This window comes from Lucilia sericata, unplaced genomic scaffold (genome assembly GCF_015586225.1).
Source record: "Lucilia sericata isolate MDLA Ls3-8-SP2 unplaced genomic scaffold, ASM1558622v1 Contig000081F_arrow, whole genome shotgun sequence".
In the NCBI taxonomy this organism is placed as follows: Eukaryota; Metazoa; Arthropoda; class Insecta; order Diptera; family Calliphoridae; genus Lucilia; species Lucilia sericata.
In genome coordinates this window covers 472,367-760,724 of record NW_023994114.1, presented here as the reverse complement: position 1 = coordinate 760,724, position 288,358 = coordinate 472,367, and the positions used below count along the sequence as shown (strand labels likewise).

Here is a 288,358-nt window from a genome sequence, read left to right as displayed (position 1 = left end):
GATAAGCTCAAAATTACGAAATTTTTGAGACCCATTTCGAAAAGATTTCAGCCAATTCTTTTAATATATTGTACAGAGATCAGGATTTTCAATCGCTGGTAGGGAACTGCCATTATTTAGTACGTTAATACGCATCGTCTGAGTGGAATTTCTACAAATAAGTGGTACACGGGACACCGTTGTAAAATATAATTTTATAATAGAAAAGACAAATGTTCTATTTTGAAATAAAGTTTTGTACAAAATGTAAAATTATATTTTTAATAAAAAATAACTTTCATTTTATTATGTGTACTGTAAGAACTGTTGCAGGTTATGCGAATATGTAGAGCAACTGGAGACGATCGAGCATATAATATGCCACTGTAATAGAATACAGAATCTCAGGTTGAAATGTCTGAGAAATTGCGAGACTAAACTCTCGCAGTATACTTGGTTTAATCAGCTGAATTCAAATTTCTTAATATGATTTCAAAAGTAGAGAAATTGGAATCAAATAAAAGAACATTCCTCCTATGACAAGTCTGTGTTAAAATCATCACTTTTGCAGGTCTATTTTAGTACTTCCATAGAGTAAATTCTACTTCTTTTTCGCTTCTTTGGAAGTTCTTTCTTGCTGGGTAAGTGCATTTACATAAGGCTGCGGTTAATCATTGTTTTTCACTATTTATACCCGCCACCACAATCAGTGGTGATAGAGGGTATATATAACTTTGTCATTCCGTGTGTAACACCAAGAAATATTCATCTGAGGCCCAAAAAAGTATATACAGCGAGCGTCAAAAGAAAGTGTACAGTTATTTTATTTGCATAAAAACTTGTGTTGCAGTATAATTATTGATAAAACCGTAAATGGTCAAAAATTTGTTTGTATTGCTTTGCTTGTTAATAAAATATATCTCCAGAAGTATTGATCAGAGTTTTGACCCACTTTTGTAAAATTTTTCCAGTTTTGTTAATTTTTTAAATGAAAGTAAGGTTTCTTAAGAGGCTTTCTGGTATGTAGAGCGTTTATTTAAGTGGTCTTTGAATTGAACTCATATCCACTAGGTTCCCTGGTGTAACTGCACTGAAAATAATCCATGCCTTATATACACGAAAAATGTTGTACATTGTACGAAATGCTTCGTGGTTTCGCACCACGAAATTCTTTCGTAATATATACGAAATTGTACGAAATATTTTAGTAAAATGCAAAATAATTTTATATAATTTTAGAAAAAAAAATTTATTCATTTTACGATTTTTTTAAAGACATAAATATTTTAGTTCTTTTAAAATAATTATTGTAAATTTAGAAAAAGAATAAACCAATTTTCTGAATTTTTTTGTGAAATCAAAAATAATTCTTGTATATTACTAAATAATCTTGTTATGAAAAAAATTCGTTACTTTCGTTAAATATTACATGCCTTAACGAAATTATTTTTGTAAAAGAAAACAAAGTTTCTTAATATATACGAAAAAAGATATTACGACAGGTTTTCGTACTTTCGTAAAATTAGAAAAGGGGTTGATTAAACAATATTTCGTATTATACACGAAATTTTCGTATATATTACGAAATTTTTTTCGTAAAGTTAAGCATGGATTATTTTCAGTGTGTTATATTTTCCGATAATTTCATATCAATTTTCAGGGAATTGGGCTTCGGTCCTTACGATTTTTGCCGTTCTTTAGCGTTAGTAAGCCATTTTAGTAGTCCTGGGCCCAAATTATGGCATACGATATCGATCGAAATCTCCATTTAGATTCTATTGAGATTTCGATTGATATCGTATGCCGTAATTTGGTCCCTGGTTAACGAAAATTCCCAACCGTAGTTTTTAATTGTTCACTGACTATTTCTGAAAATTCGTCACATTTCGCGTAAATATTGATTTTTTTATTTAAATTGGAAACGATATTTCACGGTACGGGGGGAGTCAATTTATACGTGATTTAAATAAGCCTTCTAAACTGCAATAAAACATTTTAATTTTTATCAATAACTGTACTCTAAGGGCACTGGCACACGTTCAATATATATTGATCAATATGGATCAAGACCCATTTTAATATACTGATGAATAACTCGGGTATGCTACACGTTCAATATTTTTTTCTTCAGTATTTGTTATATTTTATGGTATACGAGTCGGCGGATGATTAAACAAATACCGCGAAAATACCGAAATAACAAAAATTTTGAAAAAAATAATTTTCTTTTATATTTTTTAACAATTTTTAAAACAATATTTAATTTTTATTTGTTTTATTTTATTTTTTTTCCAAATTTTAAAAATGTATCGTGATTGATATCACAAAACATGCTACACATTCAATATTTATCACGTGATTCATTATAAATATTGATACGAATTTTGGATTTCAGAAAATTGGGGTTTTCTGTGATATGGAACACGATCCATCAATATTACATGCTACACGTTCAATACATATCACAATACAGCAAATATCACGATATATATTGAACGTGTGACAATGCCCTAACAAAGACTTTTGTAGAACTGAAATTGGTGTACACTTTCTTTTGACGCTCACAGTACATATATTCTTGATCCTTATGAAATTCGGAGTCGATTTAGCTATGTCCGTCTGTCTGTCTGTCTGCCTAAAACACGCTCACGTTAAAACTAAGCAAAAGAAATAAATCTAATTCACCAAAAATATTCATTATTGTCCTAAGCAGTTTGAAATTGAAAATCACCAAAATCGGTCCAATAGGTTCAGAGATATGAGTAAAAATTTCAGACAACCTCTAAAAAAATTTTGCTTTTTCAACTGGTTTTTTGTATTTTTTACAAAAACTACTGCAGATAAACTAATGTATTTCGGAAGATATATGACTTCAAACACAAGGATCAACTACGTGGAAAATCGGACCATAATTTTACATGCCAACCATAAAATAGGTCTAAAAGGGGGTTCAAAAAGTTCTTTTATTTTACAAAAAACAAAAACTTTACAAACAGACTGGGTTTGAACCTAGACCCCCACAGTTGATGGTTCCATGTCTTGACCACTACACCATTAATTACTATTCCCTTTCTTTGTTAACAGGTGGTTTTTACATAAAAATACGATTCTAACTGCTAACGTGCGATGAAAAATGCCCACATTGAGAAAACGTAACTGTTTAATTTTTTATGCAATTCAGCAGGATCAGTGTTGACAAAAGGTATTCAGCAAGTGTTTTTTTTTACACACAGAAAAGAATTTAGATAGTGTTTTTATATGATAAACATTAGTTAGTAAAAACCAAGTAAAGCAGTGGTGTTGTGGGCAGAACAGTGGCATGAGAAGTGGAACATTAGGGATTCGAATCTTGATGAAGTCATTCTTTTTATTAAAAATATTTAAATTTTTTAAGAAGCAAAATTAATTGTCGCAAATTTGTTTAAGTACATTTGTAATTCCTCTTATTATAACTTCCACCACCATCACTGGAGCAGGTTTGTTATTCTGTGTGTAACTGAGAAATATTAATCTCAGACCCAACTAGGTATACCATATGAATATTGGGGGTCCTTATAAAATTTTGAGTCGATTTAGCTTACAATTTAGAGAACCAAATTAATTATTTAAAGTATTTTTTCCATATACATATGGGCCAAATCAAAAATTGTTCTTTTTCAATTTGGAAAATATTTACTACCCAGAAAAATAAAACGAAATTCTTCCAAAAGAATAAAATTTTTCTGTGAAAGTGATGTTAAATGACTTCCGAAGAAGCGACAATAATTATATTTTTTCAATGCTGAAGTTATATTTTTGGTCTTAATCTTTTATGAGTAAAAAAATATTATTTTTGGGCTTTTGTGTTAAATGTGTTTATTTCTTTTATTAATGTTAATATTATTTATGTAAAATTTGTAATATTCTATAATACTACAATTTCAATTCCAAATAACTTAAAAAGTACTTCTTGAGAATGATTTCAAAAGTAGCCAACGTGGATTCAAATAAAAAGAACACCCTATGCCAAGTCTTAAAATCATCACTTCTGCAGGTCTTTATAGTACTTCCATACAGTAAATTGTACTTCTTTTTCGCTTCTTTGGAAGTTCTTTTTTGCTGGGTAAGTGCATTTACATAAGGCTGCGGTTAATCGTAAAAATCGGATTACAAGTTTTTACAAACAAGATTATATAAAAAGTTTTTTAATACATCTTTACTTCCATTTTCACGCAGATACAAATAATGTTAAACATTTATCATAGTTTAACATTTCTTAAATTTAGACATTATGTTAACAGTCGGTTAAGTGTTAGTTCCGTTTTACATGGTATAGTTTAAGGCGTAATGGAAATGAATACATTTTTCTCACACATAGAAATTATTTTAAATACAGAACATAGGTTAAATTAAATTAAAAATATCGAAAACGTTAATTGTACTTACCAACTAATGACATTGAAGTAAAACAATTTATATATGTATATATTTTATTTTGCATGTTTTTAAAACATAAAAATTTGTTAATTATATTTATTTCTAAAATAAAAAAGTTTACATTCATTTTACATAAGAAACTACCTAAATTAACAAAATTATACTTGTGATTACACCGTTAATCGACTCAACTACAATTTTTAAATTCTACTATTCGTTAATGTTCGGTTTAGAATCACGGAGTAACCACCATAATTATTTCACATTTTAGAATGGATATGTGTGGATAATATCCAATATAGATACATATGACAAAAATAAATGTAAAATTAAACGAACTTATTGCATATTATACACCAATGACAAGTGTAAAGATAGAAAAAAATTATAGGTATCGACAGATGGGACAACTAAATTATAAAAATAAAATTATATTGTTCGATCTTAAAAGATTTGAGGCCAAAGCTAAAGGGAATGAGAAAATCTATGATAAACTGTGGTTCACATCGGAGGAACATGTTTCTGTTTCACAATTGAAAGATAATGATGTTCGACGTGATGGTGGTGTTTCAGATTTTGAAAGTGGTGACATATTTTCCTTACCGGCATTGAAACGATTTAGAGCTACTTTCTCCAGTAGATTTGTTCGACTCCGATTGTGGCGATTATTTTGCAAGTTCAGACGTTGTCTTGGCGGTGTATTTAAAAACACTCCTTCGAATATTGTTTCTAAGCTACTTGTTCGACTTAAAGACGATCCATCTTCATCTCCAAGGTCACTTGGTGGGCTTATTTGTGCATTTATATCGTGTAAAGCAACAAAATCTGGATTATTTCGACATGAACTTGGTGTAAGACGTTCTTGAGGTGATTGGATTGGTCTAGTTGGTGTTCCCATGTCTTCACAATCTATGGGGGATGGTGTACGTCCTATTGGCGATATAAGACGTATTTCGAAAGCCGGCAACTCATCTATGTCAATGCCATTAAAATTGGCCTCAAGTTCCTTATCAAGTGATAAGGACAACAACGACAAATCACTTTCATTTGATATTGTGGAATTATGCGAAGTATGCAGACGATAGGATGCATTATTTACATCTGTAAAACTTTCCAAAGGATTGGCGGCAACATACGTGGATGGTACACTTTTATTTTCGACATTTTCATCGGCTATTTTTTCTATAGAGCTCATGGCTACTTTCTCAATACTCCGCACTTAATACTACAACAGTTTTAGTTCAATATTTTTACAAAAATGTACACTTTATTGCAGTTGTGTCTTGTTTAAAGTATAAAAACAAAATAATTTCAAAACAACGAAATTGACATTTGAAGAAACATTCTCCGCCAAATTACATTCCACACACACGCAGTGCCAGAGCCCTGCGCCGACAAATCTTAACTGCAGCGGCGGCTGACAATGAAAATATGGGCGGCGGCTTAAAATCGACTGTAAGCCGGCTAAGTATCAAATACGCTTAATATATAAATTTCCAAAAATTTTAATAAAAACGGAATCCGAGGGATAAAAATGTGGGATTTTGTATATAATTTATTAAAATAAAATAGAGCTAGCACAAAAGTTGTGTGAAAAATTATGCAGGGATGGAAAAAAAAAAAATAAAAAAATTACAAAAAAAAAAAATTTTAAATTTTACTCTCTATAAAAATACAAAAACAGTTTAAAGCTTATCGTCGTTCATTAAAATACTAAGCGGTACCCCATGTATCTTTTAAGCCAGGGAACATTAAAAAAATATTTTTGACTCCTTGACGAAAAAATAAAAATATGAATTTAGTATTTTTAGGATATTCGCACGTTTAAGGGGTGAAAATTGTACCTATTTTTGGTACTTTTTTCATAGAACTTTGTTCTTGGTTTATTAACTTATACATATGAATACATAATAACGGGCTCCCAATACGATGTTGCAACTTTTTGGAATAGAATTTTTATTTCGTTAATGGGGAGGATAAAAGTACCAAAAGGGGTAAAAGCGGAAAATTTGATTTTATTCAAACACAATGATCCAATTTATATACAAATAATGGGGTGTTATTTGGAACACCGGTACCAAGTGATATTGTTCGGTACTTTTTCATTCTCCAACTGGTACCTTTTGAGTTTTCTATGATATTGAAATCGAAACATGAAATTAATAATAAAGGGATTTTTCGGTACTTTTTCGTTCTACACAGTTACTTTTTTGAATTTTCTTTAAAATTAAACCTAGAAACAACCCTGCCAGCAACTCAACTAACTTTAAATGCATTAAAAGCCGACTTTTTCATCAACTAGTTATGGTTGATTCTTGGATTATTTTTAATGGAGCCAACAATATGGCGATGTCCTACGCAGTAGTCAATTGTCCGACTCTGCATGACTTTTCAACTAGCTTAAAGTTAGTTACTAAAAAATTAGCTTAAAGGTAACTCTTTATTAACTAACTTAAAGTTAGTTGCAGAAAAGTCAAGTAATAGTTTTCTTTTGTATTCCCTACTGTATTAATTAAATACATTTTAATTAAATATATTTAAAATTTAACTACTAGTTATCTAAATTACATTTCGCTTTAATACAAGAACTAACTTCTGCACTTCTGCATTACATTCATAGCTGCCAGATTTGACGATTTATCGTCATTTTGACGATTCTTCGTTTCAAAAATAGCAAAGTGACGATTTGACGATTTTTTCCTTGAAACTGACGATTTTTGAAAAATTAAAAAAATTAAAGATTTTATAATTTTATTTTACAGTGAAAAAAGGAAATTAATATTAAACTTGGAATTCAGTAAAAATAGAATTTTTATTATAATGAAAACTAGAAATTAAATTCTAGTAGAGCTATTATGAAACATTCTAAGTCGATAAAGTGCGTTTTGAGTTTTAAGCTCTCAAAGTTAAACATATTTTACATCTAAATGTGTATGCTATGTACATTATTTCTTATAACTTTTGAAGAGATCGACAGATCTGAACCAAATTTTCACACTGTATAAGTTAAATCCAGTACAAAAAAGTTTTGTAAAAGAACTAAATTATACGAAGAAATCTCACCAAGTTTAATCTTTTTATATCTACCCAGCAAAAAATAGTGCTTCCTCGGAAGCAGATTTGTAAGGCAGAGAGCAGTTGTTACTGCTTGGGATTCCTCTCGTAGAGGCTCTGCCTAAGGAATCCATAATGGGCATATTTCATACTGTTGAAATTGCGCTGATTTCAGTGAATTAATATTATTTTTCAACACTGAACATTGATTTAAATTTAGAAAGATGCAAAAATTAAGTGACTTTAGAGCTGTTGAGAGCAAATTTCTACACCACAAACAATAATTGCTGAATATATGCCTTCCAAAATCTTTTTTGTAAGGCAATAATTTTAAGATTCAGTAGAGGAAGGAGTTAAAGATGCAGTAGTTATATTTATTGCTTCCAAATCAAGAATAATAATAAAATAAAAACTATATGTGTACACTATGTAAATTTTAGCAGTATTTATGTTTGATATTTTTAAAAATGCCAGAACATTGAAAACATTATGAGAACATTAGAAAAGAATTAACATTACTGTCGAATATTCTTCAAAACTCAAAGTTTATTAAATTTTGATCAATAATATTCCGTATTTTTCGAATTTTACATAAATATGTATTAATATTATAAATTTTTTATAATATTTCATCTTAAAATATTACAATATTTTTAATTTTTTATAAAAATTTTAAGCTTTTCATATTCTCCGATTTTTTTGACGATTTCTTAAAACCAAAATGACGATTATTTAAAAATTTATCGGGAAATTGACGATTTTTTCAAAAATTCATCTGGCAGCCTTGATTACATTGAAGTTATCCCTATAAGAACAGTGACAGCCATTTGACCGGTCAATTGACTGTCACTACTGAGAATATACCCATCATTGCGTAGAACAAAGCTCCCATCACTTTCTTAAGGGCAATATGTAAAAAGTGATGGAAACATTTGTGTACATGTGATGTTGCATCACCCTCGCACTTATGAATTCTATCGACTTTAAAACATATATTTGAGCTGCTCACTCTTTTGTTGTTTACTAATCATGGATGATATAAATATTAGTCATGATTGACTAATCATGCTTGATGGATATATCCATCACAGTTAACAAATAAAAAAATGATGCATTAATCGGTCATTGTTGACTAATCACACTTGATGAATATATCCGTCAAATCTGACGGCTATACCAATTTATAATAAAACACAATTTATTGATATTTTAATATATATATATCGTTAATTTTATTAATATAGTAATCATATACATAAATTACCAGTCTTTTCACCATTTTACATATCTCGCAGAATCTTAAGTCCTCTGATGCTCCTATTAATTTGTGGAAATAAGTTGTCTGTAAAGAAATACATAAGTATTCATAAATATCGAAATATAAAAATCATAAGTACATATTTATGTTACCATTGATTGATTAAACTCCGAATTGTTTATCTTCTGATCCACTTCCTGAACTTTTTTAAAATTTAGTTTATAATAATTCTCTTTATTTTTAATAATTTAAAGACTTTGTAATTTTTTTATTTTTTCGCTTCTTGATCTTTGGCTTTCGCAGAAACAATTAATTTGTAACGACGAAAAATACAACTCTGTAATACAGTGACAGTCATTTGATCGGTCATTTGGCTGTCATTGTTGATCAAAATATAAATTTTAATACATTTTAATCAAAATGTAGTTGTTTCATTCTTTCATATGCAAATTCAACCCTATACCACACATTGGGTCCAGTAACAGTCATTTTACCGGTCATTTGACTGTCATTGTTGATGGAATCATCCATTAAATTTTTTTTTCGACAATTCTATAAAAAAAATGTTGCGTTAGTAAAATCATTTTGTATGTGTTAGTTTCGGTCATTCATTTCTTGTAGGGTAGCTTAGTCGGTCTAAAAAAGTAAACTAGAAGTGAATTTTTCTCGTAGTCGACTACAAAATTGCTGGCAGGGAAAGTATAACAAGTAGTCCGACCAGCGTTGTCAATTTAGCGCTTTTGGCGCTAGATTTAGCGCCTTTTAACAACACAAAAGTCGCATTTTTTACTCTTAGCGTTTTTTTGGAAAAAGGCACTGGCGTTTTACCTATTTTGTTTTTGAAGAAATGAAAAATCTTTTTAATAACATAAAATTACCGTAGTGGAGCAATATAGATATACAGAATAATTTTGGACAGTAGTTACATAAATAATTAAAAAACTAAAATAAGAAATATTGACCAATAGAAGATAAAATTGTGTTCTCTTTAAATTTTCATTCTCTTCGAAGGGAAAATTGATTTCGTGAATTGAATTGATTATAAAATTATATAAAAAATTCAAAATGTTGATTCATAAAAGTTTTCTGTTTTTTTTTTTTTTTTTTTGATAATTTCACTGCGAAGGAAACAATTCCTTGACGACTTATTTTTTCACAAAGTTTTGCCTCTTGGTATTTTTGGAAATGAAGGGTTTAAATGCAAATTTATTATGGGAAATTTTGCAAAAATCGCTTTGACTAGTTATTGAGATCTTGAGATGATAGGAAGAGTCATTGAATAAGAAAATCGAACATACATACATATTTGTATTAACCTTAATTAATGGCATGCTTTGGATTTTTTTAAAATTTCGTTCCGAATCAAAATTCCAAATATCGAGCAATTTTTTATAAAAATTCTAGGTAAATCTATATATGTATATAAAAGAGTCGCGTTACTGACTGACTGATTCATCATCGCACAGACCAAACGGCTGAACATAGAGTCATGAAATTTTAACAGTGGATGTGTTTTTGGTTATGTAGATCCACTAAGGAGGGATTTTTGGAAATGGTTTTCTTACTTATCTTACATAATATTAGTGATACAAAAAATGCACCTGTTTCTACTATTAAAATGAGCAGATGGGTGTCTGGTACTTTTTTGAAATTCGTACTTTTAAGTGGTAAAAATGAGAAACAAGGTGATTTTGGTACCTTTTTTGGTACTTTATAACTTTTTAAATAATAAACATAATCAAAATTTTTTAAATGTTTTGGACATATCTTCCAAAATTATGAGACAGCTATTTCGTACTTTTTTAAATGCAGTCCTTTTTGGGTATAAAATAGAGAAAACTGTATTTTTGGTACTTTTTTAGCACATTAAAAGAACTTTTTCGATTTATTGACGTATACTTATTAAATTACGGACTAACTCTGTAATATTTATGAAAACAAAATAATTTATATTTCATTGGGAAGAAAAAATTACCAAAAAGGGGAATACGGGAGATATAATTTTATTCAAACTCATTGAGCCAATTTTTATAAAATTTAAAAAAATATTTAATTTACTCACACAAAATAAACTATTGGTATATTATTTTGAAATTCGGGAACTAGGGCCTATATAGGAACAAATTTTTCTGGAACAAATGAATGCAGATTTGCGTCGTTTGAGTTTTATATGTGATATACATACGCTGGAGCGGATCCACGGGGGGAAAAGGGTAAATTTAAACTTTATCGCCCTTCAAATGGTACTATAATATTGAACATGCAGAATTCTGACTGAATAAGAATCCGCACAAGAATCCAACGTTTTAAAGTTTCTACAGTGGGAATCTGAAACAAATGACACACGGTTCTTATAAAATGAGAATTTATAAAAGGGAGATTTTTGGTACTTAGTACTTAACTATAAAAGTAATAACAAGTTAGAGTGCTATATTCGGCTGAGCCGAATCTTAAATACCCTCCACCAGCTACTTTTATATTAATACTTTTCTAATTGATCAAATATTTGTAGAAATAAGTTTTCTCATGTCTTAAATAGAAAAAATCCCAAGATTTAAACAGCATAAATCTATTACAAGATTTATTGAACATTACAAACGCCATTTTCTTTATATTTTAATAGCGCTTAGTGATATTTAGTAATTTGCATTTGAATTTTGTTTAATTTTTGTTTCATTTTCTTGAACTGGAAAAACAATTTTAGTTTAATTATTGACATTTCATTTTTGTTGTTGTTGAATTTTATTTTAAAAACAGAGTTTACATTTTAGGTATTTACATTTTCGGATTTGATGTATATTCATCCTCCTTTCAAACTAACTAACTAACTAAATAAAAATCAATTGTCGTTCGTTGGTAATTGCATCAGTTGAGAACGGCTAGACCGATTTGGACAATTTTTTTACTGAAATGTTCGTCATAGTCCAACTTAGGTTTTTACGGAAAGAAAAATTTACAACGCCCACTTTTACGCACACTTTTTTCGATTTATCTAAAATCGGAAAACGGCTGCACCGATTTGGCTAAATTTTTTATTTAAATGGTCGTAGTAATCTAATTTAAGTTTTTGCTGCAAGAAAAATTTACCACGCCCACTTTTTTCGATTTATCTAAAATCGGAAAACGGCTGCACCGATTTGGCTAAATTTTTTAAAACATGTTCGTAGTAATCAAATTTAAAGTTTTACTGAAAGAATAATTGACCACGCCCACTTTTACGCTCACTTTTTTTAAAGCATTACAGCTGCACTTTATTTTGGTGTATAATTTGTGGCATAATGAATTTTTACAAAAATTGGATAGATCGGTATATTTATTGGTACAGGTTCAAAAATGCGGTAATTTAAGGCTCCGATATGGTTGGAAATAACTTTTATAGTTTTCATGTTATAACAGTCGTTTATATATCTCTTTATTGCATTATAGTTGCCATTTGCTTTGGTATATAATTTGTTCCATAATATATTTTTAGAAAATGGCCAATTGGATAGATCGATAGAATTATTTTCACAGCTTTAAAAACGCGGTAGTTTGAGGTTCCGATATGGTTGCAAATAACATTGACAGTTTTCATGCTATGACAGTAATTTATGCATCATTTTAAAGCATTATGATTGCTCTTTAATATGGTATATAATTTGTTGCATAATGTGTGTTTTTACAAATTGGTCAATTTGATAGATCGGTAGAATTATTGTTCTATGTTTAATAAACGCTGTAATCTGATGTTCCGATATGGTTGCAATTAACTTTGGCAGTTTTCGTGCTATGACAATCATTTATGCATCATTTTAATGCATTACGATTGTACTTTAACTTGGTATATCATTTGTGGCAAAATGTGTTCTTCTAAAAAATTGTAAATTTCATGGATCGGTAGAATTGTTGTTCTATGTTTAAAAACGCTGTGATTTGAGGTTCCGATATGGTTGCAAATAACTTTGACAGTTTTCATGCCAGGACAATCGTTTATGCATCATTTTTTTGTGGCAATTTGTGGCATAATGAATTTTTACAAAAATTGGATAGATCGGTATATTTATTGGTACAGGTTTAGAAATGCGGTAATTTAAGGCTCCGATATGGTTGCAAATATCTTTTATAGTTTTCATGTTATAGCAGTCGTTTATATGTCTTTTTATTGCATTATAGTTGCCATTTGTTTTGGTATATAATTTATCTATCTATTCTATCTTCTATCTATCTTCTTCTACATAAATAAAAATCAATTGTCGTTCGTTGGTAATTGCATCAGTTGAGAACGGCTAGATCGATTTGGAGAATTTTTTTACTGAAATGTTCGTCATAGTCCAACTTAGGTTTTTACGGAAAGATAAATTGACAACGCCCACTTTTACGCACACTTTTTTCGATTTATCTAAAATCGGAAAACGGCTGCACTGATTTGGCTAAATTTTTTAAAACATGTTCGTAGTAATCAAATTTAAAGTTTTACTGAAAGAATAATTGACCACGCCCACTTTTTTCGATTTATCTAAAATCACAAATCGAACATGAACATTTTTTCTAATTTGGACAGGACAACGTCTGTCGGGTCAGCTAGTTTTTTATAAAACTCTGTGTGTTTAGAATGCACCAATACACATACATTTTTGTTACTAACACATCCCTTCAAACATTTAGAAGACAAAACTATTGCGCATCAACCCAGACGCCACGTCAGAAACACTTCTGGACGATTGTCAGACGAGAACGTACATTTTACAAAAACAAAATACATTGATTTCGAATTTTCGTCTTCTAGAAATATACTTTTAAGTTACTTCCGGACGATAGTTAGAAGAGTGCATCCATTTTGCTTAAACAAAAAACCATGACTGTTGAATTTTTTTCATCTGAAAGTATACGTTTTAGAGACTTCTGAATGAGAGTTAGGTGAGAACACACATTTTACAATAACAAAATACATTGTTTCCTAATTTGTATATTTATGTCACTTTTGGAAGACAGTTTGAAGAGAGTTCACATTAATGTTGTATTTTATTCATCTGGAAGTATGTAGTCACTTCTGGACGATTGTCAGAAGAGAACACACATTTTATAAAAACAAAATACATTGATTTCTAGTTTTCGCCATCTGGAAGTATAAAACTATACTTCCGGATGATAGTAAGAAGAGTACAAAAACAAAAAAAATATAAATACTCCATTCTTTAGCGTGAACGCGAAAAAAAAAAATAAAAATAAATAATGCAGAAATTTTGCTAAGTTCAGTGATGTTTTGTGTTTTATCCAGTCATGTTCAATTTTAATTTTTCATTGTAAAACTTAAATGAGTTATTGAATTTAATATTCATAGAAAAATAGTGTAATTAATAAATTGTGAATATTAAGCAATAAAATACAATATGACAGTGTTGTGTTAAAAGTCAACTGTTTATAAACATTTAAGAAGGTTTTGTTAATTGGTGAAGTTTATTAAATATATACCCAAAAGTAATTATCTTCAAGGATAGGTTAGGTATTCAGGCTGCAAAGACGCAGACTTGGGTCCTGTTGGTCCCTTTGTGATACCTGTAAAGATAGTAAAATATAAAAGAAAGAGAGTAGAGGGTAGTAGAAGATAGTTTAGGATTAAGTCATAGAAGAGAAGTTGAAGTGGAGGAGAAGATTGAGAGGTCTGTCCTTGTGGATTGGTGAGTGCCTTAATTATGGCTTGGTGGTCCTAAAACCAGTTACTGTGCCTGATGAAGTCATTTATGTTATCCAGTCCTAGACTGGATAGTTCTGACAAATCATCAAATAGTCGTTTTCCCAGATATACGGATCGAGTATCTGCTAGCGCAGGGCATTGACAGAGAAGATGTTCAATAGATTCTTCCTCCTCTTCGTCTTGACAACTTCTACAGAAGTTGTGGGGAATTCCAAGTCTTCTTGCATGGTTTCCCAATAAGATATGCCCCGTAATGACAGCAACAAGGTTGCTGATATGAGGGCGGTTTAGTTGCAGAAGATATGACGTGCGTTTACTGTCCAAATTTGGCCATATCTTCCTGGTATTGATAAAAGTTGGTTCATTTCGCCATCTTGTCTGAGAAATTTCATAGAACTTTCCATCTATTATGGTCTTGCAAGCTTTTAGCGGTATTCCGCAAAAGATGTCTATGTCCCTGTCGGACATTGAGGCTCCTAGTTTCGCTAATTCATTGCCAGTCAAATCCCCGTGTCCCCGTACCCATTTGAGCACGATTATTGAATGTCTCGCCATCCTGTTTAAGGATGCCCGGCATTCCTGGACTAGTTTAGATGTAGTATATACACCAATCAGGGATTTGATAGCAGCTTGGCTATCGGTACAAATATGAATATCTCTGTTTGATATTCTGTAGTACCAAAGCCAATTTGCTGCTCTTTTTATGGCTGATAGTTCAGCCTGTAGGGGACTACAATTATTCTGTATCCTAAAGCTTATTTTAGTTCCAAATTCAGGGATGAAAATGCCACCTCCCACTCGTTCCCCTTTTTTAGAACCATCTGTATATACTAGGAGGGTTCTTGGGGAACTATTCTCCTCCAGTGAAGAGTTTTCGGATATTGTGTATCCGAAGTCCCTGTGGAGGAAAGGTTTCGGTGTGCAGTAATCAATATTGTCCGGGAGGAAAGATGTTTCCTCGATAATGGCCGCATGGCCGTATGGCATGTGTGTCCAAGCATTTATGGCATCGAGTCTGAGGGCAGTGATGAGTGCCAGTTTTCTGGCTATCAGATCCGTTGGGATCCAATTAAGCATTGCGAATAGAGATTTGGTGGAAGTTGTTCTCAGTGCTCCTGTTATAAGGATTGCTATCCTTCTTAGTGCCTTATCAAGAAGTATACAATTGGAGTTGTTGTCCAGTGCTTTCCACCAGACAACAGCCCCGTAAAAGAGAATAGGTTTAATAACCGCTTCATGGATCCAATTTACCAGTTTGGGATTTAGTCCCCATCTTTTGCCTATGGCCTTCTTGCAAATGTACATTGCCATTAAGGCTTTATTTACCCTGGCTGTGATGTTCTCTTTCCATGATAGTTTACTATCAAGTATCACCCCTAGGTATTTCGCACTGTTCGAAAGTGAGAGTACGACTCCGTTTAGTCGAGGTAGGGTAAAATTTTCGATCTTGTATTTCCTGGTGTAGAGTACAAGTTCGGTTTTACTAGGGTTTACGCTCAAACCACTATCAACGCTCCATTTACTTAGTAGATTGAGTGCTGATTCGAGTCTTTGAGATATCGTATTCAGATGGAAACCTGATACTGCTACCGCAACGTCATCCGCGTATGCGACAGTCTTGTATCTTTGGGTGTCCAATTTCATTAGTAGGCTGTTTATGGCCAAATTCCATAAAAGTGGTGATAGGACTCCACCTTGAGGTGTACCCCTGATTGCCATTCTTTGAATACATGCCATTCCCATGTTAGAACGGATAATCCTATATTGAAGAAGGTCTTTTATGAATTTAATCACTAATGTCTCAATACCGAGCTCTTCTAGAGCTGATATGATGATGTCGGGTTTGACGTTCTTAAAGGCTCCTTCTATGTCCAGAAAGGCCACTAACGTGTATTCACCAAATTCCAAGGACTTTTCTATATGTCCCACTGAGTATAGGGCCGTCTCAACTGATTTGCCTTTGGTGTATGCATGTTGTGAGGGAGATAGGAGCATAGGATCTATTGACGATCTTATGTGGACGTCAATGATTCTCTCTAGAGTTTTAAGCAGAAACGATGATAGACTTATGGGCCTATAATCCTTTGCCTTATATGCGTTGTTTTTCCTCCTTTGGGGATAAACGTCACATTGCATTTGGTCCATTGTTCTGGTACGTAAGACCATGTAGGACAGGCTTGAAATATTTCAAGTAGCCATGGTATAACTAATTCTGCATTATATTGCAGAACCCGGTGACTTATATGGGTTAAAGCTGTTTATTGCCCATTTTATCATTCCCTCGTCTATAGTGATTCCGATCGGGGTTTGACAATACGTTTGTGGTCTTTCCATTGTAGTATCCAATGGTAAGTTACCTGGAAAATGAGTGTCCATTAATTCCTGTAGGGATTCTTGTCCACTCGTTGTCCACTCACCGTCTTGCTTTTGGATGTAGCCTTGAACGGTTTGTGATTTAGACAGTATTTTGCATAAACGACTTGTCTCTGAAGAGCTTTCGATGCTACCACAGAAGCTTCTCCATGAGCAGCGTTTAGCATTCCTAACCTGATTCTTAAATTTATTCAATGAGGCTTTATATGTGGACCATTCACCTGATCTTTTGGCCTCATTGAAAAGTTTGCGACATCTATTCCTAGTCTTCGCTATTTCCGAGGACCACCAAGGAGGTTTACTTTTACCCTTTGGTATCGAAAGTTTGCATGTTCTTCTTGTTGCTTGATTAAGAGAGCGTGTAAGGTTGTCTACAGCTCTGTCAATGCTGTATTGTTTATTTCCGGCGTATTTTGAAGAAGACTTGTCAGGATTCGATTTTGTTCTTCCCATCTTATCTTTCTTCTGTTTAGAAAGGGGGTTTTCCTTTCCTGTGTTTTTTCTATCGAGAATACGAGATATCTATGATCTGAAAAGGAACAATCTTCCGATACTTTCCAGTTTCGGATTATGTGCGAATGACTAGTATTTACAAGCGTTATGTCCAGTACCTCTTGTCTATTTGCAACTACAAATGTAGGTTCTGAACCTCTATTTACTACTTCAATATTATGGTTTAAAATGAAGTCTAATACAAACTCACCTCGTGTGTTGATGTTGGTGCTACCCCATAGTGTATGGTGTGCATTTGCATCTGCGCCTATAATAAAAGGGATGCGTTTTCCGTTTGCTGCACTTACTGCCCTGACGACCGTGTTACTTGGCGGGGGGTCTGTCTGGTCGTGCGCCATATAGCAGGAGAGGATCCACATTGTGGATTCCTCTGTTTCCCATGCTGCTGTTACTGTATCTTCATCACTGTAATCAGATGGAATGAAGGTATGAAGGTATGAAGATCTAATGTTACCTGTGCCTTTTGCGTATAGTATTTTATAGCCTTTTACGTTGATTCCAAGTATGTTGCCGTTAAGTGTCCACGGCTCTTGGATCAACGCTATATCCTCCCCTTGATATCCAAGGTGGAGGTGTAATGCATCCGAAGCTGCTTTAGAGTGGTGAATGTTCACTTGGATCACCTTCATCTTGGTCAGGGTCGTAGACGATTGTGACGTCGGCGTCTTCTGGGTCTGTTTTCAGAAGCTCGTCTTCGTCAATCACTTCGCCCTGGCTATCAAATAGATTCCCAATCAAGTCTGTACTTGATTGGGCGTCCATTTGTTCGTCAGAGTTAGTGGTATCGTCTACCTTCCCTCCGTCCGTGCTTACCGGTTTGGGGTCTAGTTTGTCGTCACCCCGGTAGACGCGCAGCTTGATACTATCAAATCCGTAGTATACTTTGCCTTGCTTCTCTCGGAGTAACGGCAACGATTCCTTGTTAAGGACCACGACCGCCTTTCTGTTAGCACCTTCAGGTTCGGTGACCTTGACTACCTTCCAATTGTGGGTAGGTAGGTCAGGGTTTCCACTCTGAAGGTACGCCAGAATCGCCTCTGGTTCGTGTGGTTCCGCCGGAATAACCGTGATTGATCTCGGTTTGCGAGGTATCTCACTATAGACGTAACCGCCAACTTAAGCAGGTTTGCTGAGCGCTCGTTCGTGCACGCCAGCAGTTTGATGTGGCCTTGGTACCAGACAGCATCATCATTCTGCGGAGAAGGACCGGGATTCTCTTTGAGAATTTTCCAATACACCTCCAGCATTTTTTAACGAATTATCAACCATTTGTCCTGGGAGATAGCTCCGTCGTTGACACTCTTGTCAACAATGGCCCTAACTAGCGGGTTTTTAGCAACTTCGCTGTAGGGTCTATTGACTATACGAGTCTCGAACTGCTTCTGACGTTTAGTCTTCGGCTGTGGGACTACCTGGAGAGCATGTTCTTCCTCCGATCGCTGCCGTTTAGGCCCTGCAGATGTAGCTTGGTCCGCTGCATCTGAGGTTGTAGGAGGGTCAGAACACTCCGGCTGAGCCAGTAGGGCTTTAGCCCAATCTGGGGACGATTTTTCGTCCGTGGTAAGCGCATCGACCGACTTAACTCCAAGTCGCTCGACTAAACGCATAGCGGCACGTCTTTGAACAAAGGCCTTCCTAGATGGATCTTTGCGACTAGGGGGGTTTTCGTTAGCCGTGAGGGCGGTTGAGGGAGCATTAGTTGGACCCGACATCGAGTTCGACGATCCAACTTGTCCAGAAGTCGCGGGGGTCACTGCTTGGTCCGCAGTGCCCGAGGCAGGGGTGTTTGCTGGCGTACCAGCTAAGGCTTGTGCAGCTGATGAGGTGCTTGCCGGGGTCAAGAACTGCCCATTATGGGACTGTAAGCCCTTAAAGGAAATTGTATAAGCTTTCATCTGCGCGCCAATAGTTGATAAGTTATACACTCATTTGAATAAAACCCTGTATGACCAAAATGTCCAACTTTGACCCCCTCTAAGGCCGGCAGTTCTTGACCGATAGAGCTGAGAATGTGTGTCTGGCCTACTACCCGATAGTACTAACCTTGATGCAAATTTCATCCAAATCTATACTATTCAATAGTACTAACCTTGGTGCAAATTTCATCCAAATCGGAAGACATCGATTTTAAAAGTTGGGTCACTTGACACGAAATTTCCAATTTATACTTTTGTGAGTTTTAGATGAATCATTCCATGTGTTACAAACGGAATGAGAAAATCGTATACACTAATTTAATATTTATAAATTACACATAAAAAATACAAAAGCCTTAAAATTCTTTCCCCTTTAACGTATGTGGCAACGACTTTTTTATGTTTACAAAAAACAAATTTCAGAAAATAACAGCAAACTTCAAACAATTTTTTTGTGAGAGCGGAATGACACTACCTTCATATTTTTATCATGGTACTAATCTTGGTGCAAATTTCATCCAAATTGATTTTTGTATCTATGTATACATGGGTCCTTACAAGATTCTAAGACAGACATGTCCGTATGTCTGTGGACCATGTTGTTATAAAAAAAACTACTAAACGGATCATGTACTCCAAATGTATTCCCTGAAGTGCAACAGATTTCACTAGGCTTAAAACTTAAATTCTTCAGAATTCTGATACAACTGGAAACAGTTGTCCGCAGGCCAGTGTACAATAATTTCGGGCTAAATTATATATTTAAATGATGCGGCTTAGCGGCTTCGGTCGATAAATGTGTTGGCATGTTGGTAGCTGGCCCTTAAAACTGGTAATTAAATTAAGCACTAGTCTCTTGTAGCTTTAAATCATTTGGTGGCCTTGGCAATGCAAATCATCGTAGATTTTTAGCGCTAGCTTTTTTTCTTTTTTAATATTATTTAATTCCTTTGATTTTATCTTTTATATTTTCAAAAAATTCTGCGAGAAATTATTTTATACATATTTGACTTTTCAATAAACAAAATATGTAGTACTTTTGGAATGAGTATGGTAGTTCGATTTTATAAAATACCAGCAAACGTCAGACAAAAAGAGAGAATGACACTACCTTGATATTTTTACCATGCTCTAAACGGCTTCCATTTCCATTATTTATAAACGAAGTCTAATATGTTTAATTAAAAATGTTTGTATATTAAATTTCGTCTCTCTCTTAATTGGTTTAGGAGTTATAAGCATTTAAAGACTTTTTCAAGTTGTACGTATCGGCTTTCATTTGATGAATATTGCATTTTTAACCTATTTAGATTTATTTGAGTTAAATCTTAACTTTCAATATTTTTTAACTATTTGCGCGTTTAGGTCCTGTTTCTAGATTACGTATGATCACTTTGAGCTAAAATTTTATTTGTATTTCATTATCGTAACAAAAAAAAATACATTAAAATTTTACTTAAAGTATTTAAACGCTAGCTGGAATCATTATATTCAAATTAATACTACTGTTTTATACATAAATTATTTTTTGACTTGGGTCAGGTCACTTGACACGAAATTGCCCATATAAGATATTTAATATTAAAATCAAATATTTTAAAAACCACCTTTTTTTAAATACAATTTTATTAATTTTCATATAGCTTTGGATTTAATTATTCTAATTATAGGTACTTTTTTAGTTATTAACACCAGATCTTTCTATGACCTTTATATGATACTAATATTCTTAAGTTTTTGAAAGTGTATAACTCTTTAATTAGAAGAGAGCAAACAAAAAATAGTATTGCAGTATTAGTGTCAAAAGCAATATCCCGTGTTCCAAAATATAACTCTTACAATTTGATGGATTGATCATAAAATTTATGAAGAACTACAAAAATATTTTAGAGTCCAACATTTTACAATGTTTGGAAGTATACCAGTCAACAATTGGAATATCAATACAGATTTCCTGAAAATTATCTTATTATATGGTAATAATTCTAAATTTTTGATACATATGTACATTAGACCGACTTACTCTGTATGGAAAGCAAAAACGTGTTTTTGTTACCCCTCTTAAAATTTACCTTGCTTTGTTTTATGATGATTCCCAAAATATTTTAAGTCTAGCGATGACCGTTCGTGAGCTGGACCAAATTAAAAAAAGGTATTTTGGAATTATTTTATTTTAATTTTTGTTTGTTTTGAAACAAAATATCCAATACAGGGTATTGTTTAATATGTATTTAAAAGCCGCGTCCAATGATGTATTAATCATAAATAACCGTCTGCTTATAATTGTCATATTTCAAAATATTTAATATTGTTATTCTATAATTTTGCAAATTTTTGCGCACCACTGGACTTGACTTCAAAAAACCTTTGTTGTTTTTTGAGAAATGTTTAAGAAATGTTGTATAATTTAAAAAAATAACTAAAAGGGACTTTTTTGCAACCGGTTCAGCTCACGAACGGCCATCGATAGACCAGAAATATTTTGGGAACCATTATAAAACATAACAAAGATTTTTTGAAGCTGGGTAAAATATTGAATTTAACATCAAGAATCGTGTTCCCATACGATATTTTTTTTTAAACTGTCCAGCTCACGAATGGACAACACTTAACCGAAAATATTTTAGGAAACGTCATATTACATAACAGCGAATATTTTGAGGGGGGTAACTCATGCACCATTTTTGGTGAGTCGTTCTAATGTATGTACATATATTACTTTCTTTAGATTAGTTGTTAAATCAATTATTTTTTCTATTTTAATTTCAATTATTTTAATAAAAACTATAAAATTTCATTTTATTTATATTTATTTTTATAGATTTTATCTTGGTGAGTATACAAATAGAAGAAGAGAAAACGCTTCTTCTAGAAGATAAGATAGTAACACTTCTAGATGATACTAAGTAGTCACTTCAAGAAGTGACTTCCTAGTCACATCTAGAAGAGTCTTTGGCAATACCTTACTTCCAAGAGTCATCTAGAAGTTTGTTCTGCGGGTCTTCCAGAAGTATCTTCCACGTTACTCTTAGACGTTCCCCAGCTCGGTATCAGTTCTTCCCGACTGGTGACAAGAATTCTTATACTTCCGCAACATCGCTGGCGAGCTTTTAGCACGTTTGGAAGTTTCACACGGGTAACTTCCGCAATAGAAAATGTTTGTAGGGATATTTAGAGTTAGGTACTTTTTCACTAACACATGCTTATAGTTAGGTACTGTTGTCAAAGAGTCGAATTACTTGTTATACTTTGCCTAGAAACATGAAATGAAGCATGTAGAGCCCGGAGTAAATGAGGATCTATAAAATGGGACTTATTGATACTTTATCGTACTTCGACTGGTACTTTTTTGAGTTTTTTATTAAATTGAAACTAGAAACATGTAATTAAGCACGTGGAGCGCGGAGTAAATGATAATCTATAAAAGGGGACTTTTTGGTACTTTTTTGTTCTTCAAAAGGAACTTTTTGAATTTTCTATAATATTGGACCTATAAACATGAAATTAGGTATGTAGAGCCCGGATTAAGTTAGAACCTTTAAAAGGGGACTTTTTGGTTCTTCAAAAGGTACTTTTTAAATTTTCTATAATATTGAATCTAGAAACATGAAATTAAGCATGTAGAGCACAGAGGAAGTGAGAACTTTTAAATGAGAATCTATAAAATGGGACTTTTTGGTATCTTTTTTTCTTCAAAAGGAACTTTTTGAATTTTCTATAATAATTAACCTAGAGCCCGGATTAAGTGAGAACTTTTAAAAGGGGACTTTTTGGTTCTTCAAAAGGTACTTTTTGAATTTTCTATAATACTGAACCTAGAAACATGAAATTAAACATGTAAGAGAGAATATATAAAAGGGAACTTTTTAGCACTTTTTCGTTCTTCAAAAGGTTTTTTTGTGTTTTTTATAATATTGATCCTAGAAACATGAAATTAAGCATGTGAAGCCCGAATGTAATGAGAATCTAGAAAAGGGAAATTTTTAGTACTTTTCCGTTCACCTAGAAACATAAAATTAAGCATGTAGAGCCAGCAGTAAATGATAACCTATAAAAGGGGACTTTTTAATACATTTTTGTTTTATAACTGGTACTTTTTGAGTTTATTATATTATTTTATTGAACTTAGGAACATGAAATTAAGTATGTAGACCCCGGAGTAAATGAGAACATATAAAATGGAACCTTTTGGTACTTTTTCGTTCTTCAACTGGTACTTTTTGAGTTTTCTATTTTAATGATCCTAGACATATAAAACTAAGCAACCAAGGACTTGGTTGAATGAAAATTTAAAATGGAGTATTTTCTGGTACTTTTTCGTTCTTTAACTGGTACTTTTTGAATTTTCTATAATATTGAACTTTGTTATTTTATTAACACTTTTCGAATTTTCTATAATATTTAACCTAAAAACATAAAATTGGATACGCAGCTTCCTGATTGTATAAAAATCTGTATGAGAGGAATTTCTGGTTGAAAATTAAACATGCATTATCCTGATTAAATCTATAAAAAGTCATTGTCTGGTACTTTTTCGTTCTTCAACTGCTTTTTTTAATTTTCTGTAATATTGACACTGGAATCATAAAATCAAACCTATAGGGTCCTTATTAAAAGGGGACTTTCATAGATTTTAAATATTGAACCTAGAAACAAGTATATTTATTTTATTCAATTACGATGAGGGTAGCTAGTCCATATAATAAAATTTTGAATAATCTAAATACATGATTAATTTAAAATTTCTGGGTTTAATATTATAGCAAACTCAAAAATTACCAGTTAAAGAATGAAAAGGTATCAAAAAGTTCCCGTTTATATGTTCTTACTTAATCCGGGCTCTACATGCTTAATTTCCTGTTTCTAGGTTCAATATCATAGAGAATTCAAAAAGTACCTTTCGAAGAACGAAAAAGTACCAAAAAATCCCATTTTATAAGTTCTTATTTACTCCAGGCTCTACATGCTTAATTTCATGTTTCTAGATTTAATTTTAAATAAAACTCAAAAAAGTACCAGTGATAAAGGAAAATGTACCTAACTAAAAGTCTCTTTATTATTATATTCATGTTTCGATTTTAATATCATAGACAACTCAGAAAGTACCAGTTGGAGAAAGAAAAAGTACTAAAAATATTACTTGCTACCGGGGTTCCAAATAACTCCCTATTAGCATATTTAATGTTTCTAAATCTAAAAATTTTATCTAAATTGACTCATTCATGTCTGTTCTGTAAATCGATTCGTTTTCAAAACCAGAAGCTTTTAAAACCAAATTTTGTGTTCTGCAAATCGAATTTTTATTTGAACGTTAAATTCAGAAAAATAAACATATTTTAAATGAAAAAGAGTATAAAATGTCCTTAGCATTTATATTAAGTTACAATTGTATGTTTTCAAAAACGCAAAAAATAATTATTTAGTTTATTAGAATAGAATTAAATTCGGTGTACTTTCGACTAGATTTGTGTACTCAGTTTTAAAACGAGAAAAAATATGAGAACTCGTTTTTAATGAGAAATTTACTCGGATTCGATATACAGAACAGACAGTATTGTGTTTGAATAAAATCAAATTTCACGTTTTTACCCCCTTTCGGTACTTTTTTCCTCCCATTAACGAAATAAAATGTTTATTCCAAAAAGTTGCAACATCGTTAACTGAAATGCAAACTGCCCTAACTAACCAAAAATTCAAAATCGATTTTATTGGTGATTCTAATGTATTGCATCAAAACAAATGTCCGCACCAAAAATTGGTCCTATCTACAAAAACATTTAAATATTAAAGGTAAAAAGTTCAATTTATCCATTTTTATTTACGCCATTATCAACTATCATAACAAATAATAGATCTAACTACATATTAAATAATTTGTTTATTTACTACACTGAAAAAATCCATGCCTAATATATACGACAAATTTCGTTCATTGTACGAATCTTTCGTTGTTTCGCACTACGAAATTCTTTTGTAATATATATGAAATTGTACGAAATATTTTAGTATAATGCAAAATAATATTGGAAAAATTAATTTAAATAAATTGAAAAAAGTGAATTTTGAATTAATATGGTAAAATTTACGAAATATAAATTTATGCAAACATTTTTGTTCATTTTTAGAATAATTTTACTAATTGTAGTTAAAAATTATTTTCCACACGAATTTTTAATTTTTTTTTATGAAATTTTTTTTCGTAAAGTTGAGTATAGATTATTTTCAGTGTACAAATAAATCGTGTTGATAGAAACAAACTTTTCAATTTAAATAGTTTTTTGCTTCTCCTGTAAAATTGAAAAAATATTAGATAGGGCAGTTTGCGATTTAGGTGACGATATATATAAGTTAATAAACCAAAAGTACCAGACATCTGTCCGCTTACTTTTTTATGAACGACGATAAGCTTTAAACTTTTTTGGTATCTGTTCTAGTTTACCGGTTTACCCTTTTTTACCCCCTAAACATTCGAATTTTCTTAGTGCAGCTATTTGGTGGGAGACCAACCTCCTGTCCAAATTTCAGCTCTTTAGCTATAGAATTTTATATATATAGATGTAGTATATAGATAATTAACAAAAGTGTTATATTCGTCTATGCCGAATCTTATATACCCATCATCAAAACATACATATGTCGTAAAAAAGCAAATTAGATTAATATGAACGTCAGCGTTATTTTAGGAATAGGGACTTCAATGAGGAATAGGATCAATTAAGGACCAAGATCTCCATAATTTAATTTATGTTTTTCATTCTACCATAATTTTATCATAATGCTAAACTTTTGAAATGATGTATTTTTTCGTCGAATTCGATTATTACATCTACATTTGAAAGCCATTTTTGTGCGTTTTATTAGTCATTTTCTGAAGAACATCTCATATGGGTTTAGGGTGGATTATGCTTCGATTGTCATAAAATTTGGTGGACATATTTTTGTTTCAACACAAAACTTATTTTATTATGGTATTATTAAGTCGGTAAAAAACGTTAAAATCAATTATTGAAGTTATATGGGGGCAGGGGCCTATATGGCCTATAAAGATTTCGATTGATATAAAACTCGATCATGTTTTATTTTATTGCTATTACATTGTACATCATTACAACTGGAACTATTTGTTTCTTTTCCGTACACTATCCAGGGTGAACCAAAATTCAACAAACTCATCATAGAGTCTAAATTCAATGGTCGCAGAACAGAATTCTCTTCTGCAGGGCGATTTAATATGATTATATTATGTACATACAATATGATTGATTTATGTACATACATTTATTAGGATACATCCCATCAACAAGGGCGGCTTTAATGATACCAAAAATTCGATTTGAGATTTATATAATGCATAATAAAATGATTATTAAAATTGTGATGATCTCAAGGAACCAACCAATTAAGTACGCATATTGCAGACCTGTTCCAACAGGCCATTCGAAATGATATTCATTCAAATCCAAACACATTTCCTCATTTCTTGTAAAGTTATTTTGACATTCTTTATGATACAGACGCAAGTACATCAAGTAAATGGAAGGAATACTATCAGTTTTATTCTTTTATAAATGATTCATATAGTGTGACAACTCTAAGGGATCTAAAGTCGACATAAAGCCCAAACAACATCTACATAAGACGACAGCCTAACCAGGATATATCCTCTAGGTCCGTGAAGACATTCTCTACAGAAACAATAGTTTCTTGTAAATATTCGGCCACCATAGTGTTTGGAGACAACAATAGTACGACTGAAAGGCACTCCACAGGATCTTAATTCATATTCAATATTTCGGGTGTAATAGGAAAATCCGGTAGATTTTAATAAACACTTTTGGGTATTAAACGAAAACAAACCCCGCCTGGAAAAACATTTTCATCATAGTTATTAAAAATGTAACTTAATTAAATAAAATACCTTCATGTTTCTATACACAATGACCCTCGGTATATGAGTATAGCATAACATTTTTAATTTCTAAGTTCAATTGTTATTAAAAAAATATTTGTTTGTTTGTTGTTTGAAGTTGCTCCCCTAACAGCGAAACCACTATGAGAGAGTTATTTGGCCGCGAAATATTCATACCGCCATTACCAATTTTGACCATTTAGGCCCCAGAAAATAAAAGGAAGAAATAAAGATAATAATCGAAAGCAAAAAAGTATAATTCATACGAGTAGTGGATATGATATGATGAATGAAAGAAAAAAGAATGCGTGACATGAATAGATGATTCGATTTACAGTCTGACTCCAGTCTGACCAACGAAATTCGTCAGTATTCCAATGGCCTGAAGGCCCTCACCGCTCAGGAAATCGAACAATCTGTCATATTTACGTTTACTTGCAAAAAGTATGCCCCGAGAGTATTCGGTTTGCCAACCTGGTTTCGGTGGCATTTAGCCCGTTCGCCGCTGGGAGTGACCGGGAAACCCAAAGAATAACACCAACTAAGGGGAAAAATTCCCCGTATTCCTTACCCTTGTCAAGCCTCCGGGTGGAATAGTCCTCTTGCCATTCTCTTGTGAGTACCGTCTCAATTCGCCTAACTGCGTCATGGTAAGTCCAACTAACCGGGATGTGAACACCGCTGGCGCGGCCCCTTCTGGCCTCCATGTCCGCTCTCACGGTGCCCATAATCTTTGAGTGTCCAGGTACATAATGAAGTTCCAGTTCGGAGAAGTTTGCCTCGCGATTGCCTCTCACACTGTCGTTAATCACGTAATTATGGTGGTGCGAACCCGCAATTGCCTGCAAGCCGGATTTTGAATCCGATAAGATGGCCACCTTGTCGAAACCGAAGTGACCTGCATACTTCAGTGCCTCCTTAATGGCGAGGAGTTCAGCGGTGACGGAGGAGAGAACCTTCTCGTAGTGAAAACATTAGGTATTATTAGTCCTCAGATGATAAAAGGCAAAACCTGTCGAATCCGACGTGACCCATCCATCCGTAAATAGAACCTCGAAGCCTCTCTCTTTCAAATACTCCAATTTTTCCAGTGCCTGTATGATCTCAGGGCTGGCCTGAGACTTGTTCGCGGCCACGTCGCCAAAAAAGTCGACGAAGCATTTGATGTCCCTTTCGCCACCGATGGGTGTGGAGCAATGACCCATATCACTAAAGATATTCTCAAACTTATGAAAGGCTTGCGAGAAGCTGGTGTTCAAAATGTCCTCGCTCCCAAACAGGTTATTCTTAATAGGCAGGTCGTAAGTAATAGCTTTGGCAATTTCCCTTGCCGTGGCCAGGGTACACCTAAATTCTATAGGTAGTTCGGCAGCCATGTGGTAAACCACAATGTTTGGTGTGGATCTTATAAGCCCACGGCACGTCTTAAATTGTCATTTATGTAGGGGCGAATTTTGCCCAGCGATTTCTTTGACATGTTGTCCAGTGAAGAAATGGCGAATTCTATCCTCGGTCTGGCATATGCGCGATATATTTGGAGTGCCCTGGATGGATCCACTCCCGAATACGAATTGTTGATGATCTTGAGGAAGCCGCAGGTCTTCCTCACACTGTCCATCGCGTGTCCCCCCGGGGGCATGTTACCTTGGTGAAAGCTACACCTTGGTGTTATTGCAATATCCCGGGGAAAAGAGGTGCTACCAATACCTCTAGTCTGCCGGGACTATAAACTGGTGATGATCAGATGTATCCTCGGCCTTTCCTTGGAATGATCTGGCATGGGGTCGAACCAGAGCGCCAGATAATCTGGTACTACGGGTGGCCAGTTGCCCGCAGGACTTGTCCTGGCTGGTCAGTTGGTTGAGGTTCCTTCGGGATCCACGTAGTGGCTGTGGTTTAATACCCAAAATCGCGGGAAGGGACAGTTGGTTTGGTTTGATTCACGGTCAAGTAATATCTTTTCAAGATAAGTTTCTGTTATCGACGGTTAGGTCGGTACAAACCACAGGGTAGGCTGTGGAATAAAATGTTGGGAATGAGCTGATAATGCATGGATTGATCATTAAAAATGATGTGTTGACTGTTGGATACGATGTATCTGATGGAAGAGATGGAAGTGTCGGAAGATATGGAAGTGTCGGAAGAGATGGAAGTGTCGGAAGAGACGGAAGTCGTACAGGAAGGAAGTGTCGGAAGAGACGGAAGTGTCGGAAGAGACGGAAGTGTCGGAAGAGACGGAAGTGTCGGAAGAGACGGAAGTGTCGGAAGAGACGGAAGTGTCGGAAGAGACGGAAGTGTTGGTAGAGGTGGAAGCGTTGGATGATGTAAGAAGGTTTGATGGGTTGGAGTTTTGCTGCATACTTAAGTATGATTGATGTTTTTTGAGCGGTTTGGTGATGATGTTTAATCCTTGTTTTATCGGCAATTTTCCTTCATGGTTGGGTGTGTTCGGAGTTTACTCTAATCATGTTTAACACAAAGCAGTAGGTCCTAATGGCCACTGAAATAAGTCCTGTCAAGTTATTATGAATCTGTGATTCGGTCTGCCAATTTGTCCCTAGGTGCTGTTGCCGAAGCAACAGAGCCTTGTGATGTGGTTGCGCGACTAATGGTTGTTAATACTACCTGTGTGGATCGTTAGAGGATGGGGACGCTACGGCGTCGCTCATGGCTGTGCATATACCTGTTGATCTATCTCGGTGTTGATCCCGAGATTATAGATTCAATGGGTGCGATTTTGGGGTCTTCGTTGACCTCTCTCTTTCGATTCGTCTGGTACTTTTCAGCCTGTCGGGGTAGCTTGCTACCTGTCTTTCCGCAACGTGATCACTTGGCAAGAGATTAGATAGCTCGAGCTCTTCAGCAAAGTGCTTGTACATGGACCGGCTCATCCATGTACAAAAATTGCCACCTGAGTGGTCCTTCTCTTTCCGGGAAGCTGCTCAGGGGCGAGTGGTGAACCGTCCCAAGTTCACCCAGTGGTTGAAAAAGACCACCGTGAAATAAGGCCATCATGGCAGGTGTTCACGTAAAGCACTCGACATTCGTGTCCATCGCGTGTGTTGTATGAGGCATCGATGAGTTGTTATTTGATATCACCCGGCCAAGGTATTTGATGGTCTGCACCTATCGTTGTCGAATTCACTTGGATAATAAGGGATCTTATCTTATAGGTCTTCTGTTGAAATGAATGGTATTACTCTTCGCTGGATTAAAGGAGAGGCCAAGGTCCCCGCATGCAGCAAATATTTCTTGATTTTAAGCAATAGGAGGTGTCTTGCCTGTTCATAATCCCGATCCCAGCAGACCAGGAAGAAGTCGTCGGCAAACTGGAAAAGTGTACACGATTCGGTGGATATTTCATGAATTTTCCTCGTAAAGAGTGCAGCCCCATGCTGCACTTTACCTTCTGGCCGTTGAAAACAAGAGTTCTATCAGAGAGAAAGCACTCGATCCAATTCACCATGTGGACATTCAGGCCGAATTCGATTAGCTTTTGACAGAGTATCCTATGGTTTCTATTATCATAGGCCTTGTCGATATTCCGGCATGCCACCACGACATGCATACCTCTTTTCTTTTCTGCATAGACAGTTTTGATTACGTCGTTTATGCACTGAGCCGTCGATCTATTCCGCCTAAAGGTGTAAGATCTTTCCAGGATTATCCTGTTTACCTCGCAGTGAGTTTCTATGTGTACCTTAATCTGGTGTTCCACTGATTTCAATAAGGTGGACATCAGGCATATAGGTCTGTGGTTTTTAATTACAGATTGATTACGGCCCTTTTTCGGTATGGGGGAAATTCTTATAGAACGCCAAGCCTCAGGTATTTCGTATCTTGACTTCCTTAATCCACCCGAATAATTTCCTCCTTCCAATATTTGATAAGTTATTCAGTATTCAGCCGTCCAGGCCTGCAGCCGAATGCATATTCCTGGATCTTACATAATTCTCAAAAACCGCGAAATCAACACAGTCTTTCCGAAGTAGTCGCCGACGATGAGATTGTGTTCCTTTTGTACGATTCTCTTATTGTGGCCTGGAAACTGTCGAAATTATCACCCACATTCAAGACACTAATGTGACCGAGAAACTTATTCCTCAAGAAAATAGTCCCGCTTCGTCTATGGGCCAGTTGTGCCTCCAAGGATATAATCGCCGGGTAATGGTTACTGCCCGTTATCCTCGAATCGATTGAACGCCATGAAAATATTGCCAAAGGGCCTCTGATGAAAGACACGTCCAATGCTGAGGGACTCGATGAAACTGTGGAGAAAGTGCAGGAGCCATCGTTCATGCATAAGAAACCAAAATCGTTCATCAAACTTTCCAGGAAGATGACTTTTGCGTCAAACTGCGACGGGTTCCATAGGGTCGATTTCGTATTGAAATCCCCGCATACCATGGTAATACTACTAAGGCCATTAGTCTTCGTAAAGATGCGATTCCCCTCCCCTTTGAAAGACTCCAAGTCCATGTTGGAGGGGCTGTAGTTGACAATAATGTTAAAATTGGACCGAAGATTAAGTGTGGAAATACCCAGGGTATCGCCACAGGAATTGAAATTAGTGAGAATTTAATATCCTTGTGGATAAAATCCCGCACCACCGTAACCATCATCCCTACTCGTTCCAGCAAAATTGTAATCCCTGAGACTTGTACAGGCGTTATCCACCAGCCAGTTCTCAGACAAGCAAGCTATATCGATATTAGAAAGTGTTCGAGTAACTCTTTATTCCCGGATTTTTTAAGGCTCTGTATGTTGTACTGTAGGATATGCATTGTGGCGGCTGTCGTTCTTTAGTAAATGGATTCAAGCATCTAAACCATTCATTGATATGTTCACACTGTCTCTAATATTCGTTACAAATTTTCTGATAGTCTCCAAATCAATGTTATTATTATTAATTTCCGACAAAAAGGAAGCGGTTTCCTGTGAGGCTTTCGCCAAATGATCTACAGCACGATAGTAGTAGTGGATGGTGTAGCTTTGGGGAAAGCCAAATTCTCAGAAAGCGAGCCGGTCAGACGGGAAAGACAAAAGCAGAAAACCGTTTGGCGCGAAAAATTCCAGCAGAATTTCTTTTCGCAGTCGGCAGAATTGACATCAACTGCACTTCCCATTTAAAATACACATGTTCGATCCTAGCCTTTTACAGTATGACATACATGTAAAAAGGTGCAGCTTGGTTGACGTCAACAAAGCTGGTTTGAAGTAAAAGCTGCGACTCGAATTAGGCGCGTAAACACGAAAAAAGCATATACATCGAACGTTGAGCGAAGTTTTACACCGGCCAAATTTTAATGAGCGGCTTATTATTAGATAAAAGAAAACATGCTTAAATGAAAACAAAAAAATTAATTTTATATTGTAAAATTCCATAAATTTAGCGAAGTGTTCTGTAAATTATACAAAATATGGCAAAATTTTTAAGCCGTATTTTTTGACATTTTGTTCGGCGGCTAGGCTTAGTCGGCTTAAAGCCGAATCGGCGCGGGTTTCTGCGCAGTGCAGCCAACTTTGAAAACAAAAACAATCTGCGTTGCCAACTAATAAAAATACTAAAATCGCCATATCAAGAAGGGTTGTATTTAACTTGAGTGGTTCTGAAAGAATAACATACGTTTTACCTGAATTTAAATTTGAAATTTATTATACACTCCACCACCATCAGTGCCGATGATGGTCATTCCGTAACACCAAGAAATATTCATCACGTTAAAACGAAGCAATGGAAATTCACCCAAAACATTCACTACTATCCAGTACAGTTTGATATTGAAAAATCAGCAAAATCGGTCCAATAGGTTCAGAGATATGAGCAAAAATTTCAGACAACCTCTAAAACAATCTTGCTTTTTCAACTGTTTTTTTTTTGTATTGTTTACTGCAGATAAACTAATGAATTTTGGAACATATATGTCTTTATATACAATGATCAACTATGTAGAAAATCGGACCATAATTTTACATACCAACCATAAAATAGGTCCAAAAGGGGTTTAATTTTTTTTTATTTTACAAAAAAATATAAAAACTTTACAAGCCGACTGGGTTTGAACCTAGACCCTTACAGTTGCCGATTATATGTCCTGATGACTGCTCCATTAACTACTCTTGCTTCTGCTTGTTGACTGGTGGTTTTTACATAAAACTACGATTTTCACTGTTAACACGCGTTCAAAAAAATGCTGTTTAATTTTTTATGCAATTTAGCAAGATCAGTGTTGAAAAGGTATACAGCAAGTGTTTTTTGTATACACAAAAAAGAATAATAAAAAACCTTTAATTGTAAAAACTTAACGATTTTTAATAAGTTAGAGTGCTATATTCGGCTTTGCCGAATCTTAAATACCCTCCACCTTAAACTGGTTTCGTAAATTATCAAATTTTATGGATTGATTCAAATTTACCTTAACATTTTACACTTACATTCATTACGCCTTAAAATATGCAATTAAAAACAAAACTACCACTTAACAGACTATTACAGAATGTACTAAATTTAACAAATGTTAACCTATGTTCTGTATTTAAAATAATTTCTATGTGTGAGAAATATGCATAGTAGAAAAAGTAAAGGTATAACCGTTCTCTCTTTTTGTAGCCATATTAAACTTCTGACGTTTAAGCGATTAACTTTAAGACACATGCCAAGCAAAAACCTCTAGATTTCGACGGATCTTCAAACGAATGCTACCATAGACCGACTCGCAAAAATGCAACTTATGTTATGTGATATTAACCAAAATATTTTGGGATTTGTATTGGGTTTAATGTTGAATGAAAATATCGTTAGAGCAGACAATTGTTATAATTGTTATTATTATCATGGTTCCCAAAATATTCTGAGTCTATCGATGGCCGATGAGTGGTTACAAATTGATACTTTTTAGTATTTTTTTTTAAATTGTACAGTTTTTCTTAAAAAATATATACAATATGAGAATAATTTGATAGGTTTTTTGAATCCGCGTCTAACGGTGTACTAAATTTGGAACCATTGGATTCAGCTTTAAAAACCCTTTCAAATGATACCTCTGATTCGAATATTCTAACGAATGTATGGTTTATCATCTTGATTCTTTCTGTGAATTCATGTATCTAGTAAATAAATTCCTAAATATGATTTTCCCTTCTACATGTGTGGCAACGTTTCTCCTTATTTGTTTACAAAAAATAAATTTCAATAATTCTTATTTACGTCAAAAAACTTTTCTTTGAGAGAGAACGGAGTTACCTTGTTTTCTTTATACCATGGAAATATGTATGGCAATATGATAAGTTATAACATCGGTCCATTATCTCCCCTAGCCCCATACAACTGAACCCCCGAATAGGGCTAGTAAACCTTGTAATCAAACTACAGGTCGCAATTTTGAAGATAATTCAATTTGGCACATGATCTTCTATGGTACCGGAGACGAAGCCTGTTGAAAATGGTTAACATCGGTCCATTATTTCACCTAGCCCCCATACAACTGAACCGGATGAATAGGGTCTCATTTCACCATAGCCCCTATTCAAAGCCCCCTTCAAAATTTGACTTAAATGTCCACAATTTTATTCAACAATAAATGGCTTAAGTATATCTGAGGCAAGGTACAATTCAACTTAAATGCTTTATTATGAAAACTAAACCACATTTTTTTTTTGTAACAGGTGTAGGGTATTATATGGTCGGCCTCGCCCGACTATAATTTCTTACTTGTTTTCATATAAAAATGCCATATTATTTTCTGTTTGTACAAAACATTGCTGCTAAATAACTTTTATCAACACTGATGTTCAAACACTTCCATTTTGTTATTCGAAGTGATAGGTTGTGTTCTAGGGAACTTTTTCTTTCGCGTGCTTTTTCGGCGCCATTTTGAAATACAAATTTTTTTGAAAATACCACATTTAAATTAATTTGTGATCAACTCTTTAAGAGTTCTCGAATAGAATATTATCAAGTGTGTCTTTTAATAGTGATACAGGATGTGTGAAGAGGTTTCTTCAGCCTCTGGAAAACCTAATAGGTCCTTTGATGTATTTGTGAAGGAGAATAGTTTGGAATCGGCGCTTCAACCCCTGTCCTTGAAGAGAAAAGCTGTTGATTGCTTTGAACACGATAGTGAAAAAGGCTTTGTCTATTGGTAACCTCGAAAAATCTGGTGAGTATTCTCGTGCGGGTGTTTCTGTGGATACAGATTGCAACATAACTTTTGACGATGGTAATATTGACGGACGTACTTTATCTATGCCTGACATTTCGGGTGGTCAGTCGTGTGATCCTCCCTCAGTGGATTCACAATTGTCGGAGAATGTTGAACATTCCAATATTCGTTATGGTAAGGATCACTTTGAGGAGTTTTTGGTCCTTTGTGATACCTCCCGCTCCAAGCTCCAAAAGGATAGCTTGAGAAACTCTCTTTTTTTCTATGAGACCATCAAGTCTTTTAATTTTAAGGATATTTCTCTTATTTCTCATATTAGAAGGACTTTATTTAGGATTAAATTTGATTCGGTAACGGATGCCAATTTTTTTGTGTCTTTTGATTTTTCTTTATTAGGTTATAAGGTTTTCATTCCTTAATCTTTTATCTACTCTTACGGGTTTGTCAGATTATGGAAAATATGGTATGTTCTGTTCCTTTAATTTCAGTGGAACGTTTTCGAAGTAAGGATCCGGATAAGAATAGTTCCACAAATCCAATGCTTTCTGTGAAGCTTGGATTATTCCAAGATTGAGGTGTCGATGTATTATCCTCCTCTTCTTCAATTTCACAATGTGGCAGGCTCGGCCACACTGAGAGGGGTTGCCACTCGAAGGAGAGGTGCTTGAAGTGTGGTCGACCTGGTACTTGTGGTGATGGTTGTGGTGAACCCAGGTGCTTGTTTGTGTGGATCGGTGGATCACATTGCCACTGAGAGATCAAAATGCCCTAAGTGGATGCAAGAGTTTGATATTTTGAAGATAATGACGTTGAAGCGTTTGTCTAGGAAAGAGGTGTACAACAGCTATGCTGTCAATTCTTTTGAACTATTTGATGTAAATTTCCCTACTTTGGGAGGGGTTTCAACTAATTCGAAATGTGTAGAGGTTCTTGATAGGGACAAGCAAGTGGGCAAAATTGTAATGAGGAAATCATTTAATAGGATAGTTAAATCCAGGCTACCACCTAGGCTCAATAAACCCATTAGACAACTGCAGCCGGTGAATACTGACTCTACCATTCCGATTATTCATCGGAAAATGGATAGGGTCACACAGTTTGAGAAACTTATTACTGAGATGACGAATGTCATGAGAGAATATTTTTCTGAAAAGAGTGAAGCCTCATATGTAAGAGTACTTGATGATTTCAAGAATAAAATAAATGTTGCTTTATTGGATATGGACAGGGAACTTATTTCCTCGTCCAGTCGGCGCCTTATTGCAACACAATGAAGCTTTTACAGCACAATGTTCAGAGTTTGACTTTCAACAAAGGCTCGATTAAGTACTTTATTGACAAACACTCTATTGATATTTGCTTTTTAACTGAGATTTTTGATATTGATGATTGTAATTCTTCTAGTAATCTTTTGAATTTTAATATTTTTTGTAAGACCAGGTCTGATGGTTATGATGGATGTGCCATAGTAGAGAGGAAAGGCATACGTGTCTCTAGGATTTCCTTTAACACAGATTTGAATATTTGATATCACGACTCTCTCAGGGGTAAACTTTTGTATGACATTTCGTCGACCTCTTTCAATTGCCTCAATTATGGTTCTCCGACATTTCGTACTAATCTTTAATCTGCGAGAGGACCAGTTCTGGATCTTAGTTTTTCCAATTGTAATTTTACAATTACATCCATTTTACGGATCCAGTATGGTTGTCTGGTAGTCACCATTATCCAATAATAATGAATTCCGATTCTTCATCTCCTCGTTCTGTTTCATTCGTGTCGAAGAGAAGACTTATTTCGGACTTAAATTCTACTTTCTTGTCTACTGATTTTGATAGTATCGAAGATACCTTTAGATCGAGTATATTTTCTGCTATGATTAGGACAGTATATAAATCTGAAGATTCAGTCTTTTCAGAATTCTACTCTGAGAAGATGTCTTGGTTTAACTCCTTTCACGTCAGTTCATGTTATATATTCATGGCTTGTGAACTTCCAAATGATTTAAGGGCTATTTTTCTGACTGTGAAGGAACTTCTACGTGTTTCAATTTTCAATCCTACACTTTTTGAACTCATCTCTAACAATAGACATTTGAAGAATAGTTATTCCTTTTTTTTCTAAATTTGGTTCTCTTTTTGATAGGGTTGGTAAGTGTAATAAGTCAAAGGTGTCCGAAAAGGTCACTTTTAGGATTGATCATCCCTTTGGCAGTAAACATGGATATCTTCCATTGCCTTCCATTCGGGCTTACTATGAAGGGTTATTAATCCTCCGAAGTGGCATGAGATTGTCTTCTCTCTGGGCCGAGCTTGTTGCTACATGTGAGGTTTTAATGGCCTCTGTTTTTGACAAGTCTGAGCAGATTGTTATTTTTACTGACAATAAGAATGCTTTGTTGTCAATTTTGAATAATCGATGGCATAATTGTTTGGTTTCTGAGATTATTCAGATAATCAATAATTCGGACATAAGGTCTATTCATTGCGTTTGGGTTCCCAGCCATGTTGGGATATCTTTTAATGAAAGAGTGGATGAACTGGCGAAATTTGCCATTGTTGGGGTTGATCACACGACTGATTGGACTGCAAAACTGATTTACAATGAGTTGTTGAGAGAGTAGAATGTCGCTTATTCTGAAATATCTCTCTCTCTCAATAAACCCGTCTATACCGCTTAAACCATGGTATCGAGGATTCTCACTTGATCCTGGTGAAATTAAGATTTTAAATCGTTTATTATCGGGTCATGCTTATGATAAACATTTTTTAAATATGACAGAGGTTGAGGATACCGATTTATGTAATTTGTGTAATGTTATTAAAGATGCCGATCATTTAGTTTTTCACTGTTTTAAATTTCATGATTTTAGAAATAGGCACACTATTTTTGATAAATATTCCTGTTTATTTGACTTATTAAAGTCATATAATAAAGAGGACCATAGAGAAACATAGAGAGGAAACCTGTCAAAATTTTTTTGAAAACATAAAGTAGGCTGTTCACACATATGGGTACTGTGTATTCAACATACCACCTGTTAGATTTCCCCACAGTCATTTGTCAAATTAAATGTAAATAAATTAAATATTTTTAGTTTTGTATAAAAAAATCAAAATTATGTATGTATGTTTCCGTACTCGTCTGGATTTCCATTTTTTGTCTTGTCCCGGTTATTTCAGTGGTCCCTTCGGGATGGCTGTGGTTTAAACACAAACTTAAGGGTTAAATCTATATTTCTGGATAAGTTTGGTGCTGTTGCCGAAAAGATAACATATACATAAGTGAATATGCTTTACGTGAACACCTGTCGTGTTGGCCTTATACGACCACTGGGTAAGCTTGTTAGACGGCTCACCACCACCACTTTGTGCTCCTTATACTTTGCTCATGCACTCGAGCTACCTAATCTCTGACCATTGCTTCACTACCGAGATGCAAAAACATCGCTTCAGTTTTCAACCACGAATGTGTGATTCGGCAATAGCACCTACAGACGTAATCAGTGGATACACTGTGGTCTGGTATGGACAGAGTAAACCCTAAATATACCCTGACATGGAAGGCATATTCATTGGTATTACATTTATAAGATACTTTACATACATCACCATTCAACTCTGCACACCGACACACTCATTGAGACCAACATCTGAGTGACTAAGGTCCGTATAACCCTACATCCATCCCGTATGATATACATTTGATACCAACTCATTTCCAACGCTGTTATCTCAGCTACAGCACCGAACTAATCCCGAATTATAGACCTTACCGTGCACCAGTCTTTTAACCAATATTCTCTTCCCGGGTTTAAACCGCAACCACCACGTACATACCGAATGGAACACTCCAATAACCGGGACAAGACAAAGATGGAAACTCAGCCCCGTGGTATCAAATTATAAGGCTGCCTGGTTCGGCCTCTGTTCAAAAAATTTCAAGGAATGTCCGATGATACATTTAGCATCACCAGTTTATAATCCCGGCAAACCGGATTGCAATAACACCAAGATAGGAAAGAGTTGGTGTCAAAGGAATAAGTTACTGAATAAATCAAGGGTATATGGACCTCGCCACACCCATATACTCGTAAGAATGTCGAGTGTTTTCTCTTGAATTTGGGTCACCTAAATCTGTTTATTTTGCCGAAGTTATGTAAAATTTTAAAAATAAATAAAAAATTATTGTGGTGAAAATGTCAGAATAATAAATTGAAATGTCGTTACCCAGCAAACACAGAGTGTTCATGTAAAGTCGAGAAAGGTTGTAAATCAAACTATTTTTAAATTTTAAAACTCTAAATCCAATGTAAACGTTAAATCAGTTTCTCTTTTAAAGAACAGTTAATGTTTAATATTAAATAAAATTAATAACATTTTTGCAACGTTTGATTATGTGTTTGTTGGGTTATTTCAAATATGGGGAATATACTAATACTACCATAAGTTTTTCTACTACTACATTCAATCAACTTAGGTTTTTGACAACAGACTTAGGTCCTTGACAGCAGAGTTTCCGCTCTATATACTCTATGAAGAGGACTTTTATGGATTAATTAAGTTTATTAAGAAGTGTAAAATGACTCTCTTTTTTTGTAATTTTTCAAAATTTTTATTTTTATTTGATTTTATGCTCACAACCTTTCACGCTTACTGATGTATTCTGAGGAAGTGTGTATGATTTGAAAAAGTGGTGAATTTGAAGTTTAATTTGTTAATTTCGCGTAGTTGTCAAGCTACGTATGTGTGATAACCTGGCAATTTGTGTGTTTATACAATTCACCCAGAATGTTTACTGTTATCCTAAGCAGTTTGGTATTGAAAATCAGCAAGATCGGTAAAATAGATGCAGAGATATGAGTAAAAATTTCAGACACCCTCGAAAAAATCGTGTTTTTTAAAATATTTATTTGTACTTTTTACAAAAACTATTGACTCTTGGTTCAGGATCAATTATGTAAAAAATTGGAAAAATCGGTTCACAATTCTATATACTTCCCGTATAAACGTGCATATTTCCGGTAAATTAGTTTATTGTCAATAACTTCCGTTAGAATGACGATATCTTTACAAAATTTCCCAACTTAAATTTTTATATCAATAGAATTCATAAAAAGAAAACATTTTTTTATTTATAACTTACACTACTATAGTGGGGAGGGTATTATACGTTTGTGCTGATGTTTGTTTAAAGTATACCAATCGGTTCAAAATCACTTTCTTATATTCGGCTATGCCGTTTCTTCTTATTTATGCCGTTTCTTTCTTATTTATTTCAAATTTCATAGATCATTTTCTTAAAGGGACCTTATACGGGGTTAGCGTTAATTATGGACCTATCCTCATAAAATATGGTAAAGAGATTTTAGCTCAAAATTAGTTTATGTCGAATTGCATTACGGTATTCTTATTTTTTGCGTTGTATTAATTTTCTGAGGGGGAATTTACATATATGGGGTGGGGTTATTATGGACTGATCCTCATAAAAATTGGTAGAGAGATTTCGGTTCGCTGTACTCACATTTTTAAGCCCCTAATGAGCGTTAATGTAATTTTCTGATGGGGACCTTAAATGGGGGGTTGGGTCAATTATGGACAGATCCCCACAAAATTTTATAGTGATCGGTCCACTGCCGATTTTTGTAATGATCAGCCCTTATTTTACCCTAGTCCCCATACAAAACCCCCTTTAAAATATCGCAATGGAATTCAGTTCAACTAGGTAGGTAGGTAGGTCGATAGGAGGATGTATACTACATCAAATCCGAAGAAAAACACCTAGGCCACTATCGGGCCTGTTGTGCGCTCCTTATCATGAAAAAAATATGAAAGAATTATTTTTCAGTGTTCAGAAACTCAGTTTCCTGAACGTAATTTCTAAGAATCTTCCAATCGGTGTTAGTCAGGAATGTTATTTCCGGAATAACATCACTTCCAAGATACTTGGATCTAACTTCGACGAATGCCTGGCAGTGGCAAAGAAAGTGCTCCAGAGTTTCACTGTCCTCTCCACATGCTCTACATTCGTCTGAATCCGCACGTCCAATTTTGCATAGATGTGCTCGTAGTCCTGTGTGTCCATTCAGAATACGTACCATCATACTAACTTCACACTTGCTCATTTTGAGGAGATTTTTCGTCTTGCTCTCATCAGGGTCACCCAATAGGATCTTCGTGGTTCTACCCACTGTTTCACTATTCCAAGAGGCCTTATGGGATTCTCTCACCCATATTTTTAGTTCAGCTTTTGTTGCGTCGAATGGTTTTGCGTTTGTCAGGTTAACTGCCTCGAGCTCCCTTCCCTTTAAAGCTATTACATTCGCCCTTTCGTTACCGACTACTCTCGAGTGTTCTGGTACCCATATGATGTGAACCTTACCTCTGGAAGAGTATTCAGTTAAAGCTTTCTTACAATACAATACGGTCTTAGATTTAGTTCTATCGCCTGATATCGCCCTAATTGCCTTCTGGCTGTCGGTAAATATATTAAGCGCTGTGGGCGCCGTATTTATTCTAATCCAATTTACGCATTCCGTTATTGCTCGTACTTCTGCCTGGAAGCTTGTGTTATGATTTGGTAAACGGTGGTATATTTTTGTTTCTGGGTCTTCAATATAGAAACCCAACCCCATTTTGTCCCCCAATTTAGAGCCATCCATGTAACAACGGATTCCTAATGGTATTTGCTCTAATGTTCCGCTTGACCAAGACATTCTATCTGGGATCAGCGTTTCAAAGTTTCCGACATATTCTGTGTCTGGTATACGATCAGGCACGTCCGATGATTGTGTAATGCAACGTTTCCAGAGCCTTGGTTGAAGTAGTACACATGGCACCACTTATACCCAAGCAGCATGTACGCTGAACTCCCTGTAGTAGTTTGATATTGCACTTTTGGTCTAAAGCAGTCCACCAGATTATTGAAGCATAAGCTAGAATTGGACTAATTACACTTTTATAAAGCCAATTTGTCATAGTAGGACTAAGACCCCATTTCATGCCTATGGTTCTCCTACATATCGCCCAGCACCGATGTGCTTTGTTGATCCTATCCTCTATGTGGTATCTCCATTTTAATTTCCGGTCGAGGATTACACCTAAGTACTTAACTTTGTCTGTCACTGGTATCTTCTTGCCCAGGAAGCAAGGTTCAGTATACTTAGAAATTTTTGTCTTTCTTGTGAAAAGACAGATTTCCGTTTTTGCCGGGTTAACATTGAGGCCTCTCGGTTGAGCCCAGCTCAAGGCCGTATTCAGAGCCACCTCAGCTCTTCTACACAAGTAATTTGGATCCTTTCCCTTTAAAAGTATTACGACATCGTCTGCATAGCAGACAGGTCTAAGTCCTTTCTCGGTTAGGGTCCTTAGGAGGCTATTAATCGTGATAACCCAGAGTAAAGGTGACAAAATGCCACCCTGTGGTATACCGCGAAATACCTTTTTCCTGATAGTTATATCGTACATCTCGCAGCTTATCCATCTGTTTCTTAGCATGTGGTTGATCCAGTTACGGAGCACCCGGTCAACATAAAACTGGTCTAGGGATTGGATAAGAGTATCAGTGTGCACGTTATTGAAGGCGCATTCGATGTCAATGCATACCGCCAGTGTATACAGTTTGCTATCAAAGGATGCACCTATGTAGTGGACAACTTCGTTTAAAGCGGTTTCCACCGATCGTCCCTTTACATAAGCATGCTGCTTAAATTTTAGGTGTTTGTCGGGTATACTGCTTTTCACCATACTATCAACTATCCGTTCCAAAGTTTTAAGTAGGAAGGACGTAAGACTTATCGGTCGATAAGACTTAGGTGTCGAATAGCTAGGTTTCCCTGGTTTAGGTATAAATATTACCCTTGCATCCTGCCATTTAATGGGGGTATATGTGAATTTCAAGCATGCAGTGAATATCTGAGACAGATGTACGAAAACCAGTCCCGCCTCCATCTGCAAGAGTGCCGGGAAAATGCCATCCGGCCCTGAAGCTTTATAGGGAGCGAAGCTCTTGATTGCCCCTTTAACCATATCAGATGTAATTACAATTTTTTTGTTAGCCTCCCCTTCCTCCAATATCGGTTCATCTATGTTATTCGATATACCGGGTGGAAAATGAGAGTCCATTAGGAGTTTCATTGTCTCCTCTATATCCTCCAGCCTCTGCCCGTATCATCGACCATAGATTCTGGTTGGACATGAGTTTTGGATAGGAATTTCTTATCTTCGATACGTCATTTACGCTGTCTACCTGTTCGCAGAAAAGTTTCCAGGAGTCTCGTTTGGCTTTACGAACAATTTTCTTATATTCACCAAGTTTACTACGATACTCATCCCAGTATACTGCGGTCTTTTTACGCCGTGCCCGGTTAAATAGTTTGCGAAGAGTCTTACCAAGGTTCCGGATCTCCCCGGTTACCCAGGGTTTCTCCTGGGCAGATCTCCGCTCTCGAAGAGGGCAGCTGTCCTCGAACGATTCAACCAAGGCACTTGTGAGAATTTCTACTTTGGCGTCTATGTCCTCTTTATTTCGACATTGAAAAGTGTTCTGACATAAACGGTTCTTTAGTAAGGAACCGAAAATTGTCCAATTAGTTTTAGACTTATTCCGAAACTTTATCGGCTTTGGTGGCGGCCGTAGTATTTTGAATCTTATGTACCGATGGTCAGAAAAGGAGTGCTCGTCCGAAACTCTCCAATCCTGAATTTCGTTTATAAGCTCTTCTGAACATATAGTTATATCTAGTACTTCTTCTCTGATTCTATTGACGAAGGTAGCTTTATTACCTAAGTTCGATGTGATCAAGTCTTTAGTATTAAGGAAATCCATAAGGGCTTGTCCCCTGCGATTGGTGTTTGTACTACCCCAAGCTACATGGTGGGAGTTGGCATCACAACCTATTACAACTAACTTATATATAAAATATATATCCCTTCTCCAAATTGTATGAGGATCGGCCCATATTTGACCCTAACTCCCATATGAAGAATCTTATAGCAAATTAGTTTTTCATCATCAGTAGATTGCTTAAATACGTTGGAATTAAGTTATAAGTTTCAAGAAATAAAACAATACAATCGATTAAAAAATTTATTTTACTTACATTCATAATTAAATAATAGACGGTTTTAAATTTTAAATAATCCTATATTGTATGGAATAAGTTTTAATCTTAACACAATTGATTTTAATAAATTTAGCTAACATTTATTTTATGTAATAGTGTATATATTTAATTTTACGTATTCAGTTTTTGTTAGATTTTTTTCTATTAAATTCTTAAACTATTTCCATATGTAAGTACAAATTGTAAGCCAATTAACAGTTTAAATTATTATATATTTTTAACAGTATCATTTTATATAAATTTTATTAATTTATTTGAACTTGAACTTATAGCTAAATATTTAGCATATTTTATTTACTTTAATACATACATTTTCAATGATATTTAAATTTCATAAATACTTTAATTCAACAACCGCATTTAAATAAATTGTACTACGCAACTTAAGTTCTGTTGCAAAATTTCCAAATGAATTCTCAAAAGTAAGGAAAAGAAAATATAATAGAGTTTATTGCTTAGCATCAGATCTGATACATACTATTTAAATAGTAATTTCTATTAAGTAAATCTATCACCAGAAAAAGCAATTTGTAATTTAAGCAAAACATTTCCTAAAATTACTTGTTATTTTTACCAAATTTGAGAAAAAATCGTTAAATGAAATTTTCCAATTCCATGCTTAGAAACCCTAAAGCTGCATTTTCGCTTCAAAGCATTGTAAGATTTTCATAACTTCTTCGCATTCTACACACAGAAAATATTTTTTTAATTTTTTATGAATGCTGTTCATATTTTTTGGCGTTCATAATATTAATGAATCATTTTTAAAATTTATGAAACTTTTCCTATATTTCAACGTTTTATTGAAGTTCCCGGTATTTCCTTATGAATTAATTCATAAATATTATGAATTAAGTTCATAATTTGGTTTATATTTTATTTTCCATAATTGTAATGAAACAATTCATATATATTATGAAGTGTTCTTAATTGGGTGGAACAGAGAATTAAGAAACTGAAAATCGCGGGTTCGTATCTTGGTAGACTTATGTTTTTTGTCACAAATAATTAAATCTTTAAGAAATACAAGTGTGGAACTTTTTATGCATTCTTGCATTCTTTTTTGTTGATTTCATAATGCCTAAAACCACACATATTTTCCCAATAATCTGTTATTATACCTTCCATCACCATCAGTGGAATGCTGCATTAGAATCATCTAGAAATCAACTTTATTTTTACGAAAAAAATGTAAATATGTTTTGCTTTAAGCATAATCAAAATATGTTTTTGGCTGAGAAAAATGGTGCAAAAACAAAAAAATTATAACGCATAGTTTTTTGGTACAAGATCGAATAATGTTAATAATCGGTTTACGATTTCTTGTACCCCCTTCAAAATTAAATTAGTTTTATAATACATATGTACATACATACAACATATTTTCGAAAATTTTTCACTTATTTTATTTATAAAACTTAAGTGTATAATTTTGTACGGGAGGTACAATAGCTCTTCAACGTTGTTGACTCTATGGAAAAAAATAAAAAAAATTGCTTTTAAATTTTTATTGTTGAACCGAATTTCGACACTTAATTTGATTTTAAAACTAATTTAATTATTTATGACACAAAAAGATTAAATCGACCAAGAATCAAACCGGCAACGCTCAGTTTGTTAATTCTTCGTTCCATTCACTACACCACTTCACAATATTGTCCTTCGTTAACTAATATTTTTTATATAAAAATGCCATGTTATTTTCTGTTTGTACAAAACATTGCTGCTGAATAACTTTTATGAAACACTGATGTTGCAGAATAGCTCAAAAAATTAAACACTGACACTTTCTCAATGTGCACTTTTTATTTGATCTATGTGAACATCATTAGTTTCACAGAATTACGAAGCTAGTTAATAGTGTAGTGGGTATGGCGTAGAACTAGCAAGTAGGAGATATTAAGTTCGAATCCTGTTCGTTTTGGACAGTTTTTATTTATTTTTTTTTTGCGAAAAATAATAAATTTTTAATCCCTATGGGTGGTACAAGAAATTGTGGACTGATTTCGATTTTCAACACAGAGGATCCCCAAACTATATGTTTGAGAAAATTCAACAATAAATATTTGTGTCAAATTATGGATATCTTTATTTGGTAATGAGTAATATGCGTTTAAGTGATTCTCGACCTTGTATGGGAGCTACGACCAATTACGGACCGATCGTAAACAAATTTTACAGTATCATTTCTGTATATAAAAGCAATGTTTGTGCTAAATTTTGTATGGATATCTTTATTTGGGAATGAGAAATATTAAGTAATTTCTCGAAAGGAGAAAAATTGTGGACCGATAGAGAAAAAAATAAGATTTCTGTAGATAAAAGCAATATTTGTGCCAAAGGTTGTATGGATATCATTATTTGGTAAAGAGTTATGTGCGTTTAAGTGATTTTCGGAAGGGGACCTTATAAGGACCGATTCAGAAAATTGTTTCTTTATATGTATTCTATTGGCATAAAACATAAATTTGTAAAATTTTGTAAAGATATCGGCATTATTACGGAAGTTATTAACAATAAATTCATATCCGGGAATATGTACATTTGGATGGGAGGTTCCGATTTTTAACAATGTTGATCCTGGTACCAAGAGTTATATCTGTGAAAAAAATTCATCAATTTATCCGCAGTAGTTTTTGAAAAAAATACAAATAAATAAGAGAGGTTGTCCCAAATTTTTACTCATAACTCTGAACTTATTCTACCGATCTTGCTGATTTTCATAATGTTCGGTGAATTTCATAATGTTCGTTGCTTCGTTTTAACGTGAGTGTGTTTTATACAGACAGACGGACAGACTCTCGACTCTGAATTTCATAAGGGCCAAGAATATATATACTTTGTTGGGTCTCAAATGAATATTTCTCGGTGTTACAAACGGAATGACATTGGTGGAGGGTATAATAATTAACATATGTACATACATATGTAAGTTAACATTTGTTAAATTTAGTACGTAACAGTCTGTTAATTAGTAGTTCCGAGTTTAATGGCGTATTTTAAAGCGTAATGAAAGTATTTACATATATATATATTTTATATGTACTTAGGAAATGTAAGGGTAAATTTGAATCAATCCTTTAAATTTTATAATTTATGTATAATTGAAGATGGAGGCTATTTAAGATTTGGCACAGCATTAGAAATTGTGGACCAATTCAACATTTTCAACACAGTGTGTGAGTATGACAAAATTCGTTGATTTATCTGCAGTAGTTTTTGTGAAAAGTACACCAAAATATTTTCGAGGTTGACTGAAATTGACATACCTTGACATACCACTTATGCTAGCCCCTAGCAACCCGACTACCCAGGTGTCCAACCATTTTAACATGGGCTTGTCCGAGGAAGTCAATCGTCACTCTATAGTCTACAATGAGAATGTCAAAAGATAGTCAAAAGTAGTCAATGGATGGTAATCTCCAAATGGGTTCTTGGAGGTCAGTCACATTACAATCTCTTTTACTAGTTACTTTACTAGCTATTGACGTGTCCTAGGAGAAAGTCAAGTGTCCCTAAGTAGATAGTTCAATGGACAGGTACTGAAGTAGGGTTAAATAACCGGTACGTCAAAGTTTAACTCTAAAAATTAAAACTCTAAAAATAACAAAAAAAACTTTTTTAAATTACTTTTATTTCTAGTTTAAATAAGTATTGAAATAAATATTTTAAATATTGCTGCTCATTTGGAACTTCAGTAAAATCCGACTTTTTCGAAATTTATTGTTACACATAAATGTCTCTGAAAGAATAGAATTTGTTATATCAAGGGAAGATTAATTTTTCCCTACCCAGCAAAAAAAGTGTGCAAAAAGATGTAGTATTTTCATTACAACTAGTAACCCGAAGTGTTTTAAATTCGGCTGAAAAACCTATGAATTTTACATTAGCGTGTCATTGGAGGGATGTTGTTCATTTTTGACAACTTTTGACTACATCTAATCTTATTTTTAAAAGCAGTAAAAATCCAATATTTGGATGTCAAAAATAAACCGCTCAATAACACGCTTATGTAAATTTCATTGGTTTTTAATATGAATTTGATGTACTTCGAATATGTTATTTGTAGTGACTTCTATAACTCTTTTCCCACTTTTAACTGGGGCTTCATTTGTAAAATCAAATAACTTCAAAAGTGATGAAATAGTATAACTGTTTACAAAACTGATCAAGTTTTTTCTTTTTCTCTTCACATTCAATTCTTAAGTTTGTGACGAATAACCCATTATATAGAAATTAGGGTCAACCATATGGTTACACATTAGTGTAAATGACTGTTTTTTACGTATGCATTGACTCTTTGTCGAACTTGCTGGGATATGTATGTACATACATAAACATATACCTAAGGACACAGAATATATACAGCGAGCGTCAAAGGAAATTGTACAGCAATTTTATTTGCATAAAAACTTGTGTTGCAGTATGATTATTGCTAAAACATTAAATGGTCCAAATTTTTATACCCACCATCAAAAAAGATGGGGGCATATTGATTTTGTCATTCCGATTATAACACATCGAAATATTGGTCATAGACCTACAAAAGTATATATATTCAGGGTCCTTATTAAATTCTAAGACGATCTAGCCAAGTCTGTCCGTCCGTGTCTGTTGAAAGCACGATAGAGTCCGAACGGAAAGAGCTAGAGGATTGAAATTTTCCACAAATATTCTCTATAGGTAAGGTTTGTTTGGTATTGCAAATGGCCAATATCGGTCCACGTTTTTGGATAGCCCCTATACAAGTGGACCCCGAGAAACAGCTTTAACGGGCATATCTGTTTTAAAAGTACGAGCATAGCAATGAAATTCAACAAAAATAAGTTTCATATGATCCTACCAAATTTTATGAGCATCAGTCTATAATTGACCCTACCCCCCACATAAGCCCTCTTCAGAAAATGACTTTAACGCTCACTACTGTCTTAAAAATACGAGTAAAGCGATGAAATTCGACCCAAGTAAGTTCCTTGCGAACCAAAATCTCTTAACTAAATTTTATGTGGATGGGTCCATAATTGACCTTACCCCCTATAAGATCTCCTTCAGATAATTAATTTAATGCACATTCCTTCCTTAGAAGTACGAGTATAGAGATGAAATTCGACATAAGTAAGTTTCTTACGAGCCAGAACCTTTCTACTGACTTTTATGAGAATATGCATATGATTGACTACCATATAATCTCCTTTCAGAAAATTACTTTAAAGCGCATTACTGGCTTAAAAATACCATCGGTCCATAAGTAAATTACTTTAACGATCATTGCTGACTTAAAAATACGTAACAGTTATAGGAACGTAAATCTTCCTACCGAATTTCATGCGGAAAGTGTCGAGAAGTGATTTTTTTAGGACTTTTTATGGATATGACTTCCACCACATACTTTAATTTGACATATATTGATCATTTTTGATGAAAAATGGAAAAAGTGTTTTCGAAGGATATCGCAGTATAGTACCCTTTTTAGCATGTAGTGACATCATTAAATTCGAGAAATATTCATCTGAGACCCAACAAATTCTTGATCCTTATGAAATTTTGAGTCAATTTCCGAAAACGAACCAACAGCACCTTATGAAATTCACCTAAATATTCATTGTTATCCTAAGCAGTTTAGTATAGAAAATCAGCAAGATCGGTTAAATAGGTTCAGTGTTATGAGTAAAAATTTGAGACAACCTCGAAAAAAATTGTGCATTATCACATATTTATATGTAATTTTTACAAAAACTACTGGCCTCCGGTAGGTTTGTGTTCTCGTCTGGTAGACCGGAGGTGGTGGTTTCGATTTCCACCTGAGGAACTGGTTAAGGAGCGCACAGGAGGCCCGATAGAGGCCTAGGTGTATTTCTTCGGATTTTATGTCCTCCTTGCAAACTAACTAACTAACTACAAAAACTACTGCAGATAAATTGATGAATTTTGGCAGAGATATAACTCCTGATGCCAGGATCAACATTGTTAAAAATCGGAAAAATCGGTCCACAATTTTATATACCTCCCATAAATGAAAATATTGTTAACAACTTCCGTAATAATGCCGATATCTTTACAAAATTTTAAAAATTTAAGTTTTATGCCAATAGAATACATATAAAGAAATAATTTTCTGAATCGGTCCTTAATTGGTCATAGCTCCCATATAAGGTTTATCTTCCGAAAACCACTTAAAAGCACATTACCAAATAACGTTATCCATACAAACTTTGGCACAGATATTGCTTTTATCTATAGAAATCTTACTACAATTTTTTTTTCTCGATCGGTCTACAATTGGTCAGAGTTCCCATACAAGGTCACCTTCTCAAAATCACTTAAACGCATATTTCTCATTACGAAATAAAGATATCCATTGAAATTTGGCACAAATATTGCTTATGTCGAATTTCATCGCTATATTCGTATTTTTAAACAAGTTATGACTGTTAAAGCTGTTTTTCGAGTGGCCACTTGTATGGGGGCTATTCGGAAACGTGGGCTGATATTGCCCATTTTTAATACCAAACCTATAAAAAATATTTATGTGAAATTTCAACCCTCTTTCCATTCGGACTCTATCGTGCTTTCAACAGACAGACAGACGGACGGACAGACATGGCTAGATCATCTTAGAATTTAATGAGGACCCAGAATATATATACTTTTGTGGGTCTATGACCAATATTTCGATGTGTTGCAAACGGAATGACAAAATCAATATACCCCCATCTTTTTTGATGGTGGGTATAAAAATTACCACTATATAAGAAAGTACTAATTTTACCCGTTTTTCCCCCTTTTTGTGCCTTTCTGGTCCAAGATAAAAAATTATATAGCCTATTGACGTTTTCATAGCTTTATGTTTAATAATTTCTAAATTCAGAGTTAGTCCCCCTAAAATTGCAAAATCTGACACTGTGCGGTAGTGTTGTAGGTAGAATGATAAGCGAAACATCAGTGTTCAAATGGTGGTCGAGTTATTCTTTTTGTCATAAATATTAATTTGGGATTGTGGATTATTTATAAGTAATTTTGTAATTTCTCTTCAAAAATTTTGATTTCTGAGAGGAAAAATTCGATATTTTTTTCGATTGTTATAATCTCAGACCCAACAAGGTATAAACAACAACAAGGTTTAAACATTTATTTTATTCTTTCAGGATCAAAGGTGTCAAAAAATTTTTTCTGAAAAAATAATTGAAAACTTTGATATCAATCTGAGACCCAACAAGGTATAAACAACAACAAGGTTTAAACATTTATTTTATTCTTTCAGGATCAAAGGTGTCAAAAATTTTTTTCTGAAAAAATAATTGAAAACTTTGATATCAACGGATAAAAATATTAAACGATATCCTGACAGTATAAAATAAAAATAATACAAAATATTTCCCAACTTTTCTTGTTCTTTTGACATCAAATATGGCATTGTTTAGCAGTTGAAATATTTTAAGATATTTTTTGAATAATGTACAGTCAAACTCGCTTATAACGAACTCGGTTATAACGAATTCTCGGTTATTACGAACAATGTTTCAAGTCCCGATATTTTGGTAACTATTTTCATACAAAAAACATCTCTTATAACGTACTCGGTTATTACGAATCCTCGGATAAAACGAACTACTTTTTCAGTCCCTCAAGTACAATTTCATACAATTTTCCTTTTTTATAACGAACTTCAAAATTATGTGTTGAAATCATAAGAAAGTAGAAAACTGAATTTGTTAAGAAATACGAAATTGTATTTAATTGTAATTCGGCTGTGCCGAATCTTTAATACCCTCCACCATAAACGTGTTATATAAATCATAAAATTTTAACGATGGATTTAAATTCACTATCATATATCCTTCAGCCTCCAGCCTTATGAATGCACTAAGCAAAAAAAAACTTCCAAAGAAGCGAAAAAGATGTAGAATTTACTCTATGGAAGTCCTAAAAATGACCTGCAGAAGCGTTGATTTTAACACAGACTTCTCATAGGAGGGATGTTCTTTATATTTGATTCCAATTTCACTACTTTTGAAGTCATTCTCAAGAAGTAATTTTTATGATATTTTTTGGAAGTTATTTGGAATTGAAATTGTAGAATTATAGAATATTAATATTAACACTAATAAGAGAAACAGACACATTTAACACAAAAGCCCAAAAATAATAATATTTTTATACCCTACATCACTTTAGTGGGGAGGGTATATTGGGTTTGTGCTGATTATTGTAATGCACAATAATATTGGTCCTATACCTTAAAGTATACCAATCGGCTTAGAATCATTTTCTGTCGATTTAGCTATGTCCGTCTGTCCGTCCGTCACTGATGGTGGTGGAGGGTATACAAAATTATTACAGCATTCTGATTACTGATACAAAAACCATCTGAAAAGGTATGATATCACAAAATCGGGAAACATTTTGTGTTTTGAAACAAAGCCTTATAAGTGTATTCATACTAGGGTGATCAATTATTCGACATTTTCCAAAAAACCGGTTTGTGAATAGTTGACATTTGAAGAAAACCAGTTGATATTTTGCAAATTCAGAAAAAACCGGTTAACCCTTTAATCAAAGGTGCTTTAGAAAAATATGCTCTAGTTCCTTGACTCCAATATTTTTAAAATTCAAAATTTAATTTATGTAATCCTTGAATACTAAGCAAATAAGAGTATTCGAAACCGGTTTTTAACAAGTAAAAAAACATTTAGAAAAAGCCGACGCTGGTAAAGCAGAAAAACCGGTTTTAAAACCGGTTGAAAAATCGAGTCGATCACCCTAATTCACACGCATAAGTAGTAAAAATATTTCAAATTCTTTCTTAGAATTTTAAGTACGCGAACAAATACTAAATAAAGCTATAAAATCTATTTTATCTTAACAAATATTTGTATATATCTATCATACATGGGCACACTGCATTATATTTCTAATGCATTAAGCATTGCAGTATTCAGTAAATTTTTACTGGTAATGAAATTTAGATTTCATTACCAGTAAAATTTTACTGATTACTGAAAAAAAATCATTATTCAGTAAAATTTTACTGATTACTGAAAAAAAATCAGTATTCAGTAAAAAATTATTGATTACTGAAAAAAAAATCAGTATTCAGTAATTTTTACTGATTAATGAAAAAAAATGCAGTATTCAGTAAATTTTTACTGAATACTGAAAAAATCAGTATCAGTAAATTGAAATCTATTATGCATTGCCGGTAAAACTTTATTAACTACATGTTAGTATTTTCGAAAGTAATTTTGCAAATTTTTATTTTAAGCTCTCTTACTAGGAAAGTAAATGAACAGACCTGAAAAAATATTTTGTTTTTATTTATTGTTCAAAAAATATCTTTTGATAAAAAAAGTTATTTTTTTTTTGTTTTCAAATACATAAATTTTTAGTTTCCACTGTTAGCTTTTCTTAACACCAACATTTCAAAATTTGCGTCGCTGAGTTTTTGTCTTCTTGAACGATTTACAATTCCGGCGAATGAAAATAATCGCTCTACAGGGGCGGACGAGGGCAACGGGGTATTATATTTTAGGAATACATTTTTAATTGCAGTGTGAGTTTTGAAACAGTTTGTAGTCGTGTCTCGTTCGGCCAGGTATAATATTGTTTCTTGTAGATAATTTCCCGAGTCATTAGAAACACTCTGTACACTAACATCTATTTGAAAGAAGTAAATAGATTTCAAAATACATTAACACAAATATTTAACTGAAAAGTAATTATACAAACTTTACCATCGCTTTCTTCTCCAAAATCTAGAAATAAACTTTTCGGTTTCTGTGGTAAAATGCGAGTTTCAGCATCGGCTGAATCAAAAAATATTTTTCAAATCTTTTGAGTAAAGCCTCTTGCATTTTAGCGGATACTTCGCCTAAAAACTTGAAGTTTGCCAAACGCATAAGTTTAATTCTAAGTAATACTATAGCTGGCACGAAGTAACCAAAGTACATTGTATTTTCTCCCTGAAGGAAATCCACCGCTTCTGCTACAGGCCCCATTAGTTTTATATATTCCTCCAAGTATTCTAGCTCATCAGAAAGAATGGGTTCCCTTAAACCTTCGGCAAGCCAGTGCCACAGATTTTCTTTCAAAATTGTTAGCATCTAACCAATGACAAGTGTAACCAAAAAACGATTTTTTCCCGCCTGACCACACGTCAGCTGTTGTACATACGTATTAAATTTTCTGAAAGTCAACAGAAAGTTTTTCAGCATATTTATTTTGGCTCTCTAAAAGTAACCTAGAAATTGTGCTTTTTGTTACTTTTGCCAGGAAATAATCGTTTAAAACTTTGCTCTTCGACAATGGATAGAGGAGATGCAGTTTCACAAATAAAATTCAAAATATCGCGGCTAAAAGAACATTTACGGCCTGCATTAAGTCTTTTCTCTTCCTTTTTTAATTTGAAGGTATTGAATTTTTCAAATGTTTTATAAAATTGGAGCTCACACGCAAAGATCCTTTTACTTTTTTCCCGCAAACTTGGCACACAGCAATTAAACCACACATTTTTTTTGATGAGGAGTTCTATTCATCTACATTTAAAAATGAAAGGAAATGTAGTAATTGTATATAACATGTACATTATAGTTACAACATTTTACAACCTAGAGCACTTTTTTTCGTTATATTTTAATCGGTCATTGTTGGGAACATTTAAACATTTGTACATAGGTCTTCTCTATTGTTGTATAAGAAATATATAACGGATCTTCTATTACAATGACCTACCTAATCACTACCATTGAAAATCTTAAAAAAAATAGAGAAAAATAGATCAATTAAATATACAAATTTTCACATTTGTCTATCAATTAAAAATAATAATTTTCTAGAGCCGTACTTTTAAAGTCCAATTAAAATATGCACCATGAACATTTATATCATGGATAAAATAGCTTTATCATGTTTTAAATATTTTTTAAAATCCCATCATTTTTACCCTTAAATTAATCTTGAAAAATAAAAAAATACTGAAAAAATACAGAACAATAAATTTGAAAAATTTTAATAAAAAATCGGGTAAAAGTTGAAAAAACAAGAATTTAAAAAAAAGAAAATTTTAAAACAAAATGTGTGAATTTTTTGAAAATAAAAGTAAAAAAGTTTCCTCGGTTGAGATTTGAACCTGGCTACACAGTGGTTTTTAATGTTTCCTAGTCTAGCAGCTTACTCTATGCTCCATTAATATCCTGATTTACTTTTGCGAATATTTTTTACATAAAAATATAAATCAATGTTATTTTGGAAAAAATAATTCAAACTTTTTTGTAGCACTTTCGGAAAAAAAATAATTTTAACAAATGTATTTTGTTTTAAAAGTGTTAATACCTAGCTTCTTAAAATTAAATAACATTTTGAATGTGTATAAAAATTAATGAAAATACATATGTTTGTGCTTTAGTTGGCTTTGTTAAAATAATTATATTTAAATAGAATTTTATTAACTCCAATTAATTCACTTGCATACACATCTTGTATACTTGGAGTTTCACTTAAGTCATTTTGTTCACGACTTGGTGGGCTTTCTTCACAAGTAAAATCTGGATCTTTTACTGAATCATCACTATCAAAATCTGACAAATCACTCATTTCTTTTTTTACACTTGCAATTGAACACTTCAAGTAGACTTTTGAATGTGATTCAAGAATATTTTTGTAACGTTTAACGTTTGTAAGTAATGTCTAAAAAATCTAAATTAACCCTTTCACGCACAAAATTAAACCGCTGGAATTTTTATGGCTATGAGTTCATTACACGCTTTATTTCTGCGTATATTGATAATTTTTTATGAAAAATGGAATAAGTGTTTTCGAAGGATATCGCAGGATATTATCTTTTTTGGCTGACAGTGCCATGAAATTCTTAAAAATAAATAAGTTTTCTTTGGAAATAACCATTTACTCTATCTGTGAACTCAAAATTACGCTCTACACACACAGATATCCGCATACGTGAAAGATTTAATAAAAAATTTAAGTAACAGTTATTTTTTGTCAATTAGCCGGCCAAATTTATTAATTATTATCAAATACGGAAATTAAATTGTTAAATATATGTATTTATAAATTATATACGTAAAGTCAAATATCTATGCAGTGGTGTTGTGGGTAAAACATTGGGTTAAAAGATTGACGTCGCTGGTTCGAATCCTGGACGTGTTAACTATTTTTTATAATTTATTTTTTAAAATCTATTTTAAATTTAAAACATTTTATATCCCTAACACAAACATCATTAAATATATTTACAAATTATATACGTAAAGTCAAATATCTATGCAGTGGTGCTGTGGGTAAAACATTGGGCTAAAAGATTGACGTCGCTGGTTCGAATCCTGGACGTGTTAACTATTTTTTATAATTTATTTTTTGAAATCTATTTTAAATTTAAAACATTTTATATCCCTAACACAAACATCAGTAATGGCAATTTAGCACTTTTTGTAGCAAAAAAAAATAATAAGTTTCATTTAAACCAATTTTCATTTTCTTCTCTTTTTTTAAAAATACAAACCAAAAGTAATACCTATTAATTTTTTATGTCGAAAGAAAATTAAAAATATAAAAAGCATTAACTATTTACTAACTAGTACTTAAGAACGCATAACTAAATAAATAAGGAGGTTGTGAGTAGAACGGCGACCAGCAATCGTGAGTTCTTCGGTTCAAACCCAGTGGGCTACGGCTTTAGTTAAATATTTCTACTAATAACATATTACCGGTAATGCATAATGGATTTCAATATATTGATACTGATTTTTTCAGTATTCAGAAAAAATTTACTGAATACTGAATTTTTTTTTCATTAATCAGTAAAAATTACTGCTTACTGATTTTTTTTTCAGTATTCAGTAAAAATTTACTGAATACTGATTTTTTTTTCAGTATTCAGTAAAAATTTACTTATTACTGATTTTTTTTTCAGTAATCAGTAAAACTTCACTGAATACTGAAAATTTTTTCAGTAATCAGTAAAATTCTATTTTTACTGCATTTTTACTGGTACTGCAAAGTGCCCATCTATGATATCTATATATACATATACCCCTACTATAGCTGATATAGTTTATTATTTGAAAATAAAACAAAAAGAAAAGTAATTTTTCTAAATTATAAGTATGTATGTATTTTTAAAGCTCATAACAATTCATTAAGCAAATGTTCTAAGTATAATTAAGTAAATTTAACCTATGCAAAGTATTCACAGTTACTTAAAGTAATTAAACATGTATTTCAATTTTAACTTGAGTATGTATTATAAATTGTACATAAATACAAACATTCGAATGACTTAAATATGTACATTATCTAAATTTTTTTGTTAAAGTAATAAAAAATTAAAAGAAATAGGTGTATGATTCATTTAAATTACATAAAAATCTTTATAAATAATTTACTACAGATTAGTGCTAATATTAGTTTAAACCAAGAAGTCTTTTGAACGCTCGTCTATAATCAAGATTAAATATTGTATAGATAATTGGATTTAATACAGAGTTAATGTAGCCCAGCCAAGTTATGAAGTTTTTAAATTTAGTTGTTGGACAACAGGTCGAGCAAAATGGTAGTATGACGTACATCAGAAAAAACGGTAGCCAACAGATGACAAATACGCCCATTATGATGCCTAACGTTCGGGCAGCTCTTCGCTCTTTGGAGAGTGAAATTTTTTGCTTTTCTTCTATGAATTGATAAACACCACCTGGTTTTTTCTGCAGCGGCGCAGCTTGCGATGAAGCAGCTCCAATTGATGACTGTGGTGGAGTGATTTTTAGTGACACATTTTCTTCATCGTTATCACCAGCTGATATTTCATTGGCAGTTCCTCCACTTCCGCATACTTGCATGCAGCCTTTAGGATCGCTGCCACTCTCGGTGGAAATTTCAGGATTTTCTATATCTACATTTTTTGTTTGAGGTGATAAAAGTCGGCTTTCAGCACCACTGCCGCAAATATCTTTTACATTAGTGGGATCCAGCTCAGTGCTTTTACTCAGTTGATTTTTTCGTGCTTTGGATTTTCCATGTTTGATGGAATCTTTGATTTTAGCTCGTCGTGTCTTTTTTCGTTGTGTTACGACTACAACTCTATGCTCGGACATTTGAGCGCGTGAATTTTCGTTGTTTACGTGAGTTTCACTACTAATCGACTCCTGGTCGTTTTGTATCATTGGCGTGGACGAAAAGTGAGAGGAGTTGCGGCAGCAGCATAGAACACTATAGCATAGTGTAAAAACGGCCCCAGTTCTAGAACCGTCACCATCTGAATTTAGTGCGGTAGTGGCTACGTCTGCACTAGCTGAACGTGTCGCAATAGTATTTATTTTGGCCGCCTGGGCACGTTCGCGTAGACGACGTCTGGTTGCAATAAATATTTCAATATACACTGTTGCCATTATAATTAAGGGAATGAAGAATGAACCCAGTGAGGAATATATCACATAACCCGGATCTGAGTTGAGTTCACACGGTGTTGCACTGGTGAACTCTTCCGGCCAATCGTTCCAGCCCACCAGGGGCGGAGAACTAATGAGCAACGATAATATCCATACGCCGGCAATTAACAACAGCACTCTACCGACAGTACGTTTTTGAGCATAATTAATTGGATCCGTTATGGCCCAATAGCGATCCAAAGCAATGGCGCATAGATTTAAAATGGAAGATGTACAACACATAACGTCGCATGTTAGCCACATTTTGCACAGGTAAATTCCAAATTCCCAGCGTCCTAATATCGAGTAGGCTACATTGAATGGCAGCACAAGCAGAGCAACTGTCAAATCTGCCACTGCCAGAGAAACAATAAAGAAGTTCTGAACAATGCGTAGTGGCTTGTAGGTAAACACACTTAATATCACCAATATGTTGCCAATAATTGTCAGAACAATTATAATAGATAATATGATAGCAGTCAGAATGGCTTCCCATTCGGGTACAGCAAGTTTAACTCCAAAATAACTCTCATGCCATTCTTCGCTTGGTACAATACAACCGCCATCCAGTAAGGATATTGGATCAAGAGTTACATTACTAACACTGACAATGCCAATAATGTCGCTTGTATTCGCTAAAGATGTTGTTGTTGTTCCAATGCCGTAGTGCATAATGGAAGAGGTGGCATCGGTGTTGGTAGCGTTGTTCCTGGTCAGTGTGCGTACAAAATATGCTGATGAGTTTGTGGCTGTGGTTGAGTTCATTAACAGCATCTGATCTGCAGGTGGCATTTTGCATTTTGTATCACAGCTTTTGGATGGGAGTATTTAATTTAGTGCAGCAGCGACAAATGATGACATAAGATGCAGTCTACAATTAAACAAAAATTCAAAATCAGAATTTGTTACCAAACTAACTAATAGAAAATTTACACTACTAATTCTAAAATTTTGAAATAATTTGTCCATTCTCACAGCATTGCAGTGGGAAATTAAAAGTTTTACAGTTTTATGTAGTATAATATCTTAACTCTTATTCTCTATCTCAAATTAGAACAGATATGACGTTATTTTTTCTTTCTCCCGAAAAAAGTTTTGGAATGACATTTTTCATATTATTTGGACAATGGAGATAAAAGGAAAAAACGCCGTCTTTAGAACCACTAATATATGCATGTACATTAGGGTGTCCCCAAAATGGAAGTTGTTGATGTTCCCACCGAAAAGGAAATTTAGTTCATTTCTCAAAATTTTTGTACTAACGCCAATATTTGGTGAGCCATATTATAGGATAAAAAGGTCCTTTTTTAAGGTTTTCATGATTTTTTTTTACATTTCTGGCAAATAAACCATAAGCAAATTTAGTAATATATGAAAGGTCTTTCTTATGATATCAAAATTTTATATCTTTCCTTTGAAAGAAATATGAAAAAATCATAAAAACCTCAAAAAGAACCCTTTTGTCCTTTGATCCTGTTTGATCCAGCTCACCAAACGCTATCTTTTAATGAATTAATTAAACTTTAATTTTAGCTGGGAACATCGACACCTTTTTTTCCTCCATACAAACAGGCCACACTAATGTACATGTGTTCATATATAGGATATGTAAAAGTATTAAAACATAAAATAACTTTTTAAGTCGATTAATTAGTCCTGTTCATGAAATCCTGTGCAAAAAATGGTTTTAAAGTCTACAATTGAGTTATGTTGGATCATCATTAACTTAGATATAAGTGACATTTATGTAATCCTAATTTAAATTTATGATTAGTGTAATAATTACGCGGAACTTGGCACAAGAACGCATCCACACATTACAATGTAAAGTATTATGAAATTGTGCTCACAATTTTGGGCTCATTAATATCGTAATATAATAGGGCATACACCGATGGTTTTAAGTGATAAATAAATTCCAGAAACTGTTTCCTTAAACTGCATGGTTTGTTCCTTGCATGTACGAACAACAATTATTATACAGAAATATGTATGTACATAGAAAAGGGATGAGTGTGGGGTTGTGAATTTTTGTAATAAGAATTGATCAGTTGACCAAATAATAATTTCAAATTACATAATTTTAAACGTGAATTACGAATAGTTGTGTCATAAAATTATAATATTGGATACCTTAAAATACTATTGAAGAAAACGAACATGAAAAGAATCGATACAAATTTTATGATTTCGTGTCCAAAGTATTAATGCTTAATAACAAATATTAATGTTAGAAATTTATAATCTGTTAAGAGATTTTTATTCTTTTGTAGGGATAGTTTATATAATTTTAGTTAAAGCTAATTTATTTTTCAAAATTAAGCTATAGCTTAGCTTAATTTTGAACATAAATTATAAAATCAATTTGTCTCTACTATAGTCGTCCTCAATTCTCTCGCGTACGACAGCAGCAGACATTTGTCGTCTTCAGTCACATAAAGAACATACACAACCATCGATAGTTTCAACTATCTAATCTAAACAAGAATGTACATGTTAACCTGGTGAAACGTTAACAGTCACCTTGTAGAACAGGACTTTAATAACAAAGAAATGCATTGTTTCTGTTTTGCTTTTATACCCACTACAAAAAGACGAGTAATATAATGATTTTGACATTCCATTTGTAACAAATTGAAAGAATGTTAGTAAATATTTTAGCACGGATCTTGGCTTTAACACATAATAACGAGTAAATACTATTCGACACAGCCGAATATTAATATTTTACTTGTACTTTTGTTTTATGATTAAAGCAGATTTGAAGCTGTTGTGGTGTGTAGGTTCTGTTGTTCTGCTGTCATTGTTGGTTGAATAAGGATGCATGTTTATTACATAAACATACATACACTAAACCTGCCCTTAAAAAATATGTGCTTTTATTGAGTTTTAACTTTTTATTGGTATTTAAATCTAATTAATGAAGGCAATTAGGGCGATTAAATCTAAGACCGAATTGGATTTACGAAAGTTTTAACCGAATACTCTCCCAAAACTAAGGTTTACATAATTTATGTACCAGGCCGCTCGGGAGTAGTCGAAAAAGAAAGAGCGAATGTACTAGCTTTAAAGGGAAAGGAGTCTGAGGTAGTTAATCTGACGAACGCAAAACCATTCGACACAGCGGGCTGAATTAAAAGTAAGGGCGATAGAATCCCACAAGACATCTTGGTGTAATGAAACGAACCAAAATATATCCTATAAGTTGTGGGAGAACAATTATATTCCACTTCACAAAACTTTATTATTTATACTTTGTTGTTTAAATTGTTTTCAATCATATTGTCTTCGAATTTTAAATTGTAAAATATTTTGTATGAAAAATATTTTATTCATTCTCTATCAAACCTTCGTTTAATAAATATACATTTGTTTTATAAGTTACATCGTTAAATTATTGCGGACCTCTAATAGGTTATGGGCTTATGTGCAATGGATTTAATGAAGACTTCTTCTGCTAAATTGAATGCAGACAATTACCATCTATGGAAATTTAAACTGGAATTGTTGTTGCGCAAGGAAGGTTTGTGGAATCATGTGATCGATAGTGTTCCTGCGATGCCTGATGACGTTTGGAAACGTAAGAATGAAGAAGCTACCGTGATAATTTGATTGTCCTTTGAAGATAATCAGTTAATTTTGATCAAAAAGGCTAAAAGCGCCCATGAGGTATGGGTGATTTTGCGTAATCATCACGAAAAAGATACACTTGGAACTAGTGAACGTTTAATGAAGCAGATTTGTAGAATGAAGTATTCCCCAGATACGAATATCTCGGATCATGTAATGAATATGAAGTTGTTGTTTGAAAAATTGGAAGCTGTTGGTGAAACATTTTCTGAACGCTGGTTATTGGCTATGTTGCTAAGTAGCCTACCGTCTTCATATGATACACTCGTAACTGCTTTGGAAGCAAGAACTTACTTTAAATGTGGTCGAAACCTGTTTAATTGAAGAAAGTCACAGAAATTCTTCACAGATGCCTGAAAATTCGGTGTTAAAAAGTTCAAATTCAAAAAGTGACCATAGCATCAAAATTTGTCATTTCTGTAAGGCAAACAGTCATATAAAGCGTGACTGTTGGAAGTTTAAGAAGACTACGCATAATAAAGCTAACGAGGTAACAGCATCAAGAAGCAGCTCAAACAATTTTTGTTTTTCCCTATGCAATGGTTCTCAATCGTGGGTCCTTGATTCTGGAGCAACTTGCCATATATGCTCAGATCGTTCATGCTTTTCTACATTGGACTTCAATTGTCATGAAGAAGTAACAGTAGCAAACGGCCAAATCGTAGTAAGTAGCGGTAAGGACATATATGATGTGTTATATATTCCGTCGTTTTGGGGAAATCTGATGTTTGTCAACAAAATTTTGAGTAAAAATTTTAAAGTCAATTTCAAGGCTAATCGTGGTGTTATTAGTACAAGTGATGGCAAAGAAATCGGCATAGCTGTTCTATCAAATAAACTGTATAAATTGCAGCTAAATGAATATAAGCAATCCGATGCTGATCCATGTTTATACATAAAATACACCAACGAGGAAGGGCTAGTCTATATTTTGGTATACGTTGATGATATTTTGGTTGCTAGCCAAAAGGAAAAGCCTATTCGAGATGTTGAAAAATTATTATCCCAAAAATTTTAAATAAATTGTCTCGGAAAAGCAAGTCATATTATTTGGGAATCGAAATATTTCAAGATATGAACTCAAATTAGGAATTTGAAAGCTGAATCTGAAAATTTGCTAAATAACGATCAATATCAAAAGCTGACTGGTTCGCTGTTATACCTAAGCGTGTCAATACTTGCTCGTAAAGTTAGTTGTCCTACTCAGGAAGATTGGACAGAATTAAAAAGAGTTCTTAAGTATTTATGGGCACTCAAGAGTATTTTTTGTGAATGAGTTGTCAACATGTTAACCCAGAGATATTAACATGATATGCAGACGCAAATTGGACTGAAGATAGGCTATATAGAAAATCTAACTCTGGTTATATTTTTCAGATAAATGGCGGTACAATAAGTTGGTCGTGCCGAAAGCAAACACTTGTCGCCCAGATAAAACAGCTGTTAGATGACATACATATACCACAAAATGCATATACCACAAAAATTCTCAAAATGAGTAGTTTGAGGTTAGTATGATGGTGCATATTCTGAGTAACACACAGGACAACGGTCACAGCTTCTATACAAAAATTGGATGGAAACTTTTTTTTTGCCATTGTCAAAATTAGATCCAAATATCTTGGGAGTGATATTAATTCGGATATAACATCCCTCACGAACGCTGATTGTAAAATTCTTAGGAATTACGTCCAGGAAACTAAAAATTATAACATGATCTCTGTAAATATAGTTATTCGTTAATGCTTATGTATGCTTTTTGATTTGTGTATATCTACTGATTACATGTATTCTACGATAGCTTAAATATCAATTATATTGTGTAAGAGAAAATTTGTAAAAACTGACAAAAATTAAATTTAACTTCAGTAATCGATATTAATATGTATGGAAAATTCATGCTAAGGGTGCAGAATTATACGATTTCAATGAAATTTACCAATTTATTGTGTCGGTATTCATCAAACTATGGAGTTTTTATAGAAGGTTTATATGTCCAAAAATAAACGTTTACATTTATGTACATGTACACCATTTTATAAAAAAATCTTATTGTGACGAATCACAAACTATTTGTGATGCGTCGTGTTTTCAGAAGACCAATATGGCTAGATCCTCTTAGAATCTTATAAGATCCCAGAATATACATATGTATGTATAAAATGAATGGTAATAAAATTATTATATTTATAAACAATTAAGTACAAGTTCAAGTACAAATGGGGCTCATATATTCTCTGCGTTTCTCTGTGTCATTTCAAAAGTTGAAATTTTACTTATAGTGTAATTATTTATCTGAATTTATGTAAATTTAAAACAAGTAAGAAATTATAGTCGGGCGAGGCCGACCATATAATACCCTACACCTGTTACAAAATTAAAATGTGATTTAGTTTTCATAATAAAGCATTTAAGTTGAATTGTACCTTGCCTCAGATATACTTAAGCCGTTTATTGTTGAATAGGGCTATGGTCAAATGAGACCCTATAACTATAAAATTTTTGAGGGTCATCAAGGCTAGTATAGAACTAGGTTTTGCAGCTTTTTGTCGAGATACGAGTATATTAAACATAATTATGAACTTAAGAGTCTTATTCGGCGGGTTCAGTTGTATGCGGGCTAGGTGAAATAATGGACCATTGTTAACCATTTTCAATAGGCTTCGTCTTCGGTACCATAGAAGATCGTGTGCCAAATTTCATTTAATTGTCTTCAAAATTGCGACCTGTAGTTTGATTACAATTTTTACAAGCCTTATTCGGAGGTTCATTTTCAATAGGCTTCGACCCTGTGACAATAGAAGATCACGTACCAAATTTCATTGAATTACATATCTGTAGTTTGATTACAAGGTTTACATAGACGGACGGTCATAGCTAAATCGACTTTAAGGTGGGTATAGGACCAATATTATTGTGCGTTACAAACATCAGCACAAACCCAATATGCCCTCCCCACTAAAGTGGTGTAGGGTATAAAAAATGTTACTACTGCCCAGCAAAAACTTTATTATTTAAGTCATTATTTTAACATGGTGATGTCATTGGAGGCATCTACTTACCACAATCGTTTACAAGAAATTAGAAAAATCAGTCAATGTAAATCGCGTGAAATAACGTATCTTCACGCAGAAGCTGACTAGTAAATTAGAAAGTATTTATATAACACATTATTAATAAGACGTTATTAAAGTACTTCTTTGTAATCAAAACGATATGTAGCAAGTCATTACCAAGTTTGGTGGTGGGTATTTTTATTTAAAGTTTTAATGTGGTTTAAAAAATTTTGTCATGACATGTCCAGGTTGTTTCGTTCTCAAATTAGAAAACTTTTTGGAACAAAAATTAAGTAATTAAACATATGTATGTGTGTATACTAGTGTGGCACATTTTGTATGGAGAAAAATATGTTACTGATGTACTCATCGCAAATTAAAATTTATATGAATCTTTCTCATCTTAATTTTACTTTTCAATTATCAAATATCCATGGCTATCCATTTGGAAGCCACCCTAAACATGTATTAGTATTATATATACATATATACATAAGTAGTACTGAAACATAAACAATTTCTAAAGAGACTTTAAATAAATGATGAATAAAGAAGGCATAGGCAACAATTAAATTTGTATATTCTGGTTTAATTTTTTCACAAATAATAGTCATTGGTTATTCCAAACTTTAAGTTAATATATCCCAAATAAGGATGAAGATATAATAGAGGTTAAACCTTTGTTTTTAAGTCGATAGATTGGTTTTTAAGATGACATAGGTGTCTTCCCGCTGTTATAACGTCCCACATATGACCAAGAACGGGGTTTTTCAATATTTTAGGACAAGATATCTCAAAAACCTAATGTGATGGATAAATTTGTTATCCGTATAATAATTCTTAATTGGATAACTTACAACTATGTAAATTGTGTTCTGGATTAAAGGCCTTTATAATATCTTTTGTAATTTTGTTAAGTTTTCATATTATATTTCTCGCTTTAATTTCAAGGTACATTTAAAAAAAAATAAGTTCACGTAGTCGGATTTCGATTACATTTTAGAACACTTTTATACCTCATTGGAGTATTTTTTTACAGTTTCTATTATTACAAATTTTTAGTATGTACTTAATACCAGAAGTATTTTTGTGCCCATTTTGCCATTAATTCCAAGTTTCTAAAATAAACTTTCTATGATTAATTAACTTTTTAAATTAATTATAGGAACTTTGGATTTTGCGGGAGTCGCTTCCTTTTTTCATTGTTTGTTTTGTAATAAATTAAAATGAGTTTTTTTTAATAAACACTTTATAAAGAATATGTTATCTTCATAATGAATCCCTTTTTCTTTGTTTAAAGGCAACAACAACAAAAGTGCTTATAATAAGTAGTTTATGTTGTTCCTGTTCTTGGGACTATTTTCCATTTTGTGCCGCTTTTCTTAATTAATGATTAAGCTCTTAATTAAATGATACTTCTTTCATTTAATCGTACTTGTCGTATATTTTTATATCTTATTGCACCTTAGCCCTTTTTATCTCGCTTTATAATTAGTGAAAGTATTCTTTGTATGTTCCTATGTATGAATTTGTATGTTTGTATTTTTTTGACTCACATTAGAATAAAGCATTCTTAAATTAGTAAGTACTATTATTATATGTAACCTTTTACCTTAATCACATAGTTGAATTGAATATTCTTGATGTTGCCTTCCCTGTTTTAATTTGGGCATTCATCATTTTCGTTGTGAAATACCCGATTATGACAACCTACCCGGATATAGAAGTAGGCCTTGTATTGAAGCAATGACTAATTATACTCTGATGATTAAACAAACCTAAGTTTAATGAGACAGTTTTATATTTATTTTATAGTATTGTAGTATTATAGAAGAAATGTATGTGTAATATGTCCAATTCCAGTATTGCAATGGATGCTATGCTAAATATTGGACAGGAATCAATTATTTTTAAAAGGCCTTGTACTTGATGAGCTGTAGTTTGATTACAAAGGTTTACTTGGATCTGCATAAATCGACCCAAAGTGAGATTATTTGTGTAGACCCAATATTTTAGGAAGTTACAAAAATCAACTCAAACCTATAATACCTTTCCAATTGAAGAATTAAAGGTTATAAAACGTTATCCTTACATTTGTCCTAATTCTATAAATGCACATTCGTTATACATACATACATATTTAACTTAAACTTTTTAAATAGCTTAAATTATATCCTGTATTATGAAATGTATAATATTTTTTTTTTAATTTCTTATATTTTTATTTTTGTTTGCTTTTCCATGATTTTGTTTGCTAATCAATAACTTTGAGTTTGTTATTACATTCTTTTTTGATTAAATCTTTGTGTTCCATTTTTCCTTTACTTCAATTTATTAAACGGACAAAAACGTAAAAAATAACAGAAAATATTTTTATATAAACAAATTCATATTACATATAAAAAACTTTTTCTGATTAATACATTATGAAATGTTATACTTTTAATTGTATTTCCAAGAATTATATAATTTGATAAAATTTATTTTAAAGTTATTATATGCATAAAATAAACAGCAGCTTATCATTTTGTTTAAAGTTTGAGAATTATCTAATACAATAAATGGATCTTTAGAAAGATGTGTTAATACAATAATAACAAATCTCCCAGAATTTAGAACTGCATATACATTCACATTCGGAAAACGATTTTAAAAATTGTACTATATATGAAAAGTCGAAATCTAAATAATTTCAGTATAAATATTCGATATTGATCGAAACCTTTGTATATCCATCATCAAAAAAGATTTTGTCATTTCGTTTGTAACACATTTAAATATTGGTTTAAGACAAATAAAAATATATACATTTTAGGTCGTTATTAGATTCTAAGGCGATCTAGCCATATCCGTCCGCCTGTCAGTCTGTTGAAAACACGACAGAGTCCAAAAGGGAAGAGCTAGAGAGCTAAATTTGTACAAATATTTTTAGTTGATGCAGTTTGTTTGCATTGGAAATGGGCTATATCGGTGCACGATTTCACCTATTTTATATGAACTTAAACCGTCGTCGTCAAATTTTATGAGTATCGGTCCATAATTGACCCTACCCGAAATATAAGGTCCTCATAAGAAAATGACTTCAACGCTCATAACATGATTCAAAGTGTCAGTATAGCAAGTAATTTCGACATAAACTAATTTTATAGAAACTAAAATCTCTCTGTCAAATTTTATGAGGATTGGTCCATAATTGACTCTACCACCATACAGGGTCCCTATCACTTTAAAGCTCATAATTTTCTTCAAAATGCCAGTATAAAGGTTGAACGTAGCATAGAGGGTATATACATTTACTAACTCCCTCAAATATATCGGTATCAACACAAAATTGTGTACATACAAATATAATATGAACAGAAATTATACTGTCAACGCAGATCTCAGTCGGTCCACAATTGGTCATAGCTCCCATATAAGGTCCACTTCGGAAAATCATCTAAACAAACATATTTCATTGATGAAGAAAGATATTGTGATGAAATTCGAGCTGACTATGTTTTGTGTCCATTCAAATCATTATACAAAATTTTTTTCGGATCGGCCCATTATTGTTCATAGCTCCCATATAATGCCCACTCCCGAAAATCACTATTTAAAGTATTTTATTGTTAAATAAAGCTATCTTGATAAAATTCGACACAAATATGTTTTGTCTATATATGGATCACTCTACGAAATTTTTTCTGGATAGGCCCGTAATTTGTCATAGCTTCCATATAAGGTTCACTTCCGAAAATCACTTAAAATATATATTTTTTGAATAATAAAGCTATTGGGATAAAGTACGACTTGAGTATGTTTTGTGTGCATATACATCATTCTACCAAATTTTTTCCGGATCGGTACTTAATTGGTAATAGCTCCCATATAAGGTCCACTTCAAAAAATCACTTAAGCGCACATATTTCATTATCAAATAAAGCTATCTTGATCAAATTCGATACAAATATGTTTTGTGTCACTTAAACGCACATATTTCATTAATTAATAAGTCTATTGGAGTAGAATTTGACTTGATTTTTTTGCATATAAATCATTACACGAAATTTTTTCCTCATTGGTCCATATTAGGTCACAACTCCCATAGAAGGACCATTTCCGAAAATTACTTAAGCGCACATTGACAATCAAATTATCGGGATAAAATTCGACATAAATGTGTATTTTGTATATATAAATCGTTATGGGGAATTTTACTTCTGCAAATCTCTTAATACCACTTAATTTATTATTAAAGGGTTATATCCAGATAAAATTCGACATGAGTGTATTCTGGATATAGATAAATCATTCTATTAAAATGTTTTCGAACTGGCCTATTAATATACATTTTTCTGGACCCAATTAATATTAGTTCTCCATATCCATAAATGTTAGTACCCTCACTACGGAAACACAAATTTTGTCAAGTTATCTAAAAATTAGATAGTTAAATGTGTTTTAATAATGGTGGAGGGTATTTAAGATTCGGCATAGCCGAAAATAGCACTCTAACTTGTTAATTCACATGCATTTTGAGGATCGGACCATATTGGATCTAAGCCTGCATATAAGACTTAAAAACGAATGGATAGCAATAAGATTCGATATAGCAAGTTTCATTGAAACCAAAATCTTTGTCAATTTATATGAGGATCGGTCCATAATTGACCAAATTTGAATTGACCATACCCGCATTATAAGGTCCTCACCAGAAAATGACTTTAATGATCGTAATATGATTTAAAATGTCAGTATAGCAAGTAATTTCGAAATGAACTAATTTATAGAAACTAAAATCTCTTTGTCAAATTTTATGAGGATCGGTTTTAGTACAATATTTTAATTCTACAAAAAAATTGTTTGCTCCCTTTTATTCAGCTCTCGCAAAAAAATTCTTATAAAAATGGATACATTTTATAATTATTTATAATTTATCATTGTGACCTGTCATTATCCTCTCAAAGGAAGTAATTTCACAATACGATATTAATATTTTTGATGTGCTGCGTTTGTAGGAAACTATAAAGTACTTTAAATATGTAATGAATAGAAATCTGTAATTTGGCATAGCTTTTCATTAGTCATTATTCATGGAGTCAACCAGCACCAGTACTTCCGCATTTGTTACTACATACATACATACATACATACATACATACATACATACATACATACATACATACATACATACATACATACATACATACATACATACATACATACATACATACATACATACATACATACATACATACATACATACATACATACATACATACATACATACATACATACATACATACATACATACATACATACATACATACATACATACATACATACATACATACATACATACATACATACATACATACATACATACATACATACATATGAATTTAACTTTTAAAACTTATTTGGTTCTTGTGTATGTACTTATGTATGTCTGTGTATGTTAATGAAAATGTTAAAAGTTTTTCATAATGGAAGGGTAATTAAAATGACTATTAATGGCTGAGTGTGGTGCTTGGTTAGACAGACAATGTAATTTTAATGCAAAAATAATCTCTCAAATATTTTCTAAAAGGACAAAGTGTCTGTCAAACAATAGAGTTTCAGTTTTGATAGAGGCTTTTGACAACTTTTATAAAAGGATGAATTTTTCTTTTACCTAACCAAAAATTATCTAATTAAGTTAGGGTGTTTGTTCCACAACCAAAGGGACATTAATATTTAAGGGACTTGCTAAAAATTCGTATTTTCTTTATTTATACTTGTCTAATTAGAATCCTTTATAAAGGATTTTGTTGTTATTTGTGGGTTATATCCTTAAATTGTTATAATTTCGACGACATAAATAATGGATAACTACTAGTATTTAAGTAATTTAAAGTAGAATTAATTAAATAATTGGTAAAATTTTAGCAGTAAAATCTGAGAAATTTAGGAAATACAAAAAAAAAGATTTTTTTTGTTTTAAAATATTCTATGTTAGGTTATATAGAAATACTCTTATAATTATTGCACATTCGATTCCTATTCTTCGTCTAACCAACTTCGATAATAACAGTTACTAACATGTGTCCAATATAACAGTGCCCAGTAAATAGCCTTAACGAATTTATATTAAGGAACATGAGAGCAAATTCCATTTTTCATGAAGGGAAAGGGTATTATGCAAGTGGTAATACACATTCGTTGGAAATTTCATTTTGCCTCGGATGTTTCCCGTGGTGTAAATTTTAGGCAAGAAAAATATTCTTAAGTTAACGATATTTGAATTTTGTACTCCTGAAATTATACCTAATTCATAATTATTAAATCACATTTATTCCGAAATATTAAGGTAATTTTTATATTATATATATTTTGTCATTCCGTTTGTAACACATCGAAATATTGGCCATAGACCCACAAAAGTATATTTATTCTGGGTCCTTATTAAATTCTAAGACGATCTAGCCATGTCTGTCTGTCTGTCTGTCTGTCTGTCCGTCCGTCTGTTGAAGAAAGAGTCCGAACGGAATCAGGGTTGAAATTTTCCACAAATATTCTCTGTTTGGTATTGAAAAAGGGCAATATCGGTCCACGTTTTCGGATAGGCAACATACAAGTGGACCCTTTTAAAAGTACGAGTATAGCGATTAAATTCGACATAAATAAGTTTCATATGAGCCAAAGTCTCCCGATGAAATTCGACACACTTAAGTTTCATGAGAGTCAAAATCTCTCTACCAAATTTTATACGGATCGGTCAATAATTGACCGTACCCCCTTATAAGGTCCCCTTCAGAAAATGGCATTAACCCTCATTACTAGTTTAAAAATACATGTATAGCTATGAACTTTGACATAAGTAAGTCTCTTACGAGCCAAACCCACTCAACCAAATTGTATGCGGATCGGTCCATAATTGATCCTATCGCCCAAATAAGGTCCCCTTCAGAAAATTGCTTTAACGCTAATTACTGTCTTAAAAATATGAGTATAGCGGTGAAATTCGTCACACAAAAGTTTTATGCGAGTCGAAATCTCTCTATCAAATATTATATGGATCGGTCAATAATTGTCCCTACCCCTCATATAAGGTCCCCTTCAGAAATGACTTTAACGTTAATTACTGTCTTAAAAATACCAGTATAGCGATGAAATTCGACATATAAGTTGTTCCATGCGAGCCAAAATCTCTCTATAAAATATTATGTAGATCGGCCCAAAATTGACCCCCCCATATAAGTTCCCCTTCTAAAAAGGACTTTAACACTCAATACTGGCTTAAAAAGTATGGCAATGAAGTTTGACATAAGTAAATCTCTTACAAGCATAATAGTCTCTACCAAATTTCATATGGATCGCACAGTGGGGCAGAATCAAAATTTTTTGGAAATAAATCTGGCATTTCTAAACGGCTGATCCGATCGGTATAAAATTTGGCGTGAGCGTAGCCAATGAGTATTCAAGTTTAAGTTTTGAAGATGAACCCCGCAGATGCCCCAGGGACGGCGCTTTGGCGGCTCAAAGTAGGGTACCTACGACATGTACAATTTTTAAACTCGTGCCATTTTTTTGTTTTTCATCCAAATACAAAGATTTTTATATTATATACTACTTATCTCTTATAATATTTAAAAATTTAGTGATACAAAATTTACCATACCTTGGTCCGCCTTTTTTTGAATACCGGGCGTAATTTTGGACCAAATGGACTCAATTTTTTCTTGTTAGTTAGACAAAATTTCCAATAATATACAAAACATTTCAGATCAATATGATTTACAGATCCAAAAATATAAGTTTTTTAATTTAAAAATTCAAAAAATTTTAGATTTTTGCCGTTTTTTGCCAAAAATGTGTCTTAACTCTTTTATTAATAAAATAAAATTTTCGTTAAGAACATATAACAATTTTATAGTTTTCTAAAAGGTATCTTTACGCAGAACGCTTTGGCGTAAAAAACTTGTCCTATTTTTTGAAAATGTTGCCACTGCGTCCTTCCGAATATGACCTATTTTTTTATCAAAACTTCAACATTGGGCGACATGTTCTAAAATCCCAAAGCTGGGATCAAAAAACTGAAAGCAGTTTTAGAAACCTCAATATGTTTTCTATTTACTCCAAAAGTATTTTCCCAGCCCTGAAAGAAATGTGGACCCTATGGGCAAAAAAGTAAAAAATCCCATTATTGGGATTTTCATTCCTATTTTTGGGAAAAGGTCAAAGGGCATCCCTTTGACCTTTTCAATTTTTTTTTGCATTTTCTTATTTGAAATGACAAATTTAACAAGCGTTGAAAATTTCATTGAGTTTTGTTCATAAATAAAGATTTTGTCTTATATTACATATTTGTTTAATTTCTAAAACTATGATTTATATCAAAATTTTAATAGGGTCGCAGATATCTACAACAATTTAGTCCATATTTATCCCTAAATATCTTTTTTAGTTAGATATGGACATTCTCGATTCTTTACAAAAATTTTCAAGCCAATATCTCAATTACATTCAAAAATATGTTTAATTTCGTTTCTGCCCCACTGTGGATCGGTCCATAATTGACCATACCCCCCATATAAGGCCCCCTTCAGATAATTACTTTAACGGTCATTACTGACTTAAAAGAACAAGACAAGAGATGAAAATCGTTCTTAAAAAAAATATGAAAAATTTTATGAAAAACGGTCAATAATTCACCCTACTTCTCATATAAGGTCCTCCTCAATAAATTTGGTTAGTAATATCAACCTGATGTTTATAGGGGAGTATTCCTTTTACGGCATACGGTTTGGTGGTGGGTATATAAGATTCGGCACAGCCGAATTTAGCACTCTTACTTGTTTATATTATAAACAGCTTAAAAATCAAATTTTGTACGAAAATTTTGTTTTATAAACCTTTTATAAAATAAAATGTTTATGAATAAGAGGGTAACAGTTTAGTGTTTATTTTTCACAAAAATTAAACATTTTTGTAATATTTGATTTTTAAATTCGCCGTGCGTATTGTTCTTGACAACATTAAGTACAATACAATTGTAAATGTTAAATTTATTATTTCTGAACCGACACCATCTTATGGAAATTCGTCTTTTCTAAAACTATCGTTTCTACGTTTATTTAAATGAGCAAAAAAATAGCTTTAACTCAATTAAAACAAGTAAGAAACTATAGTCGAGCGTGGCCGACCATATGATACCGCACACCAATGGCGAATATTAAATATGATTCATTTTCCATAATTAAACATTTATGTTGAATTTTACATAGGTTCCAAATAATGTCTGTTCACGGTTGTATGCCGACTAGGAGAAATAAAAGACGGATGTCAATAATATTCAACAGCCGTCGTCATTGGATCCGGAGAAGAGTATGTGACAAATTTTAACAAATTATATTGAAAATTGCGAGCTGTAGCGTGCACACAAGATTTACACGGTCACAAAGATGGATATATCTTAATCGATTCAGAAAATGATTCTGAACCAACTGGTATACTTAAGGACAAATATTTTTGAGTGTTACAAACATCAGCACATCGTGCTGATTTTTGGATAGATAGTAATATATTAGATGTAGTTAAGAGATAAAAGTCCCAAATCGGAAGGTCCGGTTGTATGGGAGCTAGGGCAGAAACTGAGCCGATCCTTATAAAATTTAATGTCAGGAATTATGTTTATATAAAACCTCTTTGTGACAAATTTTATCGTGATACTAGTGTTTATAAGTGAATTGTAGAAGGGAACTATGTATGGGAGCTAAGGTCAAATAATTCCCGATCTTTACGAAAATCTCTGGAGTTATTAAGACTTATAGCTTAATTGGCTCTGGAAGAGATTCTGAGCCGATTGATATACTTTAAGGTGGGTGTAGGACTAATATTTTTGGGTGTTATAAACATCCGCACAAACGCTATAGAGGTGTATTGTATAAATATATTAATTTCTGCTACTATTAATAATTTCTATCTATTTTAATTTTACTTAAACTAGAAATATTTTATTTAAAGATTTTTATACAAGAAAGTCGACTTAGAATTTTTAATGTAACGTTAAAATGGTTATGAAAATATACAATTCATAAAATTATTAAAATAGAAAAATGTATTGTAACAAGTCTCCTATGTTCATAAAAAGTTAACCATTAGCTGTTTCTTTGGTGGAAAATCTCATAAATTCCGAAAAGAAGTGTTGCATCTTAAAATGCTCTATTTATGTGCAGTATTCACCGCCATAGATAACTTTTTTTTAGTTTATTTAACTGCATACTAGCAGAGTAAACTGAACTAAATGTACATAAGTAAAGAAACAAATAAGAAGACAAAAAACCATTAAATCTTTTTATATATTAAACGCACAGTTTACTTTAGAAAATAGTTTTCTTTGTTGAAAGGCATTGCATAGTTTACCTTATGTTTTGTTTACTGGACCTTTTGCATAAATTGATTGAAATTGGAAAATTTAGTAGATGGTCGCCGTGACGCCGCCATGTATATGAATCTTGTTTATAATGTTATTAAAAAATTTATTTTATTCCTTTAAAATAAAATAGACATCTAGTTGGAATCCTAACTTAAAATTTAAAAGATTTTCTAACATTCTAACATTTAACCAATGTTATTAAAATTTAAAGAAAACAAGTAATTTCATATTTCTAGGTTCAATATTATAGAAATTTCAAAAAGTACCTTTTGAAGAACGAAAAAGTACCAAAAAGTCCCTTTTTATGTGTTCTCGCCTAATCCGAGTTCTATATATGTACTTAATTTCATGTTTCTATGTTCAATATTAAAGAAAATTCAAAAAGTACCTTTTGTAGAACGAAAAAGTACCAAAAAGTCCTCTTTTATGTGTTCTGACCTAATCCGGGCTCTACATACTTAATTTCGTGTTTTTATAGGTTCTTTCCTAATCAAGGCACTACATGCTAAATTTCATGTTTCTAGGTTCAATATTATAGAAAAAAGTACCTTTTGTAGAACGAAAAAGTACCAAAAAGTCCCTTTTTATAGGTTCTTACCTAGTCAAGGTTCTACATGCTAAATTTCATGTTTCTAGGTTCAATATTATAGAAAATTCAAAAAGTATCTTTTGTAGAAAGAAAAAGTGCCAAAAAGTCACCTTTTATGTGTTCTGGCCTAATCACGGCTATACATACTTAATTTCAAGTTTCTAGGTTCAATATTATTAGAGTGCTATATTCGGCTATGCCGAATCTTAAATACCCTCCACCAGCAAGCTACTTTTTATTAAAACCTATCTATCTAATTTTTTGATAACTTGACAAAATTTTTGTTTCCGTATTGAGGGTACTAACATTTATGCATATGTCAAACTAATTTTAATTAGATCGAGAAAAATTTATATTAATAGGCCAGTTTGAAAACATTTTAATATAATGATTTATCTGTGCACAGAACATACTCATTTTGAATTTTATCCGGATATAATAATTTAATTACGAATTAAGTGATTAAGTGATTTTCAGAAGTATACCTTATATGGGAGCTAAGACAACCTATGGAATGATCCGGAAAAAATTCCGTAGAAAGTATATATAATGAGTATATATACAAAATATACATTTATGTCGAATTTTATCCCGATAACTTTGACTGTCAATGTGCATTAGAGTAATTTTCGGAATTGGTCCTTATATGGGAGTTGTGACCAATTATCGACCGATAAGGAAAAAATTTCGTATAATATGCCTAAAAAATCAAGTGGAATTTTACTACAATAGATTTATTAATTAATGAAATATGTACGTTTAGGTGATTTTCGGAAGTGCTATGACCTTACACAAAACATATTTGTGTCGAATTTTATCAAGATATCTATATTTGATAATGAAATATGTGCATTTAAGTGATTTTTTTGGAGTGGACCTTATATAGGAGCTATTACCATATATGCACCAATCCGGAAAAAATTTGGTAGAATGATTTATATGCTTACAAAACATATTCAAGTCGTACTTTATCCCGATAGCTTTATTATTCAAAGAAATATATGCGTTTAACTGATTTTCGTAAGTGGACCCTCTGTGGGAGCCTATCCGGAAAAAATTTAATTGAGTGATTCATATAAAGACAAAACATATTTGTGTCGAATTTTATCAATATAACTTTATTTGACTATTAAATATGTGCGCTTAAGTGATTTTCGGAAGAGGGACTTATATGGGAGTTATGGTCAATAATGGACCAATCCGTAAAAAAATTGGTAACATGATTTTAATATACACAAAACATATATTTGTCGAATTTTATCCCAATAGCTTTAGAATTCAATGAAATATATGCGTTTAAGTGATTTTCGAAAGTCGACCTTATATGGGAGCTATGACCAATTATGGGCCTATCCGAAAAAAATTTAGTAGAGTAATTCATATTTAGACAAAATATATTTATTTCGAATTTTATCACGATAGCTTTATTTGGCAATGAAATATGTGTTTTTAAGTGATTTTCGGAAGTGGGCCTTATATGGGAGCTAAGACCAATAATGGACCGATCCGTAAAAAATTTGTAGAAGGATTTGTATGTATACAGAACATATTTGTGTCGAATTTTATGCCGATAGCTTTATAATTCAATGAAATATATGCGTTTAAGTGATTTTCGGAAGTGGACTTTATATGGGAGCTATGACCAATTATGGGCCTATCAGGAAAAAATTTCGTAGAATAATTCATATTTAGACTAAAAATATTTGTGTCGAATTTTATCACTATAGCTTTATTTGACAATGAAATATGAGCTTTTAAATGATTTTCGGAAGTGGGCCTTATATGGGAGCTATGACCAATTATGGACCGATTCGGAAAAAATTTCGTAGAGTGATTTATACATACACATATATATTCATGTTAAATTTTATCTTGATAGCTTTATTTATCAGTGAAATATGCGTGTTTGAGAGATTTTCCGAAGCGGGCCTTATATGGGAGCTATGACCAATTGTGAACCGATACAAATCTACGTTTGTGGTATAATTTCTGTTCATATTATATTCATATATGCAAAGTTTTAAGTTGATATCGATATATTTGAGGAAGTTATTAACGATAAATCCATTTCCGGAAATATGTACTTTTGTATGGGGGCTATGGGAAATTTTGGATCGATTGTTTTGATTTTCAACATAATTAGTCCCTGGGTAAAAAAAATAACGTGTGACAAAGCTCATTGAATTATCTTTTGCAGTTTCTGAGAAAACGACTTAAAAATTACGAAAAAAACTTAATTTTTTCGAGGTAGTCTGAAATTTTTACTCATAACTTTTAACGTTGTGAACCGATTTTGCTGATTTTCAATACCAAACTGCTTAGGACAATAATGAATATTTTGGTGAATTTGTTTTATTTCTTTTGCTTAGTTTTAACGCGAGCGTTAAACTAAGTCGACTCAGAATTTCATAAGGATCAAGAATATATATACTTTGTTGGATCTCAGATGAATATTTCTTGGTGTAACACACGGAATGACAAACCTATATATACCCTCTATCACCACTGATGGTGGTGAAGAGTATAAATATAATATTTAGAGGTTTTTATAGCGGCTTTAATCACAACACTTTAACAAAGGTTTTCTTATGAGGTTTATCACTTATACTTTCAAGAGTTTTTTGGAAAATGTAACAACTTATGAGGGATATACTCAAGTGTTATTTATGGTGGAGGGTATAAAAATGCATATGAGCAAATATGTTCTTTTTCGAAATTTGTTATTAAGCCCTTTATAAGATATTTTTTCTAAGATAACGAGATGGAAGAAAACTAAATTAAGTTGTTTTTTGTTTTCTTTAATATGTATGTGTGTATATGTATTTAATAAAATAGATATCAACTATACAATTAGAAATGGTATAGTATTACGTGTATTTATATTAAAATTACTTTCGAAATTTGAAGCGAATGATACTTTGTGGAAAAGCATGGTAGGGGTAATGCATAAATGTTTGTGAGTGTATTATGTGTTGTTTAAACCACATTCATTTTTACATTGATTTCTTTTGTCTTCTGTTAAAATTGAATAAAATAAATTCAATATTGAGCTTCTCTTAAATAATCTTGTAAATATTTCGTTTTTTTTCTTTGTCTACTTTAAAGTAGCTTTTATTAAAATTTTGCAACAAACATTGACTATGAGATACAATATAATGGGATACCTGGAATATGCACATAATCTATTGAACTGTAGTAAGAAGATAACAAGATTGAACACCGTAACACCTTAAAATCATGAGGATGAGATTCACAAAAATATTACTTTAATTCTTTTCAAAAAATGTAAAGCTGTTAAAGTTATCTCACAATCATGCGAATTCACAAAGATATGTATGTTTATACCCTACACCACTTTAGTGGGTTTGTACTGATGTTTGTAATATTGGTGATGAATTTTTTAATGATAGGGCCCCTATACAAAGCCCCTCTCGAAATATGACTTAAATGTACACAATTTTATACAACAATAAATGGCTTAAGTATATCTGAGGCAAGGTACAATTCAACTTAAACGCTTTATTACGAACACTAGTTAGTTAGGTGAAGGGTATTATATGGTCGCCCTCGCCCGACTATAATTTCGAACTTGTTTTAGTTAGTTTTTTTCATTTCCACTAATCAACGTAAATATTTTGTAAAGAATTCGCAGTACGATTTGTTTATAATGAAAGGCTTAACATCCTGTTTAAATATAGATGTGTCTTTGCTAATAACATCTTTATAACTTTTTAATGAGTTTACTTTAAACATTCTTTTGAATTTTGTATCTACACATGTATGTATGTAAATATGTTTATTGTTAACTTAATCAATTAAGTTATTAACTTTTAATGAGGCGTATGACTAATACAAATGTTGTCATTGCAGATCCAACAGATAGATCTAGAACATAATTATTCATACCACTCGTTCGTTAATCAAAACTATACATTGACAAATTCATAAATACATACAAAAGCCATGTAATTTATTAGCTTGTAATTAACTTCTAATAACTTATTATCTTTTCATCTTAATATTTAATTAACTTAAATTTTTTTTTTTTAATTCTATCTCAACATCTTAGTGTATTTGACTGTTTAATGTATTGACATGATAAGAATCACTTTTCTAACACTCCCCCTCCCCTACTTTGGTTCCCACTCAAATCCAAACACACACACAGATTAATATTCAATCTTATATCACAATCTTTATCATTACAAGTTATAAAATTACTTATATAACTTTCTTAATGTTTTTTCTTTATTTCTTTTTTTTGTTTTTGTTACTTTGTTAATAAAATTCTTAGAAATGTTTTATTAATTATAATGTTCATTCCGAATACTTATAATGTTGCTTAAAATAATAGCAGTTGTGAAAGTATTAATTTGATAATTACCATGGGGAGTAATTGTTTTTACACGAAATTTCGCAGCAGATTAAGAATTTTCATGATTTTCGGTCACTGAAATTAATTGAATGGAGTATAATTTACTTTTATGGCATAATTACCAAATGGGAATTGCTGTAGGAAATTTGCATATTATTCCCTATTATGGTAACGTATAAATGAAATGAAACAAGTAAGTTTGTTATATTCGGCTATACCGAATCCTAAATATACACTATTAAATGTTGTGTCATACAATTAAAGAGAATTTCAGAATCTCTACTATATTTCAGAATTTCTGTGTTGTATTCCATCCCTATACTAGGGTTCTATAGTTGAAACGAAAAGTCGACTTTTTGCATTTAGTTAAAAGTCGACTTTTCGACCTTTCGACTTTTTGCATTTTATGATTGTTCGATTATAGAACCCTACCCTATACTTGTATTATTAAGTCTGTTAAAGTTATATTCTGAAAGGACATTATGTGCGGGGTAGGGTCATTTATGATCCGATGTCCGTCATACATTACAATATAATTTCCGGGTACATAGAACTAATTTGCATAATAATTTTATCATGGTTTCAGAACAATTAACATATTCAAGTATGATTCTTTTAACAGTATTCTGAAGCGCCAATTGCATGGGGGCTAGATGAAATAGTGAACCGATATTGCTCATTTTTAATACCCAAGAAACCTTATTAATAAAGACTAATTGAAAAAAAATCGATATGTTACAAACGGAAAGATGAATGATGGGTATGATAATATATGAAAAACAGGTGTTTAGAGGGAAGATTTGTGTTTCAAATTGACAAATAAATTAAAAGCTTATTAGAAGTCAGGTATATGGGAAATGGTTTAATATTTGAATTTTAAATAATTTTTGTATTTTAGTTTATTTTAAATTTTTTGGTTCTTTTTAATACAAATTTGAAAATCATCACTTTGGAGATAGATGTAAAACTTGATTGATACAATTATTTTGATAATTGAAAAACATTTTCAGTTTTTTCTATGAAGAAATACAAGATGGCTGAAAACCAAAAACGAGAAGGTGACCGATCATTTCGAAATTTATACTACGTTTAATTCATCAGTTCGATTTATACTGAATTTAAACGAAATTTTAAATGGATCTTTTAATTTATTTTTTTCAATGTGGACGTATGTGGAATATTGTTCAGTTATAACACGTATACGTACTAGAGTTTAATTTATACGTAATAAAATGCTTTTTCAATGGGAAAATAATGTCATTCAATTAGAATTCCTAATATTTTTACATATTTACATCAGTATGTCTTCGTGATCGCATAAAAAGTAAGAAATTTTTACTTCTGAATTTTTTAACATCCTAATGTTTTGCTAGTCTACGACAGCCAGCTATAAATTTATTTGCAGCAAAAATAAATCCCTTATGCACACACAGTATTTATACCCTTTTAACTGTTCTTGACTACAGACTGTTTTTAAATTTTTTTTGATAAAAATGAATATTTTAATATATTAAATAAGAAGTAAAACTTATTCTTAAATGGAATTTGTAAAAGAATTTCTTTATTAGCGTATAAAGGAACACAAACTTTATGGAAATTTAATTTATATACTTTCTTATACATTAATACATAAATATTAAACCGTAACTTAAGTAAATATTGTATTTATTCATAAATTCATACTCGTTTATTTGATGTTGTTTGTATTGAGTTTCTTGATTTGTTTGTTTGTTCGTTATAAGAGTTTTTCAAAAAGAAAATTCGTCATGTTGAAAGTATTTCATTTTGTAATAAGTTGGCATAAATTAATTTTAATTTATTTTTAAGGGGTTCATGTTTTGGTTATATTTGGGTATGGTTGATATTTTACTTTAGGTAATACTACATACATATAAGGGATTTTTTCATTAAATAATCTTTAAAGTGAAACAACTTTCTATTTTATATTGTTATTTTTAAGGATGTGGTTAAATTTACTTAAAAATATTTTACTGTTACTGTCAAAGGAAGCCAATTTGTAAAACACTTGTAAACCTCTTAACTTCATTTTAAACAAATTTCCGTACAAATTATTAAAAACTAAATAAAAAAGTGTAAACATTTGAAGGTTGTTTTAGCTTATGAAATGTAAGTTTTTCAAATAAAAATAAATGCCTGAAGCACAATAATTACCATATAAATTTTATTAAACAATATTATTTAGTACTAGTTTCAATAAAACTATAAATAAATCAAAACTTATGAACATTAGGATGGCGCAAAAATAGATTTTTGTTCATTTTGGGTGTCAATATTTGGTTAGCTGGATTACTATTGTTCCATATTTCTTGTAATGAAAACATATGCAAATTTGGTATCATTTCGTCTTTTTATAACCTTCACCTTCATGAGAAAGGTATGAATGTCGAAGTACTTTATGTGAGTACCTGCCGTGTTGGCTTATCTCACGGTGGTCTTTTTCGTCCACTGGGTAGACTTGAGAACGGTCTACCATCGCCCCTTCAATCTTCAATGAAGAAATCAGGTGGCAATTTTTGTACATGGCTAAGCCGGTCCATGTAAAAGCACTTTGCTGAAGTGCATGAGCTATCTATTCTCTGACCATTGCTGCCCCGTTGCTTAACTTCCGAGATGTAAAACATCACTTTCGTCGGCAACAGTACCTAGAGACGTAACCGGTAGACCGAAGTACGAATCCATCAAATAAGCCGAGACTTTGTTCTTACTCACAGTGACACACTGTGGTAATTCTGATATGAACAGAGTTTACTCTGAACATATTCCAGATATGTTCAATGGTATCATTTGTATATGATACCTTTCATCCATAATCATTCAACCCAGCACACATCTCATTCATCCCACACATTCATAAGAGAAAAACATACGACACAGTTATTCTAGGTAAACAGGTGGGTGAGGCCCGCATACCCCATATTCCTCCCGTACCATATACAATTAACACCAACTCATTTCCAACCCTTAGTCCCACAGTCACTCCTCTAGGCGGTATCTGTTGATTCGGCAACAGTACCGAACTTATCCCGAAATATTGACTGTACCTTACATCAGTCCTTTAACCACCACTTACTCTCCCAGTGATTATGTTCTTCTCTGGTTAGACCCCATGTCAAAACATACCAAGGACTAGTCGAGGATTGAAGTGACATCACCAGTTTATAGTCCTGGCAGACTAGAGGTACCGGTAGCACCTCTTTACCCCGGGATTGTAATACAGCATGATGGGACATTTCATCATGGAAACATGCCCCGGGAGACGTGAGAAAGGTATAAGTTTGTCATTCCGTTTGAAATTTCTATAATATCATTTTCTGACCCTATAAGGTATATATATTCTGTATCCTTATAGACAGACAGACTGGATCCTGTCAGTCTGTCTGTCTCTCTGTCCGTATGTATGTTGAAATCAGTTTTCATAAGACCCAGACATCTGTGAGATCCGAATCTTTAATAATTCTATGAGACATACGAAGAACTCTATTTAAAATCAGCAAAATCGGTCCATAAATAACGAAGATATGAGCAAAAATCTGAGAATACCTCTGAAAATTTCTTTAAAAATTCGTACATGCTCAGACAGAAATAATAAACAAAAGAAAACACCACACATACATAATCATACGGTAATACTTTACGGATGAATCTGTTATTGCCTTGAAACATGAAATGAAGCATGTAGGGCCCGGAGTAAAGACAACCTATAAGGGGATTTTTTGGAACTTTTTCGTACTTCAAAAGTTACTTTTTGAATTTTCTTTAATGTTGAACCTAAAAATATGAAATTAAGCAGTGAGAACATATAAAATGGAACATTTTGGTACCTTTTCGCTCTTTAAAAGGTACTTTTTGAATTTTCTATAATGTTGAACCTAGAAACATGAAATTCAGCATGTAGGGCCCGAGGTAAGTAAGAACCCATAAAAAGAGATTTTTTGGTACTTTTTCGTTCTTCAAAAGGTACTTTTTGATTTTTCTTTAATACTAAACCTAGAAACATGAAATTAAGAATGTAGGGATTTTTGGTACTTTTTCATTCTTAAAAAAATAATTTTTGAATTTTCTTTAATATTTAATATGTGGTAACCTATAAAAAGGGATTTGTTAGTACTTTTTCGTTTTTCAAAAGGTACTTTTTGATTTTCTTTAATATTGAACCTAGAAACATGAAATTAAGAATGTAGGACCCGGAGTAAGTGAGGACATATAAAAGAGGATGTTTTCCTTTAATACACTATGGTGAAGGGTATATAAGATTTGGCACAACCGAATACAAGTAGTTTTCATATCAAACAATTGCATTTATTAACAAGTTTTGGAAAATTTTTCGGTGTGCTGGAAATTAATATGTAATTTATACATAGATTTGAATGAAATTTCGCATGCTTAATGAATTTTGAATTTGGACATCTTTACCCTGCCTAGTTCAATTTTTTGCTAACAGCAGGTCCAAATATTTCTATTCGCTTTAATTTCGTATACCCGTGGCGTACTACTTTGGACACCTCTGGCTGCACCCAAAATGAACCCAAGAGGTCAATATTCATTTCAACCTGACCAACTGTAGAGATATTTACAGAAAACAATTTATTATATGTTTCGTTGAGTCCTCAAATGTCTAGTTATACCTTCACTACCGTGGGGAAGGTATATTGGGTTTGTGCTAATGTTTCTAATGCACAATAATATTGGTCCTACACACACCTTGAAGTATATTAATAGGCTTAGAATCATTTTCTGAGTCGATTTAGCTATGTCCATTGAAGATAATTCAATGAAATTTGGTACGAGATCTTTTACTGTCCCTGGGACGAAGCCTATTGAAAATGAACGTCCCTAATAGGGCTTTTGATTTCATAATTATGTTTAATATTCTCGTATCTCGACAAAAAGTTGCTAATTTGCCGAATTTGTAATGACCCTAGCCTTCATACAATGACCCCTTCAGAAAATTCGCTTAAAATGCTAATAAATTCAGGATAAATACATTAGGATATTACATATTGCTAAGCCATATGTAATATTATGGTTCATATATAGTATTTTTTAGTATGAAGATACTAATAAAATATTAAAAATTGGTTAAGAGCATAAGATAATTATAAATTCCTGAAAAACATATGTGCATTATTTACGTTAAAAATTTAACTCTGGCGTTAGTATGAATGTCTGTCTGACTTTAATAATTCATTGATAATATTCTCATAAACAACAATCTGCGGATTGTGAAAATGTGAAACAACGTTGGCAGCCAATAAATTTGCAATAAATTTCTAACAAGTTCTGTATACTACTCGATATGATACCAAATGTTTAATGTGATGCAACCAGCATAAATAACGACATTCATTTATTCTTCTCTTTTATATTCATCTAGTTGCAAGTTGTTTCCAATAGCCCTTTTTCAGTCTGGGTCTGCGTACATCACTGTGAAGTGTAACAATATTACATTCAATCTAATAATGGATTGCTAGAAAAGGAACTTTGTGAAATGTATAAAATTTCACATTCATATACTACATGTATCATAAAATTTGATTTCAAGGAGAATTCGATAATATTGCATCCAATATATCAATGTACGCCAAAGATATTAAAACTCACAATCCTAAACAAAACTAACTGTTCACACGTTTGTGTTTGGATTTGATTTTGTTTTTACAAATCCTCTTGAAATAAATATATTGTAAAACGATTCGTTTTATTACCACGATTTATGATTTATAATTTTTAAGTATTCTTCTTTTTTTTTTGTTCTAAGGCATGCGTGATTGGCATTTTAATAATGTTAATTTTAAATTTTATTAAGGTCTATATTTTAATTTCGTATAATTATTGTAATTTATTAACTAAACGTTTATTACTAACGAAATTGTTATGTCTCTATGAAACTTTCATCTTTATAACTTACATCACTATAGTTTGAAGGGTATTATGGAACTGTGCTGATGTATGTAAAGCTCTAAAATATTGAATCTATACCAACCTTAAAGTCTACCGATTTTCTTAAGATTTAGATATGTCCATTCGATTGGCCATCCATGTACAATTCGCAATCCATGTACAGGTCGCAATTTGATGAGTTTTGGAAAAATTTTCTATTGAAAATTGCTGAAATCAGTCCATTATTTCATCAAGCCCACTTACAACCCCGGATCCCCGCATAGGTCTTTGGAGCTCATAATTATGTTAAATATTGTAGTATTTCTACAAAAAACAGCACATACTGTCAGAAGAAATAATTTTTATATAAACGTGCATCTATATACTACATTTTATGAGGAGTATAGAGATTTAGGGTTATGAGTAAAAATTTCAGACAACCTCCAAAAAAATTATTTTTTTTCGTAATTCTTAAGCAGTTTTCTCAGCAACTACAAAACATAATTCGATTAAGTTTGTCACACGTCATTTTCTTTACCCAGGGATCAATTATGTTTAAAATCATAAGAATCGATCCAGAATTTCCATATTTACATATTTCCGTAAATGGATTTAGCATTAATAACTTCCTCAAATATATCGGTATCAAAATTTTGCACATATAAATATAATGTGAACAGCAATCATACCACTGAGCTCCCATATAAAGCCCTCTTCTGAAAATCACTTAAACGCGCATATTTCATTGATAAATGAAGCTATCGAGGTAAAATTCGACATGAATATGTTTTGTGTATGTATCAATCAATCACTCTACGAATTTTTCGGGATAGGCTCATAATTGGTCATAGCTCCCAAGGTCAACTTCCGAAAATCACTTAAATGCACATATTTCATTAACTAATAAAGCTATTCCCATATAAGGATCATTTCCGAAAAGAACTTAAATGCACAATTTCATTGTCAATAAAAGTTATCGGTATAAAATTCAACTTGAATATGTTTTGTGTATATATAAATCAGTATACGGAATTTTTCCAGCTGGGTCCATAATTAGTCATAGCTCCCATATACATAAATCACTTAATACAACATAATTCATTATTAAATGATTGTATCCGGATAAAATTCAATATGAGCATGTTCTGTCTATAGATAAATCATTTTGCTAAATTTTTTCAGGATAGGCCCATAATTGGCTCATGTCATGGCTCCCATATAAAGTCCACTTCCGAAAATCACTTAAGCGCATATACTTCATTGAATTATAAAGCTATCTTGATAAAATTCGACACAAATATGTTTTGTATACATACAAATCATTCTACAAATTTTTTTACGGATCGGTCCATTATAGGTCATAGCTCCCATATAAGGCGCACATATTTCATTAATTAATAAATCTATTGTAGTAAAATTCGACTTGATTTTTTTGGCATATTATACGAATTTTTTTCCTTATCGGTCGATAATTGGTCACAACTCCCATATAAGGACCAATTCCGAAAATTACTTAAATGCACATTGACCATAAATGTTATCGGGAAAAAATGAACATAAATTTGTATTTTGTATATATAAATCATTCTACGGAATTTTTTTCCGGATCGGTCCATAGGTTGTCTTAGCTCCCATATAAGGTATACTTCTGAAAATCACTTAATACCACTTAATTCGTAATTAAATGATTATATCCGGATAAAATTCAAAATGAGTATGTTCTGTGTACAGATAAATCATTATATTAAAATGTTTTCAAACTGGCCTATTAATATACATTTTTCGCCACCTAATTAAAATTAGTTTGACATATGCATAAATGTTAGTACCCTCAATACGGAAACAAAAATTTTGCCAAGTCTTCTAAAAATTAGATAGTTAAATGGGTTTTAATAAAAAGTAGCTTGCTGGTGGAGGGTATTTAAGATTCAGCATAGCCGAATATAGCACTCTAACTTGTTTTTATTTTAAAGCATTTCCTTGAAAGACAAATGTATGCAGCGCATGTTTCGCGTAGTTTGAAATAAATTATTTAAATAAGTATATGTATGTATATTTTCTTGTTAATAATACAGGTGTTGCGTATCTTCAAATGATGGTAGGTAATTGTCCAGTAATTCTTGGGGAATAATAATATCCACTTAAATATTTCTTTAATACATCAGCTCGAAATACTAGGTTATTTGCAACACTTTAGATGTATACGTGTAGATTTCCGCATTAAATATTTAGGACTGTAAGATTAGTAATGGTATACAATGCCACAGAGAGAACTGTGTTCCAAATTTTGTCTACCAATAGAATAATGTATTTCACTAGCACATTTTCTGTTGCGTGTTTAAATAGTACAAGTATGATATATTAACTTTATAATAATCATAACAAATGTTACATACAGGTAACCCTCGATTTAGGCGATAATTTATTTACGTGAATTTGATATAACAGAATTCAATAATAATTTTTAACAACAAATCGCTTAAATTGAGTGTTACCTATTTATGCATTTTGTAGTGAAATACCTATAATATCAGACAAAACAAACTGATAATTTTGCGTTTAAGAAAAACAGTGATTGACAGTACCTTATCAATATATTTGTTAATTAATAAGAATGTTGACAGATTGTGGTCTAATATAAATATCAATAGCGTTTTGACATTATTAAAGTAATGTTTTTCTTTTTGGCATATTGTGATTAACAATTATAAATTAGAGTGTCTAGGAATGTCTATCCAATGGTGAGTATTAATGCACTAAATACGAGAAAAATAAAAAAATATTTATATTGAAAGGGGCCTCAGTTCCCTACCAGCGACAATTTTTTTAATATATTGTACAGAGATGAAGATCGCTGGTAGGAAACTGAGGCCCCTTTCAAAAAAATTGTTTTATATTTTTCTCGTCTTCAGTACATTAATGTGCATCGATTGAGAGGTATTCCTACATGACATTCTTAAAAAGGCTGTTCCTCGGGACACTCTAATGTACATATGCATGACACACTGAATGTTCATGAACTGGAAATGTACATACATATGTATGTATGTACATACTTAATCCGTGCAATGCTAAAATTTTTATTTTATTATATAGTATATGGAATTGTCATGAATTCTATAATCCATTTATAACTGAAAACACATATTATTTATTTGGTTTTCTCTTTAAATTTATTTCTTGTTGTTTAGTGCTATTTTGTAATGTTCAAAAAATGATCTTTTATATATTTTCTTTTTATACCCTACACCAATTTAGTGGGGAGAGTATATTGGATTTGTGCTGATGTTTGTAAGGCATAGAATTAACGTCTCCAATACCCATCTTTAAGTATACTAATCGGCTCAGAATCATTTTCTGAGTCGATTAAGCCATGTCCGTCCGTCTGTCTGTAATCAAACTACAGATCACAATTTTCAAATTAATTGGATGAAATTTAGTACACACATTACTCCTGTCCCAAGGACGAACCCTATTGTTTTTGGTTGATAGCACAACTACGTTTTATACCAACATAAATGATACTGCAAAATTTCGTAATGAGCGGCCCTTATTTAACCTTAGCCCCCTTGCAAAGTCCCCCTCTGAAAAGGCTTGAACATCGTTAATTCCCTTATAAACACCTATACTTCAATGAAATTCGGTATAACTAACTTTAATGTCAACAAAAATAGCTCTAACAAATTTTGTTAGGATCGGTTCATAATTGACCCTAGCTCCCATATATAGCCTCCATTAGAAAAACATTTTTTCATCAAAAATATATTAAAATTAAGGAAAAACCCAACATAAATGCTTTATTATTAAAAATAATACACATTTTAGATATACTCATCACTGGTGTAGGGTATCATATGGTCGACCACGCCCTACTATACTTTATTAGTTGTTCATTTTATGTTTATGACAACGTCATCCAAATCTTCGTCATCATCCTACACTTTGTCATAGTTAGGGAATATTACAATATTTGGGATTGTAAATATTTATTGTTATTTTTCGTGAATATGTGTATTTTACTCGTTCTTTTTTTTCATCATCATCTTTTTTTTGGATTTGTGAGAATTTATGTATATGGCAAATACTTTATAGTTCTTACATGTAACCACCGCGCACACTATAACAGTAGCTTATGAATTGATATTAAACTACATATCTGAGGTTACAAGCAATAACTGTCTAACTCGTAATTTCAAGAAAAACCTCATTTTAAAACCAGAATTGCATATAAAGCCCCCTTCACACGAGCACACAAGTAATATGATCTGTCAAAATTTTGTGTAGAAGAGAACGGATGGGATCGTCTAAATGCAATATGTAATGAAACCATAACACATTGAGAGAAAATACGGATGGAAAATTTGACAGTCGTATGGCTCTCTTCATTTTTTGAAATGATTCAAAAAACAAGCAAGTCGCATTAGATCAGGGATGTATTTTTATGTAAACACATACAAAAAAAGTAAAACAGCTGTTCCATCTTACTTTGTTATTGTTTTATACCAATCGTGTAAACACAAAAAATATAAATCATACGACTTTTATTCTCTTTTTTGTCATACGGATGGAATTTCATTTTACTTTTTCATTAGACTTGTCGTACGTAAAGTGTGACCGTGTGAAGGGCCCTTAAGTAGTACATACATACATATGCTGAAGTTATTATGTTTTATGCGTATTCCGAAAACTTTTCTGAGAAAATGTGGATTAATAAATAGTTTTGTCTTTAGGATATATAATCCAATTCGTTTCTAAGTCGACTTATGTGGCTAATGCATGTAACCTCAGTCTGTTCAAGTTACAAGAGCTAAAATATAAAACAAGCCATAAATTGCATGTAATATTTCATCTTCAGGGATCGTTGTTTTATGCACAAAGAAGTAAATGTAATAATGATCTATTGAGCACAAGAAAATGATTGCAGTTCCATAAATTTTAAGTCAAAATTTCTTGAAATTAATGGCAGAGGTAGTGATAATAATATTGGTGGTTTGGATCGTTGTTTAAAATTATTTATTCACTGAATATGGGGGAGTATTCATTAACGCTTCATAAAGTTATTGATGGTTTATTGTATGAATTTTGATTGGGAACATTTTTATATAAGAGGGTTTGGGTTTAAATGATATTAGAAGTGGGTGGACGAACACTTGACAATAGTTATTAATAAAGTTTAGTACATAGAATACAAATTATGTATAAACAAACAAGTAAGAAAGTATAGTCGGGCTTGACCGACCATGTGATACCCTACACCAGTTATAAATATTAACTATGATTTATTTTTCATAATAAAGCATTTATCTTGAATATTATCTTGATTCAGATTTATTTAAGCAATTTATTGACGATAAACTTATTTTCTAAAAGAGACTTTATATGGGGGATAGGAGCAAAAGTGGACCGATCCCGATAAAATGGGCTGGATAGATTTGTATTTATATAATATTTGTCTGTGCTAAATTTCATTGCAATAACAGTGCTAATAAATAAATTGCGGATATTCAAGTCACTTTCTGAAGGGGACTTTGTATGGGGGCTAGGTTCAAATGAAGTCCGATCATCGGCAAGGTCATCAAGGCTTGTATAAAACTTAATTGTGCGAACTTTCATCGAGATACATTTATATTATACATAATCATGAGATCAAAAGCACTTTTCGGGGGGTTCAGTTGTATGGGGGCTAGGTGAAATAATAGACCGATTTTAACCATTTTCAATAGGCTTCGTCCTTGATATCAGAAAGTGATTCTGAGTCGATCGGTATACTTTAAGGTGGATATTGTACTAATATTTTAATTCGTTACAAACATCGGCGCAAACGCATAATACCCTTCCCACTGTAGTGGTGTACTTTATAAAAAGTTCTAAAGTCTTGTCGAAATATTTTTAGATATTTAATGTACAAATTATCCTATCCGAAAAATTTCGGAGAATGATTTGTATATGAGCAATATTTATGTCGAATTTGATCTCGGTTTCTTGTTTTGTCAACCAAAAACTTTAAATGGAAGGTATGACCAATTATGAAACGATCCGGAACACTTTCGTTACGAATTTTATCCCAATATATTTGTTTAGTAATGAAATATCTGCGTTTACGTGATAATCGGAAGAGGGCCTCATATGGGAGCTATGACCAATTATGAACCCATCAGAGAAATATTTTGCAGAGTGATATATGTACACACAAATCGTATTTATGTCTAATATTATACCGATATCTTAATTAGTTATGTGCATTTAAGTGATTTTCGGAAGTGGACCTTATATGGGAATTATGATCGAACGAATTTCTATACAAATTTTACAATGACGTTTGTTATGAAGACAACGTTGTCTAAATATTGTCATAACGATGCTAAAACGCTAATAAATGCAGTCTGTACCTGATAATTTTTTTGGATTATACAGGTCTCGTAGTAAATAAGCGATATGTATTATATATAGAGAAGTCCATTTAGCTGTGTCCGTATGTACATATGTATGTATGTTGATATCAATTAGCTAAAAGCCTTATATTTTCTGTTTGAAATCAGCAGAATCGGATCATAAATAAATGTTCCAGAATTTTGAATATATATCAGATAGTATGTACGATATGTATGTATGTGGTTATTATGTCTAAAAATTAAAAAAAAATATTGAATGTTGAACAAATAAGATATATGAAGAAGCCGCAATTGTCTAATGTTAGACAATATTTCAATCTGTAAATGATAACCTTACCAAATTTGCCTTCCATATTTCTAGCAATATATTGAAAGTCATTTATTGTTTTTTATTTTCCACAGATGTCGGCTGAAAAGCTTTGAAAACAAACATTTCACATTTTGATTGTTATGATAACAAGAGAAGATATTTAAAACAACTGCACTCACACTACTAATCATAAATACGATTCCAAAATTCACACCTAAATGAACATAATATTTGATCGGAAAAAAAAATTCATTATATCAAATTTACTTATTTTTTCAAATTTATTTATTTAATTTTTTTTTCATCTTTTCTGTTGTTGTTGTTGTGAAAATATATATTGTTGTTTATTTCCCGGTTCAAATTATTTTTATATTTCAATCAATTTTCCGCATCAAAGATTTTTTATTTTTTTAAAAACAAAAAACGTTGCTTGTTTAAAACAGAAAGAAAATGATTATTTACAAAAACAAAATATAAAATAAAGAGGTAAAACATCAAGTAACAATTTAAAACACACGTGCAGTATATACTGTTTCGATTGAAATCAATTGAACTGAGTAAATTCCAATACTAATCGTACAACAACTCGTTTTTCTATTTATACTACCGACAAATTTTTGCGGCATGTTGAACTCGTCGTATCGACATTACGTGGGAAATTCAAGTATTGTACTAATTGCAAAACTTAAAAATCTCGAGAATTGTGGTGAAAATTAACACATTGTATTTTTGTATCGTATTTTTCGAAATACTAAATACATACATATTCATATTAGTACAACAGAGATCCATACACACATGCGAGACATTATTATTTTTCAGTTCGTTCATATACTACGTACATGCTGACAGTCAGACAGATAAATACGTGTACTTGTTTTTCAGAAAGTGGAAGATGTGTGTGGCTTGTTTCTGGTGTTTAAATTTTTACGATATTGTTGTTGCTCCTAGTAAATATACAATAATGTATAACAGTACGTATTTAAGAAACAGATGTATACTAAAAACAGAAACCACTGCCTACTACTAGTTATGTACAGTAAAATATGCCTATAACGAGGTTTTTAATTCTTCAAAGGTATACTTATTGTTATAGACTAGTTACTTCAAAACAACAACCCCAACAAAAATATGGGGACCATCCAACCTAGGGTTCTATAGTTGAAACAAAATGTCGAATGTTTGACTTTTTGTATTTCCGAAAAATCGATTTTTCAACTTTTTGCCATTAATGAAAAGTCTGCGTTTTATGAAAAGTCGACTTTTCGACTTTTTTTTAAAATTCACAATTCAACTTTTTCCGACTTTTTTAAATTTTTCGACTCTTTTTGACTTTTATTTGCAAAAACGATTCTTTACTTATTTCTTACATGATAGTCGATTTATCGACTTTGTTAAACAAAAAGTCGACTTCGACTTTTCGTACAAAAAATCGATTCTGGTAATATTTTAAGTCTATTTATAAAACCCTAATCCTACCATACAAGTTTGGTGGACAATTTTACAAGGGGCTACCAGGTCCTGGTGTTCGATTTGTTGCACACCATGACGGTCCTGCGGAAATCTATCATAAAATGTCATTGACTGTTGAAAATTTGTCATTTTGTAAATACAGGCAAATCCCGGTATAACGAATCTCACTTTAACGATATTTATTATCCGATATAACACCCAGTCAAATGTTTAACGAATGTTTAATCCATTTTATACTCGATGTAACGAATAAAGATAAAAAATCCTAAAAAGGCTAGTTTTTGACATTGACAATATATATTTAATAGCAAGTAAAATATAATGTAGAAATAGAAAAATGTAATTTTATGAGGTTCGACCCATATTTAACCCAGTTTTTAAAAATTATATATGTATAAGTTAATGATCAATAACTTAGTCAACTCTTAACGGAGAATTTCATAAGAACTCTTCGGGTAACTTAAATAAAAAAGTATCACCTTCTTTCTAAATCCCTTTAAAAACTTAAAATTAGTTGCGATTCAACTAAGTTACAGACTTATAACTGCATAATGTTACAAAAACCCGGTTTTTTACCGTACCTCAAGATGTTGGATGTGCTTGGCAAATTTAAAAAGCAGATTTCTGTGGTACTCGATAATACATATTTGAAATATAGTATAATTTCCCATTTGTCTCATTGTGTTATTTATTAATTTAAACTCGGAAATGTAAGCAGCAATTAATCATAAACAAGCAGTAATTGGCTTACTACAAAAGAAATTTCATCAAAGTTTTTCGTGAAGAAAAAGTACATAAATTCAACAAATGATCGTTTTAAGAAATGTATGGACAATAATGTGATTTTCGAATTTGGACTTTATATAAGAGTTATGACCAATTATTGAATGTAGCCTATTAAAATAGTTAAAATCGGAAGCCTATTTAAAATAGTTAAAATCGCAAGCCTATTTAAAATAGTTAAAATCGGTGCATTATTTCACCTAGCCCCCATACAACAGAACCTCCCGAAAAGGGCCTTTTTTAAATATTCCTGTATCTCGATAAAAAGCGGTACAGCTAAGTTTTATACAAGCCTTGATGACCTTGCCAAATTTCATAAAGATTGGGCCTCATTTGACCCTAGCTCCCATACAAAGTCCCCTTCAGAAAATGACTTGAATGTTCAAAAGTCACGTATAAACACTAATATCGCTATGAAATTCAGCACAAATAAATATTATATAAATATAAATCTATTCACAAAATTTTATAGGAATCGGTCCATATTTCCCCCTAGCACGCATATAAAGCCTCCTTCAGAAAATTAGTTTTTCGTCCATAAATTACTTAAATGTATCGGAAACAAGGTAATAAATCACATTTATTATTCATAACAGCTGTAGAGTATCATATGGTCGGCCACGCGCGACTATACTTTCTTGTTGATAAGTAAAAATTTAATTTAGTTAAATATTTTTAATTTTGTTAACCGTTTCTATCTAAATCTAGTTTTATTTTTCAAATCCCATGTACAATAGCATAAAAAAGTCAAAGACGTTTATCTCGAAGCAATAAATGAGCGATATGGACATTAGAGGCAGTCAAAAATATCAAATTTGGATGGCATACATTACACTTTTTAATTGATTTCCGTCACGGGTTCCCGTTAACCGATTAGAGTATAAAAAGAGGGAAATAAATATGTAATTTCTAAACGATTAGGCCCCCAATTTGAATGAAATTTTACATGCGTAGAGATGAAGTATTGTCGAGTTTAAGTTTTGACGTTGGATCTGATTGACCCAGCAGGTGTCCGCCGGTATGTAAAAGTTTTAAAACGACCATATTTACTTGTTTGCGTTCCGATTTAAAATCTGCTCGTAGAGCATTCTGATATAAACGAAGAGTATTTTATCAATGAATAGAAAATTTTGTATATTTTTAAAAAATTAAAAAAAACTTCAGGGAATTATTTTACTATTTGATAGTTGTGAATATACCTCAACTATATTTTATGATTTGTGACATTCTTCAGCAAATGAGCGATGATACATACCATTTATTGCATTTACCATTTAACTAGACAGACAATTTATAAACTGTTTATATTTGTCTAATCGATCGTCTGCCGATGTGTTTGCGTTTAAATCTTTTAATTTTTGTTACTACATATTTTTAGCACAATTCGATTCATTTAAGTTTTTCATTCTTTCGCTTCTTTAAATGGATTTCGATTCAAAATCCATAAATATCATCGCCACTTTTCAATGAGTATTGAATTTTCAAATTTATTGTACATTAAAATATTTTACTTGATTTTCAGATGTGGTATGTGGATGTGAGATATGTATATAAATAAATACATTCGTACATCTAAAGTGTGTGGGAGTAAGATTATTGAACTGAACTGTCACAATAACAACAACAAAAGTGTAAATAATTTGAAAAGATAAAAAAAATCAAAAATCAACATTTGTATAGGAAGGTGATTAGTAAATTTGATAAAAATGTGTCTTAAATGAAATTAAGTGAGTGTGAGTATACATATACACATAATATGTATGTATGTGTGTACGTTCATTCATACGTATGTGTTGGATGTGTCTATTTTCTAAAAGTTGAAATGTTTAAAAGTAATAAAAATGATTTATGATTTAAAAAATACATCACACAAATAAATCCATACATTATTAAGTAAGAGTGTATATGTAAATCAATAAATGATGTATGAACGAATGAAATGGGCAAATTTCAACTGATTTAAGAAATACAGTAAAAGGCAGTAATTAATAATATTTTTAATGTGCATTTTGTAAATATGATCTGTAAATTATGATTCCTCGCAAAATACTATCGATGTTAGTACATAGTATGATGGTCTTTAAGAAATTGTACCGTTTGTTGTCTTATTAAATGTTTTCCAGGTACAATAGTCAAATTTTAATTTCAAAGGAATAGCAACAAATGTTACTACTTCCATCTGAAAGTCAAAAGTGTCCACTTTAATATCATTTACACTTTTGTATCTGCATTAGGGATGCCAATCGGTATTAATTTTTAACCCCGATATCGGATTTCTAAATCCTGGCTTTGTTGAATTCTAAATACCCTCCACCTTAAATTGGTTGAGCCTTAAAGTCGACAAACTTCAGGATCCAGATGCAAAGGAAAAATTCTGATTCAGCGCAGCTAAAATTAACACAGGTAATATACATACAGTTTCAATCCAGGAACCTTGAACGATTCGCAACAAGGTTTCTGGATTAAATCACGTAAATTTCCAACTTTTCTACGCTGATACAGGGTCTCGACCGAGAACATGTATCTTATGTCACAAGAACTTATGTTTTCTCATCTCAACACGATTATCCACATCCGATGCAACGGTTCTGAAGCAAGGTCGTGGCAACATATTCCTTGCATCTGTTTACCTGCCTTTCGATTCTCCGACACTACCACCAACGTCGGAGCTGATGAAACTAGTCGAAGAGGCACAAAGGAAAAATAAGAAAATTGTAATAGGTTGTGATGCCAACTCCCACCATGTAGCTTGTTCTGTGAACAGGTAGACAGCATAAATGACGTATCGAAGATAAAAAAATCCTATCCAAAACTCATGTCCAACCGGAATCTATGGTCGATGATACGGACAGGAGGCTGGTGGATATGGAGGAGACGTTGAAACTCCTAATGGACTCTCATTTTCCACCTGGTATATCGAATAACATAGATGAACCGATATTGGAGGAAGGGGAGGCTAACACGGAAATTGTAATTACATCTGATATGGTTAAAGGGGCAATCAAGAGCTTCGCTCCCTATAAAGATGCAGGGCCGGATGGCATTTTCCCGGCACTCTTACAGATGGAGGCGGGACTGGTTTCCATACATCTGTCTCAGATATTCACTGCATGCTTGAAATTCACAAATACCCCCATTAAATGGCAGGATGCAATTTTGGAACGGATAGTCGATAGTATGGTTAAAATCAGTATACCCGACAAAGACCTAAAATTTAAGCAGCATGCTTATGTAAAGGGATGATCGGTGGAAACCGTTTTAAACGACATATTGGAAGATTATACCAGACACAGAATATGTCGGAAACTTTGAAACGCTGATCCCAGATAGAATGTCTTAGTCAAGCGGAACATTAGAGCTAATACCAGTATGAATCTGTTATTACACGGATGACTCTAAATTGGGGGACAAAGTGGGGCTGGGGTTCTATATTGAAGACCCAGAAATAGAAATATACCACCGTTTACAAAACATAACATAAACTTCCAGGCAAAATGTACGAGCAATAACGGAATGCGTAAATTGGATTAGAATAAATATGGCGCCCACAGCGCTTCATATATTTACCGACAGCCAGAAGGCAATTAGGGCGATATCAGGTGATAGAACTAAATCTAAGACCGTATTGGATTGTAAGAAAGCTTTAACTGAATACTCTCCCAGAGGTAAGGTTCACATCATATGGGTACCAGCCCACTTGGAAGTAGTCGGTAACGAAAGGGCGAATGTAATAGCTTTAAAGAGAAGGGATCTCGAGGCAGTTAACTTGACAAACGCAAAACCATTCGACACAACAAAAGCTGAACTAAAAATATGGGGTGACCCTGATGAGAGCAAGACTAAAAATCTCCTCAAAATGAGCAACTCTGAAGTTAGTATGATGGTACGTATTCTGAGTGGACACACAGGATTACAAGCACATCTATGCAAAATTGTACGTGCGGATTCAGACGAATGTAGAGCATGTGGAGAGGACAGTGAAACTCTGGAGCACTTTATTTGCCACTGCCAGGCATTCGTCGAAGATAGATCCAAGTATCTTGGATGTGATGTTATTCCGGAAATTACATTCCTGACTAACACTGATTGGAAGATTCTTAGAAATTACGGGAACTGAGTTTCTGAACACTGAAAAATAATTCATTTCAGTTCTCTTTTCTTCATGGCCTAGGTGTATATCTTCGAATTTGATGTAGTATACATCCTCCTATCAACCTAACCTAACCAAGCACAGCTCAATCCTTCAGAAAAGTATACTTTGATTTCAGGGTTAAAAATTCGTCGGTCGAATATCACGAAAAATTCAAAATAAATAACTGTTATATAAACCGTTAATTTTGAATTTTTTTATCGCCATAGCGGCACATCTGACAATACCGAAAACCGAGTAATCGATTTTGTCACATTATCAAAGTTTGTTTTCGTTTATCGATTATATATCATCCCTGAAAGTTTAAAAGATTAATTTTACATACAAACATATGAAGGGAGGCAGACACGATTGTTTTTCAAAAGGCTGTGAAAATAGAAAGTTTTTTCGAAAACATAATTTGAATCAGGAAAAATTATTAAATTAAACTTCAGAACTGAATATTCGCTAAATACAATGAATTCCTGTGATGTAGAACAAAATGTTGTTAAAATATATAAAAAAAAAAACAGTGAACATTGGTTTTAAATTTTTAGTTAAGTTATGTATTAACTTATCTAGCTAATTCTTTTTCTTGTCAAATTTCAAATAAAACGATTTGAAGCATGTAAAGAGAAATCTGTTTTGGTTGTCATTGTGGTTACATCACGTTTTTATACAAAAACTTTATAGTAAATTTTTTACTAAAACGTTTAACTTATGGAAATTTCGCAAGAGTAATAAAAAATAGAAAATTAACATAGAAATTTTGTTATTAATTACTCTTCTTGGCATTTGGTATTTTTTCGTACCATACAAACAGTTTAGAAGTTTAATGCTCTGCAAAAGATTAATGTAGAAATTATGCACTTTAATTAAACGGATATTATTCGTCACATTGTTGTTAAAAAAATTCAGGGATATTATATTTTTTAAAAGGCGACGAATAAGTGCGAGAGAGTATTAATTTTGGCAAAAATTTTTGTAATGATAGATGATTTGTAAATTTTTGGAGCTTTAATTAAATTAAAGTGAATTGCCTTAAAATAACAATTGAGTCAGTTTAATGAAAAATTTATTTTAAAATATGATTTTCATTTTTTCCCTTCAGAAAATCAATAGTAATCAGTGATGGTATAATTAATGAAAAGTCTATACATACTTGTGTTTAGTACTCAGGGTTGATTGTTATCACAGTTTTTTGTAACTTAAAACCATTAATCATAGAATACGTGTTAGTGTACATTAAACTGTCCCGAGAATTTATGTAGTTTAGTTTTAAATAATGCGTTTTTTTCACAATTTTTTAAATTCTGATCTCAGTATAAATTAGTCCACAAAATGACCTAAAAGAAACTATAAATAATTTTGTAAATATTTGTACCGTTATTAAAAAACAGTGGAGCAAGGTATGGCAATATTTTTAAATTTAAATATTAAAATCCTATAACTCGGATATTATAAGAGATATGTACACATAAAATATATCCAGCAAAGCACTTTAGCACGTTTAGTAATGTCATAGCTTTTCCGATCGTAGTGATGCTATTTGTTAATACATCTGATCACAATATCAAATATCCAGCAATATAAACTACATGGGAAATCAAATATAAAAATAATTTTCTTTGTTGAGCATTACATCTATTTTCTTCGATTAAAAAAAGTCCATAATGGTAAAACAGCTTTTGAAATAGCTTTAAAGTCATTAATCATTACTGATCAAAATCGTGATGTAGATATATGAGTTCGAAGTACATAAATTTATTAGAGTGCTACAATAAATTAGGTTGTTTTCCTCCCTCAAGAACTGTTTTTTGGGTTGTAAAACTAAGTCATGCTCAGTTTATTCCTCAAATTATATAGAGCATTATTCAAATTATTAATAGTTCTTTTCTGTTTTTTGAACTTAGGGGTTATATTGATCTCAAGTGCATTAAGGGGTTAATCTTGTTTTAGACTGTTATTTAAAATATCGGACTATATACTATAAATGTCTGTAATTTTTATACCCTCCACCACCATCAGTGGTGATAGAGGGTATATATAAGTTTGCCATTCCGTTTGTAACACCGAGAAATATTCATCTGAGACCCAACAAAGTATATATATTCTTGGTCCTTATGAAATTCTGAGTCGATTTAGATCTGTCCGTCTGTCTGTATAAAACACGCTCACGTTAAAACGAAGCAACGGAACTTTATGAAATTCACCCAAAATATTCACTGTTATCCTAAGCAGTTTGGTAGTGAAAATCGGTAAAATAAGTTCAGAGTTATGAGTTAAAATATGAGACAACCACGATAAAAATTGAGCTGTTTCACATATTTATTTGTATTTTTTACAAAAACTACTGCAGATAATTCTATGAATTTTGTCTTGGTGCCAGGATCAACATTGTTAAAAATCGGTTCACAATTTCATATACTTCCGTATTAATGCCGATATCTTTACAAAATTTTGCAAATTTAAATTTTATGCCAATAGAATTCATATAAAGAAACAATTTTCTGAATCGGTCCATAATTGGTCGTAGCTCCCATATAAGGTTCCCTTCCGAAAATCACTTAAACGCACATAACTCATTACCAAATAACGATATCCATACAAACTTTGGCACAAATATTGCTACAGTAATCTTACCAAAAACTGTTTTCACGATCGGTCCACAATAGGTCACAGCTCCCATACAAGGTTTCCTACTCAAAATCATTTAAACACATATTTCTCATTACCAAATAAAGGTATCGATACAAAATTTAGCACAAACATTGCTTTTATATACAGAAAGAATACTGTAAACTTTGGCACAAATATTGCTTTTATATACAGAAATGATACTGCAAAATTTGTTTACGATCGGTCCATAATTGGTCATAGCTCCCATACAAAGTCCCCTTTCGAGAATCACGTAAACGCATATTACTAATTAGCAAATAATAATATCCACAATTTGGCACAAATATTTATTGTTGAATTTTGTCAGACATATAGTTTGGGGATCCTATGTGTTGAAAATCGAAATCAGTCCACAATTTCTTGTACCACCCATAGGGATTAAAAAATTGATTATTTTTCGCAAAAAATTAAATAAAAACTGTCCAAAACGAACGGGGCTCGAACATAAAATCTCCTAGTTGCTGGTTAACGCTGTACCCACTACACTATTAACTAGCTTCGTGAAGATGTTCACATAGAAATTTTCTTTCCTGTTTGTGTAAAAATTAAAATTTAAAAGCAAATTTTGTTTATTTTTTTTTTCATAGGATCAACAACGTTGAAAGTCTATTGTACCTCCCGTACAAAATTATATAGGTTTTATAACTGATCATATTACCATACCTCTGTCTCACATATAGAAATTATTTTAACACTGAACTTGTTAACCTAAGTTGTTAAATTTAGTACGCTCTGTAACAGTCGGTCAAGTGGTAGTTTTGTTTTTAATTGCATATTGTAAGGCGTAATGAAAGTAAGTGTAAAATGTTAATGTTAATTTTAATTAATCCATAAAATTTGTTAATTTATGAAACCAGTTTAAGGTATTTCAGATTCGAATATAGCACTCTAAGTTATTATCAAATAATGCTTATAAATAAATTTTATTTCGATGTGGTTCAATGAGAGATCCGTAATATATTAATATTTGAATTTTTTATTTTATATAATTTTTAAACGCCAATTCTGTGTACGTTATGCTTCCTTTAGAATAAAACATACATTTAGCAAAAACTGAAAAACCTATTTGCAAGTGGGAAGCAAATGCACCATAAAAATTTAGATCCAACTTTTTCTTCCGGACGAACATGACTCAATAGACTCAAAAAATTATCACATTATCTAGGTAATTAAAATTTAACAATGAAGAACAATTATTTTGCAGGGAAAACTATTAAATTTTTAACATTCATACTTATTTATGTAAGTCTCTAGGTATGTACAAAAGTGTGTATGTATATTCGTTTTTCTACTTTAGAGCAAAATTTATTAAGGTTTTAAAATTTTGTTCTTTTTTTTACTAGAAAAACAAAAATTTTTAATGGAATGCTGACTCTCTTTATACAATACAATCATTTAAAAGCAGATATTTTTTCATCAACTTTTTACAAATGGATTTGTTTTTCTCTTCGGTTTTATATAACCTAAATTTTAATTGTTTTATATGTATGTACATACATACCAGAAGAAGCTTGTTAATTAAATTTACCTGTGCGTATTTTGTCGTTTTTATGTCCCCTTTTGGCTATTACGTATGAACTATTTTGAGTTTGAAACTCGTTAATCTGAAATTAGAAAAATAATAAAAAATGAAATATTAATATTGTTATCTTCTATAAAAACAAAATTAATATAAACATAATACAATTATACATGTAAATATTTTGTTTAATTTTTGGAATATAATAAAAAGGTCAATATCCTTTTATTTGGATTAACTATTACGGAGCTTAAAAAATTATCCCCTTTCAAGTTTTTCAACTTCTTACCATCATTTATTTATTATATAATGTTGAGTTGTTAAATTCTTAAATTTACCTTTTTCACTTTTTAGTTTGATAAATTCATGAAATTTACATATTTCATTTCACGTTATGCTTTGCATGAACTGAAGTCAGAAACTACTGAAATATTTACATTTTAATAATATTTTTTCCTTTTCATTTCATCATAAATGAAATATTACACTGGCATTGAATCATATAAATCACATAGAATAATAAAAAAGTTAGATCATCATCATTATTATTGTCATAAACTAATATAGGATTATAAGTTTTATAATATTTAGTTAATTTTTTTTGGCAAACTAAGTATTTATGCTTAAAAAATAAATATGAAAAACTTTTACTTTTAAGTTATTTTTACGAAATGTTTAAAATTAAACTTATTTTAAGTTTTAATATTTCCGTTTCCATGAAGTTATTTTTATAGATAATTTAAAACCAAGTAAGAAAGTGAAGTTAGTCTAGATCGATCCTATGATACTCTACACTGATACAAACTAATTTTTGAAAATATAACAAATATTGACTTGTGACCAACTATGGAACGATCATTAGAAAATACTGTTAGTTATCTACAGCAAAAATGTACATTGAAAAGTTTTGAGTTAAAAAGCTAATTTAGTTTAACTCATTATTTTAGCATTATTTTATTTTAGAGCCATGTTCTGTCACACTCGCTTACAAATAAATACTTAAATAAATGCTTACAGGTAGGGAATTAAAGAATTATATAGTTTTACGCACAAAACATATTGCCAACATAGGATATGAACCTCTGGGACTTGTGTTCGTTAGTCCGCTGTCGCATTCTCAACGCCACTGCTTAGTTATTTTATTGTTTAACAAATAAATACTGTTTTTAAAAATAAGTACTTACGTATATGATTATTTTTAAGTCATAATTAGAATACTAAAAGGTATGTAGTAGTCATAGAAAAGTAAGTTGTTGTGTTAGTAGAAGTTTTACGATTCGTTTTTTATTTACATTAATCCTCCCGACTAGTGGTGTAGAGTATAATGATTCTGTTTTACACACAAACTTAGTTTTGTGTTGCTGGTATTTAACGACTGCACAATAAAGAATCATAAACTTTAAATTATGAAAAATATAAGAAAACAAATATTTCCGATTTTCTTTATTTTTGCACATATTAATTAATTACAGAAGAAAATATATAATGGTTTCCAAATGAAAAACTTAAAATTTATATATAAACTAGCTATACCCAGTGTGCTTTGCTACCCTAAATAAAAAAACCACTTAACGATTTGGAAGATTCTATCTACAATAGTTTTCAAGATTTACAATATGTCACATATAAGAGATGTCAAGCAAATTATTGCAAGTTCGCCAGTTTCTATCTATCACCAATTTCTTTCTATCTATTAAAATTTTAATAATATAAGATTTTCAAATATACACGAAATTTTGTGTTTAATTCATATATGTGGTGGCAAGCCACCCATTGAAAGTCCGCCCATTATTCTCTAATTGTTTACATGAATGTCAAACTCCTTCATGTAAAATTTGAAGATTATAGCTCTAACATTTTCTCAGATATACGAATTTTTCTATTTGATTCATGTGGGGCCTTCAAGCTCCCCAGATGAAAGTCTTGGACTTTTAACTCCAAATTGTTCAGATTAATATTGAAGTAATTTGTGCAAAATTTTAAGAATCAAGTTCTATTAATTTCCGAGATAAACGAAATTTTATATTTAATTCATATGGGTGGTGCCAAGTTCCACATTGAAAGTCCGCCCGTTATACTCTAAATGTTCAGATGAATGTCAAAATTCTTCAAGTAAAATTTGAAGATTCTAGCTCTAATAGTTTCTCAGATATACGAATTTTTCTATTTAATTCATATGGGTTCTTCAAGCCCTCCCAGATGAAAGTCCGCCTTTTTTCCTCCAAAATGTTCAGATGAATATTAAAATTCTTCGTGCAAAATTTGACGAATTTAGTTCCATTAGTTTCCCAGATAAACCAATTTTTGTATTTAATTAATATGGGAGGTGTCGCTCCCCTCATGGGTAGTCCTCCAATTTATTTCCCAAAATATTTAAATGGATGTTAAAGTTATTCGTGCAAAATTTTAAGATTCTAACTGTAATAGTTTCCGAGAATTTTTGGTGCCACGCCCCTTAATGCTAGTCCTCATACTTTTTGTCCCAAATAATCATGTTGACACTAAAGTGGCTCCGAAAAAATTTGAGGACTCTAACCGTTATATTATCTCAAATATACGGATTAAATTTTTTTTAATATGGGCGTGGCTCCTCGCCCACTTGGAATTTCAAAATATCACCTATTTCAGACATACAGGAATACGCTGTAAAATCGGTTGAGCCGTTTAGTAGTCTATAACGTTCAAACATACAAACATACAAACAAACACATTCATTTTTATACCCTACAGCACTTTAGTGGGGAAGGTATATTGGGTTTGTGCTGATGTTTGTAACCTACAAAAATATTCGTCCTATACCCACCTTAAAGTATACCAATCGGCTTAGCTATGTCCATCCGGCCGTCTGGCTGGCTGTCCATGTAAACCTTGTGCGTAAGGTATAGGTCGCAATTTTCAAGATAATTTGATGCAATTTGGCACACACGCTTTTTTTGACCCAAGGTTAAAATCGGTCCATTATTTCACCTAGCTCCCATACAACAGAACTCCCCGAAAAGGGCTTCTGAGCTCATAATTATGTTAAATATACCTATATATCGATAAAAAGCGGCACAACTAAGTTTTATACAAGCCTTGATGACATTGCCAAATTTCATAAAAATCGGTCCTGACTTGACACTAGCTCCCATACAAAGTCCCCTTCAGAAAATTATGTCCAAAATTAACTTATAAACACAAATATCGCGATGAAATTCAGCACAAATAAATATTATATAAATATATTCACAAAACTTTATCGAGTTGGTCCATATTTGCCCCTAGCCCCGTATATAAAAAATCTTTTAGAAAATTAAAAAATCACATTTAATATTCATAACTGGTGTAGAGTATCATATGGTCGGTCACGCCCGACTATACTTTCTTACTTGTTATATATATAGATTAATGTGTGTTTGTATGTTTGTATGTTTGAAATTTATAGACGGCTAAACCGATTTTCTAGAAACTTTCACAGTGTCTTTCTGTATGTCTGGAAGAAACTATAGGCTACTTTTTATTTTTAAATTTTAAGTGGTTGAGGTGCCACGCCCCCATATACTACATTATTTACTATTGCAAGTTTATGACAAAATTGGTATATTGGGAAAACTGTAACAACTAGACGCTCCATACTTTGTACAAGTTACATTAGTTTCTATGTAAATATTTAACACAAAAATGGGCTGTAAGCAAAAGTGGGCGTGACACGTACCATATGAAGTAATACTAAAATATTCATATCTAGAGGTGGGTGTGGCACCTCCCATATAAAAATATAATAGTTAGAGTCCTAAAACATTGTCGGAGCCACTTTTGCATCAATACAAATATTTTAGACAAGAATGGGCGGACTAGCGTAGTACCTCCCCTATGTATTAAATATAGAATTTCGCATATCTGGATTGAGAATCCTCAAATTAAGCAAAAATAATATTGAAATATGGGATAAAATGGCCGGACTAGGAATATGATAAATACAAAAATCCTATATCTGGGAAACTATTATATTATACTCGAATTATCCATGAATAGTCAGATATTGTAGGGGCAAAACATGGGCGGGTAATGGGTAATTTAACAAAGGAAACATTTACATCCATATAAGATTTGGAGAAAAGATGTGCTAGCTAGTAGACGCTACACACGATGTAAAAAATGTGTAAAAGTGGTGCAAAAGGAATAATTCTATCATCAACGCTTTAAATGTCATGATATTTAAAATTTTCTGATTTTAAAATTTATGAAAACCACGAAAGTTATAAGTTCCAAAATTTGTATTCGAACTTTATTTACTTCGGTTGTGATGATGAAAAAAAAAAACATTGTGAAATGGGAAATTATATATGTTATCCAAAATTTATATTGTTTTTAGGGTAGCAAAGTACAATATAAAATGTCAACTAAATGTTATATGCTGAAACTACTTAGTTACTATCTTCATAAATTAAATAATTTTTTTTGTAATTATTGTAAAAACTCATGACTTTAGTAAATTTAAACACACCTCTGTCAAGAACAGTACTAGATTTACACATTACATATTAGTTTATAGAAGTAGTATCAGGAATTTGTGTAAACAAAAACCTTAATATGATGGGGATAAAAGTACACAAGTTCCCACTATAATTAAATGAACATCACATTAAAAGTTCACATTAAGGTTGTTTTTTTACTTTCTTACCTTTTGGGAATTTCGAGGAGCACGAAATGCAAAAAATACTAGTTTTTAAAAGTTCTTTCAGTTTGGTCTGTAGATTTTACCATAAACTAGTTTATTGATCAAACAAAAGACTCTCCTACAGACTAGACTTGTTTCTAGACTCAGCGAAATTTATTTAAGTATCATTCGCGAAATTGATTATTTGAACTCAAATATTCGCAATAAAGTAAAAATGTAAATCGCTCAAAATTATTTATTTCTGTCTCTCTCTCGAGGGAGAGCGTGGTGAGTACTTGCCTGCAATATCATCGCATTTTAAAATTAAATTTATGACTTAAAATATCAATGAATAAGTAGTGAAAAGTAGTGTTAATAGTTTTTTAACGAATTACTTTTCGATGTAAGTTTTTGCTGGAACAATGTCGACACAACAAAGTCATTAATTCCTACTTAAAACCTTGGAACGGATAGTCGATAGTATGGTTAAAAGCAGTATACCACACAAAGACATTAAAGCAAAAGCTTATGTAAAGGGACGATCCATGGAAACTTAAACGAAGTTGTCCACTACATAGGTGAATCCTTCGATAGTAAACTGTATACATTCGCTGTATGCACTGACATCGAAAGAGCTTTCAATTACGTGCACACTGATACTCTTATCCAATCCCTACACCAGTTTTATGTTGATCGGGTGCTCCGTAACTGGATCACCTACATGCTAAGGAACAGACGGATAAGCTGACCCTAACTGAGAAAGGGCTTAGACCTGCCCGCTATACAGACGATTTCGTAATACTTTTGAAGGGAAAGGATCCAAATTACTTGTGTAGAAGAGCTGAGGAGGCTCTGAATACGTCTTTGAGCTGGAAGATGGAAATCTGTCTTTTCACAATAAAGACAACAATTTCTACGTATACTGAACCGATATGTAGGAGAACTATAGGCATGAAATGGTCCTACTATGACAAATATTACTTTATAAAAGTGTAATTAGACCAATTCTAGCTTATGCTTCAATAATCTGGTGGACTGCTTTGGACAAAAAGTGTAATATCAAATTACTACAGGGAGTTAAGCTGCTTAGGTATAACTGGTGTCATGTGTACTACTTCAACCAAATCTCTGGAAACGTTGCTAGATATTCCACCACTTGAGCCGAACGGCTCTTTACTTTAGGCGAACTGGCCAAAAGCGGTTATAGGACACGCCATTAATGTATACTGGACACATTGGAAGGTTATACACAATCATCGGACGTGCCTGATCGCATACCAGACACGGAATATGTTGTTACACGGATGGCTCAAAGTGGGTGGGCGACAACGTGGGCCTGAGGTTTTATATTGATGACCCAAGCTTCCAGGCAAAAATCCAAGCAACAATGAAAAGTGTTGATTTAATTAGAATAAATGTGGCGTCCACAGGACAGAAGACAGTGGGTAGAACCTCAAAGATCCTATAGGATGACCGTGATGAAAGCAAGACGAGAAATCACCTCAAAATGAGCAAGTATGATGGCACGTATTCTGAGTGAATACACAGGATTACGAGCACATCTAAATGTAGAGCATGTGGAGAGGATAGTGAAACTCTGGAGAACTCTCTTTGCCACTGTCATGCGTTCGTCGAAGTTAGATCCAAGTCACTTGAAAATTATATTATTCCGGAAATTACATTAAATTTAAAAAAATTAAATAACCACCCTAATAAACACACTTCAGTAAACACAGGAGTATATCCAAACATTTTAGTCAACATTACTAACAAATGACTGACTTTGGTAATAAACATAATAATGGTAATGATTGGTAATTTTTGTTGTTTGTATTATTTTCGTATCCTTAGAGTACAATAAAAACATAAAATTACATGGTTGAGTTCCAAACGTTACCACTAATATAAATACAGCAGCCATTTTTCATTTTTAACAGAAACCGTTAAGTACGACTATAAGCTTTATTACACACATTTTGTGTGTTTCAGTTCAAGATTTCAGTTAATTTTAATTCGTCTTTACTCTTATACTTAACTTTCATTTGCGAAGAAATTGTTACAACTTATAATTTTTATTGCTAATGAACAAAGTCTGAATATGTACTTATGGGAATTTATTGCTGTCATGTTATAAATTCAAAAAAAATGTTTTTTTTTAAGGTATTTCTTATGTCTGTCATAAATTTGAAACCAAACAAATTAGAGTGCAATATTCGGCTTTGCCAAATCTTTAATACCCTCCACCTTGCATAAATTATGAAAGTTTAAGGATCTATTCACATTTACCTTTAAATTTCCAACATATAAAATACACACATATACTTTCATTTGTATGTGTGTGAAAAATGTCTGGAAATAATGATGTATGTACAATAGGGTTGCCACGTTTGTATGGAGAAAAAATAAGGTACTAATGTTCCCACCGAAAACTAAAGTTTCTTTCATTCTAAGATACCATTTCTCAAAATGTTTATCCTCAAAAATGGACCTTTTTATCCTTTGATCCAGCTTACCAAATATTGATGTAAGGACAAACAATTTGGGAAATGGTATCATAGAATGAACTAAATTTTAATTTTCGTCGGGAACATCAGCAACTTACATTTTGAGGCCACCCTAATGTACATATGTATATATTACAAACGCATATAACACCCTGTAACAATTTTGTACATGTGAAACTAGAGTCCATTTATAGCAATTCTGCTTACTACGATTTTTATAATCAACTCTTATGTCCTATAAAAGGACTTCAAAGTTTAAAGGACTTACAATTTCAAACGCATATTTTTTTTAATTTATGTTGTATATAATAATATTGCTATAAAATGAAAGCTGGGAATCTGTAGATCTATCTATATTATTTTTCTGACTCACTTAGACAAAAAATTAAAAAAAAATAAGTAAGAGCGCTATATTCGGCTATGCCGAATCTTAAATACCCTCCACCAGCAAGCTACTTTTTATTAAACCCCATTCAACAATGTACCTAGTTTTTAGATAAATCTTCATAGGTTTTGTTTCCGTAGTGAGGGTACCATCATTTAGTAATTACTTTATGGAACTTATTTTGATAAGGTCGAAAAAATTTATATTAAGTGATTTTCGGATATGGACTTTTACGGGTACTATGACCTATTATGGGCTGGTTTTGCCGATGCCAAAAAATGTAGGAAAATGATTTGTATATTTACAAACCATATTTCTGTCGAGTTTTAATCCAACGTCGATATTTTTAATGAAATATATTCCTTTTAGTATTTTTTAAAACGATGTTTTATTTCTTATATGGGAGCTACGACTTATAATGGACCAATTAGAAAACATTTTAGCAAAATGATTTATCTATAGATATAGATTCTATACACATAACATGCTCATGTTGAATTTTATCCGGATATAATCATTTAATAATGTGGTATTTTGTGATTTTTAGAAGTGAACCTTAATGGAAGCTATGACTAATTATAGGCCGATCTGGAAAAAATTCCGTATACAGATTTATATATACACAAAACATATTAAAGTTGAATTTTATACCGATAACTTATATTGTCAATGAAATTGTGCATTTAAGTGATTTTCGGAAGTTGACCTTATATGGGAGCTATGACCAATTACGGGTCAATCCCGAAAAAATTACAGTAGAGTGATTGATACATACCCAAAACATATCCATGTCGAATTTTATCTCGATAGCTTTATTTATCAATGATATATGCGCGTTTAAATTATTTTCGGAAGTGGGCCATATATGGGAGCCATGACCAATTGTGGACTGGTAACAATCTACGTTAGTGGTATGATTTCTGTTCATATTATATTTATATGTGAAAAATTTTGATACCGATATATTTGAGGAAGATATTAACGATGAATCCATTTCCGGAAATATGTACCTTTGTATGGGGGCTATGGAAAATTCTGGATCGATTGTTATGATATTGAACATAATTGATCCCTGGGTAAAAAATGACGTCTATTCACGTTTTCATCGAAAACTGTTTAACAATTACGAAAAAAACGTAATTTTTTCGAGGTAGTCTGAAATTTTTACTCATAAATTTTAACGCTGTGAACCGATTTTGCTGATTTTCAATACCAAATTGTTTAGGACAATAGTGAATATTTTTGGTGAATTTGGTTTATTTCTTTTGCTTAGTTTTAACGTGAGCGTGTTTTAGACAGACAGACGGACATAGCTAGATCAACTCAGAATTTGATAAGGAAGGACCTGGAATATATATACTTTGTTGGGTCTCCGATTAATATTTCTTGGTGTTACACACGTTATGACAAACTTATATATACCCTCTATCTGATGGTGTTGGAGGGTATAAAAAACATAATGCACTGTCGGCCCTAACATTTGCGAACATACGCTGGAGGGTGCTATATGGAACAGACGTTACATACACATGGTCGCAATAAAACAAACGAAGAAGAGTTTATATACAGCAGCTCTTAATATAGAGAACAGATGAATGAAATAAGAGATGGATAGTTCCTTTTCTTTGGATGTTTAAGCTCCTGCGCTGCCTCAAAACTCAAGGCGTCTTGTAGTAAATGAGCAATATCAATAGTTGATCTTGTTTAAATACAATTCTTTATGCTGGGTTTCCACCGATAACGATAAATGAAACTGAAAAACGTCAATGTTAGTTTCGTCTCCAAATTTTTCGTTTCAGTTGGGATCATTGGAACATAAAACAGAAATTGAAACGAAATTATTTTTAGTTTTCATGTAATGTAGAAAATTGTGTACGTATAAATACCAAATATGTACTAAAAAATGAATTTAAAAATGTTGTTGCTACACCACTGGAAACAACCTATCGGTGTGGTTTCGTTTTTTTTTTTCGTTGCTGATTTCTGTAACGAACTTTTTTTCGATGCAAATGTATGGAATTTCGTTTTCGGTGCTGATTACTGTGTATGCGGAAACGTTGCTTTCCTTTTTGTTTTTGAACAATACTACTTTAAAATTTTTTTATTGATTTAAATTGTTATTTTTTTTTTGAACTTCCAATGTGTTGTTATCATTTTGGCCTGTTCAAAATTTGGTGTCGGTGTGTGCGGAATATTTGTGGTTAAGAAAATAACTGTTATTATATTCTAAAACTATTTAAAACCATTTGAAGCAGTCATGTCTTCAAGTTTCTTGAAAGTGATATTGAAACAAAATTCCCCCCACTTAATTTCCTTCTTCGGTACGGAAGCATTAATTTTTTATATGTGTATACAAGTTAGGGTTGCCAGATAAAAAATGAAATGGATTAGTTTATTCAAAATGCTGTTTAGTGGAATCACATAAAAAATAAATAAAAAACCTTAAATATTATTTCGGCTGGAACATCAACATCTAACATTTTGGGGTACATATATTAAAAATCAGTAAAATGACTACGTATTTCCATAGTTTTTAGCCAAGACAGGTACATAAATATTTATGTGGTTAAGGACAGATATGTATTGTCAAATAATTAAGATAAGGTAGTTAAAACATTTTTTATTTCAATAATATAGGCATCTGTAATACTAGCTTAAGACGACTGAAATTTTTATATAATAGTTTTCATAATTTTTTTTAAAGATTAATTTTTTGGACATCATTTTAGAATTTTATAAGAACTTCAAATGTCACTCTTGGAATCACAAAATATTTCTATATACATATGTATGTACATACATACATAAATAAATTCAAAAGGAAAGATGGCAACCCAAATACGAATATATGGGAGTGAACTTTATGATAGTTTGCTGTAGTTAAGGCGTTACTTACATGAAACCAAAAATATGTACAAATTGTTTTATACAAGAATTAAATTATTGTTCATGTGCAAGTAAATGTTGATTAAATCAAATTTTTTCATGATTTCTGCCTAATTTCTGGGGTGAATTTTTATTGAAAAGAACATAAAACTGATTTAATGTGCATTATATGTTCGATAGACATTAATTGAGGCTTTAAAAAGCAATAAATAAATATATATTAATAACCCTAATTTTATCTATACACATATACATATATAACAAGTGACAGTGTTACATTCGGCTGTTCCGAATCTCATATACCCATCATCAAACCGTATGTCTTAAAAGGAATGCTCCCCTATAAACATCAGGATGATATTACTCATCAAATTAACTGAAGAGGACTTTATATGAGAGATAATAATAAGTAATAATTGACCGTTTTTCATAAATTTTTTTTAGACCAGTTTTGTTTCATGCAAAACATCTTTACATCGAATATCACTTCTCCACACTTTCCGCATAAATTCGGTAGTAAGATTTACATTCCTATAAATGCTTCTTATATTCACTTAAATTAAATACATACAAAATTTTGTTTACTTTTATAGAAAAGTAAAATTAATTAAACATTTTTTTTAATGTTTCAGTTTTATACGTTCAATATCACGTGATTAAATTCGCATTCAGTAAAAAGCTTGTATTTTTAGTTTCATTCATTTAGCTTCTACATTATAGAACATTTGGAAAGTTCTATTTGAAAAAAAGTACTATAAAATACCTCTAATAGATTATCATTTAATCAAAAATTGTATGTTTCTGTCAAAGAATAATAAGATGTTGGACTATGACATTGTTTTACAACAATAACATTTCCTTCTCTTCACAGACGAGTTCTGTGTAAATTCAACACACTTGTGAGAACTCAATTCTCTCACAATACTTCAAAACTTTTTCGCGAAAATACCGGGATAATAGGACTTGAACGACGTTTTTTCACAAACGCACAACTATTTTTTAATTTTTTACACCATTTTATCGCATTTAACAATCCGAAATATTTTTAATTTTCACAAACTAAAAAAATATTTTTAAAATTTTTTTGACAATTAATTGACAAAACAAAGTTGTATATTTTGGTATTGAAAATGAAAAAATTATTTAAAATAAACTTATTTTTTTGCAAAAAAAGAGATTTTAAGTCCGAAAAATATATTTATTAAATGTTTACTGATTAGATGTGGGCAAAATAAATTAAAAAATCTGTGAATGTAGAAATTTAAATGTTATTTATTTTTCCTAAAATTATTATGTACGATTTTATGCAAGTATGTATGTTTGGAAAGTGTGGTGAAAGTGGTTGGAGCTCCAATACTAATACAAAAATTCTACCAATACATACTTAGAGTTACGTACCAACTGACAAGCCCCAATTTCTTTATATTCTTTGGTTTCTGTGTTCAATATTATATACAATTCAAAAAATATAATATTAATAAATTAAAAAGTACCAAAAGTCCCTTTCAGTAGATTCTCATTCACTAAGGTCCCTACATTTTAAATTTTATTATCAATATCTATGTTCAATATCGTAAAAATATCAAAAAGTACTATCGGAAAAAAGAAAAAGTACAAAAATAATAAATTCTCATTTAATAAGGACCGTATGTTCCGGTTAACCATTATAAATGAAAGGTACCATTTGAAGAATAGAAAAGTACCAAATAGTTCCCACTTACAGAATATTATTCAGTCAAGACCATATATGTTAAAATTAATGTTCCTAGGTTGAATATTTTAAAAAATTAAAAAAGTAAAATTTATGAGATAAAAAGTACTAAAAAGTTCTCTCTTAAAGAATCTTATTCAATGAGGACCGTGTATGTTTAATAATCATGTGTTTTGAATTCATATTAAAGAATATACAAAGAGTATCATTTGAAGAAAAAAAAAGTACCAAAAGTGGAATAAAATTTACCTAAGTGGAAAGTACTAATAAAGAATACAATTTTTCCCCTTTTCGCTTAGAAATATATTTTTTCGAGAATTAAGTTTACAAAATGTTCCGTATTTAAATCTATATATCACAGATAAAACTCAAACGATTCAAATCTGCATTCATTTGTACCAGAAAAATAGTGCTATCAAAAAGTACCAAACAATTTACTCGAATTTGGTCCTATATAAGACTTAGTACTCGAATTCCAAAATAATATACCAACAGCTTATTTTGTATGAGTAAATAAACTACTTTTTCAAATTTTATAAAAATTGGCTCAATGAGTTTGAATAAAATTAAATTTCCCGGAATAATTCAATAAACCGAAAAAGTTTTCTTAATGTGCTAAAAAAGTACCATAAATACAGTTTTCTCCCTTTTACACCCAAAAAGGACTGAATTTTAAAAAAGTACGAAACAGGTATCTCATAATTTTGGGAGATGTAGCCAAAATATTTATAAAAAATGTATTATGTTAATTAGTTCAAAAGTTATAAGGGGCCAAAAAGGGTACCAAAATCACCTTTGTTACATATTTTTACCCCTTAGAAGTACGAATTTCAAAAAAGTACCAGACACCTATCTGCTCATTTTAAGAGTAGATACAGGTGCATTTAAAATTTTTCTTGTATCACTAATATTGTGTAAGATAATTAAGAAAACCTGTTTTACCCGTTTTTCCCCTTTTTACCCGTAAATGTACAAATTTCCAAAAATCCCTCCTTAGTGGATCTACATAACCAAAAACACATCTACTGTCAAAATTTCATGATTCTAGGTTCAGTCGTTTGGGCTGTGCGATGATGAATCAGTCAGTCAGTAACGCTACTCTTTTATATACATATAATATATAGATTGTATGTATATTATATGTAAGTACAACATTATAGAAAACACAAAATTTTGATGTAAAATTTAATAATTTCATTTGTTTCTTCACTTCACTAACGATTAAGTATTATATGTTTTTTTTTTAAGTTAAAAGTGAGACTAATCCTTTGAAATGCCATCGTTCCCACCCACCACAGCCTTAAATCTCCACAAAGAACATTATTCATACATACATATACTGGTATTACCACTATTCGATTATTGTTGCTATATTGTGTTTTTCTCTTCATTTTTGGTATTTCAAAATGTATTTTGATTGTCTACCTGCTAAAAGGACTAGAATGAAAAGAATAAAACGAAACGCCAAGGTAAACACACAGATTGCAGTAAAGAAAAAGCATTTATAATATTCAACCCCAAGGATAAATCAAATGTTTTGAAGATTAAGCTTTTAAGTCTTCGACTACGGCAAACAAATAAAAAGGTGGAAGATAAAATTGAAAACAGAAAAACAAGATAGAAATGAAAAATAAAATTAAATTGAAAAGGTTCCGCGAAAGAACGAACAAATATTAAATGATTACAAATGAATAGAAAAAAGAGTGTTCTTACCCAATAAGTGGCCAATAACAACGAATATTTTGTGTACTTAATCTTCATTACAGCTTAATTTGAATGTCTTTACCATCTCATTTTATATTTTATGAATAAATTTGTTTGAAAATAAATAATAGAAACCAGACCAGTTTTGATATTGTTAAATAACACAGTGCAACACAATAAAGTATATCACACAACGTGATAAAAGACAAAAAAAAAAAAAAAAGACCCGTGTCTCCCAATTTTGCTCAAAATCATGAACTTTTTTTATGGGCTCACAAAGATTTGGGGTCTCAGTGATAGATATATTTACTAAAAAGTTTTTAACTTTCAAGTGCTTCTTTAAGTATACTTAATATTTGTAATATCAATAAATATACGTATACGTACAGGTGTCGTTAATGAAACCAGTGCCATTTCACAATGTAAAACTTTCCACTTGAAATGAAAACATGAAGATGCAGTTTTTTTGATTATATGTTCACAATTTTTGTTCTTTATGATAAGAGCTACAATTTTGCGTCAGAGAGTAAATCAAAAGTCCATAAGGTTTGCAAGATATAATCCTGAGAAAATTATCATTATAAATTCGAAAAGCAAATTTTATTCCATATTGTCAAAATTCCAGTCCTGCGTATTGAAAACTATTAAATTTTGAATTTTTTTGTGTATTATATACATTTAAAACTAAATATAAAGGACAAACATCGATATTGACCCACTGTGAAGCTTTTGAAAGAAAAACTTGTTATGAAAACAAACAGCTAACTTGTTGCATTAATTATAAACAAATAATTTACGTACGTAGTATTTACATACATATGTATGTACATAAATCAACTTGCTTGTCTACTTGGTCCCTTGTTTTTGTAGAAATTCAATAAATGTAAGGACTATAAAATAGCTTCATAGATAAACTTCTTCAAAGAACTTATAATTTACAGCTTAATACAAACATCGAGACTTATTTACTTTTCTAAAAAGCAGTAAATGTTTATAGATTTATGTGTTACTTTTGTCTATACATACATAGATATGTATGTATGTAAGAGTATTTGTGTATTTAGCCTAATAGCATTAGACACTAGGAACCATTAAAAATACTTAAGAGTACTTGAAGAGGAAGGGAATCCCAAGAAGAAAAAAAAAAAAACAAAAAGCAAACAAAAAAGGACAAAAATATGGTTCATTGTATTTTTATAAAATTAAATTTTTGGGTCATTTTATCTTCTTTTCATGTATTATTGTAAATAATGTCAAATAATATTTGTGTGGTTTCATTTTGTTTTTATGCTCTGCTCTTTTCTTTTTTATTTAATTTTTCCTTTTAACTTTATTATTGTACACTTGAATAGAACTTTCAATAACAACCTAATTACTTTTGAATAAAATATACTAAATATGTACGTACATACATACATACATACAATGAAGAAGATGTATTCCTCTTATTATTTTTATTTTAAATTGAATTCTGTTCAATTTAATTGAATACAATGGTGTTGTTGTTCTTTATATTTTTTTTCGATTTTTATATAAGATTTCCATTGGTAATAGAATTTTGTGGCCTTGGAAAATTTTATTTATGATTCAATATCGTTATTGTCTTTTAAACATAAACAAGTTCATAACATAAAATAATATTCCAAATATTTCCGTCCACGTGTCAATTTTGTATTTAAAAAACCTTCAAAAAATTTGTTTGATGTAAGAAAGGTAAGACAACAAGCGACCTGTTACAATTTGTAATAATGGCCATTAATATAAACTTACGAAAATATTGGTCCCAAATGCGTGTTCTAATATTATTTTGCAAATTACATCTCATTTGATACTTTGAATATATGACAACCATTTATATTAATAAAATTTGCAGAAATGTTGCTTTTTCATCAACTAACATTATTTCATTTTGATATATACGTATTTTTGGCAATTTAATATGTTGTTCTACAAGATTGCAATAATGTATCACATGCGTACAATATGTACATTCATACATACTACATATACATATGTATGTACATATGTATACATATTAAGGTGGCTCCGTTTATATGAAGAAGAAATAAGATACTGATACTCCCAACGGAAATAAAAGCCAGCTCATCTAGTATTGTCGTCAGGTCAAAAAAACATTTTAGAAATTGTATCTTAAAATGAACTAAATTAAAATTTTTTTTGGGAACATCATTTTCAGGCCACCCTAATTCACATACGTATATGTTAGTGTCGAAACTAGTGAGGATTTCTGTGAAAACAAATATCACAATTTTTCTAAATCTTCTGGTGTAATAAATACCACTGTCAACGTTGATTTTGAATTAATGTTCTATGGAGCTGTTTTTTACTTAATTTAATAATGAAATTCTTGGTCTAGTTTTTAATCTAATATTTATACAGTGACAAGTTTTATAACAACATAATCTTCAAAATATCTTCTTGAGTACATAAAAGTAGTTCAAAAATGTCTTATTATTTATCTTCTTCGAAAAGCTGAAGATGCTGTATACGTTTACATTGATTTACATACAACATATTAATAATCAATTTCAGTCATTCTCTGAATACTGAAACAAAGTACGGATCGAGTTCAAATCAAGAGCCAAACATACATACATACATACATACATACATACATACATACATACATACATACATACATACATACATACATACATACATACATACATACATACATACATACATACATACATACATACATACATACATACATACATACATACATACATACATACATACATACATACATACATACATACATACATACATACATACATACATACATACATACATACATACATACATACATACATACATACATACATACATACATACATACATACATACATACATACATACATACATACATACATACATACATACATACATACATACATACATACATACATACTACATACATACATACATACATACATACATACATACATACATACATACATACATACATACATACATACATACATACATAAGTATATCGGCCAAAAATTAAAATAGCATTGTAAGATTGAATCCTATGTATGCTACCGCATACTTATGATCTCCTGTTTATTCTCTTTGCATCTACAAAATAGAAAAAAGCAAATCAGTGTTCTATATTCGGCCGTATACGCTTCACCAAGTAAATATGTTTTAACATTTTTATACCCTTTACCTTCGTGAGAAGGGTATATATAAGTTTGTCATTCCGTTTGTAATTTCTATAATATAATTTTCCGACCCTATAAAGTATATATATTCTGGATCCTTATAGATAGCGGAGTCGATTAAGCCATGTCCGTCTGTCTGTCTGTTGAAATCAGTTTTTAGAGGACCCCAGATATCGGCGAGATCCGAATCTTCAATAATTCTGTTAGACATGCTTTCGAGAAGATCGCTATTTAAAATCAGCAAAATCGGTCCATAAATGACGGAGATATAAGCAAAAATCCGAGACAACCTCTGAAAATTTCATAAAAATAGACAATTTTTCTCATGTTTTGATTAATAAGCAACAACAACAACACTGCTTATTCATTGAGTATTTCGTTTCACATGTTTGGATGGCTGTGTGTTTCATTGGCATGTGTATATTGTTTTTGTTTCTTGGTGTATTCAGTTTCGTATGTTTGGATGTCTGTTGGTTTCATTGCCTTGTGTATATTGTTTTTGTTTCTTGGTGTATTCAGCTTTGTATGTTTGGATGGCTGTGTTTCATTGCCTGTGTATATTGTTTTTGTTTGTTGGTGTACAGTTTCGTATGTTTGATGTCTGTTGGTTTCATTGCGTTGTGTATTTTGTTTTTGTTTTTTTGTGTACAGTACTTTTCGCTTATAGTCACAACCTTTAACTGCACACAAATTGAGGACAGTGTTGCCAACTTAGTGCTTTTAGCACTATTTGCGGTGCTTTTTGGTGTGCCAAACGCGGAAAATTTTGCTCATGGTGCCTTTTTTCAAAAAGGCACTACAGTGGTGCTTTCTAATTTAATGACAGTGCATTTAGTGCTTTTTGTTGTCACTCCGTTTGTAACACATTGGTCGTAGACCCACAAAAGTATTAAATTCTAAGGCAATCTAACCATGTCCATCCGTCTGTTCATCTGTCCGTCCGTCTGTTGAAAGCACGATAGGGTTAGAACGGAAAGAGCAAGGGAGTTAAATTTTTCCACAAATATTTCTTATAGGTAAGGTTTGTTTGGTATTGCAAATGGACAATATGGGTCCACAATTTCGCATATCCCCCATACAAGTGGCCCCCCCGAAAAACAGCTTTAACAGTCACAACTGTTTTAAACATACGAGTATAGCGATAAAATTTGGCATAAATAAGTTTTATATGCGCCAAAATCTCTGTACCAAATTTTATGGGATTCGGTCCAAAATTGACCCTACCCCCCATACAAGTATAGCGATGAAATTCAACATAAGTAAGTTTTATATATGCCAAAATCTCTACTAAATTTTATAGAAATTGGTCTATAATTGACCCTACCCCCCATATAAGGTCTCCTTCAGAAAATGATTTAAACGGTCATTACTGACTTAAAAATACGTTATAGCGATGAAATTCGGCATAAATAAGTTTTATATAAGTCAAAATGTCTCTACCAAATTTTATGGGAATCGGTCCATAACTGACCCTACCCCCAAATAAGGTCCCCCTATGAGTGCAGCGTTGAAATTCAACATAAGTAACTTTTATATGCATCAAAATTTTTCTACCAAATGACATTAATACTCATTATCGACTTAAAAATATTCGACATAAATATGTTTTATATAAGCCAAAATCTCTCTAGCAAATTTTACGGCAATCGGTCCATAATTGACCCTACCCCCACATATGGTCACCTTCAAAAATTGATTTTAACGCTCATTACTGACTTAAAAATACGAGTATAGCGGAGAAATTCGAATTTAATTCGGATTTGTCGGTAGCGTACCCTACCCCCTATTAAGGTCCCCTTAAAAATATGAGTACAGCGATGAAAATTGACAAAAAATAAGTTTTATATAATTTTTTTACACAATTGAACCTATCCCTCATATATAAAGCCTCCATGATTACTTCATCGTTGTACTCGCAATAAAAAGATTTTTATTATAATTCTTTATGCCGAATTTTATGACGATTGGTCTATAACTGACCAACAAAACAAAATCTATGTACAAAATTTTATGGGTATCGATATATAATTGTCCCAACCCCATATAAGTTCCCCTTTAGATAATAACTTTTACGCTTATGACTGAATTAAAAATTCGAGAACAGCAATGAAATTCGAAACGAATAAGTGTTATACGAAATCTTTCTACCAAATTTTACGACAAACAGTTCACAATTGACACTACCTCTGATATATGTTCATGGTTAAAAAATTGGACAAAAATATTTTGTTTTTAAAAATTAATATTTTGTTAATTTGAAGATCACGTACATAATTGAATTAAGCCTTATCTCCCTGATGTTTACAGAGGAGCATTCCTTTTACGGCATAAGATTTGATGGTGGGTATATAAGATTCGGCACAGCCGAATATAACACTCTTGTTAAAATATTTTAAAATATTTGTGAATTTCAGGAGGTAATTTATTTAATTAATATTAAACATTTTCTCTATAATGTTAAGAAAACTGAGGGATCATTCTTTGATCTTTCTATTTGTACCACTTTTTGTTGTTTATTAGAATACGATCAGTTTACACTAAGGACTAAATTTTTCTTAAAAACTGTTTTAAATTTTTTTACACGGGTGCTACAAAGTTTTTTTTATTTGTGTTAAGTTTTAAAAGCAAATATTCTTCAAAAACAAAAAACAAAATATTCAAAATACTTTACAATAAGTTATGTTATTCACTATCAGTGAAATTAACAATTTTTCCAGAACTCAAAAAACTTAAAAATAATATATATAGATTTTGCAAAAAAAATATATTTCATAAGTTTTGTACAATTTTACAATTTGGGTGTGGGTACATCGGTTGGCCAGTTGGTAGTGTGCCTGTCAGTTTGAATGTTTAATGACATTTTACTATTTATAAAATAACTTTTAAAATTCTCATCTTATTTATCTAATATTCGTCAAACATTAGTTTTAGTTCTTACGTTACTAAAAATCTAACTCACACAGATGAAAGACTTTAGTATGACACATGTTTTGTTTTGTTTTGCCCAATGTTCTAAAAAACGAATTTTGGAGTCTTGTAGGAAATGAGCGAAATAATGTGCAATTTTTATTAAAATAAACAATATTTGACTAAAAAAAACGTTAGTGCTTTTTTACCCATTTTCAGTTAGAAAATTACGCTTTTTTACCCCTTTTTAATTTTTTTGCGCGCGTTTTGCTTGACCAATGTTGGCAACACTGATTGAGGACTATATCGCTAAAGTGATTATAAACATAATTTTTTTGTACATGCCACAATGTGCTTATAAAGAAAATCTTATATATTCATTTTTTGTGAATATAAAAAAATAACAAGTAAGAGTGTTATATTCGCCCATGCCGAATCTTATATATCCACCATCAAATCATTGCCGAAAAGGAAACCGATAATGGGGGTAGGATCAGTTATCGACCGATCCTCATCAAATTCAGTTGAAAAATTTCAGTCCCTATAAAACAACTGTAATTTGTACGAACTTTTGAGGCATTATTGAACGTTCATGTCGAATTTCATCGCTGTACTCGCTATTTTGTGGCAGTAACGAGTTTTAAAATCATTTTATGAAAGAGACCTTATATGGGGGGTAGGGTCAGTTATGGATCGATCTTTATAACATTTATCGCATTTTTGAGCCAATAATGAGCGTTAAAGTCATTTTCTGAAGGTAAGTTTCTTACTTATGTCAAATTTCATCGCTATACTCATATTTTTTAGCCAATAATGAGCACAAAATTCATTTTTTGAAGGGCACCCTATATGAGGTGTAGGGTCAGTTATCGACCAATCCTCTACCTCTTGCCGTTCGGCCTCTATCGTGCTTTCAACAGACAGACAGACATGGCTAGATCGTCTTAGAATTTAATAAGGACACAGAATATATCGTCACCTGAAACGCAAACGGCCCTAACTAACCAAAAATTCAAAATCGATTTTATTGTTGATTCTGATGTATTGCATCAAAACAAAAGTCCACATAAAATTGACTCCTCCGACCAAATTTGCGATTTTATTGACAAAAATGCCCTATCTACAAAAACATTTAAATATTAAAGGTAAAAAGTCCAATTTATACATTTTTATATACGCCTTTGTTAGCTATCGTAAAAACTGATACGTTTCACTATAAAATAATCTGTTAATTTACTACAAATAAATCGCGTCGATAGAAATAAACTTTTCAATTTAAATAGTTTTTTGCTCCTGTAAAATTTTAAAAATGTTAGATAGATTTTAAGTGACGATATATAATTTTATGGGTTTATGACCAATATTTCGGTGTGTTACAAACGGAATGACAAAATCAATATACCTCGCATCTTTTTTGATGGTGGGTATAAAAATTCATGTTTATTAAAGAAATAAAAATTATTTTCATAAATTCATTACATTAAAGAAATATTGTTTATATTATTTAAAAAAATCATCAATTTTAGTCTGTTTTAGGTTGAGGACGTTGGTTACAGTTTTATCTTCTATTTTTTTTCAAACAAAAAATTTGAATTATATCTTGCTCTTTAAAATTTCTTTAATCGAAAATAGTTTTTCTTCAACAAAAACATCTTCATTTAATTCACGATAATTTAAAAACAAGTAAGAAATTATAGTCGGGCGTGGCCGACCATATGATACCCTACACCAGTTATGAATATTAAATGTGATTTATTTTTCATAATAAAGCATTTATCTTCAATATTCCCTTGTTCCGATACATTTAAGCAATTTATGGATGAAAAACTAATTTTCTGAAAGAGGCTTTATATGGGGGTTAGGGGCAAATATGGACCAAGCCCGATAAAATTTTGTGAATATATTTATATTTACATAATATTTTATTGTGCTGAATTTCATCGCGATATTTGTGTTTATAAGTTAATTTGGGACATTCAAGTAATTTTCTGAAGGGGACTTTGTATGGGAGCTAGGGTCAAATATGGCTCGATCTTTATGAAATTTGGCAGGGTCATCAAGACTTCTGTAAAACTTAGTTGTGCCGTATTTTATCGATATATCTGTATATTTAACATAATTATGAGCTCTGAAGCCCTTTTCGGGGGGTTCTGTTCTATGGGTGCTAGGTGAAATAACGGACCGATTTTAACCATTTTCAATAGACTTCGTCCTTGGGTCAAATAAAACGTGCGTGCCAAATTTCATCCAATTATCTTGAAAATTGCGACCTGTACCTTGCGCACAAGGTTTACATGGACAGCCAGCCAGCCAGACGGACGGACGGACATAGCTTAATCGACTCAGAAAACGATTCTAAGCCGATTGGTATACTTTAAGGTGGGTCTAGGACGAATATTTTTGTATGTTACAAACATCAGCACAAATCCAATATACCCTCCCCACTAAAGTGTTGTAGGGTATAAAAATTTCGTATGTGACAATATCGTGAAGTTTTTACATATAACATGACTTTTAATAGCCACGGATAGATGGCATATATGTGAAAAGTGCTTATATAAAAAAGTGGACTATAAAGTAATCTCTTTATATGAAATTGATCGACAGAGACATTTAAATCTAATAAAATTGACAATGTCACTAATGTGACTATAACAGTGATGACTATAAACGAAAACTACTGTATTTCGTTTCGTATGTTTGGATGTCTGTTGGTTTTACTGCCTTGTGTATTTTGTTTTTTGAGTGTTTATTTCGTTTAGCGTTGTTGTTGTTGTTCATTTTGTTTTGCTATTGCTATAATAATGATAGAATCGGGAAAATTAAATATGTACATAGGTACATAAATTTAAATTTTATAAAATTTATATTTTTTAAATACACTATGGTGAAGGGTATATAAGATTCGGCACAGCCGAATATAGCACTCTTACTTGTTATATATATTTTTTTAATTTTTATACCCACCATCAAAAAAGATGGGACTCATTCCGTTTGTAACGCATGGAAATATTGGTCATAGATCTATAAAAGTATATATATTCTAGGTCCTTAATAAATTCTAGGACGATCTAGCCATGACCGTCTGTCCATCCGTCTGTCCGTCTGTCTGTTGAAATCACTATAGGTACCACACGGGAAGAGCTAGACAGCTGAAATTAAAAATGGGCAATATCGGTCCACGTTTTCGGGTAATCCCCATACAAGTTGACCTCCAAAAAATCGTTCTAACGGGCATAACTGTTTTAGAAGTATGAGTATAGCGATGAAATTTGACATAAAAAAGTGAGCCAAAATCTTTTTACCAAATTTTTTGAGGATCGGTCCATAATTGACCCTACCCCCCATATAAGGTGTCCTTCAGGAAATGCTTTAACACTCATTACTGGCCTAAAAATTTGAGTATAGAGATGAAATTCGGTATAAGTAAGTTTCATACGAGCCAAAACCTCTCCACCAACTTTTTTTAGGATCGGCCCATGAATGACCCTACCCCCCATATAAGATCCCCTTCAGAAAATTACTTTAACACTCTTACTGGCCTGAAAATTCGAGTATAGCGATATAATGCGTTATAAGTAAGTTTCTTATCAGCAAATATATTCTTTTTGGATCGGCCCAAAAATGACCCTACCTTATAAGGTCCCCTTCTGAAAATGACTTTAACGCTCATTACTGGCTTAAAAATACGAATATAGCAATAAAATTTTACACAATTAAGTTTCTCGCGTGCCAAAATCTCTCTTCCAACTTTTATGTGGATCGGTCCTTAATCGGTCCTACCCCCCATAAAAAGCATAAAAATGCGCGTACAGCAATGATATTCAATGTAAACCAGTTTTATAAGAACCAAAATCGGTCTACAAAAAGTTATGAGGATAGGTCAATAATTGATCATACCTGTCCTATAAAGTCCTCTTTAGAAAATTTGATGAGGAGGATTCCGAAAATTACTAGTACAGCGATGAAAATCGACATAAAAAAGTTTATACTTAGGAACAAGTTCTATACAAAACGAAATCTATGTACAAAATTTTATGAGTATCTGTTCATAAATGACGCATATAAAGGTTCTGTTAAGAAAATTACTGAAACACTAACGTTTTAAAAATTTAACAAAAATATTTTGTTTTTAAATATTAATATTTTGTTATTTCAATCGAGCTCGGTCCATAATTGAAATAAGCCCAGATGTTTATAGGGGAGCATTCCTTTTACGGCAAACGGTTTGATGGTTTGACACAGTAAAAAAAAAACACAATAACAAATATGTGGGCAATTTCGTGTCAAGTGACTTAACTTTTAAAATCGACTTCTTCCGATTTGGATGAAAGGTTAGTACTATTGGCTAGTAGGTCAGACATAAATTTTCAGCTCTATCAAGAACTGCCGGATTTAAAGGGGGTCAAGGTTGGACATTTTGGTCATACCGGGTTTTATTAAAATGAGTGTAACTTTTCACCTATTGGTCCTAGCAAAAATTGTCCAAAAGAGTTCAGATTGCTATCGAACTGAAAATCGATTATTTTAGTTGGGTCACTTGACACGAAATTGCCCACATACATACATAATTTCTACTGCAAGCCGCATTTCATATGGACTTGTATCTCTGCACACATGTCACTCATAACCAGGGAAACCAAAATATGCAAATGCATGTTTTTTGTGGTGCGTCGTATGGACTCATGGATAAGATATTTACACGTTTCAGACCAATTTATGAATTTTAGCATCGATTTGTTAGAGCATATTTTTGCATATTTTACCCATAAGAGCATAATTTTGCATGATTTGAATTTTTTAGCATATTTAAGGCATATTTTCGAGTTTTTAGAGCATATTTTACTCTTTTAGTGCATATTTTTATGTTTTCGCTTATTTTTCGTTTTTATACATTTTTAATTTTCTTTTCAAAACTTTATTTAAAAAAAATAAAATTTTATTTTTTTATTTTTATAATACATTACTCTCATGAAAACCAATATTATAGTTTTTTATTCAATAAAGCATTACATTTTAAATCGGACATAAAACCGATTACTTTTGATTTCATGAGACCAATCCATTTTTATAGTTTAAAAAACTAATTATTGGAATTTATGACAACACCGATTAAAATGTCAGTTTAAAAGCTATGAATACAATTGGAAGAAATGTGTCAAACTTTGTCGTTTGAAATATGTTTTTTGGGGACCAAATGGTTTCTATTAAACTAGTTCTTCAAACTATGAGATGAAACATCTATAAAAAAAATCTAGTAGGATATAGAATATGACATTAAACATTTATTTTTTCATTACAATTTCAGTCTTTTTGAGCTTTTCAATGTTAAAAAATAATTAAAAATTTTATTTTTGGAGCATATATTTCAAATTTTAAGAGCATATTTTGAGTTTTTTACGGCATATTTAAAGCGCTTAAAACACTTTTTTTAGAGCATGTTTTCGGTTTCCCTGCTCATAACATACCCACAAACAAATATAAGCTGTATTACGCAAAAACAAATACAACTGTATTACCTATTCACAAACAAATACAGTTGTATTTGCACCCTCTAACAAATTTAAGCTGTATTACCCAAATATAACTGCTTTATCTTGTTGCTGTTGTTTTTTATGCTTTTATTTTTAAGAGAAAGTCCCAGATTTTTGCTTATATCTCACTTATTTAAGGACCGATATAGGACAGCATATCTGACAGAATTATTGAAGATTCCGATCCGACTATATGATACCCGATTCCGATGTCCTAATATGGCGACAAGTTCCAAAAATGTACGTATTACAGAATTTATATTTATGTAAAAGTCAATTGTGATTGAATTGGGCAATGTAAACCTGATTTCAACCTATGTATATGTAAACTAGGTCTAAATTTTATATGATTTTGAAAAATTTCAAATCGGCCATCCGCGGCCCTAGAGTATAAAAAGGTACGTAGATAAAGTATTTAATATTTTCCAAATTTTATATCCCAGAAATGTGGTTTAAAAATTCATATAAATTTGTTTTTGAATGTTTTTAGAAAATTAAAGGCTTTTACTCCAAAATGAGCCGAGTAAAATGTTATCTACTGGCTTTTATAACTAGTTAATTCCAAACTTTATAACTTCATAAATCGTTTATGTATACTAGGGTAACATTTTCGATTATAATTTATTCCAATATTATGAACGCATCCTCATTATTAAAACTTTTTCCCTTGACTCAAATTAAATAAAATATTAACATAAATACATATACCTAAATATATGAATGTACGTATGTATGATTCTCTTTTGCCTTTTAACTTAACTTGCTGATTTCGGAATAAACATCATTATACTGTTATAAATATTATTACGCCTCTATGGCAATGTTTATTTTCTTTTTCTTCATCGTAGATCCATCCCATCTACTCCATGGAGTATTCCAGCTGAGGCCAAAATAAATAAATACACACATTCACCAACAAAACGTTTGTTCAACAATTGTAATTGAAATGAATTTGACACAGTCGGTTCGAAATAAGAATAAATAAGGAAACAAAAATAAATAAAATTTTCAACCATTGTACACATGCAACATCCGTCTCTATTTTATATTTAATTCAACTTTTGTTACTTTATTAGGATAAATAAATATTTTTCCTTGTATTAAAATTTTTCCTTAATATTTTTATTATTAAACATCTTTTCTGTTCAGAGTCCATTCTTATAAAATTACTATAACTTATTCTGCTCCAAAAGAATCTATTTTAAATTCTCTATGGTATAAGTGAAGGAATATTTTTCGGCAATGAAATTTTTTCATATTTATATGTTAAGTTTTTATTTAACAATTTACATTTTTAGCATTTACAAACACATATTAACTTAAATACAAGTAATAACTAAGAAAGGCAAAATTTTCTTAAAACGAAAATAATAAAAATCAACAAACGTACAGTAAGTAGAGTGGCCCCAAGATGAGTGTAGTGGATGTCTCAACTTAAATTAAAGTTTTACTCATACATTTACTGAAAAAATACTGAAGCTTTAACAAAAAGAAATAGTACATTAAGTGGGAAACATCGACACATAATTTCTAATTTGTAATATTGGTGCATCCCTAATGTATAAAAATAAAATGTCAATTTTTTGAAAGGACCAAATCAGTACAAATAAAAATTTTACTTACATTTATGAATAGTTCTTTTTCAAGAGATCTTGATTTCCTGCTGGCAAATTTTAAATAAGAAAAGAATAATAGCATATTTTTAAATTGCCACAATTGGTAGGTAATGTGTGCATTAGAATGTTTAAGCTCATTTACGTTTACAGTGCTATTATAAAAAATATCCAAAGTTGCAACAAATGCTATGAGTATAAAAAATTAAACTATACATATTAAAGTAAAATTTACAATTTTTTTTCTTCTTATAAAGATATAAGAAAATTGTTTTAAACAAGTTAATTGTCATTGTAAAGTAATTCGTCCATTCGGTGCTTGACAGATATTTTGCAATTAAATTAAATTATTTTAAACAATCCTCATACGTGCTTTGGAAATTTGGTTAGAACGGTCAAAAGTGCTTTAATTTATAAAGTTGTCTCTGTTGTATGGAGAAGAAATTAGGTACTGATGTTTCCAACGAAAATTAAGAAGCAAAAGAAATTAGTGAAATTCACCCAAAATATTCACTATTATTCTAGGCAGTTTGGTATTGAAAATGAACATCGGGAAATGTGAATCCAAATTTAAAATAAGTAAGAGTGCTATATTCGGCTGAACCGAATCTTAAATATCCTCCACCAGCTACTTTTATATTAATACTTTTTAAATTTATCAAATATTTGTAGAAATAAGTCTTAAATAGAAAAACCCTAAGATTTAAACAACTTAAATCTGTTACAATTGCAAGATTTATTGAACATTACAAACGACATTTTCTTTTATATTTTTAAAGCGCCCTAATATATGCTTTAGCAATATTTAATAATTTGTGTGAAAGATTTGAGGAAATTAAAATTTTCGGGGCTGGACCTAGTATGGGAGATATGACCAATTATCAGTCCGATCGTAAAAAAATATTTAAGTAACATTTCTGTATATAGTTATTAGTAATAAGTAAAGTGTGTTTAAGTAATTTTCGGAAGGGATCCTTGTATGGGACCGATCGTACCCATATTATGAACCGATCGTGAAAAAATCTTAAAATATAATTTTTGAATATTGTGCATTCAAGTTATTTTCTGGAGGTGGCCTTGTATGGAAGCTATGACCAAATATGGACCGATCGTGAAAAATTTTTATATACTAGCTTTACCCAGTGTGCTTTGTTAACCTAAAAGCAGTATAAATAAAAAACCCACTTAACGATTTTGAAGATTCTAACTGCAATAGTTCTCTAGATTTACAATATGTTACATATTAGAGATGCCAAGCAAATTACTGAAAGTTCGCCAATTTCTATCTATCTATGAAAAATTTGAATAATATAATAGTTTCCAAGATATACGAAATTTTGTATTTAATTCATTTATGTGTTGCCAAGCCCCCAATTGAAAGCTCGCCCGTTATTCTCTAAATGTTCACATGAATGTCAGAGTTGTTTATGTAAAATTTTAAGATTCTAGCTCTAATAGTTTCTCAGATATACAATTTTTCTATTTCATTCATGTGGGGGCTTCAAGCTCCCCAGATGAAAGTCCTCCAAAATATTCAGATAATTATTGAAGTAATTTCTGCAAAATTTGAAGAATCTAGTTCTATTAGTTTCCCAGATAAACGAAATTTTATATTTAAGTCATATGGGAGTTGTCAAGTTTCCCATTGAAAGTCCGCCCGTTATACACTAATTGTTCAGATGAATGTCAAAGTGTTTCAAGTAATATTTGAAGATTCTAGCTCTAACAGTTTCTAAGATATACGATTTTTTCCAAATAATTCATATGGGGGCTCCGCGCCCCCCATATGAAAGTCCGCTCGTTTTCCCCCAAAATGTTCAGTTGAATATTAAAGTAATTTATGCAAAATTTGAAGAATCTAGTTCTTTTAGTTTCCCAGATAAATTAATTTTTGTATTTAATTAATATGGAAAGTGCCAAGTCCCCCATTTAAAGTCCGCCAATTATTCCCTAAATGTTCACATTAATGTCAAAGTACTTCATGTAATATTTAAAGATTCTACATCTAATAGTTTCTCAGATATAAGAATTTTTCTATTTAATTCATGTGGGGGTTTCCAGCCCCCAATATAAAAGCCCGCCCTTTTTTCTCAAAAATGTTTAGATGAATATTAAAGTAATTTGTGCAAAATTTGAAGAATCTAGTTCTATTAGTTTCCCAGATAAACGAAATTTTGTATTTAATTAATATGGGAGGTACCAAGTCCCCCATTGAAAGTCCGCCCGTTATACTCTAATTGTTCAGATGAATGTCAAAGTTCTTCAAGTAAAATTTGAAGATTCTAGCTCTAATAGTTTCTCAGATATACGAATTTTTCTATTTAATTCATATGGGGGCTCCAAGCCCTCCCAGATGGAAGTCCGATCTTTTTCATCCAAAATGTTCAGACGAATATTTAAGTTCTTAGTGCAAAAGTTGAAGAATTTAGTTCTATTAGTTTCCCAGATAAACGAATTTTTGCATTTAATTAATATGGGAGGTGCCGCTTCCCTCATTGGTAGTCCGCCAATTTATTTCCCAAAATGTTAACATGGATGTTAAAGTTATTTGTGCAAAATTTTAAGATTCTAACTGTAATTGTTTCTAAGATAAACCAATTTTTGTTTTTAATTTATATGGGAGGTGCCACGCTCCGACAAAATTTGAGGACTCTAACTGTTATATTATCTCAAATATACGGATTTAATATTTTCTAATATCGGCGTGGCACCTCGCCCACTTGAAATTTCAAAATAAAAAGTAGCCTATTACCTATTCCAGACATACAGGAATACGCTGTGAAAATTTCAAGAAAATCGGTTCAGCAATTTTGTAGTCTATAACGTTCAAACATACAAACAAACCCTCAGTATGCCCGCCATTTTTAAAAAACTAAAAATAGTTCGGAAAAATAAAAGAATAAAAAAAATTAAACCTAAATATCTTTTAAAACAAAAGAGATAACTCACACATGTAAGCATGTTTTTTGTAGAACTTCTAAAGGAGTAGTTACATTTCTTCAAGCTTCAAGCTCCCCAGATGAAAGTCCTCCAAAATATTCAGATAATTATTGAAGTAATTTCTGCAAAATTTGAAGAATCTAGTTCTATTAGTTTCCCAGATAAACGAAATTTTATATTTAAGTCATATGGGAGTTGTCAAGTTTCCCATTGAAAGTCCGCCCGTTATACACTAATTGTTCAGATGAATGTCAAAGTGTTTCAAGTAATATTTGAAGATTCTAGCTCTAACAGTTTCTAAGATATACGATTTTTTCCAAATAATTCATATGGGGGCTCCGCGCCCCCCATATGAAAGTCCGCTCGTTTTCCCCCAAAATGTTCAGTTGAATATTAAAGTAATTTATGCAAAATTTGAAGAATCTAGTTCTTTTAGTTTCCCAGATAAATTAATTTTTGTATTTAATTAATATGGAAAGTGCCAAGTCCCCCATTTAAAGTCCGCCAATTATTCCCTAAATGTTCACATTAATGTCAAAGTACTTCATGTAATATTTAAAGATTCTACATCTAATAGTTTCTCAGATATAAGAATTTTTCTATTTAATTCATGTGGGGGTTTCCAGCCCCCAATATAAAAGCCCGCCCTTTTTTCTCAAAAATGTTTAGATGAATATTAAAGTAATTTGTGCAAAATTTGAAGAATCTAGTTCTATTAGTTTCCCAGATAAACGAAATTTTGTATTTAATTAATATGGGAGGTACCAAGTCCCCCATTGAAAGTCCGCCCGTTATACTCTAATTGTTCAGATGAATGTCAAAGTTCTTCAAGTAAAATTTGAAGATTCTAGCTCTAATAGTTTCTCAGATATACGAATTTTTCTATTTAATTCATATGGGGGCTCCAAGCCCTCCCAGATGGAAGTCCGATCTTTTTCATCCAAAATGTTCAGACGAATATTTAAGTTCTTAGTGCAAAAGTTGAAGAATTTAGTTCTATTAGTTTCCCAGATAAACGAATTTTTGCATTTAATTAATATGGGAGGTGCCGCTTCCCTCATTGGTAGTCCGCCAATTTATTTCCCAAAATGTTAACATGGATGTTAAAGTTATTTGTGCAAAATTTTAAGATTCTAACTGTAATTGTTTCTAAGATAAACCAATTTTTGTTTTTAATTTATATGGGAGGTGCCACGCTCCGACAAAATTTGAGGACTCTAACTGTTATATTATCTCAAATATACGGATTTAATATTTTCTAATATCGGCGTGGCACCTCGCCCACTTGAAATTTCAAAATAAAAAGTAGCCTATTACCTATTCCAGACATACAGGAATACGCTGTGAAAATTTCAAGAAAATCGGTTCAGCAATTTTGTAGTCTATAACGTTCAAACATACAAACAAACCCTCAGTATGCCCGCCATTTTTAAAAAACTAAAAATAGTTCGGAAAAATAAAAGAATAAAAAAATTAAACCTAAATATCTTTTAAAACAAAAGAGATAACTCACACATGTAAGCATGTTTTTTGTAGAACTTCTAAAGGAGTAGTTACATTTCAAATTTCAGTTTATTCCGATCATAAATGGGGTTTTAGCGATTTAAAAAAATAAACTCAGAAACACATCAGCTCCAAACATGTGAAATTTCATTGCGATATATCCAATAGTTTCAAAAATACCGAATTATTTCCAAAAACAGACAGACGAACATAGCTAAATCATAAGGATCCACAATATATGTATATAATTTGTTGAGTCTCAAAATAGATGTTTTTATTCAGCACAACAAATATTGATGTCAAGACGAAAAAGTATTTGGAAATATTATTTTAGAGGACAGTTAATTTTCATTTTCGGCTTAACAACTGCAACTTCTATTTTGTGCCCACCCTAATGAAAAAACTGAAAATATGTTTTAATTATCAAATTAATTGTATCAAGGAAGTTTTGTTCCTATCAACAAAATGATGATATCAATTATTAAATTTGTAAAAAATTCCTTTTTTTCTAATTAAAGAAATAGTCAAAACAATTAACATCAAATAACATTATTAAACTAAATTTTAAAATTAATTAATTCATTAATTGAATAAATTAAATATTTAGTAAAATTAAACTTAAATTTTAATAAGTTTATTAATCAAGTGATTTGAATAGTTTGGTTAAAAATTTACTTAAAATCTATTAAGTCGATGATTGAAACAATAAAATTATTAATTGAAAGCTCAAGTTATTTGAAAGTAAACTACCAACAATTTTGTGTGTGTGTATACAATTTAATCCCTGGTCTATGTTTGACCATAGCTCCCTTAAGGAAATCATAATAACCTCCCCACTATAGTATTATGAGTTTGTACTGATATATGTAAGGCATGGAAATATTGGTTCTACACCTAATTTAAAGTATACCGAGGACATCATCAAGCTACTCTGTAAATTAGGTTAGAATATAATTTCTAATTGTATAATTAAATATCTATTAAATTCTGAACAGTCCATAAGTCCACATAGAATACTATTTCTTAAACCGGTCAAATGGACATATTTGATGTATTAATTATTATTATTATTATTATTAATGTATTAATGTCGATATAACTGTAAAATAAACAAGAAAAACGTTAGAATAAATTCCGGGGCAATCGACCGATAATAGAACCGAGCCTCTATATAGTACAACCTATTTATATCTAGTATAGGATGTTATTAAACAATAATCCAATTATTTAGATATACATACATATAAAATTACTGTTTATCATCATTTCTTCCTTGTAAAATGTTTCCTTACTATTTTTGTAATCTTTTTTAATTAAAACTCATTGCAATTAGTGCATAATTTGATTTTGTTCTTATAAATGATTTATTACATTTTCCCTTTACAATTCATTAAACGAACACTTTATGGCAATTTTAATTATACAAGTAAATATGTCATTACTATATATAAGAGTAAACATTTTATGAACAACTGTGTTCAATAAAATAGCGCACAATTCGTTTACATATTTGTAATTAATATTGCAAAATTATACAATGTTACATTTCTTATCTGTACAAAAAAAAAATTTTTTAATACGTATTCTAAAGTAATTTAGCAACTGTAGTAATAACAATCAATTTATTGTTTATAGTGTAGAAATATTTTACACACGTTCGTTATTGTCCATTTCAATTTCAATGTTGAAAATATCGCTATATTGCACAGTGATTTGAAACAAATATGAGTAATTTTTAGATTATTTGAACAATTATGAAAATTATTCGTGTTAAGATTCACGGGACATTATTATACACATAGGCACCAGCATATGTTTTAAATAAACATTTTGTACTAATATATGCTCTACTATTGTCATTCAAAATTTCATTTAATAGTTCCCACTGTGCATTGATGCATAAAGTTCTGTTGCAATTATTGAGAAACATATAGTACATAACGAAAGAATAAGTAAAATTTATTTTAATACGAGCATGTATGAATATTTATGTATGTGTGTATGGATATTATGGGTCTGTTTTCCAACTTAATTGGAAATAACAATAAAGTGTTCTTATGAATGTATGGTAGAACACATCTGATGGAAAAGCATAGTACGTCCATTCACTTTTTATTATTTATATGAAAACATGTTAATAGTCAAAGTATATATGTATTTACATGTACATTAGGGTGTCCCATGGACCAACTTTTTGTAGGAATTCAAACGTTGCGCATTGATGTACTAAATACGAGAAAAACAAGTAAGGATGTATAGTCGGACACGGCCGATCATATGATACCCTACACCAGTGAGTATGTTACAAACCTGGATTATTTTTAATAAAACACTTGTAATTTGTTTTTCCTTAATTCTGAAATATTTTAACAATTTGTTGACAAACAAAAGTGTTATATTTGGCTGTGTCGAATATTAAATACCCTCCACCATAAACAGGTTATATAAATTACTAGCTATACCCAGTGTGCTTTGCTACCCTAAAAACAGTATAAATAAAAACCGCACTTTGCGATTTTTGTAGATTTTAGTTCTATTAGTTTCCCAGTTATACGAATTGTTATTTTAATCCATATGGGAGGTACCATAGCCCTTTTTGAAAGTCCACAATAGGGGTATGGTACCTCCCATGTTCACATGAATATGAAAATTCTTTGGGCAAAATTTTAGGACTCTAGATTCAAATATTCACATGACAGATTTGTTAGTGCAAAATTTAAGGATTTTAGCTTTAATAGTTTCTAAGATATACATTTTTGTATTTAATTCATACGAGAGATTCCAAGAACGCCAAATGAATGTCCACACATTTTACTTCCAAATGTTCACTTTTATGTTAATTTTAAGATTCTTACTCTAATAGTTTCTAGATAAACGAATTTTTGTATTTAATTCATATGGGAAGTGCTACTCCCCCTATTGCTAGTCCGCCAATTTATTACTCAAATGTTAAAATGAATGTCAAAGTTCTTCGTGGGAAATTTGAGGATTCTAGATTTAATATTTTCCCAGATAAACGAATTTTTTATTTAATTCATATGGGAGGTACCACGGCCCCTATTGCTAGACCGCAAATTTTTCCTCCAAAATGTTCACATAGATTAAAGTGCTTTGTGCAAAATGTAAAGTTTCCAGCTACAATAGTTTCCCAAATAAGGGAGGTACCACGCCCCCTATTTCTTGTCCGCTAATTTTTTGTCCTAAGTATTCATGTTGATACTAATATGGCTCGGACAAATTAGAGGACTCTAGGTGTTATATTTTCTCAGATATACTAATTTAAGGTTTTCTTTATATGGGAGGGGCCACGCCCACTATAGATAGTCCGCCCATATTGTCCCCATATGTTCATGTGGGTGTCAAAGTTGTCCATACAAAATTTGAGGGCTCTAGCTGTTGCAGTTTCTGAGATATGTGATTTTAAATAGTTATTATGTATGTGGGCGTTGCACTTTGCCCACATGATTTTAAAATAAAAAGTAGACTATAGTTCGTTCCAGACATACAGGAAGAGACTGTGAAAATTTCAATAAAATCGGTTCAGCCGTTTAGACATCTATAGAATTCAAACAAACCACAAACAAACAAGTAAACACACATTCATTTTTATATACATATATAGATAAATTTTCAACGATTTGTAATAAAGTATAATTACTTTATTAATGGGGTTTTATTATTTTATAAATTTTATTTAAATTATAACCGGGTCAAACAAGGCTGAGGCCAGTGTTCGTCCACAGTTTTGCTAGTCACAGTAGCCTTAAGGTCTTCCTGCGACTGAACAATTATTAAGTTATTAATTTTATTAAAATTTAAATAAAACAATCCGCTTTATGTTTTAATGTCTTTATTGTTCAAGCGTTGTTTCATGAATGATAAAAATTTGCATGTGTAATGACCTTATTTGATTTTAGTAAAATCATACGGTCGTCTAGTACATAGATAATGAAAATAATACAAAAACAAATCAATACAAATAATAATGAGTGTGAGAGCGAATGATCAATCATACTCTTTTAGTGATGAACATTAAGCTTTGGTTATTGATTACAGAATTATTATGGTTACATTGTTAGGGTGTCCGGTACATAAATAAAAACAAAACAAATAGTCAGTAGCAATAGTTAACAAAAGAATTAGATTTAAATTTAAGTAGTTAAACAATATAACAATGATTGTATGAATAATAAAATTAGTTCAAATGATTTTAGATTTTAATAATAAAATAATATTTCATTATAATGATATGTAATCCAGGCTGCTACAGATTGATTTAAATTTACAATAACATTTTCTTCATACTGGAAACATTTTCATTACGCCTTAAAATATACCATGTAAATCAAAACTAACTCTTAATAGGTTGTAACATAACGTACTAAATTAAACAAATGTTAAACTACTTATGATAAATGTTTAACATAGTATGTATGTGTGTGAAAAATGGAAAAAAGATGTCTATCCTAGTAACAAACTCTATATCTCCGATAAACTTCATTATTGATCTGTAGTAGTTTTTGTAAAAAATGCACAAAACGATGATTTATTTCGAGGTTGTCTGAAGTATTTATTTCTAACATGTATATTTACATACGTATTAACCAAACCTTATGTAAAAACACGCAGTAATTATTTTCCATATTGAAGAAAGTGGGATTTCTGATTTGTACCATGTATAGAGCAAAGACTTATTTCAAGAGCACTGAAGCGTAATTTGAATGAAAATTTTGTCTAAATTAATTTGAAATAGAATTTGTTTCGATTAAGTTTACATTATTTTTAAAGTTGGAGTGGAGTGTTATGCGGGTTAATTTGGACATAGCTAAAAGGACTCAAAATTGCATAAGGACCCACAATATTCATATCTTTACACCGTTTTGGGTCTCAGATTAATATTTATCAGTGTTACACACAGAATTACAAACCTGCTCCAGGGAAGTCTATAATAATTGAATTTTTTAAAGATGCGGGGGTTTTCCATTCACAAATCAAATCTTAAAGAGAAATGGCAAAAGAACTTATAAAAACTCCACAATTAATTTATTTTCTTAAAAATTTATTACAAAAAATATGATTCGAACAGAATTCGAACCAATAAGTAACGTTCTTCATATAAAAATACTACTTTCTTTTCTGCGTGTGCAGAAAAACAGTAGCTAAATACCTTTTATCTGCACTGAACTTGCTGAATGGCATAAAAAAATTAAACAGCTACGTAAGCAATGAAAATCGTATTCGTATCATTAACGAACGACTAATTAGTGGTGCAGTGGTAACAACATAAAACTAGTCACTAAAGGTTCTAGATTCAACCCCAGTTTGCTTGAAAGCTTTTATTTATTTTTTATTTCGTAAAAAAAAACAACTGTTTAACATCCTTTTGACCTATTGTATGCTTGGTATAAGATATTGTGGACCGTTGATTCTTGTAAAAAAGTATATACGTATATAAAACTATATATCAGCCAAAATTCATCCATTTATCTGCCGAAGTTTTTGTAAAAACTCATATCTCTGAATCTATTGGAATTTTAATTTGATTTTACAGAGACAGACGGACAAAGCTTAATCGACTCATAATTTCATAAGGATCAAGAATATATAGACTTTGTCTCAGATGAATATTTCTTGGTGTTACACACGGAAAGATTATTATTAATGAAGAAATTATGTGATCAAATTATTCTGAACCAATAACACGGTATATAAAGGATACACACTAGGGTTATAACCAAAATTAGGACCTATCACTACGTGCTAGTCAGTAGCGTTCTAATAAAGAAAATATGTATATGATTTGGCCCTATCCTTGCTTTTTTCGTGTAAATGATGTGGGCCAAACAATGACACTTGTTTATATCAATAATTTCCGATTTTAAAAAATTAAATTATTAATAAACTCTATTAATACTAGTGAAAAACATACATAGATTTTCAGCGTACTTTTTTGTACTCTATGTATAATGGATAAGGCTGATTTGAAATTTTGAAAAATGACTTAAAACTCATACAAAATTTGATTTATAAACCGTTTAAAAAATAAACATTTGTTTAAAAAAAAGAAAAAAAAATTAATATTGATGTGAACTGTTTTTGGTATTGGTTCTCATATTCTTAGATATGTATATTAGAGGTGTCCAAATAAGTCCTTTAATTTACTCAATTCTACACTTTTCAATCGGTTTCCAGCATGGATTTCCGTTATCCGATTTGGATAAAAATTTGCGCCAATTAGTTTTAGTCACTAATGAACAAAGATCCATCTGAGCAAACTCGTTATTTTTTGGACACCTCTAATGTACATAAATGTGATAGAATATAAGAACGTCAATTTCATTTTGTATATATATAATCTTTACTATTAATTTTACTTCTTGTGTTGAAGATTTGATTGTAAAACTATTAAAACAGTGAAATACTGTTGACAACCGACAGAAATACCTGCTGATGTGAGTTAATTCCCATTTCTTAATAGGAATTAAGTACGCACTTCATTATAAATTATGTATAAAATATTTAATAGCATTCAATGTTTTACTATACCTTTGATAATTTGTGTATACTACAAATAATTTAATACATACTTGTCCATAATTAATAGCTAAATCACCTGAAATTAATGATTATTAAAATATTGAACATACCTACGTATGCATAAAATTTATATTTCGGAATATGGAATGTTTATAAACAAATGTTTAATGAATCTTTAAGCTGGCAATTAAAAACGTTTAGTTTAAATGCAAATACAATTTCGTAACAATTTTTTTGACTGTGGACACTTATATGGGGGTTGAACAAAATCGGCTTATATATTCCGCTACATGTATATTGAGTAGTATTTAACTCTATCACGTATACGGGACACCGGTGTCCCAAGAATTTTGAGTTCATAGCTACATTTAGTGTATATAAACCGGTTAATCAAAAAACCACTTTTTATTGCATATTTCGGTTTTTCGCAAACCGGTTTTTTAAAAAATTGGTTTTCGGTTAACCGGGTTATCCGGTTTTTAAGTCTCGTTTAACCGGTTTCAAAAAAATCTAATTTTTAGTACAAAATTGTATTTTTAATTGTGATTTTTAAAAATTTTAGATAGATAATTCTAAACATTATTTTCCGTTTGTGCATATGAAAAAAGACCTAAGATTGTTAAACAAATGTTAGAAAATGTTTAACATATCCAGGGACTATATTCAATAGTCTCTATCTAAAATAATCCAAGTATTCAGGGGAGCAAAACAACTGTTTATTTCGCTAGTTCGTGAAGATTTTTGATTTTTTTCTTCTACAATATATTTTTACGACCATATTCCAAAACCTTATATAAAAAAAATTTAAAATTTTACATTTTTTGCAAAATTATTCACAAATTTATATCAGAGTTTTTTTCTACGAAAATGTTTATGCAATCTTCAGATAGAGAGTTTTTTATTTGATTTAATATTAATAAATATTATATTTTATGCAATTTAATGAAGTAATAGAAACCTAATTGTTGGAAAAGCAACAGATTAAAAGTTTTTGGTCCAAAATCAATGTTATATGGTAAAACACGATAATAAAATTAATCAAATTTGTATCATAATGAGCGATATCTCGAAAACTAATAAACCGATTTTAAATATTTTGGCGGATTTGTTCAGCATGCCTAAATTAATAAAAACACATCTTTTGGAATAGAAAATTATCCAAAATAATAGAAAAGAATAAGATAGAGAGTTTTGCATTCAGAATTTTCCTTTTTTTAAGATAGAGAAATTTAAAAATTGCTATAAAATTGCCTAAAAAATATTTTTTCTTAGAAATTAATATCACTGATGCGGGATAGTTTGCTGGATATTTTGCCATCAAAATCTTATTTTCATGAAAATGACAGATAGAGACTATTGAATATAGTCCCTCGATATATTATGTATATAAAATAGAGATTTACAATTTCAGACAATCAGGAAATTAGTAAAAAGTTGGCAAACCAATAAAAACTTAATTTTTTTTTAAAAATGTCAACCGTTATATGAAGAAATTTGTTATTTATTAAGTCAAATAAATAACTTTGATGATAAAATGCAGGATGCACTCATTTGTTTACTGCGGGAGTATAATAAAAATCGAGAAGTTTCTCAAACGTTCTCAAAACGGACTTTATTTATCGAAACATAAGGATTATTGTTGCTGTCCGAGAATTTATGCTGCTGGGGTATTTCACAAACTGTAATGGCGCTTAGGTTGATTGACAGGAAGTCAGAATGACACCCGTCAATATTCCTAAGCGTCATTCACAGCAATTGAACAACTACAGGCGTAGGGGATCAATGTCTATGTCGAGACAGTCGTCTACTTCCGTTCCCCATGAATCGTCGCGAGCCTGAACACTATTTATACTTGATAGTCCTGGACATAAATTTTTTTATTGATATAGATGCATATATATTCAAAGGTCAATTTATCCCTCCTATGGCAACTACCATATACCTAACGAATCAATAATATCTTCAAATCTGTATAAGTTTGTTTTCTTATTATAGATTATTGTATATATCTATACTAAAAAGTGCAAATATCTTATTAAGTAATTAATAATATTTCGCAAAATGACATTTTTCAACTAAATATTGTAATATTTTAAAGATTTCAAAACATTTCGGTTAACCGGTTTAACCGGTTTTTTATACTCGGTTAACCGACAAACCGGTTTTCTAGAAATGGTCAATTTTAAGTTAACCGAAAAACCGGTTTTTCCAAAAGTCGGTTTTTTTATAAACACTAGCTACATTAAGTGGTTATTTCCAAAGAAACATTTGTTATTTTTTAGAATTTGATGTCCCTATATGCTTAAAAGGATAATATCCTGCGATTTCTTTCGAAAACACTTTTTCCATTTTTCATCAAAAATTATCAATATATGTATCCAGCGGTTTAGTTTTGTGCGTCAAAGGGTTAATGTAAATAATTTTAATTTCCGGCTTGGGTGTGCTTCATCGATTATTCTTGCAAGAAAAACACTGTGTTTTATGAGCACGATAAACCTTGATTCTTTTTTTAGATAAGCCAATGTACTGCTTGATAAAAATTAATTGCTGCTTCTATTTCCGAATTTAAGTTAATTAATCAGGTAAAAAATCACTAAATAGAATACATATTTAGTCAATTTAAATTTTCTAAAGAAATATTGTTATATTGCAATAAATATCAAATCGTACTTACTTATTTTCGGATGGCTATCGATTTTGCTATAAGCATCTGCACTGAAAATAATCCATGCTTAACTTTACGAAAAAAAGTTAACTACTTCCTTCGCAATATTACGAAAACTTCGTGTATAATACGAAATAATATTTAATCAAAAGTAAGTACGAAAACACTTTTTATTTCGTTAAGACATGTGTAATTTAACGAAAGTAAAGAATTTTTTTCGTAACAAAATTAAATTATTTTAAGTACTATTTTTTTATTTTTGTAAATTTAAGCTTAATTAAACGTAATAATATTAATTACATTATATTTAAATAAAACTACAATACTTTTTTATAAAATTATTTTACATAACTAAAAGATTATTTTACATTACTAAAATATTTCGTACATTTTCGTATACATTACGAAACAAATTTGTGGTGCGAAACAATGAAGCATTTCGTACAATTTATTATTTTGAGTGTACATATGTATGTATATGGAGGGTTATAATAATACATTTTGCTTTACATACATATAAATATACATATTTATCTTTTATATCATGAAATAATGTTATCTAGAGTCCTTACAAGTAGCAAAAACATAAATTGTAATTTTTGTCTATACAAAATATTTTGTCTCTATCCTACTATGAAATATAGTGTCAATGTACATAAGTATGCATTGTGTAGTTTCAATAAATATATTGTCATTCAACCTCTGGACATTAAAAAGTGTTAAGAAAATAACAACAAATGAGGAGGAGGATGATTGTTTAACAACACACAAAAAACCAACCTCAAAAACCTGTAATTTGTCAATACCAGTCAGTGTGTGAAACGAATTAATTTGTAATTAACATTTTTGGTTGTTTGTTGTTGGTTGTAGTAAGTGTTGCCAGCATTTTCATATATGAGGCCAGTTTTAGACTTTTAATTTGTAATTTAGCCTCGATTGAATTTTTGTAGCAGACAAATATGCCTTAAAGGATATATTTTTATACACTCCACCACCATCAGTGGTGATAGAGGGTATATACAATTTTGCATTCCATGTGTAACACCAAGAAATATTCATCTGAGACCCAAGAAGTATATTTATATTTCCCAGGGATCAATCAAAACAATCGGTCCAAAATTTCCCATAGCTCCCATACAAAAGTCCATATTCTCGAAAATGGGTTTATCGTTAATAACTTCGTCAAAAATATCGCCACGAAATTTTGCACATATAGTATGAACTGAAATTATATTACCAACGTAAATCAGTCTCAATCCATAAATGATCATAGCTCCCATGTAAGGTCCACTTCCTAAAATCACTCAAATGCACATAACTAATTAAGAAATAAAGATATTGGAATAATAATCGACATAAATATGTTTTGTGTATACATATATCCCTCTGTAAAATATTTTCCGGATTGGTCCATAATAGGGCATAGGTCCCATATAAGGTCCACTTCCGAAAATTACTTAAATGTACATTACTAATTAAGAAATAAAGATATTGGAATAATATTCGATATAAATGTGTTTTGTGTATACACTCTGAAAAATATTTTTCGGTTCGGTCCATTATTTGGCATAGCTCCCATATAAGGCCTATTGCCGATAACCACGTAAACGTACATATTCATTATTAAATGAAGAAATCGGTATAAAATTCATCATGAATGTGTTTAAAGTACATATAAAAGACCCTGCGAAATTTTTTCCGAATTGGTCCATATTTGGTCACATATAAGGTCTACTTTCGAAAACCACTTAAAAGCACATAACATATGAAATAAAGATATTGGAATAATATTCAACATAAATATGTTTTGTGTATACATATTAATATAACTCTAACAAATTTTTTCCGGATCGGTCATTAATTGGTCATAGCTACCATATAATGGCCCACTTACGATAATCACGTAAATGGATATATGTATTTCATTACTGAATGAATATATCGGTATAAATTTCGTAATGAAATTTCTGAGAAATATTTTCCGGAACAGTCCATAATTGGTTATAGCTCCCATATAAGATTCACATCCAAAAATCGCATATTTCATTGATAAATAAAGATACGAGACTAAAATTCCTCATAAATAAGTTTTTGATATATACAAATCACTCCTAATTTGTTTCTGGATCCATTTCCTTAAGTCACTTTACCCCATATATTTCATTAACATACAAGTATATATGGACAAAATCCGATATAGTATATTTTGTGTATAGATAAATCATTCTGCGAAATTTTGTTCGTATTGGTCATATCTTCCATAGCAGGTCCATTAACTAGTTATAGACTTGATCAAAGTTAGGTCCATAGGTGTATAAAGCAACTGCTAATAAAATTTATTAAAACTTTGAAACTATTTAGATGGGTTTCAAAAAGCTTACAGGTGGAGGGTATTTAAGATTCGGCATAGCCGAATGTAGCACTCTAACTTGTTATTGTTTCCTCTTTCTAATGACAGAAAATTTATTGAACATAATAAATAACATTTCAACTATTAATAAACTAGAATGGTTATTAGATTTAATATTTTCTAAACATATTTTAGATAAATAACAACAACACAAAGATTAATTAATATCCCATTTTACAAAAATTTTAATGATTTTACTTTCGAGTATTTTTTAGAAGTCGGCCCAATGTTTAAGAATCAGTTTATTATTGTGAAGAATTTTTATAGCGAGACTAAGCTTGGGGATGTCAATTATTAAATAAGGAGGAATTTTAATTGATAATTTTAAAATTACAATAACTTGTAACTGAAGTTATATCCATTACACTTACTTCCAATTGTAATTGAATTATCACCAATCACAATTAGTGGTATTGATAACAAGTAATCAGTGTGACCAGGTCTCAAAATATGTTGCGGCTAAATCCCATCCAAAATAATGCTAGAAAAAATGCTAAATTGATTTTAAAATGCCAAAAAAAATTATAAAATTTTTTAAGTGTTTTTATGAACAATTCATATTAATTTGTAACTGAAATTCATTGTAATTTATATCAAGTAAGAAAGTATATTCTGCCGTGGTTGACCATATGAGTATAAAATTTGATTTATTTTTCGTAATAAAGAATTTATGTTGAATTGAACCTTGGTTCCGATATATTTAAACTAATTCTCTGAGAAAGGCTTTATACATTTGTATATGTATGGGGGCTAGGTAAAATAAAGGACGGACTTTAACCATTTTTAAAAGGTTTTGTCATTGGATCAAAAAGCATACGTGCTTATTGTTTTGAAAATTTCAACCTCTACCAGACGGTCAGACTTACATGGCTTAATCGATTCAGAAAATGATTCTTAACCGATTAGTATACTCAAACGTAGTATAGTGGAGTAGGGTAACAAATTAAGTACCGTGGTATTAAGATAAATAGAAATGCTAAAAATTATTTCAAAATTTTTGTAAATTTAGCAATATGTAATGTCTCTAACTTTAAAATATTTCTGAATGCAAAAATTACATTAAAACTCTATTAATTACACTAGTTGCTCATGGTATAAAACCTATATGTGTTTTCGGAAGGAAAAGTATAATATTTCTAGTTTTACTTTTTTTTATATAAACAATTTTATTTGTCTTCCTCAAAACAATTTAAATGGTTTTAATGTCACAAAAATATTAAAAATTCCGTTGAAATAATTTTAAATCTCGGTGAATAGATGTCAGGTTTATAACTCATACTTCCAAGATTTTTTCGAAAAATATATATGAGAATGTATGAAATGAATTGAGAGATATATTCAAATCCGTAAGTTTGTAATTCTGGAATAAATTGTCAATAATATTTTCGAAATTTATGTATTTTTTTTAATTAAAAAAAAACGTGACAAAATTAATGAGAAAGTCTTAATTATATATTATTGATTTTTTTCAATACTTATTTTCGATAAATTAACAAGAACTCCTGAAGGATGATAAAAATTAAAACCTCTTTATTTCGTATAGGAAAAAATAAAATTTGTTAATTAACCGTCATACATAGCCTTTTCCAAAATTATATGTTTCATTCCATGAGCAAACAAAAAGTATTAGTTTGTAAAATAGCGTACTGAACGTATTTGTAAAAATATATGAAATCTCTTGAATTATTTCTATCACCACGAATTTAAAAAAGCATTGGGATCCAGAAAAATATTTTGGAATACAACATTTTAAAGTATTCACTTGTATTGGCGTAATTTTACGTTATTTATCTTCATGAATCTTTTTGCATTATTTTGAATTACTATGTAAATTATTACATTTCTGATTTTTTCCGGTTAAACCTATTACCTATATAAATCTTTTTTGCAAAAATTTGTCTTTTTTTGTTTATATACTAAAATTGCAAAAAAGCTAAAAATGCTAAAAATATTTTATAAAAATGCTAAATAAAATGCCAAATGCTAAATTAAAATTTTACAGCTAAATCAAAATAAAAACTGCAAGTAATCCAATTACATTTATAAATTTTCATTACCATATAAGGGGTTAAATTACTAAAATTTTACCTATCACCACGTAAAAGGTAATACAAATAGTGTACGCGAAAAAATTACAATATGTTTCCTAATATTTGACCTTTTTGATTGATAAGCCTTATAATCAGTGTTGCCAACATTGGTCAATCAAAACGCGCGCAAAAAAATTAAAAAGGGGTAAAAAAGCGTAATTTTCTAACTGAAAATGGGTAAAAAAGCACTAACGTTTTTTAGTCAAATATTGTTTATTTTAATAAAAATTGCACATTATTTCGCTCATTTCCTACAAGACTCCAAAATTCGTTTTTTAGAACATTGACTACAAAACAAAACATGCGTCATACTAAAGTCTTTCATCTGTGTGAGTTAGATTTTTAGTAACGTAAGAACTAAAACTAATGTTTGACGAATATTAGATAAATAAGATGAGAAATTTTCAAATTCCTTGATTTGTTTAAAAGTTATTTTAAAAATAGTAAAATGTCATTAAACATTCAAACTGACAGGCACACTACCAACTGGCGAACCGATGTAACCACACCCAAATTGTAAAATTGTGTGAAATATATTTTTTTTGCAAAATCTATATATATTATTTTTAAGTTTATATATCGATACCCATAAAATTTTGTACATAGATTTTGTTTTGTCGGTCAGTTATATCGTCATAAAATTCGGAATAAAGAATTATAATAAAAATCTTTTTATTGCGAGTACAACGATGAAGTAATCATGGAGGCTTTATATATTAGGGATAGGTTCAATTGTGTAAAAAAATTGTATAAAACTTATTTTTTGTCAATTTTCATCGCTGTACTCATATTTTTAAGGGGACCTTAATAGGGGGTAGGGTAGGTTACCGAAAAATCCGAATTAAATTCGGTAGGAAGATTACGTTTGTATAAAAGTTGTTTATTTCGAATTTCTCCGCTATACTCGTATTTTTAAGTCAGTAAAGAGCGTTAAAATCAATTTTTGAAGGTGACCATATGTGGGGGTAGGGTCAATTATGGACCGATTGCCGTAAAATTTGCTAGAGAGATTTTGGCTTATATAAAACATATTTATGTCGAATATTTTTAAGTCGGTAATGAGTATTAGTGTCATTTGGTAGAGAAATTTTGATGCATATAAAAGTTACTTATGTTGAATTTCAACGCTGCACTCATAGGGAGACCTTATTTGGGGGTAAGGTCAGTTATGGACCAATTCCCATAAAATTTTGTAGAGACATTTTGCCTTATATAAAACTTATTTATGCCGAATTTCATCGCTATACTCGTATTTTTAAGTCAGTAATGACCGTTTAAATCATTTTCTGAAGGAGACCTTATATGGGGGTAGGCTCAATTATAGACCTATTTCTATAAAATTTAGTAGAGATTTTGGCTTATATAAAACTTACTTATGTTGAATTTCATCGCTATACTCGTATGGGGGGTAGGGGTCAATTTTGGACCGATTCCCATAAAATTTGGTACAGAGATTTTGACGCATATAAAACTTATTTATGCCAAATTTTATCGCTATACTCGTATGTTTAAAACAGTTGTGACTGTTAAAGCTGTTTTCGGGGGGTCACTTGTATGGGGGATATGCGAAATTGCGGACCCATATTGCCCATTTGCCATACCAAACAAACCTTACCTATAAGAAATATTTGTGGAAAAATTTAACTCGCTTGCTCTTTCCGATCTAACCCTATCGTGCTTTCAACAGACAGACGGACGGACAGATGAACAGACGGATGGACATGGTTAGATCGGCTTAGAATTTAATAAGGACCCAAAATATATATACTTTTGTGGGTCTACGACCAATATTTCGATGTGTTACAAACGGAGTGACAAAATCAATATACCCCACTCATCTTTTTTGATGGTGTGTATAAAAAGCACTAAATGCACTGTCATAAAATTAGAAAGCACCACTGTAGTGCCTTTTTGAAAAAAGGCACCATGAGCAAAATTTTCCGCGTTTGGCACACCAAAAGGCACCGCAAATAGTGCTAAAAGCACTAAGTTGGCAACACTGCTTATAATGTAAGACATAATATAATACAAACCTGATAAGCAGTTATTTAGAATCAATTATTATAACCATTGTCTGCTGGGATATATTGACGTCACTAGTAAAATATTCGAAGAATTATTTAATACAATTTTATGGAATAAAGCCATTTTAATATTAAATTTAAGTAAATGTCAGTATAAATATTTGCATGTGTACGTATTTGCTGATGCTTACAAGAAAGGATTTCTAAACATTTAATGATTATTTTGTCGTTGACAGTTTGTGTCAAGTGTTACACATTGTAGAACATTAATGTTCATTTTTTGTGGATGCTCTTAAAATATTACAAAATTTCTTGACACTTGATTTTTTCTTGAATAATTTCTTATAATTTACACTTTAACATCAGTCATACAAGTAATATTCATTTCTAAAGATATCAATGGAAATTTTTAGCGAAGTAATGAAAGTTTATGAATTATTAAACTATAGCAGAGGGGAAACTCAGTTGCTGTTGATGGTCACGAAATTAAATATCAGAATGTGGGAAATATACACATACCCACATAAAATACTGCAAAAATATATTCCTACAAACCTTAACATCTGCAAATCTACTTGATAACACCACAACTCCAATATTTCATGAAATATGTACATACCTACATATTTAAACAAGTAAGAAAGTATAGTCGGGCATGGCCGACTATATGATACAATACACCATAGGTATATTTTAAAAATTATTTATTTTTCATAAAAAAACTTTTATGTTGAATTTTACCTTAATTCCGATGTATTTAAGCAATTTATTGATGAAAAACTAAATCGGTATATTTTAAGGTGGGTGAAGGACCAATATTTTTATGCGTTACAAACATCAAAACAAACGTATAATATCCTCCCCACTATAGTGGTGTAGAGTATATACAGTTTATAATTTTTGTTGTAAAGTATAGGCGTATGAGTAATATGATTTCAATATAAGTATACTGCTCTTGGCAATCAATGTTAAAATTATTTAGCAGTTTTACTGCAAACGTTTTTATTGGAAATAAAAAGTAATAATATAAAAGATATTGCTCTCTTAAAAAGTTATTTTAGAAATATATTAAAAAGAAATATGTTTGCAACTCAAAAAAACATTACAAATTTTAGACGTATAAATATGCAATCAAATGTTCTTGATAAACAGTATAAATGTGTTGTAAGATTTTCTTATTCGATTAATCATTCATGGTTAAAAACTAAAAAATAGATTTATTACTGAAAAAAAAAATCTAATAAAATAACTTAATGTTATTTGACAATATAACGAAATTGACCAAATGTTTCTATAGACGTGTTTAAATAGACAAAATACAAACATATTCATTTTGAAAAAAAATTAATAGATTTTCATCCCAATAAAAATCTATAACAAATGTCGAAAAGGCTGGAAACATATGACAATAGTAGTTTTAAATTTAATGATGCCACATGACTTTAACAAAACTTACACCCACAATGTTCACAATATAAAAGAGTGAATGAATGATTGATTGATAAGAGCATTTATTGTATTATACAGAACAGCTCTGTTCTTTATTTTTCAGTAAAATATTATGGACTTTCATTAATATAAATACGTTATACATACATACATACATACATATACAAAAAATACACACATAAAATGAAAAATAAAAAAGATCAAATACAAAGTTATTTTTAAGATGGCCAATAATCGTAAAATAAACTATAACATTTTATTATATTCGAATTTTGCAAACATTTTAAATCATACTAAAATATGTTACAGTTTAACACTATTTCCCGTTTTTCTGTAACCACAACCATTTTAAATATTATGGGATATGCATGGGTGTCCAGGTAGGTAGTGCTACTAGCCCGCGAAACGTAAGTTTTGTTCTAAATAAATAATGAATTGATTTTAATATCATATTTAAGGCATAGTTCGAGTATTTTTTGAGATTTTAGAGTATACATATTTCCAAGGTCAAAAACCTTTGTTGTTAGTATATCTTCAAATTGCAATATGCGATACAGAACGATATGGTTAAATATTAATGTAAAAATGAAATGGTGTAATCAGATAAATAAGTAAATCTTATGATGATGCGAAAGCAATCAATTTAAACAGAAAAAACTTTCATGACAAACAATAAATGGTCTTTTTCAAAATAATACGAAAAAAATTACAACAAAATGAAGCCCCTTTGGTTTGTAAATTGAATAATAAATAAATATCTCATTTATTTTTTTTTGGAATCTTTTGTTGTTTACTTCTATTTATTTAATAAATGCAAAAGGAAAAACTTTTAAAAGTTGGTCACATCGGTCAAACATAATCACTCAATCAATTAATAAAAATCTCTGAACCTTGTATGTCCCCTCTGCTGTAAAGTTTTAATGGCGCCTTGAATAAAGTGGCATTATGTATAATGATGAATTATAGAGAATATTGGAAAAAAGTTAAAACTACGAAAATTTTGTCGTTTTTGTAGGAATACCTCTCAATTGATGCATAGTACTGTACTTGTGCGTATTAATGTACATAATGCGAGAAAATTATCAAATATATTTTTTTTGAAAAGGTCCTGTTCCCTACTATTGATAATATCGGTATAATTTATTTATTAACAAATATTTCCAAAATATTTTCGTTGGAAAAACAATTTTAATTTGGAGTACTTGAAGGTTGTTCCTCGATATTGAAATATTGTCATATATTATGGACCACACTTTTTAGAATTCGAGAGAGAGTTTAATATCTAATAACAAATCGAATTTCTCATATTACCTTGATATTAAACGATTTATTGAAAATACAGTACTATTTTGTATTACATATAGGTATATATAGGTAAAGATATATATAGGTATAGGTATACTATAGACTAGACTATAGACTAGACTATAGACTAGACTATAGACTAGACTATAGACTAGACTATAGACTAGACTATAGACTAGACTAGACTAGACTATAGACTAGACTATAGACTAGACTATAGACTAGACTATAGACTAGACTATAGACTAGACTATAGACTAGACTATAGACTAGACTATAGACTAGACTATAGACTAGACTATAGACTAGACTATAGACTAGACTATAGACTAGACTATAGACTAGACTATAGACTAGACTATAGACTAGACTATAGACTAGACTATAGACTAGACTATAGACTAGACTATAGACTAGACTATAGACTAGACTATAGACTAGACTATAGACTAGACTATAGACTAGACTATAGACTAGACTATAGACTAGACTATAGACTAGACTATAGACTAGACTATAGACTAGACTATAGACTAGACTATAGACTAGACTATAGACTAGACTATAGACTAGACTATAGACTAGACTATAGACTAGACTATAGACTAGACTATAGACTAGACTATAGACTAGACTATAGACTAGACTATAGACTAGACTATAGACTAGACTATAGACTAGACTATAGACTAGACTATAGACTAGACTATAGACTAGACTAGACTAGACTATAGACTAGACTATAGACTAGACTATAGACTAGACTATAGACTAGACTATAGACTAGACTATAGACTAGACTATAGACTAGACTATAGACTAGACTATAGACTAGACTATAGACTAGACTATAGACTAGACTATAGACTAGACTATAGACTAGACTATAGACTAGACTATAGACTAGACTATAGACTAGACTATAGACTAGACTATAGACTAGACTATAGACTAGACTATAGACTAGACTATAGACTAGACTATAGACTAGACTATAGACTAGACTATAGACTAGACTATAGACTAGACTATAGACTAGACTATAGACTAGACTATAGACTAGACTATAGACTAGACTATAGACTAGACTATAGACTAGACTATAGACTAGACTATAGACTAGACTATAGACTAGACTATAGACTAGACTATAGACTAGACTATAGACTAGACTATAGACTAGACTATAGACTAGACTATAGACTAGACTATAGACTAGACTATAGACTAGACTATAGACTAGACTATAGACTAGACTATAGACTAGACTATAGACTAGACTATAGACTAGACTATAGACTAGACTATAGACTAGACTATAGACTAGACTATAGACTAGACTATAGACTAGACTAGACTATAGACTAGACTATAGACTAGACTATAGACTAGACTATAGACTAGACTATAGACTAGACTATAGACTAGACTATAGACTAGACTATAGACTAGACTATAGACTAGACTATAGACTAGACTAGACTATAGACTATAGACTAGACTAGACTATAGACTAGACTAGACTAGACTAGACTAGACTAGACTAGACTAGACTAGACTAGACTAGACTAGACTACTAGACTAGACTAGACTAGACTATGACTAGACTAGACTAGACTAGACTAGACTAGACTAGACTAGACTAGACTAGACTAGACTATAGACTAGACTAACTAGACTATAGACTAGACTATAAGACCTAACTAGACTAGACTAGGCCAGACTAGACTAGACTACACTAGAATAGACTAGACTAGACTATAGACATAGACTAGACTATAGACTAGACTATAGACTAGACTATAGACTAGACTATAGACTAGACTATAGACTAGACTATAGACTAGACTAAGACTAGACTATGAGGACTAGACTTATAGACTAGAACTATAGACTAGACTATAGACTAGACTATAGACTAGACTATAGACTAGACTATAGACTATGACTATAGACTAGACTATAGACTAGACTATAGACTAGACTATAGACTAGACTATAGAACTAGACTATAGACTAGACTAGACTAGACTATAGATAGACTATAGACTAGACTATAGACTAGACTATAGACTAGACTATAGACTAGACTATAGACTAGACTATAGACTAGACTATAGACTAGACTATAGACTAGACTATAGACTAGACTATAGACTAGACTATAGACTAGACTATAGACTAGACTGTAGACTAGACTATAGACTAGACTATAGACTAGACTATAGACTAGACTATAGACTAGACTATAACTAGACTATAGACTAGACTATAGACTAGACTATAGACTAGACTATAGACTAGACTATAGACTAGACTATAGACTAGACTATAGACTAGACTATAGACTAGACTATAGACTAGACTATAGACTAGACTATAGACTAGACTATAGACTAGACTATAGACTAGACTATAGACTAGACTATAGACTAGACTATAGACTAGACTATAGACTAGACTATAGACTAGACTATAGACTAGACTATAGACTAGACTATAGACTAGACTATAGACTAGACTATAGACTAGACTATAGACTAGACTATAGACTAGACTATAGACTAGACTATAGACTAGACTATAGACTAGACTATAGACTAGACTAGACTAGAGACTAGACTATAGACTAGACTAGACTAGACTATAGACTAGACTAGACTATAGACTAGACTAGACTATAGACTAGACTATAGACTAGACTATAGACTAGACTATAGACTAGACTATAGACTAGACTATAGACTAGACTATAGACTAGACTATAGACTAGACTATAGACTAGACTAGACTATAGACTAGACTATAGACTAGACTATAGACTAGACTATAGACTAGACTATAGACTAGACTATAGACTAGACTATAGACTAGACTATAGACTAGACTATAGACTAGACTATAGACTAGACTATAGACTAGACTATAGACTAGACTATAGACTAGACTATAGACTAGACTATAGACTAGACTATAGACTAGACTATAGACTAGACTATAGACTAGACTATAGACTAGACTATAGACTAGACTATAGACTAGACTATAGACTAGACTATAGACTAGACTATAGACTAGACTATAGACTAGACTATAGACTAGACTATAGGCTAGACTATAGACTAGACTATAGACTAGACTATAGACTAGACTATAGACTAGACTATAGACTAGACTATAGACTAGATTATAGACTAGACTATAGACTAAACTATAGACTGGATTATAGACTAGACTATAGACTCCAAGATATTAAACGCAAGTATGTATGTCAAAATCAAAAAATAGACAAATTTAACCCAGAAATGGTTTAGATAAAAACAAAAATATTTGAAATTTATTTATTTAAATTTTTTGGGGCCCACCTATTATGTATTTGTCTCATAAACTCTTTGACGGTTTACACCAAATTTTTACAGTTTTTCATATTTTTGTGTCAATTCAAAAATAGTCCAGTACTCATTTTGTGCTATTTATTTATAAACAAAAGGTGCATAAATAAATAAATAGAACAATAGCATAACAATACACACGAAGATTAATAACGTCAATTTAAATAATATACTGGAACACTTTTACCAAAAACTAAACAATGTCACCAAATTTAAACAAATTGCTTTTAAAATCGATATTATGTCAGAGAAAAGAATGTTATTAATGATAAAGAAATTTGTTCTACGCAAAAGTATGCCAAGTTGAATTATAAATGGTTTTGATTTGAAAATACGTCATGAATGTAAACGTTTAAGTTCCTAAAAATATGCTCAAAACAATTAATATGCAAATTTGAGAGCTTACAGACGGAAAACACTTAAAATACCTAAATTTTGAAGTAATAGAACGACAGACTAACGTAATGTGAAAGAAGAATAAAAAGAACAAACCCATTTATGTCAAACCCCTTTTCAAGTTGTAACTTACAATATCAAAATATGTATGTGTGTGTGTGTGTAAGGATGTATGTCACATAGAATAATATTTTCAAGAATAAAATAAGATTTATGTAGCAGATATTATACTATACATTTTTGACACATGAACCATACATACTACCCATATTAGGGCTCTATACTTAATTTTTACACCCTCCACCATCATCAGTGGTGATAAGTTTGTAGTCCATGTGTAACACTAAGAAAGCGCTCACGTTAAAAGGTAGCAATGGAAATCCATTGTTAAAATTTGTTTATTTATATAACCTGTTTATGGTGGAGGGTATTTAAGATTCGGCACAGCCGAATATAACACTCTAAATTGCTTCATTTTGTGATTGTCTTCTTTAAAAGATTTCAATACTTAACATATTATGAAAATGTTATTAAATCAAGTAAGAGTGATATATTCGACTATGCCGTAAATTCCACCATCAAAAAATGTTTCGTAAGTTCAAATCGGGGACTTGTCCTATGTGTTAACCTGGGTTTTCAAGAATCGATCCTTTTGTTATTTGGCATATTTGGCGAGTAGGATCGTGAGTTTGCAGAGAGATTTTGGTTTTTATAAAACTTCCCAGCAAAATCTTTGCTTACAATGATTACCATTAAGTACTTTATTAATGACTTACTTTGTATGTAAAGTCTAAAAAAAATCAAAATAAAGAAACAAACAAACATAAAACAGTTACTTTTTCTTTTTTTCCTTTTTTTGTGCACACGATATCAAATATCTATTTTTAGGCAAACAGAAAATAAAATAGTATTTGTGTGTGAAAACTATTATTTGACACACAATAAAACAGCTAAGCAGTGGTGTGGTGAGTGGAGCATCCAACTGGCAGACGGAATGTATTGAGTTCAACCCCAGTCTGTGTCGACTTTTTATTTTTATTTTTTCATAAATATTCTATAAATAACTCTACTAAAAAAACAACTTATTTCGAACCAAATAATATTGACTTACTTTTGGAACATCTCAAAAAAATAAGTACTTTTTCTAGTAGAATTGTAAGCACTTTACTCGATGAATTCTGGTGATTTTTCTAGTGAATTTGTAAGCAAATATTTTGCTGGGTTGTTTATGTTGAATTGGTGGCTTGCTCAAATATGACCAAATCCTCTTGAAATTTGGCAGAACGATTTTTCATTATATGGGGACTATGATCAAATATGTATAACAAGATGCCTGCATTTATTTTCTTTAAATTAAGCATTCTTATTCATACATTACTTGGTATTGAGAAATTATTTCATACATTAATTGGTATTGAGAGTTCGTTATTTGAAATTCTTAACGTCATTATGACACTTTTAAGAGATAAAACGTTAGAATATTTCTATTTAAAGTGTTCAGTGTTTTCGGTGCATGTCGATCATCGGTATTTCTGGGTATTGTGCATTAGGGTTTTATAAATCGACTTTCGAATAATCGAACAATCGAACTTTTGTCGAATAAAGTCGAAAAGTCGAAGTCGACTATTTTGTTCCAAAAAAAGTCGATAAATCGACTATGAAAAAAGTGGACTTTGTAAATAAAAGTCGAAAAAAGTTAAAAAGTCGAAGAAAGTTGAAAAGTCGGAAAAAATCGAAAACTCGAAAATAGTAGAAAAAAGTCAAAAATAGTCGAAAATTTAAAAAAAGTGGAAAAAAGTCAAAAAATCTAAAATAGTCGGAAAAACTAGAAAAAATCAGTCGAAAAGTCGACTTTTCGTTTCAATTATAGAATCCTATTGTGCATAATATGAATCCGTAAAATTCTTCGTTCTATTTGTAACATTTTAATAAAAAACGTTCAAATTGTTAAGAGAAATAAATAAATTCTTACAATTTTTAATTATTGTTTTATTCATACGTATTTTATTATATATTTTTTGTAATATTTCGTTGCTTCGTTATAATATACATTCATATATTTTTTAAAGTTCAATTATTTTGCACATGATTAAACATATTGTCAACACAAATTGATCATTAAAATTTGATGAACGTGAATGTTTGTTTTTGTTTTTTTGTGATTACTGAAGTGTGACATGGATACGAATTGCACAAAGAATTTATATTAATACATTTTCATTTACCGCAAAAATTCATAAAATAAAATAAAACCGAAGAAATCAATTTTAAACCTTTTATGTACATAATACTCACGTAATTGTGTTCGCAATCTAAAATATTTTTCTTTTTGAACAAACTGAGTTCTGTTGTTTGATAAAAAAAAAAGATAAAAAAGGTTAAATTTTAAGAATTTTTGTGATGTACAACCAACATTTTATTACGTTCATAAATACAAAACACACACACGTACCAATATTTGTACACATTAACAAACAAAATAAATATTCAAATATTTTTTATACATTTATATATCAACGGTTATATTTGATTGTGGTTAATCGAGTGTAAAGTTAAAAAAAATAAAATAAAATTTACAGGAATAAAAACAATTTCCAACAATACAATCAAATAATAATAATAATCATCATCACTATAGTTAAAAATGTCCTCTTTCTTCCTTCCTGACACAGGAAAATATTAAGTACAAAACAATGGCAGCAGTATATTTGCAGACAAAGTTTTTACTGTCAAACGCCCTCTAAGACAATGATGTCTACTTTGAATCTTGTCAAAAATTCACATTTTTACTCCCAATAATAACAAAAAGTAACAAACCGACAAAAACAACACTAACAAATAAAACAAAGCAAAAAATTTAAATGTGTCATCTTAAATAGAGAACGACATTACAGTTTAAATGGTAAAAATACAGAAAATATAATAATAAGAGGAAATAAATAAAATAAACATCAGATCAAGGAGTGTGTAGTAAGTATATACAGTGCTGAGAATATAAATAAGAACATTTCTCTATTTATTTATAAATAAATCAACAAGAAATATTTATCGGAATAACCGCCTACAAATTTCTGAATTATATTGTTTATTCAAATGGTTATAAGTCAACACTATTAACTTACTTATTACTGATAAAATGTTAGTGCATTATTTAAAACAGGGCAGGGTCCAATTAAAAAAGCAAGAGGGATGAAATTTTCCACAATACTTCTTCCTTATTGATGCAAGTTATTTGGTATTAAAAATGGATAATATCAGTTCACAATATCACTTGACAACATATCGATAAAATTTGACATAAAAAAGTTTTATATTAACCGACATTTTTATACATAATATTATAACGATCGGTATATAATTGACTTTTTATCCCCATATAAAGTTCTACTCAGAAAATGGGTTTAATGTTGAAAAATGCAAACATATCGATGAAATTCTACGAATACATTTAATATATGTACACTAATAGACACTATACATCTAATGATCTATGTCTTTAACAAATGGACATTAAACAAATTCAAATTACTTCGATCTATTCCAGTTCAGCATAATGAAATTATGTGTGATAACAAACTGTTCATTACCAAATAAATATTGATTTTATTTCTACGTTCATATAGTGTGGCTCCACCCATTATACTTGTTAAAAATTTTTTTAATCTGCCATATTTTCCGGGACTTCATTACTTTGACAAATTACCGTCCTTCCCTACAAACATTTTCTATTGCGGAAGTTACCCGTGTGAAACTTCCAAACGTGCTAAAAGCTCGCCAGCGATGTTGCGGAAGTATAAGAATTCTTGTCACCAGTCGGGAAGAACTGATGCCGAGCTGGGGAACGTCTAATAGTAACTTGGAAGATACTTCTAGAAGACCCGCAGAAGAAACTTCTAGATGACTCTTGGAAGTAAGGTATTGCCAAAGACTCTTCTAGATGTGACTAGGAAGTCACTTCTTGAAGTGACTACCTAGTATCTTCTAGAAGTGTTCCTATCTTATCTTCTAGAAGATGAGTTTTCTCTTCTTCTAGAAGATGAGTTTTCTCTTCTTCTAGAAGAAGAGTATTCTCTTCTTCTTGAAGATGAGTATTCTCTTCTTCTAGAAGATGAGTATTCTCGTCTTCTAGAAGATGAGTTTTCTCTTCTTCTATTTGTATACTCACCAAAATAAAATCTATAAAAATAAATCTAAATAAAATGAAATTTTATAGTTTTTATTGAATTAATTGAAATTAAAATAGTAGAAAATATAATTGATTTAACAACTAATCTAAAAAAAGTAATATATGTATGTACATTAGACCGACTCACAAAAAATGGTGCTTGAGTTACCCCCTCATAATATTCGCTGTATATGATGTTACCCAAAATATTTTCGGTTAAGTGTTGTCCATTCGTGAGCTGGACAGTTTTAAAGAAAATATCGTATGGGAACACGATTCTTCATGTTAAATTCAATATTTTATCCAGCTTCAAAAAATCTTTGTTATGTTTTATAATGGTTCCCAAAATATTTCTAGTCTATCGATGGCCGTTCGTGAGCTGAACCGGTTACAAAAAAGTCCCTTTTTAGTTATTTTGTTTTAAATTATACAGCATTTCTTAAACAATATATACAGTATGTGGTATCATTTGAAAGGTTTTTTGAAGCCAAGTCTAGTGGTGCGCAAAATTTGCAAAATTGTGCATATATTTAATTTTTCTTAGTAAAAACTTAACAATTTTAAATATTTTGGAATATGACAATTATAAGCAAACGGTTATTTATGATTAATACATCATTGGACGCGACTTTAAAATACCTTTTAAACGATACCCCGTATTGGATATTTTGTTTCAAAACAAACAAAAATTTAAAAAAAATAATTCCAAAATACCTTTTTTTAATTTGGTCCAGCGGTCACTTAAAATATTTTGGGAATCATCATAAAACATAGCAAGGTAAATTTTGGGAGGGGTAACAAAAACACGTTTTTGCTTTCCATACAGAGTGAGTCGGTCTAATGTACATATGTATCAAAAATTTAGAATTATTACCTTATAATAAGATAATTTTCAGGGAATCTGTATTAATATTCCAACTGCTGACTGGTATACTTCCAAAAATTGTAAAACGTTGGACTCTTAAATATTTTTGTAGTTCTTCATCAATTTTATGATTAATCCATCAAATTGTAAGAGTTATATTATGAAACGCATTAATCCTTCAACGAAATAAACCAAAATAATTTTATAATTAATATTGAATATACATACTTTTGTATTTATTGAAATTACCAGTTATACTTTAGGAAGCAATAAAAATAGGATTCTCTCATGTCCAATACATTTACCACCAAAGTTTAAACGGTCAGATCCATTTTTTACATTTTCTGCAAATAATCGACATTTTTAATGGAACCACGTGATGAAATAAGACATATATAACTTACCAGATCCCTTTTTTATATTTTAATTCGGTTAGAAGTATTTTAATAGGGGGTACAATATTAGCTACTGCTTTCTAAAAAATAAAATAATTAAAAATTAATTAATTAATTTATTTATTGTTTTGAATCAATAAAAACATTACCTTTCATGAACATTTTTTCAATAACTTGGAATTAAACCGTCTATAAAGATCTGAAATTACGAAGTCATGGATTATTTTTTAAATTATTTACAGTCACCAACGATAGAAACACCTTAACGACCCTAAACGGGATATTGCTTTTGACACTTATATTGCAATACTATTTTAAATCCAAAGCTATATGAAAATTAATAAAATTGTATTTATTTAAAAAAGGTGGGTTTAAAACTATCTGATTTCAATATTAAATATCTTATATGGGCAATTACGTGTCGAATGACCCAAGTCAAAAAATAATTTATGTATAAAACAGTAGTATTAATTTCAATATAATGATTCCAGACCTAAACGCGCAAATAGTTTTAAAAATATTGAAAGTTAAGATTTAACTCAAATAAATCTAAATATGTTAAAAATGCAATGTTCATCAAATGAAAGCCGAAATGTGCAACTTGAAAAAGTCTTTAAATGCTTATACCTCCTAAACATTTTTAATTAAACATATTAGACTTTTTTAAAAATAATGGAAATGGAAGCCGTTTAGAGTTGTTAACATATTCCTAAAATGGTATTTTAAAATGACAACTTACTTTTTAATTTTATTTATATAATCCTTCCTTATACTTTTTGGTATATATTTAATACACTTCGCCAATTAAGAAAACCTTCTTAAATGTTTATTAACAGTTGATTTTTAACACAACACTGTCATATTGTTTTTTATTACTTAAGATTCACAATATTTTAATTACACTATTTTTCTATGAACATTAAATTCAATAACTCATTTAAGTTTTACGATGAATAATTAAAACTGAACATGACTGAACAAAACACAAAACATCACTGAAATTTCTGCATTATTTATTTTTATTTTTTTTCACGCTAAAAAATGGAGTATTTATATTTTTTTGTTTTTGTACTCTTCTTACTATCATCAGGAAGTAACCTAAAAGTATACTTCCAGACGGCGAAAACTAGAAATCAATGTATTTTGTTTTTGTAAAATGTGTGCTCTCGTCTGACAATTGTACAGAAGTGACTACAATCCACACTTCCAGATGAATAAAATACAACATTAATGTGAACACTCTTCAAACTGTCTTCCAGAAGTGACATAAACATACAAATCAAGAAGATACAAATTAGGAAACAATGTATTTTGTTATTGTAAAATGTGTGTTCTCACCCAACTCTCATACAGAAGTCACTAAAACGTATACTTCCAGATGAAAAAAATTCAACAGGCATGGTTTTTTGTTTAAGCAAAATGGATGCACTCTTCTAACTATCATCCGGAAGTAACTTAAAAGTATATTTCTAGAAGACGAAAATTCGAAATCAATGTATTTTGTTTTTGTAAAATGTGCGTTCTCGTTTGACAATCGTCCAGAAGTGTTTCTGACGTGGCGTCTGGGGTGATGCGCAATAGTTTTCTCTTTTAAATGTTTGAAGGGTTATAGCTTTTTTCCGTAATATGTAGTGTATTTTAATACATGCATGTATGAGTGGCAGTAAGGTTTTTCTACTGCTTGTCTTTGTTAAATACTTTTTGTAGAAAAATGTGGTTTGACAATATTCGTAACACGATTTGTTTCCTACAAACAAGAACAAAAGACTCAGTGTTGAATTCTAATCTACTTATACTAATGTACACATTAAAATTTTTTCCTAACATTTCATGTATTTTCAATAGAAATTTATTTAATTTAACACCAACATATTCAACAATATACATACATACAAACATTCATGTGTATGTATGTTTGTATGTTCATTAGGGTCGCCTTGTTTGTTTGGAGAAAAAATAAGTTACTGATGAATACTCAGTCCATTCTATAATATCATTTCTTAAAATGTTTGACTTGAGGTCAACTGGTGAACTGGTTCCAAGGTTCATCAGTTTGTGAGTTAGTTCAAAAATATTTAAAATTTTATAACTTTATGGAAAAAATTTGCATTAATAAATTTCACCGCAATGGCAGAATATCTACAGGTTAATCGATAACCGGAGGAGGAGTTAACGGGGCTTAATAATGTTATCAACAACATTCAAAATGTAATTTACAATCCGACTGGTAGTGCATTTGTAGGTGAAATTGAGTGAGTATGTCAGTTAAACTGAAATATTTCTTCTATAATCCAATAAAATCATAAAGTGTTATACATAAATGAAAAGCTTAAGCTTATATTGATAATAAAATAGTTAACAGTAGATCGGGTAGAAAATGATTTTTGAAAAATTTTAATAAAATGCAAATGAGATTGAATTTTGAAAAACTTTTTCTTGTTTTTTCGGTGAAATGACATTTAGTCAACAATCTCCACCTGGGCACCCTAATGTACCTATATTTCATATTATATATCGTCAACTTAATATAAAAAGACGTATCTAACATTTGTTTTTCAATGAAAGTTATTTTTCATTTTCTAGTATAATTCCGAAAAATAAACCATTTAAAATTTTTTTTGATTTGTCAAATAAAAACTGTTTAGTAAACATTTTACACTGCATTAAAACTTTTCATTCATCTTAACCATCGGTTGTTAATAAGATTTCTTTCACCTTAGAAAAAATAATATATAAATAATATATAGTGAGAATATGTATATGGAGAGAATCCTATATCGCACAGTGGTATAGGAAAAAAAAAGAGGGAAATAATTCGGTAACTTCTAAACGGTTAATCCGCTTTTAATGAAATTTGCACACAAGAGGAGGTGTTGTCGAGTTTAGATTTTGAATTTGGACCTTATAGGCCAACCAGGGGCCCAGCGGGGCGTCCTCAAATTAGGACACCTCGGCTATGTTAAATTTTTAAAACGATCCTATTTTTTCATTTGAGTTCCGATTTAAAAAAAAATTTCGTATATAGAATCTCCTCATCGAGCACTATAAAAAATGACGTCGACGACGTAGCAGTAAATTATCTCTTATAGTTTAGGAGACATTCGCATTTGAAAATTAAAATTTTAAAATTTTTACCGTCCTTACTTTAGTTTTTTGATAATAGCGGGTCCAAATATTCCCGATTTTTCGCTTAACAACAAGTTTATATATCAAGCAGTGAAAGAATTATGTAAAAATCATGACTGAGTCCAAAGTTATAGGCATTTTAATTTAAAAAATTAAAAAAAGGCGATTTTTTGCCATTTTTTTGGGAAAAAAGTATCTTTTTCTTTTTAAGTTATCTAAAAAGTTTCTAAGATGATGTATATAGAATTTATACTTTTTGGAAAGCTGACTTTACATAAAATACGATAAATGAAACAAAACCTAAAAATTTTTGATACCGAGGGGACCAGGTCCATCCAAAAAAACCCTATTTTTTATGGAAAATTCAATTTTGAGCAAAAATTCTCAAATCGCATAGTCGATATCAAATTATAGTGACCTGTTTTATATGACCCAATATGTTCTTAATCATTTTGTAACGGTTTTCGATAACCCCGCCCCTGGTATGGATATAATAGGCAAAAAACCATAAAATCCCATTTTTGGGATTTTTTAAAACTTTTTTGGGAATTCCGGGATTTCTAATAAGAAAATTTTTATTTAATTTTGGAATTTGAGTAAAAAAAATCTACCTAACTATAAAATTTCATCAAAAAATATTCATAAATAAAATTTTTATTGCAATTTGAAAAATTTGTATCTTCGCAAAAACTGAATAAAAAACATTTTTTAATTTAAAAAAAAAAAAGTATTCCGCGAATTTTTTAATTTTCAAAAATTATATACAGTTTTGAAAAATAGACAAAATTACCTTTCCATTGATATATAACATGCCTACCTAATGTTTTTTAAGTTTTATTAATTAATTTGGGAAAACTCAACATCTTTTAGAGAATTTACCTAGTACTATTATTTTCATCCATACATTTGTTAGGCATGTTTTACTACCTAAAATTTTATGAATTTTTACAGCCACTTTTTACGATTAATCTTTTATTCTTTATCCCTAAAAAAATTAACAAGTATTTATTTTATATAAAAATAGTCTTTATTTATTTTTTTTTTTATAAATTAATATAATTTTGTAAAATAATCGGTATCACAGTAGTCCATATCTAAAAGATAAAGTAAATCTTTAAATTCATGAATATTTTCTAATGCTAACGTTTTGTAGCAAATCCAACGTTTCCTTATAGTAGATAAAACAGGATCAGAAGATAGAATCAGATTATTAAAAATATCTTCATTTTGAGACTACCTAGAACACTTCCTTGAGCTAAACTGATGAATATGCTTAAAGTCTCTATTCCTCGATTCTTGGGGTTCTTCTGTAAGCTCTCCTAAAGGCAGAATATTATGTTCTATGATGACCTTTCCATGACATAATATCTTGTGAACTGTAGGTGTCATTTGTTTCCAGGGATATAATTCCAAAATTAATTTAGAAACTTTTGTAGAATACTCTCCAAATTTTGTTGCGTTCACTTTATGCTTGCTATTTATCGCTATTAGAATAATATTGACCTTTTGCAGTAAATCCATATTAATTCCGGTTATTTCGGAAGTAGTTTCAAAATGTTTGAAAAAACGTCTAGCGGTATTACCATCGTTTGTGCTTCCATATCCTGTGAGTGGTTTATAAATATTTAATCCCATCCGCTTTTTAAATTCCTCTTGAATTCTTCTTTTCTCACTGGCTCTCATTTCCATTAACTCCTTATTGTTATTTGCACTTTTGTTTGCATTTCCGGTATGCTTCTGTACTTTAAATCATATGCTAAATGTAGAAAATGTTCCAGAAATCGTATGCGAGCATGTAGGGGGGATATTCCAAATTGTAATGTTTCCTCATTTATTGACCTTTGCTTGGAAATATTCGAAAATTCTGATTTTTTATCACCACATATGTAGCAGTACCAAGTAGATGATGTTCCTGTAATGGCATTTCCAACTTTCCCATCATCATTGTAAATGTTAAACGAATAATTTTCTATTTCGATTGTATAGGTTCCAAGTTTTTAATTTCTGCTTCAATACGATTTATCAAATCTTGCGTTGTTGTTTTGGATTCCTGTATATACTCAAAGCTTATTGGCCTACAAAAAGCTTTGGATCCTGGAGTCGAATTCTTCCAAATATCATCGAAACTGGTTGATGGAGAATCGCTGTCAGCATACTTTCGAATTCTTAATGGAACTAGCGATGACATAAATACACTTTTATACTCGGAAGATGATTCACTTGTGTTGATTTGTTTATATTCCGAGAGTGCTGATAATCCATCACATCCCCACTTACAAATGAGTTGAAGATCACAAGAATTTATTTTTTTTAGTTGGTCTGAAGAAAAGTCAGAAGCAATCCTTAAAGCAGTATTTTCGAGTAGAGCGCCGAGTCCAATAACAGCCTTCCGATCAGTTATTTCAATAGGAGATGGTATAATGCTTTTCTTCTTTTCATTTATTTTGTCATATGATGGTAAAACATCCACTCCTTTTTCAGATAGCGCCTTTCTTAACGTTATGTAGTTATCACGACTTAATCCCAGCTGCAACATAAGCGCAATAGCTTCTTCCTCAGTGAACGTTGTATCAGATGATGGTGTGGGTATACTCTTTACAATTCTTTTCAGTCGTCTTGGTGATGCGGTTGGAAGAATATTTGCAATTTTTATGGCATCCAAAGGCTGTTTTTCTTTTCTTAACATTGCTTTAAAAGTGTCAGAAACTTCTTCGTTAGATAAGGTTTCTAGTGAAGTTGATAACCTTTTCCTCTTTGATTTTGAGCTCAAATCCTCATACTGCTTACAGGGAGCACCAACAGTTGATACGCAAATAGCAACTTCTACACACTCATCCAGCCAATCAGAAAATTTCGATCGAAATTTAGCAATGGAATACCGAACACTCTTCAGTTTTATATCAACTGATTTTAGAAAATTACAAATAATTACAAACAGATATAAACCTGTCTTATATATTAATTACAGGTACTTAAATTAAATTATTTTTTAAAGGGTTATGATATTCTACCTAATATGTCTAACGTTTCCTTATGTAATGAATTTTTCCTCAATAGGTCACTTTAATAGGTAGCTTATTAAAGTGACCTATAGGGGTAAAAATCATTACAGTTTAAAAAATAATACCTGAACATTTTTTAATATATGTAACAAATTTAAGAGTTAACCTTATGGATGAAAATAATAGCGCTAGGTACATTTTCTAAAAGATGTTGAGTTTTCCCTAATTAATTTGTCACTTAAAAAACATTAGGTAGGCATGTTATATATCAATGGAAAGGTAATTTTGTCTATTTTTCAAAACTGTATATAATTTTTAAAAATTAAAAAATTCGAGGAATACTTTTTTTTTTTAAATTAAAAAATGTTGTTATTCAGTTTTTGCGAAGATACAAATTTTTCAAATTGCAATAAAAATTTTATTTATGAATATTTTTTGATGAAATTTTACAGTTAGGTAGATTTTTTACTCAAATTCCAAAATTAAATAAAAATTTTCTTATTAGAAATCCCGGAATTCCCAAAAAAGTTTTAAAAAATCCCAAAAATGGGATTTTTTGGTTTTTTGCCTATTATATCCATACCAGGGGCGGGGTTATCGAAACCCGTTACAAAATGATTAAGAACATATTGGGTCATATAAAACAGGTCACTATAATTTGATATCGACTATGCGATTTGAGAATTTGTGCTCAAAATTGAATTTTCCATAAAAAATAGGGTTTTTTTGGATGGACCTGGTCCCCTCGGTATCAAAAATTTTTAGGTTTTGTTTCATTTATCGTATTTTATGTAAAGTCAGCTTTCCAAAAAGTATAAATTCTATATACATCATCTTAGAAACTTTTTAGATAACTTAAAAAGAAAAAGATACTTTTTTCCCAAAAAAATGGCAAAAAATCGCCATTTTTTAATTTTTTTAAATTAAAATGCCTATAACTTTGGACTCAGTCATGATTTTTACATAATTCTTTCACTGCTTGATATATAAACTTGTTGTTAAGCGAATAAAAAACATGGCGAAAATCGGGAATATTTGGACCCGCTATTATCAAAAAACTAAAGTAAGGACGGTAAAAATTTTAAAATTTTAATTTTCAAATGCGAATATCTCCTAAACTATAAGAGATAATTTACTGCTAATTTTTAATTTTTTAATAATAATAAAAAAACTATAATTTTTTATAGTGCTCGATGAGGAGATTCTATATACGAAATTTTTTTAAATCGGAACTCAAATGAAGAAATAGGATCGTTTTAAAAATTTAACATAGCCGAGGTGTCCTAATTTGAGGACCCCCCGCAGGGCCTATAAGGTCCAAATTCAAAATCTAAACTAGACAACACCTCCTCTTGTGTGCAAATTTCATTAAAATCGGATTAACCGTTTTGTGAACTTTTTGTATAAAATTTAACTTATTTTAGAATTAATTCACAAGTCCATCAATATACTTTGATATTTAAGCCCCTTTTTAACCACCAAGAACGGGTCAAATTGCAAAATAGCGAAATATTACTCGAAATTTGGCCCAAAAATCGGTGGATTGTCGTTATATATAAGTGGATTCAAAACATTTTCTTCTCGAAATCTTCTCAAAAACTAATTTTTTAGATAATTTAACCATTAGAAGTCATTTCTTTCACAATTTGAACTTTTTATTTAAGAAAACTTGAAAGTCGGGCCTCTGATTTAGCTGTCAGGATCCATATGGTCAATCAAGCTTCGAGAAAACAAATGTTTACATAAAAATAAAGTGAAAAGTATACTTTTATATTAAGAATTTCATTTATAATTAAAATTTTTAAAAATAAATACAAAACGCAGTTTAAGAAATCAATGCTTGCGTCTCCAATCTAATACTGTGTATCGTTTCTATTATTTTTTCCAATGCCAAATTTTTTAAATACCAATAAAATGCGACGGACCAAAAAAACTTAAGAACTCCATATATCATAGCAAAGTAGACTTAAATACCTTTTATTTAAGATACAAATCATCAAATTCAAACGGGTAGTTTTTGAGAAAATTTAGTTTTCACCACCAAATAAAGTCGTTTCTATTATTTTTTCCACCACTGTATTTAATTTGGATTTAATATTCTCTTGAACGCGTCTTCGAGGATTTCTTGAAGACTTGTCTGGGTACGTATTCCTATTTGTATTACCTTGTGTATGTACTTATATACTGAGTTTCGTATCATTCCTTGAATTTGGGATGCAGTACAGGACACTAAATTATATCTAAATTAATTAAGTAAACAGTGTTCTTTGAAACGTAAAAAATCTCAGCAACTTTACAGAAATCTATATATCTATGTATGCCGATATTTATGGGTAAATCAACTAGATCCATTTTAATTTTTTATCATAAATCACTTATAAATCTTACATGAATAAATACACCCAAATACTTTACTTTATTTAGAATAAAAAAACTTTTATGTAGCCGAAAAAGTTAAAGTCACATTGTTGATTATTTTTTTTTTGGAAAACCTATATGTATAACAATATGTTATTAACCAGTATATAAATATAACAAAGTTTATTTTTAATAGGTTATAGTAAAAGGAACAAACATGTCAGTTATTGTTTGCGTTAACCATCACTTGGAGAATAAATCAATTTTCGCACAAGTTGTTTTTACTTCTTCAGTTGAGTTCATAACAAGTTTATAAGAATAAACAAACATTGATAAATAAAATAAATTTTCAACAACTTTGTTCATAACTTGTCTAAAACTACTACACATTGTTAATAGAAAGAAATAGACTGACAAAATGTGCTATATTTGGCTAAGTTGAATCTTAAATACCCTCTATCAAAATACACAGAAAGAACAAGTTGGAGTGCTATATTCGGCTGTGCCGAATTTTAAATACCCTCCACCTTATACCGGTTTCAAAAATTAGTTATGGAATTTTAAAGATTGATTTAAATTTACATTTATATTTCCAACATAATATATGTATTTTTATTACTCCTTAAAATATGCCACAAAAACAGAACTACCACATAACTGTTTTATAACGTGTGTAAGTTAATTTAACAAAGATGCGCTTAAATTAAATATTTAACATAATTTGTATGTGTATGTATGCCATACATTATGTATGGCATACATACACATACATACCCAGTAAAAACTTTCATTACCACCCTGAAGGAAACCTGTCGACAAGTGTCCCCAAGTCACCAGTTTGGTCGACTATTTTGGTGACTTATTGGCGACATTGTCGAATCGTCAATAACAAATGATTGGCGGCAGCTGATTAATAATGTGTCGGCGGTATAATCGTTTATAAATCAAGTATTTTTTCGATTGCAATAAAATGCATGTTTCTAAATTGCAAATATACAAAAAAGTTTTTAATTTTTAAATTTCTTTAAATATTCGAAAAATTTACATACGACGGCAACGCTTTTAATGAAAGATGATAAACTCGAACCTTTTAATTTTTTAATAAATTAAATGAAATTTTAACAAAGTTTTTATTAACTACAAAAAAATACCAAAAGTGTAGACTAGAATTGTTAAAATTTACCAGTGATTCACTGATTCCAAAGTCTACATATGGTCCAAAAGAAGTACCTAGTCAATAGTACTAGGTCAGTAGTACCTAGTCAGTAGTAGATTTTCAATGACACGCATATGTTAAATGTCTATAGTAGAAAGCATTGTATGTCATATAATAAGTCACTAGTACTGGTGACCGTGTCAATAGAAGGTCAGTACAATTCCACTATTGACATTTCCTGCAGGGCATGTAAGGGATTAAAATGCTTAAATTTACTTACAAAATTACAATTGAAAGCCATTACCCAGTTTTTGCTGGGTACATATGTATGTATTTTAAACTTATATTATTTTATATGATCCGATTTTTACAACTTCCAACTATGATTTTTTTCGATGTTGTCTGACATTTTTGGTTATTCTCAGAAAAAACTTACATTGAAAAGTAATGAATTAAAAAGCGAATAAAGCCTCTTTTTACTACTTACTCGTTGGCATTTTAATACAGTGATGTTGTTGGAGACAAGTACTTACGACGCTCGCTTACAAATAAGGAGTTAAACAAGTTAGGGTGCTATATTCGGCATTGTCGAATCTTAATACACTTCACCCATGAACTGGTTGATTAAATCATAAAATTTTAAGTTTTTTTACGCCTTACAATATACTATTAAAAACATAACTACCACTTAACAGACTGTTACAGAGCGTACTATATTTAAAAGTTGCATCTTTCACCACTAATGGCAATGGAGCATGTAAAAAAATTATTAAAAATCACTTATTGCACCAAGGTTTTTCTCTCTAGTGATGTATAAGACATCATGTTATTATTTAAAATTTTAATATAACTAATTAGTCCATTATTTAAAAAAAAAAATTTATTTGTATGTAAACAAAACAGTGAACCTATTTATGCATAAGTAATGCATTAAATCTGATTCAGATATAACGTAAATGATCAGAAGTATATAAAAATGTATCTTGTTTAATAAAATTGTTTCGATTACTAACTTATGCAACAAAACTAGTCAGATTTTTTAAAAGTTTTATTAATATAATAAATTATAATCCATTTTAAGGTTTGGACTATTGTTTAGTCTGGGCTATAGTTTAGTCTATTCTGTATTATGCATGGAAATCCAGTCTGCCATTCAACTTTACCGAAGAAGGTAAAGCTTAAGACATTTGTACTTTGGATGAATTGAAGAAATGAAAAGAGAAAGAGTTAAACTAGAAATTTAAATAACAGAATGAACTAGTAAGATAGCTATATTCTGTGCCGAATCTTATATACCCATCATCAAATCATGTGTCTTAAATTTCAAGTGAATTTCGGGAAATGAACCTGTTTTTGCTACCACAATTTAAACATTTATTGGATTTTTTCTAAACTGATTTATCTATATCCTAATATTCCTAATATATATTATAAATCTCTTTGTAAGTCTGTTCGTTTGTTTGTTTGTTCGTTCGTCAATCACGCCTAAACGGCTAGACCGATTTTCTTCAAATTTGGAACATAGTTAGATCTATACTTGGAGAGTGTTATAGGCTATATTTTTTTTAGAACTTGGACTAAGAAGGGGCAAAAAGGGGGCAAAATGGGTGAAAAACGGGCAAAATGAGTACTTTTGATAGTAAATACTGATTTTGTCTATCCTTAAGCAAAAGCATTTTCGATTAAACTACTTAATTTTTTAGAAATATATATTACCAAAGTGCCGCTGCGAAAATTGGACCGGAAGGGGACCAAAAAAATAGGCCAAATGGCGAAAATCTGACAAAATTAGTACTTTTGTGCTTTAAGAACGATTTATTTCTATTCTAAAGCCAAAATATTATAAACTATCAGACATATGTACATATATTTAGAAATCCCACCCTTAGGGGGAAAAATGGGTAAAAAAGGAAATCAGTATTTGCTGCGCAAAGGGACTCAATAAATGCATATTTTCAGACAATTCAAACTACTTCAATGAATAAATAAAACAAATAAATAAACAAGTAAAAATATATAGTTGGGCAAGGCCGACCATATGATGCCCTACACCAGTAATTATGTAACAAATGTTGGTTATTTTTTAATAATAAAGCATTTAAATAAATTTTTACCTTAATTCAGAAATATTTTAGCAATTTATTGACAAAAAAGGGATTTTCTAAAAGAGGGTTATATGGGGATAGGTGGTTAATATGGGCCTATCCTTCTAAATTTTGGTAAAGGTATTTACGTCTACATTAAAGTATTTATGTAGAATATCGCCGTAATATTAGTGTTTATAAGTGAATTTGAACCATCAAGTTCTTTTATGAAGGGGACTTTATATTGGGGATGTGACCAATCAGCAGTGTCATTAAAACTTATATAAAACTATGTTTTGCCGATTTTTGGTGTGATACAAGAACATTTAACATATTTATGAGCTCAAAAGCCATATTCAGGGGTGCGATTGTATAGGGGCTATGCGAAATAATGGCCCTTGGAAGAGTATGTGCCAAATTTCATCAAGTTATCTTGCAAATTGCGACCTGTAGCATGCGCATAATGTTTTTAATTAATTTAAATTTAATTTTCTTTAAATATATATATATATTAGAGTGCTCCAAAAAAACTAAGTTTCGAATTTTGCCCGCCCCCCCCCTAAAATTGTTCTACGGGTTATAAAAATAAGTCGTGCAAAAAATTAGGTCAATAGGACTACGTTAACTGGTGCCGCAACGGCTCTGAAGTTTGAAGATGCATTTACAAGGGGGAAATATGCATTTTTTTCAGTTTTCACAAAAGTTTTGTCATTAAACAATTTGTTTTGCATTTTATTGTCAAAGAATCGTAATGTACACAGAATTAGCGTTACAAAAAGATAAAAAACACAAAAATTGGTTGAAAAATGTAAAAGTTATTAAAAATTCCCCAGGCCATTATCGTGTCTCAGAGCACTTGAATTCGAAATGTGATAAAAAAATAAACATATTTTTGAAAATATTCTAATAAAACAATTGTATTACTTAAAATATATCTGTAGTTACTTGAATATGAGTTTTTGTCCTTATATAATAACGTAAACCTGTTCTCAGCTATGGTCGAAAAATTTTGATATTTTTAACGGTCGTTTCAAAATTCAAATTTTAGTTTTTTTGATACTTTGTTAAACAAATTTCAATATTTTTGGGAGAACTCATAGGGATTTATGGACAACAGATTAGGGAATAAAACAGTAAAAAAATTAGGTCAATACCGCTTATAGTTTGCCCGTACCTGCAATTTGAATTCAGCGGATTTCGAGAAAACCCCATTTTTATGTAATATTTTGCAAAATTAGCCTTTTTATTATATTGTTGTGTATTTTAAATGGAACCTTTTGTAAATTTATTAGTCCACATATTTCTAAATAAAAATCAAGAGTTTCATGCAATTTGGACGCCATTAACCCATAAACTTTAAAGGTCAAAGGTCAAATTTTTAATATTTGCAATTTTTGATGGAAACTAGTCGAAATTTATTTCTATTTTTAGGTAGATTATCATAAAACTTAAGAAATTTATTTATTAACAACCGATATTTACAATAATAGTGAAAAAAATAAATTAACCCTTAAACGGCCTTGGGGTCAAAATGATCCCGATGTTTTAAAAACATGCCAATTTGGACATATTTCAATAAAACCCGTTTGCAATCCCATTAATTCAGCAAATTGATAAAAAAAACAATTGGGTATTAACCCATTTTGAAAGGTTCAGCGAATTAATAAAAAAAGTGGGTATTAAACCTTTCTGAATATGGTGTCAATTTGACTCATCTGATATGTATGCAATTTAATCAATAACGTTTAATAATAGATTTAAAACATTGTATTACCTTTTTGTGACTTTTCTGTTTGTTCTTCTTTACCAAATTTACCTACATCGATTACAAAAAGTATTACTGAAAAAATACTTTGGTTCAAATTGACACCATATTCAAAAAGGTTTAATGCCTAAATTTTTTTAGCTGAATTAATGGGATTGCAAACGGGTTTTATTGAAATATGTCCAAATTGGCATGTTTTTAAAACATCGGGATCATTTTGACCCCAAGGCCGTTTAAGGGTTAATTTATTTTTTTCACTATTATTGTAAATATCGGTTGTTAATAAATAAATTTCTTAAGTTTTATGATAATCTACCTAAAAATAGAAATAAATTTCTACTAGTTTCCATCAAAAATTGCAAATATTAGCAATTTATTGACAAAAAAGGGATTTTCTAAAAGAGGGTTATATGGGGATAGGTGGTTAATATGGGCCTATCCTTCTAAATTTTGGTAAAGGTATTTACGTCTACATTAAAGTATTTATGTAGAATATCGCCGTAATATTAGTGTTTATAAGTGAATTTGAACCATCAAGTTCTTTTATGAAGGGGACTTTATATTGGGGATGTGACCAATCAGCAGTGTCATTAAAACTTATATAAAACTATGTTTTGCCGATTTTTGGTGTGATACAAGAACATTTAACATATTTATGAGCTCAAAAGCCATATTCAGGGGTGCGATTGTATAGGGGCTATGCGAAATAATGGCCCTTGGAAGAGTATGTGCCAAATTTCATCAAGTTATCTTGCAAATTGCGACCTGTAGCATGCGCATAATGTTTTTAATTAATTTAAATTTAATTTTCTTTAAATATATATATATATATTAGAGTGCTCCAAAAAAACTAAGTTTCGAATTTTGCCCGCCCCCCCCCTAAAATTGTTCTACGGGTTATAAAAATAAGTCGTGCAAAAAATTAGGTCAATAGGACTACGTTAACTGGTGCCGCAACGGCTCTGAAGTTTGAAGATGCATTTACAAGGGGGAAATATGCATTTTTTTCAGTTTTCACAAAAGTTTTGTCATTAAACAATTTGTTTTGCATTTTATTGTCAAAGAATCGTAATGTACACAGAATTAGCGTTACAAAAAGATAAAAAACACAAAAATTGGTTGAAAAATGTAAAAGTTATTAAAAATTCCCCAGGCCATTATCGTGTCTCAGAGCACTTGAATTCGAAATGTGATAAAAAAATAAACATATTTTTGAAAATATTCTAATAAAACAATTGTATTACTTAAAATATATCTGTAGTTACTTGAATATGAGTTTTTGTCCTTATATAATAACGTAAACCTGTTCTCAGCTATGGTCGAAAAATTTTGATATTTTTAACGGTCGTTTCAAAATTCAAATTTTAGTTTTTTTGATACTTTGTTAAACAAATTTCAATATTTTTGGGAGAACTCATAGGGATTTATGGACAACAGATTAGGGAATAAAACAGTAAAAAAATTAGGTCAATACCGCTTATAGTTTGCCCGTACCTGCAATTTGAATTCAGCGGATTTCGAGAAAACCCCATTTTTATGTAATATTTTGCAAAATTAGCCTTTTTATTATATTGTTGTGTATTTTAAATGGAACCTTTTGTAAATTTATTAGTCCACATATTTCTAAATAAAAATCAAGAGTTTCATGCAATTTGGACGCCATTAACCCATAAACTTTAAAGGTCAAAGGTCAAATTTTTAATATTTGCAATTTTTGATGGAAACTAGTCGAAATTTATTTCTATTTTTAGGTAGATTATCATAAAACTTAAGAAATTTATTTATTAACAACCGATATTTACAATAATAGTGAAAAAAATAAATTAACCCTTAAACGGCCTTGGGGTCAAAATGATCCCGATGTTTTAAAAACATGCCAATTTGGACATATTTCAATAAAACCCGTTTGCAATCCCATTAATTCAGCAAATTGATAAAAAAAACAATTGGGTATTAACCCATTTTGAAAGGTTCAGCGAATTAATAAAAAAAGTGGGTATTAAACCTTTCTGAATATGGTGTCAATTTGACTCATCTGATATGTATGCAATTTAATCAATAACGTTTAATAATAGATTTAAAACATTGTATTACCTTTTTGTGACTTTTCTGTTTGTTCTTCTTTACCAAATTTACCTACATCGATTACAAAAAGTATTACTGAAAAAATACTTTGGTTCAAATTGACACCATATTCAAAAAGGTTTAATGCCTAAATTTTTTTAGCTGAATTAATGGGATTGCAAACGGGTTTTATTGAAATATGTCCAAATTGGCATGTTTTTAAAACATCGGGATCATTTTGACCCCAAGGCCGTTTAAGGGTTAATTTATTTTTTTCACTATTATTGTAAATATCGGTTGTTAATAAATAAATTTCTTAAGTTTTATGATAATCTACCTAAAAATAGAAATAAATTTCTACTAGTTTCCATCAAAAATTGCAAATATTACAAAATTTGACCTTTGACCTTTAAAGTTTATGGGTTAATGGCGTCCAAATTGCATGAAACTCTTGATTTTTATTTAGAAATATGTGGACTAATAAATTTACAAAAGGTTCCATTTAAAATACACAACAATATAATAAAAAGGCTAATTTTGCAAAATATTACATAAAAATGGGGTTTTCTCGAAATCCGCTGAATTCAAATTGCAGGTACGGGCAAACTATAAGAGGTATTGACCTAATTTTTTTACTGTTTTATTCCCTAATCTGTTGTCCATAAATCCCTATGAGTTCTCCCAAAAATATTGAAATTTGTTTAACAAAGTATCAAAAAAACTAAAATTTGAATTTTGAAACGACCGTTAAAAATATCAAAATTTTTCGACCATAGCTGAGAACAGGTTTACGTTATTATATAAGGACAAAAACTCATATTCAAGTAACTACAGATATATTTTAAGTAATACAATTGTTTTATTAGAATATTTTCAAAAATATGTTTATTTTTTTATCACATTTCGAATTCAAGTGCTCTGAGACACGATAATGGCCTGGGGAATTTTTAATAACTTTTACATTTTTCAACCAATTTTTGTGTTTTTTATCTTTTTGTAACGCTAATTCTGTGTACATTACGATTCTTTGACAATAAAATGCAAAACAAATTGTTTAATGACAAAACTTTTGTGAAAACTGAAAAAATGCATATTTTCCCCTTGTAAATGCATCTTCAAACTTCAGAGCCGTTGCGGCACCAGTTAACGTAGTCCTATTGACCTAATTTTTTGCACGACTTATTTTTATAACCCATAGAACAATTCTAGGGGGGGGGGGACGGCCTGTAGGATAAAATTTTTTTTCCTTCATACAAGTTTGGAGCACTCTAATATATATACATATATAAGTGTATGGTGCGATAAGATATATTGTTTTCCAAAACTTGGATAAGAAGGGACAAGAAGGGGTATGTGGATGAAAAAGGTACTTTTGGGAGTAAATACTAATTATTGTCTATACTCAAGCATCTTTTCTGATTAAGCTTTTGCGTCTGAAATATGTATTATGTAGCAAAGTTCCGTTTCGAAATAGGAGAAATGACAAAAAAAAAACAGGAAAAATTTTGTACTTCTATGTTTTAAGTCTGATATTTTTTCGTTCTAAAGTAAAAATATTTTACACGATGAGTTTCAGAGATATGTATGTGTATTTGAAAGTCCACCCCTAGAGCGAAAACAGGAAAAAGAAATTCAAACTAAACGGGCAAAAACGGCTAATTATGTGTACCTTTGCTATATTTTTTGTACTTTTATGAAATTTGAGAAATATATATTTTTTATTAATATTATTCCATAATCGTTAAAAAAATGTTTTTACAAAACATCATTAAAGAAGGAAAGGTTCCTCTCTGACGTGATTTTCTTAATAAATGTTCTACAACTTCGATTTCTGAAATGATATATATATTATACAAAATGGATAAATTTGAATAATTCAATCGAGAAAGAGGGTATGGGTAGTATTTTTGGTACTGTGTTGGTACCTTTTATAAATATTGTTCAAATTCAAGGAAATTTCTTTTATAGCAATATAAGGTCACAAAGAAATTGTAAGGAGTTTATTCATAAGGAGACCTTCAGCACTTTATGCTTTAAGTCATGAATTATTCTCTAAGTTTAATATGTATATTACAGTTTTACCTAGCTAAATAGCATTAGAATTATAATTTTGGAAACTTTTATATTTCTGAATGTTGAAAAATTTCAGAAATTGATATGTGGACATAAAGCAGATTTTTTAGTTTTTTCTGACGGGAGAATACTTAAGTATAATATTATGAAACCACTTAAAACCCCGGGCAACGCCGGGTACAAAAATCTAGTACAAACATAAAAATGAATGTGTGCTTATTTGTGGATTTGTTTGTTTGAAGTCTATAGACGGCTAAACGGTTGGATTTTCTTGAAATTTCCTTTCTTCCTTCCTGTATATCTGGAAGGAACTATAGGCTACTTTTTATTTTAAAATTTCAAGTAGGCGAGGTGCCAAGCCTATTTATTAAATAAATATTAAAAGTCATATATCTTGGAAACTGGTACAGTTAGAGTCCTCAAATTTTGTACGGACAACTTTGACATCCATAAGAATATTTTTGGACAAATTGGGGAAAAAAGCGGACTTTCATCAGGGGGTGGCTTGGAAACCCCATGTGAATTATATAGAAAAATTTGTATATCTGAGATACTGTAGAAGAATCTGAAAAATCTTCAAATTTTACATGAACATTCATGTGAACATTTAGAGAAAAATGGGCGGACTTTGAATGAGGGGATTGTCCCCTCCCATATGAATTAAATACAATACAATATTAATTACATTTTTCATAACTTACATTAAAATACTTATTAGCGTTCGGAAAAATTGGCGAACTTGCAATAATGTGAGTGGCATTTCCCATGTGTAAGTGGGTTTTTTTTTTTTGCTTTTAGGGTAGCAAAGCACACTGGGTATAGCTAGTCATATATAAATAGTAATATAGTCAGGGTGATGGTAGTAATTATTTAATAATATTATTTATGGTCAATTTTGGACCGAAGACAAAGACTTTGGTCTCAATAAAACTTGTTATGTCGAATATCAATGCTTTCTAAGCCTTATATGAATGCTTTGATCCAATATGGCCCGATGCTCATAATATTTGACAGAAATATTTTAGATCCTATAAAACTAGTTTGTCGAATTTTATCACTATATTAAGTTCGAATTTTCGAAAATTTTATTTATGGGTTTTATGACCCATAGATTATTTTAAGAGCATAAAAAATTTTTCGAACATAACTTCGAATTTTCGAATATAATTTCGAATATTCGAACATAATATTGTATTGTCATTAGCTGTACTCACAACCGCCAAATTTCAGTTTTCGAGCTACCGGAATTGGTTTTAAAACAATTTTCCCCAATTAATTCGTCGTTCGTCTGTGTAAGAAATAGAAATAAACCTATCGGGGGGTATGCGAAAACATGGACCGATATGGCCCATTTTTAATACCAAACAAACTGCATTAATAAAAAATGTTATGCAAAATTTCAGCTCCTTAGCTCATCACGTTCGGACTCTATCGTGCTTTCAACAGACAGACTGACATGGCTCAATCGTCTTAGAATTTAATAAGGACCCAGAAATATATATAATTTTGAGGGTCATTGACCAATATCTTGATGTGTTACAAACGGAATGACAAAAACAATATATCCCCCATCTTTTTTGATAGTGGGTATAAAAATTGTATGGGGTTTTGATTTCCATTTTATATTTCCTCCCGATCAGATAAACAACTATGACAAATTTTCGATTCAAATTAGAGAAGACATTCATTTGTTCGTAATTTGCACTTGAAATACCAAATCAAGTAATGGGGGTTAAGTTACGAATGAGTGTAGCGTGAGTTGCGAATAATTTTGTTTTATATAAAGGTATAATCACAATTTATATCTTCACTAATGAGAATTGAAAACTTAATCTTTAACATGAACTAATATATCAAACCAACGAATCGAAACAAATTTCGTGAACCTTCATCTAATTTGTTCCACAAAATAATCATTTGTTACTTTAGAGCGGCGTTGCCACATCACCAAAAAATGTTTAACCCATAAAAACTAAAATTAAGAAAGTAATCAAATGAAAAAATTTAAAAAATATGTTTAAATAAAGTAATAAAGCACGAAAGAGTGTTATATTCATCTAAGTACACTAAATATTGTACATACAGTGAATAAAATTACAGTCATTTTTAACATCAAAATATTACACTATTCTAACATTGTCTAAGAAAAGTGGACGCAGTAAAGACTGCTTATATATGTAACTTCCGGAAACATATAATTAAAATCAGACAAAATATAAGATCTACTCTTTAGTTATGGATTTTGGTTAAAAATAAAAAAATGGCAACGCTACTCGAGAATCTAATTTTAAGCTATAATATTTTTATACACTCAACATAAATCAGGGGGGTTACTTTTTTATATGACTTTTTCAAACTATTCGATCTCATTACATCAAAGTTTTTTATTTAATAATAATAGGGTCTTTGAGTCTTTTGGGTTTCTATGTTGGTACCCCAATATTAACCAAATAGTAATAATAAAATAGAATTTATTCCGAGTCAAAAAACCGCGTATATAGAATTATTAAGATGGCGCTTAACAGCAAAATCTTTGTTCGTTTTTAAACAAAGATTGCAAGCCGCTAATATTATACGATTTGTCTGAGATTTTTAGTATTACAACCTGCACTTCTTGAAATTCGATAAATGTAAAAAATACCCTAATATACATACATAGAAATGTATATTTAAAACCACTTTATATCTATCATTGTAACAACTTGCACACTCGTAGATAAAGTGTAACTTTATACTCGAGTGTATGATAAATGTTGATGTTAAAGGATGTGGTGTAATGTGAACTTTTATTTATTCTCATGTAAAAGTTTAGCACGATTTTGATTTCCTATCCAAACCCACATCCAAGAAATGCTCACTTTTATACAAAAAGTTTCTTTTTTACGTTTTTGTTTTAACTTAACTGAAAAAAGTTTAATTTTTTTTTAGTAAAATATTTAAATATTAAACATGTTCTCAAGTAAAAGAGAAAATAAATTTTCGACAATTTTTAAAGTTTTTCCCATATAGTATTAATGATGATTTACTGAAAATAAACTTTTATAATCTTCATGTGTCACGAACACACAAACAATTTGTAACTACATAGTTTATATCGTTTAGAACAGCCATAAATATTGATCATAAGGATGGCTAAAAATGAAGATGACTTTTTAAGTAATTTGTCCACATCATAAACATTTTGAAACATTTTTCTGTTGTAAATAAATACATATTTACTCATTCGGTCCCGTTATAATAACTTAAACATAGAAAACAAACTAATTTATAATGGTCATCGAAATAAAACTTCATCGGAGCGAGATGGCTACCAGTAAACAAAGGTAAGATACATATTGCTTTATTGCAGGAACCTTGGTCGCTTGAGTTTTATTTAATACAAGAGACTTAATCACATTGAACTTAGGTAATAAAGCTACTTTTGCCAACAGAATCAGGAAAGTAGTATTAGGATAATGTCTTAATCCTTGGAACAAAGAACCCTAGATAAATAACAAAAGCCGCAGATAAAGACCAAAAGCAGTTGTTATATGCATTGAAATCAATAACGTGTTTACATATATTCTTATCCAATCTTTAGAGCAATTTCATGTTGACCAGGGAATCCAAATAAATTATACAAGCTGCGAGATGTACGACATAACTAACGGAAAAGGGCATATCGTGTCATTCCATAGGGTGGCATTTTCTATCCTCCTTACTCTGAGTAATCACGATTAATAGACTTCTAATGGCCAATCTTTAGGTGAAAGATTAGCGATTAAATTAAAATTAATCCTCGAAATGTTCTATTTATTGATTAGTATAAATTATGCACACCCAAAATACATTTTTTTGGTTTTAAATTTAAGTTTTCATTAATTTTCATATTAAATTTACAATTTTCTTCTTCTTTTTCATAAAACATGCATTGTTTTGATAACAAACAGTGTCATTATCTGTTTTTTTGTATAGCAACACTGCGTAGTTTAATCTTGTACTCAAAAACTTCAAAGGAGATTAACATGAGATTAAATTTATGATTAGATTAACTAATCTGATTATAAATTGGCATTTGATTGCCAACTCAAAAACCCGCTCTAAGGACGCTAACTGCTATGCAGACAATATTACTAAGGGTAACGAATCCAAATTATTTGTATAGTGTAGGGTTGAAGACGCCCTGAACAAGATGTAAACTTGGACCGGAAATGGAGGTGCTATCTAGGAGAACTATACACTATATACACAAACCTTGGTGAACTACCTTACTACCAGACTTAAATATATTGATATATGTATCTCACTGATTCAGGCTGAATCTAATACAGTTAATATACTTACACTATGATACATCTGACGAGTGGTGTAGTCTTGTCAAAACGGTGTCCTTACGACTCTACTTGATAGTTGGTGTTTAATAAACTGCCATGGATCCCTATATAACATAGCCCGATACTGGGTTCACCGTTGTGCATGGTAATGAAAGTTTTTACTGGGTATTATTAGAGCTAATACAAATTTAAAAGCTAATACAAATTTCAAAAAATTAATAAACAGAACACATTTTCCATACAAAACACTTGTTTGGCATATGCAGGTTCACTAATCATAAACAAACTAATATACTAAATGATAACAAGCGGATAAATTCTTATGTAACAATGAATCTCATGTTTATATGATTTTCTACAAATTGAATAATCGCAGCCACACCCGCACGTTCCATATGTAAATATTTTTTATTCAAGATAGACATATCAAAAGGAATTTACAGACACGCGTATAGTAGGGTGGAATCTAAAAACCTCATTTTTGTTTAATAATGGCTAACGATAAGATTCATATATTTGGTTTTGACAAATAACAAAACATACTTTATCAGTAAGCATCCTAATATTCAAAATTTTTTTAATATATACGAAAGTAAGGTTTAAAAACCTTTTTGCATGAGTTCAATTCGAACGTGTGTATGTATGGGTGTAAGACTGGGACTTTCTCAAGAGTATTACTTATATGTACTTGGATTTACAAGTTGAAATGACAGACGTAAAATGGTAAATTTTTATTTGTTTGTTTACATATTTCTATCCTAAAAAGTTAACAAAATATTAACATAAAACAAGTTAAAGTGCCTATATTCGGCTGAGCCGAATTTTATATACCTTCCACCATCTACTTTTATATTAATTCTCTTTTAATTATATAAAAAATATAGAAGAAGTGGTCGATATATAGATTTTGTATTTAAATCTGTATTTTGATAATAAGTAATGACGTTTAGGTGATTCTCGAAATAGGTCCCTGTATGGGAACTATGTTCAAATATTACCGATCGTCATATTTTTTTCTACATATATATATATCGTTATTTGGTAATGAGTAATGTGCATTTAAGTGATTTTCGGGTAGGAACCTTGTATGGGAGATATGACCAATTATGAACCGAACCTGAACAATTCTAATATATGTGCCAAATTTTGTATCTATATCGTTATTTGGTAATGAGTAACATGCGTTTATGTGATTTTCGGGAGGGTATCTTGTATTATGGACCGGTCGTGAAAAAGTTTTATAATAACATTTCTGCATATAAAATCAATATTTGTAGAAAATTCGGTATATATGTATGTATATGATTACTTGGTAATGAGTAATGTGAATTTAAGTGGTTTTCTGAAAGGGACCATGTGTGGGAGCTATGACCAAATATGAACCGATCTAGAAATTTGCTTGTTCCATTCCATTTACATTGAATTTGTGAAATTTTTTAAATATACCGACATTCTATAAGAAGTTATTAATAATAAATGCATAGGAATTTGTGGACCGATTCCGTCACTTTACTACAGCGATCAAGTTTTTGTAGAGAAAGAAATGTTTTATGATTTTTATGGAAACATATTGCATAGTTTTCATGAAAATTGCATGAGAATGTGTAAAATATCTTAATTTCGGAGTTTATTTAAATTTTGATTTTTAACTTTTCACGATGTGAACGGATTTGGCTGATTTTCAATACCAAACTGCCTACGATAATAGTGAATATTTTGTCTGAATTTAATTCATTTCTTTTGATTCATTTTTGGGTGAGCGTGCTTTACACAGACAGACGTCCGTCCGTCAGCTAAGCCTACTCAGAATTTCATAAGGACCAATAATATACATACATATATACTTTGATTGATCTCAGAGGAATATTCCTCAGTGTTACACACGAAATGACAAACTTATCACCACTGATGTTGGTTGAGGGTATAAAAATGAACAAAGAATAAAATATATGTACATGTGTGTATAAATAATCTTTAAAAAATTTCATTGTTTTAGACGTAAAAAACAATCAAACATGGTTAAAACGAAAACGTTTTCTTGGCCATCGATTCTAGTAAAATTTTCCATGTACTGTATAGTGCTTATTTTTGGAACGTTCTAAAATGTATACATGAATTAAAAGAACTATGAACCTTATTAAGAAATCAAACTTTTAAATAAACCATCTTTAGCAATATGTATTTACATATAAATATTGAGTTTGTAATAACCGCGATCAATTGTTTATAAATATGTATTTGGCTATGTGTATATATGTATACTACATATTTACAAACTCTTAAAGTATACGTATTTAGGTATATATATATTTAATAAGCCAACAAACATCAAAGTGCTATAACAAATATGCATTATATAAAGGGTTGTTGATTTTTTGGGGTCATATAGAATACTACGAAAAAAATTTTTTATTTGTTTTTCATCTTTCACGCAGAATCTGTCAAAGTCAATGTTTAGAAAACCCTTCACTATTCCTTCATTCATGTGAAAACAAATTAGTTTTTGAAGAGTAAACAATGTGTAGATATGCATAACGACAAGAAATTAAATTTATTTATTTAATTAAAGCTTATCTGTTAAATATAATCAAAGATGTATATACATACATATTTCCATTACTGTTGATTTTTTGCGAACTTCAAAAGATCCCAGCAAAAATAAAACGAAGTACTTCCAAAAGAATAACATTTATCACCACTTTAAAAGTAGCACTAAGTGAAATTTTTAACCTTCTGAGGAAGTGATGTTTAAAGACTTCCGAAGATGCGAAAATAATTATATTTTTTTCAAAGCTGAAGATATTTTTTTGTTCTTACACTCTTGGGAGATAAAAAATTTTACTTTTGGGATTCTGTTTTATTAAATGTATCTATTACCCTCATTAATGTTAATATTATTTAAGTCAAATTAGTTGTATTCTATAATAATACAATTTCACTTCCGAAAAACTTCCAAAGAAAGAGCATAAAAATTACTTCTTGAGAATGACTTCAGAAGTAGTGAAAATGGAATCAAATAAATAGGGCATTCCTCCAATGACAAGCCTGTGTTAAAATCGTCACTTCTTCAGCTCTTTTTCAGTACTTCCATGGAGTAAATTCTACTTCTTTTTCGCTTCTTTGGAAGTTCTTTTTTAGCTGGGATGTTCTATGTCCTATGAATAAATATAGAGAAAGAATCGGAACGTGCTCTTCTGGAAACCGTAAGGCATGCACAATTATGCAAAGAATTTACCGCGTACAACCGAAGTACGACGTACGGTCGTGTGAATCAGGGAGATTTACGACATGGAATGTCTTATAATTCTTTTCTCAAAAAAAAAAAAAAAAACGAACGAGCTGCCACGATTAAGTGGTGTCGGTTTCGTTCTATCAAAACAGGTGATGTTTCCAATACCTAATGGATTGGAAACATCACTTCAACAGAATCATCACTGCCAGAGTGCGCGTTTGTCCAATGCTACGTCCCAAAGGACACATCTGAAAACTCCACAATGGAAACTTTTATGACCTTCTCGATAGTGTCCTTGCAACTGTGCATAACATTGTAATTATGATGAGTGATTTAACGCTCAGGTTGGTTCAGAAGATGTCAATGTAGAAAGCACAATGGGCAGGCATGGCCTGTAATGACTAACGGAGAATGGGAAATGTTTCTGGTTATCTGTAGGACTAATAATCTTGTCATTGGCGGTACGTTATTTCCCCATTAAAAAATACACAAAATCACCTGGGTATCCACCCACGGAAAATCTTATAGACCATATAACTATCAGCAAAAAGAGGCGCGATTCGTTATTAGATGAGCTCAACATACGAGGTGCCGATATTGCTAGCGATAGTTGGTAGTTACTACTGTGCCTCCGGAAAGATTTAATGTGGCAAAGTTGAAAAACCCTGAAATCGCCAACCTATTCACTAACGAATTATCAGGATAACAGGGAAACCCAAACATGGCAGCATGTCCGGGAAATATTCAATAAGGCAGCGGAAAAACATATTGGCTTTAAGACTATTGGTAGAATGCTACGTGGAATTTAATTCAGCAGATGAAAGTCGCAAAACACGCTGTGCACACCAGTAAAACACGCTCTTATAAAGCCAGTCAACTGCAACTTTACACATGCCTTAATTCTGAAGTGAAACGCTGTGCTCGGATGGACAAACACAATTGAAACAACAATATAGCAAAGGAACTTCAGACAGTGACTGAAACCTATCGTGTAATGGACCTATATATGTCTGGCAACAAGATGACAAATATAAAATTATCGACCAGAAAACCTTTAAAGAACGACTTGTGGGATTTTATGACATCGGAAACTTAACAGGTGCACTTTGGGAGACCTTTTACTCCGGCATGCTATCAACACCAACTGCTCCATGTCAACCAACTTGTTAATGTGCTTCAAATATATCAAATGTCAAGATCTCTACTGATTGCCCTGTGATAGGTTAAATTAGCGATTCTAAACGATCCTTTAAACCAAACATGGACATATGAATATATGCCTGATGAGCTTTCTGATGGAGTCATCATAAATCTTCCCAAAAAGGGTAACCTTGATAGGCATGGTAAATAAAATAATTGCACTATTATAAACAAAAGACAACAATTCCCCCATTCCTCAGAAATGAGCAAGCTGGTTTTCGCTGCAGAAAATCATATGTTGACCAAGTAAACAGTCGTAAATGTAAAGATTCCAGGAATCTATTAAGATACATTTTATGTTTGAAACTTTAATACATTAATAAGTAAAATCTTAACAAAAAGCTTAAAATATTAATTAAGCAATATTAAAAATTTAATGTAGCTAATGTTTTAAATGAGCGATATGAGTACACTTAAAGTTATACATATTCAAACTTTTTTTTTGGCAAAGTATAAAAGTTAGTGATTTTCAATTCAAACAAATGTTTTTGTCATTTTCGAACATGACTGTTGGCTGCTCTTTTTTACTTGCCGCTCATCCATTTCAGTACGATGACAGATAGTGATTAAACATATTTCTTTATTGACATTGTTACTTTAGCTCTTATCTTCAAGTAGATTCTAAAAAACGTACATACAATACCAAGCAGTTCGACGAAGAGTCAATGCATCCGAAAATTACAGGGATTTTCTGTAACGTCTAACCATCTGGTTGGCTCTAATTCGGCTTTCGTCACGAATATATTTCCTTTTAAATGAAAGTGAAGACAGTCGTCACTTTGGTATACCTTTTGTTTGCGAGAGTGGAGACAGTGGTCACTTTACTGTCCTACAAGTAATCTAGAGAGGAAACACTTACAAAAATGCAAGCCTTTGGAATAGCCTTTGGACTGTCTCTTTGTAATCTATGGAGTGGCTAATGACTTATATGTAAAAAAGATAGTCACGTGGGAAGTCCAGTGGCTGGGGTAAGACTGTCCTTCCGAACTGCAGGGCATCTGCAACACTATACGCCTACATACATACATACCTTTGTATATGTATGTACGATGTACCTTAGACAGGCTCACTTTCACAGAATATCTTGAGCCTAGTGATGCCGTTCGTGAGCTATATCGATTCAAAACTAGTTTTTTAGTATTTTGAAGGAAAATATACAATATGGGAAAGGGTTTTAAAGCCGAGTCCAGCGGTATTTTAACCACAAATTATCGGGTATCATTGGAAAGGATTTTTAAACGGTTTTTTGAAACCAAGTATCTATAATTTCCTCTTTTTTTTTTAATGGCCCAATTCATAAATGGTCAACAATAAACCCAAAATATTTTCGGTAACATTATATGACAAACAAGGATAATTTTAACAGCTTTTTTTGTGAGTCGGTCTAATTTACCTGTAAGTTGTAGATAAGTAGACTAATATGAAAACGTGCATGCACACAAGAATTACTGTGTGATTGTTTGATTTTTTTTTAATTTTAATAGGAAATGAAAGGGAAATTACTTTTCAATTGCAGCAAATCAATGCCGACAGACATAAAAGAGGATGGCTGGAAATACCTTAAATTGTGAACACTCTCTCAAAACAATGTTATTTGTGGTCTTTTGTTTTCTCATTTAATATGAAACGTATATATGTATATAAATAGGGAACATAAAGTTATGTCAATAAAACAAAGTAACTATTTATTAATTTATACATAAATGTACAATAAAGCCTGTCCTAAGAATCATGGGAAATTATTTTTTTAGTTTTTAAAACATAACGCTCATTACTGGCTTAAAAATACGATTATAGCAATGAAATTTGACATAAGTAAGTCACTGAGGGGACAAAATCTCTCTATCTAATTTTATGTGGATCGGTCCATAATTGACCCTACCCCCCCCATATAAGATCCCCTTCAAAATGACTTTAACGCTAATTACTGTCTTAAAAATACGAGTATAGCGAGCCAAAATCTGTCTATGAAATTTTATATGGATCGGTCCATAATTGACGCCTCCAGAAATGTACTGGCTTGAAAATACGAGTACTGAGATGAAATTTGACATAAGTAAGTTTCTTACGTTCCAAAATCTAAGAAACTTTTATAGGAACGTAAATCTTCCTACCGAATTTCATGTGGAAAGTGTCGGTTACCAAGTTTTGTTATATATTCTGAACCTAAATAAGGAATTTCATTTAACGATGTGGGGTGAAAGTGATTGCCTGCTTTTTACCAACAAAATATACATATTTTCCAAAAGAAAAAATATTTTATCACAACAAAAAATTTTTTCATCTAAAAAGTTTCTTTTCAATTGTGCATCGTCAAGATTTACATACCAAAGAACACAATTAAACTCATCCAAATTCTATTTATTTTTTAAGGGCAGGTATTTTGTACTTTACAAAACAAATACAATAAGTTTCGATATGGGTACAGACAACTGCGATGATGAGATAGTAATAATGAAATCCAATTATCATCAAGTGAAGCAAATGTACAAAAAAACTAAAAGTTTTCTTATTACAAAACTGATAAAAACAATGAAAAGATGAAGTTGAAAACAATGTACATAGAGGAGTATGTTCCGAGAACCGAATGAATTTTTCCCTGCAAATATTATTGCAGTATATGATCCATTTAGAAGTTCTATGTAATGCAGACATGGATCATGTTTATTTTTTTGAAAACAACATGGTCCATAGCCTGCATTACATAGGACCATGTTGCGGATCTTGTAATCTCACAATTTTAGCAAGGAAATATTTTTGGGATTACTCTGATGTAATGCATGCATGCATGGATTATATGGTCCTTACCTAGGACATCACAATAATAAATGGAGTATGCGTTTTCCTTATATTTGAATTATTCTTTGACCAGTCCTTTGAGGAGTACACTTTACGCGCGTGTGCGGAGCAATTTTTGTCCAAGGAAGTTCACCAGATTATTGAAGCATAAGAATCATGTTTTTATAATGACAATGTGTTAAAGTAATACTAAGGAACAATTTCGTGCCTATAGTTCTCCAACATAGAAGATAATAAAATGTCAATCTGTGATTTACAGCGAAATATTATTTTCCGGGTAGTTATAACGTTCATTTCGCAGCTTATTTACCTGTTTCTTGGGATGTTGTTGATCCAGTTGCGGAGCACCCAGTCAACATGAAGCAGGTCCAAGTATTGAATAAGAGTATCAGTGTGCACTTTATTGAAGGCGCCTCCGATGCCAATACATACCGCTCCAACTGAAGAAGTTCCGGAAAATATCATCCAGTCCTGCTGCTTTATATGGTGCACAATTCTTGATTGCCTCCTTGACCTTGCTAGTTGTAATAACTATCTCTATCTTAGCCTCCCCAATATCAGTTTATCTAAGGTGGAAAATTAGAGTCTATTAGGAGTTTTATTGTATCCTCCGTTCCTCCAGTCTCCTGCCCATGCCAACGACCACAGATTCCGGTTGGACATGAGTTTAGGAAATTTTTTATCTTCATTATGTCATTTACGCTATCTAACTGTTCACACAAAAGGTTCCAGGAGTCTCGTTTGTCTTTTCGAACAATTTTCTTATATTCACAAAGTTTACTATGATACTCATTCCAGAATAGTTTGTGAAGAGTCTTTCCAAGATTAGGGGTCTCCCCTTTATTTCGATTATGAATAGTGTGCTGTCCTAGATGGTTCGTTAGTAAGGTTCCGAACATTATCCAATTAGTTACAAACTTATTCCGATACTTAATCAGCTTTGGTGGTGGCCGTAGTATTTATGTACCTTCTCTATCTTATGTACTCTTCTATCCTGTTTTTCTTTTATAAGATATCCTAATGTATCTAATACTTCTTCCCTGATTCTATTGACGAAAGAAGCTTTATTACCTAGGTTCAATTCTATGTTCATGCTATTTCTTTATACCTCTTGAGCCAGTTTCATTAGATCCGATTTTTGGTGGTAGTGCCGAAGGGCAGGTAAACAGACGCAAGTTATATGTTTCCACGCCCTTGCTTATGCACCGTACCATTTGATATTGGAGGAGATATCATAAGTTCGGGAGAGACCCTGTATACGAGTAGAAATGGATAACCTCAATCATGGTCATTCATTAAGCGACTTCTAGTGAGTTAGTAACCACCTCCTCCCTCTTTGGATTCGACTCCTCCGGGTAGCCTGAAGTGGATCTTGATGGCGCTTGTCAACCCTAGCAGTATTTTTAATAAGAAGAGTTCCCTCAGGTTCTTCTTTCTTGTGAAAGTCATCCCATTTTTCTAAGGCGAGTTCAGCATTTTCGCTTCCAAGAATTTCCAATATGCACTGACTAGCTAGTTTACTGTCCCATACTTTTATCTAAATAGTAGACTTCGAGAGCGAAAGATCCTTCTACTTTATCAGTCCCAAGTTCTTCACGGTACTAGCAGATTGGTAAGATGTCAACCTTATCACCATCACGCTCATGCTGAACTCACAGCCCACGGTCTCTGTTGGCTAGTTGCCCTTTGAAACGATTGCGTGATCCATTATATTAATATTGACCCGATCTTATGCTTTACTCTGCTGATATATTGTGCTTTTTGGCAGCTCTTTTTCACTGTCTAGATTTTTCTTCCTCAGAAGTCCCGGCAACTTCTTTTGTGACACCCTTAACTTCGAGTTTGATTTCGCCGTCGTTTTCGTCATTGGAGTATTTTGCTTGGCGTTCTCATCCTTACTCGCAAGAATTTATTTTATCATTTGAGGATTCAGTGTCGGAACCATCACCTATACTTAAAGGCTACTTTAGCTTGGGGCCCTCTCTGAGTACATCCTTCTCTTCCACCACTACACTTTTGTATTTTTACTTTAATTTTTTGTATGCATATATGTTATTAAATATGTATTTGGTTTTATGACTTTAGAATATGTTTATCACTGAATATTGTGAATTTCAACTTATATGGGTATCAAATATTTATCTTATGTTTCTCCAAAACAGATATGTATGTACGTATATGCGCAAAAAGCCTTTATGTATGTATTCTGAACAAGTATATATGTATGTTTGTGTAACACTTACATATGTATATATAGGTATAATGTTATACCGTAGTAACATAAGTGCAAACACTATCAATTTACTTCCGTTATATTTGCATTTAAAGTTTTTCATGTCAGCTAACACCTACTTATGTTTGGATATAAAAATACACTCCCATTCATACACATACAGTATTGTTGGAAACCTAAGTAAACATATCTGACAGTGAAGGCAAAGTCTTATATTTTCTACATTAATCGATTCAAGCAAAGTATCATAATTGATTTTTATAAAATTATGTATCTCCATTATAATAATAACAACAAAGGTTTATTTCCATTTTCTGTTATTTAACAAACTAGAAAACAAAATAAATTAAGTTTCTAAATTGCAGTTCGCAATTTAATCACGTCATATTAAAATCTTTGTTCCTAAAGTTCTCCACACATCATTTTGCTTTTTATAAACAGTACAGGAGATTGTGAAGGAAAATCTAAAACTTAAGTCGTGTTGACCGAAAACCACTAAATCTAACCCTTTCAACTCGGTTTACGCAGCCACATGCCTCGTAGAGGTTTGAAATCTTCAGACGTTAACCTGTTCAGGGGTTTGAAACTCAAGGCCGATTTAATAATATAGAAAGTGATGAATTGCTTAAAATCCGAGTAAGAAGTCAGTTTCTAAAAAATTAAGATAGCCCGCCACCTTTGCTCCATACTTCATATATTTATATCACTGAATTTTTCTTAAATTTAATACTTAAAGGGTATAAATTCCCAGTAATAACACACGTTGAAGATATAAGATAAAGTAAATTAAACTACTTTGTTGTTTGAGTACTTGACTGCAACTGAAATTTATTTTTATTATTCTTCTTACATTACAATTCTGTTGTTCAATATTTTGCTTACATTAAATTTATTTTTCCTAATAAATATAAAGTTTGTAAATTGACAAATTTGGTTTACTAAATTGAATTTTAATTGCAGACATAACGTCAGCAAATTTATAATTTAAAAGGTAGGTAAATGAACTATTAGTTTTGTGATCTTAAGCTAATTTTATTTTTCAAGCTAATTTAATTTTTCTTAGCTTCAAGCTAATTTTATTTTTCTTAACTCTTCCCCTCTTAAATTCCAACGTCCGCGTTGGAGGGGTAATGCGTGTAAGTACTTGATGCCTCAACCGGGGTTTCCAGCTTTACGTCGGTCTTAATTTCCAAAGTAGATTTTCTTCTTATCAATTTTAACATTATGCCAAATATTAATATCATTGTTAAAAGTCCGAACAATCCAATGCCAATTTTATGATTTGTAACTAGCTTTTTAATCTCGTCAACGTTGTTGATGTGTAGTTCTTTGAGCATTTCTAGTGATAACATTTCTTCATATCTTTCTATAGTATTGGGTGCTTTTACTACAGCCGGCAAAGGTTTCATCATAGTTATTTCCATATTGACGTATGACTTTTTATCTATGGTAATCGTGGCGTTGTGATATTTTACGATATAGGTTCCATGCAATAAGACTTCCTTATTTTGTACCAATATTGACCCATTATAACCGTTTAGAAGTATTACTCCAGGTGATATTTCATTTACTGATGGTAGATGTTGATGGTTTTCTATAGAGCATTTGGATGGCATGCCATGTAATAGTTTTGGTAAACAATTTGATTCTGTAATATCTTCTATATTATGTTTCTTACAAATGGAAATATCATTGAACATTTTACAAGGGTTTTTAATTTCAAAAACAGAATTTTTACATAATATGAACTTTTCATTATCTAATTTAATTGTTTCATTTGAATTATTTTTTACAGATTTTATAAATAGGCTTTTACATGTTTCTTTTTCTGTTATAGGCAAATCAATCATGTAGAGGACAGTAGTTGTGTTCATCCCTATTTTCACTTCCCCGAACTCTAAAGCTTCAATTAGATTTATATAGGGCATATTAAGTTCATTGAAATGTCTTCTAGTCATATTCAGTTCGTATTCAGATAAAATAAAAGAATTTATAATTCCTGCTTTTGCCCACTGAATTGAATACCCAAGATTTGTAAGTTCATGTTTAACTATCTCCAATTTTCTTTCCACGTCCTTTACAATTTCACGTTCAAATGCATCGTTTGATCCTATGTTATTTATTATGCTATTTGTTATATTGGTTATCTCCTGTATTCTTGTGTCTATTGCTCTATTTATTACGATTTGTTTGTCATTGTTTTCTAGAAGTTTGTTCATGCTGTCTGTTACTATTTTGAAGTCCTCATGGTCTGGCGAACCTGCCACCCACTTCCATAATGTTCCCAAAGCGTTTATTGATCTCAATTCGCGTCTGGGTCTCAAATTAGCAATTAAATCATATAAAACCTGTATTTGATGCAGTAAAAATTCATAACTGTTATTTTTCTTCCCTATATCTCGTCTTATAATGGTTTCGAGTTCATCAATTGTCCTTTCATATTGTCCAAGATCTATTATATGGATTAGTTTAAAGTCTCCGGCAACCAGTTTTGTCATTCCGGTCTCTACTGTCACAATTTTCGCGTTCGTGTAATCCAAAATCTGTACTTCCGTTTTAATTAGTGTTATCATTAGTCTGGAAAACAAAATATTATTTTTTTATTAAATTTTTGTGAATTATACGGTTAGTTGTTGTCACAATAGTTCCTCCTCTGTCCTCTTTTACTATTTCAATTTTGTATCTAGGCGTCAGTTTGTTACCTATTCTTTTGTTCTTCTTTACAAAAATTACGTCATTGTTCTTACATGTCTTTCTTTCAGTTTTCTTCTTGTTGTGATGGTCCAAGTCTTTTTCCTGTTTTTCCGTCAAGCTCTGTATAATTTTTAGTCTGTCTTGTTTTAAGGATGTTGGGTCTTTGTTCCTACCGAAAAATACTTCAATTGGTTTTTTATTTATTGTAGAATGAACAGAATGGTTGTACTTGTTTAAAGAGATGTTAAAAAGGTCCTTAAAAGAATTATAAACCTTTTCCGCATTCATACACCTCATAATTTCCGTTAGAGTCGAATGGAAACGTTCTACCTGACCATTTACAGAACTAGTGTAAGGTGGTGTTTTGTAAATTTTGATTCCAAGTTGATTCTCTAACATAAAGGTTACAGAAGCCGAATTTAGGGATTTTTCGTTGTCAATAACAATATTTTCGGGGGTACCGAAAGAAGTCAGCAACTCCTGTAAAGGAAGTTTTATATCTTCCGTTGCTCTCGACTTGACTATCCTTGCCTGTGCGTACTTTGAAAATTTATCTATTGCGGTCAAAATAACTCTATTGTTTGTATGGTAAATGTCTATATGTACGTATTGTCCTGGATATTGTGGAATAGGAGTTTTCCCTAAGGCTATGTTATTTGGATGACGGTCGTATTTGTTCTCACAACATATTTTGCATTGTTTAACTATTTTCTTTATCTTTGCATGAATTTGCGGAAAGTAAAATTTAGTAAGTAATTGAAGTTTGTTTTCCTTTGGGTTTCTGTGTGCTCGTCTATGTTCATTTATAATTTCAGTCTCTTGTTCTATGTTCGATGTCAAGTCTTTAACCATTGTCCTGCTGTACTTTGTGCGAAATTTAGAAAAGTGGGGAATATTATCTGAAAGTTATAAGAAGGCAACTCGCCTTTTGAGATTATAATTTGGTTCTTAAAGACGTTAAGGGGAGAATCTGTGAACTGGATTAGATTTTGAGCCGAGCTTTCATGACTGTGCTGTGTGGCTGTAAGTGAATTCACTTCAACAATTTGTGGAGGTCTTGACAATGCATCAGCCACGATATTGCTGCTACCGGGCTTATATTTTAGTTCATAATTGTACTCTTCTAAGATGGCTTAATTTACTATTGGTGTTCTTATTCCCAAGAGCATATGTCAGAGGTTGATGGTCAGTAAAGATTTTCACTAATACTGGACCATATAAATAATTCCTCAATGATTTGAGAGCCCATACTATTGCGAGCATCTCCTTTTCATTGGTGGCATAATGCTCTTCTGCCTTATTTAGAGTTCTTGATATGAACGTTATTGGTCTACCCTCCTGCTCTAGGACTGCTCCAAGAGCATAATTGGATGCATCTGTTGTTAAGTGAAATTCTTTTTCAAAGTTAGATAATGCAAGCATCACTTCTTCAGAGGAAAGAGAGTTTTTTATCTTTGCGAATGCCTCTATGGCCCTATTATCAAATGTTACTGGAATTTTGGCAGACTCTCTTTTGGACATGAGTCCCTCCTCGCCCCTTAAAAGGACGGTTAGGGGTTTTGCAAGCTTCGCATAATCTTTTATGAAGCGCCTATAAAACCCTGAGAGTCCTAAGAATGATCGGAGCTCTTTTATTGTTTTTGGAGGTGGCATTTCCTGAATAACTTTGACTTTTTCAGGATTTGTCCTTATCCCTTCTGTCGATATGATAAAGCCCAGATATTCTACTTCCTTCTTAAAGAATTCACATTTATCCAGTTGAATTTTCATATTCGCCCGTTGTAGGGTGTCAAAAATGGTCTTTATGTTTTCTAGATGAGAATTTTCATCTTGACCAAAGACTATGATATCGTCTATGTAGACGAAACATATTCTCCCAATATGCTCTCTTAGCATATCATCTAATGCTCGCTGAAAAGCTGCAGGAGCATTTTTCAAACCAAATGGTAATCGGAGAAATTCATATTTTCCGTTATTCACAGAAAATGCTGTTTTCTCAATGTCTTTTTCCCTGAGCGGTATTTGGTGGAACCCGCTTTTCAGGTCTAATACTGAAAACCACTTGTTTCTACCGAGTTGAGCTAAAACCTCGTTTATTTGTGGTATGGGGTATCTGTCCGGTATAGTCACACTATTTAATTTCCTATAATCTATGACCATTCTATATTTCTTCTCGTTGGAAGCATCCATTTTTTTCGGTACCACCAATACAGGAGAATTGTATGGGGACCTGGATGGTCTAATTATTCCGTGATCGAGTAATTCATTAATCTGTTTCTCGACTTCGTCTTTCATTGATAAAGGATATGGGTAACTTTTCGTATAAATTCTGTCGTCAGTGGATGTCCTTATTTCTGCTTTTACGGTCGTAGTAAATGTTAGTTTTTCGTCTGGTTCCGAAAAAAGTGACGAGTATGTTGTACATAATCTCATCAATTTTAATGTCTGTTCATTTGTCAAGTGATTTGTTCTGATGTTCAGACTATTTACGGATTCTGATTGTTGTTGTTTAATGTGTACCTTTATATAATTATTAATTATCATATAATTTTTGGAAGTGTAAATAATTGCATTTAGCGTTTTTAAACTGTCGTTACCTAGTATACCATGGAATGATTTCAGTGATGGCAATAGAAAGAATTTTAGGTTTTCTGATTTTACTCCAAATAAATTGATCAATGTATGATGGGTAATTGTTACCTTCCCACCAACGGAGTTTGCTTGAAAAATGTTTTCATTGGGTATTGGATTTTTAATTAATTTAGGTTGAATATAATTTTTATTTGACCCTGTGTCGATTAAAAACCTAAATATTTTGCCATTGCGGTCTTTACACCGAAAATAAGGTAACGTTGAATTGCTTAGTCTAAAAAATGAATATCCGCCAATTCGGTATATTCCTCGTCCTCAGAAACATTGAAATGTTCACCTAAGTAGTCCGTTAAGTCCTGTATTCCTTCATCCTCACGTGAGGGTTCCCATGTATCTGTTTCATTGACAGTGTCAGGTATAGGATCTTGGTTAACTTCAATATGATTTATTTTTTGCATCTTGCGAGGTTGATTGAATTGCGTAGATTGGGGTAAAGGTCTAAGACCTGAAAATCTATTGTCCGGTAAAGGACGATTAATGTAATTTACTTTCTTGGAATACATAGTAGAATCAATGTCCATAGGGACTGAAGGTTTTGGTTGATTAGGTCTTGGTGGTGGTAAATGGGTAATTATAATTTCCATTATAATTTTGTCTGTACGAGTTTTGGAAATTTTGTTGATATGGGTTATGGAAATTTTGTCCGTTTGTGTTATGGGATTGATGTCCTTGAATGTTACGTGGATGCATATTAAATCTTGGCATAGAAGGCTGAGGGATGTGTGCCAAATGTGGATAGAATGTTTGGTTTGGATTAGTATTGTTAAATTTCTTATGAGGAATTGGAGGCGGGATTCTGTTAGTGCCGTTAGCCTGTTGTGTTCTGAATTGTTGGTTGTCCAACTTTAAACACAAGTGTAAGGCTTCGTGTAGGTCTTTGGGCTCTCTAATTCCCAGTAATCTTGGTAAATCGCCTCTTAGGCCTCTGACAAACGTGTCAAGAGCCTTATTCCTATAGTTTTTTGTCAACAAATAAATGGCATCTTCACTTTCATCTAAACAGGCTATTTTGTTCAAAATTAGTGATAGATGACCGTAAATCCTCTTATAAAATTCCTGCACTGTATTATTACCCTGAATCATAGAGATCAATTGGTATTCAAGGGTACCGAGGTCTCGTTGGTCTGCGTAATGAACTGTCAAGCATTGGATTATACTTTTCCAGTTCAGTGGAGTGTTATAACTCTCTAGCGCAATGTCAGCGTCGCCTACAATTTTATTTCTGATAACGTTAAGTATGCCGAAATATTTCGCTGAACCTTTAAGAGGTTCATAAATTTTCAGTATTCTCTCTGTACTTTTTTTCCATGAACTAAATTCCGTCCTGTTCCCTGAAAATTCCCTTAGAGATCTTACTACGTCTGGTATTTTATCTAAGTCCGTTAGGTCATTGTTACGGTCTATTCCTTGATCTACTCTAGGTTCTGGTTCATTATGAGAAGCTCGTTCTTCTAACAGTATTCTACGTACTATATTTGCGATATTGGCCTCCTGATCTTGTACTAAGGCATTTTGAGCCTGGGGTGGTTGAGGGGGATGATTATTAAGCATTGGGGGCCGAATTAAGTTATTTTGATTTGCCATTACAGATTACAAATTTATATTATTTAATTATTTTAAAACTTTCCTTAACTTTATTGCAAGTATTTAATATTTTTGCTTAAATCTAAATTATTTACTTAATTCTATAGATAATTCTTACGTAAAAATAATTGTTTTCAGCATCATAATTGTTTCTTGTTGATTTTGTTGTCTTCTGTTGTTTTTCTTGTTGGCTTTGTTGTCTTCTGTTGTTTTTATTGTTGGCTTTGTTGTCTTCTGTTGTTTTTATTGTTGGCTTTGTTGTTTTCTGTTGTTTTTCTTGTTGGTTTTGTTGTCTTCTGGTGTTATTGTTGGTGGTGGTGATAGTTGTTGGATTTATTTTGTTAAATTAGCAATGGTGTTGCTGGGGCACTTAATTAATTGCCAGAAATTTTAATAAAATTTCAGTTATATTTTCACAATTTTCCAATTTTTTTTTTTTTTTTAATAAAATATTCTTTACTTTATGTTATTAAACTATTAGTTTTTATTTCTAAACAGTTTTTTTTACTAAATTTTTATATTTTTTAATAGTTGTTTAGATTTTAGTTTTTCTTTGATTCACTTGCACTTATTGAGTTTTGTTTTAATTTATTTTCAATACTTAAATTATTTTTATTTTAATATGTTCACTTAAATTACGATTTTACGTTGGGCGCCAGATAAAGTAAATTAAACTACTTTGTTGTTTGAGTGCTTGACTGCAACTGAAATTTATTTTTATTATTCTTCTTACATTACAATTCTGTTGTTCAATATTTTGCTTACATTAAATTTATTTTTCCTAATAAATATAAAGTTTGTAAATTGACAAATTTGGTTTATAAAATTGAATTTTAATTGCAGACATGACGTCAGCAAATTTATAATTTAAAAGATAGGTAAATGAACTATTAGTTTTGTGATCTTAAGCTAATTTTATTTTTCAAGCTAATTTTATTTTTCTTAGCTTCAAGCTTATTTTATTTTTCTTAACTTATATAGTATATACTTAATAAAAATTAAGTTTATTAAATTTTCTGTTAACAACGCTTCATAAACATGAACATTTTTTTAAATTTTTTGTATACGAAGTTATAAAAACCGTTTTGCAACCTTTCATTTTTTTAGTAAAAACACAATACAAGTTTACAATATCGTTTGATGTAAATATTAAAATCACATCACACATCAGATTTTTTAAAGAAAAAATATCACCCATCAGTTGAAAACAGTACATGTACATTAGAGTGCTCCAAAAAAACGAAGTTGCGAATTTTGCCCGTCCCCCCCTCTAGAATTGTTCTATGGGTTGTAAAACTATGTCATACAAAAAATTAGGCTGATAGGATAACGTTAACAGGTGCCGCAACGGCACTAAAGTTTCCAAGTGCATTTACAAGGGGAAAAAATCGATTTTTTTCAGTTTTTGCTAAAATTTTGCCACTTAATAATAAGTCATCTTTATTAAATATGACCGACAAATACATAATATTTCGATATGGTACACTGAGAATTCCCAAATATAGCAAAATTTAACCTTTGAACTCCACATTTTATGGGTTAAGAATGTCCGATTTGAATAAAACTTGGAATATATATTTTATATTATCTGGTCTATAATACTCTGAAAATACTTTGTTTAAAATGTACAACAGTAAAATATTAATACGTATTCTCTAATATATTACAAAAAAATGCGATTTTCCCGAAATCCGCCGAGTTCAAATCGCAGGTACAGCTAAACTGTAAGAATTATTGATCTAATTTTTTACCGTTTTATTCCCTTATCTATTGTCCATAAATTCCCATGAGATCTTCTAAAAATTTTAAAATTTGTTTAACAAAGTTTCAAAAAAACTGAAATTGGAGATTTGAAACGGCCGTTGAAAAAATCAAACTTTTTTGACCATAGCTGAGAACAAGTTTGCGTTATCGTATAAGGACAAAAGCTAGTATTCAAGTAATTTTTAGTATATTTTAAGTAACAAAATGGTTTTTTTTACAATATGTCCTAAAAAATTTTAATTTTTTTGTCACATTTCGAATTCATGTGCTGTGAGACACGTTAATGGCCTGGGGAATTTGCAATAACTTTAAAAATTTTCAACCAATAAAGTGCAAAGTTTATTATTAAGTTGCAAAATTTGAGCAAAAACTGAAAAAAATCGATTTTTTTCCCCTTGTAAATGCACTTGGAAACTTCTGAGCCGTTGCGGCACCTGTTAACGTTATCCTATCAGCCTAATTTTTTGCATGACATAGTTTTACAACCCATAGAACAATTCCAGAGGGGGGGACGGCCTGTCGGATAAAATTTTTTTTCCTTCATACAAGCTTGGAGCACTCTAATGTACATAGTTGACAAAAGAAAATGTAATGAATAAAACGACAACAAAAAAAAAAAAAAAAAAACTAAAAAGACAAAACAAATTCAAAAGAACAAACTACAATGAAGCGCGACTAAACTTTTTTTATCAAGCCATCATGAGTGACAACGTTGCAAAGCATAATAACAGCTGTGAACTTAAACACACCCAGCAGTTCGACAAAGAGTCAATGCATCCGAAAAAGACAGTGATTTCCACTAACTTCTAACAACTTGGTTGGCTATAATTCGTCTTTCGTCACGGAAGTACTCTTTGTAAACGAGGGTGAAGATAATCGTGACTTTAGTGTCGCCTTTGTAAGCGAGAGAGTGCACACTTAAGAAAACAAAGTTAAGCTTTTTGTCTATCTTTTCGTAATCTGTGGGGTGACGATTGACTTAGTCATAGGACAAGTACATGTTAAAATAGCTAGTCACCTGGGCAGTCGGTGCCACCGTAGTAGTTTTCACTAAATATTTTAATATTAGCATAATATTGTTTGGCAACTCTTTTCAATTTTCCATAAGAATTTAAAATAGTGGCAACTCCGTTCAAATTGGTGAAATTATTTTCTGAAATACAAGTGCAATTCCAATCTTTATTAGCGGCTACGTATAAGCCGGCTTAGCTTTTGAGCCGAAAGAATTCGGTAGCTAGGGGTAAGCCTAAGTGGCAGGTTCAGTAGGTAGTTCGGGACTGTCCAACCGAACTGCTGGGAAAATATTCACTCTATAGAATGTGTTTATGTATGTACCTGAATATGTACATATGCATATACATACGTAGTTCATGTACATTAGGGATAGAGATGCCAATCGGGATTGATTTTTAGAAATACCGGGATTCGGAATTTTCAAAAAGTCTTAATAATTTACTGAAAATTCATATTCTTTTCAATTGAAAAATTCACCGAAATTCATATAAAATTTTCATCATTCATTACAATCAGAGCAAAATCTTCTTATATCTATATATATAAAAATGAATGTGTGTTTGTTTGTATGTTTGAACGTTTGTATGATTTTCTTCAAATTTTCACAGCGTATTCCTGCATGTCTGGAATAGGTAAAGGGCTACTTTTTATTCCAAGTGGGCGGGAAGCCACGCCCATATTAAGAAAATATTAAATCCGTATATTTGAGATAATATAACAGTTAGAGTCCTCAAATTTTGTCGGAGCCACTTTAGTGTCAATATGATTATTTCGGACAAAAAGTAGGCGGACTAACATTAGGGGGCGTGGCGCCTCCCGTATAAATTACCTCCCATATTAATTAAATACAAAAATACGTTTATCTGGGAAACTAATGGAACTTGATTCTTAAAATTTTGCACAAATTATTTTAATGTTCATTTGAACATTTTGGGAAAAAAGTGCGGGCTTTCATCTGGGGAGCTTGAAGCCCCCACTGAGAAACTATTACAGCTAAGTTCAAAGTTTACATGAAGAACTTTGACATTCATGGGAACATTTAGCGAATAACGGGCGGACTTTCAATGGGTGGCTTGCACCACATATATGAATTAATTACAAAATTTCGTATATTTTGGAAACTCTTATATTCTTCAAATTTTTCATAAATAGATAGATAGAAATAGGCGAACTTGCAATAATTTGCTTGACATCTCTCATATGTAATATATTGTAAATCTGGAAAACTATTGTAGTTAGAATCTTCAAAATCGTTAGTGGGTTTTTTATTTATACATATTGCTTTTAGGGTAGCAAAGCACACTGGGTATAGCTAGTTATTATTGTTCAGCGGAACAATCACATAGAAGTACTTTTTTATGAGAATTCATACGAGGCTACAGTGCCCTAGCAATTGAGCAATTATGCTTATGTTACCATCCTTCTTGAGCTAAACTGTAACAAATGGCCGGTAGAATAACACAAAAGAACTGGTCTATATCCAATATAGCTATCGTTCTTACAACTTTTGTCAAGGTATCAGAAATATATTGCCATTTGTATCAACGTATCCTACCAAACTCTTTTATTTTTGCCATTAGCCATTTTTGGCCAATTAAAAATTCAGCAAAATACCAGCTAAATTGCATAAATTTGTTCACTATTTATTTAATTCTAAGATGATTAAGGTCGGTTTTTTTAAAACAGAGCCCATAATTTTTTTTTTTTTTTTGCGATTTGTATGGGTGGTATAAGAAATTGTGAACAATTTTAACAAAATTTATCCTTGCACAAAGAATGATATATCTGACAAAAGTCATCAATTTATCTGTAGTAGTTTTTGTAAAAAGAACAAAAAAATTAGGTGACGATAAAATGCATTTCACTATTAGAAGTTAATGTGAAGAAAAAATGTATTTTTGATCCACCCTAATGTACAACTATTCAACCTTTTATTTTTCGTAATCATAAAAGTTTGCACTATACACAGTTTGATATAAACGCTGAAATTACACGTGACTGTTTAAAAAACTGTCGCTTATCAGGAGAATGTATCTTTGATATACTTCTTATATGTACACATGTACAAGAAAAAATCTTAATTAATTTTTATTTTTATCAACTTACATGTATTAATATGAAATGAAGATGAAAATACGTAAAATATAGTATAACAATCAAGACTAGCGTAGACAAAATGTATGTAAATCATGGTTTTTGTTTTTAACTAGAAACTAAATATTTGGATATTTGAATATTTGCATTAAAAATTGGTTTTGTATAGATTATTGATTGTATCAGCGTATCACTACTATGGTGATATGTATATAAGTTTATAATATAAACATAATCTTATATCATTGGTCCTTATAAAATTCTGAGTCGATTTACCTATGTCCGTCCATCTGTAAAACAGTCACTTTGAAACAATGCAATAGAATTAAAAAAATCCATATATTCATTATTCTCCTAGTCAGTTTAGTATTGAAAATCTGTTTATATGTTTGAAGTTTATAGACGACTTAACGGCTGAACCGATTTTCTTAAAATTTTCACATTGTCTTTCTATATGTTTGGAAGAGGTTATAGGCTAAAATTTCATGTGGGCGAGGAGCCACGCCCCTATTAAGAAGATATTAAATCAGTATATATAAGATAATATAACAGTTATCCCCGTTAACTCCACCTCCGGTTATCCTTTAAGCTGTAGATATTCCGCCGGTTAAAATATTTTTTTGTATGAAAACTGTTAAAAAAAAAAACTGGATTAAAAAGAAAAACAAGTAAGAAATTATAGTTGGACGAGGCCGACTATATAATACCCTACACCTGTTACAAAAATAAAATGTGATTTAGTTTTCATAATAAAGCATTTAAGTTGAATTGTACCTTGCCTCAGATATTCTTAAGCCATTTGTTGTTAAATAAAATTGTGGACATTTAAGTCAAATTTTGAAAGGGGCTTTGTATAGGAGCTATAGTCAAATGAGACCCTATTACTATAAAATTCATGAGGGTCATCAAGGCTAGTATAGAACTTGGTTTTGGAGCTTTTTGTCGAGATACGAGTATATTAAACATAATTATGAACTTAAGTGCCCTATTCGGCGAGTTCAGTTGTATGGGGGCTAGGTGAAATAATGGACCGATGTTAACCGTTTTCAGTAGGCTTCGTCTCCGGTACCATAGAAGATCATGTGCCATATGTAAAAAATTGCATATCTGGAAAACTATTATAGTTATAATCTTCACAATGATTAAGTGGGTTCTTTAATTTATATTGCTTTTAGAATGTTTTGGACAAAAATTCTTAAATTGTTAATTTATTTGGCATTGAAGAGTTCATATACGTATAAACAAATTAATATTGAATAAATTCACTTAACACACGAAAACAATTTTCACAGCCTTGGTTCACATAATTAACAATAAAATCGTGCCACGCGCGAAATTCTTTTGTCACGAATAAAAAGTGGAAAAACCCTAAAGATACGAGTGCAGAAAATTAACTAAAGTCAAAAAACAAATGTTTTCTTTTAACTATAAACAAGTTAATAGGAAATTCTAATAAACCTCTATGCATACTGCTACATTGACATATTAATGAATAAATAATTTTAATGGGATCTTCTATACTTAACCAAACATTCTTTTGCAAAAAAGGAATAAAAGGAATAAAAAAATTTAATTTGGATTTGCATAATTGATTTAAATTTCGAATGCCTTAACACCAGATTTTAAGCTATGAGGTAACGTTTATGCCTATTGTTTTCATTTTCTTCGCCTTTGACTTTTTCCTTGATTGTTTTAAAAAGATTGTTTGTATTTAAAGATTATTTAAAATGTGGTGACATTTATCTTTTACTTTTCGATAAGTATGCGACAACAAGTCATCAAATCATGAAGATTTCCAGTTTTAAAAATCCATTTATTTTATGAGCATGCATACATTTCATTTTCAATATCCATTATTGAGCTGCTAATGTCCTTGTTTAAACACAAACATGTTTCAATGGGCCTACATATTTTGTTGAAGTTTTTTATGTTGAAATGTAGCGATTTAAGATTTTTATGAAATTATATTTATGGGAAAAATTAATATCAGAGTTTTGTTTTGTGTAAATTTAAATTTCTCTTACAAATCGAACAGTTTAAATTGACCCAAAATTTGTAGTACAAATAAAATGGTTTATATTGGAAAAGTAATAATTTATCATTTGATAGTTAAGTATAACTATGCAAATGAAGATAATAGTTAAGCTTATATGTAAAATCTTTATAGATTAATATAAATAACATTTAATATACAAAATAAAAATTCAAAACGATAATAAATCGCATAATAGGTATTATCAAAAAATATATAATTATACCCTTCACCTTCGTGAGAAGGGTATATATAAGTTTGTCATTCCGTTTGTAATTTCAATAATATAATTTTCCGACCCTATAAAGTATATATATTCTGGATCCTTATAGACAGCGGAGTCGATTTAACCATGTCCGTCTGTCTGTGTGTATGTTGAAATCAGTTTTCAGAAGACCCCAGATATCTGCGAGATCCGAATTTTCAATAATTCTATCGGAAATACGATCGAATAGAACGCTATTTAAAATCAGCCTAATCGGTCCATAAATAACGAAGATATGAGTAAAAATCCAAGACCAACTCTGAAAATTTCATGAAAAAAATACATTTTTCGTGCATGCTTATACAAAATAATAAACAAACAAAAACAAAACACAGTATCAAACGGTAAATTTTTTTTATTGCGATTTCTTGTTTATAAACACAAAGCAAAGAATGAACATCACGTTACGTTGTTATTGGCTTGAAACATGAAATTAAGTATGTAGAGCCTGGATTAGGCGAGAACACATTAAAGGGGACTTTTTGGTACTTTTTCGTTCTAAAAAAGGTACTTTTTGAATTTTCTATAATATTAAACCTAGAAACATGAAATTAAGTATGTAGAGCCCGGATTAGGTCCGAACACATAAAAGGGGAGTTTTTGGTAATTTTTCGTTCTACAAAAGGTACTTTTTGAAATTTCTATAATATTGAACCTAGAAACATGAAATTAAGTATGTAGAGCCCGGATTAGGTCAGAATACATAAAAGGGGACTTTTGGTACTTTTTCATTCTACAAAAGGTACTTTTTGAAATTTCTATAATATTGAACATAGAAACATGAAATTAAGTATGTAGAGTCTGGATTAAGTGAGAACCCATAAAAAAGGACTTTTTTGTACCTTACCGTTTTGCAATTGGTATTTTTTGATTTTTTGTAATAAAATTCGTACTGACTGTTTTTTAACACATCATGGTGAAGGGTATATACTTGCTTGTTCTAATATATTTTGGAGATTTTTATACCCACCATCAGAAAAGATGGTGGTATATTGATTTTGTCATTCCGTTTGTAACACATCGGAATATTGATCATAGACCCACAAAATAATATATATTCTGGGTCTTTATTAAATTCTAAGACGATCTAGCCATGTCTGTCTGTTTGTTGAAAGCACGATAGAGTCCGAACGGAAAGAGCAAGAGAGTTAAAATTTTCACGAATATTTCTTATACATAGGTAATTATATGAAGATCGGTTCGTAAATGACCCTACCCCTCATATATGGCCCCCTCCAAATAAATAATAATAGAAATAAGTTTCTCACTATCAAAAATCTATATACCGAATTTAATGAGGATCGGTCCATAATTTACCCTACCCTCATATAAGGTCTACTTCAGAAAATTACTTTTACGATCATTACTGTCTTAATAATAATAGTATAGCGGTGAAATTCGACATTAGCAAGTTTCTTATGAACTTGCTAATGTCTCTTATAAAATCTCTCTATCAAATTTTATGAGGTTTGGTTCACAATTGACTCTACTCCCAATATAAGGTCCCCCTCAGAAAATGACTTTAACGCTCACTACTGCATTTAAAGTACGAGTATAGCGCTGAAATTAGACATAAGTAAGTTTCTTACGAGCACAAATCTGTGTACTGAAATTTATGAGAATCGGTCCGAAATTTAATTCAAACAAGTAAGAGTGTTATATTCGGCTATGCCGAATCTTATATACCCACCATCAAACCTCGTTTGACTCGAATGAAACTTACTTATGTCGAATTTCATCTATATACTCGTATATTTAGGCCAGTTATAAGCGTTAAAGTAATTTTCTGAAGGGGACCATTTATAGGGGGGTAGGGTCAATTATGGGTCGATCCTCATAAAATTTGGTAGATAGAATTTGGTTCGTATTAAATTTATTTGTGTCGAATTTCATCGCTACACTCGTATTTTTAAACCATTAATGAGCGTTGCAGTCATTTTCTGAAGGGGACCTTATATGCGGGGTAGGGTCAATCATGGACCGATCCTCATAAAATTTTTTAGATAGATTTTGACTCGTATGAAACTTACTTATGTCGAATTTCATCTATATACTAGTATTTTTAAGCCAGTAATGAGCGTTAAAGTCATTTTCTGAAGGGGACCTTATATGGGGAGTAGGGTCAATTATGGACCGATCCTCATAAAATTTCGCATATTGATTTTGGATCATAAGAAACTTACTTATATCGAATTTCATCGCTATATTCGTATTTTTAAACAAGTTATGGCTGTTAAAGCTGCTTTTCGAGGGGCCACTTGTATGGGGGCTATCCGAAAACGTGGACCAATATTGCCCATTTTCAATACCAAACAAACCTTACGTATAAGAAATATTTATGTGAAATTTCAACCCTCTAGCTCTTTCCATTCGGACTCTATCGTGCTTTCAACAGACAGACAGACAGACAGACAGACGGACGGACAGACGGACAGACATGGCTAGATCGTCTTAGAATTTAATGAGGACCCAGAATATATATACTTTTGTGGGTCTATTACCAATATTTCTATGTGTTACAAACGGAATGACAAAATCAATATACCCCCCATCTTTTTTGATGGTGGGTATAAAAACACGAAAATTTCGAAATGTACGATAATGATTTACATCTTATCTAATGGTACTTCGTAATAGAGCTCATATGATACCCGTTCGTTTTAGGAAAGTTTTCAATTAAAAATTTAAAAAATTTTACATTTTCTTACAATACTAACTTGTAAATGGGACAAATTCAATGGGAGTGATATGTTTGTATGTCTTTAGAATATTTGGCTTTTTACCAAACTCTTCATACCAATTTTTTAACTTTGCATTTCTAGAGATCCAGTACCCATTCCAAATGGCTCAATGGGGATTTATTCTCAAATGGTAGAGTCAATCATGGACCGATCCTCATAAAATTTTTTAGATAGATTTTGACTCGTATGAAACTTACTTATGTCGAATTTCATCTATATACTAGTATTTTTAAGCCAGTAATGAGCGTTAAAGTCATTTTCTGAAGGGGACCTTATATGGGGAGTAGGGTCAATTATGGACCGATCCTCATAAAATTTCGCATATTGATTTTGGATCATAAGAAACTTACTTATATCGAATTTCATCGCTATATTCGTATTTTTAAACAAGTTATGGCTGTTAAAGCTGCTTTTCGAGGGGCCACTTGTATGGGGGCTATCCGAAAACGTGGACCAATATTGCCCATTTTCAATACCAAACAAACCTTACGTATAAGAAATATTTATGTGAAATTTCAACCCTCTAGCTCTTTCCATTCGGACTCTATCGTGCTTTCAACAGACAGACAGACAGACAGACGGACGGACAGACGGACAGACATGGCTAGATCGTCTTAGAATTTAATGAGGACCCAGAATATATATACTTTTGTTGGTCTATTACCAATATTTCTATGTGTTACAAACGGAATGACAAAATCAATATACCCCCCATCTTTTTTGATGGTGGGTATAAAAACACGAAAATTTCGAAATGTACGATAATGATTTACATCTTATCTAATGGTACTTCGTAATAGAGCTCATATGATACCCGTTCGTTTTAGGAAAGTTTTCAATTAAAAATTTAAAAAATTTTACATTTTCTTACAATACTAACTTGTAAATGGGACAAATTCAATGGGAGTGATATGTTTGTATGTCTTTAGAATATTTGGCTTTTTACCAAACTCTTCATACCAATTTTTTAACTTTGCATTTCTAGAGATCCAGTACCCATTCCAAATGGCTCAATGGGGATTTATTCTCAAATGCACAGTGGGGCAGAATGGAAATTTTTTGGAAATAAATCTGGCATTTCTAAACGGCTGATCCGATCGGGATAAAATTTGGCGAGAGCGTAGCCAAGGAGTATTCGAGTTTAAGTTTTGAAGATGAACCCTGCCGATTCCCAAGGGACGGCGCTGTGGCGGCTCAAAGTAGGGTACCTACGACATGTAAAATTTTTAAACTCGTGCCATTTTTTTGTTTTTCACCCAAATACAAAGATTTTTATATTTTCTGAAAGCGCTCAACGAGATCTTGAAAAAACATGCTTGGACATACTACTTATCTCATATAATATCAGAGTTATAGGCATTTAAAAATTTAGTGATACAAAATTTACCATACCTTGGTCCGCCTTTTTTTGAATACCGGGCGTAATTTTGGACCAAATGGACTCAATTTTTTCTTGATAGTTAGACAACAAAATTTCAGATCAATATCATTTACAAATCCAAAAATATACGTTTTTTAATTTAAAAATTCAAAAAATTTTAGATTTTTGCCGTTTTTTTACCAAAAATTTGTCTTAACTCTTTTATTAATAAAATAAAATTTTCTTTAAGAACATATAACAGTTTTATAGTTTTCTAAAAGGTATCTTTACGCAGAACGCTTTGGCGTAAAAAACTTGTCCTATTTTTTGAAAATGTTGCCACTGCGTCCTTCCGAATATGACCTATTTTTTATCAAAACTTCAACTTTGGGCGACATGTTCTAAAATCCCAAAGCTGGGATCAGAAAACTGAAAGCAGTTTTGGAAACCTCAATATGTTTTCTATTTACTCCAAAAGTATTTTCCCAGCCCTAAAAGAGATGTGGACCCTATGGGCAAAAAAGTAAAAAATCACATTTTTGGGATTTTCATTCCTATTTTTGGGAATTGCGGGATGCCCTTTGACCTTTTCAATTTCTTATTTGAAATGACAAATTTATCAAGCGTTGAAAATTTCATTGAGTTTTGTTCATAAATAAAGATTTTGTCTTATATTACATATTTGTTTAATTTCTAAAACTCTGATTAATATCAAAATTTTAATAGGGTCGCAGATAGCTACAGCAATTTAGTCCATATTTATCCCTTAATATCTTTTTAGTTAGATATGGAATTCCCGCCCACCGAAATATAAAACACAATTTAATACAATATCATCAGTTAGTATAATAGCTTTTTTTATTTGAACTGTTTATCTTAAACATAATACAATTAATTCTTACAACCTACTTATATAGTTAATTCCTAACACTACTTATTTTCTATAAAATAATCTGTCATATCGTTATACATATCCAGAAGGTAATATAAGTCCTTTAAATCTTCCTTGTTTTGAGATGATAGAGTTTCATAACAAATCCATCTTTTTCGCATAGTTAAAAGAACAGGATCAGAAGATAGAAGTAAACTATTAAAAATATCTTCATTCTGTGATTGCCTGGAGCATTTTCTAGAGCTGAATAGTTGAACATGCTTAAAATCTCGATTCCTCGCTTCCTGGGCTTCTTCTGTTAACTCTCCAAGTGGAAGAATATTCGATTCAATTATTATTTGACCATGACATAATACTTTGCATACTGTTGGTGTTAGTTCCCTCCATGGATACAGAGATACAAGTAATTTAGAAATTTCAGATGTATATTCCCCAAATCGATTTCCATTAATTTTATGTTTACTATTCAGTGCCATTAAAATAGTGTTAACTCTTCGAAGCAACTCCTTGTCGATTCCAGTTATTTTTGAAGTAATTTCAAAATCACGAAAAAACCTTCTCGCCGTATTACCGTCATTTGTACTACCGCAACTTGGAAGTGGTTTGTCGATGTTGAATCCCATCTGAACTTTAAATTCTTCTTGGATTCTGTTTTTTTCCGCAGCTCTCAGTTCTTTCAATTCTTCATTATTTTTTGTTGATTTAGTAAGATTCTCTGGCACACTTCTATATTTGAGGCCGTATGCTATGTGTAAAAAGTAATCCAAAAATCGTATTCTGGCATAAAGTGGTGAAATTCCGAAAGACAGGACTTCTTCATTAATACTTCTGCTTTTGTTTATATTTGAGAATTGCGACTTTTTCTCATTACATATTGAGCATCTCCAGAAGGAAAAAGTTTCTGTTATGGCATTGCTGACCTTTCCATCAATCATTGTTAAGCTTAGCTGATATGATACGTTAATAGAGAATTCCTTTATTTTTATGCAAATGGGCTCCAGTGCATTTATTTCATCTTTTAAATATTCCACTAAATCTTTTGTTGTTTTCTTTGACTCCTTTATATATTCAAATCCAATGGGTCTACAAAAATTTTTTGAACCCGGAGTTGTATTGATCCATATATCTTCAAATGAATTTCCGATGCTTGACGATGATGGATTAAGGGAATATGAACGAATTCGTAATGGCACTAATGATGACATAAATACACTTTTGTAGTCTGCTAATGTCCGACTTCCACAAGCTTGTTTGTATTCTGGTAGTGCTGATAAACCGTCACATCCCCACTTACACATTAAGACAACATCACAGTTATGAATTTTCCTTAGTTGGTCTTCTGAAAAGTCTGACACAATTCTTGATGCTGTGTTTTCGAGCAAAGATGATATATCAATACAAGCTCCCACATCATTAACAGCAATAGGTGATGGTAGGATAGTTTGTTTTTTTTTTCTGGATCGCCTTGTATGATGGTAATATATTGTGTCCTTTTTCATGCAGAGCTTTCCTTAATATTTGGTACTTATTTCGACTGAGACCCAGTTCCAACATAATAAGTAAAATTTGATTGTGATGTTGGAGTTGGTATACTTTCCACAATTCGCTTAAGTCGTTTTGGTGATGCATTACGAAGAATAGTTGCAATATGTACGGCATCCATAGGTTGGTTTTCCTTTTTCAGCATTTCATTAAATGTATCAGCAATTTCCTCATTTGAGATTGAAAAAAGTTTTTGTGTGACCCTCTTTTTTTTTGACCTTGAACATAAGTCTTCGTATGAATTGCAAGGCGCTCCTGTTGATGTGTTGTAAGTTGAGATTTCCGTAGTAGTTTCCATCCAACAACAAAATTTTAATCGAAATTTCTTTTGATTTCCAGACTTACTTTTTACATCAAAAAGTTTTAAAAAGCTTTCAATTTTTGATATGCCTGTTTTGTCTACTTTTCTACTATATGTAGTTTTTATATAATTTGAAATGTCTTCAATTCTTTCTGGCCCTTTTGAAGATACACTCCATAAAACGGAACACAGCTCTTCGTACTTTAATGTAATCTTCATTGTAGATTTATTAAATATGGTACTTAAAATCTGAGAAGTTTACTTATATACCAATTCTTGTCATTTCCGATACAGGTATTGTAGTGGTCGTTTTCAAAAACATCTCTAGTTTTGCAAAAAAATTGTTTGTTTTTTATTGGAAACAATGTAGAATACACCTATAGTAACATTTTGTTTATTATGATAGTATTTCTCAAGCCAATAACAACATTTCTTTTTATTATATTTCCACTAACACTAAATAATCTGCTTAAAAATACGTCAGCTGCAAATCCAAGAATGTCATGTTAGTTCTGAGTACTTTTGTTTGCTGGGAAAGACAATGATAATCGATTTAACAAATGATCATTCATTTAAAAAAAAAAAAAAACGTCACTTACTTACCTTAACATAGTATTTTTTTGCTGAATTATAAAAATTTCCCAAATATTTTTTTTTTGCTTTAATTATTATTTTTATAATTACTTAATTATAACTAATAATTCAATTTGTTTTGTTTCTTTGTACATATGTTTAAGCTGTGGATTTTTTCTTTTGTTCCCATTTTTATCTTCATACGCTTTATCCATCTGATAGGGTATGTTTGCTTACAGATGCACTGCATTATCATGCAGGTTGCTTAACGATATGTCATGACATGAAAACAATTTGCTTAAATGTTTGGTTGACATAAATCAAAGTTTATTTTGATAAGAAAATTAAATTTAGTTTAAATACATTTTAAATTGGTCATAAATGAAAGTAAAAAATTTAAAAAATTATATTGGTCGTGAGTTAAAGTTTTGGCAAAATTCTTATGGTGTTTAATATTACTAAAATTATTTTTAATTATGATTATTTTGTAGCGATTTAAAACGCTAATAATAAAAAGTGCTATTTAGTAAGAATTTAATACTATTTACATGCAACAGTTTTTTGCATTCTTTTATACATTATTTTACCGCATTTAAGAAAATTCTAGACGCCTAAAAATTATTTTAAAGAAAATCGAATAAACCACGTTCTTTTTCTTGTTGGACTTCAAAGTGGTAAAACCTAAAGTAAGCTTTTAATTTAACCTTAGAAAGTGATAAACGATTTACACAATTTTACAAAATAAATCTGAACATTTTATCATATTCATATAAAAATACATTTAAAATTGGATAATCAGTGAATATCAGCAAATTTTAGTAATTTTTAATTAAATTATTCACAAAACGGCAAGACGACCATCTATTTAAGACCTGTGTCAAGTCCAAGGTTACATAACGTGCCTTGGAGCACCAAGGCAAAGTGTCTACATCTTACATCCATGCACTTTTGGGTAATTATGTAAATCATTAATATAATTATCATAAATCCTAATGTGAATTCATTATTTGGCATTAGATTAAAACTACTAAATACCAATTTTCGGAGTATCCAATTTTAAAAGTTCATCTTCCACAAATATCCATGCAATTTAGTAAAAGCCAAGTAGAACCAACGGGCGAAAAGAATTTTCTTCAATTTGAATCCTGATATCGAGCTAAAGATCACCAAAAACTCTTCAATCATCTAGATTTGCCAAAATTTTAACTAAAAATCTAATCTAATCTAAAATATGTAAAATTCTAAAATAACACTAATATAACTTAAAACTAGTTAGTAAAAAGTTAAAAATTATCACAGTCACAAGTAAATTCTAACAGCTTAACCAAAATGATAGTAACCTAAAATTATCCCATAAAAGTTAAAAAAAAAACTACAATTCGTTAAATAATTAAGCTAAAACAAAAACTAATCTTAAACCCGGAAAATTATACAAATTAAAACCCTATTATGAAAGGATTTTAAAAATAAATTACTTAACTAATATCACAGATTATTTCCAAAACTAAACGTCAAACTTAACCTTACTATTATGTAACTATCATCTTCAAAATTGTTTCGTAATCCTAAAAATTTACTTAAAGAAACAAATAACATTCTAAACAAAATAACTTTAAAAGCCTAAATTTTGCGCACAATTACTGATGGAATAGTGAAAGATCCAAAATGTAATTCATACATACATTTTGCAAACACTTTTGAAGATGTGTTAAAACTAAAAAACTTATTTTAATATTACAGAAAAGTTTTAATTAAACCTTAAAAATCTAACTTAAATTATTTAACACAAAATTTTGCAAAAAAATTAACTTATTCGAAAACCCTAAATGTATCTAAGTTACTAAAATACAATTAGCTATCTCAAACCTAAACTAAATGGCAATCTAATCAATATAATGCAATTCTAAATTTAACATCAACTTTTATACAAATTCATCGAATCCACATCAACTCAGACTTGTTGGAGGCCTTCATCAGATCGGTGTGATGCGGTAAGTCGTTTACAACTTTTTTTATATATAACAGTCTTGCATTATCATTATTAAAGACACAACATTCAACAAAGAACATTTTAAAGAGTAATGTTATGTACATAACATAATTTTTATTATGTTAATTTCCTAATAACATGAATTTTTGTATGTTTCTTTTCCAACTCTTTCGTTAACATCTCTTTAAAAGTTCAAAGTTAAATTTTGTTTCTTTATCTTTTGCCAAAATCTATATACAAGTTTTTTTTTTTTTCTATTCAATTATTAATTTAATCATTTGTGAACCACAATGAAAGTATAAAGTAACATTTTATTCTTAATTATATTTAATATAATGTACTTCAGAATTAGAATTATTTAGTAGAACGCGTTACATAAACTTAAAACTGTGTATTATTATAAATTTTTTTTCATGGGTTGATTAATAAATAACATTTGTAATTATGGAATGCTGAATTGAAATATCAGGGTGTTTTTCTTTCATTGGATCATGTAGTTTAGTGTACTATTATTAGTTTAACTTTGGGGTTTCTTCAAAATTTGGCCTAAGAAACAACGGATGGTGAGGGTAATGAAGCGTATCTCTAACAACATCGTAGGGATACCTAAATTAGAATAGATCGATAAACTTTAGCATATAAATTCCTTTATTTTCAACATGGCTAGATTTGGGGCAGAATTTTATTTTAGTCTAGTCTGTCTGGTCCTTACATCTGAAAATCGATACAAAATAGGGAGTCTATAGAAAGAAATTTGTAATGGAACATGAAATTGGATAGGGAAGGACCGAACCACCCCATCCCGACTGTTGCTAGCAACTCAATGGCTCCCGCAGTCCTCCCCCTACTAAATTTTCAACTCTCAAAACTGTTTGGCTTCTTTAGAAAACTAAATTTGTGTTGAGGTTTATTCGAAATGTGTTTTTACACATCGAGTTTCAGTCCTGTACATTACATAAATAAATGGCGCCCAACGTGGGGCACGAAAAAACGTTACAGTTTTTTCTGCTCTACCTAATCCGGAAAGCAAATTGTAGAGTTCATTTTTTTGGAGAAATATTAAAGTTTTTAGATTTAATAAAAGTAGTTGTATAAATAGTGTGTAGGGTTTTGCAGGATTCTTTCAGTTATTTGAGAATTATAGGTTCGAATCAACTGACCGCTTAACTGCTATATGCCTTTTTATAAATTACTAGAATTATTTCTAAAAAATTTTTGATTTCTCTTCAGTTTTGTACGATATTTTCAATACTTCTAAGTTCAAGAATACGGTAACAGCTACTAATGTACATAATGGAAATCATATATTTTGCTACATGCGAATAAATGACCGATGGGCATTGGATGTTTAAAGTTAAAAAGAAAAAAATACAATTTATTTAGCTGTGGTTAATGAACTGGGAAATATAGTTAATATTGTTCATTGCTCCATAACCCATTTTTTTCATTCAAAGTTTATCGATTTAATTCTTTTTTCAAGTATGCATTAAACTAAAGATCTTGAAGAAAACACCCAATCTAAAAATTGTTTATACTAAAATTTGAAAAATATTTATTGTTAAAAGATTGAAGTTACAGTAAATAGATTGTTTACTCTTATGAGATTTATTTGAAAATTTTATTTAACTATTGAAAAATATTTGAAAAGTAACAAAATTCTATTTCAACACATTTTAAATACAAAATTCTGAATTATATGAGCAATATATATTAATATATATGAGTATTTGAGTTTAATACTGTAATTGAAAATAAATGTTTCTTTGGTCAAAATTGTGTTGCTTAATTAGCAAGAAATTTTTAAAATATATCTCATTTATACATCAAAATTATTGTCTATTTCGGAACATTCATTTTATTATCTGGTATATTATGCAATTTTTCCTATTCTTTCACTTTCTTGGCTTTAATCAAGCACGAACGCATTTTCTCTTAGTACAAATGAATTTTGTAGTATCTCTGTCTTTTTTGTCTTCACTACATTGAAATTTTCTAAACTAATAAGAAAAATTATAAAATTTTCTTTTTCTGTTTAGTTGTTAAGGGAAAATAAGATTAACATTGCAAAATTTGTATTTTGCATATAAGATATTGAAGTTATATCTATATATAACAATAGCAATATCTCCAATATATTAGTGTTACAATTTATTCGTTTCGATAATTCACTATAGTGTTTCAAGTAAAACTTAATAGTTTTGTTTTACTAATCTATTTCGAGGTTTATTGAATTTGACATTTTTTCTTCTGCAAAATTTCTACTAGAGTTTTTTTTTTTTGAGTTATTTATATACAAAATGTCGTTGGACAGAACTCCTCCTCCACCAAATATTCCTCCACCATTGCCTCTGGCTCCAATTTATATTGAGCCATCAGTTTGCCATGTGTGTAACGAAACAATGGTCGATGGAGATGATTGTTTGATAATCCACGAATGTTCACACGCCTTCCACCGGTCGTGTATTGAGTCACATCTGTCTACTAGTTCTGAGTGTCCGGTATGCAAACGTGCATGTCGACTTTGCGACTTACGCAGATTGGTTATAAATACTAATGCTGCGACATTTAGACCAACAGTTAAGAAAAAAGGCAGAGGTGCAATGGCACGTACTTATAATACTCGCTCTAGTTCAAATCGTAACCTTTTCCAAGAATCTGATCCTTCTAATGCGGCAGAGACAAGTATGTCTCACGCAAATGAACCAGAGAATACACAGCGAGGTACAAATGAGATTTTACTTGATATAACAAGACCAAATGATAACATTTCAAATTCCCCATTTCAAAACCCAGAACAAATAATATTGACACCCCCTAATAATAATCCTTCTGGTATTGATTATGAGCAAATTAATCGTTTAATTGAATCGAATATTACAAAGCTGTTACAAAATATGAATCTTATACCACCAGTTGGGAACAACAATAGCCAAAATAACAATCATTCGAATACTAATCAAAACGTTTACGGTTGTCAACGTCCAGCTAATCAGACAAATGTCAACAATCCCTATTTTTTATCTCCTTTTGCTATTTCTAATTCGAATACTGGTACAATCCACGCTGATAAAGTCACCTCTGTGATTCAGAATTGGAACCTCAAGTTTGACGGTTCGTCCAATGGATTACACGTAGAAGAGTTTCTTTATCGCATAAAATCTTTGACAAGAGATACATTCAATAGTGATTTCACTATTATATGCAAGAATTTGCATATTCTGTTGACAGGAAAGGCCCGCGATTGGTACTGGCGGTACCATAAGCAGGTCCAATCCGTTAACTGGGACGATTTTTGCGATGCTTTGCGGTGCCAGTATAAAGACTTTAAAAGCTCGTTCGATATCAGGGAGGAAGTCAGAAACCGGAAACAAAAGCCAGGAGAGTCATTCGACTCCTTTTTTGATTCCGTTTTGGCTATCATGGATCGGTTACCTTCTCCTATGTCTGACTCCGAACTGATAGAGATATTAGCTAGGAATCTACGCCCCGATATACGTCAAGATCTTTTATACGTACCAATACACTCAATTTCCCACTTAAGAAAACTCGTACAAATGCGAGAACACTTTTTGAACGATGAGTGTGTTCGTAAAAATCTTTCGGCTCGTAGTCAAAATCCAAATATGCCACGCAGATATCTTTCAGAAATAGATTCAACCAATACGAAAGACAATATTGAAGAGGTTGAATCTGTAGCTTGTTCTGTGGATGCTATTCAGGGACAAGATGTGTTAAATAAGTGTTGGAACTGCGATGAGGTTGGCCACCATTGGGAAAACTGCCTCAAAAACAGAACCATATTTTGTTATGGCTGTGGCACAAAAGAGGTATATAAGCCCAACTGTTCCAAATGCGCGGCCAGAAAACTGAACAATCCAAAAAACTATCGACCTATGGGTCCGTCAAAGGACATGAAGTAGATCCTAATATCAAAAAATCTATTTTAAATAAACAGAATCCTAGATGTGATAAAACAACTCTTACAGAGTTTAATATTACCTGCGATGACAACAAATCACCTGCTTGTAACCTTAATGAGAAAATTACCTGCCTAAAACGACCAAATCCACATGGCAATGAACAAAAGCTTGAAATTTCAAATATTATTAGACCAAAACTACCCTATCATGAAAGAATGCAATTATATATTAAAAAACGCAAGGAAATATTTAACTTGTCGGAAATAACAAAATGTCAACAAACAAAACCTAAACGGTCAACATTTCGCCTCAGAAAGTTTTATAAAATGCGAAAAACATGTCGGAAACTTCTCATTTCCGCCATTGTGTCAAATCCCAAAGATTTGCGTTATTATGCAAAGGTGAAGTTTTTGACATTTAATGAATATGGTCTACTTGACACCGGGGCCAATGTAAGTTGTATAGGTTCTGATTTGGCAGAGGTAGATTTTTCAAAATTTCAAGGCTATACAAAATGTAAACATTATGTGAAAACTGCTGATGGTCAATTACAATCAGTGTGTGGATGGTTGGATGTCGAAATCATCTTTAAAAATCAATCCAAAAATCTCAAACTCTTTATTATACCATCGATTTCTCAAAGATTGATTTTGGGAATCGACTTTGTGAAGTCTTTTGCATTGTTTCCAGACATAGTTGGGTCTGTAGACATACTTTCTTTTGATAATTCGTCCAACTTGTCCTTGTCCGATTTATCCGTTCTTTCAGGTAAGTCCGAAGTCCAGTCCGATAATATAAGTCAGTTTAAAACACCATTAGACGAAAATTCCTACCCACTTTCTAATAGCCAACGTTTGCAGCTTAACGCTGTCATTGAATTATTTCCGAATTTTGAAAAACAAGGGTTGGGAAGAACCAGTCTTATTAGACACTCAATTGATGTTGGCAATGCCTTACCAATTAAGTCAAGGTTCTATCCAGTTTCTCCCGCGGTTGAGAAACTGATGTATGGTGAACTAGATCGTATGTTGGCACTAGGGGTGATAGAACCTTCCACATCCCCCTGGAGTTCACCAATGCGTTTGGTTGTCAAACCAAATAAGGTCCGATTGTGCTTAGATGCACGTAAGGTTAATTCTGTAACCGTAAAGGATGCATATCCACTTCCAAACATAGAGGGGATATTCGCAAGACTTCCAAAGGCGAATCTCATAACGAAGCTAGATCTGAAGGATGCCTATTGGCAGATTGCCTTAGATGATAAGTCCAAAAGTCTGACAGCATTCACAGTCCCGGGAAGGCCACTCTACCAGTTTGTAGTTATGCCATTCGGGCTGTGTAATGCTCCACAGACTATGTGCAGACTTATGGACGAAATCATTCCTCCGGATTTAAGGCACTGTGTCTTTGGGTATTTGGATGATCTAGTTATCGTCTCAGCAGATTTCGAAACCCATCTTGAAATACTAGTACGTATAGCCTCGCAATTTCGAAAAGCTAATCTCACGTTAAACATATCTAAGTCCAAATTTTGCGTAACATCGGTGAACTATTTAGGATTTGTGATAGGAAACGGGGGAATCACAACAGATCCGGAAAAAGTTCAAGCGATAAGAGATTGGCCGACTCCCAAAAACCTGAAACAAGTCCGTGGTTTCTTAGGATTGGCGGGGTGGTATCGTCGTTTTATTGAAAACTTTTCGTCGGTGGTTTTTCCAATTACGGAGGTGTTATCGACCAAGAAGATATTTAAATGGACAGAAGAAGCCCAGAAAGCATTTGAAAACGTTAAAATCTTGCTTACCTCGGCTCCTGTCTTGACAAACCCGGACTTCCGAAAGAAATTCTTCCTTCACTGTGATGCTAGTGATTTCGGAATAGGTGCAGTTCTGGTGCAATTGGACGACCAAGGCCAAGAACGTCCAATTGCATACATGAGTAAAAAGTTAAATTCAGCACAGCGAAATTACAGCGTCACAGAGAGGGAATGTTTGGCTGCTATGGAAGCGATCAAAAGATTCCGGTGTTACTTGGAAATGCAGGAGTTCGAGGTGATCACAGACCACTCCAGCTTACTGTGGTTGATGCGGCAACCAGACCTCAGTGGCCGACTTGCGAGGTGGGTTTTTAAGTTGCAGTCCTACAATTTTTCAATTAGCCATCGTAAGGGCAAAGATAATGTGGTCCCCGATGCGTTGTCTCGAATTCCAGTAACTGATATTGCTGCTTTAGAAATCGTTGAACCAGAAATCGATCTTGAATCTTCGCATTTTTCTGACGAAGAATATTTAAATTTAATAAGGAAATACAACGAAAACTCAGCGAAATATCCTGATATTAAAATTATAGATAAATTCCTTTATTATCGAACTGATCACTATAATGGCAACGAGAATCAGGAGCAAATGTGTTGGAAACTATGGGTACCTGTTGGATTACGAAAAGACACCATATCAAGAGCGCACGATGTGCCAGTAACAGCCCATGGTGGAATGATAAAAACTCTGGAACTCTTGCGAAGAAACTTCTTTTGGCCTGGAATGGTCCGAGATGTTCGCAATTACGTTCGGCAGTGTGAAGTGTGCAAAACCACCAAAGCTCCAAACTTTGTGATGAAGCCTCCGATGGGTAATCAAAGCGTATCAATTCGACCATTCCAGCGCCTCTACGTAGATCTTCTAGGCCCATACCCACGCAGCAAATCCGGTTACATAGGCCTCTTAATCGTGTTAGACCACTTCAGCAAATTTCATTGGCTTTGTCCCTTAAGGAAGTTTACTTCGAATCTAATACAAGAATTTCTTCAAAAACACATTTTCCACGTATATGGAGTACCAGAGCATATAATCAGCGATAACGGAAGCCAATTTCGTGCCAACGATTTCAACGCCTTTTTGACTAGCCATGGAATCAATCATATATACACGGCGTTATACTCCCCCCAATCCAACGCGTCGGAACGTGTGAACCGATCTCTTATCGCTGGAATTAGAGCTTATCTGAAAACAGATCATCGTCTTTGGGACGAAAAGCTCAGTGAGATCAGTTGTGCCCTTCGAAATTCCTACCACCAGTCCATAAATAGCTCTCCGTTTTACGCTTTATTTGGATTTAATATGGTTACGCATGCTACTTCATACAACCTACTACGACAGTTACAACTACTTGACGAACCTTCGGCTAATATTGCCCACGAAGATGGTCTTCAAATTGTACGGGAGAACATCCGAAAATCCATTAAACAAGCCCATGACCGGAATACTCACCAGTACAATCTTCGATCGAAACCTCAAACTTATCAAGTAGGACAAGAAATATTTAGAAGAAATTTTGCCCAAAGCAATTTTGAAAAACGCTTTAACGCTAAATTATCACCTCTGTTTATAAAAGCAAGAATTAGGGAAAAAGTCGGCAACAATTACTACATTTTAGAAGATTTACATGGTAAGGTAATAGGAACCTATCATGGCAAGGACATAAGACCTTAAACTCCCTTTTTCCAGTCAATTTTACTTCGCATTGCTCTAAAATTGCTTGGTTTTGTAGTGGTCGTTTTCAAAAACATCTCTAGTTTTGCAAAAAATTGTTTGTTTTTTATTGGAAACAATGTAGAATACACCTATAGTAACATTTTGTTTATTATGATAGTATTTCTCAAGCCAATAACAACATTTCTTTTTATTATATTTCCACTAACACTAAATAATCTGCTTAAAAATACGTCAGCTGCAAATCCAAGAATGTCATGTTAGTTCTGAGTACTTTTGTTTGCTGGGAAAGACAATGATAATCGATTTAACAAATGATCATTCATTTAAAAAAAAAAAAAAACGTCACTTACTTACCTTAACATAGTATTTTTTTGCTGAATTATAAAAATTTCCCAAATATTTTTTTTTTGCTTTAATTATTATTTTTATAATTACTTAATTATAACTAATAATTCAATTTGTTTTGTTTCTTTGTACATATGTTTAAGCTGTGGATTTTTTCTTTTGTTCCCATTTTTATCTTCATACGCTTTATCCATCTGATAGGGTATGTTTGCTTACAGATGCACTGCATTATCATGCAGGTTGCTTAACGATATGTCATGACATGAAAACAATTTGCTTAAATGTTTGGTTGACATAAATCAAAGTTTATTTTGATAAGAAAATTAAATTTAGTTTAAATACATTTTAAATTGGTCATAAATGAAAGTAAAAAATTTAAAAAATTATATTGGTCGTGAGTTAAAGTTTTGGCAAAATTCTTATGGTGTTTAATATTACTAAAATTATTTTTAATTATGATTATTTTGTAGCGATTTAAAACGCTAATAATAAAAAGTGCTATTTAGTAAGAATTTAATACTATTTACATGCAACAGTTTTTTGCATTCTTTTATACATTATTTTACCGCATTTAAGAAAATTCTAGACGCCTAAAAATTATTTTAAAGAAAATCGAATAAACCACGTTCTTTTTCTTTTTGGACTTCAAAGTGGTAAAACCTAAAGTAAGCTTTTAATTTAACCTTAGAAAGTGATAAACGATTTACACAATTTTACAAAATAAATCTGAACATTTTATCATATTCATATAAAAATACATTTAAAATTGGATAATCAGTGAATATCAGCAAATTTTAGTAATTTTTAATTAAATTATTCACAAAACGGCAAGACGACCATCTATTTAAGACCTGTGTCAAGTCCAAGGTTACATAACGTGCCTTGGAGCACCAAGGCAAAGTGTCTACATCTTACATCCATGCACTTTTGGGTAATTATGTAAATCATTAATATAATTATCATAAATCCTAATGTGAATTCATTATTTGGCATTAGATTAAAACTACTAAATACCAATTTTCGGAGTATCCAATTTTAAAAGTTCATCTTCCACAAATATCCATGCAATTTAGTAAAAGCCAAGTAGAACCAACGGGCGAAAAGAATTTTCTTCAATTTGAATCCTGATATCGAGCTAAAGATCACCAAAAACTCTTCAATCATCTAGATTTGCCAAAATTTTAACTAAAAATCTAATCTAATCTAAAATATGTAAAATTCTAAAATAACACTAATATAACTTAAAACTAGTTAGTAAAAAGTTAAAAATTATCACAGTCACAAGTAAATTCTAACAGCTTAACCAAAATGATAGTAACCTAAAATTATCCCATAAAAGTTAAAAAAAAAACTACAATTCGTTAAATAATTAAGCTAAAACAAAAACTAATCTTAAACCCGGAAAATTATACAAATTAAAACCCTATTATGAAAGGATTTTAAAAATAAATTACTTAACTAATATCACAGATTATTTCCAAAACTAAACGTCAAACTTAACCTTACTATTATGTAACTATCATCTTCAAAATTGTTTCGTAATCCTAAAAATTTACTTAAAGAAACAAATAACATTCTAAACAAAATAACTTTAAAAGCCTAAATTTTGCGCACAATTACTGATGGAATAGTGAAAGATCCAAAATGTAATTCATACATACATTTTGCAAACACTTTTGAAGATGTGTTAAAACTAAAAAACTTATTTTAATATTACAGAAAAGTTTTAATTAAACCTTAAAAATCTAACTTAAATTATTTAACACAAAATTTTGCAAAAAAATTAACTTATTCGAAAACCCTAAATGTATCTAAGTTACTAAAATACAATTAGCTATCTCAAACCTAAACTAAATGGCAATCTAATCAATATAATGCAATTCTAAATTTAACATCAACTTTTATACAAATTCATCGAATCCACATCAACTCAGACTTGTTGGAGGCCTTCATCAGATCGGTGTGATGCGGTAAGTCGTTTACAACTTTTTTTATATATAACAGTCTTGCATTATCATTATTAAAGACACAACATTCAACAAAGAACATTTTAAAGAGTAATGTTATGTACATAACATAATTTTTATTATGTTAATTTCCTAATAACATGAATTTTTGTATGTTTCTTTTCCAACTCTTTCGTTAACATCTCTTTAAAAGTTCAAAGTTAAATTTTGTTTCTTTATCTTTTGCCAAAATCTATATACAAGTTTTTTTTTTTCTATTCAATTATTAATTTAATCATTTGTGAACCACAATGAAAGTATAAAGTAACATTTTATTCTTAATTATATTTAATATAATGTACTTCAGAATTAGAATTATTTAGTAGAACGCGTTACATAAACTTAAAACTGTGTATTATTATAAATTTTTTTTCATGGGTTGATTAATAAATAACATTTGTAATTATGGAATGCTGAATTGAAATATCAGGGTGTTTTTCTTTCATTGGATCATGTAGTTTAGTGTACTATTATTAGTTTAACTTTGGGGTTTCTTCAAAATTTGGCCTAAGAAACAACGGATGGTGAGGGTAATGAAGCGTATCTCTAACAACATCGTAGGGATACCTAAATTAGAATAGATCGATAAACTTTAGCATATAAATTCCTTTATTTTCAACATGGCTAGATTTGGGGCAGAATTTTATTTTAGTCTAGTCTGTCTGGTCCTTACATCTGAAAATCGATACAAAATAGGGAGTCTATAGAAAGAAATTTGTAATGGAACATGAAATTGGATAGGGAAGGACCGAACCACCCCATCCCGACTGTTGCTAGCAACTCAATGGCTCCCGCAGTCCTCCCCCTACTAAATTTTCAACTCTCAAAACTGTTTGGCTTCTTTAGAAAACTAAATTTGTGTTGAGGTTTATTCGAAATGTGTTTTTACACATCGAGTTTCAGTCCTGTACATTACAGTATTCCAAAATAAAAAATTACGAATTGTCTACCTATTAACATTTAGGACTATATTACTATAACCTGTAATTCAGTCATTGATATTTCTTATTAGTGAATGAATCGAAATTATCATTACCTGTATATTTTTACCTACATGATCATAAACGAAATGAAATGATCTGTCGAAAAAATTTTGGTAAAAAATAGTTATAAATTTCTGAAAATTTAAGCATAATAGGACCTTTCAATTATAAGGATAAGCAAACAAATAGAAAATAGGTAAATATAAGATTTAAATATGTTCTGTCATACTTAATACTAAAATATGAAAAATATGAAATTAAAGGATACAGGTTTAAATGAACATATTTTTGAATGTAATTGAGATATTGGCTTGAAATTTTTTGTAAAGGGTCGAGAATTTCCATATCTAACTAAAAAAAGATATTAAGGGATAAATATGGACTAAATTTTTGTAGCTATCTGCGACCCTATTAAAATTTTGATATTAATCAGAGTTTTAGAAATTAAACAAATATGTAATATAAGACAAAATCTTTATTTATGAACAAAACTCAATGAAATTTTCAACGCTTGTTAAATTTGTCATTTCATATAATAAAATGCAAAAAAGAAAATTTAAAAGGTCAAAGGGCATCCCGCAATTCCCAAAAATAGGAATGAAAATCCCAAAAATCGGATTTTTTTACTTTTTTGCCCATAGGGTCCACATCTCTTTTAGGGCTGGGAAAATACTTTTGGAGTAAATAGAAAACATATTGAGGATTCCAAAACTGCTTTCAGTTTTCTGATCCTAGCTTTGGAATTTTAGAACATGTCGCCCAAAGTTGAAGTTTTGATAAAAAATAGGTCATATTCGGAAGGACGCAGTGGCAACATTTTCAAAAAATAGGACAAGTTTTTTACGCCAAAGCGTTCTGCGTAAAGATACCTTTTAGAAAACTATAAAACTGTTATATGTTCTTAAAGAAAATTTTATTTTATTAATAAAAGAGTTAAGACACATTTTTGGTAAAAAAACGGCAAAAATCTAAAATTTTTTGAATTTTTAAATTAAAAAACGTATATTTTTGGATTTGTAAATGATATTGATCTGAAATTTTTTGTATATTATTGGAAATTTTGTTGTCTAACTATCAAGAAAAAATTGAGTCCATTTGGTCCAATATTACGCCCGGTATTCAAAAAAAGGCGGACCAAGGTATGGTAAATTTTGTATCACAAAATTTTTAAATGCCTATAACTCTGATATTATAACAGATAAGTAGTATGTCCAAGCATGTTTCTCAAGATCTCGTCGAGCGCTTTCAGAAAATATAAAAATCTGTATTTGGGTGAAAAACAAAATGGCACGAGTTTAAAAATTTTACATGTCGTAGGTACCCTACTTTGAGCCGCCACAGCGCCGTCCCTGGGGTATCTGCCAGATTTATTTCCAAAAAATTTCCATTCTGCCCCACTGTGAAATGTATGATTGTGTGTTGTTTAGTGATTGTAATTGTGTTTCCGTTCTTTCTCACTCAAAAAAAAATGTTTTTGTTTTGCTCATGTACATAACGATTAAACAAAGTTAAAAAGTTGTATATATTATAGAAACGTTTGCGAATTGTTTTGTTAATTTTAATACACTGCTCGTTAATCGATTCAGAAAGATTTTAAAATATAGAAATATTTTTTTTTTTTTATATAAAATAAATCAAATGTGTGTATGAAACTAAAGAGCCACAGCGTCACATCCCAAGCGCCGCATTTGGCTAGCGAGCAGCAGTTTGCCGACCCCTGGTTTAGGCTATAGGGTGAGTGAGAAAAAACTTCTCAAGCATTTCTTTCTACATAATTTAATATGATCGAACCTTTTCATGATGGGATATTAAACTTTCAACCCTGACTACGAATTCTGGTAGTTTTTCAGCCAATTCTTGCCTCAAACGATTTACTTGCATTAGGTACAGAATTCCTATGATGATCTGGCCAGATTTTGGCTGCTCAAAATAAATACGACCTTTTTGGTAAGTAACAGAATGTTACTTTTTATAGATTTAAATTTTTGATTTTATGTTTCTACATTCGATATTATAAAACTTATATTTTGAAAAACGAAAAAGTACTAAAAAGTCCCCTTTTTAATCCGATTGTAGGTTGTAACAAGTTAGAGTGCTATATTCGGCTTTGCCGAATCTTAAATACCTTCCACCTTAAACTGGTTTCATAAATTATCGAATTTTATGGATTGATTCAAATTTACCTTAACATTTTACACTTACTTTCATTACGCCTTACAATATGCGATTAAAAACAAAACTACCACTAACAGACTGTTACAGAGCGTACTAAATTTAACAAATGTTCTGTATTTAAAGTAATTTCTATGTGTGAGAAAAATGTATTCATTTTCATTACGCCTTAAACTATACCATGTAAAACGGAACTAACACTTAACCGACTGTTAACATAATGTACTAAATTTAACAAATGTTAAACTATGATAAATGTTTAACATTATTTGTATCTGCGTGAAAATGGAAATAAAGATGTATTACAAAACTTTTTATATAATTTTGTTTGTAAAAACTTGTAATCCGATTTTTACGATTAACTGCAGCCTTATGTAAATGCACTTACCCAGCAAAAAAAAAAACTCCCAAAGAAGCAAAAAAGAAGTACAATTTACTGTATGGAACTACTAAAAAGACCTGCAGAAGTGATGATTTTAACACAGACTTGGCATAGGATGCTCTTTTTATTTGATTCCACGTTGACTACTTTTGAAATCATTCTCAAGAAGTACTTTTTAAGTTATTTGGAATTGAAATTGTGGTATTATAGAATATTACAAATTTTACATACATAATATTAACAGTAATAAAAGAAATAAACACATTTAACACAAAAGCCCAAAAATAATATTTTTTAACTTATAAATGATTAAGACCAAAAAATATAACTTCAGCATTGAAAAAATATAATTATTGTCGCTTCTTCGGAAGTCATTTAACATCACTTTCACAGAAAAATATTATTCTTTTGGAAGAATTTTGTTTTATTTTTCTGGGTAGTACATATTTTCCAAATTGAAAAAAGAGCAATTTTTGATTTGGCCCATATATGGAAAAAATACTTTAAATAATTAATTTGGTTCTCTTAATTTAAACACAATTTATTCAGACGTACATATGTAGCTAAATCGACTCAAAATTTTAAAAGGACCCCTTATATTCATATGGTATACCTAGTTGGGTCTGAGATTAATATTTCTCAGTTACACACAGAATAACAAACCTGCTCCAGTGATGGTGGTGGAGGTTATAATAAGAGGAATTACAAATGTACTTAAACAAATTTTCGACAATTAATTTTGTTTCTTAAAAAATTTTAATATTTTTAATAAAAAGAATGACTTCATCAAGATTCGAATCCCTAATGTTCCACTTCTCATGCCACTGTTCTACCCACAACACCACTGCTTTACTTGGTTTTTACTAACTAATGTTAATCATATAAAAATACTATCTATATTCTTTTCAGTGTGTAAAACAACACTTGCTGAATACCTTTTGACAACACTGATCCTGCTGAATTGCATAAAAAAATTAAACAGTTACGTTTTCTCAATATGGGCATTTTTTCATCGCACGTTAGCAGTTAAAATCGTATTTTTATGTAAAAACCACCAGTTAACAAAGAAAGTGAAGTGGTGGAGTGGTCAAGACATGGAACTATCAACTGTGGGGGTCTAGGTTCAGACACAGTCTGCTTGTAAAGTTTTTTTTTTTTGTAAAATAAAAGAACTTTTTGAACCCCCTTTTAGACTTATTTTATGGTTGGTATGTAAAATTATGGTCCGATTTTCCACGTAGTTGATCCTTGTGTATAAATTCATATATCTTCAAAAATTCATTAGTTTATCTGCAATAATTTTTGTAAAAAATACAAAAAACCAGTTGAAAAAGCAAGATTTTTTTAGAGGTTGTCTGAAATTTTTACTCATATCTCTGAACCTATTAGACCGATTTTGCAAACTGCTAAGGACAATAGTGAATATTTTTGGTGAATTTGGTTTATTTCTTTTGCTTAGTTTTAACGTGAGCATGTTTTAGGCAGACAGACAGACAGACGGACATAGCTAAATCGACTCAGAATTTTATAAGGATCAAGAATATATATATATTTGTTGGGTCTCAGATGAATATTTCTTGGTAGTACACACGGAATGACAAGTTATATATACCCTCTATCACCACTGATGATGGTGGAGGGTATAAAAATCACTTTAAAGTACATATAGTGATTTATAAACCTATTGTAAGTTTTTATGAATACAACAGTAAGTGTATACATTAGAATAGTTAAAATACTGTTAAGATAAATAGGTAAAATATTTTACATTACTTTAATATACATACGTATATTTAGCTACATACATACATACATATGTACATCTATGTTTGTGTATAAATATGTTTTCATGTATTTAAATATTCTCATCCATTTATTTATTCGCTTGTTAAAAGTGTACATATGCGAATGAGTATTTTTATGTTGCAAAATAATTTATTGCCCCTAAATACAACATACACAATATTTAGTTATACTTGTGTAGTACGCACAGACATTCATACAGAGTATAAATACATACGTTCATATTGTTGAAATAAATAAATATCATTTGTTGTACAAAGCAGAAAAATGTTTTTGTAACTTTGTGCATTTATAATCTGACATACTTAACTTTAGATGTCTTTACAATATAAACTTACATATATTCGTATTGTACTTACATAATAAGTTATTTTATATGGTAAGAATGGAAAGAATGGTATTAGTACAGAATTTTGAAACATGTTTTTTATTTGTTACTTTAACCAATCTAAAATTTTTTAAGGTAGTATAAAAAACGCACACATGTATATTTGGAAAGAACCGAACTTTGTGAGGTTTTGAGAAAAAAAGATAATATTTTTTATGCCATATTATAATTTGCTATTGCCGGAAATTTCACATTTATATTATATTTGCAAAATTAATTGATAGTTTTTGCAATTGGACCAGCATTTAAGGACATATAGCTCATTTCTTCTTTTTAGCTCATTTCTTCTTTTTTATATGAATAAATATGGAAATATGAGTAAACTACAGCCGATTTTTAATTTAAGTTTTATGGCTCTTAGATTGTTACTAACGGAATGACATGATAATAAATGGGTAACAAATATATCCAACTCAAAACCAAAGCCGTATCTTTATAGTGTTGAATAATAAAAATATCTTTGACGCAATACATAAACAATTAAAAATATATATTAAAGTTTTTTTTTAATTGTGGCACAATATGTATCTTGAATCAACGAAACGATACAAAATGTAAGGAAGGATTTTACTAAAAAGAGTGTGGCATACTGTGCAACTTAACGTACCAAAACAAAAAATTTCTACAAAAAAAAAAAAAAAAAAAAAAATACACAAAATTGCATAGCGCATATTTACATTAGGTTAGTCCCAAAATAAAACCTTTTTATGTTCCTAACTAAAACAGAAGCTTAATTCATTCTATGAGACCGTGTCTCAAAGAAGAGTATAACAAGAAAGAATTTTATTCGGCGTAACCGAATTGGTGTACGATCAATATTTAGATTGTTTCTAACGGAATGACAAAATCAATATACCTTATGTACTCCTCCTTATGTCTCTATAGAAATCAAGAAACATTGGCTTCAGGACAAACATTTTGGTAAACGGTGTTCTAAAATAAAATGCTAATTAATTTTATTCGGTACCGCCATAATATAGTCTTTTTGCACGGGAAGATATTTAAATGTTAAAAATCATATAAGATATTTATTTAATACAAAAGCCATTGTCTTGTGTTATTTAGCGTAACAAAGCTGGCGAAAAATATGAGCAACAAGCGTAAAATATTTATGTATTTTCTCACTAACTATGAACATTTTACACTCAACTGTATGTCTTAGTAAATATTTGCACAACATAGCGTATACTTGTTATAAAATGAACTAACAAGTATACGCAGCGTGTGTAAATATTATAGAAACATATACACATTTACTACAAGATTGACATAACGTTTCCAGAAGAACTGTTTTGATATTTTATACAATTTCTTAAATAATTTTTTAAGAAATCATGGGATTTGAAAAATAAAACCAAATTCAGATAGAAAAAAACTAAATTTAAATTAAATTTCACTTATCAAATCCCTGTTGGAAATTGTGTCATGACGACAATGTCACTACTGATTCCTTATGTACAAGTCATCAGGTGATGACATTTTACATAAAATGACATCATGGCAAGTCAGCACCTTTTCTGCAGCTGACTAGCACTGACAGTTGATAAAAGATGTCTGATTGACACGACAGTAAGTTGTTATCATAGGAATAATTTTCAAACTAAATTATGTAAAAAGTGTTAATATAATGCTAATAACTATAAAAACATCTGTTTCAATTTCGTTTTCTTTAAAAAATCTATGAAAAGTTATGGAAATTTTTTCTTAAGACTTTGAAATTCTTAATTTAAATACAAAAAATTAAAAAAAAAAAATTTTTTTGTCATACGAGTATAGTGATGAAATTAAACACACTTAAACACAAAATCTCTCAAGTTTTATGTGGATCGGTCCGTAGTTGACCCTACCCCCTATATAAGGTCCTCTTCAAAAAATTAGTTTAACGCTAATTACTGACTTAAAAATACTAGTATAACTATGAAATTCGATATAAGTAAGTTTCTTATGATCCAAAACCTCTCTACCAAATTTTATGTTGATCGATAATTGACCCTAGTTCCCTACCTGCGATTGAAAATCTTGATCTCAGTACAATATGTTCAAAAAAATTTTCTGGAATCTTTTCGAAATGGGTGTAAAAAATTTCATAATTTTGAGCATACCGCGGGAAAAAAATCAATTTCAAAAAATCTAAAATAATATACCTTTTCAATCCACTAAAAACCATTTTGTGGACCAAAAATATTCTGCAAAATTTTTAAAATTATTTTTCCCGTAATCAGCTCAAAATTACGGAATTTTTTAGACCCAATTCGAAAAATTCTAAAATATTTTATTTTCGGATATTTTACTGAGGTCTAGATTTTCAATCGCTGGTAGGGAACTGAGGACCATTCCAAACAAAATATTTTTATTTTTCTCGTGTTCAGCACATTAATATGCATCGATTGAGTGGTATTCCTACATGAAATTCTTAAAAAGACTGTTCCTCGGGACACTCTAATGTACATGTGTACATTGTGCTATGTTTTGAAATGTTCTCTTTTGATAGCTAGTTGACATGCCACTTTAAAGACCTTACTAATGGCCGATTACTGAAAATAACTGCTGACCTTTAGATAACAAAATCGTGAAGATATCTTTATGATATTTCATACACTTGTCATTACTGCTGCCATACATACGTCGATTTTATCTTTAGGAAATTTGACAAAATATATGAAAATGTCAGGGGGTGTCATGAAGTTTTTTTGTATGGGAACGCATGACGAATTCACCACCGAGACCGATAAGTCATGAGGTATTTCACTAAGACGTCTTAATGAAATTTCCAACTGGGATATTCGTAAAAAGATGGCCTTAAAGGTAGAATTACCCAAGCGCAACGTACTGTAACTGTAAGAAAACGTGTCAGCTGATCGTTTTTGATTAAGGAAAGACAATGAAAATGCTTACCGAAATGTAGCCGTAACGTCTCAACCTGTATAAAATAGAATTTTATAACGTTTTTACGTGACATTTGTAGAACAGTGATGGCACTTTTGTATGTAGAATAGAACTGTGGTACAAATTCCCTTTTTTCATACTTTTTTTATTTGTATGCACAAATTTGAATTTTTATATTATTATGCTTAAATTTAATAAATTGTTTACCTTTTAAATTTTTAGGATGCATATATGATGTTAGCAATGTGTATACATAAAATTTTATAGAAAACACGTTAATAACGTATCAAACCAGGCGTTATCTCAGTTATCTAAAAATATATCGATATAACGTTACTTCATATTACATAAAATTTTGTAGATAACTAATGGTATAAATTTGAGAGCTCCATCTCATTAAATACAGACGTTAGTTTAAAAATGTATATTTTTAAAATCATTGATTTGTATTTAATGCAATTTATATAGCTCGATACTTTCAATTTTGCAAGAGCAAGTAAAGGTAGCTTTAAATTTTTCAATATTTTCTAAAAAAAGTTGAAAATAATTTTAAAAACAACAGGAAAAAAAGCTTAATGAGTTAAACGCTATTACTTATACATATATATTTTTTAATTTTGGTACTTTTTCTACTTAGCCATTTTAAAGAAAGTGCCTCTCAATAACCATCACTGTTTCGAACAGCTGATTGAATATTTATGTAATTTATTTTTGCTTTTTATAATTTTTGATTTTTTAAATACCTACATAAAATAGTCTTAAAGAAATAACAAAAAAGGCAAGTTATTGCTAATTAATTTACCTTTATATTAAAAAAACGCCTAAAAGCTTAAATTATTTTGTGTTTATTTCCAAGACAAGCGTTACGTTTTTAAATGTTCTATAAGTGCACAAACGTGGTAACGGTACGGTACGTTACAGTACGTGGACAGCAACGTTCGGGTAAATCTACCTTAAGTTTTAAGCTTTAAAATAAAAAATTTCTCACACACTGACATTTTTAACAATAGATAAAACTAAATGAATGAATTTAGAACGGCACATGCAAACATATTTCTTATTATTCAGTTCAGTTTTCAATTATGCAAGTCTTGTAGTAAATAAGCGTTATGTACTTAACACAGTAGTATGAAATACTTGCTTTTTGTATCCTGTGCTACCAGTATTTGTATATGAACAAGTGAGAGTGTTATATTCGGCTGTGCCGAATCTTATATACCCACCTTCAAACCGTATGCCTTAAAAGGAATGCTCCCTCATCAAATTAACTAAAGAGGACCTTATATTAGAGATAGGGTTAATAATTGACCGTTTTTCATAAAATTTTTTTAGACCAATTTTAGTTCATACAAAACATCTTTACAGCGAATATCACTTCCCGACACTTTCCGCATGAAATTCGGTAGGAAGATTTACGTTCCTATAAATGGTTCTTATATAAAATTTCATAACTGTTCACGTATTTTTAAGTCAGTAAAGATCGTTAAAGTAATTTTCTTATGGACCGATCCTCAATACATTTGGTAGAGAGGTTTTAACTCGTATAAAACATATGTGTGTCGAATTTCATTGCTTTTCTGTTATTTTTAAGCCAGTAACGATCGTTTAAGTAATTTTTTGAAGGGCACCTTATATGGGGAGTAGGGTCAATTATGGACCGATTAACATGGAGTTTGATAGAGAGATTTTGGCTTCATTGAAACTTATGTGTGTCGGATATCATCACTATACTCGTAATGAGCCAGTAATAAGCGTTAAACTCATATTCTGAAGGGGGGCCATATATGGGGGGTAGGGTCAATTATGGACCGATCAGCATAAAATTAGGTAGGAAGATTTTGGATCATATGAAACTTATGTGTGTTAAATTTCATCACTATACTCGTATTTTTAATCCAGTAATGAACGTTAAAGGGACCTTATATAGGGGTCAATTATGGACCGATCAACATGAGGTTTTTTTGGTTTTATATCATAAGAGACTTACTTATGTCAAATTTCATTGTTATACTAGTATTTTTAAGCCAGTAATGAGCGTTAAACAAATTTTTTGAAGGGGATTTTATATGGGATAGGGTCACCTATGGACCGATCCACATAAAACTTGATAGAGAGATTTTGGCTATATTGAAACTTATGTGTGTCGAATTTCATCACTATACTCGTATTTTTAAGCCAGTTAAAGTAATTTTCTGAAGGGGCCTTATATGGGGGTAGGGTCAATTATGGACCGATCCTCAAAAAATTCTAAAGGGAGATTTTGGATCATATGAAACTTATTTACATATATCGAATTTTATCGCTATACTCGTAATTTTGAAACATATATGCCCATTAAAGCTGTTTTTCTGGGGTCCACTTGTATGGGGGCTATACGACGTGGACCGATATTGCCCCGATATTTTATTACCTATTGAAAATATTTATGGAAAATTTCAATCCTCTACCTCGTTCCGTTCGGACTCTATCGTGCTTTCAACAGACAGACAGACGGACGGACAGACAAACAGACGAACAGACATGACTAGATCGTCTTAGAATTTAATAAGGATCCAGAATATATATACTTTTGTGGGTCTATGACCAATATTTCGATGTGTTACAAACGGAATGACAAAACCAATATACCCTCCATCTTTTTTGATGGTGGGTACAAAAAGCAGTGGTGATATGGATCGAACAGAGAATTAACAAACTGAACATCGCCGGTTCGAATCTTGGTGGACTTATGTTTTTTGTCATAAATAAATAAAACATTAAAGATAAAATTCTATTATTATATCCTCCATAACCATCAATGATTTTTTAATTGCGTGTTAAGAATTGTGTTTTACAAGAAAGAAAAAAATTTAATTTCATGAAAGTTTTAATTAAAATTTGCAGAGTTTTTTGATTTCGAAAAAGTTTATTCGACTAAAGACTACGCACAGATTTTAGTTCAATTTATTACTAATTCAAAAAATTTAATCCTGTCACATTTTCCAATACAAAAAAAAAATGTTCTTTCTAACGCATCTAACATAATTTTCAACAAATTTGTATCAAAATGACTGATATCTCGGGTATGATTTAGTCGATTTCAAATATTATTCATTAGTATGTGCAAATATTCCAAAAAATCCATTTGGAACTGAAAATTATTAAAAATAATTGATTTTATTTTGGGAAATTAGAAGAAAAGCGTCAAAAGCCATCAAAAAGTAATATTCATCCAAATCTAATATACATAGATAATAGTGAATATGGTGGCTTGATAAACATATAGGGTCTTATTCATAAACTTTTATCAAAGGTTTATAAATCAAATTTTCATACAAAATCTGTTCTATAAGCCTTTGATAAATGTTTATGAAGACAGTTTATATTTGATTGCAGAATATTTTAATATAAAGGTTTTTTGTTTCACTTTGCATCCAGCTTAAATTGGAAAATGCTTTTAATAGTGCGCTTTTCGTTACGTTTATACATCATGGACATACATACCAACAAGCAATTCTGAAATTTTGTTATAATGTGAAAAAAACTTTGTTTGGATTGCTTTATATTTGATTATTAAAATCATACTATCCATCATTATCGAAAGTGGACTATATGTAGGAGCAAAGCTATATATGTATATCGTAGCTGTGCGACTCACAAAAAATTACTTATAATCATCCCCAAGATACAAAAGATATGTGATGGATTTTTAAATAATCTTTGTTTTAAAGGAAGCTTTGGGAGTTTTAAAAAATGACCGTCTAAATTGTAAACCTCTGAAAAAGTAAATTGGATGCACTTAATAAAGTTTGCACTCTTTTCTCGCTGGGAAATTTTCATTATTCACAATTGTATTCATCTTATAAAGTACTTACACATACAGATGTGCATATGTACAGTTATGGACAAAATGTTATGTCTTGATATCTCCTTTAAATCTAATGGAACACATTTGTTGAAAATGTTTTAATCTTCCTAACAATTTTGCTAGCAACTGTTTGTTTAAATAAATATTTTTATTGCTTGCTTTTCTAGTTGTTGATTTTCTAGTTTTGTTTGTGTGTAATTGACAAAACACGACAAGAACCTTCAACTACAACATGGCAACAGCAAAATAAAATAGAATGAAAAATCTCAAAGATGAAGTAATTCTTTTGTGGGAACATTTTAATAAATGTTAACATTGTAAAATTAAAATGTCGGTACGACATTTAATCAAATAAATGGTGAGAAAAACAAAAAGAAAATTGTATAACCTAAATAAACAAAACATAAAAAAACTACAAATTTATTAACTTTTATGCATTTAAATTATTTTCTTCTTAAAATAAAATGCAATTTAATTTTACTAAACAAAATAAAGAAACCAACTTAGTGCATAATATCCAGAGATATGAAATGAAAGATATATTCAACTTCAAATGCAAGCAACTATGTATATATGTATATTAGACTGACTCACTCCATATGGAAAGCACAATCATTTTAAGACTGAAAATATTTTGGATTTATTTCAAAAATATATTTTTATAATATGTATATATCAATATGAATAATTCCATAAGCTCTTTATTGATATACATTTGTATAACATGATTTCATTGGATTATTAAAAATAATTTTAGTTTAACGGAATTAAACACGAATTTAACAATTCCAAAAAATTTAAAAAATTTTCCGAAAAATTATAAAATGTTCAATATTTTTAAACCATCTGACATATGATACACCATTGAAAGTCCTTTTCATCCTTTGAGTCTCAGCAAATATTGACCCCAGAACGAAAATTTTTGGATTAAGTATCTTAGAATAAATCAAGCTTTCATTATCGGTAGGAATATTAGCGCCTAACTTTTTGTCTACACGTACCACCCTTATGTATATACTTTTGTTGGGATTTTAATCCCAGTGCTTTAACACTATTAGATTGCACACACTTATCATTTAGATTTACAACAATCTCTTAACCTCGAATACTCGTACGCAAATATCAATGCAGATTCCTAAACGTCTTTATTATATTTATGTATATATGTTTTTTTTCAGGAATGACTGAGGTTATTCTGTATATGAATACAAGTGCGCATAACAATCATCATATATTTTTGTTAGAAAATTATCTTCGAATGTACAATTCAAATGTTCGTGCATTCATAAATAAGTATTTGTGTATTTATGAATTCAAATAAAAATACTTATTGCTCGTATTTTTGCCATTGGTGCTGTATGTTTTTGAAGATATTAGAATCAACTTTCACTATTTCATGACTTGAGTATCCCCAAATGTACTGCTGAGTTTTTATTATATAGTGCATTCATAATGTGACCAGACATATTTAATACATTTTAGTAAAAAGCTCCGGTTTTACACATATATGACAGAATAAGATATAATTGTAGAAATCGGTCTATATTTAACCAAATCTACTACAAAATGTCTTCTTTCGTAAATTAATTAATATCGGCATTGTAATAAAATTTGTTTTAATCATATTTTACAACAAAATTAATAACTCTACTAAAGTTATTCGTTATAATTGGAACATACTCCAATAATATATATACATATGTAAGTATTAGGTTAGGTGGATAGGAGGATATATAATACATCAAATCCGAAGAAATACACCTACGTCATTTTGAAGGTGTTATCTTCTGATGTGCAGAGTCTCAATTTCCTATACGTAGTTGTTTAAAATATTTTGATCGTATATTTCTTGAGTGATGTTGTTTAAGATATAACCTCTCTCATGAAATATTTGGATATAATTTCGACGAAAGCCTGGCAATGACAAAAGAAAAGTGTTAAAATATTTCACCATTCTCTCCGCATGCTCTACATCCGTTAAGACTTGCTCGTCTTGAGAAGGCTTATTGTAGTCTTCTTGTTAGGGTTGCAGTTAATTTTATGGATCGGGATGTGGCACGTCCGAGTATGATTTCAGTTTCTCTATAGTGTTTTCCTGCATATACTAAAAATATTGTACATTTTACAATAGTGTTTTAAATGTAAAACATTTTTTGTAACCCACTGATTCTACAAGATATCTGTCTGGTCACGTTATGTATACATCAACTAACGACCCTTGTTCATTTTAGACCATTGCACATACAATACATTATTTTATTATCAACATCATTCACCATTTTAACTGCATCACAAACCAAATGTATTCATTCAACTTAAGACAAAATTTAAACAGAATAGGGTTTCTATTCTCTATTCTATTGATTTTGTCACAAAAGTATATATATTCTGGGTCCTTATTAGATTCTAAGATCTAGCCATGTCTGTCCGTCTGTCTGTTGAAAGCACGATAGAGTCCGAACGGAAAAAGCTAGAGAATTTAAATTTTCCACAAATATTTCTTAAAGGTAAGGTTTGTTTGGTATTGAAAATGGGCAATGTCAGTCCGCGTTTTCCATAGCCCCCATACAAATGGACGCCCGAAAAACTACTTTAACAGTCATAACTGTTTTAAAAATGCGAGTATAGCGATGAAATACGACATAAATAAGTTTTATATGAGCCAAATTCTCTCTACTAAATTTTATGAGGATCGGTCTATAAATGACCCTACCCCTTATACATATGTGGTCTCCTCTAAAAAATTACTTTCACGCTAATTACTAACTTAAAAATACGAGTCTAGCGCTGAAATTCGGAAGTATGTTTCTCACTATCAAAAATCTATCTACCGAATTGTATGAGGATCGATCCATAATTTACCCTAACCCCCATATAAGGTCCCCTTCAGCAAATTACTTTAATGCTCATTATGTACTGTCTTACGGTCATACGGTTTGATGGTGTGTATATAAGATTCGGCATAGTCGAATATAACACTCTTACTTGTTAATCAATCAATTCCTTAAATGTTTTTAAAGCTGAATTGAACATAAACTGGTAATTGCTGTAGGATATGATATAGTCGGCCATGCCCGTCGATACTTCCATCACAAATCAGTTGAACATTGATTACACATTTTAACAAATACTAGAAAATATCTGTGTCAACGATTTGCTGAAAATTTAGCGGTATCCCTAAACAAAATGATCCATATGAAAATTTTCCAATCGAAATATTTCTATACACTTAAAAACTACAAAAGTACCCTTAGTTTATATGTTTATATAGAATTCCCTAAAGGAATCATGTAGATAGCTTTTATTTATTCTTGATACTCTTAGTTTTCCAAATAAATCTGCAATCAAAGAAAAAACCAAATAGGGGAACAATACTTATTACTATTCAACAAAAGCCAAATTTGTTATTCCAATACATATCTTATATCGGCACCTAAAATGTAAAAAGGATTAATAACACTGTTTGAATATACATACATATGTAAGTGTACATGTATTTTGATTCAGTGAACCATTTCCATTAAAAAACCGATTTCAAATTTTTGGTTGTTACGTCCTTTTGAATTTCAGATGACGTTACTATTATGGATATATGTCATTTCAAATTTTGTAATACATAGATGCAAACACATATTTATGCACATATGTATATACATAAATGTAAGTAAGTATATAGAAAAGTACTCAACAGAATCATTTATTTGGAGAGCAATGATATTCTTCTTATACTATAAGACTTAGAACAATAGATATTTACTTTCCAAATACTTATAATCAGATTATGCTGAAAATTGAGATTTGTTGTGAATTCGCTCGAAACTCGTTTAATTGATCTAAAATGTGGTTTTCAGCTAATAAATATAATAAATAATGTTACTGGATCAATATATATTTTATACCCACCAACAAAAAGAAAAGAATATTGCAATATTTAGAAACAAATACATACATAAGTACTAGTGCGATTCACACTCTTTAAAAACTTTAAAACCCTTTAAATGACTCTTGTATGCCACATACATACATTTGAGAATAAAAATCATACATATCTGTATTTACTAGGAAATGAATAAACATTCGCAAATGCATTGTATAAATATATCGAGAATACATACTAGGGATGCATTTGCAAATGAAATCATCTCAGTGTATTTTATCTACATTTTCAAAAGTAAAATCTTTGGGTTACAATTTAAGCTGTTAAAATTTGTTGCACCCTTATGTTTTTATACACATGATTGTCTGTTGAATCTACTATGCTTACTACGTGCTGTTGTTGAGTATTAGTTTTACAAGGATTTTCACTGATATATTATATGGTAAGAGAAAATATGAGTGTAACAACTGGTTGAAAAATTGTTTTTAATATTGGCAAAGAAAAACTTTGAAAAGCAATAAAGCTCTAGTTTTTTTCCTCTTTATTTAAAATAAATATATTGTTTAAATTGTAATTAAAACTCAGATGAACATTTTTTTCTTATAAAAATTAAACAACTACACAAAAAGACAACCGCATACTAAATTTGACTTTATTGTTTGACATTGCAAGAATACTTTGATCCAAAATATACTTAAATAAGGTTTACCATTTTCGATACCAAACTAACTGCGTTAATAGAGAATATTTGTGGATTTCAGCTTCCTAGCCTTTCCATTTGTACTCTATCCTGCTTGCAAACCGTTTGGCATTTTGATTTACACTCTGAGGCAAAGTTTTAGTTCTTGTCATAAAAATATAGTGAATATACATATACTTATATAAAATCAAAAAACTTTTAAAGTGGAAAGTTTTACATTATGAAAATGCATTGCTCTTATTAACGACACCTCTACGTATACGTGTTAATGAATTACTGATATTACAAATATTAAGTATACGTATAGTAGGGGAAAAAGGTAAAAGAAGCTAAAAGAAGCTAAATTGAAATTATAACCCTACATCACTTTAGTGGGGAGGGTATATTGGGTTTGGGCTGATGTTTGTAACGCACAACAATATTGGTCCTATACCCACCTTAAAGTATACCAATCGGCTTAGGATCATTTTCTGAGTCGATTTAGCTATGTCCATCAGTGCAATTTTGAAGATAATTCAATGAAATTTGGCATGGTATCGGAGACGAAATCTATCGAAAATGGTTACCATCGGTCCATTATTTCACCTAACCCCCCTGCAATTGAACCCCTGAATATGGCTTGTAAACCTTGTAATCAAACTACAGGTCTCAATTTTGAAGATAATTCAATGAAATTTGGTACATGATCTTCTATGGTACCGTAGACGAAACTTGTTGAAAATGGTTAACATCGTTCCATTATTTCACCTAGCCCCCATATAACTGAACCCGACGAATAGGGCTTTTAGATTGATAATTATGTTTAATATACTCGTGTCTCGACAAAAAGCTGCAAAACCGAGTTCTATATTAGCCTTGATGACTCTCATGAATTTTGTAATTATAGGGTCTCATTTGACCATAGCACCTATACAAAGCCCCCTTCAAAATTTGACTTAAATGTCTACAATTTTATTCAACAATAAATGGCTTAAGTATATCTGAGGTAAGGTAAAATTCAACTTAAATGCTTAATTATGAAAACTAAAACACATTTTATTTCTGTAGCAGGTGTAGGGTATTATATGGTCGGCCTCGCCCGACTATAATTTCTTAATTGTTTTTTTTTTTTTTTGCAAAAATGATACCGATACCCATAAAAAAAGTACATAACTTTGGACAAAACTTTGAGACACTTGTCTTTTTATGGTCTTCTATCACATAGCAGTGTCCGTATATGGTTAAATTTTTTCGTGTTGCACTGTGTAATTAAGCAAGGAATGTAGCCATATCACATTTACCACCAAAATTTCATAAGTACAGTGTTCTATTTCAAAAAATTGCCAATTGCGAATGTAACATTCTGGATCATGAATCGAAAAAAAATTTTGATTGAAAAACTAATTATGTATATATTTTGCGCTGCATTGCCCACCAAGTAGAACTATTGTTAAATTTTATTCAAAAACGTGATATCCCTAATAAACAGTTCATAAAAACTTTTTTAGTATGATTTTTTTTATTTTATATTTGCGGATGTACAAATATATTTGTATGCTGCAGTTTTTTTACTATTTACAATTCCGCTGTGGTATGAAAAATGTCACGTTGTTTTTTTACCTTTCTGGTATTTTTATTTATTTATCATTTTTTGGTGGCAATTAAATTTGTTTTAATTTGATTTTTTAATAAAAATGCGTGGCTGTGAATGTGTGTTTTTACCACGAAAAAAGGACCTCTAAATTATTAGCAAGGTGAAAGCCAACATAAGTCATGCTAATAAATTTTAATGAATTTCAGTGTTTTAATGGATGACAGGTATTTAAATTTATAAGGTTTGGTGTTTTTTAATTTGATTCTTCAATTTTGTCTGAACATTTACAACAAAGAATTAAACATATTCACTCTCTTCTCATCTTTTTCTACAGGTTAGAGTCAGATGTGGTCCAATTTTCTCTACATTTTACAGTCTCATCTTTTTTTTAAATAAACATCAACAAATTTCGATTTAACAACAAAATACTAGGTTCTATAAAATACAATTTTACATAGTTTTATTTAATTTTTAAAACCACAATAGTGCGGAAGGTATTTTGAGTTTGTGCTGCTAATTGTAACGTCCAAAAATATTGGTCCTTAAAGTATCGGTTCAGTATCAATTTCTGAGACTGTCCATCTGTGTATCCACATCTGTGTATCCATATAAAAAGAACTTGATGTAATTTTGTTCTTACATCTCGTTCACGTCCATAATTCACTTAACAACATTACCAAACGATAAAATTCGGAAGTAATATGATTTATAGACAAATACATTCATTCACTAAATTGTATTAGATTTGCTATAAAGCTTTCCACTTTCAGAAATTAAATATATAATACTTAAAGTGGTTTCTTAGTCTTTATATTTGTCATTCTCGAGATCGTGGTTCCGTTAAAGTGGTATTATAGTACATAAAGCAGTCCTTAGAAACCTGTATATTTGTTGTCAAAAACTTAAGATCTGAATATCTATTAATATGTACCTTCACTAGGAAATATTTTTTGGTGCATATTTTTCATATTTTTAGTGCATATTTTCCCATTTTATAGTGCATATTATAAGCGGATATTTTTAATTTTTTAGTGCATGAAAATCCTTGCCCTGATTATGACCTTTAAACGATACTCTGGAATGATATTTGCATGACGAATGAATCACCAATTTCAACATTATTATGGTTTAATGGCTCCAAAAAGTCATTACTATTGTTTATACACTTGTTTACCGAAAACCGGTTTTTATTGCATATTTCGGTTTTTCGCAAAACGGTTTTTTTAAACATTGGTTTTCGGTTAACCGGGTTATTAGGTTTTTAAGTCTCGGTTAACCGGTTTAAAAAAAAAATCGAATTTTTAGTACAAAATTGTATGTTTTCTTTGATTTTTTATTGTGATTTTTAAAAATTGATAAGATTGTTAAACAAATGTTAGGAAATGTTAAACATACATATATTATGTATATGAAATGGAGATTTACAATTTCGGACAATCAGGAAATTAGTAAAAAGCAGGCATTTAAATCAATAAAAAATTAACTATTTAAAAAAATTCCAACCATTATATGAAGAAATTTATTTATTAAGACGAATAAATAACTTTGAAAAGTTTTGTAATAATATTATATGAATTAATGAATTAATATTATATGAATTAATATTTTGTTCTTTACAACCGAATTGAGTTAAAAAATAGGTTTTTATTATCAGGAGAGTATTCTCAATAAGGTGTGCTGTGGTATATTATGGTCCAAAAATGTTATCACTCTAATGTATATAATTGAAAAACATTAAAGGAAAATGAAAAAGCGAATCTTATTTTGGCTTTACATACTCAAATTCAAAGTTTGTACTTTAGAGTGTCCAATGAAAATTATTTTGTAGGAACCTTTCAAATGATAAACATACAAGAACAATATAAAAATATATTTTTTAAAACGGTCCTCATTTTCCCTTGTAAAAAGAAATCTTAAATTTTTTGGAAATGGTTCTCAAAAGTTCCCTAATTTTGATGTAATCGCGGCAAAAATAATTATAAATTATTTCGGGTATTTCTTTTTGTCTAAAAAATTAACAAATAAATTTATAAATACAAACTTTAAAAAACTCTTAAATAGACCAAACAAAACGCAAAAAAATTATTAAAAGTTACGATAATATAACAACTTTTTCGATAGATGCTTAAAAAGGCTGAACACACGGAACACTCTAATGTACACTTGCATAGAAACAAATCCGTTGTAAATAATAAACAAATTATACAATTTTGATTTGTTTTGTTGTGGTTTTAAAGATAATCTTGTTTTTGTTTATTCACATAAATACTAGCTCAAGTAGTATAGTATTTGTAGTACCATCAACAATAATTGCTTCAACATTAATCTACAAAAATACATTTGCTTTCATCTCTAACACAAAAAATTCCAATAAAAATATTTAAAAAAGGAAATAAATGGATGTTTTTGTAATATAAGCTTCAAATTCAATTTGGATATATATTTTTAATACTGTACATTTGATTTAAAACAAAATCTCTGTTGAAAATTAAATCTGAAGCAAAATTGTCCTTTATATTTTAGCAAAAAAATTAAACGTTTATCTAAACCTATTTCGTAAGTGGCAATTTTAATGGTGACATGTATTTTTATAACATCTATTAAAAATTCCTTGTAACGTTTAACTAAGTAACCGTTATATAAGTTAATATAAACAAATACATTTTGCTTATTTCTAAATCTGTTGTTAATGTTTTACATTATTTTATTATTTCTTAAACATCTTTAAAACAAATCATGATATATGTACTTATGTGTGTACATACATATGAATATACAATATCGATGTTAGGCTTCGGGCCTGTTGCGCGCGATTTTGGATCATATGAAACTTATTTATGTCGAACTCCATAGCTATACTCGTACTTTTAAAACAGATATGCCCGTTAAAGCTGTTTTTCAACCCTCTAGCTCATTCCGTTCGGACTCTATCGTGCTTTCAACAGACAGACAGACGGACGGACGGACATGGCTAGATCGTCTTAGAATTTAATAAGGACCCAGAATATATATCATTTTGTGGGTCTATACCAACATTTCGATGTGTTATAAACGGAATGACAAAATCAATGTACTCTCCATCTTTTTTGATGGTGGGTATAAAAACACAAGATACAAGTTTACATTGAAAACCTGTAGAAAATCTATCGTGTACGGTCGCCTTTGCCTTGCTATAACATCGCACATATGTATTTCAACACGATTTCTTCAAGTCATAGTTATGCATATTATTCAACAAAAATATTATTCTAATATTTCAAAAAACCCTTTCCAACTTAATAAATACAAGTGTGCGATTAAAATTAAATAATTTAAATAATTGAATAGGCCAAATGTAAATAATTGTACTTATGAATAATTTTATATTTGAATATTTTCGGTAAAAATTAAACTAAAGTATTGAATAGATTTTACTTGTATGTATATAAATAAAAAATAATATATGTATATAATAAAAATATAAATATACAAACATTGTAAAAATTTGAGTAATATTTTCTTGAATAAATGCAAACGACTTCAGGGCAAAAATTAATATTAAATTGTATGGATGTCAAAAAAACTCAATCAATATAATAGTATTTGTTCTTATGTTAGATATATTTTTTTGTGGTTTTCACACAATTAAATTTAAATTATAATAAATAAAATAAAAATTGTAAAATAAACGATTGTGTATGTATATATATTTATACCCTTCACCACCATCAGTGGTGATAGAGGGTATATATAACTTTGTCATTCCGTATTCTGGGTCCTTATCACATTCTTAGTCGATTTAGCTATGTCCGTCTGTCCGTCTGTCTGTGTAAAACACGCTCACGATAAAACGAAGCAATATAGTTTAACCAAATTCACCCAAAATATTCTTCATTTCCCTAAGTTGTTTGGTATTGAAAATGGGCAAAATCGGTTCACACGGGGAAAAGTTATGAATCAAAATTTAAAACAACCTCCAAAAAAAAAAAAAGCATTTTTGACACATTCTGATGTAATTTTCTCGAAAACTATGCAAGATAATTCCGTGAAAATCACCATACATTCGTTTCTACACAAGAGCTTGATACCAGCAGAAAATTGCCAGAATCGGTCCACAATTGCATATACCTCCCATACAAAAGTACATATTCCCGGATAATGGGTTTTTTGTTAATAACTTCCGTCACAATGAAGCTATCTTTAGAAAATTTTACAAATTAATTAATTAAATATTTACAAATTATGTCAATAGAATTCTTTCGGAGAAAAAATTTTATGGATCGGTCCATAATTGGACATTGCTCCCATACAAGGTCCCCTCCCGAAAATCACTTAAACGCGCATAACTCATTACTAAATTAAGATATCCATATAAAATTTTGTATAAGTATTGCCTATATGTATAGGAATATTACTGTGAAAGTTTTTTTGCGATCGGTCCAAAATTGGTCATAGCTCCCATACAAGGTCCCCTCCCGAAAATCACTTAAACGCGCATAACTCATTACTAAATTAAGATATCCATATAAAATTTTGTATAAGTATTGCCTATATGTATAGAAATATTACTGTGAAAGTTTTTTCCGATCGGTCTAAAAGTGGTCATAGCTCCCATACAAGGTCCCCTCCCGAAATTCACTTAAACGCGCATAACTCATTACTAAATTAAGATATCCATATAAAATTTGGTACAAGTATTACTCATATCTATAGAAATATTACTGTGAAAGTTTTTTCCGATCGGTCCAAAATTGGTCATAGCTCCCATACAAGGTCCCCTCCCGGAAATCACTTAAAAGCGCATAACACATTACTTAATTAAGGTATCCATATAAAATTTGGTACAAGTATTGCTTATATGCACAGAAATATTACTGAGAAATTTTTTTCCGATCGGCCCATAACTGGTCATAGCTCCTATACAAGGTCCCCTCCCGAAAATCACTTAAACGCACATAACTCATTACTAAATTAAGATATCCATATAACATTTGGTACAAGTATTGCTCATATACACAAAAATATTACTGTGAAATTTATTTCCGATCGGTCCATAATTGGTCATAGCTCCCATACAAGGTCCCCTCCCGAAAATCACTTAAACGCACATAACTCATTACTAAATTAAGATATCCATGTAAAGTTTGGCAGAAGTATTGCTCATATACAGAGAAATATTACTGTGAAATTGTTTTCCTATCGGTCCATAATTCATCATAGCTGCTATACAATGTTTGTCTTTATATACATAATTGGTCATAGCTCCCATACAAGGTCCTTTTAAGAAAATCTCTTAAACGCACATTACTCATTACCAAATAAAGCTATTGATACAAAATTTGGCACAAATAATAGTTTTGTATACAAAAATCATATTTCAAGATTTTTTTACGATAGGTTCATAACATGGGTGCGGTCGGTCTCATACAAGATTCCCCTCAGAAAATCACTAAAACACACATTACTTATTACTAAATTACGATATAGATACAAAATTTGACAGAAATATAGCTTTTATGTACAGAAATTTAGCTTAAAGAATTTTTTACGATCGGTCTATATTTGGTCATATTTCACATGCATACATGCAAATACTAAATATCGCTAAAGCATATCTTAGGGCGCTATAAAAATATAAAAGACAATGGCGTTTGTAATGTACAATAAATCTTGGAATTGTAATAGATTTAAGCTGTATAAATCTTTGGATTTTTCTATTTAAGACATGAGAGAACTTATTTCTACAAATATTTGATCAATTAGAAAAGTATTAATATAAAAGTAGCTGGTGGAGGGTATTTAAGTTTCGGCTCAGCCGAATACAGCACTCTAACTTGTTTTATATACATATTTATTAGGGTTGACACCTGAAGAAAATTCATTAGATTATTCGATGATTTATATGCAAAAAAAGAAATTCAAGTCGAATATTACTCCAATAGATTTATTAATTAATAAAATATGTGCGTTAAAGTGATTTTCTAAAGTGGACTTTAAATAGGAGCTATGACCAATTACGGGCCTCTCCAGAAAAATTTCGTAGAGTGATTCATATGTATGTACACAAAACATTTTTGTGTCAAATTTTATCAAGATAGCTTTATTAGACAAGGAAATATGTGAGTTTAATTGATTTTCGGAAGAGGGCCTTATATGGGAGCTATAACTAATAATAGCCCGATCCGGGAAAAAATTGGTAGAATGATTTATATATACACAAAACATATTCATGTTGAGTTTTATACCGATAGCTTTATTTATCAGTTAAACTTATGCGTTTAAGTGATTTTCGAAAGTGGAAGCTATGACCAATTATGGTCCTATCCGAAATAAAATTCGTAGAGTAATTCATATATAGACGCAACATATTTGTGTCGAATTTTATAAAGATACCTTTATTTGACTATGTAATATGTGCTTTTAAGTGATTTTCGGAAGTGGGCCTTATATGGGAGCTACGACTAATAATGGACCGATCCGAATTTATACTACGTTGGTAGTATGATTTCTATTCATATTATATTTAATAGAATGATTTGTATATACACAAAACATATTCAGCACGAATTTTATCACAAAAGCTTTATTTATCAATGAAATGTGTGCGTTTAGGTGAATTTTGGAGGTGGACCTTGTATGGGAGCTATAACCAATTGTGGACCGACCAAAATTATACTACGTTGGTAGTATGATTTCTATTCATATTATATTTGTACGTACAAAATTTTGTGTTGATACCGATATATTTGAGGGAGTTATTAACGATAAACTAATTTCCGGGAATATACACCTTTGTATGGGGGCTACGGGATCAAATGTTATGAGTTTGAACATACTTGATCCATGGCACAAAAAAATAATGTGTGGCAAAATTCATCGAAATATCTTTGGTAGTTTCTGAGAAAACTACTTAAAAATTGGGAAAGAAACGTTATTTTTTCGAGGTAGTCCAAACTGTACCAGATAATAAAGAATGTTTTGGGTGAGTTTCAAGAATTTCTATTGCTTCGTTTTAACGTGAGCGTGTTTTACACAGACAGACGGACATATCTAAATCGACTCAGAATTTCATAAGGATCAATAATATATATACTTTTTTTGGGTGCCAGATGAATATCTCTTAGTGTTACACACGGAATGACCACTGATGGTGGTGGAGAGTATAAACATATTTGAAATGTAGTAATAATTCCTGTTGAAAGACCTACAAGAACACAAATGTCCAAAAATTCATATAATTTACTTTTTTAACGTTTTGCGGATTTTTGCGGTTTCTGATTTTTTCGAGTATTTAATGACAGATTTCAATAAGGTTTAAATGCAAAAAATTAATAATTTTTATTTTATTTTTATTAAATTGCTAAAAACGCATAAATTCTGATCCTGAAGATAACGTTTTTTTGACTTCATATGTTCCAATTTTTGTTCTTTGTGATAAGAGCAACTACATTCCCTCAGAGAGTAAATCAAAATTCCGAACGGTTTGCAAGATATGAGCCTGAGAAAATGATCACGTTATTCAAAAATGACACCGAGGCCCCAAATCTTTGGGGGCCTAAAGTTAAAAAAGTGCATGACTTCGGGCAAAACTGGAAGACACGGGTCTTATTACTTTTGGTCTTTTATCATATAGTGGAGTCCGTATATTCATCATTGACTTAAAAAATTACACACAGTGTTATTTAATACAGAATTTGAAAATATTTAAAACTTTAAGGTTGGTGTTGCACCAATATTTTTGGGCGTTGCAAACATCAGCATAAAAAATACATTTTATGTCCTTATTGCTACTGTTGAAGTTGTGATCAACTTAAGTCTTTTAGAAGTATTTACATACATACTTCGGTTTTATGCCCTCCACCACCATCAGTGGTGATAGAGGGTATATATAAGATTGTCATTCCGTGTGTAACATCTAGAAATATTCATCAGCGACCCAACAATGTTTATATATTCTATCATCAAACTCTGAGTCGATTTAGCTATGTCCGTCTGTCTCTCTGTCTGTCTAAAACATGATCCCTTCAAAAAAGGCAAAAGAAATCATACAAATTTTCGGAAAATATTCATTATTATCCTAAGCAGTTTGGCTTACAAAATTTGTAATATGTTAGGATATCGGAGTAAAAGGAATATGATTTGCATATATACAAACATTTGTAATGGACCTGTTTAAGGAAATTACTAAATGATCTCTAAATGATATTAATTTATTAAATATGTATCTGTGTGTATATAAAAAGTAGCTTACAGTTGTAGGGTATTTAAGATTTATCATAAACAAATATAGCGCTCTGGCTTTTTTTGGTTTTATTCTCCCAGATGTCATTAAATTGATGTATTTTTTTAAAACTAGCTATTTACTTAATTCATTTTTTCATTTTTAAATTTATATTTAAGAGCAAAAGTTATTTTATTACTTTTCCTTCATCTAAGAGAAAGTTTGTTATTTTGATATGAATAGAAATAATTTTGCTTTGCTTTTTCTTTTAGTTTTAGAATTTATTTTTATTTTATTTACATTTTTATGCAATAGTCATTGGTTATGTCGGTTATTTTTATTTATTTACATTATAGTTTTGTACATTTTGAATTAAATTTTTCATTTGAGCGCAAAATGAAACTGAAAACTGAACTTTCTTCTGTGCTATTGCACACATTTAGAAAAAATTATCGCGCATAAAGTGTAAAGTGTATTACAATTCAGGACCACAGATATCTCCATTGGAACGTGCAAAAACAAATGAAATTTAAACATTTTGAATGTTTCAACACTTCAAACTATGTATGTATAAGTGTGCATGAACACAGATTCATTCCTTCGCACACTAAGGAGAAAAAAGATACACCAACTATTAACTGTTATACTTTAGGGAAACGTGTTAAAGTATCTATGTGAAAGACCTCAAAGGATATTACCACATACATTCACAAGCATCAATTCGTAAAAACACTTACATAAATACATACATATATTTACATATATATTTATATCCAACTTACCACAAACTGCTAAAGCAAAATACATTCGTTCATTCATTCATAGCACCACGTAACTTTTGACATCTACAAGATACACTCACTGAATGAAATGCCAGTATTTGAATTTATTTTCTAGTCTTCAACTAACTAATGCAGAAATTAGTAGTTTTCTTCTTCTTGCTTTTAATTTTTTAGTAAGAGCTGAATTAATGCTGAAAAGAAAATTAAAATATCTAAGTGCAAATACAAAAGAGATTTTATATGTACCAAAGAATGTAATTTCCTGCAAAAGATGTTGTTGTTTTAAGTAAGAAATTGCCTAAATGCTTTCTGCTTTATATACCCGCCAAAATGTCTTTTCATCCCGTGCAGCAAACAAGTAATATCATTTTATTATAATTAAGTGCCATTTAAAATGAAGTGACTCTAGAATTTAGTTATATTTTACAACATCTAACTCACGGTTTACGTAGAAAATCAATTGTATTAACTCAAATATTATACAAAAGAAGAAAATATTGAATTAAATTCCTAATTTAATTTAATTGTTTTTAAAACTAACTGCTGCAACCGATTCTGTTACTTCAACATTTTCCACCTTTCAAGATTCATGCATATATTAAGTGATTGTTTTAGTGCAATATTGGATCAACTGTTTTCCTATATTATGATTCTAATCTATGTTATGTAATACATTACACCAGAGCGAGTGAGGCATAAAACTGTCGCAAATCAAATGAAAGTTATTGGGCTGACCGCCTCCAAAAAATAATCACGAAAACTCGTGAGTTGTTCTTCATCTCAGACCTGAATTACTACTCTATTTCCACGGATTAACAAAATTTTTATAGAATTGTCCATAAAAAAGGCTACAGTGTATTTTATGTTGAAATGCAACTCATTGAAAATTAGCCAACGGCTTTTTCTTTTTATTACTCTAAAAGTTTGTTCACAATTTCTTGAATTACTAAGAAATAAATGTATTTTAATTTAGTTTTTCTCTATTTTTTTCTTTTTTTTTTCAGTGCCATTGTCCTTAATGCCATTCAAACGCAAGAAAAATCACACTTTTTAATTTTAAATTAATTTATGTTTTATAGTGTAAGTTTTTGTTTTAAGTCCAACAGCAATGTGTTTTAGCTTAAGATTTTGTTAGCTAGTAAGATTAGTAATAGATTTTAAAAGTTAAAATCATGTTTATACATGTTTTTGATTCTCTTATAATACTGTGTGTAATTTTTTAAGTCATGGATGAATAACCATATACAGACACCGCTATATGATAAAATACCAAAAATAAGAAGACCCGTGTCTTCCAGTTTTGCCCAAAGTCATGCACTTTTTTAGTTATAGGCCCTCAAAGATTTGGGGCCTCGGTGTCATTTTTGAAAAAAGTGATCATTTTCTCAGGCTCATATCTTACAAACCGTTCGGAATTTGGATTCACTCTCTGAGGGAATGTTGTTGCTCTTATCACAATGAACAGAAATTGTAAACATATAAAGTTAAAAAAACGTTATCTTCATGATCAGAATCGCAAAAAGTAATGTTTTAAGATGTTTTATAAGTAGCACTGTATAAGTATTATTTATATGTTAATTATGAATATAAGCAAAAGCAATACAATAATAATGAAACTTTTAACGCTAAAGCCATCTAACAGTCTGTAAATTCTTCAAAAATATATGATTTAGTGATTCCGTTTGTAACACAAAGAAACATTGGCCTTTTTTGGATTATATTCTAAGACGATCTAGCTCTTCGCATCCATCTATCTTTTAAATATATTATAGTTTGAGAACTCTAACTGGTATATTTTATCAGATATACTAATTTAATATTTTTTTACATGGGAGGTATCATGGCCTATAGAAAGTTCACCTATTTTATCCACAAATGTTCATATTAATGTCAAAGTTGTCCGTAAAATATTAACTAGCTGCAGCAGTTTCTGAGATATGCGGCTTGAAACTTTAAAATAAAAAGAAGCCTATAATTCCTTTCAGACATACATACAAAAAAACACATATTCATTTTATATATGTATATGTATGTATGGATACCCAGCAGTTCGACGGGACAGTCCCGAACTTACCACTTGAAATACCACTTATGGTGGCACTTAGCCACCCGACTGCCCAGGTGACCAACCATTTTAACATGGGCTTGTCCTACGAGGAAGTCAATCGTCACTCTACAGTCCACAATGAGACTGTCAAGAGGTAGTCAAAAGTAGTCAATGGATGGTAATCTACAAATGGTTTCTTGGGAGTCTGTCACATTACTAGCTCTTTTACTATTTACTTTACTAGCTATTGACGTGTCCTAGGGGAAAGTCAATTGTCCCCAAGTAGCTTGTCCAATGGACAGGTATTGCGGTAGGGTTAAATAACCGGTCCGTCGAAGTACAACTCTAAAAACTTATGGCAAATAAAAAAACACTTAACAAAATACTTTTATTTGTATATTAAATAGATATTGAAATAAATATTGTAAACATTGCTGCTCATTTGTATCTTCAGTAAAATCGGAATTTTAAACTTTGGAATTCATTAATACACATAAATGACTCTGAAAGAATAGAATTTGTTATATCAAGGAAAGATTAGTTTTTTTCCGCAATCTCTGCTAAAAATGTTTGTTTTAATTCACCTTTAATAAATTTACTTTTCCAAATTGTAAATATTTCTTATTTAAATTTCAATACTTTTACTATATTTTAATTTACTTAAAAACATTTCCTTATTTTAAAATTCAAAACGAGAACTGCCTTAAACAACTTCTTAAAGTCAACTAACATAAAAATCAAATAACTTAAAAAGTGATGAAATAGTATAACTGTTCATTGTCTTTGCACTCAGACAAAACTGATCATGTTTATCCTTTTTCTCTTCACCATCAATTCTTAAGTTTTTTCAACTGTCCCCTCTCATTTAATCGGGGGACAGTTTAGTGACGACTGACACTCTCTTGCTTACTTGGTGTACAGTAAAGTGGTAACTGTCTTCGCTCTCGATTACGAAGAGTACATGACCAAAAACATTCAAATAGGGTACAACCAGCTGGTTAGACTTTAGTGGAAAATAACAATTGTGTCTCCAATTGATTTGTAAAATATCTACATTCTGAAGTACAATGGAAAAAAACTATTTTTAAGTGTCCCCTCACTCGTTTACCTAGGGTACAGTAAAGTGACAACTGTCTTCACTCTCGTTTACGAAGAGTGCGTTGGTGACGAATAACCCAATATATAGAAATTAGGTTCAACCATATGGTTACACATTAGTGTAAATGACTGTCTTTTACGTATGCATTGACTCCTTGTCGAACTGCTGGGTATAGATTTCTATTGACAAAAATATATTAATATGTGTAGTTTTTTTTTGCAATAAACACATGTAAAGTCGTTACATTTCTAACATTACTAAACTTGGTGTTATTGCCAACATGTGCGGAAGTCTAAAATTCTGCAGATTTGTAAATATTTATGTATATATGAATGTTCCTCGAGCAGTATTTCCGGTACAATACATATTTAAATGTTCACATACATGCTACTTGCAAACTTCCTGTTACGATAAAATATGTAATATTTCATAAGATTAAAAATTGAGGTCATTTTTTCATTACATCTATAAACAAACTTGGCTTTACACAAATACACTCTAATCGACGAATAATATTATTATTTTTTTTTTTGTATCGAAGAAGATACGAAAATATATGCGAAATAATCCCTTAATACATAAATAATATATGTATGTACACTTAGGAACGAACCGAAATCTCTTTTCAAATTAAATAATGATCGGTCCCTCTTATAGAAAAGCATTTTATAGTTATAAAAATTGGACAACAATTATTTGTTCTTAAATATTAATATTTTTTTAAATTCGGTAGAGCTTAATTCACAATTGACTTTAAAAGCACTATTCCAAATATTACTCAAATGTTCATATTAATATAAGTGTGTTGAATAGCACAAACGTTAAACATGCAAAACATTTTAAATAAATAATTTATTTTATTAAACATTTTTATACGCGAGAAAAAAATTGAACCCCTAAGCTAAACGAACAGTATACGTATTCATAATTAAATTTAAATAAAACTGTCAGGAAATATTTATTTATAAATGAATTTTTAAAAATTTATTTAATATACTTAATTAAATAATATAATTAATTTTTGTCAAATTTCCATGTATTGTAGTATGAAAATGTGCATTTAAAAACTTATAAATATTTTATTGCAAATAAGGAAATTGTATATTGTATACATTTACTCCAAAGACATATTTATCTGTAAACTAATATTAATATTATAGATATTTCGTTAGCACAACAAAACAATGAGATTTCTTACAGTTTTCCCGCTGAATATATAAAAATATTACATATACAGACAAACACACATGTTTATGCATAATAAAATTTAGTATATCGACAGACTTACTAAACTAATAGTCAAAAAGGAAAATACTTAAAGGTGGTATCAAAGTAAATTAATAAAGTAGTATCACTTGAACAGCTGACTATTTTTTTTAAACTAGATAAATGAAGCAAATTGTCAAAGTTTGTTTTGAAAATTGTTAACATTGTTTACGTCGCCATTTTTAAATTGTGTTTTGCTATTTGTTAAAATTTGTGAAAAGTTGAAAAAGTGAATTAAAAATGGTTTTAAAGTAGTTTAAAAGTGTAATAAATTGTATAATATATAACAATATAATTAAATCGTTAATATCTTTAACTTAAAAGTAATATTTTTTATTTATGTTTTGTTCACATTGTTGTTCAAGGAAATTTTATTTTGACACAATCTTAAATTATTCCAAAAACAAAATACATGTTGTTGTTGTAGATGTTGTTGTACAACAAGAGATGTCGCTACTTTATTAATATACTTTGGGTGGTATCATTGGAGTTTCACTCCTTCGATATAACATAAACAAACAAAACTGGAGGAATATACATAGCACATACATACATACTTTTGTATATATATATGTCTATGCATGTCAATACAAAAAAGGTAATAATCCACATTTGGATTACCACTTACATACATATACAATACTCACACATGAAGCAAAAAAGGAACGAAAAAATCAATTTCTAGAGTAGCATGTTGCAAAAAATTATTTTTCTTAATCTATTAAATTTGTCAATTTTCTAAATAAAAAATTGAACTTTAGGAAATATCTATTAAGGGATGTTAGAAGGTTAATGGCACTATTTAAAATGTTAAAATAAATATATCGAAAATACATATGTACTTATAAAACAACATAATTTTGTACTAACTATTTCATAAGGACTTTATTATCTAGTTCAAATACGAATTAAGATTTCATAAATAAGAAACAAACTTAGTTTTATATCGAACTAGCTATACCCAGTGTGCTAAAAACAATAAAAATTAAATTTTTATATGGTATTTGCTTTTTATGAAAAAAACACTCCCAATTTCGCGCCAATTTAATACTCAAATGTTCACATAGCTTAAAAATTTCTAGAAATAGGAATTTTTATATCCTCCACCACCATCTATACCCAGAGTGCTAAAAACAATAAAAATTAAATTTTTATATGGTATTTGCTTTTTATGAAAAAAACACTCCCAATTTCGCGCCAATTTAATACTCAAATGTTCACATAGCTTAAAAATTTCTAGAAATAGGAATTTTTATATCCTCCACCACCATCAGTGGTGATAGAGGGTATATATAAGTTTGTCATTCCATTTGTAACACCGAGAAATACTCATCTGAGACCCAACAAAGTATATATACCCTTGGTCCTTATGAAATTCTCAGTCGATTTAGAAATTACCGTCTGTCTGTCTGTCTGTCTGTCTGTCTGTATAAAACACGCTCACGTTAAAACTAAGCAACGGAACTTTATGAAATGCATCCAAAATATTCATAAGCAGTTTGTATTGAAAATAAGAAAGATCGGTAAAATAGGTTCAGAGTTATGAGCAAAAATTTGAGACAACCTCGAAAAAAATTGTGCTTTTTCACATATTTATTTGTATTTTTTACAAAAACTACTGCAGATAAATTGATTACTTTTGTTAGAGATATAACCCTTGGTGCCAGGATCAACATTGTTAAAAATCGGAAAATTCGGTTAACAATTTCATATATCTCCCATACAAATGTACATATTCCCGGAAATTAAATTATTGTTAATAACTTCCGTAATAATGGCGATATTTTTACAAAATTTTACAAATTTAAGTTTTATGCCAATAGAATTCTTTCTTGCTAACCCAAGATCAAATAAAATGTGCACATTGAGTAAGTGTAACTGTTTAATTTTTTATGCTATTCAGCAACATCAGTGTTGATAAAAGTTATTCAACACACACAGAAAACAGATCGGTCGGAAATCAGTTACAATTACAAATAGTTATTAACTGCAATAGAATATTAATTGTTGTCATCGAAAATCTCTAAATTTACATAATTTTTCATAATAAGAACTGAAAAACCATAACTGTAATCGAAACAAGTTTCATACAACTCTTAATTTAGTTGATATAACCAATTTAAGCTTTTTAAACAATTATTTTATTATATTGTCAATCACGACCAAATTAAAACTTATAATTTTTCGCACTAGTCGGAAACATCAGTACTTACAATCAAAAATTCGTTTGGGTAAGCTAAAAATAGGTTATTAGTTATTGTGTACCCATATTTCTATAATCAGTATAGAAAAATTTATTGTCCTTGATACAATTAAGCTTAATTCGGTGCTTCCAACTTAAAAATTATAAATTTCTATTATCTTGATTATGTTAAAGCTTTATTCGGTATTCCCAACTGACTACATAAAATAAATGGTAAATTTTCATTGACGTTTTAAAAATATTTAGTACTGAAAAGAAAAATCAACAAACATATTTATAATTAAAATTTTCTTGTTTTATAAGTAAAACTAAAACAAATTTATTTACACCGACGTTTTTAAGATACAGAATGGTAAGTATATACATAAAGCTCATTTCCCTGAACCAAATTAGATTTAGATACAACAAGAATTTATTTCCAGAAAGTTTTATGCCGGACGGACATCAGAATTATATGGGGATGAATTTCGTTATCCTATGTAAGCCTGATTTTTAATTCGCTACAATTAATTCCAATATATGTACACATACGGAGGGGCAGGATCGTTTCAAATATCAATAAAAGCCAATTTATCTACGCAAGAGTTTTTGAGACATAGAATGGTAGGTATGTACATAAAGACCATTTCCCTCTACCAAATTAGAATTTGAAATAACAATACTTTATTTCCAGAAAATTTTATGCCGAACGGAATTATGTGTGGAAAAATTTTGTGATCCTTTTCAAGCCTGAATTCGGTGCAATTAATTCCAATATACACATACGGAGTGGGCAGGATCGATTCCAAAATGAATATATGTATATTCAAATTTTTATAAATAATAAATAAATAAATTAAATCATATAATATGTAATAATATATACACGTTTTTAATTGGTCCGTAATATTGATAGTTTAGGATTTGTAACCGAATTATTTTTTTAAATTGTTAGGTGTACCATATTATTACACTTCCTATAACCGAAAATTCGGTAATTAGAACCACTTTCTGTTCTAAAAATACAGTGTTAGCAATCGAAATATTCGTTAACTGCATTCGAATTACCTGATAGTGCTTAGAACCGACCAAATTCGATTGGAAACAAATTCGGTTATGACAACAAATCTGTTTTCTCTGTGCAGCAATGTTTTGTACAAACAGAAAATAACATGGCATTTTATATCAAAAATATTAGTTAAAGAAGGACAAAATAATGAAGTGGTGTAGTGGATGGGATGGAGAATTAACAAACTGAGCGTTGCCGGTTTGATTCCTGGTCGATTTAATCTTTTTTGTCATAGATAATTAAATTTAAAAAAAAATCATTTGTTAAATTTAGTACGCTCTGTAACAGTCTGTTAAGTGGTATAAATTTGTAAATTTATTCATAGAAATATGGGCTAAAATAAAAAAATATTTAAAAAATATGTTTTCTAATAAAGTGTGGGTCAAAAATGATCTTGAATTGTAAAAAAATTAAAAAAATATATAAAAATTTGTATTCAGATCTCAATATTTTACACATTTCCGTAAAAAATATAAAAGTGTGTATACTTTTTAAAAAGGACAAAGGAAACTCTTTTGAAAAATATTTAATCGGTTAAGAAAATTTTGAGATATATATCTTCCGATTTTTAGGGTATATTGAAGATTCTAAAAATGGTAAAATGATCTACTCATCTAGGTCTATAAAAAGCATTATGTCGCGTAACGAGTGTTTTTTAGTGTCACACAGTGTTATTCCTCCCTTTCTTTGTTAACTGGTGGTTTTTACATAAAAATACGATTTTAACTGCTAACGTGCGATGAAAAAATGCCCACATTGAGAAAACGTAACTGTTTAATTTTTTATGCAATTCAGCAGGATCAGTGTTGACAAAAGGTATTCAGCAAGTGTTGTTTTACACACAGAAAAGAATATAGATAGTATTTTGATATGATAAACATTAGTTAGTAAAAACCAAGTAAAGCAGTGGTGTTGTGGGTAGAACAGTGGCATGAAAGTGGAACATTAGGGATTCGAATCTTGATGAAGTCATTCTTTTTATTAAAAATATTTAAATTTTTTAAGAAACAAAATTAATTGTCGCAAATTTTGTTTAAGTACATTTGTAATTCCTCTTATTATAACCTCCACCACCATCACTGGAGCAGGTTTGTTATTCTGTGTGCAACTGAGAAATATTAATCTCAGACCCAACTAGGTATACCATATGAATATTGGGGGGTCCTTATAAAATTTTGAGTTGATTTAGCTACATATGTACGTTTGAATAAATTGTGTTTAAATTAAGAGAACCAAATTAATTTTTTAAAGTATTTTTTCCATATATGGGCCAAATTAAAAATTTCTTTTTTTTCATTATGGAAAATATTTGCTACCCAGAAAAATAAAACGAAATTCTTCCAAAAGAATAACATTTTTCTGTGAAAGTGATGTTAAATGACTTCCGAAGAAGCGACAATAATTATATTTTTTCAATGCTGAAGTTATATTTTTTGGTCTTACATTTTTATGAGTTAAAAAATATTATTTTTGGGCTTTTGTGTTAAATCTGTTTATTTCTTTTATTAATGTTAATATTATTTATGTAAAATTTGTAATATTCTATAATACCACAATTTCAATTCCAAATAACTTAAAAAATACTTCTTGAGAATGATTTCAAAAGTAGCCAACGTGGAATCAAATAAAAAGAACATCCTATCGGATTACAAGTTTTTACAAACAAAAAAATTATATAAAAAGTTTTGTAATACATCTTTATTTCCATTTTCACGCAGATACAAATAATGTTAACATTTATCATAGTTTAACATTTGTTAAATTTAGTACATTATGTCAACAGTCGGTTAAGTGTTAGTTCCGTTTTACATGGTATAGTTTAAGGCGTAATGAAAATGAATACATTTTTCTCACACATACAAATTATTTTAAATACAGAACATAGGTTAACATTTGTTAAATTTAGTGCGCTCTCTAACAGTCTGTTAAGTGGTAGTTTTGTTTTTAATCGTATATTGTAAGGCGTAATGAAAGTAAGTGTAAAATTGGAATCAATTAAAAAAATTCGATAATTTATGAAAGCAGTTTAAGGTGGAGGGTATTTAAGATTCGGCAAAGCATAATATAGCACTCTAACTTGTTTTTTTTTTCGTTTTTGTTGATGTACTCTATCACAACCTTACTTATCGAAAAAATTTCGTTAATAACACTCCATTATTATGTTAAAATCGTTAGAGTAAGCCTTATTTTAAATAACCTATTAGGTGATTTTATATTGATGTCCATTTAATAGATCAAAAACACAATATAAAATTCACAGAATTATGAATTACCTTTTCTATGAAGTCTATGAGCATTTATTGAACAATCTACAAAATTCTGTACTTGAAAATATATAAAAATTTGTATTCAGATCTCAATATTTTACACATTTCCGTAAAAAATATAAAAGTGTGTATACTTTTTAAAAAGGACAAAGGAAACTCTTTTGAAAAATATTTAATCGGTTAAGAAAATTTTGAGATATATATCTTCCGATTTTTAGGGTATATTGAAGATTCTAAAAATGGTAAAATTATCTACTCATCTAGGTCTATAAAAAGCATTATGTCGCGTAACGAGTGTTTTTTAGTGTCGCACAGTGTTATTCCTCCCTTTCTTTGTTAACTGGTGGTTTTTACATAAAAATACGATTTTAACTGCTAACGTGCGATGAAAAAATGCCCACATTGAGAAAACGTAACCCAGCGGTAAATGAAACAAAGTACTTAGATAATATTCGATGACATCAGTATGACGTTCTAAGCGAGCAATCTAAGTACTTAGAGTGCAATATATGCGTAATCCAACATATCATGCACTTTAATTATAACATAGATTACGATTTAAGCAGAGAGTTAGCTGCCTTTTTCATGTTGTTTTTTGTTTTTATTTCTTTAAAAAAAAAAACTTAACTAAAGTACCGTTTTATTTTTCTTTTGTATACTACATACATGAAAAGAAGAATATTTTTGTTTCAGTTTAAAGTTGATCTTTTGTAAGTGACGTTGTGTTTTGTTAAAAAAGTTATTTTATTGTAAAAATTTAAAATAATTGTGGTGATCTAAATGACAGAAACGGACTTAAAAATTGGGGTAAATGTACTTCATATATTCTAGTTATACCCACTATCAAAAAAGATGGGGGGTATATTGATTTTGTCATTCCGTTTGTAACACATCGAAATATTGGTCATAGACCCACAAAAGTATATATATTCTGGGTCCTCATTAAATTCTAAGTCGATCTAGCCATGTCTGTCCGTCTGTCTGTCTGTCTGTTGAAAGCACGATAGAGTCCCAATAGAAAGAGCTAGAGGGTTGAAATTTTACATAAATATTTCTAACAGGTAAGGTTTGTTTGGTATTGAAAATGGGCAATATCGGTCCACATTTTCTGATAGCCCCCATACAAGTGGCCCCTCGAAAATCAGCTTTAACAGCCATAACTTGTTTAAAAATACGAATATAGCGATAAAATTCGGCATATGAAAGTTTCTTATGATCCAAAATCATTATGCAAAATTTTATGAGGATCGGTTCATAATTGACCCTACCCCCCATATAAGGTCCCCTTCAGAAAATGACTTTAACGCTCATTACTGGCTTAAAAATACTAGTATATAGATGAAATTCGACATAAGTAAGTTTCATACGAGTCAAAATCTATCTAAAAAATTTTATGAGGATAGGTCCATGATTGACTCTACCCCCCATATAAGGTCCCCTTTAGAAAATGACTGCAACGCTCATTAATGGCTTAAAAATACGAGTGTAGCGATGAAATTCGACACAAATAAATTTAATACGAACCAAATTCTGTCTACCAAATTATATTAGGATCGACCCATAATTGACCCTACCCCCTATATAAGGTCCCCTTCAGAAAATTACTTTAACGCTTATAACTGGCCTAAAAAATACGAGTATATAGATGAAGTTCGACATAAGTAAGTTTCATTCTAGTCAAACGAGGTTTGATGGTGGGTATATAAGATTCGGCATTGCCGAATATAACGCTCTTACTTGTTTTAATACTGACAATTTCCTCTTGATTATTTACAGGATCTCTAAAGGAAGATTAGCGAAAGTTTCAAAAGAAAATTAAGATTCATTTCATTTATCTTATCTTTTATTGTTTAATTATATTTTTATTGAATTAACTATAATACATGTTTATTATTTGATGATCATTTTTAAATAAACTTGCATAATTTTAAAATAAATATAAAAAATATATATTTTTTCTATAACATAATCGGAAGACATGGTACTTTAACTTACAAATGCAAATAGGATTGTAATCTACATACATTACATTCTTATTTGCAAGCGTTTATAGGCGTCTCATTAACTTCGCTTAGAACTCCACACATAATGTAAGTGAAATATTAATTTGTCTTAATGATATTGTGGCTTACATTATAAGCGAGAGCACATCGATGAGGCAGCCTAGGACACTTTTATGTTAAATCTAAGTGGAAGAATAAGTTAAAGCATCACCACTGACTGCCACGAAATATCACTTAGATAAGCGAGTACATAATGTGTATTTTTACCGCTGGGAACTGTTTAATTTTTTTATGCAATTCAGCAGGATCAGTGTTGACAAAAGGTATTCAGCAAGTGTTGTTTTACACACAGAAAAGAATATAGATAGTATTTTGATATGATAAACATTAGTTAGTAAAAACCAAGTAAATCAGTGGTGTTGTGGGTAGAACAGTGGCATGAAAGTGGAACATTAGGGATTCGAATCTTGATGAAGTCATTCTTTTTATTAAAAATATTTAAATTTTTTAAGAAACAAAATTAATTGTCGCAAATTTTGTTTAAGTACATTTGTAATTCCTCTTATTATAACCTCCACCACCATCACTGGAGCAGGTTTGTTATTCTGTGTGCAACTGAGAAATATTAATCTCAGACCCAACTAGGTATACCATATGAATATTGGGGGTCCTTATAAAATTTTGAGTTGATTTAGCTACATATGTACGTTTGAATAAATTGTGTTTAAATTAAGAGAACCAAATTAATTTTTTAAAGTATTTTTTCCATATATGGGCCAAATTAAAAATTTCTTTTTTTTCATTATGGAAAATATTTGCTACCCAGAAAAATAAAACGAAATTCTTCCAAAAGAATAACATTTTTCTGTGAAAGTGATGTTAAATGACTTCCGAAGAAGCGACAATAATTATATTTTTTCAATGCTGAAGTTATATTTTTTGGTCCTACATTTTTATGAGTTAAAAAATATTATTTTTGGGCTTTTGTGTTAAATCTGTTTATTTCTTTTATTAATGTTAATATTATTTATGTAAAATTTGTAATATTCTATAATACCACAATTTCAATTCCAAATAACTTAAAAAATACTTCTTGAGAATGATTTCAAAAGTAGCCAACGTGGAATCAAATAAAAAGAACATCCTATCGGATTACAAGTTTTTACAAACAAAAAAATTATATAAAAAGTTTTGTAATACATCTTTATTTCCATTTTCACGCAGATACAAATAATGTTAACATTTATCATAGTTTAACATTTGTTAAATTTAGTACATTATGTCAACAGTCGGTTAAGTGTTAGTTCCGTTTTACATGGTATAGTTTAAGGCGTAATGAAAATGAATACATTTTTCTCACACATACAAATTATTTTAAATACAGAACATAGGTTAACATTTGTTAAATTTAGTGCGCTCTCTAACAGTCTGTTAAGTGGTAGTTTTGTTTTTAATCGCATATTGTAAGGCGTAATGAAAGTAAATGTAAAATTGGAATCAATTAAAAAAATTCGATAAATTCGATAAAAGTGTGTATACTTTTTAAAAAGGACAAAGGAAACTCTTTTGAAAAATATTTAATCGGTTAAGAAAATTTTGAGATATACATCTTCCGATTTTTAGGGTATATTGAAGATTCTAAAAATGGTAAAATTATCTACTCATCTAGGTCTATAAAAAGCATTATGTCGCGTAACGAGTGTTTTTTAGTGTCACACAGTGTTATTCCTCCCTTTCTTTGTTAACTGGTGGTTTTTACATAAAAATACGATTTTAACTGCTAACGTGCGATGAAAAAATGCCCACATTGAGAAAACGTAACTGTTTAATTTTTTTATGCAATTCAGCAGGATCAGTGTTGACAAAAGGTATTCAGCAAGTGTTGTTTTACACACAGAAAAGAATATAGATAGTATTTTGATATGATAAACATTAGTTAGTAAAAACCAAGTAAAGCAGTGGTGTTGTGGGTAGAACAGTGGCATGAAAGTGGAACATTAGGGATTCGAATCTTGATGAAGTCATTCTTTTTATTAAAAATATTTAAATTTTTTAAGAAACAAAATTAATTGTCGCAAATTTTGTTTAAGTACATTTGTAATTCCTCTTATTATAACCTCCACCACCATCACTGGAGCAGGTTTGTTATTCTGTGTGCAACTGAGAAATATTAATCTCAGACCCAACTAGGTATACCATATGAATATTGGGGGTCCTTATAAAATTTTGAGTTGATTTAGCTACATATGTACGTTTGAATAAATTGTGTTTAAATTAAGAGAACCAAATTAATTTTTTAAAGTATTTTTTCCATATATGGGCCAAATTAAAAATTTCTTTTTTTTCATTATGGAAAATATTTGCTACCCAGAAAAATAAAACGAAATTCTTCCAAAAGAATAACATTTTTCTGTGAAAGTGATGTTAAATGACTTCCGAAGAAGCGACAATAATTATATTTTTTCAATGCTGAAGTTATATTTTTTGGTCTTACATTTTTATGAGTTAAAAAATATTATTTTTGGGCTTTTGTGTTAAATCTGTTTATTTCTTTTATTAATGTTAATATTATTTATGTAAAATTTGTAATATTCTATAATACCACAATTTCAATTCCAAATAACTTAAAAAATACTTCTTGAGGATGATTTCAAAAGTAGCCAACGTGGAATCAAATAAAAAGAACATCCTATCGGATTACAAGTTTTTACAAACAAAAAAATTATATAAAAAGTTTTGTAATACATCTTTATTTCCATTTTCACGCAGATACAAATAATGTTAACATTTATCATAGTTTAACATTTGTTAAATTTAGTACATTATGTCAACAGTCGGTTAAGTGTTAGTTCCGTTTTACATGGTATAGTTTAAGGCGTAATGAAAATGAATACATTTTTCTCACACATACAAATTATTTTAAATACAGAACATAGGTTAACATTTGTTAAATTTAGTGCGCTCTCTAACAGTCTGTTAAGTGGTAGTTTTGTTTTTAATCGCATATTGTAAGGCGTAATGAAAGTAAATGTAAAATTGGAATCAATTAAAAAAATTCGATAATTTATGAAAGCAGTTTAAGGTGGAGGGTATTTAAGATTCGGCAAAGCATAATATAGCACTCTAACTTGTTTTTTTTTTCGTTTTTGTTGATGTACTCTATCACAACCTTACTTATCGAATAAATTTCGTTAATAACACTCCATTATTATGTTAAAAACGTTAGAGTAAGCCTTATTTTAAATAACCTATTAGGTGATTTTATATTGATGTCCATTTAATAGATCAAAAACACAATATAAAATTCACAGAATTATGAATTACCTTTTCTATGAAGTCTATGAGCATTTATTGAACAATCTACAAAATTCTGTACTTGAATAAATTCTATTGATGCAGCACTTACGCTTGTGAAATTTTTAAAGATAGCAGCATTTTGAAGGAAGTTATTAACAATAAATTTATATTCCGGAAATGGTTATCTTTGCTAATTTTGAAAATTATGAATATTTTAACTGAATTTCATTGATTTACATATTGCTTCGTTTCAACATGTTTTATACATGCAGACGGACACAATAAAATTAATTCAGAATTTCATAAGGACTTTGTTGGGGCTCAGACGAATATTTCTCTATCACAACATAACATTTTGCAGAAAATATTTGTAGAATAAGGGCATTCATTTATGAAATTTCACATATTGATGAGATTTTTAGAAAATAAATAACGGTTTTATGCTTTTGTTCTTTTTTTAATGTCAATATATGAATCACTTTTTATCCTAGGTAAACCAAATACTTACATCCATACAATATATTCATATACATATGTATGTTTGCAGCTGTAAAGTGATATTTGGTTATAAAATGTTGGGCATTTTAAATTTTACTATATATTAAAAAAGGTATCCTTATTCCAAAGGATTAATAATAAAAAATTCAATAATGTTTTTTTATTAGAATATGTTGCTGATGGTGTATCATTTTTCGATTTTTAATATTGCAGATATACATACATTTGTACATACTACGAAGTTATTTTACAGATTTTACATTTTTACTTATCAATAATAAAAAATAAATTAAAAATGAGATTTGGATTGCATTGGGGACAAATATTTAATATGAATACATACTGCAGTATCTGTTGTGTTTAATACATTTACATTCATAAAATAAACTTTGTTGCTTGGGTTTTATTATTATTCAAATAAATAAATAAATCGATATTTAAATTCCTAATTACATATTTTGAAATTAATATCACTTTGTATTGTAGACTTTTCTCTCGTATGTATGAATGTATATGTAAAACAAACATCGAAAGTAACAATGAATGAAATGCTTAAAGGGAATATGCTGTTAGAAACCATTTTTGCAATCTCTCAATTAAAAAGTTTGTTAGAAACTCATTAAAAATGTAATTATTCAGTTTTATGTTTCCGATATTACGATTTGAAAAGTACCTATTTGGTTGATACATTTCCGACATTAATTGAAATTTATTGATACATGATTCCATGATGCCACTTTCTGTAGCTATTAGTAACACATGTGATTGAGTTCCTTGATAGTAAAAACATGTGTGGGTAGAAATATAACAATTACTTCATGTTACATCCCTAAGCTTAGAGTTTAATGCTCTGTTTTTGACTAATTTTATTATTAGATTTATAATTGAAATTTGTGTAAACAAAGCATTTTGAAAAATATCAAATTTTCTATGAATAACAAAACATCGATAAACTAAATAGAGAATATATGTATGTACATATATTGTGTTCAAAACTCTTATTATATGTTAAAACATTTTAAAATAATTGATTCGATGTCAGATTTTTTAATTTTAAAATGCCTGCAGTTATTTTACACAAAACACAAATGTTATTTCCGTTTTTTCTACTTTTGGTCCACGAAAGATGATGTTAATAATGGATATTAAAATACAAATATTTTTCAGCTTATACCAGTTGTAGAAATTTTTTTGTTGTTTTGCAAATGTTAATGCGTAAAATATGTATGTATGTATGTTGCGATATCTGCATATTTTAGCGATTTTCAACATACGAACAGGAGGATATAACATATTTCCAAATATTTTAAAATTAAAAAACAAGTAAGAATGTATAGTCGGGCATGGCCGACCATATATGATACCCTATACCATTGGATTATTTTTCTAATAATAAAGCATTTTACCTTAATTCTGAAATATTTAAAAAATTGGTTGCCAAAAAAGTAATTTTGTGAAAGAGTGGTTATATGAAGGCAAAAGTAAATATGGGTCCTATCCTTACAAATTTGAGTATAAAATTAATATAGCATTAAAGTTATTTCTGCAAAATTTCATCGCGATACTAGTCGGAAGTATCATTTAAATTTATATAAAACCAATATTTGAAGATTTTTGTGTAGATATATATACACAGAGGAAAAAAATACACACACCTTGTACCAAATTGACACAAAATTTTTCAATAACATCCATTGTCAAGTATATACATACATACAACAACAACATGTAATGTAGACAACGCAGCTTTGTCAACATTGCAACAATTCGTTGTCGCAATCTAAACTTTATGCACATCCGTTGTCTGTATGACGGACGGGCGGACTGGCATAGCATAATCGACTCAAAAAGTGATTCTGAACCGATTGGTATACTTATTCGTGATTATCAATTTGGTTTTAGAAGGAATCACAAGTTCATTGTACAATAGCAATAGCAATAGCAATATTATTGTGCATTATCCATTCACATACTTATGAGGATCAGGTTCTTTTTAACCTACATTTTAAAACTACTAGATTATCAAAATATTCTCTCAAGGGGAGTTTCTACTGTTGAGTGCCAATGAAGAATTGAAATACTGGACCTCACTAGATCATCTTATAAGATGCAGTACATCTAGTCATAATGTCTAGTCATAATTATTACTTTTTGTTGATTTTCAAAAAGGAAGGATTCAGTAAATAGCAATAATATGAAAAAAATATGTGATAGAAATAATATCATTCAATTAGTTAATTATACAAAATATTGGAGAAGTGGTACTTATTTGATTCACAGAACAAAGACAACAAAATGAACAATATAATAGGATTATACTCTCGTATATTTATAAGTTATGTACTCACAAAACATGTAAAACTATTATTTATATTTAATATTAAATTTCTCGCTTTTCTCTTTTCTGCTTTTATGAATCAAAATTCCACATGAAAAAAAATCAATTATACTACAAGTAAGAAGATATAGTCGGACATAATCTATACCATCCAAACATACGAAACGAAATAATCAGAAAACAAAAACAAAATACACAACGCAATGAATTCTTCGCCACTGCCAGGCATTCGTTGAAGCTAGATCCAAGTATCTTGGAAGTGATGTTATTCCAGAAATAACATTCCTGACTAACACTGATTGGAAGATTCTTAGGAATTACGTTCAGGAAACTGAGTTTATGAACACTGAAAATTAATTCATTCAGTTCCCTTTTTTTCATGATAAAGAGCGCACAACAGGCCCGATAGTGGCCTACACCCTCCTATCAACCTACCTACCTACCTAGGAGAATCAGTCAAAAATTGACCATAAGTAAATTTACATAAAATCAATATACATTACTCTATAAATCATTAAAATAACGACGAACGGCATAGACTGTTACTTGTTTTCATCAATATTTCTATCAGTATTAATATTAAGCGTAAGGTAAATAAAATGTTGATCTTTTGATTTCATATATGGGCAATTCCATGAAAAGGTAAACCACGACGAAGACTGTTGAAAATTTTTGAAATCGGTCTATTTTTACACCTCGCCGCCATACAAACGGAACCGAAAATATCACTTTTTAGCTCATAATTCTGTTAATTATAATACTATCCCTTCAAAAATCGGCAGATCTAAAATGTTTATAAGCCTAAACCTTTATGCCGATTTTCATAACGATTGGACCTCATTTGACCCTAGTTCCATTCAAAGTTTAATTTTAGAAAAACACTTAAACGTCCGTAACTCAGCTCTAATCACTAGTATTAAGATAAAATTTGGCACAAATAAGTTTTATATGAATTAAAATCACACCCTAGAATTATATGAGGATCGGTCAATATTTGACCCTAGTCGCCATATAACTCCAGTTTTTTATTTTTATCTATAAATTGTTTGAACATGTCTATAGGTCGGCCATGTCCGACTGCACTTTCCTACTGCTTTTGATTTGTTGAAGTGTGTGTATGCATATATTTCCAAAATATATATTTTATAACCTAAAAAAAATCAGGAAAAAAATCTGTTACATACGATGTGTCACGTACGATATTTAAATATGTTTATTATAAAATTATATTAATTTCTTTTTTTATTTAAAAATTATGGATTATTAATGAAAAATGTGCCCCATAGTGTAAGAAATTAAAACAAAAAAGATACACATACAGAATTCGCAGATTTTCGTAAATATTTACATGTACTTTAAAACACTTCCGTTTTTTGTCACGTATGATATCGCCAAGGTTCCGAATGGGATCATTCCTTTTGCAAATATAGTATTCTTTTAATGGAACAGAATGACAAAATTGTTTTCCAAGTACTCATAATTTTACAAAATCTATACCACTCTGAAGGCGTGCGAAAGTCACATACAATCGTATTTAATTGACCATATGTAAATAAAGTCCTCCTAATATGCATATACTTAATTCCCTTGTATCTATGGTGAGGTATGTATGTATATATATAACTTAATTTGTTATCTATGAACAAAAGTACATAATATTAATTTCTTATAAAATTTTAGTTACACATACATAAGTAATTAAGAAACTAGTGAGGGCACTTTTTCGAATGCTTAATTAATTACATTTAAGCATGTACTCATGCATACAACCGTTTATAAGAGTATTGGAAAATAATCAATTTCAAGAATCAAGCAGGAATTTTAGCAACGGAATAACAAATGATTTTTTCAATAGGTATAATTTTTTATATTAAGCAAAAGAAGTAAGTTTGTTATATTCGGCTTTATCGAATCTTACCATCAAATTATGTATAAGTCGGATCAGAGAAATTTTCGTATAAGGTTCTACAATAGGGGCTTGGGTAAGGAATAGAATACCACAGCATTTTTTAGATTTTTTGGTATTTTCAAACCAGTTATGTACGTTAAAGTCATTTTCTGAAAGCGGTCTTATTTGGATAGATTTGTTTTTTCCTACGTTCCTACAATGTGTTACAAACGTATTGACAAAATCAATATACATATGTATATACCCAATTTTTTCTATGAAGATATAAAAATAATTAATTTGTTATTCTGTTGCCAAAATTCCTGTTTGATTCTTGAATTTATTCAACAGCTATTTTCTTTTACGATTAAACCCAAACAAATTTACTTTTACTGCTTTTATTGTATTTCCAGCAATTTGAAGCAATAAATTATGTACACAAGATTAACTATGGTATACAAAACTTGTAGTTTGAAACACATAACCACAATCACGCAATCTAATTTATCTGAACTTGAATTCTATTATCGAGGGTTTAAACATGCAAGTCAAAGTTTTATAAACCCAATTATACCCTAAAATGTTAAAATGTTGTCGGGAATAAAATAAATAATGTGATACGTGAAAAAAGGCTTTTTAACATTGATAAAGACTGAACTGTAACGAATTTTAAAATTTTGGAGGTATTCAAATTTTGTATTAAGATAAAGTTCGAAATATACTGAGAAAACGTATCAGTGTTTTAAAAGGATTTTAATATTTATTCAATAAATAAAGTAAATATATTACTAATAAATGTTTAAATGTGCGGATAGCTGTTAAAAGCACAATAGACCTCGGTACTATGGGAACTATTGAAGATATCATAATGATTTCCAATTTTGTGGTTCCACCCAACCCGATCATCAACACAGAAACTAGAAACCGAATTATTAAACAAGTTAGAGTGCTATATTCGGCTGTGCCGAATCTTAAATACGCTCCACCATAAACAGGTTATATAAATTTTCAAATTTTAACAATGGATTTAAATTCACCATAATCTTCACTTTCATTACGTATAGTTTAATACCATGTAAAACGGAACTAACACTTAACAGACTGGTCTGGTGATGGTCCGATTTTCCACATAGTTGATCCTTGCATATAAAGCCATATATCTTCCACAATTCATTAGATTATGAATGAATGTTTTGGTTAAATTTCGTGAATTTCCATTGCTTTGTTTTAACGTGAGCGTGTTTTACACAGACAGACAGACAGACAGAGGGACGGACGGACGGACAGATGGACATAGCTAAATCGACTCAGAATTTCATAAGGATCAAAAATATATATACTTTGTATATTATATACCCTCTATCACCACTGATGGTGGTGGAGGGTATAAAAAGACGACGACACTTATGTTGTTTATATGTCGAGGCATTATATTCAAAAGTTTCTATCTTAACACATACAAATTTCCAGGAGAGCAAAAAACTGTTTACTTCACTAGTTCGTGAAATCTGTTAAATTGTTCATGCTTAAACACGGCAATAAAATTAAACTCATTAGTATTATAATGGGCGACAGCCATTAAGCCAATTTTTAATATTTTGACGGACTTGTGTTCAATATGTCCAAATTGGTAAGATTTCTTGTTATGCAACAGAAAGTTATTCAAAATAATCGAATTTAAAGCAATTTTGAATTCAGAAATGTTTTTTTAAGATAGAGAAATTGATTGATGATATAAAATTGGCGTAAATATTTATTTTTTTTTTTAATTTATACCATGGATTAGGGGCTGTTTGCGGAATATTTTGCCATCAAAATTTTATTTTCATGAAAATGAGAGATAGAGACTATTGAATATAGTCCCTCGGTATATTTTGAGTGACCTTAAGCATTCAGAAAATATAAAGAAATGATACTATATTAGGTTATTTCAACAAAAAAAATTGTGATTGTAAACTCTGTTCATAATCTTCTTCTTTTTAACTCGCAGTTTGTTTGTTGTGAAACTCTTTATGTCATTAATTCTTAATTTTGAGCTTTCATTTATTTTTAGTTACTATTTTATTTGATAAATTATTTATTTATGTAGAAGTTGTGAAAAGACATCGTAATTATATACTTTTGTTATCAAGTTTTGAGTTTTGTGTTTTCTACAATAAAATAAACAAAAGTCAACATTAATAAATACATTTCTTAATGGATGACACATGTCAAAATCCTAGTACCCTATTCGTAAAAAATTGGATAAAACAAAAAAAGTTAAATATACTATATATAACTCAATTTCTGTTGAAAGTTTTTTTTGTAATGTTTCAACTTATTACAAAGAATACTTAATATCAATGATTTATACTTAAAACCAAAAACCACATAAAACAACGAACCAGACACATCAATATTTTTAATCTTAATTTCAAGGTATGCTATTGACGGTATTGACCTTAAAAAATAAATTATGATAAATGAGAAAACTACATCACAAATACATACAAACCTACATGCTTACATATGTATATACATACATACTTAGATTTATATCTCCCCAGCAGTTTTGAGTTGAGTCAATGTGTTCCTTTTTGACAGTATTTGACCTAAATATGACTTGGTAAATGAAAATTTAAATATTTTTGAATTAGTAGATACGTATGAACGTAAGGCTATATAATTTCGGATCGAGAAAAATAATCGTTATTTTAAATAAGTAATCTAGAGAGAAGTCACTTTAAACTTGTTTATATACTGTGCCTTAGTAATTGACATCCTCTTAAAATATGTTAAAACAACTTACTCCTTCTGTAAATGTAAACGAAAGATAATACATATGACTAGTTTGGAATAGGCACCCCGTACTGCAGAATTTATGTTTACATGCATATGAATAAAACTATTATATTCGAACTATCGCCATATACAAATATCTGTATGTAAATTAGAGGGGCCCAGAAAATATCGATTTGAATTGGTCTTATTTCGTTTATAAGTGTCTAAAACTAACTGGTGTTACTTGCTTTTTAACACCAGTTAGTTTTAGACACTAATGAACAAAAAAGAGCCATCCAAACAAAATCAACAGTTGTTGGGCACCTATATGTATGTATAATTACTTGACTAATTAGTTATGTTGTCAACGCAAAGAGAAGAATGGAAAATGTAAATAAAGTTCCTGTCAATATCAGATTAAAAAATATTAAAAAAAATAAAAAAACCTTTTAGATTAAATTTAAAACTGCCCAACTACATACCTGCCATACCTTTTGGCTTACTTGGTCATAGTTTATTAGTTAAATAAAAAAAAAACAACAATAGTGTATTTAAGAAAATCATTTTATTAAAATGCTTTTTTTATTTTTAATAGCTTATTTTTTTATTAATTTTTTAAAATTTTGTATTTAAATTATTTTTTGTCTGAATTTTTCTTATAATTTTTCTATAAAAAGACTCCTAATTTCATTCACAAACCGATTTTAGCTGTTAACTGTGATAAATACGTATAATGTATAATGGTGATAGAGGGTATATACAAGTTTGTCATTCTGTTTGTAACACCGTGATATATTCACATGAGACCCAACAAAGTATATATATTCTTGGTCCTTATGAAATTCTGAGACAATTTAGATATGTCCGTCCGTCTGTCTGTCTGTCTGTCTGTATAAAACACGCTCACGTTAAAACGAAGCAACGGAACTTTATGAAATTTACCCAAAATATTTATTGTTATCCTAAGCAGTTCAGTATTGAACATTGTTAAAAATCGAATAAAATTAGTTCACAATTCCATATAATTCCCATACAAATGTACATACTCTCGAAATTATATCTTTACAAATAGAATTCAAATTAAGAAACAATTTAATAATTGGTCAGAGTTCCCATATAAGGTTCCCTTCCGAAAATCAAATAACGACATCCATACAAACTTTGGCACAAATATTGCTTTTATCTACAGAAAACTTATTATAAATTTTTTTCACGATCGGTCAACAATTGGTCATAGATCCCATACAAAGTCTCCTTCTCAAAATCACTTAAACACATATTTCTTATTACCAAATAAAGATATCCATATAAAATTTAGCACAAACATTGCTTTTATATACAGAAATGATAGTGTACAATTTGTTTACGATCGCTCCGTAATTGGTAGTAGTTACCATATAAGGTCCCCTTTGGAGAATCACTTAAACGCATATTACTCATTACGATATAAAGATATCCATACAGAATTTTTTCACGATCGGTCCATAATTGGTCATAGCTCCCATACAAGGTCCCCTTTCGAGAATCCCTTAAACGCATATTACTAATTACCAAATAATGATATCCATAATTTGGCATAAATATTTATTGTTGAATTTTGTCACATATAGTTTCGAAATCAGTCCACAATTTCTTGTACCACCCATAGGGATTAAAAAATTTTTTATTTTTCGCAAAAAATTAAATAAAAACTGTCCAAAACGAACAGGATTCGAACTTAAAATCTCCAAGTTGCTAGTTTTACGCCATTCCCACTACACTATTAACTACCTTTGTAACTGCTTGCAACTAATGATGTTCACATAGAAATTTTCTTTCCTGCTTGTGTAAAAAATTGTTGCTAACCCACGATCAAATAAATGTTCACATTGAGAAACTGTAACTGTTTAATATTTTATGCTATTCAGCAACATCAGGATTTTTATATTGAAAATATTAGTTAACGTAGGACGAAATAATGAAGTGGTGTAGTGAATGGAACAGAAAGTTAACAAACTGAGCGCTGCCGCACAGTGGTATAGGAAAAAAAAGAGGGAAATAATTCGGTAACTTCTAAACGGTTAATCCGATTTTGATGAAATTTGGTATGCACAAAGAGGAGGTGTTGTCGAGTTTAGGTTTTGAATTTGGACCTTATAGGCCAACCAGGGGCCCGGCGGGGGGTCCTCAAATCAGGACACCTCGGCTATGTTAAATTTTTAAAACGATCCTATTTCTTCATTTGAGTTCCGATTTAAAAAAAATTCGTATATAGAATCTGCTCATCGAGCACTATAAAAAATGTAGCAGTAAATTATCTCTTATAGTTTAGGAGATATTCGCATTTGAAAATTAAAATTTTAAAATTTTTACCGTCCTTACTTTAGTTTTTTGATAATAGCGGGTCCAAATATTCCCGATTTTCGCCATTTTTTTTTTATTCGCTTAACAACAAGTTTATATATCAAGCAGTGAAAGATGTAAAAATCATGACTGAGTCCAAAGTTATAGGCATTTTAATTTAAAAAATTAAAAAAAGCGATTTTTTGTAATTTTTTTGGGAAAAAAGTATCTTTTTCTTTTTAAGTTATCTAAAAAGTTTCTAAGAAGATGTATATAGAATTTATACTTTTTGGAAAGCTGACTTTACATAAAATACGATAAATGAAACAAAACCTAAAAATTTTTGATACCGAGGGGACCGGGTCCATCCAAAAAAACCCTATTTTTTATGGAAAATTCAATTTTGAGCAAAAATTCTCAAATCGCATAGTCGATATCAAATTATAGTGACCTGTTTTATATGACACAATATGTTCTTAATCATTTTGTAACGGGTTTCGATAACCCCGCCCCTGGTATGGATATTTTAATTTTTTAAAACTTTTTTGGGAATTCCGGAATTTCTAATAAGAAAATTCGAAATTTTTATTTAATTTTGGATTTTGAGTAAAAAAATCTTCCTAACTGTAAAATTTCATCAAAAAATATTCATAAATAAAATTTTTATTGCAATTTGAAAAATTTGTATCTTCGCAAAAACTGAATAAAAAACATTTTTTATTTTTTTTTAAAAAGTATTCCGCGAATTTTTTAATTTTCAAAAATTATATACAGTTTTGAAAAATAGACAAAATTACCTTTCCATTGATATATAACATGCCTACCTAATATTTTTTAAGTGACAAATTAATTAGGGAAAACTCAACATCTTTTAGAAAATTTACCTAGCACATATATGGATGAAAATAATAGTGCTAGGTAAATTTTCTAAAAGATGTTGAGTTTTCCCTTGAAGAAATAGGATCGTTTTAAAAATTTAACATAGCCGAGGTGTCCTAATTTGAGGACCCCCCGCCGGGCCCCTGGTTGGCCTATTAGGTCCAAATTCAAAACCTAAACTCGACAACACCTCCTCTTTGTGCATACCAAATTTCATCAAAATCGGATTAACCGTTTAGAAGTTACCGAATTATTTCCCTCTTTTTTTCCTATACCACTGTGTGCCGGTTCGATTCCTGCTCGGTTTATCTTTTTTTTTTCATAAATAATATAATTTTTTTTACATCAAATTATGTGTCGAAATTAGGTCCAACAATAAAAATTTAAAACCAAATTTTGTTTATTTATTTTTCTAATAGGATCAAAAACGTTGAAAATCATCTATTGTACCTCCCGTACAAAATTATATAAGTTTTATAACTGATCATATTGCCATCACACATAGAAATTATTTTAAATACAGAACTTAGTACGCTCTGTAGCAGGTCTTTTAAGTGGTAGTTTTGTTTTGTTTTTGTAAGGCGTAATGAAAGTAAGTGTAAAATTTTAAGGTAAATTTGAATTATTCAATAAAATTTGATAATTTATGAAACCAGTTTAAAGTGGAGGGTATTTAAGATTCAGCAAAGCCGAACTTATTTTGGTAACAAATTGTTAAAATATTTCGGAATTAAGGAAAAATGCTTTATTATTGGAAAGATAATCCACATTTTTAACATACTCACTGGTCGGCCATAAACGACTAAACATTCTTATTTGTTTAAGTTTTATTTGTAGTTGTATTTTATAAGAAATAATTACAGGATTTTTCATGTTTACTACATCGTTGAATGCGGAGCTTTCGAATTATGCTGTATGGATTGTCTTTAAAAGATTCCAGCTCAGGGATGGTCATCAGTAGACCGAAAATAATGCTGGAAAACATCATAAAGCAAACAAGAAATATTTTGCATAGGATAACAAAATCACTTCCGCTCTTCATACAAAGTGAATCGGTATAATATACATACATAGTCAGTTTTTATACATACATATGTATATACATACATACATATGTATGTATATATACATTGTCCGCAATATGTTTATTTATAAGCTTTTTTATCCATTGAAACCATATGACTTTAAACGTTTAAACTAACATCTTCAAAACACAAATATTATTCAACATATAAAAATGTTTTTTATTATTATGATAATCCAGCTTATGGTTGAAACCAATAAAGTATTTTTTTCTTAATTTGAATTTTTTAAACATACTTATTTGAGTTTTATATATTGTAAATATAGATAATTCAAATTTTGTTTTATTGATTTTGACCTAAAGCTGGATTAAATTATGAAAATTTTTCATATGTATGTACATATACATACATATATGTATGTATGTATGTATGTATGTATGTATGTGTAAAGAGGATCTTTATTGTATACTGATGTATACATGCAAATGTCATGTGTGCAAATTAATCTTTAAATATTTCCTTTTACATTATTTCAAAAACAAATTGAGTATTTTACTTCCAGAATTACTTTTATTGTGTTAAATGGTTTACATTATAAATGTGGACTAAACAGTAAAGTTTCCAATCTCGTATATTTCATAAACATGTCTGACATTGGCATCTATCTAGTTGAATTTGTTTTTTTTTTTTTTTTTGGTAAATTTCATTCGTGTTAGAATTTTAATTAAAATTTTGTATTTTAGCAAACATATTTTATCTCTGCATCTATACGTTTTAAACAAACATGCATACGCATGTTTATTCAATATAACGAACTTAAGTTTTCACAAATTAAATTTTATTGTTTCCAATTAGATTATTAGAATTATAAATTCAAAGATCGAATAATATAATAGAAAATTACTTAAAAAAAAGTTAGAGTGCTATATTCGGTCGTGCCGAATCTTAAATACCCTCCACCATAAGCAAGTTATATAAATCATCAAATTTTAATGATGGATTTGAATTCACCATAATATATCCTTCATTTGCATTGCGCCTTAAAATATACCATGCAAAACGGAATTAACACTTAACAGACTGTTACATAATGTACTAAATTTAATAAATGTTAAACTATGATAAAGGTTGTGTATCTGTGTGAAAATGGAAATAATGTATTACAAAACTGTTTATATAATTTTGTTTGTAAAAACATGTGATCCAATTTGTACAACTTTCTCCATTGTTAATCCTAGTACCAAAAAATGAACAAGAAATAGTGAAAAACGATGATTAACCTCAGCCTTATGTAAATGCTCTTACCCAGCAAAAAGAACTTCCAAAAAAGAGAAAATGACAGACAGACGGACGGATAGACGGACATATCGACTCAGAATTTCATAAGGATCAAGAGTATATATACTTTGTTGGGTCTCAGATGAATATTTCTGGGTGTTACATCCGTCAATGAATTAATGTAATCATAACCACAAAATCGAATTTTATTCATAAAAATATTTTAGAGTTGCGTATACTTATTACACTTGAATTATGTTACTCATACGCCTACAATGTTAATACGAGAAATTAACACACATAAACTCTGTTAAAACGGTAGCAATATTATCGTACATAGCAATGTGCTGACAACAACTGGAGAGTGAAAAATTGCCACCATTTTTGTCGGTTGCAAGACATTTGTCAAAAAATCTGACAATACATTGTAAGACTATTATATGACAATATGGACCGGTAAAAAATTAACAGTTTACACGGTTGTCAGAATGTGTTATTGGTCCTAAACACTTTGTTTACTTTTCATTACTGATGTTTAGTATCAGACAATGATGACCTAATCAGATGTCAAAAGATGGCGCATCTCAGAATATAAAATGAAGTGACAATGTCTTAAAATTTTTGACAATGACCATGAAATGTCTTATAACAATTATCAGATTTTTATTGTTATCAAGACTAAGTCCTTTAATACCTTCTCTGACAGTATTCCAGACAAAAATTTTAAGTTCACGTGATCGTTAGACTTTTCCTATAAACTGTTCTACTATTATAAAACAAGCAAGAAAAAAAAAAACAGTTTTAATAATTTGAACATTTGTTGTGTTCTGTTTTTTTAGAAAAAACTTCACAAAAAAAAAAAAAAACATTTTAATCTTTTATGTACTAATATCGATTGTTTATATGTAATTATATTAAATACTATTTGTTTGTCAAGTAGTTAAATGTATTTCAATAATTGCTATTTTATACAATCGAAATAGTTCTGAATCATTCATTACTTCTTTCCTAAATCGATTTCATTAAATTCTAGCGTAACCAAACAATTACCAAATAACAATTATGTAAATCGTTTAAAATACATTTCAAAAACTCCTTAATAAATATGACAATTCCAATTAAGCTTTTATTTTTTAAAACAAAGAAGGAAAATAATAACAAATTAAACAATATCAATACTTACCTTTGTACAATTTAGTTTGTTAAATAATTTCAAGTTTTCAAGTTATCCTTCTTAATGTTATTATTATTGTTCTTTTTCTCCACTGTTTTCTGGTTTTGTTTTCAAAATTTTAATAATTGCAGCAAAATTTATATTTATTACTATTTTTTGTAATTATAGTAGAGTAATTATTTATGAATATTATAATTGATTAATGGATTTTAATATGTCGCTTGATATGAACAAATTTAGTACGACCAAACTTATAACGAGTATTTATTTAATTTTTGCCTTTAATATTTAATTAGTGTTTTTTATTTTGTAGAATTAAGATACTTTGGCATCGACACAACACAACACATTTCTGACTTTATTAATATTCAATTCAATATAAATCACTTAATTACACTTAATTAAGTTGTTGTAAAAATCCAACTGTGGACATCATTTTGAGGAGCGAGGAGCTTATAGAAGCATAAAATTTATTAAACACAAACATTGACAACGACACAGACAACACTTTTACATAAAAGGATGTTTAATTGTATTTTTAACGGATATTTGTTTATTCATACATATACACACACTTCCCCACTTATAATGGGAAAAACCATTTACACGTACAGCTTACTAGAGGAAGAGAGTGAAAAACAGAAAAAAAAGAAGAAGAGAGTTAATGATATGTTAAACATTAAAATGTATAAAATGTTTAATAGGCCGCCGTTGTTAACATCAGATAAAACAAAAATACATTAAATTGTAACACCTTTAATGTTGTTTTTGCTATTAAAACGTATTACACAAAATGTAAAATCATAAAAGCATGATATTGTTCTTGTTACTTCGGCTGTTATGACGGTTGTTGTTTGTTTATATTATCAAAAGCTTTAATATTTAAGGTCTTATTCATAAACTTTTATCAAAGGTTTATAAATCAAATTTTCATACAAAATTTGTTCTATAAACCTTTGATAAATGTTTATGAATAAGGCAGTAATATTTAAGGTGTGTTATTTGGTTTTCTATATATTTTTCAATTTCTGCATAGCACCTTTGTTTTAAGAAGTTAAAAAAAATTTAAAAAATTAAATGTTTATATAATTTTGTTTGTAAAAACATGTGATCCAATTTGTACAACTTTCTCCATTGTTAATCCTAGTACCAAAAAATGAACAAGAAATAGTGAAAAACGATGATTAACCTCAGCCTTATGTAAATGCTCTTACCCAGCAAAAAGAACTTCCAAAAAAGAGAAAATGACAGACAGACGGACGGATAGACGGACATATCGACTCAGAATTTCATAAGGATCAAGAGTATATATACTTTGTTGGGTCTCAGATGAATATTTCTGGGTGTTACATCCGTCAATGAATTAATGTAATCATAACCACAAAATCGAATTTTATTCATAAAAATATTTTAGAGTTGCGTATACTTATTACACTTGAATTATGTTACTCATACGCCTACAATGTTAATACGAGAAATTAACACACATAAACTCTGTTAAAACGGTAGCAATATTATCGTACATAGCAATGTGCTGACAACAACTGGAGAGTGAAAAATTGCCACCATTTTTGTCGGTTGCAAGACATTTGTCAAAAAATCTGACAATACATTGTAAGACTATTATATGACAATATGGACCGGTAAAAAATTAACAGTTTACACGGTTGTCAGAATGTGTTATTGGTCCTAAACACTTTGTTTACTTTTCATTACTGATGTTTAGTATCAGACAATGATGACCTAATCAGATGTCAAAAGATGGCGCATCTCAGAATATAAAATGAAGTGACAATGTCTTAAAATTTTTGACAATGACCATGAAATGTCTTATAACAATTATCAGATTTTTATTGTTATCAAGACTAAGTCCTTTAATACCTTCTCTGACAGTATTCCAGACAAAAATTTTAAGTTCACGTGATCGTTAGACTTTTCCTATAAACTGTTCTACTATTATAAAACAAGCAAGAAAAAAAAAAAACAGTTTTAATAATTTGAACATTTGTTGTGTTCTGTTTTTTTAGAAAAAACTTCACAAAAAAAAAAAAAACATTTTAATCTTTTATGTACTAATATCGATTGTTTATATGTAATTATATTAAATACTATTTGTTTGTCAAGTAGTTAAATGTATTTCAATAATTGCTATTTTATACAATCGAAATAGTTCTGAATCATTCATTACTTCTTTCCTAAATCGATTTCATTAAATTCTAGCGTAACCAAACAATTACCAAATAACAATTATGTAAATCGTTTAAAATACATTTCAAAAACTCCTTAATAAATATGACAATTCCAATTAAGCTTTTATTTTTTAAAACAAAGAAGGAAAATAATAACAAATTAAACAATATCAATACTTACCTTTGTACAATTTAGTTTGTTAAATAATTTCAAGTTTTCAAGTTATCCTTCTTAATGTTATTATTATTGTTCTTTTTCTCCACTGTTTTCTGGTTTTGTTTTCAAAATTTTAATAATTGCAGCAAAATTTATATTTATTACTATTTTTTGTAATTATAGTAGAGTAATTATTTATGAATATTATAATTGATTAATGGATTTTAATATGTCGCTTGATATGAACAAATTTAGTACGACCAAACTTATAACGAGTATTTATTTAATTTTTGCCTTTAATATTTAATTAGTGTTTTTTATTTTGTAGAATTAAGATACTTTGGCATCGACACAACACAACACATTTCTGACTTTATTAATATTCAATTCAATATAAATCACTTAATTACACTTAATTAAGTTGTTGTAAAAATCCAACTGTGGACATCATTTTGAGGAGCGAGGAGCTTATAGAAGCATAAAATTTATTAAACACAAACATTGACAACGACACAGACAACACTTTTACATAAAAGGATGTTTAATTGTATTTTTAACGGATATTTGTTTATTCATACATATACACACACTTCCCCACTTATAATGGGAAAAACCATTTACACGTACAGCTTACTAGAGGAAGAGAGTGAAAAACAGAAAAAAAAGAAGAAGAGAGTTAATGATATGTTAAACATTAAAATGTATAAAATGTTTAATAGGCCGCCGTTGTTAACATCAGATAAAACAAAAATACATTAAATTGTAACACCTTTAATGTTGTTTTTGCTATTAAAACGTATTACACAAAATGTAAAATCATAAAAGCATGATATTGTTCTTGTTACTTCGGCTGTTATGACGGTTGTTGTTTGTTTATATTATCAAAAGCTTTAATATTTAAGGTCTTATTCATAAACTTTTATCAAAGGTTTATAAATCAAATTTTCATACAAAATTTGTTCTATAAACCTTTGATAAATGTTTATGAATAAGGCAGTAATATTTAAGGTGTGTTATTTGGTTTTCTATATATTTTTCAATTTCTGCATAGCACCTTTGTTTTAAGAAGTTAAAAAAAATTTAAATTTTTTAAAAGAACAATTCTTT

The 288,358-nt window shown here is 30.6% G+C and overlaps 2 protein-coding genes across 5 annotated transcripts; both read right to left on the bottom strand.

The window, feature by feature from the left end:
• Nucleotides 1-4,440: 4,440 nt before the first annotated feature.
• LOC119599550 lies at nt 4,441-5,789 on the bottom strand. The gene has a single exon (XM_037949347.1). The coding sequence runs from the start codon at nt 5,588-5,590 to the stop codon at nt 4,880-4,882; it is 711 nt and encodes a 236-aa protein (XP_037805275.1). The 5' UTR covers nt 5,591-5,789; the 3' UTR covers nt 4,441-4,879.
• Nucleotides 5,790-57,736: 51,947 nt separating this feature from the next.
• On the bottom strand, nt 57,737-287,325 carry LOC119599549 (tyramine/octopamine receptor). 4 transcript variants are annotated; one of them, XM_037949345.1, is made up of 4 exons: nt 287,276-287,325; nt 255,514-255,704; nt 104,058-104,133; nt 57,737-59,684 (listed from the first exon to the last, which is right to left on the bottom strand). In XM_037949345.1, the coding sequence occupies exon 4, from the start codon at nt 59,603-59,605 to the stop codon at nt 57,794-57,796; it is 1,812 nt and encodes a 603-aa protein (XP_037805273.1). In that variant the 5' UTR covers nt 59,606-59,684; nt 104,058-104,133; nt 255,514-255,704; nt 287,276-287,325; the 3' UTR covers nt 57,737-57,793. The 4 variants fall into 4 exon arrangements, with proteins under 4 accessions (XP_037805273.1, XP_037805272.1, XP_037805271.1 ...); XM_037949344.1 differs by lacking the exon at nt 287,276-287,325 and adding an exon at nt 284,915-285,491; XM_037949343.1 differs by lacking the exons at nt 104,058-104,133; nt 255,514-255,704; nt 287,276-287,325 and adding exons at nt 93,493-93,894; nt 94,073-94,104.
• Between the last annotated feature and the right edge of the window lie 1,033 nt (nt 287,326-288,358).

Bases quoted from the DNA above. Each gene is read 5' to 3' on its own strand.
- LOC119599549 (XM_037949345.1), bottom strand. From the start codon at position 59,605: ATGCCACCTGCAGATCAGATGCTGTTAATGAACTCAACCACAGCCACA.
- LOC119599550 (XM_037949347.1), bottom strand. From the start codon at position 5,590: ATGAGCTCTATAGAAAAAATAGCCGATGAAAATGTCGAAAATAAAAGT.